This window comes from Brachypodium distachyon, chromosome 2, assembly GCF_000005505.3.
Source record: "Brachypodium distachyon strain Bd21 chromosome 2, Brachypodium_distachyon_v3.0, whole genome shotgun sequence".
Taxonomy (NCBI): domain Eukaryota; kingdom Viridiplantae; phylum Streptophyta; class Magnoliopsida; order Poales; family Poaceae; genus Brachypodium; species Brachypodium distachyon.
In genome coordinates this window covers 54190364-54427490 of record NC_016132.3, presented here as the reverse complement: position 1 = coordinate 54427490, position 237127 = coordinate 54190364, and the positions used below count along the sequence as shown (strand labels likewise).

Below are 237127 nucleotides of genomic sequence, written 5' to 3'. Positions count from 1 at the left end.
GTGGATGATGGTGGTGTTGATGGTGCTCCCGTCAGGGTCATGCGGCATGGCGAGGAGGTCGGTGGTGCCGTCGACGTGGTTGAGGAGATCGTACTCACGGAAGAGGAGGCCGAAGTACGTCTTCCACGCGAAGAAGTTGGCTGCGGTGTGGGAGAGCTTGATCGGCACGCGCTCGAGGACGGAGACGTCGCGGATGACGGCGACGGAGGGGCCGGCGAAGGGGTTGGAGCTCCCAGACCGCGAGGAGTTGAAGGGGTCGGAGGGGCCGGAGCTGGACATCTCGGCCGCGGCGGCGCCAAGAGGAGGCGGCGCGGCTAGGGTTAGGGTTAGGATCTGTTTTTAGGCTGACACCATGTAGAGAGATTAGAAGAGATTGCACAGCACCAATAGGACCGGCTGTCAGGAAACTACCCCAAAAAAACTATACAGATACGAAATCTCAACATGCAGTAAATGGGTGGAGCCAACAGGACAAAGATTCGATTTGTCGGCGTCAAGATACGGAAGGGCTGGGAGGAGCGGCTCGACAGAATTGGCACCGCCCCCACAATTTGTACAACCTACGCTACAGCAGCACGGGAGGGAATTAACAGGGACGAGAACAACTGCACGTGATGCCGTATATGCTGGTCCTGGGACTGTCCGCGCGTGCATGAACAAGGCAGCCTAGTCCATGTTGCTTCTGCCTCTGCCACAGGAAAGAAATCGGCAGCTTTGCGCAGGCCTTCCCTTCACAAAAATCACGAGCGGTGACATGTTTGTGTCCTTGCAATTACTGCATCGCAAGATTTCTACTAGTATACCTTACTGTGCCGCTAATTAAGTACGGAGTATAAATCTCGCTATCGACTATGGATCGTTATTCACAATTTCGTGCATGTATTACAAACAACACTCGTTCAGAAGACAGACGTGCGGAATTTTTTATGTCACAGATTACGTATCCTTTTTATCCCCTATATCTGCTGACTGAACTTAAGATATTCTAAAGAGCGGTTTAGTGGTTTGCCGCAACGTTTGATCGCGACGCAAACATATATAACTCCGATGTAGACGTCGATCTTTACAGAGATCTAACAAGTAACACAAATATCTAGTCACAACTAACATCCTGTTAAACGATACTGTATGTACACAGTACACGTACCAGGTCAGTTTAAAAATAGGAAAATGTTAACATCTGTTCTTACTAGGACGTCCGTGGTGTGAATTCCGAGACGGGATACGTGGACACAGGTCTGGTCGACGATGAAATAAATAATCTAAAGACTACTGCTCAAGTGAGTATACATTCATTTTCCCTTTTCCTGCGAAAAGAAAACTCCTATTTTTTTCTTCTTAAGGGTGAAGCTACTAGCTGCAGGCCACACAACATGTGACGCGAAACAAACGACAAGGCATGACGGAGAGAGAGTCAGACAAGGGCTCCAACGGATCCACGTGGCATCCCGACACGTCCACCTGGCGCCCCGCTCACGGGACACGAGCAGGTGGTTGGATGGATCGACGTGGCTACACGGTGTTTGTCCTGTCGACGACGATAGATTTTCGTAGCAGAGGACTGCTCTCTGTTGCCAAGATGCAGAATCCAGAGATGAGAGGCCACACAGGAGTACGTGATAATATGGATTTGTTCGTGACAACTTCACCCCACATGAAATTGTCCGGAACAATCCTGACAGCTTGTTTGACACCCATCCTTTCGGATTAGAATTGTGGAATTTATTTTGAATTCTAAAAACTAACTTGTTTGGTTGGCACGAAATTGACTACATGAATTCAATTTGCAATTTCATGAAATCACAATACAACTAACCTCAATTCCTCTCTACAAGACATCATTTCTCTGGAATCGTCTCTAACTCTACAAATCCATGTGGTAGACAAATATGATTTTTGAATTCAGAATTCAAATTCAATCAAATGAAATCTTACCAAAAATTAGATTTCATTTCATTTGGACCAAATGATCCAAATGAAATGAAATGAGGGATGCCAAACAAGCTGTAAAATTAAATTCTGTACGTCTCATCTCGCCTTTAGAGAGTAGGATACTCTCTCCGCCATGCAAAGCCCATCCACAAGCGCACGCGTTCATCAGGTAGAGAAGAATTAGGATGATCCTGCGGACGGGGCCCCTGTATAGTTCTTTCCCTGTCAAATCACATCTTTTTGCTTAGTTTCCTCGACAAAGAAACCGTTGGTTTTAGCCTAGGATGTTATGCGTTGCCGTGTACATGTAAGTATGTGCTGTTCCTGTTCAGTGTTCAGTCGTGCAGACACCTTTGAGAATCATCTATTCATCTAAGCTATAAGCTAAGTGAGCCATATTCCTGTTTTTGGGGCCGGCTATTCATGCGTGCACCGTTGTTGGGGCCATGTGACGCATGGGCCACAGCGTACAACTCACACATGAACAGTACGATGGTGATGGCATAGCAGCTAGCTAGCTAGGAATTATCTTAATCCTTCGAGGTACCGCGGGCCGAATGGCAGATTAATTGAGGGCCTACTTGAAGCTGATGATCAGCTACTGATGATCTGAAGTTCTGAACTGAGACTACGGTGGTGATTGTGCTTTTGCTTGTGTTTCCTTGTCTGTTAGAAATACATCCATGACCACAAGTGTGATAATAAGGGTCTAGGAACACCGGCCAGATCAGCCGCACAAGAGGAGCAGTACACTGTAAGCTAGCCACCGAAGCCTGGTCCTAAGGATGTCTATATATAGTTTCATATGGTTATGTTACTGTTAACACGAAAGATTAGAATAAGCGACAGTTTGTGCATGACGGTTGATTAATCAAGTCCCACCTTTAACCATACAAATTAACTTCGGTTTTGCTATTGATGAGTCGCATGTTTTTTAATTATAGATTAATCAACATGTTAGCCATCGCATCTTGATCCAACGATAGCAAGTGAGAGATGAGAAAATAAGGATGACCCTCAGTCTTGATCCAACAGCTCTGAAACATCGATTTATGTTTAAGCCTCATTTCTCGAAAAACAGACAACTTAGAATTAACTTATCTACCGGCCGGTCGTAACTAAACAAGCCGTGCAAGTTCAGTAATCCAGCATGCGCAGGAGGACGAAAGCACGTAACCGCAAACTATACCCAGCTAAACTACTTCGCGTCTATCCAACAGTCGATACAACACACATACTCTACTTATTATACGTAAGGTATACGTATACTAATACCAGCACAAACCTGGCCGTAAAGCAACCAGTTCGTTCACCGACATGAGGGAAAAGCTAGGAAGCTAAGCTAGCCAGCAATGCGGCCGGCCCCTCGAAAGCCAGCCAACACCTAAGCAACTGTTAAGCTAATCGTACTTTATTTTCCTCTGGCTTGCATATGTTAATTTGAAATATGTGAAAGTACTAGCCTGTCATGCATTCCCTCCATTTACTAAATATTATTTTATTTACTAGTCCTTTATATTGGAATGAGTCACTAGTCAAATGTTTTGGCAATTCCTCGTGGGCGGATGATGCAATAGAATTTGGAATCAGCGTTTTGATCTTTGGTTATCCATCCAACGAAAACTTGATATATCAACTAGACGACCGTGAAAAAAAATCTGCCTTTCTGACTTGCTCCTACGGAACCAAGGTCGAAAGGATTGAAAAAGTCAGTCATTCACAACCACTGATGAAGGATTCCTCGAAAAGTAAAAGATTAGTAGTTCTTTTTCGAAATCGATTTCGAAAAAGAATGAATTTGGTCTTATACATACGCGAGGAAGGTAATCAAAAAAGAAAGAAGACGAGTTCTTCTTTCTTTTATCACTTAGGAGCCATGCGAGATGAAAGTCTCATGCACGGTTTTGCATGAGAGAAAGAAGTGATGTCACACAGCTTTTTCGATACCCCTTATATCAGGCAATAGCTTAGATTTGAGATTATTCCTTTTCTGGTTGTACGGTGTATCAGGATAGCAATATCATATACACTAGATATGCACATAACTAAAGGCCCAGCTTGTGCCTGAAATGATTCGTCAGGGGCCCTCCTTCTTGCTACATATAGAGCCGCCTATACAGAGGCCACGCCTTTTAGGTAGGATTGACCTTATTTTAACATATAAAGTATTTATAGTTTGTTTAATAATATTTATTTATATATAAGTCGATTACTTTGTGTAACTATATACTCACCTCTCTTGTATAAAGAATCAGCTCTCACCCTGGATAATCTGAACTAAGAAATAAAAATTTCTGCGTCGACTTGAAAATAGACACTCTCCTGTTTTAATCAGCGCTACACGAGTCATCGAATCTCACATACGAGTTACCGGTGTTCCATTTTACGTGCAGTGGCTGAATGGCATGCTAAAAGGGGCTGTGCTGTGTTCCAGACTTCCATTCTCCGTAGTTAGCATGCAAAAGAATGGAAGGGGGTGCAATGCAAGGTAGCCAAGTCCGGGAATAATTTCCATCCCATGCCCTCGTTTAGATTCCTTGCGCTTAAAGCGTAGGTAATCGATCCTTCCTCCTTTTAGTTTAGGTGAATATTTAGGTTCCATCAGCGGTTGTGCGGCATAAATCACACCTCGCGCGCAGAAGAGGAAGATGGCGACAGAGTTAGCTGGGCCTGTCTATCATTCTGCCTAGTGCTCGAGAGAAGGCCCATACGAGGCCTGTCTGACAGTCTGCCCAGTGCCTACGTGAGAGCCCATATGAAGCCCATCTGTCCACTGTAATCTGAGCTACGCAGTTCTGAAGATTGCGATGCTGTGTCGGTTTAGTCGGCGTCTTCAGTGAAATCTACGGGTGATGTCAAAGTGATTGAGCCATCAGGACTGCAGCTGTAGCAAGCGTGAACCCACAAATTAGCTAGCTCTGTGTTTTTCGTAATGCATACCAACTTACACTGGCCTACACTCCAAAGGTCTCACACGTACACAGCAAAGCACGCACACTGGACCGACGTAGAAATTAATTCATGGCAAAAACAATCGCGACCGATCGATCTAGTCGTCCTCCTCGCCGCTGATGAACTTGCCGGTGCCGGGGTTGATGGCGGCGACGAAGAAGAAGACGACGTTGAAGAGGACGAGCGGCTCGATCTCGCTGATGGGCACGCCGGTCTCGATGTTGAGCTGCGCCAGCGCGCCCTTCCCCGTGATGATCTCCCCGATGATGGAGAAGGCGATCCCCAGCTGCGCCAGCCGCCCCACGAACAGCTCGTTCGACTTGGTGAACCCAAACAGCGGCCCTGCATATATCCATGCGTGTCATTTGATCACATCATCTTACGATCGTGAACGCGAATTTGAGTATTGATTAAGCACGTACCTCCCTCGCTGAGGCCGAGGGCGGAGCGGAAGCCTTTGCCGGGGGCTATGACGGCCTTGTCGAGGCCGGTGGGCTGCTCGTCGACGAACTTGCCACGGTCGCCGAGCGCGCCGATGGCGCCCAGGAGAGTGAAGAGGATGAAGAAGAGGAGGAGGGGCTCCGCCTCGTAGATCGGGATGCCGGTCTCAAGGTTCAGCTGGGACAGGATGCCCTTGCCGGTGATGGCTTCTCCCAAAATCGACGCCTGATATCAAAACAGATAGGGATCAGCCTGAAGGCGCTCACAAGTTCCCTATAACTGTTCTTCTTTGTAACAAATTAAAGATTTTTTTCCCTTCTTCAGTAAGCTTTCATTTGAACATTAGTTCGTGCTAGTTTGCCACGCAACGAAAATGTGTATGATACTCTGTTTCTAAGCTGACTGAGATTCAACTGTACATAACGACTCTGTTTCTTGTGAACGAAAGGAATGGCAGTGCTTCCGACGGTTCTGTTACTTCTGTAAATAGCCAGTCCAAATTAACTATCTCGATTGATCCTATTCATCAAAAGCTGCAGTAATATTCGGTAAAATTGCACACATTCAGAATCTGCGATACTAGACTAAGTGATGTTCAATTTCAGACAACACTGATTTACGTGAATTTCAGAAAAGATTGAAAATTTTGACAAATTTAAGCTTTGCAATATCATAAATTTGGTACTCCCTCCGATCGGTATTACTTGTCTCAAATTTGCCCAAATACAGATGTATTTATGTGTAAAAATCGTCTAGATACATGTAGTATTTTGACAAATAATTTCGTCCGAAGGAAGTATAATATTTTTAAGCTACTAAAATTCTCATCCAACCATGTTACTAGACAGTGATATATGGTCATTTTTTACAGCAGCCTATTCTTTGTTTTACTTCTTTCGTTACTAAATATAAAATGCTATTGCTTTGTTTTACGTCTAATTTCTTAAAGTCTGACCAAATTTATAAAAAAACGTAATAGCATTTACAACTAAATTAGTTTCATTAAATCTGGCATGACGTATCTTCGTATTATACTCCCTCCGTCCGTTTTTACTGGACGCCTTAGTTGAACAGCCTAGTCCATGTATACCAGCCGCCCTGGTCCTTTTAGCTCTAAATACCGACGTTGCCCCTATTCTCAGTCCCACGGTTGATTTGCATGCCACGGACGGCCGAATGAACAGCGTACGCGAGGTGTGGGACGTGGGGAGCGCGTCAGCGGCCGGCAGTCTTGGTCTCATCTAATTGGGCAACAAAATAAAAATGCTCGTGAATCGAGTGCAGGCTGGGCCATGCACTCGGGGCATTTTGTCCAAAAGTACAACGCTCAGGACTTCCTTGGTACGAGCGCAGAAACTAAAACGGCTAGTAAAACTGGACGGAGGGAGTACTTGTTTGGTATTGTGCATATTACTATTTTTTAATAATTTCGGACAAAACTATATAACATAGTTGCTAATATATCGGTAATTTTTTTACATAACATGTACAACAAAATTACAATTAGTCTGCACTGCTAACTTTCTTCTTTAACTGCACAAATCAATGGTGTATTAATTCCATCTAGTTAAGAAAAAATTGCGAACAAATTCCATCTAGTTAATACAGTAAACTCAGTGGCTGATGTACGTACGCATGGTCCACACAGTAAATTAACAAAACATGCATCTATGCATCGTTTGGAGTGGAGTACTCACGGCAAACCCAATCATGGCAACACGGCCGACGAACAGCTCGTTCTCCTTCGTGAAGCCAATCCCACCGGACGTGCCGAAGATGCCGTCCTCGGTCTTGGGCTTCGGCGCAGCAACCTGATCAAACAACACCATCATCGGTCGGGTCAGTTAAGAGAGCAAGAACCAAAGTTGCCGTGATTTCGTATAAACAAACAAGCATATATATGCGCGTGCATTGGTGCGTGGAAGCCTTGCACGGACCTTCTTGGCCGGCGCGGCTTTGGCCTTGGACTTGCCGAAGATGGCCATGGTCCTGACGGAGAGCGACGGCATGTGCTTGTAGTAGGACGGCGAGGCCGGCAGCGCGAGCCGCGAGAAGGGCGTCGCCGCCGGCCGGGCCGCCTGCAGCAGGCTCCTGCCGGAGGAGGCCACGCCGTTGACGCTGGACATGAGCATCGACTGTGCCATGGCCGCCTAGCTAGACACGCACGCGCTTCACTCACTCCCTGCTCACACACACACAAGCACTACACTGGATCACACTCGTAGGGATATCACTTCGTCTGTGGCTCTGCTGCCCGCTCGGTCGCATTTTATGTGATAGCATGGCATGGGTGTGGGAGGCGTACATGTGGCATGGGGGCGAGGTGGCGGGTGGGCAGCGGCGAGGCGAGGATAGGGTGCGTGAAGGGCAGCGGCGAGGCCACGTCTCCCTGTATCCGATCTATGGCTCAGGTCTGGGGTTCGGCAGCTGATACGGTTCGTGCGATGGATCTCCGGCCGCACGTAAGGCACACGGCCTCGCCTGCCTGGCCCGGGAACTCGGAGGAGGAGGTGGTTGGTACGCCCACCTCACGGAAAAGTGCTCCAGCGCCAGGCTGCCATGGTGCCACGCCACGCAGGGAGTAGAACGTTGTACCACGGTTGGCTTTTAGTGAACTCTGAATTGTACTGCTAGCATTTATGGTCTCTGAATTTTGTATCTGTCGTTTAATCATTTATTGGGGAAAAACTTTGAATTTCAATTTCCTGATATTAACGGGCTCAATGGCTCATGCTCCTCCCAGTTGCCGTGCTGCCATCTGGCCGACTGCCTCCTGTCGCCACGGGACGGGGTGCCAACTGAACTTGGGTGGGAAGGAGCGATGGACATATATAACTCTAGATTGATTGGTTTTATTAAATCTATTGTCTATACTAATTCGATTATACATGCTAGTGGATTTTTTCTACAAATTAGATTTTTTTAAATCAACATAAAATTAGAACATCTTATACTCCGTATATAAAAAAGAAGATCGTACATAATCGTACATAAAAGAACGATTGTTGGACATTCCGTTCTCCAATTGCTGCCAAGTGCCAAATGGAAGCAAGCCCAGACGCCACCGCACGCAACGAAGCTTTTGACTATATAAAAAGAATAGGAAAAATCAAAGGGTATTTGTCGGACATTCTCTGCTCCAATCAGCTGGCCAGTGTCGAATGGCAAGAAAACAAACCGTCCGACTAGACTAACAGAGAAATATGGGTATCGGTGGACCACACACAAGATGGTTTCGTAGTGTAGTGGTTAGCACTCCAGACTTTGAATCTGGCGACCTGGGTTCGAATCCCGGCGAGACCTAATCTTTTTTTGGCTAACAGCCAACTCAGGTAGTACTCAATAAGCTCAGGTGAACGTCTTCATACATTACTTACTTACTGAGTGAATTAACAACATATATCAACATTCACAGCGAAACATTACACAAAAAAACAAAGTTTCCTAAGCATCTCTGTAGTATGTTAGGTGAGGTTTTGAAATGAAAAAAAGTATTACACAGGATACACACACTTTCACCCTTTTCACCTTAACCTTTGTAAATGCTGCATCCAGGTTGTCTTGTCTATGTGTGGATGTCATAACGTAATGTCCACTAATGACAAAGAATCCATTCTAGAAGAGATATTGACACAAATTCAGCTTACATAACAAAGTATATGGCTGATTACAACAGCCTAGAGGCTAATAGCACTTGAACATACCTCTGTCTGCTGATTTACATTGGTGTGACTATAACCTTGCCAAAAATTTATAGTACACTATCAAGAAAGTCACATTCAGTCTTGATGCACCTGCTGATTTCTCTCTCTTGCGAATGCTTTAAATAGATCAAGTCCTAAAGATATGTTGAGTACATTCATTCCTGCCATACCAAAAAGAGCTAGTGGAAGCTCAATGCCCTTATCAAACTTGTGCGCATCAGTTATCAATTTGTATGTAATCAGTATGTGGCAGATGACCCTTGCTGTCAAAAAGGTAGACCAGTTGAGTATCCATTCCAGTTTCACCATTTTTCTGTTGAAATCACGAAAACCTGCCATTCTCCTCACTTTCCTTATATGCAAAAATATGGAGTGCATCTGCAGTAACAAACTTTGTCAATCAGTCTGCTGTTGCTGCATATGTATACTTACTAACTTCACATTAGTCATTGCAATCGAAGATACATCCTTCTCCACTGCTTAGGGTGGATACTGAACTGAAGCACTTAACTACTTGCTCATTTTAGATAGATGCTTAAGCCCTTGTTCTTACAATGAGACATCAATGTATCATTAATATCTTTATCCTACCAATGTTAAGCATTGACCCAGACAAGAACTCAACTACAGTAGTATTCTATTCTACCAGTGCGATGTTAGAATGAAAAAGCAATTGCAATAGCCACTATAGCCAGCGGTTGAAGACCCAGCTGGGCAATCAAAACACTGAAACTCCGAAACAGTTAGCAATACTGAATGGACTAACTATCCATCTGTTGCAGACAAATTCTGGCAACAGGTTTACTGCAACAAAGCAGGGGTTACAATTTATTAATGTGGCCTTCTCCTGACTATGGGCATACTTGTGACATAAGCTCACAATCCTGAGTTTCAAAAGCAATGCTAGTGCTAAAGATTTACATCAAAGGGCACCGAAATGTTCTGTTGGCCCCAATTTACGCTCAATGGCTTAAAAAGTTAAAATTGAAGGAAAAGACCCTCTCTTGAGGAGTACACACTTATTCCTCAAATGTCAGGTGGGGAAAATAGCAAGCCCATGAAAGATGATGGGATAGAAATATTTGGAGTAACCAAATAAAAGGAACTTTGTCAATGCAATTTAAATGACACCAAGAATGAGAAGAGATATATGTACCTCGCATACAAGAGAGAGAATTAGGTAGTTGATTGTAACATTCCGGTACAGAGCAAGGGTAAAGCAAATGAGCAGGATAAGGTGATGCATGAGAATTCCAGGAATCCATCCACTGTACAGTCGGTAGCGGAGCATATCCAATTGATCATAAGCAAAATAGCCACATGAAAAGCACAGAGCAGAATATGCTCCAACCCAACTGCTACCAACTAATTCTTCATGCTCAAACATGTTTTCAAGACCCTTTTTGCGCCATCGGCAGAGAAGAACGAAGACAACTGCAAATCCAGACAGAAATGAGCATAGACAAGATAAAGCTGATCAACAAGCCTAAGAATAAGTGAATAACATACTTCCTCCGTCCAACAAAAGATGTCTCAAGTTTGTCAAAATTTGGATGTATCTAGACATGACTTAGTGTACAGAGCATTCAAATTTGACCAAAGTTGAGACATCCTTTGTTGGACTGAGGGAGTACGACAGCATTGATGGAAGAGATTAAGGAGCTAAAATATGTACCAAAAATCCAAAATAGGACATATGTTATTTTTTGAGAATATGCAAACGACCTACGAGCCATTTGTTTAAGAGAAGGACACCAGTTTTACAGATTGCGGCCAAAAGGTTCTAAAACTTGCTAACCATCTCGAGAAGAGAACAACACATCTAACGGTGCATTTCCCACCATCTAGGACATAGTGTTTTCCTTTCTACATTTTTCGCTTGGACAAAGGTAATAACTACTATGTGGCTACAAATGTACACAAAAAATAATGTTATAAGCCGCTAGTAAGTATTCTAAAAGGTCGCCACCAGGTAAACCTAGCTGGTGCCCAGGCGCTAGGTGACACCCTCCCGGCTAGCAAACATATCTATCCTAGGCCCACCTAATTAGCGGATAGGCACTAGGCGTTGATCTGCCACCCAACTAATGCCTAGGGCCAGGGCAGACCAGTTGGGTGATTGGGTGGGGCACGCCTCCACCTAATAATTTTTTGTCTCTTTTTAATAGCACACCATCAGTAGATATTATTAGGAAAGCATAGAAAAGATTGAGCTGCAGTGCCGATTGGGCCTCTAATCCACCAGCCCAGCCGAACACTGCTTACCTCTTCCTCTGATCTTTTTTCAGCCCATTTCTGAACCAGTACGATGTCATGAAAATGAAATTTTCATGTCAATTTGTCTTTCCCCACCCAACATTGAAAACCTGGGTCCGCCATTGCCTAGGGCCTTGGTGAATGCTGTAACTATCCTCATAAGTTAGTACTCATGACTTTGTACAATCTGTACTCCTACTCCACTAACCATATTTAAGACTTTCCACCGTTACCATTCTCTTAATGGTTGGCATTTCTCTATGAACAAATAAGACAGCGACAAAAATGACAATATTTCCATGCAAGGTCATTATATGGCTGGCACATTACTTTGGAGCAAGACCATCTCATCAATAAGGTGCAGTCCAAGGTTTTAATCGATCGCCAACAGGCCGGGAGGCGTGGTGAAAGACATAAAAGCTTTGCGTCGGGCTTCACTTCTTGTTCTTTTGTTCACGTTAGTCGCATTTTCAATTTAACAACACTTACTCTAGCTAGATTGAGTGAGCTTTCTGCAATCTAAACGTTTCATGATTTTGTTCCAAAATTCTGATTGTATCTGGAACCTACTCTGCACCGATCTTGATGGTTAACCGGCAGGGCATCTAGCAATATGTGCTTTGAACTATCTTGCCCGATTTCAACCAAGCAAAGCTCAAATGAAGACAAGTGACATCATTACAGGGAGACAGTAAGTAACACTAACAGTAAAAAGAACATAGTCCATGATGCTCCCTTTTGTCCAGGACCGAACAAATTGCATCAAGCATCACCTAGCTAGTTTACCGACTGATTCATCTGCCGCACGCTTCTCTTTCCTCAACTTCGTAGAATGCTGGAAGTCAACTAAGCACACGGTTTTTATTCGATGAATCCAAAGCACCATGGCAGGTAAAAGCGACCGAACGAAATGTGAGGGTTTGGGGAGGGGGAAAGAACGCGCGGAGACAGAGGCGAGACCTGAGGCGGATGTGAGGGAGGAGTGGAGGAGCGAGACGGCGGTGTTGACAAAGAGCGGGTCACGGGAGACCGCGGCGCGGACGGCGGTGTTGGCGGCCTGGAAGAAGGCGAAACCGGCGGCCACGGCGGCAAGCTCGCGGCGCCCTCGCGCGCCGATTTCGAACCCCACCGACACAGCCCAGAGCACCAGCGTCGCCGCGAAGAACGCGGTGGTGTCTCCGCCGCCCGCGCCGGCGCGACGGGGCGGCATGGGGTTCGTCGTCGTGGCGAGAGGGGAGCCGCACTCCTTCACACGCTATAGGCTCTTCCGCTTCCTTCGTCGGCCGCTTGGACCGCACGGTTGTTCTTTTCTGGGTCTAGAATCCGACATGTGGGTCCCAGCCCGAGGGGAAAACACAAAATCCTTCGAAATTTGAAACGAACTGAAAGGAAAACTAAAATGGATTTTTAGAAAAGAAAGATGAAACTCCAATCTTAAAGTCATCTCCCTCGCTCGTTGGGCAGTCCCCCATCGGCTCGATTCCCCCAACCCAACAACCACCATCCTCAAGCCGGCCGGCCGGCCGGCGCCGCGAGCAGTACGAAATAGCGGGGGATTCCCATGGCGTCGAAGCAGATGGAGGAGATCCAGCGGAAGCTGGCCCTGCTCGCCTACCCGCGCGCCAAAGCCCCCGCGCAGTCCCTCCTCTTCGCCGGCGTCGAGCGCTACCGCCTCCTCGAATGGCTCTTCTTCCGGTACGCGGCCACCCCCACCCACGCCACATTTACGTTCCCGCTCGTCCTTCTGCTGTATTCGGCTCGATTTATGGGATTCGGGCTTCGAAACTGAGGGTTTCGTTTGTTTACTGTTGTGTGGCTCGGAGGCTCCTGGGCGACAGATCGCCATTCACGCAGCAGAACTGGCAGGGGGATAGCCTCGACCGCGACGAGGAGAACAGTAGGATCCAACGTAAGGCCTTAGTTTTACTTGTTTCGCTGCTCTGCATTTGAGATGCTTCATGTCGCGTGGTGCTCATGGTGGAGTTCTGCAGACCTGGCCGAGATTGCGAATTTCCTGGGTATCACGCCTTCAGTGGACACTGAGGCGATTCAGGTGACAGTTATGAGTGTGACCACTGCTGTTATTGGGTTATATTTGTTGAGTCTTCGCTACACGAGATCTCTGTCAGTGTGGTGAGAATTCGCAAATTTAGATTTGGTTGGCGTCATCTTTTGTGGGATTGCAGGGTAGAGGCAGCTATGATGAGCGGGTGGAACTCCTCCGTCTAATTGTTGACTTGGTGGAAGCTAGCTGCTATGCCGATAATCCAGAATGGAGGTTGGTTTTACACTTTATTGTCTGTGCTATACATGCTAAGCTGATTATACATAAACCTTGGTCAGCTTCTGATAATTTGGCTATCTTCAGATTTAATATTCTCAAGCACTATAAAGAAAAATTAATGTTTGAGATTAAAACATACTTCATTGTACAGAAAATATCAGACAATGTTTTAATCTCAATAAGAGGGCATCTAAAGCAGAAAGTACCTAACAAATTGCTCCATGGTAGTGTTGATGAGCAGTTGGCAAAGGACGTACAGCTTGTAGATTCAATTGCAGAGAAACAGGCCCAAATTTTTTCAGAGGAGTGCAAGCTTTTTCCTGCAGATGTCCAAATACAATCGATTTACCCCCTGTAAGTATTTCCAATTTGATGTTCTTCTCAATTGTATTATTTCTCTTTCAGTGGCATGACTCTTTCTTGCTGTCTTGTGACCCCCAATTAACAAGCAATCTCAAGAATCACCACTATTCTTTTTCTCTAACTGGGTCAAATTCTTATTTTGAAGGCCTGATATAGCAGAACTGGAGTTGAAGCTCTCTGAGTATACCAAAAAGATGTCAAATTTGCAGCAAATGGTTCAGGAGCTGGCATCTAAGGTAAATTAAGATATTGACACACCTTCTTCCATGTTTGTTCTTATTTGGGCAGATTCCTAACATGTATAACTATATCCATGCAGTTTTTCGTAACTCTCTTACTTCTTAACTTTGGATTTTGCACTGTCAAATTATCAATTTAGCACAGCCAACCTAACATATTATGATGCTGTATGGTTACCATCCAAAGCCTTCCAAGCTTATCTTATTCATGCCTTTTCCATCCAATCTGCATCTTGTGGATTTATTTTGCAGATAGAGCAAAGGGTTGTTGGTATTTACATGTTTTTAATATTATCATTAACAGCATCCAACTATCATGCAGCTTAGATTTATTAATACATTTAGCATCAATTTATACACTTCTATCTAAAAGTTCCTTGCACATCATGTTAGTTTATTAGTCTGCATGTGATGTTTGCACTAACAGTGTAGTCTCTGCTGCGCAGTATGACTACAATCCGAATGAAGACTATGCTGAAACAGAGCTGAAGTTGCGGGAATATTTGCAATCATTTCTTGAAACAGTTAAATCATTCAATATGATATATACTAAGGTGAATATCTTATGCAGTGTTTCGTAATTTTCTCTTTCAGACAGACAACCTTGGCATGAATATCCTTTTCTAATTGTGATTATCATTTTCTCGAGTTGTTTAATAATAAAAGTTATTTATCTTTGTAGGAAATTCATCCCTGGACCCACATGATGGAGGTGCCACAGTTGCATGGGTTTGGTCCAGCTGCTAATCGCTTGCTAGAGGCATACAACACACTGTTAAAGGTACTGTTTGAATAATTGACTCATTTCAAATTTCTTGCCCACCTCTGCCCCACATGTCATGATCTGGTAATTTGAGCTTTTGATGGAATGTAAATAGTGTAGAAGTTGATTAGTCAGTAGGTGCATTATGCCATATTACTACAGTACTTCTTTGGCATTCCTCTCAAGTTTCAGTAAACTGGTTATTATCATGGACAATTGATTGTCCTACATACGTAGATCGAAAATTTCTAGTGTTCCTATCTGTACCTTGTCAGACTTCAAAAGCACAACTTTAATGCACAGGGCAGGTATTTTTGCCTTTTTGTGTTCCATTATCAATATAGTAGCCTTACTGCCGTCATATTTTGAATGCTGATGGCCAACAAGAATATATTGCAAACTGTAGCCAACAGTAATTGACCATTCTTCTGCAAAATCTAATTTGACTTACTTCAAATATCTTAGACGGGAAGTTCTGTTTAGTGAGTGCTCCATGTATTTCTACTGTATGAAATATTTTCAAAAGGTTTAAGAATTAAGATAGCATAGAAGTCTGCTGGGTACATTTATTGGTAATATCATCTCTCCTTTCAAAGTTTTACAGCTCTTATTGTAACTCATATCCTTTCAACTAGTTAGCATACCCTGGTGTTCAATAAAGTATCTTTTCTGGCTAAGCAGCTAGCAGTGTTACCTTAGTCATAGGAACATACTTTGACTCGAGTGTTTATTTTTGATTTGCAGTTCCTCGGAAATTTGAGGAGCCTGCGAGATTCATATTCTGCGATGGCTGCGGGGTCACTTTCAAACTCAAATGAGCCTTCGTCTGTCACAAAAATTATTTCAGACTGTGAATCTGCGCTGACATTCTTAAATAACAGCCTCGCCATCCTTTCAACTTCTGTGGCACGAGAGCAGGGTGAAACACTGTGATTTTACGGTCCTCTCTGATACCAAGACTGGACACCGTGGCACGTGTGTATGCTTGTAGTTGTTCGGCTGTTTGCCTTTCGGTTTTGGTTGACTCGCCTTTGTTCCAATTGTCGGAATGTTATTGTATTTGTGTGTGCTGGTTGATGTGTGGGCACTTGTAAGCTTTTGCTGATCATATATCTTCTAATTCTGAAACTATAGATCCTTCTTTAGACACACTGATTAATTGCATTGCTGCATTCCTGCTAAAATTGCATGTAACAGTTTGTGGGTTGTGTGTCTTTGCACCTAACTTATGCGTTCCGTCACTGTCACTGTCTGACATATTGTGCTGCGCCTGCGAAGATTAACTTACAGGGTACTCCCTCCGTTTCTAAATACTTGTCGTTTTAGTGCAAGCTTGAACTAAAACAGCGACAAGTATTTAGGAACGGAGGGAGTGCTTCTTTCTCGCATCGACACTGCGAGGTACTGGAAACTGTACTGCTGGAGTTTGCCACTTTCTGACATTGAAAAAGAGCCAAAAAAATTGTTACTTCCTCCGGCCGGTATTATTTGTCTCAAATTTGCTCAAATACGGATGTATCTATGTGTAAAAAGCAACAAGTAATTCCGATCGGGGAGAGTATGAAATGTTTCGTAAAGTTGTCATTCTTTTTTTTTTTGAGGGAACGTAAAGTTGCCATTCGAGGCGCCCTGTAACCCCTGTTCCATCTCACCGAGCGAGTTGCACATGCATCTTGGCCGGCCGGCAAGATGGTGATATCTGAGCACGCTTATTAGGCTTAATTGGGCCGAGTGGGCTTCCGAAAGGTTTGAAGGTAGAAATTCTTGAAGGTATTTTAGGCACGGATGGGCTGACATTACTATTGGGCTGGTAATTAATGGCGGATTAGCCTGAATTTGGCCCATTTTTCTCGTGCGACACTCCGGGTGGGCGGGAGTTGTTTCGCACATTGGCGGGAAACCAATTAGTACAACTTACCCTAAACCTCCACCGAGCAGTTTAGGGTCTCTCTTATATGCATAGGTACATGCGTATACAGAAAAATTGCGACAGTTAATATTAGTTGAAAGGGGTGCTTTACTTTTGAACATTGTTGTTATAGTCAATCTCGCTGTACAATTCATCGGGGCTCATTATTCAAGGTGTCGTGCAAGATTTATTCCTTTGATTTTTTTGTACGCACCTTGTTTGATTTTTCTGTCTAACTATAAAAAATTTCATGGTCTAACTTCCAGTGACTCGTAAGATCTCAATTAAAGTTGATGTTTGAGGAAAATGTTGGATATGTCTCCCTCTGTCTTTTACACATTTCTCGCATAAGCTTTCTGTATTTTCATCCGCCTTTTATTTCAGAGGGCGTCCTTGGAAGATAACCTGCGTAGAACCGTAGAACATTGCTGGTAGCCCTTAATACGTCCATCTGTGGCCGGCTAAACCCGCCGTCCCCAAACCCCGCTCCGACGGCTGTTTCCGTGCTTGCAAATCCATTTCATGGCCTTCGCCTCCACCGCCTCCGCCTAGCCCACTGCTTGTCTAGGGTTTCGGGTTCCGAGATTGAAGCCGCCGCCGCCGCCGCCGCTGCCGCTGCCCCAATGCCTAGCTCTCCGGAGCAAGTCGTGAGCGAGGTCGGCAAGCGCCTCGCGGAGCCACGACTCGGCAAGGACGCCCTCGTCAAGCTCCTCAAGGTGACCAGCCCGTTCGTCGCCGAGTCCTTACCCGATCTAAATCAACCCGCCTCCATTTAAACACTCTGCTGCTTTCGGCGTTTTGAATTGATTTTAGGGGGTGCCGCCGATTTCTGTAGTATTTACTAGTCGCTACTTAGATTAGTTATTTTCGTTCAGGAGACCGCTGCAGCCTCTCTGTGGTGCTAGGAGGTGGGTGTTGGTACTGTTGGCTTGGTGAAGTAGAGTACTACGGAGCAGTTTGTACTGATTGCCCACTCACCCTTGATGGGGCACAGGGCAGCGATTCTGAAATGGTTGTGTATTCACTATGCTTATGTTTGACAGGTTCAGGTTCGATCCTGGTCTGGGGATTTTAGTTTCAACTCGGTGTGGGTTTATGGTGTTTATGCTTACTCAGGTTTCCCCTTCTGTTAAACTAGTATCCAGTTGGATTTGTCCTTATTGGTGGGGAATAGAGGTGCTGATAGTTCAGAACAGACATAGATCCTTCAGTTAATTCTGACGTGGTTATATTTCATTGTGTAACAATTGTGCTGGTACATGTTTTAAGTTTGTCTGCTTTCTGAATTGCAAATCTGAAGGAAGTTGCTAGCCACAGAGACTTTGCGGATAAGAAATAAAGGAGATCTGACTTTTGATCCTGAAATTTTCCATAATCTTAATTTGCCAGTAACCCTTGATTATTTTAATCCTACTCATTATTTAGAGGCCATTGCTTTTATGTTGTTATTATGGAAAACACAATTTTCATATGATTGTACCTGTACTTTAGTGGGCGTTGAGAAGTTTAGACTTTATAATTTAGAGCAATGGCTGATTTGCTGTTCATACACCTTGTTGGATCTCTACTTGAACATTATCCCGCCCACATTACAGATTGCATATTCTATGTATGTATGTGCCATGAAAACCATCCGTTGTTCAAATTGAAAATAGTGGTAGAGGCAGTCAAGCTAGCAATGAATATGTAAATTCTTGAATTGGAGCACCACAATGATAAAATGGAATTATAATACTCCCTCCTTCCAAAATATATAAGGCCAACATGGAATTTTATGCCAAACTTTGACCAACTATTAGACTTGTATTGTGAGGTCATTGTGAATTTGTGATGCAAAAGTGATATCATTGGATTCTTATTGAGAAATATATTATAATAGCATAACTTTTATACACATACGTCAAATATTTTTTGTCTAATAGCTGGTCAAAGTCTGGCATAGCAATCCAGGTTGGCCTTGTATATTTAGAAGGAGGGAGTAGTGAATGGATACTCTGCAGCTTGAATTTGTCCTTGATTGATTGTATCTTTACATTGTTCCTCTAATAAATTTGATTTTTTCTAATTCTGCAATGTGCTTTTGTTATTATCTGCAGCAAGCTGAAAATGCTTTATCAGAGTTGAGTCAGTCCTCCTCTCTGCATGATACTCTACATCCTTTGAGTAAATCTCTGGTCCAGACCACTTTACTTAGCCATAAGGACAAGGATGTCAGACTTCTCGTTGCTGTTTGCTTTATTGAAGTCATGCGGATCCTTGCACCTGATCCACCTTTTACTGACAAAGTATTTAAGGTATTTCATTTTTAACACTGATGCCTTTCAATGCTTGAGTTTTGGTGATTACTTGGACCACTACATTTGATATGAAGATATGAAACACTACCTAATATTCATATTTGTCAGATTATTTCTGTAACATTATTCATTTTTAATTTTGAGTCATTTGATCAATGTTACAGAAATAAGGACAACACTTTTGTAACACTATGCTAACTGCTTTATCTCAGGAAATATTTAGGATCTTCATCAGTGAATTTGCAGGACTCGCTGAAACTAGCAGTCCATATCTTACAAGAAGGATGAAAATATTGGAAAATGTTGCCGCACTTAGATGCTCTGTAATTATGCTCGACACTGGTTGTCAGGACTTGGTTCTTGATATGACCAAAATTTTCTTCTCGGCAGTGAAGTAAGACTAAACATACTGCTTTTGTTGCTGTACATACTTTGTTAAAACCAAGAACCACAGGAACCATTTTTTTTCTAAGCTTAAATCTTATTCTCAATTGTGAATTGTCAGTACCTATCTTTCAACTGTGAATACATTTGTTCCTTTATGTTAAGTGTCAAGTGTCATGACTGCAAAGCTTTATTTTATTACTATGTATATATTTTGATGAATAAATGCTTTGATATTGCTGGTCCAAGTTGGTAGGCTAGATGAGTATTGAATAGAAAGCCTTGTAGACACCACTATTGCTCAAACGTGGTTTTATTTAAGTTGAGAACATTCCATATCTAAGAAGTTTGTGTAAGATGTAAGAATACTCAATGTGTGCTCACCGCACCATGCATCAAAATGGTTGGAATTTCCAGTACAGTCTTGTCATCCAAGACATGCCGCCTCCCCGTGCCTCCTCCTGTTGTGTTGTGATGAGGAAGGGGCTTATCATCCGGGCCCAGTCGACTCCAGTTGAGAGTTAACTAACCAAAGCATGTAAGACAGACCCGGTTCATATGGAACCGCCCTGGTTCACCGGTTTCCTTTTGGTCCATCCGGTCCAATTGCATGAGCGGCCTTTGAAGCATGCCGAGCAGGCATAATCTTTTTCTCTCTTTTTCCTGTTCAGCCGGTGGTTTGGTCCATTTTTAGTAACTGTGATCTGTAGTGCTTATGTTCTGATGTTCATATTAGTCTGCCATATAATTGTTTGATTCTGGAAACAAGTTCTTTTTGTTAAGTCATAAACTTCTTAATTGTGAAATTCTTTACAGGCAAGGTCTTCAGCAGTGTGCACACCAGGCTATGCTATCGATAATGACACAAATATTAAATGAAAAAGTTACTCAACCTCTTCTAGATGTGATTTTCCGCAATTTAGTAAGAGAGGACAAGGTGCAGTGTTTACTGTCCATTTGCTACTAATGGTGTTACTAGAAATGTTTCTTTATAATCTTTTTCTCTATATGAATACCTTAGATATTTGGTCACCTGCATTACTTGTTCTTTGTCGAAGCTAATGCCAGTTCACTTCTGGTACCTGTGTAGGGAGCATCCCACAAGCTCGCAGTTGACATAATTCAAAACTGCGCCGAGAAATTGGAGCACATGGTTCGAAATTTTTTGTCATCATGCATTTTGAACAAGGATGCTGCAGTTAATGAACACTGGAAACTGCATCATAAAATTATTTTGGAAATATTCCAGTGTGCACCCCAGATGCTTTTTGCTGTTATTCCGAGCCTAACACATGAACTCCTGGTATGTTATTCTGTATTTGACCCTGTTACGCTATTATGTTTCATTGTATTCTCCCTGAACTTGTACTTTTACCTCATTAGAGTGACCAGGTTGATATCCGACTGGAGGCAGTACACCTGATTGGGAGGCTTCTTGTCTTCTCTAATCTTCGCTTCAGTGAAGAAAACCAGTATGTCTTTGTGGAGTTCTTGAAGAGATTCTCTGACAAATCTGCAGAAGTAAGAATAGCTGCAATTGATGCAGCAAAAGCCTGCTACATTGCTGTATCATCTGGAAATGTAGCACGGGATATTCTTAGTAAGACTGCTATTTTTATTAGTTGATCTGATATCTACTTTGTGTGTAAGCATCCTTTTCATGTGGATGTTTTGTTCCTTGTTGCAGAGGCACTTGAAGGAAGGTTATTGGATTTTGATGACAAAGTGAGGATCCGAGCTGTTTATGCAGTCTGTGATTTAGCCAAATCAAATCTAAGCTCGTTTCCTTTTGAGTTGATATTACAAGCAGCAGAGAGGCTACGTGACAAAAAGGTGAGCGTACATGATTGGTACATCTCACTGGAGTTTCTCTATGGTGTCTCACTGGAAACTTTCTTTCCAGATATCTGTAAGAAAGAATGTAATGCATAAGTTGCTGGACCTATATCGAGATTACTGTGAGAAATGCTCCAAAGGAACTGCCACAATTAACACTCACTATGAACAAATCCCTGCTAAACTGATTGTTCTTTGTTTTGACAAAGATTGTGAATCCTTCAGGTTTGTTCATATCTCCTTTTTTCCTTTTGTATGTTGGATCATAATCATACTTGTGGTGCTGAGTTCTGGCTTCTTTATTCTGTCAGGCCACAAAATATGGAGCTCATACTTGCTGAAGAACTCTTCCCGTCATCACTTTCTCCAAAAGAAAGATCAAGGCATTGGGTTGAGTTTTTTTCTTATTTCAAATCACAGCATGCCAAAGCTTTGGGCATCATATTTTCTCAAAAAAGAAGGTAAACATTTACAGTGTATATATACTACAACAACGAAATAACTGTGTGAAACACATTTCATACTGAAAAATTTCTCTGTAGGTTTCAATTGGACATGCAAGCATATTTATCACTTCGAGCAAAGAAGGTTTGTAAAGTCATCAATAAATACAGAATATGCAATGATCTTTTTCCCAAATTGAACCTTACATGTTCTGCAGGAGGAACCTTCAGCTGAAATACAGAAGAAAATTAGTGTGTTGTTTAGAAAGATGTCAGCTTCCTACAAAGATACTTCTAAAGTTGAAGAGTGCTTTGAAATTTTGCAGCAGATGAAAGATAATAACATATTTAAGGATTTAACTGAACTGAGCAAAGAGAGCACTACTTCTGCGACAGTTCGATCGACCAGAGTAATACCCTTGATCGTTCTAATTGATGAGTAGAACACATTTCGTGCTCATGAAGATTTGTTATCTTTCATTTTTCTATTTACTTTCAGCAGAATTTACCTTGCTGTTTCTCCTTCTGAGGGTTAAATTTGAACTTGAATGTTTGCATTATGCTAAAATCTCTAGTGCTTAAAATTCAAATTGGAAAGTATGACCATCCCCTGTAAGTTTAAAATTCATAGGGATAGGGCAAGTAGACTGCAGTTCACTTTTGATATCGGTTCCAATTCCTAACATCTTTGTCAGCAAACTACATAATGCTCAACCTCCATTTGTGTTTAAATATTAAACTGTTGACTGTGAATTCTGCTTAGACATGTCTCAGCTACAGATTAGTGCATGCGCATTTTACCCTGCTTCGTCTCTTGGAATGTGTTTTTTTCTCAACTTGATATTACGCGCAAGAGTTATTTTGAATATTTTTATTGTAGAGGATGCAAAAATCTAATGTCTTCTATTGTATCTGATTTCTTGTTTGAATGATTGCAGGATTCATTTCTCAAGAGAATTGGTAGCAAACACCCAATTTACAACTTCTGCAAAGAACTGTCTATAAAATTCTCACATTCAATATTAAACTGTGATATTATCTGTGCCATTTTGGAGTCTCTTCTGCCCCTCAGAAATGAATCAACCAATTATACAGAGTCTGCATGTGATCTTTTATTGGTATGTAGTAATAGTTAGCGAGCTACTTCTTTCCTTTCAGGAACATGAACTTCCTTTTTCTGCAAGCATGCAATGATGCAATTTTCTTGTGCTTGCTGCATTTTTCAATTCTCACCCTTGATTATGTTTTTAGTGCATGCACACCTTTTTATCTCCTTTAAGAGTCATATTCTATACTTCTCACTCCTAGGTCTAATCATGTAGCTAGTTGCGATGATGTTTCCATCATTATTCCAAGGCTCAGAGGAGTACTTGCTAAAGTTGTTCTCAGAAGAATCAGTCCTCATAAATGAGAAGACTCTCCAAATGTTGGCATATTTGTCCAAGTCAGTCTGTCATTTATCTGTTAATTTGAGGTGAGTAGTATGCAATCGTATTGCATGTTAGACTCTTGATCTGTTTATTTGTTGATAATTCTTCTAAGCATGGTTCATGTTTGACTTGTCAATTCTGATTTAGTTGCCATATAATGCCTATTTATTTCCTTAGTCTAGGAAATTAAATGATCATTCGCGAGTAAATATACTAATTTTGCAAGCTCATTTACAATTTTTTTTCTTCTCTAGAGATTTTTCGCTAATTCACTAAAAACAGACAAAAACACCTTACTCCTATTGACCACCTTACCAATCTACAAGTGGAATTGGGCGGTAGTTGTAAAGAAAATGTAGGGTAGGAAAATGTCAAGAATCCTGTAGTTCAAGGTTGTAACTGTGGTCACCGTCTCCATTTTTAAATTTTAATTAATCTTCTTCCAAATATTTTACTCACAGTAAGTGACCTGTTTTTTTCTTTCTCCAGTAGTGATGTCTACATGTTACTGGAGCAGAAGTGTATTGAAGGAACACGTGCTGAGTCGAAGTATGCCATTTCCGCAATTGCTTCACTGATCCAGTCCCCAGATGACAAGAAATTTGCCAAATTATGTGAGGTAGGAGCTAATTAGTTCAGTGATGCAGTAATTTTATGGGGTTTCATATTCCTAATATGCTATCGTCTCAGCATAATACTTTTTTGTTTGAAGTTGAGAGGCAAGTCCATTTTACCCCCCTGAATTTGCAGGCAAGTTTGGATTACAACCCTTAACTTCACATGGTCTAAATTAACACCCCCCCCCCCCCCCAACTCTCAAAAGCGTTTTAACCATGGTTGACTGCTTTTGACCATGGTTTTTGTCCTAGGTGGCGACATGTCGGCTTGGAGGATTGTCATTGGGCCCAACAGTCATCCTTCCCTATCTCATCTCTCTCCTCTCCCCTATCTCTCCTTGCGGGCCTTGTGGCTGACCTATCCCCTTCCTTGGCTGGATTCATGCGGCCAACCCTCACTCCTGTTGCTTCCTCTTCTGGCACTAGATCTGTCGCTGCCATATGCCTCCAGCCTCCCCACCGCTCCTCCCACCTCCACCCTATCTCTCTCACGGCAGCTCCTGGAGCCCCACCTCTCCATCGTCCTCGTAGTCCCACTGCAGGAGGTCACGGTCGTCGTTGCCAACTGCTGATTCAACGTCGACGCACTGATGTGGTGCCAGAGGATAAATAGTCTAGATGGAAAGAGGGAGGGGTATTTAAAAAGGTTTCATGAGTTCAGCGGGGTTATTTAAACGGTATTGGAGTTCAGGGTTGAAACCTGAACTTCCCTACAAGTTTAGGAGTGTAATACAGACTTCTTTCTTTCAAGTTTGCAAGCACCTAAATCTAAGTTCTTCCCTATGAGTTTAGGAGTTATCTAAATCTAAGCACCGGATTTGTTAAAGGAGTTCACATGTCAAATTAGATTTCATTTTCTATGCCAGTTGAATCAATTTTGAAAAGTTCATTATGCTAGGAAGTGTTAGCTTTGCCCAAGTTCAATCACATCCAGCAAATTCAATCTCTACCCTGATTCTGCTGTGGCACGAAAAGCAGATCGAAATCTCTGCCGCGGTAGCGAAAATGAGTCAAAACTTCTGTCGACAGCCTTCACGACAGGTGATGGAAAACTACAGAGCGATCTGTTTCTGGATACGAGATATGACCATCATGGCAGGTTGCCACGACCTTGTAACCCTTCATTCCTTTATATAGAAAGTTTACATGACTTAGACAACACCCAACACGACTCTTACTAGGATTCTAACACGACGCTACCCGAAGTACAACTGTTCGGTTTACACAGACTTAAAGACTCCTAAACCGATACGACATTGCCACCTGCTATTTTTCTGGCAACGTTGTTTAATTAATGGCCCATTGTTTGTTGGAAAACTACTCTGATCTAGATTCTTAGGATTGCATACTTAGGGTGTGTTTGGTTTGGTGCAAAAAGGTACCATGCCATTTTTTGGTCGTTGACCAAAATTTGGAATTTGTTTGGATGGTTGCCAAGTATTTGGCACGCCAATGCCTTTTAGCCAACTCTAGTACAATTTTTTGGTCAAACTTGGCCAACTCATGGGCTAGCAAAAGCATAACCAATTATTTGGCTAGCCAAATTTTTGGTAGGGCAAGTTTGGGCTTAAACCAAACATATCCTTACTCATTTTTCAGGACTTATATAATCACGCTTGCATTTGCATTTACAAGTGTATGAGATTTTCCTCCATTTTATTCGGTCGTGTGAAATGTAAACTAAGCTGTGAGCCTGATATATGTAGTCTTTCATTTTCAGATGAATGCATTACATTATGATTTATAATCCAGATTGCATTATGGCTGGTTGTTTACATATAGAATGCTTGAACTTATTGCATTATGATGTTTCTGATGCCATATTCACAATTTTTTAAACCTTCATTATTTTGGCATGCCCTTTTTTATGCTTAACTTGTACTTTCTGTTCTTCCCTGCAGAAAGTTGTTGGTGGTTTACATGATAATCTTAATGTCCCAACACTACTGCAGTCTTTGGGCTTAATATTGGAGCATTCTCCTTGTATGTACATGTTATATGATGACCAAATTATCAGTTTTGTTCAGCATGTTTTTGTCTCACCTGAGGTACGTAAATTATTTTATGGCGATATGATGTCTGGAGTAAGATATAGCAATATGATGTCTGCTATGGTTTATGCAGTTTGTTTCAACACCTGGACTGTCATCTCTCGATGAAGATTCGACATGCAGTTTCTCTTGCAAACTCAAGGTAAGTTCAGTGGACAGAATAAAGCATTCAGCTCGTAGTAGATCTAATAGGGAGGTTCCAAGTGTGAATAAGTTCACAATGTAATTATCCACTGACCACTGCACTTTGGAGACAGTTTCCTTCCTCTGCTACGGGAGTCATCATGCATTAATAGCCTGTTCCTAGGAACACTTATGAATGTTCTACATTCTGCTCTGATTTTTGTGTGATCTATTGTAGATTTATTGTCTCAAAGCACTCGTCAAAAGTTATTTACCAAGAACTACTGCCCGTGATCGAATAGAGCATTTCTTCAAGATGTTGCTAGATATAATTCGTGAAGAATTCAAACCCATTACTATATGGTTCGTATTTTCTGCATCCTCGCATTCTGTTATATGGTTTTCTCAATAAATGCTTCACTACTTGAGATGAATATTCACCATTCATCGATTGATTAGCCTTTCTATTATATCTGTTTAAGCACCATAGGAACGCATGATTTATTGTGGTGCGGTCATGTTTCCTTTTTCTAGAGATTTGCACATCATTGCATTACAGAGATAAGCAGCCGTAGTTACAACTGTCAAGTTTCCTAGTACGAAAAAATTGAAAATTTTGCAGAACTGGCTAATGCTTACTGTGCTACAAGTTGTGTACCGTGTGACTGTTAGCGATGTTTCTATGGTTGTCTCCTTTGTGTTTGGGTTACTGTGATGTGCTGGTGCAGCTCAGGGAATACCAACTCCTTTCACCAGGATCCTTCCTGGTTAGTTCAATTCTTGGAAAGTAGATACTCCCCAAACTTACTTTAGATACAGAAAAAAGGAACTCAGCAAGTAAGCATGGTAGATTAGGTTGTTAATTTAGTTTTAGTGGGGTCTTGGAGAAAAGATTCATATCAACCTAAGTGGTTGTGATGTTTTTAAATTCCATTGTTTTGCTTTTTAGCGCATGGGTGCAGACTTAACTGAACTGTTGATTATGCACGTTCATTGCACGTCTTGACTAACGTAAATTAAATAAAACATATTGCAAACATAAGAAGCTTGAGATACATTATACAATCAAACAACAAGCACACAGCTTTTGTATTCAGGAATTGCACCGATGGGTTAAAAAACTAATTTAACATAAGTGATACGTATACTGCATGCCTGTATCTGTTCCCTATATTGACAACCTCATCACATGGAACCACAAAAGAAAACTCATTCCATCAGTTGCACAAAAGACAAACTAAGTGTTTAATTAGCAGGAAATTCAAACTGCTAGATCAACTTCGCATCAGCCAGGACTCAAGATTCTTCTCTGAGTTGGAATCTCTGACACTGTCAGAGACACCTCCCGCAGACCCCGGGTATCTGTACGTTATGAGGAGCACCTTTGTAATCCTAAGGAGAGACAGAACATCAACTGCAGCTATATTCTGCAATAAACATAAAGCAAACACGGAAAGTAATGAATCAGTTACTAGGATCCATAATAATTTGAGAGTATGAATAGTTGTGTCCTCACAGATGCAGAAGGAATATTTCGTGCTACTTGGTGGCTGACATGAGCTACTGAAGGCGGCTTGAGTGTTCTTTGAAATGACCAAATCCTGTTACATGCATATTGGTTGGTCCTGGGGATATTGGTACTCTGCCAACACAGAAGGCAAAAAAAATTCTTTAGTTCCCTAAAAAAGGCATTTCATCTGTTTTGCCTTTTAGTTGCACTGCCAAGAAAAAGGCCGGGTCTCTTATTATGGTGATATGAATCTGTACAAAATAGTCAGTGTGCTGCTCACAGGGCATCAAAATTCATCAGTGAACCTAATAGTAGCAATCATACGAGCAACAGTCCTAATAGATGATCATAAGTAGCAATCATGTCTTGGAGATGGTCATTTCAATAGCGATCACAAGCAGTGAATAAAAGGAGATGAACATACATGGCATAACTTGTTCAGTCTGCCATCAACCTGCACAAAGTAAGACTTGAGAAGCATTTCCAACTCATGCAGGAGTTCGCTGGGTATGCCACTCGGAACACACCAGCATCGTTGCGGAATGGTGGGGAGCGACTTGATAGTCATGATCAGGCGGCCTGTCCTGGGCAGTGGCCTCAAACGGTCGACGGATCAGGTCTCAGTCGACAGCATCTCCGATGTTGGTGCGGCAGTCAATCCGGCCTTGCGCAGCACCATCCCTGATGTTGGAGGCGTTGATGGATCCATCCGGACTTGGGCCGCGCCGACGGTCAATCCCTGCGGGTCGGTGAGAGCAAGCAGAGGGAGGTAGGTGGCTGCTCTGGTGTTTGCAGACCCTCACTCGCGCATGGCAGTAGTCAACCTCGGTGGGTCTACGAGAGGAAGCATGAGGGAGGCGGAGTAGGGTGCGTTTTTCTATTTCTTCCACAGGGGGAGGGGGGGGGGGGGGGAAGATTAGAACAAGTTTTATTTTCTTGACCAGGAGATTAAGGCGTGTTCTATTGATACATCATTGGAGCGATGTGGAACACTGCTTGAGGCAGTTGGATGGTTGGCATCATTTGCTTCCCCAACCAACTGATGCTTTTTATATTAGTGGAGATGATGCTATTCAAGCAGGCTCTTGTGCTACAAATTCCATATATTATCCTGGTCATCGAAGTCATAGATGAAGATCATTACTTATTTTTTTTTTAGTTTTTCTTTTCTTGAATAATACAACTGAAAGTTTGAATTTATTTATCTTGGTTTTCACCCTGATTCTTATGTGCAACAGTGAAAGCGATAAGCCGCATCTGAGACTGGCTGCTGGGAAATCTGTATTACGACTAGCTACAAGATGGGATTCACACATTTCGCCAGAATTATTTCGCAGTGTCCTGCTCATGGCAAGGGTATTGTCAATATGGTCTAATTTTCATTTTCCATATAGGGGCTAACATTTCGGCCCACTGACCTTTCTAAAATTATTTAATGATCTGATCTACCATTGATTTGAGAACCTGCTATGTAAACAAATGCCTGTTTGCTAGCATAGTTCCATCTTCAATTAATGCCAAATTTTTTTTACAGACCTAGTGTAGTTCCATATTTTAATATTTTATTCAGAACTATCTTTTGAGTGATGCATGTTAATGTTTTGACTGTATTTTAATATTATTAAGTCTGGTCGCTAGGATTCTTCATATATTGTCCGTAAGTCATTCATTTGCAAGCTTCATGGCCTTTTGAAGAAGCATGCAATCCCTGTTAAATATGCATGTGCTTTTGCATTGGCATCTACAGATTACTCCGGAGATGTTCGTACTGAAGTAGGTATCTGGTATCTTCTTTTCTAGTTTTCTATAGATATGCCATACAACCTCACTTGTGTGAAATGATTCCTATCTGCTGCCTTGTATTTTTCCTAGTCACATAGGTACTTAACCGAAGTACTAAAGGAGCAAAGGGGACTTTCTGTTCATCAGAACAGCGCAAACAAAGATTCGATTGTAGGGCATCCATCATATGCTGTGGTTTTCTTGATCCATACCCTAGCATATGAGATGGAGTTTCCTTCCAGCTTCTCTGAAAAGGAGATTGGGTCTGCTGAGTTTTGGAGGTATTTTTTCTGGTACTCTATTAGTGCATGTGGCTAGAATTTTTGAAGCTTTAAGCTTGTAATAACTTCCTCTGTTGCTCCTTTTTTTTGTTGGCAGCCCACTTGTTCTGATGTTGAGGGAGCTAGTTGAAATAGACAATCTAAAACGAGTTGAGCATGGCCTCACCACGAGTTCTGTATCCATTCTTTATGGAATCTTTAAGGCTGTTCAGAAGGCTGAGGATCTGGCTGATTCTGATATCACTCATGTATGTCTTGGTTTATAGTTTAGTCATTTTATAATTGTCTATACATTTCTTCATCAGACACTAATTTCCTACCATCCTGCCACAGAAACTGCACATTCTCTCGAAAATTGGTTTGCTTATGATAAAGGAACTTGATAAGAATTGCACGATGTCAGATTCTCCACGCCATATTCTCTTGCCCTCATCTTATTATAGATTATTATCTCGGAGTGAGAGAAAAATGGATGTAGGTTATTTTGACTACTTATTCTCATGCTGCTTTTGAACGTCACTTAGTTGTATGTTTGCATTAGCTAATTTTCTCCCAATTGAATATTTTTATTGTAGGAATGCTGCCAAGGAGAGATAATTACTGCTAGTTTTGTGAAGAGAATTCTAAAAGCTCACGAACCTTATAATCATCAGGTACATTCTGTCTGCAATGCCACCCTCTGGTCTCTTGTTTTTGTATGTGTGCACATATAGATATTTACGTCATCTATTATGGTCCTATAGTTTTACATCATTAGCGTGAATTTCAGGATGATACTAAATGTTCTATTACTGCCGAGAGGGTATCTAATGAACCTGCTCCTCAAAGGGAAGGTTGCTCCTCATTAAACAAAATAGCCAGTGGTCATAATAAAGTGAAAATGAAGAAAAGTTCAGTACCGGGGGAAGTTGTCTCCAAGAAAAATGATCAGAATATTCACAGCTTGGAAAAAGATAGGGTGTCATCTTGTGGTTCAGCTGGCACAAAGTTGTCATCTCCAGGCTCTTTAGGCTTAACTATGGAAGATGATTCTAGAGGTCGTGCATCACTCTTAGAAAAACAGAATCGTCCAACGACTAAAAGTTCCACTAGGGAGAAAGTATCTTTGAAGGCAGATCATAACTACTGTAGCCTCATGCCGGTATGTGCATAACCTGTTTATACAAATACAATGTTGGACTATGTTGCTAGGTTCTTTTTGCTACTTTATTTTTTTGAGTTACATTAATTGTGAGTTAACGTATCCTTGGGTAACAGGTGGAAGATGCAGGTGAAATGCTTGTTGGGCGTCACATTAGATTGTGGTCGGCAATGCGGTAAACATACTTGCAGCTGTAATTATCAAATTCTGAGCTACCATTGCTGGGTCAATGTAATTTTGACATGCTGTTCTGACTGAATGTAGTTATAATGATGGAACTGTTAAGGCATATGACGAACAAAATGGCTTTCACGAGGTATTTTTCTAGTGTTGTTACTGTCTCTTGTGCAATGCCCAGGTAGTGCAGTTATTTTTAAATCTGTCTATGCAATCTCAAGACTGTATAACTAGTCAGTTTCCCCCCTCAAATCTTGGCTCTTGTCATTTTATAAAGACATGCCATTCTGCAGTCAGCATATAGTTGTCTGCAGTTTTTCAGAGTACCTATTGTTTGCTGATTTTGTCAGTGCCAACTTATACTGGTAAACTAGCCTTGTGTTGTTTTGGCAACTATTTTGCAATTTAGCATGAGATGTCATAGTATTATGACTGATTGGAGTGTTGTAGCAATGTGGCCAAATAACTAAGGGCACCAAATGAGGACAAATCTATTTGCCTTTTAGTATTTTTACTTATAAATGTGTAATATCTTGGAAATGATTGCCTTTCTTTGGTTATTTTGTCGTCATTGGATTTGAACACCAGAAGTAGGGTGAGAACATGATTATGCGGTGCTATGTGTTGCCAGCAGTCAGCTTTTGATAGAGGTTAAAAATTTGCAGTAGACTTGCGCCAGGGTGCGGATACTGATGCATTTGCACCGTGGCGAGAGCTCTGTTAATCAAACTTGTTTCTAACCTGACTAACAAAATACCCACGCTTTGCAACAGATTAAAAAAATATTGTTATTAAGACTCGCCACTGGCTCAATGCTCAATAGAGAAACAATCTTAATATGATCTAGTACTATATATATGATCTTCCCAGCAGTCTAATTGTTACGTGATCTTGTGTTTTTGTAAGATTGTCTATGGAAATGGCGATAAGGAGTTCATTCGTTTGGAATCTCAGAAGTGGGAGTTCATTAATGAGACAATGTCAGCAGAGGTACAGTATGCTAGTCCTATGACCGTTCAATAATTGGACTATCTGTGGATAGGCAGATGGAAATTTATGTATATTATTTATTTTGTAGGACATTCCCGATCATTGTCCCAGAAATGGGTAAGCGGCAAGGAATTTAACATGTTTTATTTCTTCGGAAATGATGTCACCCTGTTTTTGCATTATGCAGTATCTGCACGTGTTAGACATATGACATCCGCTTGAATATGTTCTAGAAGTATGTTGTCTTGTGAAATGCCTCGGATTAATTGTGTTATCAATTTCAATCCCTCAAATAAGTAAATTAATTCCTTATCAAATGAAGCAAATCCCTGCATGTTACCTGGAAATATGTCCAGGAATAAAGTTGGCCAAATTTTATGTAGACCTCATGGAATAAATACATCAGTTTGAAGAGCAGGCAACCAACAATCACCTGAATGTTTGTCCACTTTTTTAACACAAGTTCATATATATGTTTTCTCGTGGAAATGGAAAATGATGGTGAAGATGAATTAGACATTGCAGTATACATGCAATTAAGATGAAATATGGATGCTTTTTAGTGTGCTTTCAAACATCAGAGGTACCGACTAGTTTAACCTAGCGGCCCTTACAGGATCACTCGCAAGGTCAGTTACCTGGCGCTGTGACTTGGTTTTCTGGATACAGGTTACCAGTTCTTGTGCATCTTATCAAGTGTATGCCTGCTTGTCCCATTTCAATTCCATCCCCCTTTTGAATTGAAATAGCAACACATTCTTCCAGTCCAAAATGGATTTTCCAACTTAGTGATAAATACCTAATGCGAATGTTCACTATGTCCAAACTGGCATAATTTGCTGCAAGTCTGCTGGTGCAAACATTGTTAATAATTTGTATGCAGCGCTAGCATGACACGGAATAACTAATGGAACTGTAGTGCTTTCACGGTTTGTTTTTTCCTTGTGATGATAGTTGTTCTGAATTCCCAGTAGCTTTTTTAAAGAATGATCATGGAAAGGTTTCTTCTGATTCCCATAAGCAAGAGTTGCTGCTTCCTGGTGCTTCTTTTGAATGCTGAGAAATGATTCATGTTCTTTTATTTAGAACCTTTGCTAAGCATCCATCCATGATTACTTACATTTCAACTTTTGCAGTGAACTAGAAGAAGATGACGATTGTGATGATAATTTTGTGAAACGTCCTTTATCCAACAGCAGAGCAGGTAAGTCATGTCTAGTAACCAGGACATGATTCATGGCGTTACCTTCATATTGTCAGTTCATGAACTCCATACATTATACATATCGCAAGTTCTGATAGGTTGATAGGTTGATGTGCTGTATCTGTGATTCATTTGAACCAAGTATATAGATCCTAACTTGTCTAAAAATATATTTCCTCGCTGAACAAGTATCTTGAAAAAGTTGCTCACGGCTCACATACTACTGGTTCCAGAAAACAGGCAAACTGAAATGGCAATATCATGGCTGTTTTATGTCACGAGCTGACTAGTTGTGCAATACCTTTATGTGCGTCGTCCCTTTACATTTCATTTATTTAAATTTAGCTCAGCGATCAATTTTCCTTTTTTTAGCTGTGACTGGCCTCAAGAGAAACAGCAAGAGAGCATTGGATTTGAGGAATTCACAGAACTCCGGATTAACTGCTGACACAACAGACAATGTAAAGTGCATTTGAGAAGGATAAGCATGGTTCACCCTGATTTGTGAATATCATGTAATGATGTTCCTTTTCTTTTGGCAGGTTCGACGTACTAGATCAAGGAAGGTGCAAACGTAACCATCTAATCTAAGTATTAACTGGTTTCTTTGCAATATATAAGATGCTGATGTACATCTGTTACTGAGTATTGGATGCTGATGTGCATCTTGGTGAGTATAGTGATGAAAAAAAATCTCGGTTTTGATCATCCATGAAACCTTGTAGATACAAAGGTGGATAGTCGAATGTGTCTAGATTGTCAGTTATGTAGTTTTTTTTTCTTTTTTGAAACTGTCACTTATGTAACTTATCCGACCGAGATAAAAGATTACCATGTTAGTTCAATCGCCTCAAGATTATCATGTCCTGGGCATCAATTCAAACGGGTCGTGCGAATCAGGGAAAGAATGGCTCAAGTGGATTCCTTTTTTTCTTACTCAAAAGGATCACAAGTTTAAATCATGGAATAAAGGCATCTCACAGCCACGGTTCTTCCCAAAAAAAATTTTGTAAAGGCATAACTCTTTTTTTTTTGCAAGGTTCACTTATTCCTACCTACACTAATTATCAACTACTACCTCTTCCATATTAAGTGTTCTAGATACACATGTATCTAGACAACGTCTTGGACAGAACAAAACAGAAAACTATTGTGTGATATTCACAACGGAAGAATCTCTTTGCTACTGCAAAATATGACCCATTGTTCCTAGAACTAATAAAACCATCACTGCAAGTATTTGCTCTTCTTTCCTGCATAGATCGCCATGAGGTATATAGCAGCGCAGCCAGCAATGGTGCCCAAGGTGGTCTCCCAGAACTTCATGTTCTTGATCCTCTTGGTCTCAGGGGTCGTCCCATCGTCCATCAGCTCAATTTGGATGTTCATGCCGAACAAGCTCACGACCACAATCCCTGCGGTGACCACAACAGTCGCCGTCGTGAGCATCACGCCCATCTGAAGCAGCTGGTTCTGCTTCTCATCCAGCATGATGTTGATGTAATCTTCGGTGTCATCCACATAATCACGGAGCTTTGTGCATTCAAGAGGTGTGTTGTAAGTAAACAGTTGAAGATAACCATGTACTTGCATTATGTTGATTACAGCGAGCATTTTTCAACCATTAGTATTCAGTATTCACATTGCATCCAGCTTGCCTTTACAACAGTCCAGTCGCATTAAGTGGAAATGTAGCTTATATGATAACACTAAAAAGAAAAAGGGTGTGTGTTCATGTTATGGTGCTACGAATCTGTACCAAATAGTTTGTGTGCTGGCATAACATAAATAAAATTCAAGTCATGACCTGATTAGCTTCCATTTGATCAACAGTTCTAAGAGATGATTATTTCAGTATCAATCATGTCTTTGAGATTCCCAATTAGGCCAACAATAACAAGCAGTGAATAAAAGGATATGGAACATACATGGCATAACTTGTTCAGCGTGCCATCAACCTGCACGAAGTAAGCCTCAAGAAGCATTTCCAACTCTTGGATATTTGGCTTAACATTAGCAGAACTCTCGTGGGCGCTCTCCGTGTCATCGTCAAGCTCTTCTTCCTCCCTTGAAGTACACCTAGAAGATGAAAATGAAACCATCAATCTTTGAATCAAGATAACCCAACAACATCAGGTGCTACTTTACAATTTTCTTCGTGTTCAGGTAGTTAGTTTTGAATTAGGTGATATACTTCTCCTCATCATGATCAGCTGATAAGTGCTTATTCGATTCAACTCTGCCCAACGACTCATTGAATCCTTGAGATGCAAGCTTCCTCGTCAGGTACATCTCGGACATATCCGTGTCGTCGTCTAGCAAGTGCTCGATATCATCTCTCACCTGCGAAAGAACGGACCCAGCCATAGCACAAAAACAGATGGCGACATGTTTAAATACCTACTGGCAATTAACTTAGGCTCAGTGTCCAATGGTTACCAATAACCAATTACTACCTTCTGCACGCGCCCTGATAGCTCGACTAGGCGGCTCTTGATCTGCCTGACGTGTTCCAGGTTCCGCGTGCTAACCTTGGAGGTCAGCTCATCCAAGGCCGGATACGCCTCCTTCTCTAGAGCCGACGTCTAGCACCATTAATTTGTACCAAGAAAACCCATGGTGAGTTGGTAACAGCATGTATCATCATGGATCAATCCATCCATCTGGCATATCAATTTTCTTTTGGTAGCATAACACATAGCCTGTCCACAGTAGTATACCTCAGATTCCATGCATTTGCATGTGTGTTCGAGGCAGACCTCGAGCACCTTGAACTCAAAAGGCTGGGTCTTGGCGCTGACGGACCTGCCGAGCGCAGGCATTGGGCCGCTCCTCTCACCCTGCTCTCTCTCGTCGCCGCCGCCGGTTTCCAGAATCGTGCTAGATGCATCCTTCACCAAGAAGAACCAAACACACGATCAGGCTCAAGCGCATATATCATATATGCGCTCACCATTCCACAGTATCAGTTGCAGAGATGCGATCTACTAATAAGGTAATCTATTATTAGCAACGTAGTGAACTTACTGCTGCAATGCAAGCTAGAGTAGAGAGATGGGACCGATCGTACCGGGAGCGCGAGGCGGGCGCGGAGGTCGAGGAGGAAGGGCTGGAGGCGCGGGTTGTTTGGGTCGCGGACGAGCACCTCGGCGGCGGTGACGATGGCCTTGACGTGCTCGAGGTTGACGACGAGGGCGCGGTCGCGGCCGAGGATGGTGGACGGGTAGGCGAGGAGCGGGTCCAGCACGCGGAGGTCCCGCGCCGGCAGCCCCGTCATCTCCATGATCCGGTGCCGCCCGAACTCCCCGGACCGCTCCTCCGCGCCCGCCGCCGCCGGCACCACCAGCCACTCCTGGCTCGCCGCCGGCGCCACCTTCCGCCGCGGCACCTGCGCCGGCCCGTGGTGGTGATGCCTGCGTTCCATGTCGTTGGTTGCCTGGCTTGTCCGATCGATCAGGGCTTGCGAGCTCTCAGCGCGCGCGGCTGCCGCCCTGGTTAGTTAATTAGTTAGTTTGAGAGGAAGCAGGGAAGGGGAGATCGATCGAGAGACTATAGGTGAGCTGAGGAGGCTGCGTGGCGCGCGGGAGGGTGGTTCCGTGGCGGTGATGCGGTTAATCCGTGCGGGTTAGTTAGGATCTTTCATCTTTTTTTTTTCTTTTTGTTTTTTTGAGAATAGGATCTTTCATATTTGCAGAGGCCGGGTCAAAAGCAAAAGCTCGAATATTTCCGGTGTTTGTTCTTTTATTTTTCTACGGCGATCGCTGCGGGTTTGGCAGGCCTGGGCGCGACAGGTCGGATAGGGGCGCGTGCCGCCGGTGTTGGTCCTCTTCTTGGAACGCCATCGTCTCGTGGTTCGGGCGCGCGGATGGCGACGGTGGATGGTCGAACTGCTGGTTCGGGCGAGCCTTCCGGGGAACGTGACGCCGGGTGCTCCGTGGCTCCGTGCTCGGAGGAGTTCCGGGAAGCCACTGTTTGCCGGGGAAGTCGTGTTTTGGACTCGAGATAGCTTTGGAATAAATAGCAGAGATAGCGTTGGAATAAAGACGATTTTGAACCTTGTCCATCAGCTGTGGTGTTGATCTTGCCGGCTTGATCGGGAAAGTGGGGTTCGGTTCACACGCTGCACATAGGAATGCAAACGGGATCCCCGCGAAAGTCCCGCTTCTAGTCCATTTCACAAATCTTTTATTCAAAATTTTGTTCAGAATTTGAATAAGTGAGAATTGAACTAGAAGCAGCACTTTCGTGGGATCCCGTTTGCACCCTTAGCTGCACATGCGCGTCTCCTAGCAGGTGCTGTTCGCGGAGGCGAGCAAGGAAGCCATCGACTACCTCTTCTCCCTCCTCGCGCTACCCCTCACCACGGCCCTCAAGCTCCTCAGCAAGGAGCTCATGGCCGGCTGCGTCGGCAACTTCTACGCCAACATCGAGAACCTTGGCGCCACCGCCTCTCACGATTTGCCATCCCCCACTCGCTCACTGTCTCCCCAATTTCTCCAGAGAATCAACAACAAATCAGGACGAGGCCTGCCGGGAAGGTGTTGGGGCAGGATACGGACATGCCGGCGCGGATGCAGGCGGGGGCGACGACTGCGGCCTCCCAGTGCGGGGCGGAGGACGCCGTCGGAGCGGTCCAGGTTGGAGGAGGATCCAGCGGTGGCCGGGCCGGCGGAGCTTGCTCCCCTCCCTCTCCCGCGATGGCAGCGACGGCGCGAGAGTCCGCGCGGCTTCAATTTTGCGCGAGAACCGCCGCGCTCATTGACTTCACACAGGGAGGGAGAATCACGGCTTCAATTGCTTCTGTCCGTCAGATTAAAATGAACGGTGGATGTTGGGGGGCAGGGCATGCCGTGCCTTGCCTCTGGCAGGGCACTGGAGTCCGTTGATCTTGCCGGCTTGATCGGGAAAGTGGGGTTCGGTTCACACGCTGCACATGCGCGTCTAACAGAGCACGCACGAAATTTCTTCGGCAAACCATCTAGATTCTAGAATTGTTGTTTTGTTGTTCGTGTGATGTTTGTGCCGTCCATCTGGTAAAAAGAAGTTGTGCCTGTCAAAAAAGGCCTTTGTAGCTGAATAAATTCACAACCACGAGATAGAAACCCGCTAACCAAGTTTTGGCCGCATTGTTACATCAAAATTAGAAATGGAAATTTCCAATTCACAAAAAAAGGGAAACTTTTAATGGGACAAACCATAGCATAGATATTCCTCCGATCGAACCGGTGTAATTTAACCAAACAATACAGGTAGCAGCAATGAGCCAATAGAGAAGGTTCCCCCTAGTATAATCTTCACATGATCTCCAAGGAACCTCAACTACTCCATCAAAATCCATCTCTCTATTCCCCCAAAAAAAAAATCTCTCTATTATCTGAGCAAGCAAATAGAAAATAAGCCTTGGTGCATTGATTGTAATTCAAACAAACAAAATTAAACAAGGGAGGTGATCAAACCACCCATCAGGCGAATTGAGAGTGCGGATCACCACATGGTGCTGCCATCCAGGTCACGATGGAAGAGGTTGTGTGCGATCTTGTCTCTAGCCTTGCTTGCGCTCTCAGAACGGACAAGGTTTTTTGGCACAATCTTGTCGTCGAGGACATGGCACTGCAACTCTGGATCCATCTCCTCTTTGTTCACCTCACATATGTTGTGCAACACACTACATGCACCTGCCATGAGAACGAAGTTCTTGATGTTCACGTCTGCGCGCTTCTGCAGGCATGCCCACCGTCCCTTGAGTCGAGCAAAGGCATCCTTGGCCACATGATTGAGCTTCGTGACATTCTCATTGAAGATTTGTTGTTCCCTTGTCAGGTTTTGGTGTGTGTATGGGACGAGAAGCCAGTCATTCAACGGGTAGTTAGTACCACCAACCACCCAGGAGCCAGCCATCGCATCGTTGCCGTAGAGATGTGACAGGTGCGACTGGTCGACGACCCTATCATCGGACATGGAACCAGGCCAACCGATGCTTACATGGATGAAAGTGCCGTCGGGGTCAACGACCCCCTGGAAGATGATGGAGTAGAAAGACCCACGGATGCAAATATGATTGCAGTAATGAAGGGGGAAGAACCGTGGTGCAATGATTGAGATGTGGGTGGTATACATGGAACCAATGACATTTGGGATGCCAGAGATGGCCTTAAAGCTGGCCTCGAGGGCGGTGGCTTGGCCAGGCCACCGAATAAATCGGGGCATGAGTATGCTTTCTATGGCGACACACACTTCCAGGACGATCTTCTGGCATGTAGAGTTGGCAAGGCCGAAGCGGTTAGAGATGACATGGAAGGCATCACCTGTGGCTAGACGCCATATGCAAACAGCCACGCGCTGGCACACGGGGATGGCGGGGCGAGATGGGGTGTCCTCCTTGGCGATGGCAGAGCCTAACTCATCACAAATCATGTCAAAGGTTTCCCTACACATCCTGAAGTGGCTCCGAAATTTGGTATCTGGGTAGTCAGGGCTGATGCATTGCTTCCACCACGTGACCGGTTGGTCATTCCTCCACACTTGTCGTTGTTGTCTAAGTGAGGCATCAATGCCCTCAACTCTGACATTGTGGCTTGTGTGCTGCTTGGAAAACATACCAGTCTCACCCCCATCTTCACGAGTTGGCTGAGGCTCCATCATGACCTCATCCTCATCACCGTTCTTTTTGTTTCCATCGTCGAGCTTGACGAGGGGAAGATCATTTCTTGAAGCACTGATGGAGGTGAGTTTGTTGGAGATAGACCTCTTCTTGTTTGCGTCACTACAGTCACCACCACCACCACGACTATCACCTCTATCGCCTACCTTAGGTTCATCGTTGGTATGATGGTTGGGTCGATAATTGGGCATCGTGAACACGTTTTGGAGGGTGAGGAACAAAGAAATGCGGTTTAGACGAAGGGGAAGGGGGGCCATTGTCTTCTTATATTGGAGAGCGCCGGAGCAAAAACAAAAGGAGAAAACACGATTAGTGTAAAAGCTAATCAGTTTCAGGTATCATCACTTCCTTTTTGTTGAATTTGTGATCACTTTCCTTCTTGTTTTGGACAAAAACGCGTGAAAAATAAGGAAATGTATGGATGTAAACCGACCAGGAAATGAAAAAGAGACCCGTTCCTTCGCATTATCGTGGTGGGTGCAAATGATTGCCAAAGTTTGATGGTCGCATGTGCGTTCGCTCTCACATGTTCTAATTTTAATTATTTGGTGATACATTATAATATTTGTTGTGATGGCATGCTAATGCATATTAGGCAAATTATTTTCCACCTAGACTACTAATTCCTTACTAATATGAGACGCTATTTTTGTGGGCACCTACATGGGTGTTTCTTATGGGCTCCTTGATGTCGTTGGATCCTAACATGTGGAAGATTTATCACATGTCCACCCAACATTGTAACTCCAACATGCTAGTTGTTTTGGTTGGAAGGATCTTTGAAATGGTGCTCCCTCATCCAAATCCGTAACTATCCTCTCCTAGTGTCACCACCACACCTTAATGGTGCTTCTTCCTCCCTCTTTCCCGTGCTCCCAAGAATGCACCTCTTCCTATGGCAAGTTCAATGCTCACATCTTGATTCAAAATCTTACAGATTGAGTTGAGTTTTCAATAATTTTGAGTTAAAATCTAATATCTTCTCTAAAATTTCAAATTACGTGTCGTGGTCACAACATGTCGGCTTAGATTTTGGGAGGGTGGGTGCAGGTGTGAGAAGCCATTGTGAGACAAGGTAGTTGGATCAACGGAGGAGGTCGAGATTGGTTCACTAGTCCTGCTTCGACTTTTTGTTTGTTTGAGAAACTGGTCGGAATTTTTCACAACGTTCTTTTTAGACTACAAGGACTCACACTCACATACATTGCACGCACATTACCACTCACGCACACAAGCGTGTGCGTCCTATTGAAACTTTACAATTTATCCTATATCCCACTGACCACGGTACATGTTGTTTACCACTGAATGCTCATGCGTATGAAGGTGCGATATACATATGCTCAATCAAATGTTTTAATCTGGGTGGGCAGGTTTGGAAGGGCATTTCAATTCCCTCCTAAGTGTTTTGGTGTAGATGACAATATGATTGGCGGACTAAGGGATTGGATAGGAGCCTCCATTTAAGTTGTGAAGTGGTGTCCCTATCACTTATGTAAAGGTTTGATTGCCGCCTTCAACGGAATCACTTAGTGGAACGGGTTCCCATCTTTGTGGGGGAACTCAAGGAGATTAACGGTGTGCTTTTGTGGTGTCGGTGGACTTCGTGTCACCGCACCTCTCCAAATAGAGACGTACTTTCCCCACAGTAAGGAACTCCGGGATAAATTCTTCGCCTCCATCGTGAGGTATCTCTTAGACTCTTACACCTTTTACTTACCTATATGCTTAGTTGCTATATCGTGTATGCTCGCATGTGCTTCGACCATTGTATCATTGTAGGATTGTTCACCTAGTTGTATTTCTAGCGAACCTACTTTGATTGTATCCCTTAAATTGAAAAGTGCATAAAAATTGTCAGTCGCCTATTCACCCCCCAGCCCCCCCCCCCCCCCCCCCCCGTCGACTATACTAGTCCTTTCAAAGTTGCACCACAAAAAGCCTTATCGACATACGATGGCAAATTGTTTGTCTTTTGTAAGAGAGTTCTCGTGTAGATCCCTCTTCTAAAAGTCCAATCAAAACTTTTTTCCCTAGTAGAACTTTTTAAATCAAATATGGTCTTCTTTTTTTCCTCAACATCAAGCTCTAAGGTGTTGAAATTTTGACTAGGTTTACACAATATGGCTTGGCGTTGAAAATACTTAGCAATTTCGCGAGCAATCAAAGCTTTAGAGGGTCACAGCATGGTCCATGCATAGCGTTGAGCCCTCAGGAATCGATGTTCCCAAAACAAAAATCAACATTTTGGGTTAACACCATGGTCTATGGCGTTCAGCTCTCGATTGCTTGTGAAATTGCCAATCTTTTTAACGCCAAACCCTATGATGCTAACCTTGTCATGTTTAACGCTACAGAGTTTGGGTTAAGAAAAAAATGTTAGATTTGGTTAAATTTTGCACTCGGATGATTTTGGTTCAATTTTTGGAAGAAAACTATTCTTTCGATTTTAAGGAAATGGTTGGCTGCTCGTAAAGCTGTATTTTCTTTAGCGAAGTTACTCATAAGTTTGTCTTGGAGACACCTATAACTTTATTCAAACTCAACACCCATTACATGCACAAGAGGTTTGGATCATAAATTCAAGAGACTACAAAGGAACTCATGTAACTAAGAATTACGATGATTTTTTTTCAAAGAAATCTTCTGGGTGGTTTCTGCAACATGAGATCATCTAAATTTTTTTTTGCAACATGAAGCATCATCAAGGTTTTAATAAAGAGTACCACCACCGGGACACATGCACGGACCTGACTTTTTTAAAGGTTCCAGTAAACCTCTCAAGTTGTCCATCTAGTCCAAAAAAATAGAAATCTCAAGCATCGAACTTACTTCCGCCGAAGATGGTCCTTTTTAGGTGCAGGCCGTTGAAAACTAGGTTCTCTCTCTGGGCTAACCCAAACCAGCGACTCCAACCCAAACAAGCCGCTACCACTCTCACTCTAGGGCGGCAGATCCAGCCCACGAAAAAGCCCAACCGGACGTGCACCAATGTTTCCGTCTTCCTCACGTGGACTCGCTCGTTGCGGGGAAAGCAGCTTTCGATCTGAATGGATAACGGCAAGGCACGAGTCGGCCGGCGCTACGAGACACACTCCCCACTCAAGCCGGACCCGGCCATCTCGCGGGATGGGGCCCACAGCGCACGGCCACTCTTCTCCTGGAACTAGAAGCATCGTCTCTCTCCTCTCCACTACTCCCTCTGGGCTGTAGCCTACATGTAGCAAGGCGAGACACGAACAAACCAAGCACGGCGCACTCCTCCGCCCATCCAATGGAATCGACGCAAGGTGCGCGGCGCCCCGCTCCCCGCCACTAGCCGACCGAGGCCTAGGCCTCCGACATCATGCTCCTGCTCCAGCCCCCTCGCTTCCTGCCGCTCCCACGATGCCGCCTCGCCGGCCGCCGCCGCCGCCGCGCTCCCGCGCCGGCCCTCGCCTTCCACTCCCAGTGGAAGCTCCCCGACGTCGACACCGGTGAGCGCCGCGCCCTCCCCGAGGACCAGGTCTCGCGAGGTCAGGTGCCGATAGGTCGTGCTTTCCCTCTCTCTCTGATCGCTGCGGGCTTGCTGTTTCGCAGATGCGGTGCAGGAGCGGGTGCGGTCGTGGCTCTCCAAGGCGCGGGGCGCGGTCGTCGACGCCGCGCATGCGGCGCGGGACAGGGGGAAGCACAAGGAGGAGGCCGAGGGGAGGACGAAGCAGCGGAAGGAGGAGGTGGAGGAGCAAGCGGTCTTCATGGTGCCGGAAATCACCGTGGAGCGGCGAGTCGGCCGTGGATGGCTCTCCCTCGACGCCGTTGTCGCCATCGAGCAATTTGCTAGGTGTGTTAAGTAACTTGAAGTTGTTCCTTAAGTTGACTTATACCTAGGCACCATCGAGCAATTTGCTAGGTGTGTGTGAAGTGACTTGAAGTTGCTTATTAAGTTGACTGATAGTCATATCTAGGCAATATGAACGCACAAATGGTTAAATTCGTTAAGAAGAGATTGCCAGTTCGTCTCCTGACTATTATAAATGATTAAAGCTACGTTCTCCTTGGACTAAGTGGCAGGATGCGCGCTGGTGATCCGAGATAATCAGAACGATTCTGAACCATGTGGCATGTGCTGCAATAGATAGGATCATTGCAAGCAGTAGGTAGAACCATCTGGAATTGCAGCGTAGGTTTCAACGATTTAGGTCTAATTTGGAACGTGGGGATTTTTTTTCCTAATTCCTGTGAAGTTTGTGCTTTACAAGAAGGCCCTTAGTTGAATAAATTCAATACCACGAAATAGAAACCCTTTAGCCAAATCTGGCCCTTCATTGTTACACCAAGAAACGGAAATTGTCAAGTCATGTGATGGGACAAAACATAACATAGGAAGCAGATATTTCTGTGTCCGAAATTCGAATCGTTGTAAATTAACCAAACCAGTGCAAATAATAAAAGTGGAGAAATTTGCTTCCTGGGCATAATTTTTCAGATGATGCCTTGATAATCTGAGCTACCCCGTCAAAATTCATCTCTTAAGGTTCGATAAAATGAGAATCCTTACTGGATTGATTCTAATACAAATAAACCAACAATGGAAGGATCGATGAATTGATCAAAGCACTGATTTGTGAAGACTATGGTGGCGAATGGATAATGAGGATCAAAAGGTGGTATCACCCAGGTCATGATAGAAGAGCTTGTGTGCGATCTTGTCTCTAGCCTTGCTGGCGCTCTCAGAACACACAAGGTTCTTTGGCATAATCTCATCGTCGATGACATCACATCGCAGCTCCAGATCCATCTCCTCCCCGTTCACCTCACATATGATTACGGCAGGGAGGTCATCAATCTTCACCTCTGTGCGCTTTTGCAGGCACGCCCACCGTCCCTTGAGCCGTGCAAAGGCGTCCACGGCCACGTGACGGAGCTTTGTGACCTTCTCGTTGAAGGCGTGTTGTGCGTCCGTCAGGTTTTGGACCGTGTATGGGACGAGAAGCCAATCCATCAGGGGGTAGTTAGAGCCGCCAGCCACCCAGGAGCCAGCCATCATGCCACTGTTGCCGCGTTGCTGCAGAGATGAATTTTTAAGGACCTCATCATCGGTCATGGAGCCAGGCCAACCAATGCATATATCAGTTAAAGTGCCGTCAGGGCCAACGACCCCCTGGAGGATGATGGAGTAGGAAGTCTTTTTGATGCGCTCCGTCTGAAAATTATTGTAGTAAGACATGGGTTTGAATTGTGGTGCTGGCGCGATGATTGGGATGTGGGTGGTATACATGGCACTGATGATGTTCGGGATGCCAGAGATGGACTCAAAGCTGCCCTCGAAGGCAGGGGCCCTGTCAGGCCAACGAATAAAGCGGGGCATGAGCGTATTTTTTATGGCGGCACAGACCTGGAGTACGATCTTGTGACAGGTAGAGACGCCAAGGCCGAAGCGGTCAGAGATGGCTCGGTAGGACTCACCAGTGGCGAGGCGCCAGATGCAGATGGCAACACGCTTTCGTACGGGAATGGCGGGGCGAAGTCGGGTGTCCTCCTTGGCAACGACAGAGCCCAACTCACGACAAATCATGTCAAAGGTGTCCTGACCCATCCGGAAATGGCTGCGGAATTTGGCTTCCAGGTAATCAGGGTTGTTGCACTGCATCCACCACGTGCCCGACCGATCCTTTGCCCACAGCCTCCCCTGTTGTTGAGGTGAGGCGTCATCATTCCCAGCTCCGGTATTGTGGCGGGCATGCCTCTTAGACAACCCACCAGTCCCTCTCCGATCCACTTCAGTTGGTTCAGGCTCCAACTTGGCCTCATTCTCATCACCACTCTTTTGGTTTCCCCCATTGAGCTCGACGGGAAGGAGACCGTGGCTTGCAACCTTGATGGACATGTGTTTGTTGGTGATAAACCTCTTCGTGTTTGTGCCATGGTACTCACCGTCACCAACATCACCTATGTTAGGTTCGTCGTCAGTACCGCGTTTCCGGCGGCGGTTGAGCATTGTGAATGTGTCCTGGAGAGGGAGAACGAGGAGAAGATGTTCTTAGATGGGTGGGAAAGTCTTCATCTTATATTCATTTACTACTGGAGTAGGTAGGTGAGAGCGCTCGAGAGGACAAAAAAAGAAGAAGCACGATTAGTGTGAAAAGCTAATTGGTTTTACTTGTGGTCAGTTCCCTTCTTGTTTTGGACTAGACAGCATGACAGAAGGAATGAATGGGTGTAAACACTAACGCTGGAATTGGGAGAAAAATAGCAATGTAGCCAATCAGGAGACTGTTGTGCTGGTATCTCCGTCGTGGTGGGAGCAAATAATTGCCAAAATTGCATCTGACCACGTGTTCCAATTTATGAAATCTTTTGGTAGTACTTTACAGTGTTTCCTATATTGACATGCTAGTTCATATTATGCCAAATATTTGCTACTAGATGATATTTTGCAGGCGCCTGTGGGGAGTGTTTTTTGTGGACTCCTCATAGTACACTAGGATCCTGACACGTGGAAGAGAACCTATCTGCCGGTCTGCCCAACGTTGTAACTCCATCATGTGCAGCGGTTTGCTCTTAGCTTCAGACCAACCATGTTCACATTTCTGGTGCTCCCCCATCCAAATCCCTAACCACACCCTGCTTGCCCTCGCCGCATCACCCTTTCTCCCCTCCTCCTCGTGCTCCCTGGCATACTACTCTTGTGGCAAGTTGATTGTTTACATCTTGATTTGGAATCTTTCAAAAAAATTGTCAGGTCAAGCTGAAAGTTCATAATTTCGAGTTAAAATTTGAACTCTTTTGTTGAGTTGGAATTAAACATTTTATGTTCAAATTTACTGTTGTGGTCTTAACATACCGGCAGTGAGATGTGGGGGAGGCCAGACCCTGGTGCCGGAAGGCAGAAGCCATGGTGAGGTCTTGGATAAACAGAAGAGGAGGAGGTCAAGACTTGTTAGAGAAGGGTGCCTGGTCATTAAAATTAAAATTGCCTATAAAGCATTGAATTTAGCAAAAAGATAAAAAAATTGGCATAATGCAATGGAGGGATGCTGTTGATCTTCTAGCAATGTTTAAGTTGCCTCAAGTCATGGCTCGCTGACTCATGTGGCTGTTTTTAAACACAAGGACATGTATAAAGGGTAGAGATAACTACACGAAACCACAGAACTACAAAACATTATTTGCTAAACCACACTTCCACAAATGACTCTTGACATTCACGAACCATACTTCTCTTGTATTACTGTTTCATTCTTTTTACGATTTCAACTGAACTGACAAGCATGGCCACCTGGCAGCCACACCATTGTAAATGGGCACAAGTGCAACTTCACAGCGAGTTGGGGACATTCGAAGTTGTTTCCTATCACTTTGCAACAACCGCAACTTCATAATGAGTCCCTGAATGTTCTGGCATTTTGCTATCAGGTTGCATCACTCATTCGCATGAGGTTTTTTTTAGGTTGAATCCTGAGAACTTCAGTTTTCTGAATACAAAATATGTATGGTTTTGTGAAACTGCTATAGAAAATGTAGTTCTTCAACAGTTTGTCCAGAAATGTGGTTTAATAATTTGATCTTTACTACCTCTGTTCCTAAATAGAACTTAGGACAAAACTAGAATATCTTATATTTAGGAACGGAGGGAGTACTATTTATCGTGGGCATGGTTTCTACTTTGTAGCAGTTTGGTAATCGTTGGATCCCTTGAAATCGATGTGGTCTGACTTGACAGGGGACACTTCTGTTTACATTGGGCTAGAATCAGTTGGTGGATTGTGATATAGACCTGCAATATTTATCTTGTGAGCAGGGACTGCCGGAGTGGGAGCATGGGATATCTCTGCTCGTTTGTTTTGATCCTAGCGCAACTTGTGTTCTAGAGATGCAAGTTACATATAAAATTGGGTTCAAGTTTTTTCTGGATAGTGATCTTACCCTTTCATGTTTCATTAATGTTGCCAATTGACTAAAGAAAATTGGCCAAATGGGCATAATTGTTAAGGTAATAAATTGAAAGTTCAGTTGAGACATTCTAAGTTGTGTACAGCCGAAGTGTGAGAAATTTACCGGAATTCCTCAATGTCCTGACATTTTGCTATCGGTTTGCATTCACTCATTCGATGAGGTTTTTTGTTAGGTTGAATGGGTTGACTGGGCGGAAGTTGCAGCGGATCTTTAAAGCACTCGCTCATGAGCATGTCCATAGTGATGCTCGAAGTCTAGTTGAATATTGCTGCTTCCGGTACTTGTCGAGAGATAACTCCAGCTTTCATCCAAGTTTGAGGGTAAATTAGTTGCTTACTCAGCATCATTGGCGTGCTTGTTTTAAAGTGTATTTTTATGGCATGCTTGGCGTGCTTGTTTTATTTATTTTTATTGGTTATACATTTAGCTTATACTTCTACTCTAAATGTCTGCAGGAGGTTGCATTTCAAAGGCTTATCTTTGTCACTATGCTTGCATGGAAAGATCCATATGATGAAGACAATGATCCACATTCTTCACTAGAAAACTACTCTGTACTGGTGAGTTGTGATTATGCTATACCATCAGACAGGGCTTTAATTTGTGCACTGTTATCGAGATTTTCTTGACTGGAGTTTCAAAACGGGGGTTTACTGAGTTTGATTTTTTTTTAATATGGTAGGGAAGACTTGTTGGAGAAGACGCCTTTGTTCGCATTGCTCCCGCCGTGGCAGGTGTTGCTGATGTTTCAACCGCTCATCATCTCTTTAGGGCCCTTGTTGGCACGGAAAAGGGACTTACATTGGATCTGTGGACAACATACCTTGGTGAACTTTTGAAGTAAGACTGCCCTACATCTTTAGCAGATTTGAACTGAGTATAAATCTCCGCTTAAGCCTCTGAGTCTGTCAAATTGCAGGAAGTGTATTTCTACTCTAAGTTAGGCTCCTAGTATGCTATACCACTTTCATTTGACCTGTAATTTAGATCTTAGTTCAGCTACATGATCGATAGGTATTGATGACTCATTTGTAATTTGACAGCTACATGACATCTTAGTTCAGCTACATGATTGATCCTACTTAAATTTTGTAAGACCATGGCTATATTGTGCGCATTTATGCACCAATTTGAACTCTTAATGATAGTTCACAATTTCATCTCTCAATCCTATGCTTGTGTATTTGAATGCATGTGTTAATTAATACTTGTTACTACGTGCACTCAAACAAGGGTTCATCATGGGAGGCAAACACATAAAATTGGAGATAATTTTCTGTCTGACGAGCAAGTCCTGTGCATCGGTTCTAGTAGAAAGAGACCTGTTTTAAAATGGGAGCAAAACACTGCATGGCCTGGACACTTAACCTTGACCAACAAGGCACTCTATTTTGAGGTAAGTTTTCATACTTGAAATGTTCGGTACTTGTTTGGAGAAATTTCTCGGTTATTTCAAAACAGTCGGGTTATTGTTGCAATCCTAATATATTGTTTTGTCAAGGATACTTTAGCATTTTCATGTACTTAACTCACTCTAATGTTTTCTATATTGTAGTTGCAAAAACAATTATGACAGTGATATTTTTATTAGTTCTGCAAGTAACAATTGAATTTATCTTAAAGTTCACATCCATAAACATAGATTAATTGTTCAAAACTAGAATTTCTTTTTTCCCTAAATAATTCATATAAAAATAATTTTTTCCAGCGATGTAATTTCTGTGTCTTTGTTCTGCGTAACAAATCGACTCGATGCTATTTGGGAACTTCACAAGCTATGATGATGAACCTGGGCCCAACTCCACTTTTGCATTGATATTGGCAGGCCATTGGACTGGCAGGTATGAAGAAACCATTGAGGCTTGACCTTACAGATCATAATACAAGGGTTCAGAAAGCAAAGGTTGGACCATTCGGATCCAGGCTATTTGACTCTGCTGTATCTGTTTCATCTGGCTCAATGTAAGTATGGCTGATTGCTCACCAGCCCCTAGGACGTCCATTTCATTTGTGCACATGCTTCTAATTGCTGTCTGCAATTTGGTAGGAGAACATATGTGTTGTTGTTTACTGCCAGGTTGTTTTGTGTGCAAGCATGACAACACTACACACTAGCGATTTGACCTGTCTGATCCTAGTGTTAAGCTGTAGCATGTTACTACGTTACACATGTTTATGCCTTAGGTCAAGCAACACATTACTCGAGAGATTCTGCTATCACCTCCTTTCTGTTACTCATCATGATTTATTAACATTTCCCTATGGGAGCAATCATCTTAGCACTTGCATCCATCATATGTGGATTTACGGTTGTACTTCATAAATATGAGCTTATTGTCTATGCTATTTTGATCTTAATCATAACATGCAGCTACAATGACCTCATGCTAACTAATTAATCGTTGGCAGGTCAAATGAGTGGACATTAGAGTTTGTTGATTTTGGCGGAGAGATGAGACGAGATGTATGGCTTGCATTCATCAATGAAATTATCTCTGTGTATAAGTTCATTCGTGAATTTGGACCAAGTGATGATGATCCAGCCATTCATCATGTATATGGTGCCCACAGAGGTAAGAAAAGAGCTGTTAGTAGTGCAGCAAACAGTATCGCAAGGCTTCAATCTCTGCAATTCATACGAAGATTACACGAGGATCCAGCTAAATTAGTACAGTTCTCCTACCTATCGGGTGCACCATTTGGGGATGTTGTTCTTCAGACCCTAGCAGTGAAGTTCTGGAGTGGAAAACTAAATGCAAATTCCAAAGTAGCAAATCAAAGATCTCCTCAAAGGCATAAACATTCCGAAGGCTCATCTAGTGGTCAGTCACATGTTCTTGACATAGACGGTAGTGTGTATTTAGGCAAGTGGATGACGTCTCCAAGCTGGGCGTCCAGCCATTCAGTCAGTTTTTGGAGAGGCTCTTCAGTCAAGCATGGTGTAATATTGAATAAATCATTAGTTGTAGCTGATAAAAGTCTAGTAGAGAAGGCGATGGTTGCCTGTCAAGAGAAGAGCAAAGTAGTTGAGAAGACACACGCTACAATTGTTGCTGCTACTATTGAAGGTATTCCAAGCAATATTGACCTCTTCAAGGTATTTGACTGTCATTCGGTTGCATGGCTTACAAAAAAAAAATCTTTTTTTGTTGGTACAAAGCAAGCTGCTCCCAATGATAGCTCTAATAGATATGTATATGTGTGATTGTTGCCTAGTGCTTTTATGTTAGATTATTCAATCAAATTCCCCTTTTAAAAATGTACCTGACAAATAGCCTGTTAACTTTCGTTTAGAAAGCAAGTCTCTGTACATCCTAGCCAGCAAATCCATGTCACAATATGAATTACAGTTCTTTTGGTTTGTTGAATTTCATTTGCTTGAATTTGAATTCGGGATTCAAAAATCATGTTTGTCTGTCACATGGATTTGTAGGAGAGACTAATCTAGAGAAATGATGCCTTTTAGAGAGGAATTGAGATTAGGTATAGATAAGATTCCATGGAATTTCAAATTGAATTTAATTCTGCGCGAGCCAAACAAGTTGGTTCCTGGAATCCAAAATGAATTCCAGGATTCTATGCCCAAATGATGGGAACCAAACAAGCTGTTAGTGATATTATGGTAAATCATAAATTTGTAACATCTCTCTTATTTCCTATGTCAGGAACTTCTACTTCCCTTTGCAATAATGGCTGAAAAATTCAACGAACTTAAGCGCTGGGAGAATCCGCGTTCAACCGTTTGTTTTCTACTATTAGTTTATACCATTATTTTCAGGTAAGTCAGTTTGCTCTGATGAGCTTAATATTGAGTTATTGAGGATTATTCGTTTGTGCTTGGAAGAGTGATGTACGGTGGGAGATACTTTTCCTTAGGCAGTTATCACACTTGTATTGTCATGGCTGGCTTAAATTGTAATTCTAAACAAGACAGAGTAGAAGAAAAGGGATGCACATTTTACCAGTTTACCATACTAGCGTGCTGTAGGATGATGCCATGACAAACTTTATATACCATCTTTGCATACCGTTCTATTATTTTGTTCTTGAATGTATATATTACTCCCTACGTCCCATATTAAGTGACTCAAATTTGCTCAAATATGGATGTATCTATGCCTAAAAAGTGTCTAGATACATGTAATAGAAAGTCATTTAATATGGGACGGAGGGAGTATCTTTCAATCTTCAGATGTCAACCAAGATTATACAACAAACCATGCATCATGTTTTGTAGGAACATGATCTCTTATATTTTCCCATTTACCTTGATGGCGATGTCCCTTTCCATGCTTGCCCTGAAAGGGCTGAAAGAACAAGGCCGGCTGGGCAGATCTTTTGGCCAAGTGACAATAAGGGATCAACCACCTTCCAACACAATTCAAAAGATAGTAGCTCTTAAAGAGGCAATGGCCTCGGTGGAAAATTATCTCCAGCACCTCAACGTCTCTCTTCTGAAGATGCGCACAATTTTTTTAGCAGGCCAACCTGAGGTACGCTGTCATCAATTTTATTACCGCTCGATTTATTCTTACTGGTCCAGACAAGTAACCAAGTTCACGGGTATGCTGATGTTGCCACTGATCTGTTTGACAGGTAACAACTCAGGTCGCTCTTGTTCTTCTAGCTTCCTCTGCCGTTCTTCTCGTGTTTCCTTTCAAATACGTCCTTGCCTTCTTCACACTTGATCTCTTCACAAGGGAGCTAGAGTTCCGTAGGGAAACGGTAGCAGCGTTCAGAAGGTTAGTTAAGGAACGCTGGGAGTCGATACACGCTACCCCTGTGACAGTGTTGCCATACGAGGGTGGCGAAAACGGCAACAGGACACTACCTGCAAGAGCTTCCGGGCAGACAGAATCTAAAGGCGTGCAAGACCAAAGCAGTGACACTTATGTGAACTCAAGTAGTACTGGAATCCGCACCTCGTGATTTTTGAAGTGTTCTGCTGTGTTGTAATGTACAGCTGTAACTTGTACATAACTAGGCATAGTTAAGTTTGTCGTACCAAATTCGAGGATTTTGCATGGGCTTTTGGAAAAACAGCAACAGGAAAAGGAGAACACCATAAACTGCCATGGGATAGTTCAGCTACCTTCTAAAAGATCACGAGCAACCATTTAGTATTTCATATTTGGTTTCTCATCACCGAACTCAATATGTTGCAAAAAAAGGAACTCAATTTGTTGCATCACCTGTCTACCAAATGAGTTGATGCATACATGTTCGCGGCGATAATTATTCCAACCCAGACTTGCTGTGTTGTACTGGAACGACATGGACAAGTAACTAGGGAGAACATCAAAGCACGACATATGGAGTCCTGACCCGGTACTTGCCGCTGGCATCCGCCCAAACGACGGCCCCAAATGCGGGCTCGCCTCCTGGAGCAGCCGGAGCGGTGAGCTTGATCTCCACCTGGAACGTCGCCTTCTGCCCCGGCCCGCTGAACTCCAGCGTCGCCGGCGTCACAGCCACGGTGACGTTGCTCGACGACACCCAGGACGCCTTGTATGTTGCCGGGCCGGCCCCGACGCTGGTCACGGTCCTGCTGAAGCGTGCGTCCCCGGAGGTGGCGTTGGCGCCGAAGATGGCGATGAACGACGGGTAGTTCACGTCGTTGGAAGAGGTGGAGCAGTTGTACGCCGTCGACGACCTCGTGATCGCCATGATCTGCGCGTTGGTGTAGTTCGCGGCGCACAGCAGCGCCACGAAGTCCGCCGGCCCGACGTCGTACACCAGCCCAGGGTCCATCGCGGAGTTGGGGCTCACGTGCCCGGAGCCCATGGCCAACGGGCTGGCCGCGGCGGCACTGCCGTTGCCGCTGACGATGCTGCCGGCATCGACGATCGGGCGGAACGTGTTATCGATGGTGGTCGCCGTGGTCATCATCGCGGACTTGATCATGGCCGGGCTCCAGTCCGGGTGAGCCGCGCGCAGCAGCGCCGCCACACCACTGGCATGCGGGCACGCCATTGATGTCCCGGACGCGACGTAGAACTCGCTGCGCAGAGAGGTCTGGCCTATCAGTCCCGTCGGACCTACGGGGGCAAACGACGCGAGTATGCTGTTCCCTGGCGCCAGTATGTCCGGCTTCAGCACGCCCGGGTAGCTCCGCGACGGGCCACGTGAGGAGTAAGCCGTGACCACCGGCGCCGGCCGCGTGCCGAGGATGGTCTGCTGGAAGCTCATACTCGCTATCGGGATCGCCGTTGAGTTGATGTAGCTCAGCAGCCCCTGCGCGTCTTGCGGGCGGATGAACATGGCTGGCAGCGGCATGGTGTCCTCAAAAGATGACACCTCCGTGATGAAGATGGCCGCGGCGACACGAGCCTCGTTTACGTTGTTTATCTGCTCGTCGATACTCCCGGTGTCAGCGCACACGACTATGCTTGTCGTTACGTTCGCCAGCGACGCGGCTGAGCTGCACGCTGATACGGCATCGTTGTAGACCAGCTTCATGTCCACCACCCAGGCATTCGCCGGGTACGTGGTGACGCCGGCTATGGTCCACTGCGTCGTGTTGCCGTAAGTCACAGTGCCGGAGAACATCTTCCGGTCCACGGTGCCAGCCGCGACGGTGAGCACCCACGGTATGCCGTTGTGCAATGAGCGGGGCCGCGGGCCGGCGTTCCCAGCCGAGGACGAGACGAGGATGCCTCGCTCCATGGCGGCAAACGCGGCGATGGCCACGGGGTCCTCGTAGAGCGGCACGCCGTCGAAGCCCATGGAGATGGAGATGACGTCGACGCCGTCCGCGATGGCCGCGTCCATGCCGGCCAGCACGTCGGACGCATACCGGCCCTCGTCGAAGATGACCTTGTACATGGCGACATGGGCGCGCGGCGCGACCCCGCGCGCCGTGCCGAGCCCGTAGCCGAAGAAGGACGCGCACTTCACGAAGCTCCCCGCGGCTGTGGACGACGTGTGCGTGCCATGGCCCTCCGAGTCACGCGTCGAGTTCATGGTGAGTGTGATGCCGGGGTTCGCAGCGACTAACCCCTTGTTGAAGTAGCGCGCCCCGATGAGCTTCCGGTTGCACATGGCGGCGGTGAACGCCTGGCCCGGCTCGCAGGTGCCGCGCCACTTGGACGGCGCGGGCGACATGCCGGCGTCGTCGAAGCTCGCGCTCTCGGGCCACACCCCGGTGTCGATCATGCCGACGATGACGCCCTCGCCGAGCTTGGCGGCCGGCAGGAGCCCTGCGAGCGGGCTGAGACCGAGGAACTCCGTGGAGTGCGTGGTGTCGTGGCGGGCACCGACGTCGGCGCGGCGGTCAGGGTAGGCGGACACGAAGCCCGGAACGCTGCTCAGCGCGCGGAGCTCGGAGGCCGAGAGAGTGGCCGCGAAGCCGTGGAGCGCATCGTCGTACGTGTAGAAGAGCTCGCCGCGGCCGTCCGTTGAGGAATCGTCCGCGAGAGAAGCCACGACGGTGGAGTACCACGCACGGTGGCCGGAGTGCCGCGGCGGCATGGCGGACTTGTCCATATGGACAATGTACGATGCCCGCTCGGCGGCGGCCACCGGAGCAAGGAAGGTGGCGCAGATGAGGAGCCATGGGCTGATCACTAGCGCTAGCAGCAGCAGCGATGGATGCGCGTGCAATGCACCTGCCATGTTGTAACGTTGGCGATGGAATTGCTATCGAAGCATGGGGTGTCCTTTATACTATACGGTGACATGGAGTATTGGTTCCATCCACAGATGCAAGACGGCGCATTGCGTTCATCGGGATCGATGTACACGGGACAGGGTTATTCTTCATCCGTTGTCTTGTGCCAGGACGCGGCATCGAGGGCATCGTTCTCTTAACTTCATCCAGAAACCATCGAGAGCAACGTTAGTCGTCGTGTCGGGGCCTCAGAGGAGTAACCGAGAAGCTCGCTTGAACCAATAAGATTTGACGTTGGTCGAGAGCCATGAGCTATGCAGCCCTGTCCCGACCCAGAAGCATAATATCTTTTAGAAACAGGGCAAAATCCTCAGGAAATCACACAGGTATGCCACTTACAAACAAAATGCATGACAATTTTTTTTTTCCGAAAAGGAGATTGAGAGATCCGGCCTCTGCATCAAAATGCAGGACAAGTTACGCGTTCAATTTGAATATGGACTATATCTTGTGTAGCTGGCTAGCTGCTACAGTGGTATATTTTATACTCCCTCCGTCCAACAAAAAATGTCTCAACTTTGACTAAATTTGAATGCATTTATACACTAAGTCATGTTTAGATACATTCAATTTTTGACAAAATTGAGACATCTTTTTTTTGGGAGCGAAAACACAGTCTTTATTAATCAATCGAAATGGTACGATTGATTCGTCTCAAGGCTTAGATAGCCACATAAATCGACCATGCTGGAACGATAACACACTCTTAACTAGACTATGGGCATCTATGTTAGAGGCACGCCCTTCATGAACAAAAAGAACATCTTCAAATTCTCGACTCCGGACTCCAATCTCCTGAAGAATGGCACTATAGGAGCATCTGCTACCTTCAATAATCTCCTTGATCACCACCGATGCATCAGATGCGATATAAAACTTTTGTGCATGAATATCCTTGGCCAGAGATAGAGCTTCACATATAGCATGCGCCTCGAGGGTGGCAGGATCTGTGATTGCTTCAAAAACTCGAACCGACGATCCTTGGTACCTCCCTTTCTCATCTCTGCAGACAACAGCTGACACCCCTTTGCATTGAGCTTTGCAAACGCCACCATCAGTATTAAACTTGAGAAAGCCTGGCGGGGGAGGAATCCACCGCGGTGCAGTAGCCGCAGTCAGCCGCGGCCGCGCCGGTGAAGCAACCTGACAGACCTCAAGCTCTGCCATCAGTTTAACAACAAACCCATAAATGGTTACTGGACTCTGAAAGATTGATTCATGTATAGCTTTTCGACGCGCTGACCATATTGCCCACAAAGTAAGTAGAATTTGGATGAACTCAGCTTGCGACACAGTCTCCATCAGGTGAAACAACCACTCCTTCGCATTAGGGCACACCGAAGCACAGGGGTGTTCTGTCAATTGCTCATTTGCCAAAGCCCAAACACATCACGCCATGGTCACTCGACCAGGGAGTGCCGCCACGAGTCGATCATAGTATGGCAGATCGAACCCAGAGAAGAATCGGCCATACGTCGGTGATTAAGAACATCATGAGTTGGCAGCAAATTTTGCGCCAGACGCCATGCAAAAACGTGCACTTTCGAGGGCACCTTCACCTTCCAGAGACGCTTCCAGGCCTGCTCCGATTTGTTAGAGCTGGACGCTGACTTCTTGTCTAGCCAATCTTCTCTAGTCTTCTTAGTGCTCACAATCATCTTATAGCAGGAGCGCACTGCAAGCATCCCATTTTTTCGAAATGCCACGCCCAGTAGTCTCCATAGCTAACTGTGCTTATTGGAATATTACGGATGGCCTCAACATCCATCAAAAGAAAATTATTCTGGAGCTTCTGAACATCTCAGGAGACTTTTGTTGGACGGAGGGAGTAGAAAAATACGACCATTTATAAGTTATAACTGCACGGAAGAGAAAAGAGATAACCAGTAGGAAATGTCTTTTTAGCATTTCCATATTTTGGCGGCAATCTAGTATATCCAATTAAAAATTCAAGTTTCATGACAAATAAATTGGCGTGGTATATGTTCCCGACCATCAATTTAAATAAAAATAAATTTCATAAAAAAAACTGGCGTGGTATATTTTGGTGACAGCCAAACTTATCCAAAAGGCCCAGGAGACTGGAGAAATGGACGAAATGGGAGGTTTGAACAACTCTATATGGCCCATGTGTTGTGCCGGCCGGGACACGTGTTAGGCAAGGAGCCGGATATGGGGCTTCTAGCATACGTACAGCCCAGTTTCTCGCCTAACCAAACAGGCCATCACAGAATCACAAAGCCCACAGGCTATACAGGCCTTGTTACGCGTGGGTCGAAATGCTTCTTCTCCACCAGATCTGAGAAACCCTAGACCCACCGGCTACCGCTTCCCCTCAAACTCTGCGCGCCAAATGCTCGAACACCTTCCCGCCAAAGCCACGCCCGCACATTCACAATAGATCTGCGCTCTCTGCCCTTTGTGTGTGAGATTGTGAGGAGAGAGAGGGAGAGATAGAGAGGGGGGAGAGCAAGCGAGTGAAGGAGGGAGCGAAAGGCGAAGCCATGGAGGACGCGCCCGCCGATGCTGCTGCATCTGGCCGCCGCACGCGCACCCGGGGTCCCGAGGCGGTGGGGCGCTCCGCGGCGCTCGAGCGCCTCCGCGCCATCCGCAGTGGGGGCGCCCGCGCCGCCGCCGCTGCCCAGGTGAAGATGGAGGACCCGATCTATGACACCGTCGCCGAGGACGACTACGCCGCCCTGGTCGCCCGCCGCCGCAAGGACGCCGGCGCCTTCATCATCGACGACGACGGCCTCGGCTACGTCGACGACGGCCGCGAGGAGGACTGGACCCACCGCGCCCTCCCCTCCTCCTCCGACGAGGGATCCGACGGCGAGGATGGCGCCTCCCGTAAGCGGAAGCAGCCGCGCCCTCCCCAGGCAAAGCGCCCGCCCCAGCAGTCCGCTGCGGCGGCGTCCCTCTCCGCCGCTGCTGCCATGATGGGTAAGCAGCGGCTCTCCTCCATGTTCACCTCCTCCGTTTTTAAGAAGCCTGGCAGCGACCGCACCAAAGGCTCGCCGGCCGCAGACAGCATCGTAGATGACGTCATCGCCGAATTCGCTCCTGACGATAACGACCGTGAGGAGCGTCGTCGTCGTGTTGGTAGAATCTGTGCCCCAACACCGCCGCCTGCACCAGTTGCTCACATTAAGGCCGTAAAGGCAGCTGCTGTAGCTGCTGAATTGGGGTTTAGATCAGATTATGGGTCTGAACCTGATGGGGTTTCAGACCATGGGAATGATATGGATGTGGAATTGAAGCCAGAGGTGGAATTGAGGTCTGATGTGGAAGCACAACCTGAATTGGTAGCAACTTCAGATTCTAGAGCTGAATTGGCAGATGTAAATAAGAGCTCAGAGGAACTGAAGCAGGAGGCTAATGGAGAAGTGAAGATAGAGAAGGTGCACCGTCTGAATGCAAAGATTAAGGCAGAGAACAGTAGGAATGGGGATATGTCGAGTGCAACAGCAGGTTGGATGAAGATATGTGGTGAGGGGGAGAATGCAGGTGTTGAGGGAGGGGTGGCCGTTGATGGTAACACCGATGTGGATGAAAGCTCAGAGTTTGAGCTGAAGGATGGAGCACTGCCATTTTACATACTGGATGCTTATGAGGAGCCCTTTGGTGTTAATTCAGGCACATTGTATTTGTTTGGAAAGGTAAACATCATTGCTACTGAGTTTCTATTTTAATATCATGTTAAATTATCCCCAGAAGAGATATATTATTAGTGACTCATATCTGTTTAAAACACTTTGTTCTGGTCACACAAATTTAGAATAGCCTACGTTCATCAGAGCACTGGGTTATGTGATTCTTTAGCTTTGTTGGATAAATGATTCGTCATAAATCATTTGGTGCTTGATGTATTCTACTAGTATTCTTATGCGTAAATATATACCATAGAATCATGGGAACAATTACTAGCATAAACTAGTTGGTATTTTCAAACAAGCTCTACTTGTGGACATGGTCAAGTATCTTAAAAACAGTTATCAGCTTTGCTAAATAGTATTGGGACTACCATTAGTTTTGAGCTATTACATGTTTGCAGCACTAGGTCTTTCCTCTTGTTTGACCAGCTACTTGTCTTTTCTAGGTGGAAATAGGCAAGCGGTTCCATAGTTGCTGTGTTGTTGTAAAGAATATGCAGAGGTGCATATACGCAATCCCAAGCAGTTCAGTATTCCCAAGGGACAATATATCAAGGATAGAGAGGAACTCCACAAGCTCTGATGCCTCGTCATCACTTCGAGCAACTTTACATGTAAGAGATTGTTATTTTCAAACTAATATTAACGCTCATTTCATCATACTTGTCTTACATGGACACCACATATTCTGTTTCCAGGAGTTGGCATCTGGATTAAAGGGTGAAATTGCTGACAAGTTGTCTGATCTCAACATTTCAAATTTTGTAATGACTCCAGTCAAGGTTTGTAGGTGGAACCTCCTTCTAGGTAATTTTGAACCTTGCATTTATCTATCTCTGAGCTAAAAATGAATATGTTTGGCATGCCTTAGAGGAACTACGCATTTGAAAGGACGGATTTACCAAATGGTGAGCAGTATGTCCTGAAAATCAATTACCCATACAAGGTATGTTTCTTCAACAGTACATCTATTTACAAATATATTTCTATTTCCTTATACGATATACATATGTTCTTAGGATACAACGCTACCAGCAGACCTTAGAGGTGAACATTTCCATGCTTTACTCGGGACAAACAACAGGTATGATCCATAAAATATTTGGGCCATGCTATACATAACAGTCCCATGTGTAGTTGTCATCATGCTAAATATCTTCTTCGCGCATGTGGACCACCTTTTCAGTGCTCTTGAACTGTTTCTCATAAAAAGGAAGATCAAGGGTCCTTCATGGCTATCAATTTCTAAATTTGGGACATGTCCATCTACTCAGCGGGTATATCCTTGACTTTGCGCTGTCCTATTACCCCACGCTGTGTTTTGCATCAAGTTATTTGATACTCTTATAGCCCCTGTCTGATTCTTTATTGCATGATATTGGTGGTGATGGCATTTGACTTTTCCACAGGTCAGCTGGTGTAAATTTGAAGTTACTGTTGATTGTCCAAAAGACATTTCTGTTTTGATGACAAGTGCCTCACTGGAAGTTCCTCCAGTTGTAGTAGCAGCAGTTAATCTTAAAACCATCATAAACGAGAAACACAATGTGCACGAGATTGTGTCAGCATCAGTCATATGCTGTCACCGGGCGAAAGTAAGCATGCTCATTTTGAACTGAAGTATTTTATTATAGTATTTTCTTGTTACATACTTCGGTCATGGTCCTTGAAGTATCAGACAAAATTGTATACTTGTCTGCAATGCAAAGTTTTCTGGACAATATATTTTGGCAACCAGTGCCAAGCAAATGGAACCATGCAGGTCTCTGAATTTCTGAAACAATTTATTTCTAGGCAAACTAACTTTTATGTTTATTTGAAAGAATCGTCAATTCCACATATATGAATATTTTTATGCAGGCAAAAACACACTTTTTACCAACTAAATTTTGTCTGCAATTTTTGTTTCTATCTCAGATTGATAGTCCAATGCGTTCTGAAGATTGGCAGAAACGAGGAATGCTCAGCCATTTTACTGTGATGCGCAAGCTTGAAGGTAGCATATTTCCTATAGGCCTCACCAAGGAAGCTTCTGATAGAAACCAGAAGGCTGGTAGCAACGTGCTGGCACTAGAAAGCAGGTGGGCTCTTTTTTTTTGCATTTATATGTTTCTTTGACAAATCCTAGCACTCAAGCTTGCATTATCAATACTTTTGTTCCATTTTCAGTGAACGCGCTCTGTTAAATCGCTTGATGATTGAGCTTAGCAAACTTGATTGTGATGTACTTGTGGGGCACAACATTTCGGGATTCGACCTGGATGTCCTTTTGCACCGTGCTCAGGTCTTTTTTATTATATTTCCTGTTAATCTTGATATCTCTATGTAACTGTAGTAGTGATATTTTTCTTCTTAAGTATACAGTTCTGTTCATATCTTGCTTCAATATTCTGGACAAGGGGATCAGCATTATATTAGGTTTAACTGAAGAGAACTAGCACTATGATTGTATAATGTAATCATTTTTAATTCAACCATTTAAGAAAGAATCTTTGTTTCCTGCTAGACCTGCAAAGTACCAAGCAGCATGTGGTCCAAGATCGGTCGACTTAGAAGATCAATAATGCCCAGGCTTACCAAAGGAAACACACTATATGGTTCTGGAGCCAGCCCAGGAATTATGTCCTGTATTGCTGGTCGGCTCCTCTGTGACACCTACTTATGCTCTCGCGATCTTCTTAGGGAGGTAACAGTTATTTTAATTGTTTGGTGCAGTTTTAATTCCGAATTCACCAATTCTGATTTGTTTGTTCTACGCAGGTTAGTTATTCTTTGACGCAACTTGCAGAGACACAATTGAAAAAGGACAGGAGAGAGGTTTCTCCACATGATATACCTCCAATGTTCCAATCATCGGGAACACTTCTGAAGCTGGTGTGGTTTCTTTGAAAATCAAAACCATGTTCCTTCTTTCAAGATAATGACATCTTCAGAAATTAAGAACTGAAACAATGTTGACCAAATTATCATGTTCCACTAGGTTGAATATGGCGAGACTGATGCATGGCTTTCTTTGGAGCTCATGTTCCACTTGAGTGTCCTCCCACTTACACGTCAACTGACAAATATTAGTGGCAATCTTTGGGGAAAAACTCTCCAGGTATGCTATCATTATTATTATTGTCTATTTACATGTGTAACAATGCAGTCTTCTTCACCAAAAAAGGCAATAATGCAGTATTGACATTATCTTTCGCACAAAATGTGTGCAGGGTGCTAGAGCTCAGAGGGTAGAATATCTACTGTTGCATTCATTCCATGCAAAAAAGTTCATTGTACCGGATAAGTTTGCACGCAACAAGGAGCTGAACTCTGCAAAGCGAAAAATCAGTGCTGATACTGAAGGTGCAAATGCTGCTGACGGTGCTGCTGATCCTTCCATTGATGACGAGGTGCATCATGGTGATCAAGGTAAAGCAAGAAAAGGTCCTTCATATGCTGGTGGCTTGGTTTTGGAGCCAAAGAAAGGTCTTTATGACAAGTATATTCTACTTCTGGACTTCAACAGTCTTTATCCTTCAATTATTCAGGTGAATAGTCAATGTTCGCAGATTCCTTAACTTTTGGCTCATCCTCCATTATGTCAACTGTTAAAGTGATTAATGATGAATATGTTGCTGTATGTTCACTGTTCCTTTATTCTCTTTCCTCCAAAGGAATTCAATATCTGCTTCACCACTGTTGAGCGTTCTTCTGATGGCAATCTCCCGAACTTGCCAACTTCCAAGGTTACTGGTGTTTTACCGGAGGTACTTGCTGAGCTTTATTCACTTTTGAGTTTTTTTGTCGAGGGACTGGGGCAAACACTGTTTCGTAAAATTTTGAGTTGGGAGCTGGGTAAAATACTAACATGCCGATGCCATAGGTGAGGCCCTAGGTAACATATTCCTTCTGAACTTTATCACAAAGAATATGACAAACAAAAAGTTTGTTTCAGCTCTTTGTGAGTAACTCCTATAATTAATAGTACATTTTTTAATTACATAAATGGAATAATGCTTTTCCTGCTTGGCCACGTCCTTTCATGCTTTTGGTTTGGACATTGGGATTTCTAGCTTCTTGATGGGTTACGGGGCTATTCAGTCTATTCGTAACTGGATCTAGTTTTTGTAACTAAGCCGGACCAAAATTTCAATATTTTGTTTTATACTGATTTTGATTGCTATCAGAAACATTGGTTTTGGAATAGTCTACTCAGACACAACTTCTTCTGTTCAATTTGTTGTACAAGTAATACATTAGCATGCCTGGTCAACACCCATTATTCTAATATATATCAGTGCTTGGAAAGTTTAGTCACTTCGTTGGTTAGTTTTGCCATCAAAATTCATTCATTTCTCCGTGGACATGAAAGTACACTTAAGAATTCAGAGTGACCAGCTTAAATACAGCAAGTCTTATGTATTGTGGATTACCTTTAGCACTGGATTCCTTAATCCTTCAATTATTGATGTAATGTATTTTTCACTACGCATGTGTTTGCAATCATGGTTAAACACACAGTTGTTGAAGAGTTTGGTGGAGAGGAGAAGAATGGTTAAATCGTGGCTCAAGACTGCTTCTGGTCTCAAAAGGCAGCAATTTGATATTCAACAGCAAGCTTTGAAGCTTACTGCAAATAGGTAAAAACAATATCTGTAACAACCATAAGTAGTTCCTTGTGAGCCCGTCCAGTATTTTTTATGGCCTCTAACTTTCCCTCTCTAACACTTGACTTGCTCCAGCATGTACGGTTGCTTGGGATTTTCCAATTCTAGATTTTTTGCAAAGCCACTTGCTGAGCTTATTACACTACAGGTGAGGCCATATTTTTCTCTCCTGCAGAAGTAAATTATCAAACTTGTACAAGTATATTTTTGTTGTTAATACATGCTATGATGCCTCTTATAGGGGAGAGAGATCTTGCAGAACACTGTTGATCTGGTTCAGAATAATTTAAACTTGGAGGTATGCACAATAGCAAATGTGTTATAAATATCTCTGTGGTAAACAACCTTAATAAGATATCTAAAGAGCCATGTTTTAACAAGATTTAACACCAACTTTCTAAGAATAAATTCATAATTTTGATATATCTGTTTTTGTACTGAACAGGTTATTTATGGTGACACGGACTCCATAATGATACATACTGGACTGGATGACATCTCTAGGGCAAAAGCAATTGCAGGAAAAGTCATTCAGGAGGTAGGACTCTGATCTTAAAATTGCAACCATAGATGTTAATTTATCGCTTCCAAAATATTACTCTTTTTCAGAAAAAACCCTTGTACTTGTATCGTGGTTCTTGCACTGTCTCAACCCTCTAATGTGCCTTGAGATCTTTACATGTCCTTTCACCCCTATTGTAATAGTATATGGTGACAAGTGTGCACGTATGCCAAGGGCATATCTAATGGCAGAGATAGCAGAAGCACCCATCTGTTTGATTTTAAGCTTCTCTAAACTACAATCTATGCGCAGTGCAAGAACTTCATCGTGTCATGGATGCTTTATGCAGGTGAACAAGAAGTACCGTTGTCTGGAGATTGATCTTGATGGTGTATACAAAAGGATGTTGCTTCTCAAAAAGAAGAAATATGCTGCCATTAAAGTGGCACTAGATGGTAGTTTACGAGAGGTGTGCAGCTATTCTGCCTTTATATTTTTATAGTAAAACTGGAAGAGCTATTCTAACATGCATGATGCAGAACATTGAGCGCAAGGGACTTGATATGGTCAGGCGTGATTGGAGTTTGCTGTCAAAAGAAATTGGCGATTTTTGCCTGAATCAGATTTTGTCTGGAGGGTAAGCATTTGAGTTGCTATTATGATTTTGGTGAAGATGTTCTCTTTTATCTCATCCAGTTAAAACTGCCTCTACAGGACATGTGATGATGTTGTTGAGTCTATACATAATTCTCTTGTCCAGGTCAGGAGCCTAAATTTTGTTTCCATCTTTTAAGTTTCTCATTCCATCTTCTTTTGAGGTATTAATTCGGAAGCTGTGGATGCTCTGTGGTGAAGTTTTGATTGAACAGAAATTAGTGCCATATTCCTAAGGTCAATAATGTATGCTTGACTGAATGAATATGTATATTGCTGCAGGTGCAAGAGCAGATGAAAAGTGGTCAAATAGAGCTTGAAAAGTATATCATCACAAAGAGCCTAACAAAAGCGCCTGAGGATTATCCAGATGCTAAAAACCAGCCTCATGTCCAGGTAAGAGTTGCCTGTTCTTTATTTGTCTTGGTCTTGGTTTGTGAAATAAATGGGTAACTATTTATAAAAAATGAAATAAATGGGTAACTGATGAGCTGAGTGCTGTTTGTGTTGGATTCGTCAGGTTGCTTTAAGACTGAAACAAAATGGTTTCTCTGGGTGTTCAGCAGGTGATACAGTTCCTTATATAATTTGCTCGCAACAGGTATTACGTGTTCTTCTCTTTGTTCATGCATCCCTAATTTACTATTACCTCCGTTCCTAAATATAAGAAGTCCTGGCTTTGCCCTAAGTCAAACTTCTTAAAGTTTGACCAAGTTTATAGAAAAATGTATCAACATGTAGAATATCAAATAAGTATACTATGAAAATGTACATCATGATGGATTTAATATTTAGAGTCATAGATGTTGGCAGATTTTTCTATAAACTTGGTCAAACTTTAAGAAGTTTGACTTAGGACAAAGCTAGGGCTTACATTTAGGAATGGAGTGAATATTTATTGGTTCGACTGTAATGTTATTTGTAGCATCTGCTTTGACACTTCAATGATGGTTTGTATGGGAACAAAAAAAATTGTTTGGTTGAAATTGTAATAATCTAAAAAAAAGGAAAATTTTGCCAGCCAAGAGCTATGTTTGAAGCATAATTTATCAGTCGTTAAATTTATTTAACTAATTTAGAAAAAGGTAACTTACTTTGTTTGGCTATTCCAAACAGGATTCAGATAATACACATTCTGGGGGAATAGCTCAAAGAGCTAGACATCCTGATGAGCTGAAAAGAGACCCCAACAAGTGGATGATTGACATCGATTATTATTTGTCACAGCAGGTCCTCCTTTGCATATAGAAAATCAATAGTTGTCTTATGCATTGATATATAATTTATTTCTGAATTCTGATTCAAATTTGTGTTTACAGATCCATCCTGTTGTTTCTCGTCTGTGTGCTTCAATTGAGGGTACTAGCCCAGCCCGTCTGGCTGAATGTCTCGGACTTGATTCATCCAAGGTGTGCATTTGCTCTTAATTCACAGTTAATTTTCTATAATTATTGTTTTGATTTTTTATCCTTTTAATTCGTTGGAATCAGTTCCAATCAAGATTGACCGGGTCTACCAACCAAGATATGTCTAGCATGCTATTATCTGTAATTGATGATGAAAATGAGAGGTAAACATATAATATACTTTTTTGTTTGGTTCTTGTGATCCACAAGCTTAACTAAAATAACATGAGTAATACTTTTAGATATCGTGGCTGTGAGCCACTGCGCTTATCATGCCCAAGCTGTTCCGGTACATTTGAGTGCCCCCCTGTATCTAGTCTGATTGCTAGTCCATCAGATGCAAATGAAGGAAAAGATGTTAATGTTAATTTCTGGCGTCGGATGCGGTGCCCAAGATGTCCAGATGACAGTGATGAGTGCAGAATTTCTCCTGCTGTGCTCGCCAACCAGGTAAGTACCTCGTGATGCAATATGGTCTAGCATTCAGATTGCTGAACTGAAGTGATTTTTGTCCATCACAGATAAAAAGACAGGCTGATAATTTCATCAATCAGTATTATAAAGGTTTACTGATTGTGAGTGTAGTTTCCGCTTATTGATGTTTTACATTTCACTGACCATTGAATGAACCTATTTCTTAATGTGTTTGGTCTATTTTTTGGCAGTGTGATGATGAGGGTTGCAAATATTCAACTCATATCGTGAACCTTAGAGTGATGGGGGATTCTGAGAGAGGCACCATCTGCCCAAACTACCCACGCTGCAATGGTCGTCTAGTAAGACAGGTTCGTCAATATGGGCTCGCGATTAAAATGTGCTTATTTGTGCTTTAATGGCGACTAATACAAAGTCTGTCTGCTCACAGTACACCGAGGCAGATCTATACAGGCAATTATCCTACTTTTGCTATGTGCTTGATGCAACACGGTGTCTTGAGAAGGTTATGGATGCCCTAATTACTGTTTACTCGTTTCCCTTTCTTTTCTTGTGAATGCCATAGTTGATGTAAAGTTTTTGGATGCAGCTGGACCAGAAGTCACGGCTTCCTTTTGAGAAAGAATTTGTGGGATTAAGCCAAACCACAAACTTGGCATTTATGGAGATCCAGAAAATCCGAGACAGATGTGCATTTGGATGGGTTCAACTGACAGATCTAGCAGTATCAATCTGATGAAATACTGTTTGCTTTAATCTCAAGCATTGTTGAACTGAGCAAGAAGCTCCTCATGAGCTGTGGGACATTATGTTGTTGAAACTAGATCTCTCGTTGAGACCTAAAGGACAGGAGTCCAAGTGATGACCTGGCCAGTTGCCTCAGTTAGATTGGTTTCCCGGTGACCGGTGTATAAAGGATGGAGTTTCCCACAGCATGTCGAATTCAAATACAAATGGTCTAACCAATTGTTTCAGAGAAGACCCTGGTCAGTACCTTCACTAGATTTTCAATGTGTATTGTATTACTGTTGTAAATATGGGGCATCAATAAATTCCATGGTTCGTGTAGCAAGACTTTGTATACCAAACTTCTCAAATTATAATCAATCTAGTGGTTCCTACTGATTGTCATATCTATAACAAGGTTCTTGTTTCAGTGTACCAGATAGAGTACTCTACTAGTGTTCTTGTCCTGTGAACTCTGCTCGAATATCCCTTTTGGCTCCTGGGAGCCCGGTCTCAGAGATTTCCAAAAATCACGTTTCAAGGTTCCAAAAGGGCAAAAATCAAAATAAAGATATACTAATACATGTATATATGAGCGTACGTTATGTGCTTGTAAATTAGCATTACTAAATATTGTTGATTTTGAGCTACAGATTCAGATAGATCTATAGTTTATTATTCTGCATCCGTAGATTTGTATTTTTTGCATGGATCAAATCAATGTATTTCTTGATGAAAACTTACAGATACATAGTATACATCTACACTTGCAGTGGATATTTTCAGATTTTCTTGAAACTTCGAAATATGATTATATGTTTATTTATTTTAGAAAAAATATCAGGCTCTACAAAAGACCGTATTTGTTCGAGCTGTACTTTTAAGTTCTAATATGTTTTACAATTATAACTTTTATGGTTTATAGGTAACACACATCCCTTGGTTGGTTAAAAAAAATCTGTTTTGAAAGGGCCTTGGTTTGTTAAGTTCGGTTTGGAGATTTAGCAGATTTGAGACGTCTTTTGTTTTACTGGTTCAAGCTCATGCTTAAAATCTTCAAAGCAACTATACCGGTAATTGTGAACTATATATTTAGTCATCTGGGGCTGATTAGAACATAGGCTATTTAAGCTTATGTATATTTACCAGGCCGAGAGAAAAAAAATTGTTTGATTATCTTGGCAAACCTTTTGATAAAAACTGCAATAGAATTACTAAAGTAGTTCAACCATGAATAGCTGTTTTGGAAACCTTTTCACAAATGAGAAGAAACGTTCCTGTTGAAGTGCACCACTATCACTCATAAATCCTAATGCCTGGTATAGGTACTTTGGTTTTTCAGACCACATCTGAGAATTATTGTTATGCATCAGATTGCAGTGATGTCTATTATCAAGTTTCTACTACTTTGCTTTTCCACTGTTTCGTATCTGAAGTTTTCTTGGTTTGAATGAATTGAAGTGGTCCCCTATCTCGTGTGAGTGTTTTTTGTGCTAGTCTCATGGATAGTGTCAGTACGATTCTTTTTGCAAATTGCCGATGCAGGATACTTGGGAGTTCGGATGCTAGTACATGTATGTATGTACCACCCTGCTTTCAAATTCTCCTGTGTTACATTACGTCGTCCTTCCGAGCAAAGTCAAATTTTTCTCAGATTTGATCCAATTTGCACAAATCTTGGCTAAAAATATGGTGTACTATTTTATTTTATTTTTGAGGCAATCACCTAGGGGGAAGATTCCCCACCTGAATATATTACTTCAGTGTCAGAGTTAAGATTCAATCGCTGCTCATCATGACTTATCACCCTTGCATCCTTCCAAGGACATTGAATTCGTCTCAAGTGACATCCAATTTTACACACGTTGGCACTGGATAGCGTCTACTGTTAGATTCAGATCGTGCTACTACGATTGGTCTGGCCACAATTGATGCTGTGGAACGCCGAGGCATTGCAGGCGCTCTCGCTTTCTGACATAGACTTTGATTGGTAGTTCTTCGGTGTTCTGATAGTTTCTGGCAGGGAGTGATCTCAATATGTTGAGTTAATCTCGTTATGGGTGGCTTGTACCCGACGAATGTTGCTCTAAAAACTTCGGAACAGGGGCTATGCCCTTTCCCTCTAAAAAGCTATGGGTCTAGCCGTTAGTTAAGTTTTTTTCTATACCTCTACGGACTACATGCAGAGATCATAGCTTTGTTAGCTTAAGGCAACTTCAGCGGGTGACGCATTAGGGCCTCCGCGGTCCGGTTGGTCCGAAACGAACAAAACATGTCGCCCAGCGGGGCGACCCATTTCGCAACGGTCCGGATTCTGGTTCCAAATCTGGGGCGGGTTTGTGTCTCCACGGACGCGAAACGGAGCGCCGTGCGGTCCAGTTGGTCCGCGCGGTCGAACCCCCTCGCCTTCCCTGTCCTCACCTGCCAGCGGCCCAACGCTTCCTATCGCGGTCATATTAAATGGGGACCGCGTCGTCCCCATTCCCCACTTCACCGCCCACTCGTCCCAGTTCCCGAAACCCTAGCCCATTCCTCACTTCACCGCCGTCCCTAGCTCTGATGGCGTCGCCCTTCTGGCCACGGAAGACGAAGCACGAAGCCGAGGCGTCATCCTCGTCGGGGCAGCGCGCGAGGAGTGCACCGTCGGCGAGGCGCACGGGCTCACTCCCGCAGGGTGCCGGCGGCGCCCTTGCACCATTGCACCGCCGGTGTCGCGCTCCCGGCCAGGGCGTCGCCATGCGAGGAGCTTCTAGGAGCAGGGCATCCTGGTCCCCTGGCCCAACATCCACCTCCCTCACAGGTGGCTTCTGAGCCCGGAGCAGGTGCCGGTGCCGCTCACCGAACATGCACGCATGGCCAAGATCATGCGGCGCCGGCAGGCCCTCACGCCGGAGGAAGGCCAGCTGGATGGATATGTACCAGCTGGAGTCCTCGTACTGGGACAAGTGGTTCCAGTCCGAGACCCTGCTCTGGTGCGAGGGCGTCGACGTCGGCGTGGACCTGCCCGCCACCGTCAAGGAGGAGGAGGACGACGACGACAGCGCGCTCCAAGCCTCCATCGACGCCTCCAAGGAGGAGGTGGCGCCGCTGTCGTAGATGGCGGAGAAGGTGTCTGCCCTCGCCGAGCTGGCCATGTGGCCAGAGCTCGGCCTGGCGTTGCACATGAGCGCGCAAGAACGCGCTCCCACCGCTCCAGCCGCGCCTCCCGTCGCCGTGGAGGAAGAACCTGCACCGTGGGGGGTGCAGGTCAAGGAGGAGGACGAGGACGAGGACGGCTGGGTCTGGGAGAACGAGCCGTGGTTGCCGTGGCAGCGGCGGGAGCAATACCTGCCGCCGGAGGACAAGGAGATGGCGGACCAGTCTCCGCCCGTGGAGTGTTGTACTCCCTCGCCGCCGCCCGTCATCGTCGTCGACTCCGACTCCGAGTAGGATCGCTAGGATCCCTAGTATAGTATAGTAGTAGTATTACTTTAATATTTTGTGTAGTAGTTTTGCATATATGAACTATCTAATATAAATGCAACTTGTTTCTATCTTCTTCTTTTTCTGATTCGCGTCCTTCCCGCTGGGGCACTGCACGACCCAAACAACCCAAACGGACAAAGACATTTCTTCTGTCCGTTTCGTGACCCAAACGGACCAAACGGGACAAAAAATGCGGTATGTTTGGCTCGTCCAGCTGGAGTTGCCCTTATGCTGTCGATTTCAGCATTCATGTTTATTCGGTCTACGAGAAGAACGACAGCAGACACTCCGTGGCCGACTACTGATTGCGCCGTTGTTTTACTGAACCCCGTTTTCAGTTTCTTGTGATGTGACAGCGTTCCTTGTTGGCTTCTAGATTCAGACTTCTAATTGGACTTTCCCAGTAAATGCTAAACTCTGTTGACCTCAGAATTGTCTGCTCTGAACCGAATGGATTTGCATAGTCCATAGAAGACGTGGTTCTGCGAATCATATTAACGATCCTCACGCTTACCAGGGTTACTACCAGTTTTGCTATCATCCACTGTAGTTGCATGCATTACTGTTCTGCAGAATGATTTTGCTTTTCTCAAACAACCTGTTAGAATGAAATTCTTGTCATTGTTCCATTGATTGAAGATATATTTATACAAGCGTGGTGCCTCAAATTTTTGCCTTCGCGTCCCAAGTTTTGGAAAATTTGAGACACAAACAGTTACATAACTAACTGTCTAATTAATCATTAACTAACTAATAATTAACTCTAATTGATCATAAATAATTATTCTCAACACTCCCCTTGATCAATTTGCTCCGTTGATTTGTATAGTCTTAAATCTTCATGGAATCTTGTAATCATGTAATTTCCTCCAAAAACCCTGTGGGAAAAATATTGAGGAAATAATAATATTGATATGTTATGAAAACTCCTTTCAAAAACCCAATGAAAAAATTAGGGAGAAAATGGTATAACATATTTTGAATATTGTCTCTTGATAATTCATATTGAATTATGTGGACAACATATATGTCTTGTATATTATCTACAAAAACGCCGGTGGGGAAAATAAAAAATATGACATATAATCTCATGTTAATATTGTCTCATTAAAAACCTTTTATGAGAAATTAATGAGTAAAACTCATAATAGGAAAAGAGTGCAATATGATGTTATGAACAGGTTAAATTCAGGTGAATACTCACCCTGATGCTTGCAAATTTTTAAGTCGTGGCATACCAATCCCATATACACATTTCTGAAATGTGGAGTTGGGTAAGGACTTAGTAAACAAATCTGCAAGATTATCACATGATTTGGTTCACAAGATATTAATCTCCCCATTTTGTTGTAATTCATGAGGATAGAATAGTTTAGGTGCAATATGTTTAGTTATATTGCTTTTTATATAACCTGATTGCATCTGAGTAACACAAGCAGAATTATCCTCATAGATAATCGTTGGTGATTCAATTGAACCAATACCACATGATTGCTGTATGTGATTAATCATTCTGCGTAGCCATACACTTTCACGAGATGCTTTGTATAAGGCTATTATTTCCAAATGATTTGTGGATGTAGCCACTAGAGTCTGTTTAGAAGACTTCCACGATATGGCTGTCCCACCGTGTAGGAACACAAAACCGGTCTGGGATCTGGCATTGTGGGGATTAGATAAATAGCCAGCATTAGTGTATCCGATTAATTCAGAGTATTGGTTTTCTTTTTGGAAATATAGACCTAGATCTCTAGTGCCTTGTAAGTAGCGAAAAACTTGCTTGACTCCTACTCAATGGCGTTTTGTTGAAGCTGCGCTATGTCTAGCTAGTAAATTTACCGCAAATGCAATATCCGGCCGGGTGCAATTTGCTAGGTACATTAATGCTCCTATGGCACTAAGATATGAGAATTCAGATCCCAAAATTTCCTCTCCTTCACCTTTTCGTTTGAATGGATCTTTCTCTACGTCTAGAGATCGAACTACCATATGTGTTTTGCATGGATAGGATTTGTCCATGTAAATTTCTCCAAGATTTTCTAGATATATGTATCTTGGTGAACCAATGTTCTCGAAGGAAGGTGCTCAAGTTGTAGACCTAAGCAGAACTTGGTTTTACCCAAATCTTTCATTTCAAATTCCGTCATTAGATGATTACGAGCCTCATCAATATCCTGTTTGTTGCCAATGATGTTTAAATCATCAAGATATACAGAGATAATGCAAAATCCTGTTTTGGATTTCTTGATGAATACGCATGGGCAGTCATCATTGTTAAAGTAACCCCTTTTAATGAGAAACTCACTTAGTCGGTTGTACCACATTCTACCCGACTGTTTTAAACCATATAAAGATTTATTCAACTTTACACAGTACATGTTGCGTCTTGCGTTAGTATTCAGAATTTGGATTCCATCGGGAACCTTCAGGTATGCAGTCACGACGTCCATCAACTGCATAGATAGACGATTTTGAACAGACAATGAGATTAAATATCGGAAAGTAATTCCACTCATAACCGGAGAATATGTTTCATTGAAATCAATACCAGGTCTCTGCGTGAACCCTTGTGCTACTAGCCTTGCTTTGTATCTCACCACCTCATTATTTTCGTTCCTTTTCTGGACAAAAACCCATTTGAATCCCACTGGAAAAACATTTGGAGGTGTAGGTATTACTTCTGTAAATACTTTCCTTTTATTGAGCGAGGCTATTTCTGTTTGAATTGCATCCTTCCATTTAGGCCAGTCGGAGCGTTTTTCACACTCAGCTATGATCATTTAGAAGGTTGTTTGCAATCTTAGTTGAGAAATAAGTGTCGACAAATGTAGTCTTTCTATTATATGTTTCTCCAGTATCTAAATAATTTGTGAAAATTTCATTTACCTTTGGTGACTGTTCGCGATTTCCCGTTGCGGTTAAGTCTAGGTTTTTCGATAACCCAACATCAGTAATTGAGTGCACTATTGAGCTGGGTTGTGGATGTTGGTTATCCACTTGGTATATGTTACCCAATTGATCTCGGTAAATCAAATGTTGACTGTTGACTTACATTTGTTGTTGTTGTTGAAGGAGGTTCAGAAGTTTTGTTCTTCGGTTTTCTTTGCCGCGGTTCCTTCGTTTGTTCCTTTTGTTGCATGCTGGAAGCCAGATCCTTTTTAGTTGTCGTACTTCTCCCCCTCTTCCTTTGAACGGTAGATGCAGGAGGTTGAGTGGTTTTTATAGGTACATCCACTCTTTCTGGTACGTTCTGTGCAGGATTATAGGATTTAGTTACACCTTTGCAATCAACAAATGCGTCTGGTAAATTGTTTGCAATATGTTGCAAATTTATAATTTTCTGAACTTGTTGTTCAGTTTCTTGAGTACGTGGATCTGAGGCGGAAATGCCTTGGACATTCCAATTGATTTCCTGGCATTCTTGTTTTTGGTACTTTAATTCTCCCCCTAATGCCGGGAAATGATCCTCATTAAAAATATAGTCAGCGTACCGGGCAGTGAATAGATCCCCTATGAGAGGTTCTAGGTACTCGATAATTGACGGTGATTTGTACCCCACATATATCCCCAATTTTCTATGTGGTCCCATTTATGTACGTTGTGGTGGTGAGATCGGTACGTATGTAGCGCAACCGAATTTTCGCAGATGAGAAATACTTGGTGGATTTTCATGTACTAATTGAAGGGGAGAAGTAGTATGATATGCAGTTGGTCGCAATTGAATTAAATCAGCGGCATGTATAACCGCATGACCCCAACAAGTTGTTGGTAGATTACAATTCTGTAATAAAGGTCTTGCAATAAACTTAATTCTCTTAATAAGAGATTCAGCCAAACCATTTTGTGTGTGGACATATGGGACTGAGTGCTGGACTTCGATTCCTAATGCCATGCAATAATCATTGAAGGCACGTGAGGAGAATTCAACAGCATTGTCCATTCGAATTGTTTTAATTCGATGCTCTGGATAATGAGCTTTTAATTTAATTATTTGGCTTATTATCTTTGCTAATGCATGCTTACGTGTGGAAAGTAGACACACATTAGACCATCTTGTAGATGCGTCGATTAAGACCATGAAATACCTAAATGGTCCAGATAATGGTTGGATAGGGCCACAAATATCTCCTTGAATTCGTTCAAGGAACTAGAGTGGTTCCGCTTGTATTTTAAGATAAGAAGGTCTTAAAATGAGCTTGCCTTGTGCACATGTTGTGCATACAAAATCTTGAAATTCTGAGAATTTTGCTTTATTAAGATTATGACCAATAGAATTATTAATAATTTTCCGTATCGTCCCGATACCGGGGTGACCAAGGCGATCATGCCAAGTCTGGAATGTATTGACATTCTGAAAAATTATTTTATACGCAACATGGGCTACAGGTTTTACGTATGTATAGTACAATCCAGACGATAAAGAAGGAATTTTTTCAAGAATTTGTTTGCATATCCGTTACTTTTTGTAAATGGGAGAAATTCCTCATTGCTGTCATCGTGGGTTTCAATGTGAATCCCATTTTGACGGATATCCCTATAACTTATTAGAGTACGGGTTGAATCAGGATACAATAAAGCGTCCTCAATTATTACTTGTGTACCCATAGGAGTGTGATGATGGCTCGTCCAGAACCAACAATTAATGTATCGCGTCCAGCGATTGTCAAAATATTCCCTTGCGTTTTAGTAAGGTTTTGAAATATTTTGTTTTCCTAAGTATAGTGTTTGTGGTGGCGCTATCCACAAGGCAAAGTTCTTCGTCCATTTTGGATTGACTCCCGTAGAAAACTATATATGGAAAAAGGAAGAATTTTAATATCATTCTTAATAGATATATAGAATACATACAAATTTATTTATGTATTAAATTGATAATACAATATCGTAATTTACAATACATATGTCAAATATGTAGGTATCAAAGTGCTGATACAATAATGTAATATTACAATATAGATGACAACGGTCACTATAATTTATTTACAACAATACTTAGGAACGTAAATATAGACAATATCTATTTTTGGAGATAGGTGAACTAATCTAGGTCTCCAAACACAGCCTTTGAAGTGAATTCAATGATCATATTCTCCATGCTCATTAGATCCTTAGACAATCGGATTGTCGGGTTGTTGCTTGGTTCCTCTTTGATATCATGCGAACAACCGGCTTCTTTGGAATTGTCGGATTGGAAATTGAAGTGTGATTCAAATCTTGGTCCTTGATGAGCAGGTCGCTTGCGTCCTACGGATTGTAGGTACAAATCTATCAAATGATGAGGGGTACGGCATTTCTTTGTAATGTGCTTGTAGCACCCACATTTTTGACATACTTTTGATCTGTCGTATTGTGGTTTGAAATTGCCTTTTCCCTTTTCCTGTACACGTGGCTTGTTTTTCTTGTTGCCCTTTTGCTTGTCTTTGAAGTTGTTTGGTCGATTATTCGATCCATTGAACTTGTTGTTCTTCTGAAAATTAGCATGTACTTCAGGCAAAGGTGCAGCGCCTACAGGACGCTGATGATGATTCCTCATAAGAAGTTCATCATGCTTTTCGGCCTGATGTAAGACATGGATAAGATCAAAATATCTAGTAAATTGGCGTGCACGATATTGTTGCTGGAGGATCCTATCGGCCGGAAGCATAGTGGATAAGGTCTTTTCGATCTTTTCCGCTTCAGAAGGTTCCTTCTCGCAAAATTGCAACTTTGAACAAATTTTATGAACGGCATGATTGAACTCTCCAATAGATTTAAAATCTTGTAGGCGTAGTTGAGTCCATTCATGTGTGGCTTCAGGCAAAATTACGGCCTTCTGCTGTTCATATCTAGTTTGAAGGGCAAGCCCTAGTGTGTATGAATCTTCTTCCATGAGATACTCTAATTTGAGATCAGCATGGATATGGTTCCTTATAGTATATAAGAATTATATTTGTATAAATCTGCGATTGGCGGTTGTCCCTCTTGAGGAGGTTGTATTGTTGCTGAAAGACCGCGTGACGCAAGGCTCACTTTTACGTCCATTGCCCAAGTTGGATAATTTTGACCGTCGAGGGCGAGTTCATCAAACTCTTTACCGATCATTTTGTCCTACATGGGGTTGAAAAACCATTGATTTTGTCGATTACTAGTAGGTAAAGACAAAATATTGTGGTAATTGTTGTAAGTAAATTGCAAGAAAATGCATGAAATTTAATCAATGTTAAATTCATATAGTGTAGACCTCAAATAACACTTTGAAGATAATCACCGATTTATTGGTGTAGATCTCTCAGCTCTACGCGAAATAATTTGCTGCTTTCAAAAAGGTGTATGTTCCCATGGAAGATTCAACGCCATATAGCATTTTACCATCATTGAAAGACTGTAGCACCTTGTGTTATTTAATATTGGAAGAGCACGTTGAAGGTAATCATTGTGCGTATTCGACACAATGTAGACCTCTCAGCACTACGCGAAATAATTCGCTGCTTTCAATAAGGTGTATGTTCCCACGGAACATTCAACGCCATGTAGCATTTTACTGTTATTGAAAGTCTATAGTACCTTGTGATTCGCATATATTAAATTGAGGTAGTCACGTGGTGATAATTTTTGATTATCACTAATGGAGATTTTCTTGAATCAAGTCTAATTTGGGCATTTTTGGTGCCATTTTGGGACTTAATTGTTGAAGCAAAGCTCTCAAAAAATGCAAGAAATAAAGATCTCAATTGCAAGGTGTAAATATCACATGTAATAGGGGATGTATATCATACAAACACATTGAACACGACAATATTTACATTGACATTTACATACGAATATGTCTTTAATAGGAATATATCCTAAAAACCACTGGAATCTAAATAAATATAAGTGCAGGGACCTATAGGTATGTAAAATACTAGTATTAAATAGATACATGGACCAAATCGCAAATAGCTAGAATTCCCGGACTTTTCTGCAAAAAGGCCGTAGCCAGTGGAGGGGCGGAGGACGCGCGCGCAGGCAGGCTTCGGACGGGGGGTGGGCCTGGGCCTTGGCGGCCTTTTGGCCGGCCCAGGTCGGGCCGAGGGCGATTGAGCAGTTAAGGGGGGGGGGGGGGGGGGCGCGGGCGGTTAGGGTTTCCCCGTCCCGTCGCCGCCGCCGCCGCTCCCCCAAAGTCCGCCGCCGTTCGGCCGACCATCTCCCGCCGCGCTCCTCTGCTGCAGCCCGGCCGCCTCCCTCACCGCGCTCCTAGTGGGAGGAGTGCCCCCCCTCGTCGGATGAGGAAAGGCCGAGGGTGGCGGGGTTCCACCCGCCGCCGGCCGGTCCGGCGCGGTGAGCCGCCATGGCAACCGCGAAACGGCAGAAGAGCCGGCGCGCCTCCGGGTGGACATCTTCAAGTCCACCGTTGTCGTCGCCGCCTTGATTCGCCACGGTGTTGCCGCCGCCGGTTGAATTGATGTCAATGCGAGGCGGGGTCACCGGCGGGGTTGGGGATGGAGGCGGCGGCGCCGTGCCGTCGCGCATGGGACACGGGCCATGCCTGTGGATGGGGTAGTAGAGCGGCAACGGCGGCGCGGTGTCCGTCGGGGTCGCGGCCGGCGGCGCGGTGGCAGACGGTGTGGTGGGCAGGGGCGCAGTCAGGTTGGAGCCAGCGCAGGGCGTCGGGGCGATGAACCGGCGGCCGTGGCGGATGAGGCGGCCACTCGCGCGGGGCGAGCGGCGGCGTGGAGTCCCCCAGCGGCGAGCCCAGCGGCGGCAGTGAGTTCCCCGGCGGCTGCCCACTTGGCCCAAGAACTCTAGCATTGCCACAAGAACTAGGGGGTAGATCATAGGATGCCATGATTCTCACCTTTTTTATTGTAGAGCAAACGTGGCTGATAGCAGCATCTTATAACTAACTGTCTAATTAATCATTAACTAACTAATAATTAACTATAATTAATCATAAATAATTATTCAACATATATAGTACCACTGAAGTCTAGTACACTGTACTCCCACGGAGTCGTCGTTTTCAGAACCCGAGACCCAGCCTGTCAGGGTCAGGGTTCACGATGATGCCTCCTAGGACAACAAACAAACTTTTCCGCCTGGCAGTGGCTATGTCAGAGTGTCAGAGAAGCCGCCAGCAGCAGCTTTGACCCATCAACGACCCGAGTCAAAGTTCGTGTGAACTCGTTGACCCGGACTCCATTATTACCACCAGCCCCATCATATCATCATATCTTCACCCTTTCACAGTACACTATATCTATTCACGCGTTTAGGTCAACCCAAGGCCGTTGACAACCACGCCCGACTGAGATTGAATGTGGTGGCCTCTTGGACCCGGAAGATGCCATTTTCGGGCCGGTGATGACTCGCTGGTCTTCACGGGTCGATCTCCATGCATGCATCTGCATGGTCCCGGTCCCTGCAAGTCCATTTCAGGCAGTTTTCGTTCGCCCAAGTTGCAGCGATCCACGGGGACCAGCTTGCATGCCGACGCTTATCCTGGAGAGCAGGACTCCAAAATTAGAGTACTACTCCCTTTTTTTCCAAGTAGAAATGTGTAGTGATACTGGCCGGTGCTACTTGTTCGATCGGATGCGTTGGAACTGAATCTGTGGCACTGTCCATGTTGCACGTCACGAACACATGGATCGGATATCTAATCGGATCGGATGTTGCGTTGCGTTCATAGGATCTGCACCACGCGTTCCTAAATCCTTCTGCCAGGCGTTGAACACACGACCTAGATAGTTACAGTAGGTGCATGCATGTAGGCGTGTGACGGTGCTGAGCTAGGGCGGCGCTGCACGGTCAGATGGATTGACCTTCGTTTGAGGCCCTACTTAGAGTTTGAACGCTACTACTAGCTAGCTGGTTTTATCAAGGTCGCATGGTCGCCAAGAGAACTACTCCGAGACCGTGCCGCTAGCCTGGCCTGTAACGTATGCGTGCTCAGCACACTTGGTTGTTTAATGGACTTTTTGTCACCCACACAAGAATTAATTCCTCGAGAGAGAAAAAAACAGAAAATTGATTAAATGCGTCTACATACTCCTAGCTACGTGGTTTTGAGTTTTCTTTTTTAGACGAAATTTCCTTTTTGTTAACTTAAATTATTTTGAGTTTATTTACTTAATAGTCCTCTTTGTAGACGTCATCATTTTGGGGGTCCCGAGGCCAAATATTGCTGTCAACAAGTTCTGGTCTAAATTAATCTGGTTCAAAGTAAACATTAGTGAGATCATTAGTGCGATATGTAAAAAGTCTGTAACTAAGTTTACAAAAGTTAGGGCCTTCAGGATTGGAGGATTTATAAATAAATTTCAGGTTTTTATGGGAACTTTTTTTAGTACAATTCCTTCAGTTCAATTTCGTTGTGACAACATCAACATTTATAGATTGCTTTAGCAAGAGTTTAGATTTCACGAAAAGGGCTATCCCCTCCGTCTGGTATTAAGTGTCGCAATTTGTCGAAAAGAGTTAGACAACTTTGTACTAAATCCAAGACATTTATTATGGATCGGAGCGAGTATAGTAAAAACCAGGTTTCAATTTGCAAATTTTTCATGTGCTTCGCTTTGAAATATCTTAGAAATAGTATATGAATTAATTAAAAATGATAAATAGAATATGTTGTACCTTATGGTAGTATATTCAACATGAGAGGAACTACACCTGGTAGAATATATACTACCATAATTTTTAATTCAGTCATGCATGACCGAAGTTCCATGAAAAGATCTTGAGACCAATATGGTTGGGTGTCAAATTGCATGTCTCTCGTGAGTAGTCATAGGTTAATTTTACTTTACAATTAGCTGCCGAAAAATAATCTATAATTAATCGTAGCAATGGCTGTCAAGAAAAATTACAACTCTAGCTAAGGAAACTATTACTCCCTCCATTCCATAAAGATTGGCACGGTTTTAAATTAGACCTGATTCAAATCCGTGTCAACCTTTATGGCACGGAGGGAGTACGTGTATGGAAGGAAAGGAAAAACTTGCTAGTGCATCAGACAATTACTTCTAGGGGAAAAAAGATAACTCCCTCCGATTCATATTAGTTGTCGAAATATTACATGTATTTAGACATTTTTTAGGTATAGATACATTCATATTTGGACAAATTTAAGACAATTAATATGTATTGGAGGGAGTAGTAGTACTTCAAGAGTAGGCAGACCATGGTTCAACATGTTTCAAGTAACAAGTTTTTTTTTTAAGCATCAAGTTCTAATATGAACAGCACCATAGAGGCACGAAGAGGTGCCATGCGTACCTGGCCCTCGAGTTGTCCTTTTGACTGCCCGAGGATTCTGTTTGTGCGCACAAGTCTTCGTCGTGACAGGCGTACGGACTCAGCGAACATGTGCCTGTGTCAGTCACAATGCACGCTTAGAATAGAGGACAAGCCATTTCAAGATAAAAAGAATGGAGGACAAGCATGCAATGCAACAGGAGTGTCAAAATGTCAAAAGGGCGACATGTCCGAGGCTCCGAGCCATGCATGCAAAAAGGAGGGGACGAAGAAAAACCGGAGAGTATCACTGTATTATGCATGCATGGATGCAAAGCATTTGATCATCATTTCCATCCGTTTCTTGGGACTTCAAATCCACCAACTTGGAACGTTGAAGTTTGGGGCATTGCTCCACGCTTTCAACTCTCGGATCCCAACAGTACTCCAGCACAGATTAATAATCAACCAACCTTCTTGTCTCCCCTTTCCATGATGTCTTGCGATCAATGTATGATTTTGTAATGTATGTTTGGCAGAAGGTTTGTTCATGTTTGACGACCAAATTAAAGGTTCAGAGTTTGATAAATTGTTGCTTCAGAAGTGTGTCAGCTCCCAAGTACTCGTATAGGAATTTTATGCGAGAGTAGTTAATTCAACGGAGGTTGTGAGAGTACTAATCAAATAGCCTCGTGTCTTTCCTTTTGGGGGAATAAGTTTGAACCGAAGGAAGGTCTTCAGTTCGCGATGTGCTTGGCCAGACCAAAACTTCACGTTGTCCTTTGGAAACAACACTTGAATTGTTCTCCCGTACGTCTTCATGTTTTACTAATTAATGTTCTGTACACTTTGGCATGCATGCGCAATAGATGTGGCCGAGCCAGAAAATGTCAAACAGTTTGACAAGTGTGGCTGCTTTGCAGATCTAGCTCCTCGGCAGAGGAGTTTTGACCTTCACAAACTGAATTTTCCATCTGTCGAGGCGTTTGCAGCAGTTGCTTGTGTTTCTTCATGACCATGCATGCAAAAAGGCTTATCGACACTGTAGCCAAGTTGAATTTTCCCTTCCTATTCTTTTCAGAGCAATAGAGCAGTAATAGGATAAGCTTCACAACTTGGTCATGTTCAAAAAACACTTGGTCAAGAATCATTACTTTGCTAGCAATTTTTGAGAAAATAACATCCATTTCTGCAAAATTGTGACGAATGTCTTGAAACTCAAGTACTCCCTCCGTCTCATATTAAATGACTTTCTATTACATGTATCTAGACGCTTTTTAAGCATAGACACATCCATATTTGAACAAATTTGAGTCGCTTAAGATGGGACGGAGGGAGTACTACTACCTCCGTTACTACCCCCTTCGTTCCTTGAAAGATGTCATATTACCTTTCATTAAGACAAAGCTTTGAGCACAAATTACTATGTTAAGATGTGGTTTATGTGACATGAAATTTGTATCGCTAGATTCGTTATAAAAAATACTTCATAATGCTTGTGGTTTCATGTCATATAAAGCACACATTAACATAATAATTTGTGGTCAAAGCCTTAACGAAACCTAATATGACCTCTTTAAAGGAATGGAGGGAGTAATAAAAGAAGCCATTGTAAAGCACGTGGACGATTTGATTTGCAATCAGCATCTGCACCCATCAAAAGTGGTAGCCCTACAAGATTTGCAGAATCTACTCTTTTTGGGGTGCATAGAAGCGTACGCAATGCAACAAATAAATGAAACGCCAAGTGAAACCGAGATCGTCACAAGTACCTGTCTGCAGTCTGAATGTAACATCTTTGTCTCTATGATAAAATGAAAATAGAAATGCGTTCCAGTTTTTTTTTTCTTAAATAATCTGAACAGGCGAAAAGATGGGTATCCTTCTCTCTGCGCGCAGTCAGGAAACCGATTGGTCTCGGGTTGCCAGTTGCCAATGCTACCAAACAAACAAAACCCCGTGCCGTGCGATTGTTAATTAATTTCTAAAAAAAAAGATCCACGTGATGATGATTATCAAACAGGAAGTGCTGTATGATTGTCCTACTCCATCCTGTCAAATGTCAAAGCCGTCAGACATTCCACGGATCTTTTCAGTTGAGTAGTACCAAGCAACTCCGCCCACCCATGTGCTTCTCTCGTGCTCGCAGGCCGGAGTGCAGGAGAGGAGGACCCGGCCATGCAATGGCAGATGGCACGAACTAACGTCGCAGCTAGCACGCGTGCACTGTCATCAGGGGTTCAGGGCGGCTGGCTCTGCGAGTCCTGTTAAGATATGCATCGCCGTCGTGTCGATCGGTCCTAGGACGCCGTCTTTTCAATCGCCATGCGTCCGTCGTCACCGGCCACTTGCCCGTTCTACTCCATACAATGTACTACTGTGCGAGAGGACAAAAGAATCTCTCTCGAATAGGAATATGGCCGAGGAGGGACCATGCTGCTGATTATGACATTCGCGGCGTGCCTAAGCCCTTTGCTTGAATCACAATCCTTTGGGAGAAAAAAACGGCCATGAAGAAAAGAGGACTGATAAAGACGGATACAGTTCGGTGGAAGGTTTTCGGCACGAGCGTCGGCTTGGCAGATACGTGAGGGGCCCTGATCAGCACCAGATGAGGATAGCCGATGCTAAGATTGTCTTGAGTGAATTCGAATATTACAAATCTACTCCCTCCGTTTCATAATTCTTGTCTCAAATTTAACTAAATATGGATGTATCTATTTCTAAAAAGCGTCTAGATACATGTAATATTTTGACAAGAATTATGAAACGGAGGGAGTACATATTTAGATTCTAAAAAGATTTTACATTGTTAACAAAGTTCTTTAACCGTCTCCACATCGATGTGGGGCCCATTGAACCAAACCATCGTAAAAACTTTGCAAATATCCTCAACTGCGGATCCGGGATCAAAGCGTCACACTACTTGATAGTGCATCGCAGGTTTGGCTGGACCTGCGATGAATAACTTTTTTTGGAAAGACTAGGAGGATATGCGGTTTTTTTTAATGAAGAACCTGGTAGAGGGGGCCTGATCAGCACTAGAAAAGGATAGCCTACATTTAAAATCATATGTGGCTATTTTTGCCCACAGACTATTTTCCCAGTCTCTTGGCTTTGTCCCTTTGCCCAACCCCTTCCCCTTGAAACAATTTGACTCTAGGAGTGCGGCTTGCTATAAAAAATCCCATCGGTATCGTCCCCGTTAACTCTAGCCTTAAGTAGTATGGTTTTATAAAATTTACTCTTGAAATAAAAAACCTGACAGCCCCATCAGTAATATTACTTCTTTCCGTTTTTTTCATGAGTCGTATGTGATCCTCTTTCCCTCTTCGCTTTCTAGATCCTCTAAGTCATGGCATCATGCATTGCACGTGACTAACTTTTACTCAAATGATGCCTAAATCGTCGAAGCCAAAATTTGCTTCTGAGGTGGCAAAAAATGTCACACAATGAGTAGCATCGATACGGAAACTCACTAATGCCGGCATATTAATATAGTGATCTTATAACCAGTTGACCATTTAAACAACCCTAAAGCCAGAGAATAGGATAACGCTTGTGCCGCGCCATTGCCATATCCAGCCAACAAAGGAGAAATCGAGAATTTTCGCGCTAGACAGTCGGTATCGTTGCTTCAAACACAAACCTTCGAGAGTAGGATGACACTCGTGGTTTTTATTTTTGTCAAGTATTCGCATATCAAAATATTTTTTTCTTGGAGTTTCAAAACTAATTCAAACTAACTTAAAGTTTGGGTCAAATCTCATCATGCGGTGAAATTTGTTCGAAATGATTTTTTATGTTTTGTTCATTTCGGTGAGGGCCGAGCGATTCGATGATAATTACTCATGCGTCATGCTAGCTAGTTCCATCCAATTCCATCAATCGAAATGATTTTTTCATGTTTTGTTCATATCAGTAAGAAATTCCATATCTCTTCTTCTCTTTTGTCTACATTTCTCCTCTACGTGGCCTACGCGAAACGATTGACATGTCGTTGTCAGAGATGCTGAGCAGATCAGACGATCGGCATTCCACAAGATAAACATGGAGACGTGTTGTAGGTGCGCCTGAGCGTCGGCAAGGACTGGATCTGGATAGTGAGCGGGTACCATCCATCCGGAAGTGGCTAAAACTAAATCCCGCAAAAGCCGAGGCCCCTCGCTCTCCATTTGCCATCTTTATCCAACCCAGGACATTTTCCGGCGATCCACTCATGCTCTCCTATCCTCGTAGCCGTGGAAGAATAGATACTCGCTGATCCATGCCATGTGATGATGTGATCTCTGCTTCTGCTAGATCGCACGTCGGATGAGTAAAGTTTGTTTCCATGTGATTTGTGGAGTGACCTTAGGAGCAATCATTGAGAGAGATCAAGCAATCATTGGCAGATCAAGCTCTGGTGATGTACTAGGAGTCACTTTGCCTCGCATTTCATGTCCTTGCCCGGTCGATGCCATCAGTTGTCACTGCAGGAGTGAGATCAAATCTTCCATGGAATCATTGCCCTTTGTGTCTCGTTTGTCTTCTTCTTCCCCTTCGTTGCACCGTATCATATCCCTACAGTTGCATATCCAGAGGAGATCATGTGTTTTAAACTAGGAACAGCTAACCAAGGTTGTTCTCCAATCTTCTATTGAAAAAAAAAATTGGCGTTAGAAAAAAAAACAATTGATCGATTTGTATGCACAAAACACATGACAATCATGGAACACATTTTGCCCTCAAAAATAAATAAATCATGGAACACATTTCTCGCATAAAAAGAGATACTGTACGGAGTACTATAGTACTGTAGTACATTTGTCTCGGCTCACGGACCCATTAATAAGCGAAGTTCGATCAGTCCAAAAAAAGAACATAAGAAGTTCACATCATCTCCTGTTTGTTCTGTATTTTTGTGTACCGGACTACTACTAGTAGTACTCTCCACTAGTTGCAAGATGAGACAGGCACTTGCAAACAACAAGCAGCTCCCCTTTTTCTCTCCCGAAATAATCCATCTATCCCCCGATCGATTCTACGAGCCACACGTACCTCCACTTCTCAAGTGGCCATCAGTCATCACAGAATAAAGTGTCCTTTCCCGAAAGTTAGCCAAACAGCGATGGACACGGACCGATGCAACGGTTAATTTCCCAATCACCGGGTCACCGTCCCACGCCACTTAAAATTACCGATCGATTCGGTTCTTGCCATGCCAGTTCTGGATTCCTGACCCAATACATCGTTCGTCCGCTGTTCAAGTCTGCTGCCAACTTGTCCAATTGGAAATGCAGGGAGTATCTACTTTGTCCTGGTTGCACGCATGCCGTTCATGAGTCCTGCCGCAACACACTTGGTTGTCAAAAAGGTTTAACTTGGCGGAAGCATTAGCTTGGATTCCAATTAACAAACATGAAGTACGTATAGTCTATAGAATTAAGAACACGACATGCTCCCGCAGTACGTGGCGCAGAACTAAGTTGGGTGATGTGACGCGCGCACGCCGAGCGCGCGGACGGCGGGCATCCGCGAAACACGAGCCTCCCTCGAGCGGTAGTGTGCCACGAACGCAACGGAGTGGACAGAGCACGAAGCGGGCGGGCAAAGGGCGACTAGCCGACTTCCGTTCGGCTCTCCCAGTCCCAGGGGCCCCAAGGTAGTTAACGAAGAGGGGATCTGGACCAAACCTACCGACGGCCACGGGGGATCCACGTACCACGTCGGGCTCGGGTTCTCTGCATCGGCCACACGACTGCCGTATAACGTCCGGAAAACTGGCATGCGTGCCTTTATTTAACCCTGGTCCCCGAGGCATCTGCGAGCCGTAGAATTTTACTATCACTTTACTATATCAGTTGTTGTGCTAGTAGTAGTAACAGGCTAGCGGCGGACGTCCATATAGCATCCGATGTTTAAGGCAATTGAGTGACCAAAAAAAAATCCTTGCTATTTACCGGACGGCATATCTTATCAAATTTTAAATTGAACTTTTTTTATATTGAAGATAATTTTGTATTACACCTACATGATTCTACGAATACAATCGTAGTGTAGTTCCATTTATTTTTGTTTTGGAATAAACAAGACATGTTTTTTGTTTGCAGCACGGGGAAAACAAATTTCGATGAGGATTATGTGCATGACATAGTTGTCGTAGATTTTCCTTTCAAATTGAGTGGAAACTCGAAAGTGAACAATAGGGATGGGAATGTGGTTGGCCTATGGAGCAGAAAAATTTATAGAATATTTACAGGAATGCTAAAATCACCACATAAAAGCTTCTTCTTTGTCTTTGTATGAAAACTTGCTTTCGTCGAATTATTGCAGAATTCTCTGGGAGGTGGCGACCACCTAGGAGTCTGGTCCAGCTCAATGGCCAACCATTGCTTGATCATCATCGAAATCCTTCCCGAGACCAGCGACACCAGCGGAAAGCAAACACCTCGATCATCATGCTTGCTCATGGGAGATTTGAAAAGAGCGCAACGCTCGGATCTTTCTTAAACTTGCCACCCATTGCTCATTTTTTGGGCGCATAATAAAAGAGGTGTCAGTTTGGGCAATAGGTGGGCCACACACCTGGGTTCAATTTTGCCGGGAGAATGGATTTTCGTTTTTGTTTGCCCTATTTCCAAGGCTTTTCTTTTATTTTGGACCTCTTTGTTCTAACTCCTTATCTTATACTCCCTCCGATTCTAAATTATTGTCGTTGTTTTAGTATAAATTTGAACTAAAACAACGAAAATTTAGAATCGGAGTGAGTACTAAAATGAGGCAAAAAAATTTGTCTTTGTTTCGAAGAAAAAATAAATCTCGAGAGCATAAAAAGAACTAAGCTTGCAACTTTTTTATGTCCCAAAAATATATGACAACACACATATTACGGTGATATGTTTTCCTATTCATATGTTTCAAGGAAGCCCTAATAAAATGTGGTTCACAATGAGCTCAAATTCTACTAGGCAATGCTGGCACCAAACCGTATCCTCCCTGCTGGCTCCATTAATTCCATTCCCCTAGAAGAAAAAGCTATTGATCTTCAAGAAACTGTAGACCCCAACAAAATACTGAAAACAACATGTTCCAGATATGCATACATCATAAGACTGATTCAAAGCGAGAGCAACGTGATCCTGTTAAACATTGACTGAAGTAACATCTTCGTATATCCCATTAGAGCAAGAATAATAATGGGTTATAAGTTGGCTACAAGAATTAAAATATTATTTTGATGCTTAGTTGGAGGAAAGAGAAGATGAGAGAGAAAAGAGATGGACTGTTAACTTGTAACCAGCTGCAACACGTGCTCCTAGACACCTTGTTAGACTATAATATGGGCCGCTTAGTTGGAGGAAAGAGAAGATGAGAGAGAAGAGAGATGGACTGTTAACTTGTAACCAGCTGTAACACGTGCTCCTAGACACCTTGTGAGACTATAATATGGGCCTGCTATTAATAAAGTAGTGTCTTTATAGCCAACTTATTATGCATGCTAGCTATTATACTACTTAAAGATGACATGTCAATGCTTACCGCAACAGGCTATAACTATTAATCTTGCTCTCATCGTGGTGACGCATTCCGGTCACTAGACACTGGCAGCTCAAGGGAAAATAAAAGGGAAAAAGTTCCGCGCCCTCGTGCGGAACCTGACGAGTAGTTCGTTGGAAAATTAACTGAGGAAATGATCAAAACCAGGAACGGAAAGGGGAGAGGAAGCAAAATTAGATATGCTCCAACGCATTGAATTGGACGAGACGAGGCGACCGAGTCAAAGCGGTCCGGTGCGTGAACCACGCAGAGTCTCTCGGCGCCTTTCCACCGTTGGCCTCGAAGCCATGTCGACGAAAGCGATTAGCACTGGCAGTGGTAAATTAATCCCAGCCTCAAATGCGAGTCGGTGGTAAATTGAGCCTCATCCAGCCATTTCGATGGATCCAACACTGCCGACCTGTGAACTGCGTGCTCGTGTACACGGTACTCTGCACATTGGCGAACGTATACAAAATTAATCGCCCCGTTCACACCGGAGTAGTGATCAAACGTACAGTGGAAGCTTTGGAGAATTACCAACTGGCCTTGGTTAAACCAATGTGTCATTCAGCGGAGCCGTTAGTAAGTAAAACTTCATTGTTTCACATCTTCGGAGAGGCAAGAGGAGCACTATACAGCTTTTCTTCGGAAAAATTAAAACAGAGGAAGATAGAGAGAGAGAAGGCTATAGCACACCGTCTGAAACGAACTTTTCAAGACGGCTATTTTGCCACGTGTTCTCTCTCTCTCCGATTATCTGCAAGCAATGTCATCCGCCACTACTGCTATATATTTGCAAGTTCGTCCTCTGAGATATTCGAAAGAGAGTTGATGAGTTGAACAAATTAAACGAGACAGATTATAGATAGCTAGTTCTCCCGAGCCCAACCTCACGACGACTACAGAGTACAGACTACTCCTCTCCTCTGCCCTTTGAAAAGGAAACTCTGCCTTGGACGACCTGAGTTTTAATTTGCATGCGCGCGCTATCTTCTCGAAGCAACGTTGATGTGCTTCGAGCTGGCGGACCCACGCGGACCACACGGCGGCAGTCCGGGGAAGAGCGGCGGCGATAACTCCGGAGCATCGCCCGCGGCAATGGCAATGGCGAGCCCGGAGGAGCTCATGTCCGGGTACTACCAGGCGCAGGAGATGTCCACGATGGTGTCGGCGCTGTCGAGGGTCGTGGCCAGCGACGACCCGTGGGCCGCGGAGGCGTCCTCTTGGGCCGCGCCGGCGTCCGGCGCCGGCGGAGCGGGAAACGCAATGCACGGAGCAGGAAGAGGAGGATACTACGGGCAGGAACAGGGGAGCTTCTTCCGGGGGGCGCCGTCGCAGGAGTTCGCAGGTAACGCAGACAGCCAGTCAACACACGCATGCTAAGCAAAGCTTACGGGAGAGGAGGGTTTTGCATTCTTTGCTTTCGCCTTGATTAATTGATTTGATATTACTCCACCGAGCTTCTGCATGCTTTGCTTTGCCTTTTCTTTAAGGAACATGCGTGTTCCATTAAAATGCATGGCCATATCACTGCAACCAAAACGTTTACCAAGTTCGTCTACAGATTTTGCTGAATATCGCATAGTACGGTAAAACTTAAAAATTTTAAAAACTAGTTTACAACCTGGCGTGTGTTCGCCGTCGATGGTAGATACGTGGACTTTTTGTTCCGGTGTACTGACGACAAGTATTTAGAAATGGAGAAAGTATGTTAGAGTGTTGACAGTGAAACCCATCCGTCAAGTGTTCAAATTTGACCGCTTCGTTCTGGCCGTTTGATCCAATCTAGTGCCTCTAAAATATTATTGATTATATATTAGTTACCCGTAACTTGAAGTCATTTAACTCACTACAATCAAGATCCATGTAAGTTGATAACTACATTGTGTATTTTGCATGAAAATTTATAGCGACATATTTTCAAATTTGGATGTGTGTGTGCTGTCAACATATTTTTGAAATTATTTCTGTTCATAATTTGTTCGGCGAGACATGGATTTTAGGAGCCTGTTTGCTTTGCGGCCGACGCGCTGCCAAAAGTTGGCCTGCCAACGCTTCGCGGGCGAGCGTTTGCTTCAACGCCAGTGATTTGGCGAGCCTGCATCGCTTTTCCGAGAATCCGCTCGCGTCAGTAGCTTTTTGCGCCCACGCACGGGCGAAATCTGGGCGGCATAATCGCTCGCCCACAAATTGGCGAGCCAACGGTTGGCGCGGTGAATCTGGACAGAAAGCAAACAGGCCCTAGATGCAAAATTGCCCGTTGAGCTTAAAATGGTCCATGTACAACATTAGTTGCACATTTGTAAATATGAAGCTGCACACAAATTCTAAAATGTGGAACTACTTAATTTTTGTTGGATAAAAAATAAGCACGGCCTCATTAGACTTAGAAATGATATTAAAATATTTTTTGGGGTATAATATTAAAATATCTACCCTGTTTAAAACAACATGTTTCTTTTAGAGTGTACTAATAATCCGTTGTTTTAGAGTAAACTGTAATGGCTATATCGGTGCAAAACAACAAGTTTTTACACGCTTCTTTTTTAGAACTAAGTCTTTGTACCCGAGCACACCGTTTTTGTCACAACGACACAACCTAAACAAAAAGGCATTCGATGGAATCTGAACCTTTGCTAGTTCTGATCATCAATCCTACTTGTGAATACACATGCCTTTCTTGCATCATTTCACGTGCGGACACTAATTCTTGAGAACACGCGGTCAGATCTTGAGAGATTCACGAAGTCACCAAAACACCGGTTTTATAAGACGGATATGTCACCTATCGCTAATATAATAGCGTCGGTCAAATTTTTAAATAAATCCAAGTAATTGTGAGTATCCATGTCATGTCTCATACTTTAACTTGGGTGAGCTGTTTCTACCAAAAAACAGACCACATGAGTTACGCTCAGTTCACAAAACACAGACTTGCGGAGTAAGACGCAAATTGATCTTTGGTCACTCCAAAGTGAGATAACGGGGAGGGAGAAAAAAAGAAAGGCGTGCACAACATGCAACCGCAGGTATAACAAACAAGTCGTACGCTAGCTCGTACGTATGCATGGCATGTAGTAGCTCTTATCAAAATGTTTGACGGAACGGAAGAAGCACATGAACTTCCCGTATAGCTGACCTAAGAGATGAAACAAACTCTATCTGCACCTCTCTGTACCACACTACTGCTACTAGCTAGCTAGCTGCACAATTGTTTGCCATTGGCCAACTTTAGAAGTGTTTGAATCGATCCGCTGCACCTCTGCAACGCAACAAAGACGGTACAGCTAAGCCATTTCCATGTGGTGTGTGGGTGTGAATCCGTTCAGTGTTTCATCGTACGTGGTACATTGCATCGTCATGTATCTGCGGTCGATGTGCTCAGTGCTCGCGTAACGGGCAGGCATTAAAAGCTTCCAAAATACCCAACGTGGATACACTCGAGAAAGTCTTATTTGCTTCCTTGAAAAAAAACAAGAAATAAATAAGGAATAAAGCTGTGAATGCATATTCTTCTCCTGTGGCAACGAAACGCGGTTCAAATTAATTCTGAGCTGGTGCTTGTATCACAATTCACTAGCCTGGCCTTTGGCTTTGCTGGTATGCTAGCTGTGTGACTGATTCCTTTTTCTACTGCCTTCCAGTTCATTCTGAAATTAATTCCTTTGTCGATAGGGATCGACGCGTTTTGCATCATGAAACGTTACTGCTTTTGCAAAATATATCATTCATATTCACGCGAAAATATGCTTATATGAATGCGTTGTGGGGGGTATGTGTGTAGTACCCGTTTACAGGCGAAACGAAGCGACAAGGTAGAAGTGTTCGATTTGAACAACGCTAGCGCTTATTATCGGCTTATCGCTTTTTATGTTCTTTCCGCTTTTGCTTGCGCCCCATCCTCGTGGGTGAGATCGCCTCGTGCGTAACCCTGCGCGTGTGTATATATATGCAGGATCGGATCAGAGCTCCGACACCCAGAGCGCGGCGACCATGGAGGCGGAGCAGCACCACCACCACCACCAGCAGCAGGCGAACCCGGAGGCGCCGCGGCGGCGGTACCGCGGGGTGCGGCAGCGGCCGTGGGGCAAGTGGGCGGCGGAGATCCGGGACCCGCACAAGGCGCAGCGCGTCTGGCTCGGCACCTTCGACACCGCGGAGGCGGCGGCGCGCGCCTACGACGAGGCCGCGCTGCGGTTCCGCGGCAGCCGCGCCAAGCTCAACTTCCCGGAGGACGCGCGCCTCCACCCGGCGCCCACCACCGCCGCCGCCGCCGTGAACCCACCGGCTCAGGCGCCGGTCGCGGCGGCGGCGGCTTCGATCTCGGCGGCAGCCACGATGTACCCCGGCGCCGCCCAGACCGCGGACGCCTACCTGCGCTACCAGATGCTGCTGCAGAGGAGCGGCGTCACCATCAACAACCAGGGCGCCCTCGTCCCGCTCTACGGCGGCGGCATGGCCGGCTCTTATGGCGGCGGCGGCGCCACGAGCGCCGGTTTGGGATCCTACTATTCGTTCCCTTCCTCCTCTGTTTCGGTGGCCACCGTCCCCTCGTCTTCCTCTGCTTCCTCTGCTTCGGGCGGGCAGTACTACTCTTCGTCGCACGACTCGCATCATCATCATTATCAGCAACATCAGCAGCAGCAGCAGGGCGAGGCGGCGGCGGAGTGGAACTGGGAGAGCGCCCTGGACTACCCGGGGACGACGGCTTCGTGGTCCGACTCCCCGCCGCCGCCTCACAACCAATAGTCGGCCAGTCGCGACAACAAAACCCAGATTCCTCTGCCGTTCTGGAAGAATAAAGCGCGTACGGAAGGAGATGGAGACGGAGATGGGGGCGCAGCAAGCAAAATCGGGAATGTTGTCGGACGTGCGCGATTGACAGACATATGTGCTCTTTGTTCGTTGATTAGTTTTGGTGATGACCTTGTGATGTGAGGTCATCGGTCATCCTGGAGTGTCATTTTTTTTTTCCTTCTGTTTTTGTTTGGCTGCCATGAGAAGGAAAAGCAAGCATGGAGATCAAGCGATTGAGTATTTCAGATGATGGTGGCGTGACAAGCATGTGGCTTAGTGGAGAAGTATTACATTTTGGAAGGGTCCAGTCGAGTCGTCCTCCAATTTTTTTAATTGAAAATAACGTTGCTGCATGTGCACAAAATCTTTTATTTTATCTCATCATGGTATGCGGCGTGTGCGGAATCGGAAGGCTAGATTTTGTACTATGTCTCCACGAAATCAACTTGGCATGAGTACGTGGAGTACAATATTGTAGAGTCGGTATATATACGTACGGGTGTCGCATAATATCCGGATAGAAGAACAGATGGTGTGGAGATCTCCACTCAGGTGACATCCGCATTTTTAACCGATTCTTATTTGAAATTTGCTTACGCATAGGAAAGAAAAGTTGAAGAGAGAAAAGAATTGACGCTTCGACTCCCATCGCAAGAGTCGACTAAGATTCAGTTAAGAGTCGACCTATTTGTCATTATAAATCATTATATTTAATGTTAACAATCATTTATAGTAGTCTAAAGACATGACCTATTTTATCTGTTATTTTGTCGGCGAGTCTAGATGACGAGAAGTCAATGCCGACTCTATTATTGTGGATGCCCTTACATTAGTTCGAGTGTCGTTCTAATGACGTGAGTAATCCTTTTTCTATTTAAAGTAGGTGCATAAATGTATACCAAGGAAACAAATAAGGTATGAAGACAAAAACTATCATGAGAATGAACACTTTTGACGCTCGTCTATAATTGACAAGACATTGATTAACTAATAAAGACACCGTTAGGGTTAAAATGCAGGTTGGGGTTATATATATAGTGTGGGATCTGACAAAGTTTTGAGAGGAACAGTCAGTGATGGGCCTCCAAGCTTTAGACATGTTTTGTGGGCCATTGTTTATGGGCCAAACAGAATTTTATGGGCTTCATGTTCTTTTAAGGGGATTATGGGCTACAAATAGTACTATGATGATTTGTACTTACGTTATTATTTGTGTGCTTACCTATTGGCAGTAGTTTAACAACCTTCCTGAGGGATGTTTTTCTAGACTGTGTTCCACAATCTTAAGTACTCAGCATTGGGTGGCCGACTCATTTGGCTAGTTAAAACCTATTCCTTCCATTTTATAATACAAAGTGTTTGCCAAAGATTTACTCGATTAATATGTGGCTCGTAAGACATGAAACCACAACTCACTAATACAAAACGGTCTATATGCAACGACACATCAGTAACGGGTCCGGTGCGACCGTTACTGATGAACAACATCAGTGTCGGTTGCGGCCGCGACCGTTACTGATGAACACAGCAGGCTCTGCCCGTCCCCGCCCAGTCATACATCAGTGGCGGTCGCGCGAGGCGACCACCACTGATGAACCATCATAGCTCGCGAGTTACATCACTGGCGGTCGGCTAAGACGCGACCGCCACTGATGAACCACGCATCAGTAACGGTCGCCCCAACGCGACCCACGATTATCAGTAACGGTCGCCCAATTCCCGACCGCCACTGATGATCGTCGCGGTTTAAATACACTAGGCAGAGCCACAGCTGGTCGCGCTGCGCGTCGTAACGGACCAGCTGCGACCCCTTCTTCTCCGGCGACGGCGAAGCGCTGCCCGACGGCGCCATGGCCGCCGGCGAGCCCCCCAGGTAGCCCCTCCTCCCTCCCCCTTCCTCCTCTCTCCCCCCGCGCCGGCGGCCGCCGTCTCCATGGCCGGCGGGCGGCCATGGCCGCCGAGCTCCATTTTTGGAGCTCCGGCGGCCGGTGAGCTTCGATTCTCGACCCCGAAGCTTCCCTCTCCCTCCCGATCTATTTCTCCCTCCCGATCTCTCTCGCCGGCCTCCAATTTCTCTCCGAAGTTCCCCAATTTCAAATTTTTGAGCTTCGCGGCCGCTGGCCAAAATGCAGCCTCCTCCTCGTCGCCCGGAGCTTCCCTCTCGCTTGCGAGCTCTCTTTCCCTCCCGATCTTTCTCGCCGGCCTCCAATTTCTCTCCGAATGTCTCTAATTTCAAATTTTTAGTTAGCTCCGGTTAATTAACACCTTAATCCCTTTGTCAATGATTAGGCTAACTATTTTGCTTTGTTTGTTTTCTTGTGTATTGTGTTGTAGATCGAAGGACCGTTCTTGGATGTACACCAAGGAAAGAATCAATGCTCGATGGATAACCGAATGGACGGTTTTTTTTGAGTCGCAAAAGGTGATATGGAACGAAAAAGACTTTTGATGATGTGTTGTCCATGTCGCAAATGTCGAAACACATGCATGATGAAGCCTGAAGATGTTCAGATGAACGTGCTGGCATCGGGTTTTGTGGAAGGTTATTCTCGCTGGACTTGTCACGGGGAGGATGCGGTTGATGTCGGTAGCGGTAGCGAAGATGATGATGTCCTGCGGTATGATCTGGCGAATGATTCCAAGGAAGAAACAAGGGTAGATGAAGAGGCTAATGTGTTAGGTGAAGGAGCTCCACATGGCAGGATAGCCGAAATGCTAGATAACCCGTACCTACGGGACCAGCTGGAGGACCTCGAAGATGAGGCAGAGTCTGCTCAGTTCAAAAAATTGTTGGAGGACGCAAACACACCCTTGTATGATGGAGCCGGCGAAGAAAACAACGTGCTCGAAGTGACGCTCGAACTTTTGAAGCTGAAGGCAGCATCATGCTGGTCAGACCAGGGCGTCACGAACTTGTTGAGTTACCTTGTTTTGGTTTTTCCACAGCCAAACAAGTTGCCCAAGAGCACATACGAGGCGAAGAAGATTACATGCCTGCTTGGATTAGATTGCTTGAAACATCATTCATGTCCAAACGACTGCATGGTATACATTGGAGAGTACGAGGACCATGAGAAGTGCCATATATGCGGTGCATCGAGATACAAGAAGAAAAACGCCAGAGCTGGCGAAGATGATGGGGAAGAAGTGATGAAGGGCAGGCCGGCAAAAACTGTCTGGTATCTTACGGTAGGTGGCTGAGTTGAGCGTTGGATGCAGAACGTTAAGGACGCGAGTTATCTCGTCCATCATGATCCGGCGCAGGCTGCATTCGATCCTGACGGGCACTACCATGTCGAGGAAGTTGTGGTCCTAAGACACCCTGCCGATGGGACTCAGTGGAGGAACTTCGACACGGCATTTTCAGATTTCGGGTCACAGCCCAGAAACCTGAGGCTCAGTCTCAGCACTGACGGGATAAACCCTTTCGGAAACATGAACAATAAGCACAGCACATGGCCAGTGATCTTGTTTGTCTACAACCTTCCTCCATAGTTAATCATGAAGAGAAAGTACATCCACATGTGCATGCTCATAAAGGGTCCAAAGTAGCCGGGAGCTGACCTAAATGTGTATCTGCAGCTAGTGAAGGATGAGCTGAAGCAGCTTTGGAACCCTGGCAGAGTGGTTTGGGACGCAAACAGGAGGGAGTACTTCACGATGAGAGCAGCGCTTCTGACCTGCGTGCATGACTACTCCACGAATGGAAATACTTCATGCCAGGTGACACATGGTAGAAGGCCTGTACAAAGTGCGGGGAAAACACGACATCGGAGAAGTTGCTCGCTTCATTCAAAATTGTTTACATGGGCCACCGAAAGTGGTTGGATGCTAAAGACCCTTAGAGGGATGACAAGGAAAGGTTCAATGGGAAGACGGAGCACGGGACAGCGCCGAAGGAGAAGTTTGGTATGCAAATCCTCGAAATTGTGAACGATCTTGAGGTTGTCCCCGGAAAGATTGCTGCGAAGAAATATAAGGAACCTGAAGGCGTCGTGTGGAAAAGGAGGTTCGTATTCTGGGACCTGGAGTACTGGCACATTTAGAATGCCGCCACAGCATAGGTGTCATGCACGTGGAGAAAAATGGATGCGACAGCGTGCTGGGGTTGCTGATGAACATTCCAGAGAAGACGAAAGATGGACCCAATGCACGGAAAGACCTGTAACTCATGTCTATCAGGAAAGAGTTGTGGGGCAAATATCAAGTGTCGGCAGTCGACAAGAATGGTTTCGTGACGGCGACCACGCGGTGTCGTCTTGCATGTTACAAACTGTGCAAAGACGAGTTGCATAGGATGTGCCAGTGCCTGCAGGGCATTAAAGTCCCATCGAACTACTCGTCGAGCATCAAGCATCTAGTTGACATGAAGAGTCACAAGTTATCTGGCATGAAGTCTCATGACAACCATGTCATACTCACTCAGTTACTTCCAATCGCAATCAGAGGTATCATGGAGCCGCACGTAAGGGAGACAATCATGAAGCTTTCTGACTTCTTTGACAGCATCTCGCAGAAGTCAAACACCGTTAGACGATGCCAGATACTGAAGGATAGTATGATACAAATTCTGTGCGAGCTCGAGATGTTCTTCCCTCCATCATTCTTCGATATCATGGTCCCTCTAATGATCCACATATGCGATGAGATCTTGTCCCTAAGGCCGTCGTTCCTACATAACATGTATGGCCCTGATCGATATAACGGGGTTCTGAGTCAGTACGTTCGTAACAGATCGCGTCCGGAAGATAGCATCGTGGAAGGCTTTAGGGCAGAAGAGTGCATCGAGTTCTGCACGGATTGGTTGGCCGATCAGAAATCAATAGGTGTACCCGAATCACGGCACAAGGGCAAGATCGATGGCGAAGGTGGCCTTGGACATACATACCTTAATGTCTATGGAAGAGGAAGGGAAGCTGACTTTGAAAGAGCACATTTGGTTGTGTTGCAAACTGTCGATTGCTGCCGGCCTTATCAGAAAATGCACATGGAACAACTGCGAAATGAAAACCCTAAAAGAGAAGTCTGGATCCACTGGGAGCACAATAAAACATTCGCAGTGTGGCTGAAGAATTATTGGTACGGCGGGGAGACGACCAATGTATCAGAAGAGACGGTTGCATGTTTGTCACGGGAACCTGCTTACCACGTCTCTACTTGGCAATCATATGCGATCAACGGCTATAACTTCCGCGACGACCCGAGCCCGCGCCGCCGTCCCCGAGCCTGCGCCGTCTTCCTCCGTGACGACCCGACCCACAGGTGCGTGCCTCCTTCTCCTCTGCCTCCCTCCCTCTCCTCTTAGGGTTAGGGTTAGGGTTAGGGTTTGTTGTTAATTTAGGATTAGCATTGTATTTAGGATTTAGATGTACATTTCCCTAATTTGTAAACATGGGCACACGTACACATGATATATAGGATTAGCATTGTAGTTAGGATTTAGATGTACATTTCCCTAATTTGTAAACATGGGCACACGTACATATTGGGATAGCTAATTTGTAAACATGGGCATTGTAGTTAGGATTTAGATGTAAATTTCCCTAATTTGTAGCACACATGATACATGATGTACCTCCTGAGATCCCTCGTGAACAAGTTGACGTGACAAAAATCCCGGCAAAAGAGGAACCATGGGTCTTTGCTAAACAATGCAATCAGGTTTTCTACATAGACGATCCGGCAAATAAAGGCCGCGTCGTAGTAAGAAGAGGGAAAAGAAGCATTGTTGGAGTGGACGGAGTTACTTCACAAGAAGAGTACGAAGGTTTCCATGATCCGACGACTGCCGCAGATGACGAAGAAGCGGAACGCACGATATTAACGAGGAAAAGGAGAGGGAAAAGAAGAAGTGATGGGAGCGAGAGCGAGAAAATACCACAAAAACCCTACCTCAGAAGCAGTTCTGCGAGGAGTCACGTTATGACTTACCGAAGGAAGGAGAAGCATTAGTAGTCACATTGTAAAAATGTACTCGTACTGAATCTTAATGCAAACTTTGTACTAAGTGAAATTATGTGTGAAATTTGTATGCATGTGATGAATTTTTTGAAATTTGTATGCATGTGATGAAATGATGTGTGAAATTTGTACTAGAGAAATGCATGAATTGATTCCTCAAACATAATTTCAAATCCATGAATTGATTCCTCAAACATAATTTCAAATGCATGATTCCTCAAACATCAATAACGGTCAACTACTGTGCGACCGTTATTGATGTATAGGAGCACATCAGTAACGGTCGGTCGCTCTGCCGCCCGTTATTGATGTGAGCACATCAATAACGGTTGCGGAGCCTCCCGTCCGTTACTGATGTGTGGGTGATCATCAGTAAAGGTCGCGAGGTTATGTGACCACCACTGATGTGCTTCGGCATATAAAAGCGAGCGGCCGAACCCTAGCCCGTCACTTTCCTCGCCTGCGTGTCGCTTTCCTAGCAGACCAGCAGTGGGCAAAACCCTACGAGAGGCGAAGCCCTGCCGGATTTTTCCGCCGCCGCCGCCGTCGACCCCGAGCCCACGCCGCCCCGAGCCTGACGCCCCGGGCCCGCGCCGTCATCTCCCTCCTCCGGCCGCCCTTCTCGAGCCCGATGCCGCGTCGTCTTCCTCCGCGCCCCCCGACCCCGTGCCGGTGTCTTCCTCCGCGACGACCCGACCCCGCGCCGCCGTCCCCGAGCCCACGCCGTCTTCCTCCGCGACGACCCGACCCACAGGTGCGCGCCTCCTTCTCCTCTGCCTCCCTCCCTCTCCTCTGATTTAGGCTTGATTTAGGGTTAGGCTTAGGGTTTGCTGTTAATTTAGGATTTAGGGTTAGGGTTACGGTTTGCTGTTAATTTAGGATTAGCATTGTAGTTAGGATTTAGATTTACATTTCCCACCACACACCAGGGCATGTATGTGGAACATGGGCACACATATTGTAATAGCTAATTTGTAACATGGATACATTTTATTTACCATTGTGAATTTGATATAGTATTGACTTACAGAGCATTGTAGTGAGCGAGGGGATTGAACACAAGGGCATTATTAAACATGATCAGTAGATAATATATAGCACACATGATACATGATGATAGGTTTTTTGTATGCTATATACATGATGTTTTATATGCTATATACATGTTGTTTTATATGCTATACATGTAGTTTTTTACATAGCGGTTTTATATGCTATTTTGGAGAATTGAGTAATGAATTGTGGGCCCGACCATCGTGTCGGGTCATTGGAGAAGGGGCCGGCCATCGTGCCGAGGGGGTACATATGCGGGTGGGTTTTTTATGCAGGTTTCGAGCTCCTAGTAGAGAAAATTTGCTAGTTTTTAGCATAGGTCATGCCGAAATTTTCGGCCGATATATATTTGATGGTTTTGATGGCATAGGTACGAAATGGGCAAGAGTAGCCAGAAACCAGTTCTTGATCGGGAGGAGGTAGATTGTGTCGATGAAGAGTCTTCATCGGGAGAGCAAATTGACAGCTCTGGCTCAGGTAGCTCTCGTTCAGAAGAGCGCGACAACGAGCGACGGGTGGAAGAGAGTAACCCGCAGTCTTCTGAAACTCCCGCTAAGAAGCAAAGGAAGAAGACGCCGAGGGGGAGCCACAACTTGAAGGAGTTCTGTTACGTGGTCACCCGGCACTTTGACAGAGGCCGCCCGGAGTCGCCTGAGAGGGCACAGAAGGTCTTCGCAACGACCTGTGGAGCCGTTGCACGCTAGTATTGCAAGATCACCGACGAGTGGAGTGACATCTCCCAAGTCGTTAGAAACACGTGCATCGCGGACGTTGCAAGGAGGTTCCAAGTCACCGACGAGTGGTGCGAGCGATTCCTAGCGGCCGTCAACATAGCAGTCCGCAATGGACTTGCTAATTGGAAAACCACCGCTAGAAAGCGGATGGACAAACCTACGAGATCATCGAGATGAAATGGCGGTCGGTAACTGATGAGGCCGAATGGGAAAAATTCAAGAAGGAATCGTCTGACTCTGTCTTCATTGCGAAGAGTGAACGCATGAGGGCGTTGCGCGCAAGGAAGCCCTTGAACCACAGGTTAGGGAGTGCAGGGAAAGAGGGGAAGAAGAAGGTCTGGCGCAAGCAGGACCAAATTCTCGAGGCGGCAGGCAAGGTGCCTTCAGTGCATGACATGTTGGAGGACCAACGTGCTAGAGAATATGCACGTCAACACATGACACCCAAGGAGTGGGCGGGCATTGAGCCAATGCAAGCTGCCTGTTAAAAAATTTACGGTAAGGGTTCACGTGCATTTATTTGTTTTCGGCGTTAATTATGACACTCCTGATCCATATAGACTCACGTCCTGTTTTATATGATAACAGGAAAATGCCCACAAATGGGAGGAGAGCAAGAGGTCATAAACGGTCGGAGCGACCGTTACTGATGATGGGTATCATCAGTAACACGAAGTTAGTAACGTCGGCCCCGACCGTTACTAATGCTGTTTTTCGACAGTTACTGGTAAGCCTTTCTGTAGTAGTGACTATAAATAAGTAATTTTGATACGGGTGTAGCCATATGAATTTCATGTGACTATAAATAACATCTCATCGTGGTAATTCTTGGTTAAGAAACTTATCTTAACGTGTATGTTTTATATCATGAAAGAAAGGGAGCATGAGGTAGTCCGCTTTAAGTAGGCACAATTTTTATAGTTTCATTACCAGAGACGCGAAGAAGTACCAAAATACTAATGACAAATCCAACTTAAAAAAACAACTTGACTTAGCTTTCGCTGTTATTAGGAATATCTATTGTCGGTGTTCAATTCAGTCTCTAAAACATGTAACGTGTTACCGGGACAATTGAGCGTAGCTCAGGTGGTTGGTTGCTTGTGGTGCAACTAGCCCACCCAGATTACTTCACATGGGTGCTCACATTTATCTTGATTTATTTCACCACCTAACCGGTGTTGTGCTTTCAGTAGAAGTAACGTACCCGTCAACTACGCGGTGCCTGTGGTGACTTCATCAATCTCAAGATGTTGTGCCTGACCAGTCTCTCGAAAATGCTCATAGGGATAGGGTGTGCGTGCGTGCTTTTCGTACAGGCCCAAATACGTTTATGGCACGTACTGAACGGCCCATAACAGCTGGGAGTGACGATTAGTTATTTTTATGTGCATGTACATGTACTGCTATGTTCCCATAAAAAAAACAGTACCTCCAGGTTTGTACGACCAAACTGGTAACTCTCCAGAAGGCAAAATAAGCGCTATGTTAAAACAGCTCTGTAAGTTTATTCAAACTCGAGAACCATTACAGATACAATGATCATAAATCCTAAAAATTAGAAGGTAACTCCTATGATTAAGAATACAATGAAACCACTTAAAAACATCTTCTCTGTAGCGTCATTTTTTGTAACATGAAACACCGTCATGGCTTCAACATAATGACTGCAATCACACTGGAGCAGCAACGTAGCCACTCTTATCCCTGCACGAACTTGACTACCTTCAAAGATTTCAAAAAGCCCTTGAGGCACCCATCCAAAAAGATGAGAAGTCGTGAGCTTTGAACGTACTTGGACCAGGGATGATCCCCTAAAAGTACAGGTCGTCTGACCGCAAGATCTTCACCAAAACGCCGGATACGATTTCAAAATTACAAAAGATAAAACAGACAAAAACACTACGACACACTGACAAAAACTCAACAGAAATGTATAAACGGATGTGTGAGTACATTGCACTCAACATCCGTAAGATTGGGTAAATTGAACCTACGGTGACTAAAACTATCTGACTCCGCGGCAACGCCCGTAGAGTCACTCCCACAGCAGAGAAAGAACCATAATACCTTTATTTGAGACAACATGGCAACCTCCGCCACCGCTTGCCCACGAGAACCAACCAATTGAAAAAAGCAGACATTTCTGGATACTCTTAAGAGAAATTGAGGTTACCCCCACCTCGCAGTGCCAAGGCGGTGATCGGAGGCGAGAGGAACCTACGATCTTCGACGAATATTCAACGACGGCTGCTAGGGTTTTCTTCGGGCACGTGATTCAGAGTTTGCATTTTTTTTGCTTTTGAGAGGAATTCTAACCAGCATTAGTTCTCCTCTCCCAATCTGGTGTGGATTTTGGCCCAAATCGTTATTTTGGCCCAGATTCTACACCACGGTCCTACCGAAGCCGCCGGGCGACCACGACCGTTGAACTGACCCAGAACAGCCCCGTCCAACCTCCGTCCGGTTCGACTCAAGCCAACGTCCATTCCATCCGTTCCGTCTTCCTCGTGCCAGCCAGCTCACCGCCAGCCCGGCGAACACGGCACGAGCGCTACCCGCTGCGGCGGCCGCCGTCCGTCAGGGTTTATCGTTTCCGCCACGTACGCCCCGGCCTCCCCGACGCGTGGAGCCTGGCAGCCGATGGGAGCTGGCTTAACACAGTGACAGGTGGGTCCACCCTGGCGTAACCTCGAGCGGAGAAGGCAACTTTGGACTTGGACTTGGTGGCTCCGCCACGCCGCGTTGGACGTCACGTCTCCTTCTCCCCCTCTCTCGGTTGCGGACTCCGCCACCAACCGCTTGCTGCTACTTTCCGCCGGCCGAGAAAAAGCAGCCGCCCGCAGCGACGCCTCACCTGACCGCCTCGCCTCCTCGTGAGTCCTGTCCTCCCCCACCCCCCCCCCCCCCCCCCCCCCGCCCGCCCGCTCCCGCGCGTGGCCTGCAGCAGCGGTAGCACGCGGCGGCTCCGCGGGAAGGTTGTAGAAGGAGGGGGAGGGCCATGGCGGAGGAGAAGGAGTCGACGTCGATCCCGCTCAGCCAGGCGGCGGAGGCGGTCGACCCCGAGGACCCGGCCAAGGCGCCGCCGCGCCCCAGCTCGCCCACCACGTCCACCCGCAAGGTCCGGATCTAACCCTAGTATACCCGCGCCTCGTAACCGGCGGTTGCGGCTCGTCGTCTTATGGACCAGGCGGCCGTTCGGTGCGTGGATTCAGTGGATTGTGCTTCCTGATTATTGTTGGATCTGATTGACGTTTCGTGCGTGCTCGTGTGCGGGCGGTCGCTAAATTACGTAGGAGGTTTGAGGGGTTCATCGACTGTGCTTTCGATGGGTTCGGATTAGGAGTTTAGCTAAGCTCGATCAAATTTAGTAGCTCGGGAGAATTATTGGGAATCTGGACATTTTTGTTCCCCTGTAAATTTGATTACTAGTTGAAGGCTGCACTGTCACATTCCCACCAATGTGGATGCCAACCTCATGTACTTTGATCAATTTAGTAGCTCTGGGGATTTTGAGTACCTTCTGTTGGTAAATTGGAGAGACTGGGAGCTGTGTTAAAGCTTTTCTAATCGATTATTTCGTGTTTTTTGCAAACTTCATAATTAAGTAATGAAGTGGTGGTTGGATATGCAACCAGATTTTTCTCTAATTGAAGTTATAGTGCGGTTTGCCCCCGGGTTTTTTCTCCATATGTGCTTTTTGTATGGCTTATCTTGAGCTGAGTTCGATGTCACTTCCGAAATCATGCGTAGGACATCTTGGTGCAGGCATACCCATCTTTAGGTGCCAAGTTAGCACCCAAATATGACTATGCCCTACATTCTTCGACTGAGTTAAATTTTTGTGTATGGAAAAACGTCCAGTTGAGTAACTTCGAAGCTTAGTGATTGTGTGCTTGATGCATTTGCATTTCTGTCTTTGTCCTCAATTGGAGTATATAGTAGAAAGTAATTTTTATTTCATGCATTTTCTGCCAGTACTAGAGTCAGATAAAACCCATTGCTCTCTTTAATGCCCTAGCTTTCTCGATATTTTACCAGAAAAAAACTGTACTTCACAAGACATTAGTTGTATAGATCATTTTTCATTTCACCGTTTGTTGATGATCGGTATATTTTTTGTAGGCATGCTGTGCTGTTCTTCAAAGTTGGGTGTCAAGAAAATTTATGACCGGATGGTACATCCTTCACAAGAAATAAGTTAAACATGTTACCGAAGTCCACAACTATGCATAACACCCTTTTTTTGTTTCATGTTATTCAGCGTAGTCCTTTTCCCTGTGGCTTTCACATTCTTCATCACTTGGTGGTTTATTCAATTTGTGGATGGTTTTTTCAGTCCACTATATGCCAAAGTTGGAATCGACATATTTGGTAACTCATTCAATTATACTTTGGTTGTTTTGTTTCTGGTAGTTGTACACTTATAATTACAGAGTATATTGAACTTCTAATTATGTGTTGTAGATCTTTAGTTGTCATCTCATTCTTGTATAAGACACCTTAGATCCTTAGTTCTAAGACATGTAAGCCCTTTGTAGAAGCAATTAAAAAAAATTCTAATATTGATGGTATTAGTAAATGTATTCTTCAAAACCAATTGTGGGGTTAAATTGATGATAAACAATCTTCACTTAAGATCCTTGACTCTGGTAATTACTTGATAAGTAGTAAAACTTAATCGTGTGTGTGATATGGAATTCAAATAGTTGTCTTCATATCATCTGCTTATTAGTTCACTGACACATTGCAGGTCTTGGTTTTTTGACATCTCTGGCATTCATATTTCTGGTTGGAATATTTGTTTCTTCATGGGTGGGCTCAACTATCTTCTGGGTTGGAGAATGGTTTATAAAGAAAATGCCATTTGTAAAGCACATATATTCAGCATCAAAGCAAGTCAGCACCGCCATTTCACCAGGTTAGAAAAAAATTCTTCACCGTAGGGCGTAGGGTTACAGACTGCCTTCAGTACAATCATTCATACTCAAAGCTTGAATATCTATCTGACATTTCTTACAGATTGCCTTCAATGAAAATTATTGTGAATAAATAGTTGGTATTTGTTGACATGAACAATGATCCAATTGTTAGTTCTATACTATGCAAATACTCTTCGCACAGCTTGCAAGTTTTTAATACCTTCCCTCTATAGCTTGAATTATGTTGTAGAGCTTGACCATTTTCACAGCTGGGCTGTATTTTCTTGGCTTTGTTCTGCCTATTGCAAGAGCATCATAGACCATATTGTGCATGATAACTCATCACAACATTATTTTGTTGGACAGACCAAAATACAACAGCATTCAAAGAAGTTGCAATAATTCGCCATCCACGTGTTGGGGAATATGCGTTTGGATTTATAACATCAACCGTTGTTCTTCAGGTGCTTGCTTTTCACAATATTCTTGCTATAGTTTGGTTACATCAGCACTATTTTATTGAGAAGCTTCATTCTAAATAGGCATGTATGCTTCATAAGGTGCTAATGTGCTATCATGCTTATTTTATGTTATCTTGTTTTTGCCGTAACGCAGACAGATAAAGGCGACGAGGAACTATGTAGTGTTTATGTGCCAACAAATCATCTTTATATTGGTGACATATTTCTGCTGAACACCGATGAGATCATCAGGCCAAACCTATCCATTCGAGAGGGAATTGGTAGGTTCTTATTGTGGCTATCCTATTAGCCTGTTATTTCCTATTGCAACTTCATTTTAACCAGTTTCTCCACATGTTCGCTCTTTGCTGGCTTGAGCTGACAATGAAATCTTTCTGAAATTATTTTACCACTTAATTCTGATTTGTAGTCATCCTTGATCTGATTCCTACAGAAATAATTGTTTCCGGAGGAATGACCATGCCGCAGGTGATTGCATCACTAGAGCCCACACCGAGGAAGAGTCAGAGCATCCGTCTAAATAGAATGACATGACGATGTATGAGATAGAACTGGTGAGGAAACCTGAAGCCTTAGCTTCTGTACTGCTTTCACCAGTCTGTTTATGTTTACTGATTTTGGCTTATCCATCAAGCAGCAGATCGTGTGGATGGCCAACTCAGGTGCCACATGTGCGTTTCTAATGTGGTGAATGTGGATTTGGAAATGGAACACGTTGTTATGAACCACATGTGCGGAAGCATCTTATCGATGCCCTGGATATCCTATTATATCACACACCTGTTGCGCTTCTCTCTGTTTGCTGACTGGTCCAGAATGTTAACTTCGTTGCACCAGTTGTGTACAAGTGGTGTGCCTGATCGAATTCATTGATTACAGTGTAATACCATGTGGACTCAGTTATGATATACCATACTGACTTGTTTCTTCGGGAGCCTTTTTTGTTCCATTGCCTACTGACATTTAGCAAAATGGCTTTAAGTCTCGAGAATTACCATGGTGCTGCATATCTCATCGAGATCTCACGTAAACGGCATGGCATGATCAGAATCTATCTACGAGGGGCAATCCATTATGCATAGAGACAATCCGCTAAATTGGGTGACTCAAAGAAAAACAAATTATGAAGGCGATTTCCTTCAAGTCTATTTTAGAAGCCTATTAGGTGGATAGTGCAACTATCTTAGGTACTACTTCCTCCAATCCATATTTGAAATCCATATTTGAAAAGTGTCTAGATGCATGTAAAATTTCGACAATTAATATGGATCGGAGACGCAATTAATATGGATCGGAGAGGGTATTAATTTTGGATTTAGATAAATAATGAAATTTGTATTTTCTTTGTTTTTACAAACTATGTGAAATAAGTAACTAAATTTCAAACAAAGACTATACATATACTCTCTCCGTACCATATTAAGTGACTCAAACATCCAAATATAGATGTATTTATACCAAAACGTCTAGATACACGTAATATTTCGTCACGAGGATATACTGTAATGCCTAGGATCAGCACTTGAAGGTATGGGTACAAGAATCTACATGTGTACAGTGTACTTTTCTCACAAAAAGTTTTCACTTTTCTAATACAATTCAATAATATATACTTCTCCGATCCTAAATTGTTGTCGAAATATAACATGTATCTAGACGTTTTTTAGGAATTGATACATCCATGTTTGAACAAATTTGAGTCAAGAATTTAGGATCAAAGGTTGTAATTCTAAAAATATTTGTAGTGGCATAAAAAAGTTATACTCCCTACGTCCAACCAAAAATGTCTTAAGTTTGTCAAAATTTGAATGTATCTGACTTAGGCATATATGCATTCAGATTTGGTCAAAGTTGAGACATCCTTTGTCCAGGACGGAAGGAATATTAGTTTATTTACTCAGTATCATATTAACACTATAATTTTATACAAGCATGACGATATGGTAAATACTGGTTAAAGCTATGTATGTCAATAATCAAAACGAGCCTTCAGCATAAATAGTAGGGCGAACCAGGTAACTGCGAAACGTAAGAGACTAAATAGATGAGCAGGTGCTGCTTAAGGCAGAGGTGATACACCCATCACATTTAAAGTCAAGACATAGGTATAAGGTTCACAGAACAAACTCAAGTTTAGGCACTGGTTTTCTTCTTTTCAGTTCCATTTCTCAGGAAGAACTGCTATATGTTCTGCATCTGCGAGAATGAAATCCTAATGGTAGACCCCTCAAGCTTGCTTGCATGCTTAGAGACTAGCGCTTCGGTTGCCTCTTCCTCACTTTCAAACTGCACAAGGGCCTGTGTTTTGCCACCCGCCTCAAACAGTTTTGACTTGACAATAGTGCCATGCTCACCTAAGTGGTTAAGGATCATGTCCTCCGATATTTCTTGCGGGAGCGCTGATATGTGGATAATCCTGGTTGGAGCACAGCAGTGGCGGTAGTTCTTAGCCACATTGCTGTTAAATCTGTTGAGGTTGGAGTTTGAGTAGTCATGTGCATCAGGAGCAGGGGTAATAGATGGGTATTTCGAGAAGTTAACTTCCAACTTCTGTCCAAGTAACATAGCTCCCTGCAAACGAAATTCCGTTGGTATCAAGGGTGAGTGAATGAATGGGATAACTAAGGTAGGAATCAAGTGACCACCAAGCACCTTTAAATAGTGGACAGCAAGCTCGGCCTGAAGCCCATCAGCCATCTGGACAAGGGCGTGGTCTGGCTTATTGCGGAGTATCTTGATTCGTATTATATTTCCGTAAATAGAAAATAGATTGAAGAGCTTATCCCCATCAATAAGCTGCACACAAACGTAAGATAAAAGAGACAGTTAGGGTGTGAATAAATTGGGAGTTCATGGCAATTAATGTCTCAGTTACCTCTGTGTTCAAGTTGCTAACTATGAGTGTGCACCGATCATTGGTACCAGTCACCCCAGGAGGCAATGTTCCGCCAAATGCAGCAGCAACCATTGCAGCCTGGCCCATCTGTCATGGAAATATTATGGCAACAAAAGAAAAATGCTTTAGGTGAGATATTGACGGTACCATAGAAAACAGTAAAAAACAAGCCCAGACATTATGTGCAGAAATGGAAAGGGGAGTTAAAAAAGCACAAACCTGTGCATATGCAGCTGTAGCCCAGAAAGACGGTCAAAGGAAAAGTATTAAAAAGTATAATTTCGGTATGGTGACAAAAGTAATGAAAGAAAGTAAATAAAAACATTGAGATGTCTTACCACCAGGCTGCTGGAAACCAAAAAGGACACTAGGATCATTATAACCAGGCTGTTCAAAGCAATAGATACAAAAGTTTAATAGTTAGTTTAACCGCTCGATTTTGTCCATACAACAATGAAGCAAAAGTAAATATTGTAAAAAATAATAATAGAAGATGACAGGTAAATACCTGAGAGGATCTTTGACGCTGCTCTGTCGGCAAAGATGGATTTGTGAAATCTCTGAGCAGGAGAAAATATTGATAAACAAAAAGGTGCAACTTACAAAAATCCATAGATAATAGTAACAAATAATAGGATAGACGTGCAGTTATAACTACACTGTTCACTTGAGAATTGAGATGCCATAATGTGCTGAAACCTATGGATGAAAGCAACTTTCAGCTGTCCAATCAAAACTGGTAACAAAAGATTAAGTCGTGTTACCTGGATCTATCATTGTTGTAGTGAACTTGCAATTCACTGAGGCTGGAGATTCAAGAGAACAGATCAGAACTGGTGAATTAATAAATGTTAAAAAGAAAATTAACATAGTAACTACAACTAGAGACATACTTTGAATACTGAATATCTAGTTGGCAGCAACCATCATAAATGTTCCGTCCCTGAAATTATATATTTTGTTCCAGTTAAAGAGATGTAATAGCTAAAGCATGTGGACATTAAGTTCTAAAAGTTGTATATGCAACATGAAGCTTACATGCAAAGCACCACATGCTTGTATAGCACTTTGTCGTGACTGATACTGTATGAGAGCTTGAAAACCTACATCACCAAAAATGAGTACTGTAATAGCAAACGCAAGACCTTATTTATATTCAACACACATATTCCCAGCATAAAAGAATATGTACTTGAAAATGGCTAGAAACATTATGAATATGCAGTTGAAAGCCATGTAAAAACACCTCTTCAATTGTGTGCTACTTCCTCCATTTCAAAATGTAGGGCGTATTCGATTGTCTAAATCCATGCTTTTGTGCAACAAATAAACCAACAACATGTTGCACAAAATTGATATTATTGGAATCATATTCAAAAGCATTTTCTTGTCATTTCGATTTCGTAACTACTAACAAAGTAGATTTCAAGATATTTACGGCCAAAGTAGAAAATTGGACCGTCAAAATACGCCCTACATTCTGAAACAGGTCGAGCAAAGCAACTGAAAAATTAAGTATGCATACAATACAAGAAGAGTGAGAATGAGACAGGAAGAATCTGACCAGCTGTCTTTTGAAATGTGACAATCTTCTCCACAAACCCATAAGGAGAAAACACTTGATGAAGCACTTCGACGGTCATAGGATAGAGCATATGATGAACGGTAACTAAGAGAATTCGGTTGGGTTCATCCTGAGTCCCAGCAGCAATCGAGTACCGAGAAAGAATAGAGGAGAGAGAGAAGAATGAATAGAGAAGAATAGGCATCTAATTGGAATAGAAGAGAGCAGAGAGAGCATGTAAACTAAATCCAGTAAATGACCACACAGGTGAAAATAGCAACAATATGAAAAATTAAGACATTTTGACAACCTATTTCACTTCTCTTTTTATTTATTATGTAATACTCCCTCCGTTCCTAAATACTTGTCGCTGTTTTAGTGCAAGTTGCACTAAAACAGCGACAAGTATTTAGGAACGGAGGGAGTAGAATACATGGTTCCAGGCCAGATAGGAAAATTAATTCTTTCAAGCACATTGTGGAAGTCCCTAACAGTTAAAAAAGAAAAAAAAAATTGAGCAACCTAGCACTTGCATCATGAACAACTAGACACATTATCACAAAGTTTGGGTATCATAACAAACAACTTAAAATCAAAGAACTATAAACCAACTAGTCAAGGCCCAGAAGATACACTAACAAATAAAAAGATGGAAGTAAACCCTCATATGCAGTTGGGTACGAGCTTAGGTTTCATACTTAGGCACAAGAACCAACAAACGTGCTAAAGTCTGGGTATCTCTTTTAAGAAAAACAATGAAGGAATTTTTCTTCAACCAATAGCTGATTACACTGTGCATGTGGTATTCATTTCGAAAACTTGATCATTAGGTTGGTGCACAATCACACACAGAATGTATATTAGAGAAGAGCAACCATCAGCTCAAACAGAAAGGGGAACATAGGACAAGATGTTAAATGCAGAGATCGGTGAAAACATCAATGCACAAAAATGCCAATTAATAACAGAAATAATCGTATGCTCTAGAATAGCAGGGAGAACCCAAAGTGCAGCTGGATGAATGTGTACCTGGTCAGGGTTCCGTCCATGAGAGCTCTGATCAGTAGTCAGTTCTTGGTGAGACGAATATTGCAAGTACACATTTCTTCCCCTACGATGGCACAAGAGCATGGCAATTGTCAAATAATGGCTTGATGTCAAATCAGTTCCAGTGATATAAGCTATTGAAAATTAAGGAAGATGACAAAACTAAGTGAAACAATGAAACTTCGACCTCACATTGCAAATCACAAAAGGCATAACTCTGCTATATTGATGTTCACAATATATCACAAAAAAGGCTATACTTAGGCACAAGAACCAACAAAGGCAGTACTGCAGCTTCCACGGAAGCACCAACAGGAAAATCTTACTTATGATGCACACACCATCAAGTCCAAGAACAAGATTACCTTACGCTAGGTTGAATCGTTGTGTAGTACTGGATGGCGCTTACCGAAGCAGCCAAATCCTCCATCTGGACAAGGGCCTGGAGCAGCAGAAGCAGCACAAACGCCACATTACAATCACACTGCAAACAAATCCACCGAACAACTGAAACTCGCGAACGGACAAAGCCGAGAGGGGTACCTGATTCTTGGCACGCAGCATAACGAGCTTAGCGACCGTGCCGAACGGCTGCACCACCTGGAGCAGATCACTCTGCGTGGGAGAAGACCGAAACGATCAAACTTCGAACCGCAAAACAGAATAACCGAGGCAAGAAATTCCAACCAACAACTCTAGAACCCGTCAGGATTTCCTTACCTCGGAGATCTCATGGCCGACGTTCCGGATGTGGATCACCCTGGAGGGGTCGCCCATCCTCCCTCCCCAAGCAACTCTAATCACCCACAACAAAAACCAACAAAATCAACGGACGAACGAATGAATCTAGGGTTTGGGGAACAACTGGTCCGACTCGCAGAAGTAGAAGAGCGACTGGGAAGAGTACCTTCTCCTGCTAGGGTTTTAGCGGTTAGGTGGAGATCTAGGGTTTAGCTCGTGGATGTGGAATACTTCGTGGTAAAATATACGGCAGGAAATCGAAGATGGACGGAGAATGGGGAGGAGAGAGCAACAGATCCAGATTTGTTTGGATTTCGGATTAGGTGAGCACCTGTTTTGACAGAGGCGAGAGACAGACCGACAAGCCTGACGGCTGCGCGCACACGTGGAAGCAAGGGCTGCTGGGTTTTGTGGGCTTGTTTGGTCCTTTGGGCAAAAATAGCTTTACCCGAAACATCTGAAATGCTAAAATTGCAGCTCTAGTACAATTTGGTACTGTACGAAACATCGTGTCACGACATTGTGGGATAGCGTTCGGTCTGAAAAAAAAAATTGGAACTGGCAACTAACAAAGCTAGTGCTCCTCAAATTAAGATTTTTTTTCAAAAGATCAAAATCCGTTTTATGAACAATTCCGGCATTACAAACATCTTTTACAAAAAAAAAACTAAAAACAAGGTAAAAACACACTAGGAACAACCAGTTTCTAGGAAACATTATGCCTTTTTCGACCCACTCAACTCAAGTGTGCGCCATTGTTACCACTCTACCATCGGAGACAATCTAAAGTTGTTGCCCACGGACGGTTATCAAGATTAAAGTCCACGCCAGAGAAGAAGTTGCTGCGAGGATGACAAGAATCCCTCAAGCCATGTACGACGCCCACCGCTCTAACTAACAAAACATCCCCGCTACCTCACGACGTCAATGGAGACGCTAGAGACTAGAGCCGAGAGATGTGAGAGATGAGGGGTGGGCGCTAGGGCACCTGTAGCGGTTTGGATGAGAAACCCTAACAATGACTTCTGAGAGGAAACGACTTTATATCATACTTGAAGAACCCTTCCTTGAAAGCATCTAGTGATATATAAGATCTTCTGGATTCAAAACCAGACCAATGCTAGGTGTAGGTGAGTTACACTTTAATGAATTTGAACCGTTAATAGCTATCATACCGTAAGTGGGTAACACATGTTTGACAATAACGCAAGTTCATCACAATACTCTTGTAATGTTGGGTATTTGGATTATCATAATTATGAACTTGGCATAGCACACTATTGCCTGGCATTTACAGTGGTGCCAGGGCCTGGGGCGGTAGTGTATATATTAGCAAGTACGGGCCTAGTTCAATTCAAGGGTGCCTAGGAGAATACCAATCAATTTTGCAAAATAATAATAATTATCTCTCTGTTTTTAAATGTCTCTGTGTTTGGAGTTGCTCTAAGTCAAACTTTGTCAAATTTGACCGAAGTTCTAGATAAAAATACCAAAATATGTAATACGAAACAAGTGCAATATGAAATGTACTTGATAATAGTCCTAATGATACTAGTTTGGTGTTACATGTGTTGGTGTTTTTTCCGGTAGTATTGCGGGCTGAAAACTTACTTTTATCTGCTGGCTGGCCTCTCTGAGTACCGATTCTGTTTTCCGGTTCGCCACCACCCTGGTGATGCAAGAACGCAACCGTGCCGCATGTTTTTGAACAAAAATGTCCGGACGTTGAGCCAAAAACGATTCTAATCAAAACTTCAACCAATGTGTTTAATTATCTAAACATTGTCAAGCAGAACCAATTAAACCAGCAAACCGATAAACTATAGTACGGAGTAACTTCAGAATAAAACCCAAATATGCGTTCTGAAAACTCGACCTCTCTCTTCAATCTGTCAAAAATTCCTAGTACCAGTTAACTGATTGAGACTGCTGCACGACTAGTACTGGCTAGCTAGTTGGCTTCCCTGTACGTAGATGGCCGCCAGTGACCGGTATCTCCGTCTTCTCCTCTTCGCTGTACCTCCATCTCCATGGACGGCGTCTGGCTCCAAAACACCGCCTTCCTCCTGCTTTACTGCCTCGCCGTAGACGTGGTTGCACGTCCACCCACCCATGGCGAGCACGGTGAGCTGCTCCGCCGCCTCCATCTCCTTCAGCGTCAGGGCCGCCTCCTCGCACATGGCCTATCTGGTGCGGCTACCGATGACCAGAGGAGTTGTGCTGCAAGAAGTTACTCGTACGTACGAATGCATGTGCGGGGCGGGGCAGGGACCATTCAACCGTCCATGACTCCCGGTTTCGGTTTGCCTTCACTCCTGGCTGGACTTTGGCTAATCTTAGGGTGTGTTGGGTGCTTCTGGAAGCTTCACTGTGTCTGAAAGTGCGGAGATTCTGATGAATTCTCTTCAAATGATCAAGTTTTTGTAGCTTGAATTGCGGAGAGAGGAGAGGACTGCTTGCGGATGGGGCCGGTCAAGCTGGATAGTTCGGTACTGTACTTGACTATTTGTACTGGCTTCATGTGTATGACAGTATGAGTACTTTGTAATATGCGAAAGCGTAGTGCTCGAGTCAAGGCGAAACGATGGTGCTGGTCAGGTCGTCAGGATGGGATAGTTACGATGGTCTTGTGGCGAAAGGGACTGCGAATGAATACGCGTATGCTTGTGTGGTGAGACTCTAAGAGTCAAAGAGATCACGCGCACACGCGCATTGTAGCATTAGCACAAGGAAGAGGAAAGACCAAGCGTACAAGGTCACTTAGCAGGCACAAGCACAATGAAGAGCACGGAAACAAGTCAACAACAGCCCAAGACCGGCCGATCAGAAGTCACAGCACCTCCCAACTGTGGCTTGCCTGTTGGCGTGATGTGCGGCGCATGGAGACCAGTGCGCCTCGCACAAAACCAGTGCTTAACGTTAGAATCATACAGATGGCCGTCATACAGAACACCCGTCACTACATCGAAGACACAATAGCACATATGATTTCGAACGACTTGATTTCCTCCCAAACAACATGTTACCTACATACCATTTCGGACCTTGCTGATGTGGATTTCAGATCCTGCAACATAACCAGAACAGGCATCACTAACCACCATAGAAATGCCAGACCCCAGCACAGAGATGACAGAGTAAGCTAGATAATAAGGGGCACATTGGCATATCTTTCACGAGTCACGACACAACACCATATAATAGCTGTTTAAGAGAGTTTGAAGTAGTCAATTACGTGGTCCAAGACAGGAGCGAGATGCCATTTACAACAGTCAACATATATAGATTTTTGACTAATTTTACAGCCTTGCCGCTTCCCTCATGTGAAGGCCAAAATCTCAGACAAAACAATAAGCAAAGCCTCCATAAGGGGAACAATGTATTCAAACCTGTATATATTCTGGTGGTTCAATGCGGAAAATCTTACGGAGTTGCTACAATTCTCACCCCCCAGGATTAATCTATGGCAATTATGAGGAACCCAACTGAAATATACATGAGGAAGACAGGATATAGGGCCAGAGCCTTTCTCCTTGGGTTGACAGCAGCACTCATGAACGGATAGGCAGCCCAGGAGCTCCACGCCAGAGTGACTGTTACGACGATGATCTTTAGTATGACGCTATCCTTCAGCATGCAAATTAGGGCTCCAACATCCAGAGGAAACAGACAATAGCCAAGAAGACTGAGGCTTTGGAAGAAGATGATGTGCCCACCCTGCACGGAGGCATCAAGAGATCATTCCAAAACTCAACAATAAGTATAGTTTGATTAGACCGTTGAAAAAAAAGCATGGTTTGATTAGCACAGCAGCGGGTTGCATGACGGGAACAAACAAGCAGGTGTGCATGTTTCTGTGAGAGCGGGCACTTACCAGAAGCAGAACATTTAGTGTTAGAATTATAGCCCCAGCTGCCAGGACAGCGAATGCAACAGCAAAAACTTCAGACTACAAACACAAAACACAGAAATCAGCATTTTCAGCACAGAAGGAAACAAAGATAAACTGTAAACTACAATGGTAGAGGACAATAAGGGACACCACATACAGTATGTTGTCCGCTAGAAAAAAACTACACAATAATGCTAATACGTCAACACAGAGAGATCAACGTCAGAAAGTTCAAAAATCAAAATTATAAATAGTTCATCAGTCACTAACTATGATGGTTCAATGTAACCAAGAAATATATAAGAGCGTAACTGAACCATCAGTCTTCCTTCCATAGCATGTATTCACCATAACCACAACAGTAGATGCCATGCCTAATGCCTTGCATCAGGAAAAGCAGCAGAGAAAGACAATTGCAGTTTGACATATTTTCCGCTCATTCAGGACAAACACCTAGCAGGCTCCTCACAAATGCAGCTACATTATTTAAATACAAATAATATCACAAGACTCTTCTGCAAGAAAAATTGTCGAACAAAATTATGGTTTCTTTTAGGTGTACAATATCATAAAAAGAACACCAATAGCTAAAGAACAAATTATATACCCAGTTATAAGAACTAGCGCAGCCTTCTGGATTATAACCAATTGAGATCATATGCACACGAAGAGCAGTTTCAGTCTTTTTTTTTTGTCGCTACTCAGTTTTCACAAGTCACTACTCAGTACTTAAATGTACTTGATGCCTCTGACCATTAAAAAAAAACTACTCAGCACTTAATATTACAGACACTCATGCAAGTTTCTAGAAGCACAATTTGCTGTTACAACTTACAAATGTCCCTGCACATTTTAATTCATATGGATATCCACATGTTCTAGGGGACGATAATTGTCAGGCACAATATCATATACGTACCATATTGCGTAATAGATAACAAATAGTGACACAATCTTTGCAGCTTGACACAAATCTATAACTGGTACGTTGGACATTTCTGTTTTGCCAGAAATAGATCAAGGTTGAGGACACATATGTATAGAAAAGACATCAGCTCATCATTGACCATGACCACTAGTGTAAATAAATCAAGTTTAACGATTGTGATGCCTCCAATCAAATTTAGAACAAAGAATATACTGCATTCCGAAAATATCAGAGACGTCAACATCTACAGCAGAATTCATTTTTAGGATGAGCAATTACAAATTTACAATTATGAAAGTGTGAAGGTGAACAAAAATGGGGAACAATACCACTTAATCTTATAACATCAGATTATGTGATCCCAATAGCAACATTGAACTTGCAAGGGAAAATTATCACCGGCAAAGGAACACTAGCTCTTAGCCCTAGAACACCAGATTCGGTTGTCCCAAGAGCGGCATTGAACTTGCAGAGGAAATTATCACTGACTGGTCTCGAAGCAAACCATGAGACGTGCCATGCAGTTCAATAATGCACAGTTCAATCTACCAGGAGAGGTCATGAAACCTACCAGATCAAACTCTGTCTAACTATGCAAAGGCTACATCTCCACAGAGGACATATCGATGCAAGAGCTACCACGAGATCTGGATGTGGAAGGGTATCGATACCTTCTTAACAGAGGCGGACCAGGACAGCGTGAGTCCGAGGAAGACGATGAAGAAGAAGGGGCCCCAGAGGTCCCAGTCCCTGAGCGCCTTGCCGGGGTCCTCGCGGTTGGGGTTGGGGAAGACGACGAGCTTGAGGTTGCTGACGATGCGGGCGAGGTCGCGCTTGACGGTGTCCCAGACGGGCTCGGTGAGCGTGTTGGGCGCGGAGCCGAAGCCGTCGGACGCGATGGCGACGGAGACGGACGCGGGCGGGGCGGCCGAGGAGGCAGGCGGCGCCTGGGGCACGAAGATGGGGATGGAGGAGGCGGGGAGGGGCGGCTTCGCGGGGGCCGGGAGCGGGGAGGTGGAGACCGGGATGGAGGCGCGCGGAGGGGAGGTCGGCCGCGCCGGGAGGACGGTGGCGGAGGGCGCCGCGTAGATGAGGCTCTCGATCTCGTCCATGTCCGACTGCGCGGACGACGCGTTGAGCGGGATCGTGTCCCCGTGGTTTTGCGACATGGCGGCGTCGGCGTCGGCGGGAGCCCGGGACTGGCGGTGTCCGGGAGGCGGATCTGAGGGGGGGAGAGAGATCTCGCGCCCTCACGGGGAGTGGGGGGTTCCTTGGGGGTTGGGGAGGTGAGGGAGATTTGCGGGTGCTTGCCTGCCTGCTTTGCGTGGGAGTGGGACTAGAGCCTAAAGAGGGAGACGCGCCGGCTGGCACGCGAGTGTCATGTCTGCAGGCTGCAGAGCGCACGGCACGGCCGGCTGCACGATTAATGCGTCGTCGATCGGAAAAATGGACGGTCTGAGATCGGGTTTACTAGCAGAGCATAGGATTGAACTGGCCTGGTAGTTGGTTGTACAATCAATCATCGTCTGCTTCGTTTTTTTTTTTGACCGCATTCTTAGCGATGACTAAGGGCATCTTCAACCATGGTTACTTCACGGATACCAAAAAATACTAGACCAGTGAGAACAACTCTTAAATAAGATAATTAGATAGCGGTTACTTGAAAAGAAGTAACCGCCTCTACGCGGGTACCAAGAAAGTGAAGAAGATGACATGTGGGTCCATCAAGAAAGAGAAGAGAATAAAAAATAAAAATACATATTAAAAAAGAGAGAAGATAATTAGTAACGACCACCATTGGAGATGCCCTAAGAGCAACTCCAGTCGCGCCCCCTAAAGGCCCCCTAAACGGGATTGGAGGGCGCCGGCGTGAAAATTCCGATCCAGCCAATCTCCCCAATTTGTTTCTTCATCCGGCGCGGTCCAAAAAGTTAGCCGGCGCCCCCAGGCCGAACCCAGCCCACGGGGGGCGAGCGGGGGCACCAGCGCAACGCGTTACTGCGACGGGCTCGCAATGTCAGCGACCGATTAATCGTCCCACCGGTTTCTCACCGGCCCCTCCTCGGGTCCCAAGTGGATTTTAATGGCGGCAGCCCGCCGGTCGCGCACGCGGCCGCGTTATCGCCGTGTTCACACGCCCGCCGGTTCGCATTCCGGCAATATAAAAAGGGGCGACCACCGGCGGTACTCGGCATTCCTCCTCTCGCCCCTCTCGCCCTAAACCCTCCCGACCGCCATGGCTTCCGGCGATGAGACATGGCGCCGAGGGACGCTCATGCTCGAGGAGGCCGAGGCCCTACACGAGCACGAGTACCCAGTGCCGCCCAACTGCCGGCTGCCGAACGGCGGCATCTCGACGCCGTCGGTGCCAACGAAGCGTGCCTGGACAGCCGCCGTCAACGCCCACTGGTGGCACGGGCCGACGGCGGAGGAGCGCGAGGACCCCAGGTGGAACCGCGCCACCGGGGACGCCGAGGAGGCAGCGTAGAGCACCAAGGAGGCGACGAGGGAGGAGGCCGAGAAGAAGAAGGCGGCGAAGAGGCCGGCGCCGGAGGTGAAGGTGGAGCCGATCAACATCGACTCCGACGACATCGACGAGGCCTACCTCGCCTACTTCAACGACCTCGACGACTAGGCGGCCGTTTTTTTATTTTAGAATTATGTAATGAAAAAACTTTATGTTTAATTAAATTTCATCGAGTTTAGTTAAATTTCACGTACTTCATTTAAATTTTGCCGAAATTCAATATTGGGGGGAGTTGGTATTGGGGGGTGCGGCTGGATCACTGCGGAACCCTAAAAAAAATTCCGCCGGCGCCCCCCCCCCCCCCCCAATGCTGGGTGTTCAGTTCTGCTAGTTCTGTTAGCTCATTCCCCTTTGCTGGAACCAGCTGAAAACCTGGATGCTGTCAATTTTCTGATCCATTTTTTCGGTTTTTATTTCATTTTGTTGTCGTTGACAGATTTCTATTTGTAGCTAAACTATGGTTTCATTAATGAAACTGGGGGAGTTCCCCTTTGATAAAAAAAAAGCACTAGTTCGGAGTCTGCCGTGTGTTAGCTGGAGCTCTCAACTCTCTACTCCTGTCACTCCCTCGCCTGGTTCTCTCGTTGAACTGGTTAGACAGAAAATGAGACAAGTATCGTTTGGTGCCGTGTAAACCTTCCCGGCTTCTCTCTTTCTCCTTTTATTCATCACGCACAACGGCGTTTCCTACAAAGGCGGATCATACCAACCATCACGCCCGACGATTGTTGCGTCGTGCCATCCCACGACATCGATCTGGCGGAGGTGGAGGCCCCCTAGACTCGGGCATGGGCAAACTGCCGTGCATACTAACGATCGACTCGCACACGTCGCGAGCTCGATGCCTACTGACACAACCGAAAAACAAGGCGTGAAAACAAAGTGCTAACAGAACAGATTTCGTGCACATGATTTATTAACAATCCACTCCCTAAAGCATGTGCACTCTATTTGACCAGAATGACACCGATCTTGGCTCATAACTCCTGGAACTTCACGCGCTCGAGCGCCTTGGTCAAGATGTCAGCAAGCTGTCCATCGGTGCCGATAAAATCCACCTCAACCTGCCCCTGGTCAACACACTCCCGAATGAAATGGTACCTTGTGAAAGATCGAGTATGTCACAGAGGGGGGGGGGGTGAATGTGACCAGTTTAAAACTTTCTTCAAAATGAAGACTGAAGACTGAAGACAGTCACAGTACTTCAACAACAGGGATTACACTTAGCAATTTTAGAGTTGCAGCGGAAAGAAGAAAGATGAACAAGTTTATAGCAGCAGCAATGAAGACAGAACACAATGAATCAGTTATACTTCAATAGAGAGTAAAAGTTGAGGAACGAAATCACCAGGACTGAAGACACAGGGATTTGTTTTTCGAAGTTCAGATTGTTGGCACAATCCTACGTATCCGTTGAGGGGGCTGAGTCACACAAGACTCGCGGACACACAAGTCCACCCAATCCTCCTGAGTTAAGACCAAAGTCTCGCCCAGTTACTCGTGGTAGATCTTGAGGTGATTTCCGAACCTTCACAGACTGGTTGATGGCAAATCACAATCTTCGATTGTTCTTTAACACTGACTTCTAGCCGTCTAGGTGATGTCAATCACCAAGAGTAACAAGCTTCAAGTGCTCGGCTAGAGAAGGGATCCCATTCTTCACGCTCAGTTCAGCTCTAAGGGTTTTATCAGGTGTTCTTCAAAACAACTCACTGGGGTTCACCACCGAACTCCTTCGGGGTGGGTCGTCTTATATAGCCTTGGCCACGGCTGATCTAGCCGTTGCGACCCGTTGGAGTGATCCCTGAGACTCTAGCTCACACTTTATCACTGTGTCTCACAACGGTTAGATTAGGTGGTCAAGCATGAAAGCGACAGATTTTCAAACACATTTGAAATCAGAGTGAAGACTTCACGCAGAAGTTTCTGTGAAGCCACTGAATTCTTCATACTTCAAACCAGTACCTGTACTTCAATTTTAGGGGTCATCGATGCTGGTTAGACCAACTCTTCTGAGGAACTAAAACCTGAAACACTCCGTGTAACTCATTAGTTCCTCAACCATGTTGTCATCATTCATCAAAACCCATACAGGGGCAAGGTTTCCCTTTCACCTTGTGTTGATGTGTTTGCTTCGTTCATGGTAGACAGGGTTCTTGCTGAGGGATATTGCCGACTTGTTATCAATCTTTAGGGTGACTGAATCAGCCTCCTTGTTCATCAGTTCGCCGAGCAAGCGCGCCAGCCACACGCCTTGGCAAGCTGCCGTTGTTGCAGCGATATACTCCGCCTCACACAAAGAAAACGCCACCACTCTTTGCTTGATCGACTGCCAACTGATGAGACTTGAGTCGAGGAAGAACAGAACTCCACTTGTGCTCTTACGGGTATCGACGTTGCCCGCCATGTCGCTATCACTATAGCCAATGAGCCTTCCTTTCCCCGATCCTCTTGTATACTTGCAGCCATAGTTCAGAGTACCTGCGATGTACCGCAGAATGTGTTTCACTGCTGCAAGATGTCCAGTCGTTGGAGCCTGCATGAACTGACTCACATAGCCAACTGAGTATGCCAGATCCGGACGCGTGTGCACCAGATACCGCAAGCTGCCGACAACACTGCGATACACGGTAGCATCAGTTGATGGGGCTGTGCTAACCTTGCTCAATCTGAACCTTGGTTCCATTGGCACTTGGCATGTGTTACAATCTGCCATTCCCATCCTGTCCAGGATCTTCGCTGCATACCTAGCCTGACATAGGGCAATGCCGTCTGCCCCTTGCTGCACTTCAATGCCCAGGTAGAAGTGTAAAAGCCCCAAGTCACTCATCTGAAACTTGGACATCATCTCTTGTTTGAACCTGGTTATCTCCTCTTCATCATTGCTGGTGATTATCAGGTTGTCGACATACACACCGACGAGGAGACGTGCAGCCCCCTTGCCGCGAGCATACATTGCATGCTCGCTGTCACTCTTCTGGAAACACAGCTCGTCGAGACACTGGTCCAACTTCGCATTCCAGGAGCGCGGAGCCTGGCGCAGCCCGTACAGCGCCTTGTCAAGCCTGTAGACCTTGCCTTCTGCTCCTGCTGCCACAAAACCAGGTGGCTGCGCTACATACACCTCTTCCTGGAGATCTCTGTTTAGGAACGCCGATTTCACATCCATGTGATGTACCGGCCATCCCTCTTGTGCTGCCAGAGCCATGATCAGACGCACTGACTCCAGCCTGGCAACAGGTGCAAAGACTTCCTCGAAGTCCACTCCCTGGCGCTGAACATATCCCTTTGCAACCAAACGTGCCTTATGCTTCACAACATTCCCGTTTGCATCCTTCTTTAATTTGAACACCCACTCCAGGCCAATTGGGCGGTGGCCAGAAGGGAGATCAATAAGGCGCCAGGTTGCATTGTCTTCAATCGAGCCCAGCTCGTCGAGCATGGCTTGCCGCCACCTCTCATCATGCTCAGCTTCAGAGAAAGTGTGCGGCTCCTCCTCGCCAGCTAGCAGCAGCTCTTCATCATCAAAGTTGGTGATGAAATCGTCGTACTGCCGGTTTGGCAGCACGATGCCATCGCGCGCCCTCATGCGCATCGGATGCCCCGTAGGATCTGCCGGAGGCGTCGCTGCCGTTGCCGCTGGCTCTGCCGCGGTAGAACCTGCCGCGGCAGAAACTCTGGCAGAGGATGTAGGCGTTGTAGTCGTTGCCGGGCTGGATGGAGCTGGTGACGATGCCGAGTTCGTCGTGGTAGGATATAGTGTATATTCAACAGTAAACTGATCTACATACCAGGGTTCTCGTTGCCGGCGTCAGTGCGCCAGTCCCACGCAGCTGCCTCGTCGAACACCACGTCACGCGTGACCTGGATTTTCTTCGCCACGGGATCGTACATGCGATACACCTTGCTCCCAGGCTCGTAGCCGAACAGCACCATCTTGCGTCTTCGGTCGTCAAGCTTCTTGATGCCAGGGCTCACCGTCTTAACATGGCCGATGCAGCCAAACGTGCGAAGGTAGTGCACATTCGGCCGCCATCCGTGCCATGCTTCAAACGATGTCTTGCCTTCGACGCTTGCCGTCGGGGATTGGTTCAGCAGGTACACCGCCGTGGTGACTGCCTTGCCCCAGAACTCCGCCGGCACTCCCTTCGCCTTCAGCAGGCATCGTGCCATGCCGACGACGGTTTGATTTCGGCGCTCGACAACACCGCTTTGTTGTGGTGAGTACAGCGCCGGCAGGTGCCGCGTCACGCCCAGCTCTTTGCAGTACGCCGTGAAGCTGTTCGATGTGAATTCTCCACCACGGTCTGTGCGCAGCGCACGCAACGAATGCTGCGACTCGTTCTCGGCCGCCGCCTTGAACTTCTTGATGGCGCCCTCTGCCTCGTCCTTGCTGGTTAGCAGGGTGAGCCACATGAACCTACTGTAGTCATCAACAAGAAACAGGAAATAACGTTTGCCACCAGGATTCTACGACGTGATGGGGCCGCAAAGGTCGCCATGAACCAGATCGAGCTGGCTCGTGGCGCGGTAGATCGCCTGGCGGGAAAAAGGTGCTCGACGTTGCTTCCCCACCAGACAACTGTCGCAAAGCTTGTCCACTTGGTCGATGAGTGGCATTCCGCGCACCATATCGCGGCCGGCGAGCTTCCGGAGCGCATTGAAGTGCAAGTGGCCGTAGCTGGCGTGCCAGCGCCAGGCCTCGACGTCGCCGCGCACCGACAGGCAGACGGGCGTCCACGCCTCAAGATGAAGGACGTAGAGGCGGCCCCGATTCCTTTGGACCCGCGCAAGTAGGCGGCGCTGCGGATCCCAGAGGCGGAGCACCCCGCGGTGGATGCTCGTCTCGCACCCAATCTCGTCCATCTGGCCGAGGCTAATGATGTTGCTCTCGAGGCGTGGGATGTAGTAGACGTCGGTGAGGACGCGGTGCTCCCTGTTCCGGCACGTGAAGACGATCGTTCTGCGCCCCTCGATGCCGACCACAGAGCTGTCCCCAAGCTTCACGCGCCCGCCAACACCTGCGTGCAGCTCGGAGAAGATCTCACGGCGCCCGGACATGTGGTTCGACGCACCACTATCCAGGAACTATGCCATGTCGCACAGCCCATCGCTGGGGGCCGCGCGCGCCTTGGAGCGTTCCTCATTGAGCATGACCCGCTCCTCGGCTTCGTCCGTGATCATGGTCAGCGCGCACACGCGCGCCATGAGAAGCGCCAGCTCCTCATCGTCGGCTTGGGCCAGGTTAGCCCTCCCCTTCCGTTCCTTCCTCGGCTCCTTGCAATGCTTGGAGAAGTGTCCCATCTTATTACAATTGAAACACTTCACCTTGGACATATCGATGTTGCCGTTGGCGTCGCGGGCGTGCCCGATGCCATGCTGCTTCGGCGCCTTGCCGCGCCCGTTGCCGTTTGCGTTCTGGGCGCTAGGCGCGCCACCCGCGTTCTGGCTGAGGCTGCCACTGCCTTGGCCCGTTTGCCGCTGCCTGCGGCGCGACTCCCATTCCTCTTCAGTGAGCAGGAGTTGCCCACCGGCAGCGCTCGACGCGCCACTCCCGAGAGCGTACCGGAACTGCGCCACGCGAAACCGTCTGACGAGTTCCTCCAGAGACACCTGCTTGAGGTCGAGCAGCGTCTCAATCGACATCGCGATCTGCATGTATTTCTCCGGCACACACGCTAGAAACTTCTTCACCACCGTGACCGGCGCCACCGGATCGCCGAGTGTTTCCATGTGGTTGATGTGGTTGTTGACCCGCATGCCGAACGAGTCGAGGGATTTGCCGGGGTTGAAGGCGAAACGCTCCCACTGCGTGCGAAGGCGTTCCGCCGCCGCCTCACGCACGCGCTCCACGCCGAGGCGCATGAACTTGATGGCTTCCCAGCCCTCCCTGGCCGTCTCCTTGGAGGCAATGATGCCTTTCATCTCCGGCGGCACGGCCTTGATCAACGCCGCCAGGGCATTCATCTCATCGACCTCGCTGATCTCGTCGTCCTCCTCAGCGATCATGGCCGTCCACAACCGCTGGGCACGCAAGTTGACCTTCATCACCTGCGCCCACTCGACGTAGTTCGTCGCCGTTAGCTCGGGGTAGGTGATCGTGTTCCCCCCGCCACCGGCGACCACCCTCTCCTGGACGATTATCTGGCGGTTGTCGTTCCGCCGCGTGCCAGGACTCTGACCTTGCAGCCGTCGCGAAGCCGACCGCGAACCACCAAGAGAACGCTCGCGTGAGCGATCCTGACTGCCGGCCATGGCGCTCAGAGCCTTTCGTGGCTCTGATACCAAATGTTAGCCGGAGCTCTCAACTCTCTACTCCTCTCACTCCCTCGCCTGGTTCTCTCGTTGAACTGGTTAGACAGAAAATGAGACAAGTATCGTTTGGTGCCGTGTAAACCTTCCCGGCTTTTCTCTTTCTCCTTTTATTCATCACGCACAACGGCGTTTCCTACAAAGACGGATCATACCAGCCATCACTCCCGACGATTGTTGCGTCGTGCCATCCCACGACATCAATCTGGCGGAGGTGGAGGCCCCCTGGACTCGGGCATGGGCAAACTGCCATACACGTCACGAGCTCGATGCCTACTGACACAACCGAAAACGTGAAAACAAAGTGCTAACAGAACAGACTTCGTGCACATGATTTATTAACACCCTGGCCGACCTGCGAGGCCGCGAAAGACGAAGTCTTTGTCTCGTCTCAGCTGCTAGCCTGCTGAAAGCGGATTCCTAATGCTTATTGCCAGTTATAAGACTATTCTGGCTTGTGCAAGGTCTCAAGTGGTCACACTTGATGTACGGTCATTCTCGATCATTTGCCTCAACACACTGGAAAATCAGCCCGAGAGGAACATCCAAGACCTTACAGTGCAAGTAATACTCTCTCAAATTTCAAATTTGTTCAAATATGGATATATCTATGTCTAAAAAACGTCTAGATACATGTAATAGAAAGTCACTTAATATGAGACGGAGGGAGTAGATCTGAATTCTACAACACAGAAAAGATCATTAGCTACAGTTGCAATAGCATGAGTTTGAAGTAACATTTGAGCAATAGCATGAGTTTGAAGTAACATTTGACTCCACAAGATAAGCAAATAGAAAAGGCTGAATATGCACAACAATTTCCTCGCAAGAAAATTCAAATTACCACCACCAACCAGCAAAATAGATGTAACACGAATTTACATGGAAAATTCCCTGGCCATGTACAGCAAAAGCTACTACTACCGTGCCCTTATTTGTGATATTTACAATAAGGCAAGTTGAAGAACTGTCTGGGTTGATAAACCAGAGTTTATTTCACACCCACAACTTAAATAAGACACTAATTACTATCTAACCTCACAAATAAATAAATAAATTGAACCCATATCTACCCTATGAACAACTAAAGATTGAATGGGACACAACACTTCTCAAGGCATCGAGAAAACAATTGAAATAGATCTAATCGTTCTTCCTCTACAGGTGGGGTTGGTGGAGCAAGCGGAAGTTCTGAAGGCAGATGTCGGTGAAACGAGTCTACAGCAGCTGCAACACCATCTTCGTTCCCTATTGCTATTGCCAGTTCCATTGATCGTGATTTTACCTTCAACAAAGTACCACAAACGGATTAATTAACAACACAATGCATCTGCTCAGTACTACCAAAGAATGTATTCATATATCATAGGATTAGCCGCATGCTTCCCTATGCAGTGAAAGATTACAAGTGAGCAGGTCATAAGTTACTAGAAACACACAATATACCAAGAGCGTAAAAAGTAGTGCTACCTCGGGATCAAGCATGAATCTTATTGCATTTGAAAGTGCTTCAGTAGTAAGCTCTGTTACACGAATAGGTGCAGGACCCACACCACGTGCATGAATTATGTCGCCCCAGAAGAACTGATCGCCAAAAAAGGGCACTACGGTGGTTGGACACTGTTAAGAGCACAAAGAGTAGTTAAGGACATTCACTAGAGATTGTTGGTAGTGAATGATAAGGAAATGCAAGTCGCTTAGCACAGATTAAAGGAGTTCTTGTACTCCCTCCGTCCGACAAAAGATGTCTCAAGTTTGTCAAAATTTGGATGCATCTATACATGACTTAATGTATAGATGCATTCAAATTTAGTCAAAGTTGAGACATCCTTTGTTGGACAGAGGGAGTACTTAAGGATGCCATGCATAATAAGCATCAGGATTGGGAGTGTTTTATTCTACAAAAAAATGCAGATTATATGTCAGCTGAACCTTTGATGTGTGGATGGTGGAGGCCTTGAGTGCTCTGCTTTTGTACAGAGGTGACTGGTGAGTAGCATGTTTTGTGCTAAAACATTGGAAGGCATCATGTTCTAAGAGACCTTATGTTCATTCAACCTCTATCAGGAGTACAGGCTAGTAGCTTACCCCAGCTATCAGGCCGGCTGCTGTGGTACCTGCTCCACCATGATGCACCTTATAAACAAACATAACAGGATTAGTATAATTGCATTCAAAAACAGAAGTGCTACCCTTGCACTGTTGGATGTTACAAGCATAGCTCTGAAGAAAAGTCTGAGCCAGCATTTGAATAGAAAGTATCGGTTCAGCTGCTATACTGTTTCTTTAAAAAAAAATCAGAGCATGCGAGGAACTAAGTCTTGACTCTTGAGCACACGCCCCTAGCCTTCTAAAGCAGTGCAACTACCAGCTGTGCTGAAGCATTGTGTTGATTAACGAAGGAGTTTGACACTGAAATAGTCTATTGAAGCGCAGTCAGACCACCCAAACAGCTGGTCCAACCAGGTAACCGGAAAAGCAGTCGCCTGGCCAGTTGGTTTTGAAAACTACGGTTACAAAGTTCACATTATTGCGTTGTAATTGTGTACTGGGCTTTTTCTGTTTTTTTGCATTCTTCCTTGCTCCGGCAATGTGTATTGCCCCTCGGGCCTCCTTTTGGGAATACATTTAGGTGGGGATTTATTAAAAGAATGAGCTGGACATCATATTGATATGATTTCTAACAGTTAGAAAAAAAAATCTCCCCTTCTTATTTCTGCTTTCACAGTTCTACAATTCACTGAATACAATATCCTGATGGTACTGCTATATGAAAATTCATGCAAGATAACAATGGTGATGCTGAAATAGTAAACTCACTACTGCAGTGCAGCGGGGAAACAGCCAGTCATGAGGGCAATCCTCCAAAATGAAGACATCAACTGGAACTTCTGAAACTGCAGGTGCAAGTTGCATGAATAGATAATAAGGCAGAGGGAAAATGTGGACTAATGAAAACACTTTTGTATCCATCTGCATAAGTCCCTAGAAAATGTAAGAAGCATCGGTTTCTATAGAAGAGCACTCACATGTTGGAGTACTCACTACTCGCATGCTACAAAATATCACAATATGCCACGCACACCATAATGATACCAGGCCCCCAAGCTTTAAAATGATGAATAGGTGACTTACAACTTCCAAGATCTCCCCAACCACGGCTAATGATTCCTCTCTGTCCTGTTTCTCTTAGCGCCTCCAAAATGGTAGTAGTGACCTTTTTTTCATCATCAAGAGGCTTCAAACAAAATAAACCACATACCACGAATTAGATTGTTGATCTAATATCCACAAGACAAAAGAAGGGAAAACTATGCCTGCCAACATTCTATCAACCTATTTTCGTTTTCTTTTAAAAGATGGATTGTGATTAAGAATGGTGAAATCATGCTCATGAAAGAAAATTACAGTTTGAGGAACCAAAGAAACAAGGTTGTGGCTTGTATGGTCTGAGAACAAAATTTATTACAGGTAGTAATAGTTAGGAATTACCATCAGAGTTACTAAATATAATAGGTAAATACTGATTATTGAACTGTTTTATAATCATCATAAGGCATTTTCACATAGGGTCCGTACCATGCTACCAAAACCAATGTATATCGGTTTGGACCCTTGTTGAAGCCATTGTGAAAGCTCTAGTGGAGGTTGATACTTGGTTCCAAGATTTAAGAAGCAATATCCCACAACATCCACTAGAGAACCCCAATCTGCAGAAGAACGTCATCAGCATGGGTAACATAATAAATCCAATTAAAGCATAAAGTTTGCAATGACATATTTCTATCAGCTAAACTAACAAGTGACTAATCTAAAAAACAAAACCCTTTTCTCTTTTATGTAAAAATAGGAGAGAACCCTACTGAAAGATATTACTGATAATATGAAATGTACGAAATTAAGAGCTAAGGATCCACAGGATCGAAAGAAAAAGCTGCTAACACAAGACAAGTCAAGAGCTGGCTAAGCTAAGAAACAGGATAAATTGACTCGTAGGAAGCTTGTTCTTAAAACATAACCAACTAAGTCTCCTCTTCCTCCACCAGGTGAAGCATATCAAATAAACCTTCAGCGCAAGCAATTAACCCTTAGACAAAGATTCAATCATCTTCTTGGGCATTTCAGCAATTCCAATCCCGATGATGCTTATTTGGTGAAACCTCAGGTAAAACCTTTTCTAGAGCCAACATAAAGTTTCAACTTTTGGCTCCTAAAAAATTTATTGGGTAAGATACACTTGACAAATTTAAAGACCAGAAAGGAATATACCCAAATAATGAAAGATAGTATACGCATGGATTTACACTTAACAACAAAATATAAATATCATGTCATGCATGTGGAAGCTTCTTGCATACAATTAATGGGTGCAGATGTGATCAATTTCAAACTCATTACTGATAAATAGTCAAGACCACAAGTTAAAACTAATATCAGTATACCATTTGGCTTCGGCATAAGGTGAGGACTCCACATGTATCCGGTAGGTAAATGTGATATGGATCCATGATATGTGCTGAAGTAAGCAATAGGGGGCAAGTTTAACTTCTTTCTGAAATCATTTATGAATCCTCTCGTGCCCCACCAAATTACTAAATCCAGAATAAGATACGATAGCTGAACATGAGAGGTATAAAGATGTCAGAATCTGAAATTCTATATCTTGGAGGGAAAATTGGCACATGACCAATTCAACCAAATATAGAAAAATACACATGTTTAAATTGCATGTGCACTGTCAGAGTTGTAGATATATAACCGTGTAATATCCCCATTGTATAAGGATGCGACTTGTATTCCCTGGAGGCCAAGGGTCAATATGTATACATGTACAGGTGTGGTAAATATGCAGAAAACCCCTTATACAATGGGAATATTACATGGATATATATCTACAACTCTAACATGCACAACCATGAAACGGTTAAGGTTTTACCCTGTAGGTTGCACTCTGAGGGGTTCTCGCCAATGGATGAGGGAACTCATTAGTTGGCCTGCCTACGAATATTAACAATTAGGATAACATATGTAGTAATCTCACTTGAATAATGAATAGTACATATAAATATTTATTATGCAGAGTGTTCTATTTTGTTTACATTACTGAGTCAATCTATGTGATACTACAATTTCTATTGTGAGCAAATGACCCTGTTAGCACTGTAGCCAAAAGATATAAGAGATAAGCTGACACGCAAGAGACAAATGCATAATATCCGGCACAAAATGAAGATTAGTGCAGTTTAACTAGAGGTTAATGTTTGATTAGCAGCCATAGAAAAAAAGAAATAGTAGTGTATAGCAATCAGATGGCAATACATGCCCAGGAAGTAGGAGCTAATTGGACCTTCCCTGGAGTCAACTGTGATAGCAATTGAAGGATTCTTTAGGAATGGGAAAAAATATTCTCGAGTAATCAAAACGAAGAGAACTTTGGTTTTTTGTGTGATGCTAAACTTAAGGCAATTAAACACATTAAGTAGTTCCAGAGGGATACCATGGTAAAAAATGTGTTCACACGGAGACAACAAAATTATAATGGTGAAATGTTTCCATACTGGCAGTGAGAACATTACAGACTTACGTCCATGGAAAAGTAAAGAAGATGTGCAGGGGTACCCCAAGTGCCTCAGCAATATGCAGATGTCCTGAAAACGTGGAACATGTTAAGGTATTATCAGTTCCACCGTATGTACAAGTCGTATAATGCACAAGATACCACATGCCAGAAAGGCAATTGATATTCAAAGATAATATTGGGTCAAACAACCATTTGGCACCAAAGTTTGGAGTAACATGACTGTTCAAGTCGGTAGAACTTAGAAGGCAAAATTCGTTCACTATTCAGTAAATATCCCAATGGCAATGTTGCAGACAAGCTTTACCTTTTTTTAGGGAACTCTTTACTAGGAATAGTTACTTGGAATAGTAAGTATCCCAATGGCAAAGTTTGGCACCAATTTTTTTATACTAACAACACTAACTTGGAAACCCTCTGTTTACATATTGGTACGTGTCAATCGTGGCATTCATTGAAATAGTGAAGACCTCAGGGTGAAAGCAAGTAAGTGTGTGTAAAACATAAATTGATGTACTGTCAAGGACTGTGCAGCAGACTTATTAGTTTTTATTGAATGCAATACTAAGTAGTAAGGAACTTAGGAAACCAGAATGACTAAGTTGCAAGCTTACTTACAGAGTTTCATATACTGTTGTAAGAACAACTAAGACCAGATGGGGTGTTCCCACACGTATAGTGGCTACATACATCCGGGGGAGACCAAGGAAGATTATGAGCGAACAATTTTAAGAATTCCGAAAGACTAAAGAAATCCATTAGAGAAAGAAACACTCAAAAGTCCATGATCTATCATGAACTATGAACCAAAGACTTCATACATCTAATGGACCAAGTCTACACTACCAAGGATGAACCATCTATCACTTGAATGAGGATCTCATATTTTGAGGTTTGCTCTAGGCTTTTCTCTTTCGAGGAACCCTAGAACAGTCCCTGCAGGGTTGTCAGACCCACACTCTGAGCCAAGGCTCAATCTGTATAGAATCTGTGTTCATTATTCTGTTGGTATACAGCGGCCCATCCAACGTCCGGCACATTACCACCTGCTCTGTGTTTTTTTCACTACAACATGTACAAAGTGGTCTTATGACTTTCATCTATCTGTTTTATGACTCAAACGGGATAATTGGAGCCACTATATTTGCTTGAGAAGGTAAGAATTTCCTCATTAACGGAACAATGACACGTATCGAACCGAGAAAGGCACCAAAGTTATACAATGAATATGAATCTGTTCCATGTATAAAGGTATATATTGTGCCATCTAGCCACACAACTACACAGGATTACATATCTGGTGGAAGAACATGTTAAGTAAATCAACAAAGATTATAAAAATCTTATAACAATAAGTAAAGAAGAAGTGCATTGGCTGATGGACCCACCTATGGCAGGAGGATTTGCTATTATTGCCTGAGCTCTGAAAGGTGTTCCAGTATCCAAGTCAGGTTCCGTGCATGCAGGTAGGAGAGAGAAAATGATTTCCTTGACCTGCTTTCTTTGAACAGAAATCTCTGTGGGCCCAGCCATTAAAAATCCTTTGTTTTTTGTCATGTCTGCAGTTGAAAGTGCATTGCTTACAAGTCGAGTATGAGTATAGTGCAAGCACTCTTGTGCATTTAACTCGCTGAAGAATTGGATCACTTTTGTTTCTTAACCAGATGCATAATATACATGATATAAGGGCAACAGACAGCAAACCATACACTGAGCCATGATTCGGGGATCACCACCCAATGGGTAAAACTCAACACCGGCTGACTTCACAAAAGTACGGAAGTTGACATGAGATGCCAATCTAACATGGTGACCGAATTCCTGCAGAAAATAGCATCATTTTCTATTATGAAGAACATATACCGATATATGTACATATAACGTAAACTAGGTATGTTTCTGATAGCTACAAACAAAATTGGAGGAGGATGTAACATGGTTCTTCTTCTTTCTTTGCAAAGGTCATTCTTTTCCATGAAAAGCTAGTGGATAATTTAACTGAGCACCTCCAAGGTCGATGATGCCAGATTAGTCACCCACGTGTAAGAACATCTGCTGGGTTTTCCTTCCTTTAATTACAACCATCCACTAAGGAAGCTACTTAAATTCCAGGAAAGCGTCCTATGCATGTAAATTAGCACTAAAAATTAGGATATGTCGAATTTAGGTAGAGCTGCAAATGAGTAAACAATCACCACAGCTGTGGAGCATCTAAAGATTTCAAAGAATAGAAGACACACATCGGCTACCTCATAGGCAGGCAGTAATAATCCCATCGTCTAAAGATTTAAGAGAAATAATGATAACTTAACTCATTTAGTAAATACTACTTCCTCCGATCCAAAATAAGTGTCTGAATTTTGAACTAAGCCTAGTTCAAAACTGCGAGTGTGCAACACTTATTTTGGATCGGAGGTAGTATAAAAGTGTTAGAAATACCATATGTATTTTCAATAATGCCCATTTTTCACCTGGGATCTCTAACAGGTGGTTGCAGGTTCACTTGCCTGAAGTCGTTTAGCTAATGCTATAAATGGCTGAACATCCCCTCGTGTTCCAACTACAAGCATAGCAATCTTCAACTTTGGGACAGACTTGCTCAATCCAGATGTAACTGCTTCAACATCACGTGGCACAGAACCAAAAGCATCAATAGCCGAGAGTTCTGAGGCAACAAGGGCACTACGTGTCACATCTACCTCCAGTGTGCCATCTTTCTGGATCTTTACCAGCTTCTCAACTATCTTCATCTGAAACACCAAACACAAAAAATAGCTAGGGCACATAGTTTGACCACACAGAATAAAACCCAACATCACATAGGACTTCATTTATTGAGGTTCAGTGTGGCATGTGTCTGTAACCCTGAATAAGTACATTGATAAGGAAAAACCTAGCTGTTGCAACTTGCAAGTAGATGTCATTTCTGTTAGGATAGAAGTGTTGGTTCCTGGATGTTCACAGATTTTTCTCAACTAAAACCAAGCCCTAGTACATCCCAATTGCGGTAAACAGCATACCAAGCATCTATCCATTTTTGGAACCACACAACTAGCACACTGTAAAGATGTAAACTAGCGTAGATAAGAATAATAACTATAGCAATATATGAGACTGGTATGCAACTATACATCATCACCAACTCTGAATATCAGAAGGTCAATGAAACTATTGCATCATGGTACGAATACCGACGTGTCCCAACAGTTTTTGAGATATAATACTGCATGATGTACTTAGTGTGCAAAGGTGTCAAAACGAGATATTAAAATCTGTGCTAGCATACATACCTTCTCGTTTTCTGATAGCATATCCAACGTGAGGTCACATTTAAGCAACCTATCGGAGTATGATCTTACAAAAACATGTTCCTGCCCTTTAAAACAACCAGAAGTAGCGGTTGTGGACTTGCTATGCCCGAATCCTGAAGAAGAACAGAATAATAGTGCTGTAAATAATGATGTTCCCAAGCAGAAATACACGTACAAAACCAGCTACCATAACTCTGATGTATTTCTATTATTCTATCAAGTCGATTTTCCAGATATTTTTACTAGAGAAATGATTTAATTCCAAATAGAGTGCAAAGTGGCGTTATCAGTTGACACACCTGATGCAATTGGAATCAAGGTTGCAATATTAACATTGAAACTCAGATTTTTGCATGGTAATCTGGGCAGTTTCATTCAAACCATAATAAACTCTTTTAAGAATGAAATCACAATAACTTAAGACACATACTTAATTGATAATTATAAAGAGAGGACATGGCTAGGATGAAACTACAGAAATCAAATTCTAGGCAATGTAATGATAACCAATCGTCTGGTTATCTATAGCAAGAGCCGAATTAGAATACCAAGAGCAGCAAACTGCGCCGCAAGTTCTCAATATCCAATCCTTGCAGGGTTGCACTTACACTGACACATTGAACACTACACCTGTGCCTGCCCTGAACACCCCTTCAAGATTCGAAGGTGAATTAACTAGGCTAACGCTTAAAAGCAGCCCCTTTTTCCAGAACGTAACTGCCCAATTTATCACACATTTGCATTGACAGTGATACTGAACTTTACGAAACTCAAAAACAGCATCTGGACACATGCTAAATCCTTGCATAGCAAGACAACCGGGCATAGAACAAAAACAAAATCTCGAAGCGAACCTTCCAGCCGCAAGGAAGGGAACCCATCGGCATCGACCGATCCGGAGAACCTCTCGTCCATGGAGCTCAGCACGAACTCCCTCGTCCCCTCGGCGAAGGAGGACGAGGCGCCCACCGCCTCCCGGCCTCCTCTCCTCTTCCGATCGCCGCTTCCCTCTCCCACCACTGTTTCGCTGTTGCTCCCCATGCCCCGCATGGACGAGGAAGGGGGTGACCGGCCGGCTGGGGGGATGCTACTGGCGTCGGCGGCACCGCGTGCGCATTGGCCGCGCCGCCGGGAGGGAGGCGAGGGCTCGCTCGATGCCCTTTGGCGGGGTGGACAGTGAGGGGCCGTGCCAGTACGAGGCTGCCGGCTGGCGAGGTGGGCTGTGGACTCGTCGACGAGAATGGTGGGACTGGACAGGAGGCGTTTGCTACGAGGACGACGAACGGCAGGTGGAACCCCCGTGTAGGGGAAGAAACGAGGTTTTATTCCGAGATGCCGTTCCACCGGTGAATTCAGTCAACGGGCTATCGAGCGACTGGAAGCTAGCAAGGTGGTTGCCAGCGCTACTAACGGAGTAGTACGAGTACGATCTTTGTTAAAAAAAAACATTTTGCCGGTAAACAAAAAATGTATTTTCAAGTTTCCAAAAAAAATATGATACTCGGTATTTATTTATGGGCATAGCGATTCATAGGCCTGGAAATGGGTTGGATCTAAATGTTTGTAATGGTTTGGGTCCTTAATTGGTGATTTGTGCCGCACCTTATTTTGTAATTTTTGCACAGCTTTGTTGTATACTCATTCCATTACACAAAACATCTCCTATAATTTTTTTCTAATATGTTCCTTAATATAGCTTTTTTTTTTGCTCCGCTCCCGACCAATAATTGCTCACATCTATTTACTTTTAATCCAATATGATTTTGTCAGGCTCTAGAAATGAGAATTGTCTTCGTCCGTACACAAATTCATATGAGATGTCTTGTGCAACAGAAGCAGCACATTTTTCTAAGTTATACTATACGTTGAAGTATAAGTGGTTTGCATTGTCTTTTCTATCAAATCAATCTTTTAGTTGTGTTGGCTAGTGCATGAAACTCTTCATGTTATCAGAGCCTCTTGGTCTCGTTCGAAACCCGGTTGGCTAATTACAGCACATTTTGATCCACGTGTACGCCTGAGTGAGCCACGCATGAGGCGAGTGTTAAAGTATAAGAAGACGTCAGTCCTTTCCGTCCGATGGATCTTTTGCTTGCCTTGACTAACGCATGCTCTTCTCTTCCGAATCTTTTATTGTGATCTCGGCCGTCTGAACGGCCACGCGGACGACGACGCCACAAGCCAGCGTCGAGGCTAATAAATCACCGACTGCGTGTCCGCCGCGCTGTAGGGGGCGCCTAACATTAAATGGTGGAAATCTGGAAATCGTGGAATTGACTTGAGACCTACCCAAAACAAACTGCACGGCAGGCAGCTTGTTGCAGGATACAGGTACGATAACCACTACGTAAAATAGCCTACACCCGTTACACCTCGCGATGCTTAAGATAATGTTGTGGGTTTTGTTAAAATCTCCAGAGATCCGTCGCTCCCAGCAGGCTAAATGCAGACACGCTACCGGGCCACTGATTAATGGCGAAGCATCCGTCAGGATAACGACGGCCGCTTGGCTTGCTACAAACAAGACGATCCGGCAGAAAAGCTGACGATATCCGGCTGTCCGGCGCCAAGTCATTGCGCCTACGGCTTAAAATGAAATCGTGCCGCGTGGACAGACGCTTCTAGCGGCCGTCCAGGTGTGTGTCACGATGACGACTCGCGGGATCGATCTTTCCAGTAGGAAGCAGGATCGTGTGTGCCAAGCCGGCAAAGCGACCGCGTCTAGCGCTCCCCTCGTTGATACCGGTCGAGGAGCCGAGGAGGGAGACGGCAGAAGAAGACAAACTATTGGATTTAATTGGATCCCCGTTGATCCACCTGTCATATGCCACTGGGTGGAGATAAGAAGCTGCATGGGACTTTATTTTATTTCATAACAGCAGTTCTTTGACTGCTATATACTTCTTCTGTACCAAAGCATTGTTGTTACAAAAATTCGAAGCAACTTGACTAAGTTAAATCGTAAAGCAACCAAATGGAATCTAGGTTGGGAGAGGTCCGTCAACCCCTTCCTTGCCAATACATTCCTCGGTTACTCCCCAAGGGCGACACGAGCAATGTAACCATAGTTTGCATCCAGCCGCTCCCTTACTATTTTCGCCGTTGCCGACCAACACCGTCGAGCAAAGCCCGAACGACGGCGGCAGGGTTCTATATTTGCATTGGATGGTGGGGATGCCATCTTCGCAGCCTGGCAGGAGCTAGGTTGACAGGTAGGCCATTGGCAGAGACATTGATCGAGTCGATCCTACTAGCCTAAGGATTGGTAACGCCATGACAAGGTGTTTGTCCGCAACATGGACATGGGCTTCCGAGGTGGGATGTGCATCATTGTCGGCGGATCCTAGACGACACCTTTTCCAGTTCCAGCCAGGTCATTCCTTCCACTCGCCGTACATCGACCCCGATAACTCTAGTGTCATGGTCGTGTTTGGTAGGTGTTGGCGTTTGTTGCGAAGCGGCCTTGAAGGCCTAGTGCTCCGTATCCTCCCTGTTCTTGGCTGGAGAAGGATAAGGCGGGTCTCGTGTTTTTGCCTTATGAAGTTTGGGACACCTCCTCACCTGGTTGTAAGTCGTTTCATGAGAATGGTTGCTTTTTTTTTTCTCGGACTAAATCTCAATTGCTCATACTTGTTTACAGAACAAAATAAAAATGTGCTCATAGTGCCTTAGGGATTTCTTCATAATGAAAACGGCACGCTTCCGAGCATGGAAGAGAAAGACAGAAAAGGCCACCAATTGACAACAAGCCACAGCGTTGGTTAGTGGAACGAACCCGCAAGAGATCACATCTTATCTCCTTCCTATTTACCCCTGACACCGCATTACGGCACCTGTCCAATGGGGCTAGGTCAGAAAAAGGAAAAGCGGGCCGGGTGCCGGCGCAGGCCGATCTGATCAAACCAGACGCGCGAAAACACGGTTAAACCACAATCATTAGACTCAAACGGACGGCTATAAACTCCCCGTCTCATCCCCCCACTGGTCATCGCAATCACATCAGTCGATGCCGGAGTAATTACACGCACTTTCGTGACATCGCCACCAAACCTGACCCGAGCGAGGAAGAACGAAGAAGCAACCAGAAGAAGGCGCGAGCGTCTCGACCTCGATCGACTCCTCAGCGGCACTCCTCAGCTCCCTCTGACCAGCAAAACCCGACGGGGACCCGGAGGAGGCGCGGCGATGGCGGGGAGAGCCTAGGCGCGGAGCAGGGGGGCATGGCTTCGTCGAGGGTGATGGCATCGTCGTCGTCTCCGTCGCACACGGCCTCGGATCTCTCGCGCTTCGCGACGGCCGCCGCCGGCAGGCCCGGTGGCAGCGGGCTCGGGTCCATGAACGTGGAGGAGCTCCTCCGCGGCATCTACGGCGACATCCCCACGCCGGCGCCCGCCGACCGGCCGATGTCGCCCGTACGCCCGGCGCAGGAGACCGCCGCGCGGCGGACCGCGGATGAGGTGTGGAAGGAGATCACCGGCGGTGGTAGTGGGGAGGAGGAGGAGGTGGAGGTAGCCCCCGCGGGCCCGGCCGCCGCCGCCGTCGTCCCTGGCGCGGTAGGCGGGGCCTCGGAGATGACGCTGGAGGACTTCCTGGCGAGGGAGAGCGCGGCCAAGGAGGATGCCGTTCGGGTTTCCGGCCCTTCCGCGCCGTTGGAGGAGCAGGTGGCCATGGGGTTTCTCAACGGGCCAGATGGTGCGCGGGGTGGCGGCGGCGGGAGGGGGAGGAAGAGGCAACAGATGGATCCCATGGACCGTGCAGCGATGCAACGGCAGAAGCGGATGATCAAAAACCGCGAGTCGGCGGCAAGGTCACGAGAGAGAAAGCAGGTGAGTAGTAAAAAAAGCTCTATACACAGAAATCAAGGGCTCCTGATTATGCAAATCTGGATGGTTGGTCTGATGTTGATATTTTTGTGAAGGCCTATATAGCTGAGCTCGAGTCGTTGGTCTCACAGCTCGAAGAGGAGAATGCCCACCTGTCGAGAGAACAGGTATTGCTCCGATTTCTCCCATCGCGGTTTGATGTCGAATGTGAGAGCTGTTTATTGAGTTGGAGTTTCCAGCGCTAGATGCATTGAACTTGGTTACCAAATGATTGTGTTGAAGTTTGAACTGAGCAGGAATGCGCCCATGAACACCTTTGAGTGGCATTTGGACTAGTCTGTTGGGCCAAAATGCATGACTGTACCACTCTTATTTTTAACAGCATTCAAAGATGTATTAATTGGCATTAGGCCGTTTCCATTCTTTTTTCTGGGTTAAATTTTTTAAATAGCCCTTTGTTTGTCTATCTTGTTATACCACATGGATGACGCATGAAACTCATCCTTTTTTGCAAGCAACTAGTTAGGGATGACTTAGTTCTCTAGAGCTTGCATTGCATGTTGGTTACTACGCATATGTTCTCTTAATTATGACGCAAAACTCTGATGGTAATGGTGAGCCTCTATCTTTGATGTTTTCAGGAGGAGCAAAACGAGAAACGGCTCAAAGAGGTATGTTTATCAGATGTTGCTTCTAATTCTATCACAATTGGATGTGTTGGAATACTTATTTGTTTACCATATATGCAACATGATTCAAAAGGTACCAGGATTTGGTATGCTAATGTTCGAGATGAGCGTACTAACACAACACAAATCTATCGTGTTGAAGTATATTGCCCTACTTTCCTCGAAAGCTCAAATTTTGAGTGGACTAATTGTGGTGTGATACTCGATAATCTGGTTGGTTCACGAGACTCTGCATGCTGTATTAGGACCTTAAGAGGTCAGTGTTCAAAGAGAACACATCCTTGCAGCCCACTCTGAGTCCACATCTCCACTAGGCCTGAACTTTTGAGTGAACTATATAGTTGGTGTATGAAACTCAATACCATACTGAATTTGCAAGAAATTCCATGACCTCCTTTACTCTGGAAATCGAACCCTTTCAGATCTTATAGATTATAGATTTTCTACCACTTAGTGGCTCAATGGTTCAGGGTTTTATTTCGAATACTTTCAGAAAGACATAAATCATGTCAGTTTACCCATATTCTTAAATACTTGGAATGATTCTTTGGTCTCGTGGGAGACTGTTCAATGGTCGTTGGCCATTTGTCACTCTAATGAGCTAACGTGCTTAAGGCTCCTAACTGGCCGTCCACTAAGTGGATTGTCAGTTAAATAAGATGCGATGTTGACAGCATTCGGTCGCATCGCACAACTGAAGGCACATGTCAAGCGTGATATCATCTATCTTTTCTTTGGGCCCTTTGCAATTCAACATGGGTGCATTGTATATTGTATAGCTCTATGTTATTAGAATGGCCGTAACCTGCAGTTATGCATAGCGCTGTTCTGCTACAACACCATTTGAATTAGAATACACATCTTATGTGTTTACTAGAGGTTTTGAGGGTGGGGCGTTGATTTCGGAACAAGTTCATGTCTATGGGCGGCGAGGTCAGCATCTCAGCTAAGAAACAGTTCACCTCCAGTTTGTGTTGCAGATGGCTTCCAAGCTATCGCAGGCTATTGATCTAAAATAAAATAAAAATAACAATAATAATAATAATAATAAAACCTATCGCGGGCTAACGTCTTTTATTTTAAGTTGCATAGTACTAGTAATATCAACGAACTTTGTGCTTTTTTTTTGTTTAAGATGTCTTTCTCAAGAAATTTATTTACTTTACGCAGCTCAAGGGAAAGGTGACTCCAGTCATCATTGCTAAAACGTCATCACAAGATCTTAGAAGAACAAACTCAATGGAGTGGTAGACATGAGCCAAGCTCACAAGCCATCCCCTTACAATCATATAAATCCTCGATCCCTTCGTTTGTCATTTCTCTATTTGTTGGTGTTAACTTAGTTGTGGTAACTTAGAAATAGCATAATTACTTACGTGACAAGCTTAAATGGAATCACCATGTGTAGGAGGGGAGAGTGCATTTGAGCAAAAAAGCATGTTATGGTATCTGTTTGTTGTTACAAGTGTCTATTCTGCCTGATCTGTTCGGTAAAATAGATCTAGCGGCAAAGAGAATAATATTACAAACAGGGCCACTCGAAAAGTAACATGCAATGTCAGAATGCTAGGATGCTCTGATCCCTAACCAAACAATGCTTATCCCGTCTACGTCATGCTTATTCAGAAGTTAGTTGTACAACAAATATTTATGTGAAAGGACCCTCTATTTCTCGGTTGAGAAATTTTCGCTGATACGACCACGACCAATGATTCTTTATCTAATGAGAACTTTGGTGCTGGCACATTTTAGAAATTGCTGCATACTTCTAGCCTAAATTGCACACAATATTTTTGTGTGCAAAGTGGTCAACTTAGAAAGAACAACTTTTAAAATAGCAAATCAATAAAGTGGTACTGTTATATGTTTGTTTCAAAATTTCTCAATGCATGAATCTCTTGAGTATAACATGAAGAATAATATTGTGCGAACCATAAGCATCATTCAAATTTTAATTTTGTAAATATTAGCATGTTTCTGAGAATAACATGCAGAATAAGACACTTCTACCCCACAAAACCTGAAAGATAGCATTAAATCAATAGCTAATAGGTGTGAATTCAACTTACCGTTAACCGGGGTTTAACTATCCGCTTGTGCACAGCTCGTAGGAAAAATTGGATTCCAAACTTAGACATCAGTTCAATTTCTCTATTTAGACACCTGTAAAATGTAATTGATCAGGACGTTATGCCCTCCTTGAACATTTGATCCTTCTAAGGCAATTCTCAGACAACACTGCGGCTCATAGATACCAATTCCTCTTGATCAGCTGATTCACCGCTCCGCCGACCTGAAATAATCAGGCTGTTTTTGGACAAAAATAAATGAGATGATTTTGCATTCTGTGCAGTTCTCAAGTTGTACCATACAATTTAGTCAGCAAAAATGCATATCCGTGACATGCCTACGAAGAAAAAGAGTTCCCATATATAAATAATCAGGCCGTTTTTGGACCAAAATAAATGAGATGATTTTGCATTCTGCGCAGTCCTCAAGTTGTACCATACAATTTAGTCAGCAAAAATGCATATCCGTGACATGCCGACGAAGAAAAAGAGTCCCATATATAAATCAAAGATATTAAGCATTAGTCACCCTGTCATTTTGAATTAGTTGTCCATTCTTTTCAGTCGTGTATACATGTATTTTCAAAAACGTAATGCTCTAGGCACTTACTTCACCGTAATATATCCATTCAAGATACCAAATTTGCTCAAACGAAAACCAATGACTCATTTCATCGCTTCGCGTATGTGAACTCTATTTTATTTCTTCGTAGGCACGTCCACAAAGATTCAATTTAGATGGAAGATTCAATGCATACTAAACGAGGAAATGACATTGTTATTCACATTTTGCTGACTAAGAATGAGGTTTGTGACAAACGGATGGGTCAAACCTGGTTGACTGTGAGTATGATGATGATGTGAGTTTCAATATGACCACTCATGTTGTTTTTCAAATCAATATGAACACTCATGTTTAGCTATTGATTGATTGAACCAACACATTCTTTGTGTTAGGGTGCTGCCCCCGTGTAATAACAGCTACATGTTACAAGTGGTACCTGGAAATTAGAGTACACAAGTAAAAGCAACATTCATAATGCGCTGTGGAGTGCTTCCAATTCCACCTGCCCTATAAGAATGGGGGAGAAGGCATAATGATTCTTGGTATGCTTGTACCTCTGTGTTATCGGATGATAGGATGCTTGCAAACTCGCATTACCAATCCACCGAGAGATGATCCTGGGCATCAGCAATGAAGATACTTCCAGATTCGCACCACCCAGCTACTACATCAGTATTCGCACACTGCAGATCAGAAGCAACATAATAATCGTCATAAAAAAACAGTGCATAATACAGCTCCACTGACTTTGAGAGTGCATTTATTATATATGTATGCATATAGGATCAGTGAAGTGAAGGGCTATCGTGCTCCCCGCTTGTAGCTGGGGCTTGGGGGTACCTTTGAAAATCCAAGCCAGTTTGAATCCCCCCGAAATGAGAATGCTCGCTTACTTTCCCTCCAAAGCCCACAAGTAATCTGCAGTGAGAATATGTCAGAAAACCAATCATAGTTACTTATTTAGGAGAACCTACAATTTCCATAGACATGCAAAAGTAACACAGGAGCTCATTGTTTAGGCTTAATCAACTATGATGAAGTTCTTCACTAGATTACAACTATCCAGCATGAACAACATCCAGCATATAAGAGTTCACAACTGAATCAGCCACCCCTTTTTTCAGAAAATACAAATCAATAATGTCATGTCCATACAAAGGATTTGCTAGAGTAGCATATGATACCGAATTTCTAGAAACACTAAACAAGCAAAGATCACTGTAAATCAGCTTATCTTTATCTTACTATAACTATGCACTACTACCTTAATACAACTTCACAAGATATCTATGGACAAGCAATAAGTACTAAGCACTAAGCAGCACTAATAGCTATAGATATGAGGCACAAAGCAAGGTCCAAGGGAAATAAGTCACATCCATACCTCATAATCAACACCTTGGACGTATATGAAAGATTGGTCAACTGAAGAAAATGAAATGCCTGTAATCTGTGTGGTAAGGAGAATACACTAGCTGAGAATTCCATTGCAGCATAACATCAATCCCCATTTCGTACTCATTGATTCTTTTAGTAATACATTTTCAGGTGATCAAACTTCAAACTATTTGTACTAGCTATAGAAAGTAACATCAGAAGAATGTAGATCAACCTCATACTTGGAGCAGCCCACCCATCTTGATAAGGCCGACCACCTATATACAATGACAGAAACTGAACTGTTCAATTACTGTGGCACTGCAGTAACACGCAACTGCTTGTTAGATTCTTGTACTAAAAGAAGAAAACAAGTAAACTAACCTGCGAGGATCATAGATAGTGACAGCACGATCAGTTCCACCGGTAGCAATCAGTCCTGAAGGAGAACTACAGATAGAATATATGGTACCTCCAACGGGACCAGAAATGCGCTGTACGCATCCACCATTGTGATTCATTCTCAAGTCCCATAGGCTCAGCTGCAACTCATTACCATGAGAAAAGATACTACAGAAATGTAAATTTGACAGAGGGGTACCTGGAGTCTAACCTGAGAACCCTCAGCAATTCCCAACATTGAACTACTTTCGCTCCCTTGAGGAAATTTTTGAATAAAGGTAACTGAAGATGGATACCATAACCTAGAGTTTCAGTTTTACAAAAGAAATTTGAGCTCACAGGTAATAGGGGATACTAGGAAAGATCATAATGTGGATGCTAAAAAAGGGTTCATGTGTTTCACCCGCAGGACTCCTTCGAGTGTAAACGTTGTGCATGCGAATATCGTATGATAAGAATATATGAGTGAGAAGATAGAATTTCGTGGACAGTGATGGATGCCAATTTTTTAGTTTCAAGCAATAACTCTTAACAGATAACTTTAGCAGAACATGTCGGAGCAAGCCGATGTTTAGAACAAACAAAACAAGTTGGAAATCATAAATCATCATGAAGCTAAAATCCTGTTAAGAGGAAACTTACGTACGTAAACTACGAAGATGAATGTCTTGATCATAGACATCAATACTCTTGCACAATTCACGAGCAACAGCTACCTGAAAAGAATATCAAATTGCATGGATTTTAGCATGCAAAGTACAACGACATTGATGTTTATGCTACAACGCATATGAAAATCAAGAAATCCACTGTAAGTTTTCAACGAGGACGACAAATGGAATATGTAGGTAATATAATTAATAAATATACCGTGGATTGCTGTGTTGGACCAAAACACAACCCAGCCCAACTTCCCTCTCCGACACCAGAATCACGAGGTGGTACTGAATAGGATGCCCTGTCAATGTCTGAGCAAATTTAGTAATGGTATGTTCATATGCTGCAATTCCTTTTCGAAACTGCCTTCTTCTTGAAACTATTAATGACTTTTTAGTCGGTATTTATAGTTCGACAATATGACCATCTCAGAAATGAACTACTCAGTTTGCCTGCCAAACTATTCATGAAAGCTTGAGCATTACGATATACAGGCCACGGTATCATTTACCAGGACCAGATGGAAAAAAGAAGCCAGGACAGAGCATAAATAAAAATGTTGTATAATGTAAATGAGAAGCAGCTTCGAGAAGCTTATTGCATTAACAAACACATATGTCAACAGAACTGACTGACTTCACATATTTTTTACGAACTTAAACCATATTATCCACTGAAAAGACATGTTGTAAAGTTACCATCAGCCACAGTGTCCAAACGAGATACAATGAGGTGGCCATAAGAGTCAACAGTTCCCAGAATCAAGCAGCTATCACCTGAAACATCACAAAACTTCAAATAGGAAATAAATTCTAGAATACAAATGATTATATTTTAACAAAACCCAAGAACTGACCAGACTCTACAGCCACACATGGAGTCAACAGAAATGGTATATATGTGACTAGGAGTTCAACTTACAAACCTAAGCTAAAACCAATTAAAAAGCCAAGTCTTAAGCTGAAAATCCAAGTGCCCATGCAGGCGATGGTTGGTGAAAATTACAAACTCAGGTGGTCATGCAAAATATTGAAGCAGAGACAATTTATAATACTATGTATGATTGAATGGTCAAGCATGCTCCCTGTAAACTATAGTTGCAGAAAAAAAAGAACTCAAAGGAAGAGTAGATAGTAAAATATTTCTTATAAATTTTGCTGGCTATTTCAGCCTATTTTATGCCAAGAGCAAAAGTACAGCATGTTTTTTCAAGAAATAATATACAGCACAACATTATTACGAAATATTGAAGATTGTACCTTCACCCTCTGCCAGAACTACACTCTGAATCTCTGAACGATGTGGGCAACGGTCCACAATTGACGAGCTTATGACCTTCCATGAAGAAGGTCCTTCAGAGTAAATAAGCACCCAAAAATAACAATATCTATGAAGGTCAAAGTAATATGTACCTGTGCATTGATAGGAATTAAAAGGCTCTCTTTTCCTCTGGACAGCATCTCTCCTTCCATGGATATCTTTAAGCTCCAAGATAAAGAGAAATCAACTTGAGGACCAATGCATTGCAGACGTGAACATTACAGTAATACAAAAAATTGCAGGACGAATTCAACAATGTTCAGCAACTGAGTATCGCTAATGGGTAATGGCAGAAGTGCAAAACAGAAAGGAACAATTCCTCAGTTATATACCACATGCACGTCCACTCAAATCAGAGAGAGCAACCGAGCAACAATCTCAGCCCAAGTTCGAAAGCAGCAGTAATGGTTCTGTTTCGAATGGGCTACAGTGCCTGCTAATTCACCGAACCACTCTGGCACTCTTAAGCAACTAAGGGGCAATCCACACCACAAAAATGAGATAGAGGGGTGGAGGGCAGTGAAGGAGGGAGAGACCTCGATCTTGTAGACGCGGCAGCCGGAGGCGAAGTACACGGAACAGGTGTCGCCAGCGCCATTAACCTGGAACGGGATGAGAAGAAGAAGCCGGGAGTCAGAGCCGGGGGTTTAGTTAGGGTTTTGGAAGCGGTGCTCAACTGCTCGTCTCTGAACGTGCGCGAGGAGAGGTGCTTGTGCGTACGTGGACGGCGAGGCGGGTGGGCCGGAGGCATCCCGGCGAGGGGTCGGAGAGCAGGGACGGCGGGATGGTCGCCTTCCGCAGGCTCCGCGCCGACAGCATCGCCGGCCGCCGCCTCTGTCTTCGCCTCGTCTCCCCTTTCGCAGGCGGAGTACGCGAGCCTTTGTCCCGTTAGCAGGAACTGGATGCTTGTCCGCGCGTGCGTGCTTGCGTCGTAGCCTCCCGTCTTTGGGCCCGAGAAAACGGCATGTTGTCATTGGGCTCCTTTTTTTAACAGGAAATTTGCCAAACTGACAACTTTTTGTACGACGCCGTCGACGCGCGTGGGACTATTCTTCGTCTCGCCCCTTGTGTCTGTGTACTCGGGTATTGACTACTGAGCTTGCGCCAGGAAGCAAATGGATTGATTTTGTGTTAATAATGCCACATGACCCATCTGCGGTTCCATTTGATTTATATTCTTTGATTGATTTCTGAGCTGGTTAACAGAAACCTTTTGCCATAGGCTGTGCAGGTGCTTGCAAAGGCTATGGAGTCACGGCTGATCTCTTCAGGCGTTCGCATGGCTGAGCGCCTGTTATGCTCTGAACAAGTCTCGATCTCCAGAATGATTTGCTGAAGAATTGGTGCATTCTGTAGCGTTGCTGGAAGAAGCTGAACATGAAGTTGTAGTCATTTCTTCCAGTTTGTTCTCGCAGAATGTTGGTGCATCGAAAGCTGTATTTGAGTGGGGTGTAATCTTTCTAAGTCGTTGTGTTAAATTCTAACTTATGTACGACATTTGTTTCCTTTAATGAAACCGGAAGGATGCCCTCTGCCTTAAAAAAAAATGATTGGCATTCTTTTCCGTTTTAGTCCAAATAATTTGTGAATACTTCGGCTATCAGCCGCCTTGGTCAATTTGCTTGCACCATCCGCTCAATTTTTTTTTGCTTGCACCAAAACCCTCTCCAGAGACCCTTGTTACAGTAAAGACGAAGCACCGGTGAACAGTCAAATAACGGGAAAATCTATTATATACTAAAAACAATATGAGGGGTACCAAGTGGATCCTCCACGTTGATCCACATCACCTCAATTATTTTGACCGTTAGATCTAATATTCGGTGGTTAAGATTTAATGCACCTGTTAGATTTGAGAATAGGCTTTGCCTCATGCCCGATCTGATACCAAAACCTCACGGTCTGATACCAAAGCCTCACGTCCGATCTGATACAAAAACACAGCCATCTATCCCTCATGTCCCCGTCCTGTCCCCGTCCTTTCTCTCGCCCGGCCATATGGCTGCCGCCACTGGCACCAGTAGCCATCAACGCCTCTCAATCCTCCTGCCGCCGGCTTAAAGAGATTGGCCGGCCATACCATGCGGTTTTAGCTAGCAGCACTTGCCAGCAGTTACCTGCCTTGGCCAGGTGAGGCCTGCATGCATGACTGGCAGCAAGAACTCCTGATTGGTGCCCACAAATATGTTGAGAGAAGAATCTAGGTTGATCGATGGGCACAATAGACAAGGTAAAATTTATGTTGCTTCTTTCCCCACCTGGGTAGATCATCGTCAGTTTCTCAAAAAAAAAAGGTCCATCATCGTCAGACGGAGCGCGTCGATGTTCTGCTTGCTGATGCTCGCGAACTTGAGCGACGTCATGGGCCGGTACCACAGCGGCGCCACATGCACGTTGCTCATCTCGCTATTCTCAGCACATCTCATATGGTGCGTTGATGCTCCTCGATTGCTAACAATTGTACTACTTGCATTTTGTTAAAGGAAGCTCGAATCATGAAGCACTTACTAATCAAATGTCATTATAAAATTAAATTGAAAAAACAGATGATTAGATCATGATAGAAACTTTAATACAAGTATTGATAATTCTATCACGGAAAACTTTAATCTTTTGCACAATCTTCCCCAATAAAATTCTACCTAATAATAATTTGATGTGGAAAAGATCTATCAATGCAATCAAGTAATCGGCCAATTACATTTATGAAATTTAATTTTGTGCACATATTTGATTTATATACCACACATGATCAAGGAGCATCGGCTGTCAGGTGATCTGAATTTTAATTTGAAAGCACTGTTAATTCCTCAAATAATCAAATAGTTTAACGCAAACATTGATAAACCAAACGGTTCATGTTGCAGACTTAAATTAGGGACTACGATAAACCGCATAGAAATAAAAAAGTTGTGCCACCTACTTCTAGGCTGTCAACCTACTTCTAGGTGTACTGTGATCTAAGAGCTACGAAAGTACACCAGCTACATCTGCAAAGCACATATCTAAGCGACTTCTCGGTATCCTTGCGAAAAAAAACTCTTGCTGCAAGCGCATGCTTTTTGCTCTATCGATCGGGGCTGCTCTATCTCCCGCGTACGCCGCCACCTAGATCTGTCTCTCACCTCTCCTCTTCGATCTTCTGTCCTATCCTATCCAACACGGTTGTACTTATTATATCGGCCACGACACAATACGGTTGGGCCTCCTATCATATAATGCATGACACTGCTGCATCCGCTCCACTGCAGGTACTGATCTCCGTGTGTATCTATTCCTGATCTATATATTTGCTCTGTCGTGGAATTGGTATATACACATGAACCATGATGAATTGGTATATACACAACAAGCAATTGATCTGGCAAAACTAATTGGTCTTTGGACTAAAATTAAAGTCAGATTTATCCATCCCTCATTTAATTTGAACCATGTTAAGGAAAACAACAAAACACTACTCCTTCCATCGTAAGTGTAAGGAGTTCTAACTTTGTATTAAGTTGTTAAACTTCTTAAAACAAACAATCAATCAGTTAGATCCAAAAATTGATCGGTCATCTGACACACGATCTAACACTTAGTTCTGGATTTTAATATAAAGTCACATAAAAATGTTGTCTCATGTTCAAAACAAATTTGACTCTAATTCCGTACTTCTAGGGATTTTGATATTGACTGATTCAACTTTTCTACATATACTGATTTATCATGTTTTCGAACTACCTATCGTGTAAATGTTAGAACAATACATACACAACATAGTATTTTTAAATTTAGGGTGGGATTCAGGTTTACCCGATAATTTGGGTCGGGTAATTCGATTTTCTAAAATCCAGGTTCTGAAAAAATGACACCCAAAATTCAGCCGAAATAATAACTACTCGATAATTCAGGTACCCGGCATTTCGGGTTCGGGGTCGGGTTTTTCCCGATTTTCTCGAGCTGCTGGACAAGAGAAGGTCAAGCCAGCACCGCACGGCTGGAGACCAGCGAGATACTACTAGATAGGCTAGACGGCGGGACAAGAGGATCCTGTATGGCGCGGTGCTGCTCCACTCCACGTCGTCCATGGTCATGGCCTCGCTGGGGACAAGAGGAGCCGAGGGAGGCGGGAACAAACCATCACAGATCTTTAGCACTGTCTTTATAGAGACCAATTGTGTTGATGATCCAAACTTATATGTGTAGTGGCATTTATTAATTATGTGTTTCTAAGAAACAGTCGTGCTGATGATCTGTATCCCAAGTTTTAATATAATTTTTATACTATTCTAATAACACATACAAATGATACATACCTATCATTTATTAAATGCTTTAAAAATAATGCAACAAATATAGCGATATGAATAATAAAAACGTATAAAGATATTTCCCGCGCATTTGGACACCATGCTAGTTGATTTCAATCTCAACAGGTCCTGCCGAAAGTACAGTAAAGAGGAAGCATTCTCAAAAAAAAAAAAAGATGAAGCAGCAGTGGCCAGTGGTACTGCACAGTCAAATAACGGAACGGGGAGAATTGGGTTCAATCTCAACAGGTCCTGCCGAAAGTACGATTGACCATGAATCTGAGCCACCTCTATACTGCTCCAAGTCATCGCGCTGTCAATTTCCACGGGAAAAAAACAAAGCATCATTCACCGATCTCCATGGGCTACATGGCAAATTGGCGTCCCTGTCAAGAAATCGTGCCTTACTCCTTATCTGAATACGCACGAAATATCCTATTCCACTGTCAAACTCACGCAACGCAAGAATCGTATGCAAGCAGAGAACGGCTCTCTGAAGCCTACCGCCACATCGACCCAAATAAAGCACAGACGACACGTAGTACACCGATGCCCGTGTCAAAAGGTTTTAACCTTAGGCTATCACGCAACCGCACGGGCGGCCATGGCTGGAGAGTTCGTGGAGCACTACGAGCGAACCAGAGAGAAATACCATGACCACTTGGCGTCGTCGGAAAGGCGATATCGATATCTAGGTGGTACGTACCGTGGGTGGGTCCGTGGCGTTTGTGCGTCCCAGCTGGAAGAGACAACGATGTTCCCCAGTCTTTCGCTTTCTTGTTATTTCTTTGCTTCCTCTTCACATCTGAAAGAACTCGAACCTAAAGACGTTGGTGGTGGCAAATGGCATGCGCGCTGGACCGGCTTTTATTCATGGGACGGGAAAAGGGCGGGCGGGGGGACAGTCCCCCATGTGAGATGATGCTCCCGTTCGACGCGCAGCTACTGTTTTGTTTGTCTTGTGTGTCTAATGCGCCATTAGAGAAGAGAAGAGAGGGGGCATAGTCGCATAGACTGGGCGTCCACATCGTGCAATGATTATCTGCACTTTGCATTGCATTAGGTGGTGGTCTCATGACCCTCGGTGCCAACCATGACCACTGACAATAAAAGCAGCATGCTCGTGCCAAAGTCTTCTTGGACCTTGGACTGAGAGAGACAGAGCCTTGCACAGTTCGAGCAAGGGGTCCCTGTGGCTGTGAGGACTGAGGACCAACCAAAAGAGCTCTTCTTTTCTGCAAGGTTTCAGAAACCATGGAAGTGTACGGGACTATTCATAAACTGCAACTTTCGTAACTCTTATTTTGTGATACTGCCAATGCATGTACGATGATGGTATGTGGACAATGCGGTTCAGGATCAGGAACTTGTCATGGAATGATGGAAGAGAGAGGCTAGGCCAACAATTACAACCAAGATCAGGAACTTGTCATGGAATGATGCTTTTCATGTATGTCCAGTCCAGTCCAATACTACAGCACAGCACGATTACAACCAGGAAAGCATGGCCGCGAAAATGCAAACGTGAACTAATAACCTAAGGACCAGGCCTCTGATCTGTGCCAACCGTCTTTGATTTCGCCTTCCTTGCCCAAATTATTCACAAGCCAATTTCGTGTCAAAGCTACTCAAGCAAATCGCGAATGCCTGGAAAGCCGAGAGGGGGTAGCGATAGTCCATCGTGAACATATCCCTCGCAACTTTTCCAAACTGCAGGATAACCTTGTCAGGATCGACTGGACCGGGTTGCGAAGGAGTTGGGGCACCTGCAGGTGGCGGGTTTGATGCCGCGATCAGCTGGAAATTCTTCACGGAGGCAATGGTGACACGGCCGCGGAAGTTCAGGCACCAGCATTGTAGCTGTTCATGCCACCTCGGAGGCTTGTTACGGAGGACCAATGGTCTGTCCTTGACTTCACAGTCGCCATCGCCATCCACTATCCCACCATTGATCTCAGAGAAGCGAGCACTGTTAAAATCCATGGATTGGTCCATGATGGACTTGGAGAAGGTGGTGCTGCTGCGGAACGACTGGGAGAGGGAACTGATGCTGCGAAATGAGTCCCCAAGAGCTCGAGGCACAATTTGTTCAGGCTGGCCAGGGACAATGCCACCAGGCTCAACTGAGGAGGCAGGTATGGAGTGCATGATGCAACGCATCCGCCTAGGACCTCTTGTGCCAAGAACATTTAGCTCATATGTCACCTGAGCAATGTTGTAACTACCAGCAGGCACCTTCGGAGAAACTTTTGTTGAGTTAAACCTCCTGCTGGTCCTTCCGACAGGTGGCACTACAGCCCCATTGTATGGGGGTTGTGTGTCATAAATTAGAAATTTCGTGCCAAGGAAGTTTGACCTAGAAAACAGCAAGAATTTTTGTTATATACCAAACAAGAAAAAATGGTTTATCTTCCATACACCTAATAATTACCTCAGTTTTCCAATGTATGTCCTGTTTGATCTTGAGGTGTTGCCAGTGTCCATTGAGATGGCATACTCTGTGCAAGATGTTTTGCGGTTCCTTTTAGCAGATAAGAGGAACTTCCCAGTTTCTGCAGTAACAACTGCTCAAAAGAAAAAAGTTTTACATATTTGAGTAAGTGAATATAATACAGGTATTTGATCATTTTGTAAAGAAACATATTTCACATGAATGCAGAAACTAAATCTACAACCAAAAACAGAATTGAAAAGGTCTACATAATTTGAGGTAGAAGAGTGAATTAAGCACTCAAACAAGGCAAAATACTCTATATAAGAATGATTGATCCTTAGGTATATCTCAGTGAACTAAAATAACCTTGCATACACACAAAAAAGGTTAAAACTTATGAGCATTATTAGTACAGATGTGGGAAGCATAACATACCATTGCTAAGGCACAGGTAGAGTTGATAGGTGGATTTGGATTTATTCCTCTTTATGAAACATTGAATCATTCCTTCTCGAGGACCAGGCTGTCAAAACAACAAAAAATGTAACTTATGAAGCACAAGGAAAAGGTATACGCTGCTTATGGTTTGGCATAACTGTAGGTATTCTTCAGTAAAGGATGCGGGTATCTATTTTTTTTTTGCTTTACCTGCTTTAGAGAGACGCGGAAGGTAAGCTTCCCACAGAACTCGGGACTCAACACAATCTCTCTGCACATTTCCCTCCATGTCTTACAAACAGCTGCGAAGCAGACGACATGCTTCCTTGATGGCCAGGTACTCTCGTCAGACTCCAGTCTCCGTATGACGTCACGGAGGAGTTCAGGAGGAAGACTCGCCCAGCGGCTCTCTTGGATTATGGGAGGTGGGTCATGGAGGTCATCGAGTGAGCTCTGAGCCTTCCCCTTGTGATATCCAGTAAGACCATAAAGGCTTGCGATTGTCACCTCAAAGCTCCGTCTCGACAAGCTACCAAAACCATCCCTAACATCACGAGCTATGCTGCGAAACGACATCTCTTGGCCAGCTAAATGCCAGGTAATGAGGCATGCGATATTGCCTGCAATTGAAAATAAGCACAAGGTAAGTTTAGCTGCTCCACTCTATAAAACAATGAACAAGTAGTTTACCGCACCTCCTCAGAAAGATTAGACCATCACAAAGTGCATACACCAAAGCAACCGCTACTAGCAGTCCCTGCGAGAACAGAAGACTCTCGATGAGCAAACATGGTACGATCGACAGATTTGATTGACAACATGCGCACAGTGACTGTCTAACAACCATGTAGGCCTAACTAGCAATCAGAGAGGAACCTAAATCCATAATTGCTCACGACGCAAGAACAGCTTTTTGGCTACATATATATACCAGGCGTCACTTTAAGCGCAAGAAAACTGGAAGTTCAGAAATATGCCTCCAATCATACTGCTGAAAAATCACAGTTTGCCAACCACAGGGCACATCACATGTATTTGTATGAGAACTTCTCAGGGAAGCTGCGCGAAATCCTAGAGCCAGAGCATCACGTCATCACCTATCACCTATCAGTCCTTGCCGTGAACTTGTATTGAGTTTTGAAGAGGAAATCTTGTGCTTTACAGAATACAGAACCAAAACCATGACCTGCAGAGAGAAAAATCCTCCCCCTTTTGTTCCTCCATACTAAATTACTAATACACATCAGCTGGTAAGTTTAAATGTGATATATACGTATCACAGAAGCATAAAAAAAATAACAACATCAGGTTCAGTTTCAAAAATATAAAACAAGAGGTCTATCTGTTGAACCTGTAAAATGTAATGTAACCGGTAAATTGGAAAAGAAATTCTGAGGGGGACAGCTCGGACAGGCCCAAAAGTCCACGCCATTCCGTGAAATTTCTCCTGAAGAACAGGCGTACCGCAGAACCAGAGAGAACGTACGATCCACGATCCGGACAGGGAACGGCCAGGACTAGGAGACCACAGCACCATTACTCACTCACACTCCCAGTCCCCGGGGCCGCGACCAACAAAACAGAACCCCAAAAATCATCACAGAAGAGCAAACCAAAATCGAGCCAGAGCAGGCCGGGAGAAGAGAAGGCGGGGGCTCACATCACATTCAGCCGAGCCGGCGCGGCGGGGCGCAGCGCCGCTGCAAACCACGGCTAGCCCCGGGCGCGCACGAACCAGGCCCACTCTCGCTCGTCGGTTCCGCCTCCAAAGTCCCGAGTGCCCGCCTGCTCAATCTCCGCTGGGCTACCCGGCGTATACGTACCCGCGTTCGGAGGAGGAGGAGGAGGAAGGAGGTGGGGGGTGCGTGAAGAAGAAGAAGGCGAGCGGAGAGAGAGAGAGAGAATGGGGAAATGAGGAAAGGTGCGGGAGCGGGGACGCTCCGGTTTGTTTTGTTTATCCGTTGCGCCGGTGGTGGGGTGGGTCGAGTTGACCGCGCCTTTCCCGTCCCGTCCCGTTCCGTCGGGCAGAGCGTCGTCTCCGGCTACCGATTCTAACGGAGTCGGGTCGGGTCACAACAGAGCTTTGCCTTGCCCCGGCGCCCACGCCACCAAAAGCGGAGAAGGTGTCCAGTCCACTGCTCCTCCTCCTCTCTTCTCCCCTGCTTTTTTTACCTTCCCTCGGGGCCACGGCACAGCGCTGGCTGGACCTGGCGCCTGTGGGTGCTGTGGGTGGGGTGCGATCGATGCTTATTACATGTCGAGGGTGGATTTTAAATTGAATCGGATACTCCTAGTAGTTATTTGCCGTGTCGCGACAGCTTGAACTAGCCAGCAGCCCAGCTAGGTTTTAACCTTTCCACGACACGTCAAAACTCGCCGTATCCTTGCACGGAAATTCCCTTGCGCAATCCTTGGTCAATCGATTGTTCTGCCATCAAGTCCCCTATCGCGCGGTTGGCGACTAAGCGTAGTACTATAGCACTCAATGGTGCTTTGACCGGCCGGATCGAGCACCCCGTCTCAGCTGTTTTCGCATAGCACTACTAGAATATAGCTAGAGCGAGTGGTGCATATACATATAATAAGCATGGCAGATTCTATGTGCAACAGACTCTGTTTATATTTTATTTCGAAACTTTGCACACCACATTTTGGGGGCATACACACTGGAAAAGGAAAGAAACTCGTTGAGATTCCGGAGGCGTGGAACTCAAAACGTACGCTTAAAGCTGTCGTTGCCGGTGTCGCGCTGCATGCGACTATGCGAGTGTTCCATTCCACCAACCAGCCAAGACGCACTGCACACACGCCTCGAAATGGTTTGGTTTGGTTCGAAACATGCAAAGTCTATACGCTAATCTGAAATCTTGAACGCTCAACCACGAGAGACGAGAAGAGATTCAATTTAAGCACACGTTTCTCCGGTAGAGGGAGTTCGCTCTGCCGTGTGGATCATGTGCACGCACGTTCCGACCGAAGAATATACTAACCAGTAAACACGTAAAAAGGTAAAAAAAATGAAAATGCGTAGCGTGCAGCGCCGGGGTGAGCAAAGTAGAAGGCTCTCAAAAGCGCAAAAGAAGCTAAACACAGAAGAAAGAAGAGAAAAGAAGAAACAGTAAAAAAAAAGACCTTTGAGAAGAAGAAAAGCGAGCAGTAAATGAAAAACGAAAAACTTTTCGCTTTCCATGCATCCAGATCCAGCGACGAATGAGTGGGCTGCACTGTAACAATATTCTGAACCTAAGCTCGTAGACAGGACTCAGAGGAGTCAGGAGGGTGTGCCGACGGCTACCCGGAGCCTCGCTTGGCAGCACACGTAGGCAGCCGGGCTAGGGTGGTTGCACGCTTCGATCGGCCGTTTCCGTCAGTTCCGTGGGCTGTGACAGCTAAAGCACGGCTCCGTCCGTTTGCTGCCTGCTTCCGTCGCCATCGAGCTCAGCTCACAGCCAGAAACTAAACGAAGCTTCCGACGACGTCACCGTGCGCACGCAGCTGCTGCAGGCCACTGGGGGCTCACGGACGCCAACCGGACTACGTTTGTCCTGACTCCGGTGAGCGCGGGGGCTTTCATTCCATGCAATTCTTGCCCAAATCGGTTCATTCTGTCTGTCTGGTACGCTGGCCGCCTACACGATCACTGATCCGCTTCAGGTTATTGTTAACCAACAGACTCGACACATTTTATTCGATCAGCAGCCGCCGGATCAGCTTTCGGCCTATTTTAGGCTAAGTTGCTGCTGAATACACCGAAAGACGGCAGTTGTCCATGGAAGCTAAGTATTGGCGACTGGTGAGGAGTTCCTATCGGCAACCTGAACTAAGTATTCTTCGACCAAAGGCAACCTGAATTAAATTGGCTTCTTGCACAAAATGAATTAAGGCCGGAATACGCCGAGTTCCCTGTGCGTGTTTTGACATGACCCGTGACGAAATAATTGTGCGCGTGGCATCTGCGTCTGTGCAGAAAGCATTTGGCGGCAAACGGATAAAGCTCCAGCAAGGACTCACGAAATCGTCGTCCGGCGTTATTATTATCAGAGTACCATCATCCCCAACCACTACACCATGTGTAAACAATCTCAGCCGGTTGCGTCTGCTCACGTAGCTAAACTAAACCCCCCGGGGCCGGTCGACGCACGAATCATGCGTGATCTAACCGCTTGCGCAGGCGATAGGAGTGGAACGGATGGTACCAGTACAGCACTGCACTGCATAATAGTCCACGCACCCGTCAGCGACTAATCAGAGAGGCCAAAGTGAACACGCAGAAATCACAAGTTGTTTTACTTTACAGTTTACACCATCTCGTGTCTCTATCGAATTTGCTTCTTGTTTCCAACGACATGCGTCAGTCTGCTGCAGCCTGCAGGCGAGGAGTGCTTCAGCTCGTATCGTCAAATCCTGCCGTCTGGGGAGCACAACGCTGCCAGTCAGACAGATTGAAAGAAGATCTGTTGGTTTCATCCTGCTGTACACACATCCTTTTTTCAGTGACCCGTCCCCGCCGAAAGATTGATGCAACCGATGCTTGTTTTTTTTTCCTTTCCATTCAACGGCAGCGTCAAGTAAACGTTTGCAGCGCAGGCCGGGGCGACAGACACGAAGAAAAGCTTTTAAACTTTCAGGTAAGAACTAGGAAGAACGAGTCGTCTCTGTAGACGAAACGTAAAGAAATGGGGGTACATTGTCAACGAGGCAAGAAATACACAAGTGCATGTCACTTGTTGATCAGGTACAACTAACCGAACGGGCTGAGGACATCTGTGCCGCCCACGGATTGTTTGCTTATAGAAAAAAAGCCGTGTGGATGTAATCGTCTTGGATCGTCGGGATGTCATTTGATATGTCTCATGCGGACATAAAACAATTCGCGGTGGACAGCGGTAGTTCGATTTCAATTCGGTTCGATGGATCCAGAAGCAAGGGGACGAGAGGGACGCGATGCGGAGAGGAAGACAGAGAGCGAAGAGCAAAATTGGAAACAGCGATCGATCTGACGAACCCGTTGTTTTTCTTCTTTACGGGATATAGAGTCAGGTCACCTTAGGAATGGAACAATGTCATTTCTTATTTGAACGGAACAAGAATCGCTGTACGCTCGTGAATGGGGATGTGAACTTGAAGAGTCTAAATTTTTTTTTTTTGCGAGAAATTAGCAAAGGGGCCTGCTTTTCTTTTGGGCCTAGCCGCCTAGGCCTAAGCGAGAGTGGAGATCCCCAGATGAAACGTCATACAGTACATGGGATTCAGATAAGCCCATTAATCTAATAAAACGTGATGCCTGATATGTTGTGCCGTGGCCCATTGTAGGCCCAGTGAGAAAGGCCGAACAGAGACACATCAGGCCAATCAGGCAATCACGGCACCGCCAGTCCACCACCACCCAAAAGCGCGAGCATCTCCGGAAGCGAGTTCGATTTGGGTAGGCGGAAGCTAGGGTTTAGGTCTTAGGTCCCGCGGAGCGACAGGAGGAGAGGCGGAGGCGATGGCGTCGGCGGAGGAGGAGATCGCGGTGAAGGAGCCGCTGGATCTGATAAGGCTCAGCCTCGACGAGCGCATCTACGTCAAGCTCCGGTCTGACCGCGAGCTCCGCGGCAAGCTCCATGTAAGCGCCTCCTCTTACTTTTGTTTGCTGTATTTTGTGAATTTCTTAGTGTTAGTTGTTGTCTCGGAGTGGAATAGTTCATGGTTACATTGTCCTGCAGCGATTTGGTATGCGTGAGGAGAGGAGCTCTTAGGCTTCCAATTTTGTCAGTGTTCATGTTTGTTTAGGTCGTGCCCTCGGTGGTGTATACCAAGGGCGATCCAAATTACTGTGGCAGTTTGTGTGTAATGCAACTTAGGATATTAAATTTGCTCATGGTCTATAAGCATTCTTTGGTAGTGATTCGCAAGTGTATACAATGATATGCATGTCAATAACATAAAACTGTGAGTGCATTTTACATGGTAGTTGGTAGCAGGAGGTGAATTTCTGGTGTGTGTGCTCGTCATTTTAAGCACGACTTGCTTGGCACCATGGTTAGTATTTTTCTTACTAAATGTTTGAGAATTGTATGATCAGGCCTGCATATGATAAATCACAATGTTCTGTCATCTGCATTTTTATGCTGCGCTGCCATGGAATGCTTTTAGTCTGCACTGGTCCCATTCTTTCTCCCACCTGTAATTTTTTTTTTTAATCCATCTTCTAATCATGTGGAGGTTTATTACTCCCTCCGTCCAACAAAGGATGTCTCAACTTTGACTAAATTTGAATGCATCTATACACTAAGTCATGTCTAGATACATCCAAATTTTGACAAATTTGAGACATCTTTTGTTGGACGGAGGGAGTATAACATTTTGGTCATACCGGGCTCAGTTGCTGACATGTCTTTCTTGTACCTTTTTTTACCCAGGCATACGATCAGCACTTAAATATGATCCTTGGAGATGTTGAGGAGATTGTAACAACTGTTGAGATTGATGATGAAACATATGAAGAAATCGTGCGCGTAAGTTCTTTGACCTTCTGTTTTTAATTTTGACAAACACTTTGTAGTGTCAATACTTTTGTACATCACAAACTGTAGCTCTTGGTGAATGATGTTAATGTAGCATGCCAATGGGAAAACAATATTGCTCTGTTCGGTGTGTGTGATTATGATATATGGAACCCCTTGACCAATGAGAGGTTGGCTGCCTAATGCATGCCAGCACATCCTTTCACACATTTCTCATGGATTGTCAGTGTGTGCTGGATTTATGGCATTATTACCCAGTTAACATCATGAGAGCTCAAAGCTGTTTTAACTTCCGGAATACTGGAGCTTGTGGTTAGGATCTGTTTTGATATTAATTCTTGTCCTGCAAGTCCATAATACTTGTTCTCGAGGAATCTAATTCTATGGGATAATTACTTGCATTACTAATCAATTATATGTGTATGTATTGAAGATTGCTGATATACTAACCATTGCAAATATTGTACTTCTCCAGACTACTAGGCGTACCATCCCCTTCCTTTTTGTTCGAGGTGATGGTGTTATATTGGTTTCTCCACCCCTGCGAACTGCATGAACAATGAAGAGATGTGGGATCCTGCTGATTGTCAACTATGAGTGATGTGTATTTGGTCAGTTCATGACATGGGGTGTATGTTATGTGCTGCACTATCACTGTTTTCTGATTAGGTTTTACCGGATGATACAATCGTGTAACCAGTCCGTGTGTTTGAATTTTATCTGATTGGAGTGCTAGTTTCTGCGCCGTGCCAAATTAACATGTCAATTATCAGCGGCTTAATCAACCCAGTTCCCACAGACTATCATATTCCCATCAAAACCGAAGTGCGCTTATGTGGCTTGATTACTCTGCTGCAGAGTACACTGTCGGAAGATAATAGACTTGTTGGAAATGCAGAGGTCCTTAAAATAGTAAAATCTACTCTATTACTAGCAGCATTGTATCGCTAGAATCCTTAATAATGATATTCTAGGGAAAAAAGAATCGTTGATAATGCACTATTTTCTTGCAGCATCAACAATAATGTTTATCTTCACGCATCAACTTTGAAATGTATGCTCTTTGTGAAATTCCCGGGTGATAGAAAACAACCAAAGACAAGATTCGATTCCCAGTCCACCAGGAGGAAGAACAGAATATTACGACAGGCCAATTCATGCTTTCAAATCCACATCAAGAATTCTTCTTCTTTTTTGAGAAACATCAAGAATTCTTCTATGCGGTAAACATTAGATAAGACACAAAAGAGAGGCACCAGCCGGAGTCAGCCCACTTGCTCTTTCGCCTTTTGCCTTCTCTCCACTGGAACGACGAGAAGAGAGGGGCGTGGAGGAGGTAATCGCCAGCCATGGGCGTCACAAAGGAGGACGTGGAGTCCGCCATCGCCGCCGCTCTCAGCCCTTCCCATCTCGTAAGCCTCTGTCTCCGGTCTAAACCCCTTCGCAAATCTGTACCCAATCTCCGCCCTAAACCCTAACTGCTCCCGCCGCTCTGTTTCTACGATTTCAGGTGGTCACCGATACATCTGGCGGGTAAGAACACACTGTTTCCCCAAACTTTTTCCCCCTCTTATTCGATTGGTACGAACACGAGAATTTGATGTGATTGATCGATCGATTGATTGGTGTGAAGGTGCGGCGCGAGCTATGAGATCGAGGTGGTGTCGGAAAAGTTCGAGGGGAAGCGTCTGCTGGAGCGACACCGGCTGGTGAACACCGCGCTGGCGCCGCACATGGCGGAGATCCACGCCGTCTCCATCAAGAAGGCGCTCACCCCGGCGCAGGCGCAGCCCCAGCCGGAGCCCGCCGCCGATAAGCCACAGGCTTGAGCTCGCTCCAAGCACTCTGATCATACAGGCACCGTTAGATGTTGAAACGCGCATCAAACTCTCTGCTTGAATAATGTAGTAGCAGATGGATTCCCAGAATTGAGACTTTGCAGCGATGCTGTGCTTGAATGATTATGTTTTAAGTACTGAATTGTGTGGTTAGTGCTTCTGCTCAAATCGTTGGCTTGACTGCTTGAGACCGGCTTGCAACATGTCCACGAACTGCAACTTCGATGTAGGCAGTTTGCAGTTCAGTTTCTTAGGTGCATTGGTTTTGTTAATCTGATGGCGTTTGCTGCAATTTGGTTGTATTGCATCCATTCTCTTTTCTGTTATAGAGCTAAATGCTAGGGTATTTCGATGTTGGAGCTGTCGTTTTCAGCTAGTTTTATGTTACAGTACGTATAATTCCATCACAAAGGCTGGTGCTCCGTTGGTGTAGAGCAGTATTAAGTTTCCATTTGAAATTAAGTTAGACAGATGGGTCCCTTTAATTTTCTTCACATACGCATAAAGCCTACAATACAAATATTCCGGTAGGATTACCATGTCTTAATCTGTTTCCAAGGCATCTGAAACCAAAATAGGCTGATTCAGTCATTGGACTTGGAATAGCATGTCTAACATGTATTGATCTGGGAAGAGACCCTTGCCGGAGGTGGCCTTCTGGTGGCGGTAGATGTCAATGCCAGAGCTTTCAAGCTGTTTTGTAGCCAAACTTAGTTTGGAATCGCTCGGCGGTCTCATTTTCAGCGAACAGTTTCCATGGCAACGAAACAAGATATGTCGAATTGTAGCCTATTCCCAATTCAACTCTGAAATTGCATTGGACCAACTTTTTGTTTGTTTGGTGGTGCCACTGCCAACAGCAGTATCCAGCATTTAGATTAGGTTCTCAATTTCCACATCAGACTGTACCCACGTTGCCTTGCGTCAGTCACCAGTCTCATTTATCATGATTACTCACATCATAGATCACACATTGGGCCTTACTGAACTCTCGAAAAGAGAATCATGATTTTTCTACGGAGTAGAAAGAAATACAATACCACTTCCATTTTCTCGAAATTTCTCGCTTCCATCTGAAGGGAGACCGATCTCTTCCTTCTTTTCTTTTTCTTCTTGAGACAATCGACGATTTACAGATCCCAAAATTATTCGTATAACTAAGGAGCTTAATTAGTCAGTGGTGGGCCGGGTTACTGATGAGGTGGTTGCGGATCGGCACTTCGGAGCAAGGAAAGGTAGCCACCTTCCAGGTTCTTCACATTCTTGAATCCCTGCTTAATACAGGCCAGCCGGCACCATATCAAACTTGGCTTAATAGCCGATAGTAAGTAGTGGTACTAGCAGAATTTGATCGAGATGGTTACTTACCGCGTTAACAAGGTCTGCGGTGGCGAGCTTGGATCTTACTCCCGACCGGCAACCCTTTAGACAGACACAAGACATCTCTTACACACTGCCGGAGATCAAGCCAACACCGTCCGGGCGTTGGAAAAATGGAAAGGAAGAACTAAACCAAAAGCACTCACGTACCACGAGGAAGAGGTCGTCCTTGGCGTGGAGCGCGGCGACCTGGGCGACGAAGTCCGGGTTCTTCTCCTTGCCATGGGGAGTCACGGAGAGGTAGTAGGGGACGTTGCGGGCGCCGGCGACGTGGCCCTTGTCGAAGTCCTCCCACATCCTCACGTCCACGTACTGGTACTGCCCGGAGCTCAGCAAGGCGCACGCTTCCTCCGCGTCCACGCTCTCCATCTTCTTCTTCTCGCCTCCGCTGCTGCTGCTTCTCAATGAACCCATAAATTAACTATCGATGAGTTCAGGGAAAGGAAGATGCTCCAGTCGATCCAGGGGCTGTGGAGTGGATTGATGGGATAAGTGCTACTGCCTACCTGACGTATTTATAGTGTGGCTCACGGTTAGCCGCATCCACCACCACTCTGGCCTCCGTCTCTTTCCTTGTCGAACCTATCTTCTGGAGTACACGTACATATATGGCATTGTCAACTGCTGTATTATTTTCCGTGAATAGACAAGTAGTACCAGTTTCTCTCGTTTTGCATCCTCGTAAGTGGTCATGTTGGACATTATCACCTTCCATGATTTAATAGAACGTCTTCCATGATCAAGCTACCCAGTATAAACAAAGGGTGGATGGTTAAGCTTGGAAGGGTAAGAGGGCAAGTCCAAGATTGGCATGATGATGCGGCGACACGCCAGGTCTCAAATAAAGAAAAGAAGGGCCTGCTGGTCAGCTCACTGCAGTTGAATTATCGGTGCCTAGTCTGCAACACGTACTCTCCCGATAAGTGAAACGAAAAGATCCGTGGATCGAAAACGACCCAACGCTTTCTCGGGGACAAGCAAGCAATCATGGAGGACGTGAAAAGGATTGCATCGGTGGGCGCTCTTCCTTCTCATCTATCTGCTTATCCTATCCATCGCCGATACAGCATTGGATGCCACTTATCTCTTGACATAAACACAACTTATTTCTCACATAATCCGGCTCAAATAATTCCGGATAAATAGGAATGTCTTTAGATCAAAAATACGGGTCAGTCGTACAAGAAAATAAATCAAAAGAAACAAGTGGCTCATTTTCAGAATGGAAAAGGTTTTAAAAACTTGGTAAACATCGTCACCTTCTGAAATGGTGAAACAACTCTCTTGGAGTGGTGGTGGAGCTGTGGTTCCTGAAAGAACAATACGATGGAACCGATTTCATGTGGTGCAAGCCACCCGTTTGGGCAATCACGAGGCATCCTTTTAGCAAACGCTGCTGGAGATGGCAACAAATTAAGGCGATAAAACCTCAATTTGACTGTTTTACTACCTACCTGTTGACTTCAGTCAGTGATGTGAGAGCACATAGACAGATGGATCTCATTAAATTTTCGTCAGATACGCATGAAGAATACCAACGAATGTTCCAAGGTAGGGCTATTCCGGTTGGATTACAAGTGTCAAAATAGTCTGTTTCAGTCATTGGAATTGAAATATCAGGTATTAGTATTTGCATCACATATAATTGCGAATGCTTTCATAAAAATGCAAGAAATGCACTATCTGATTCGATTCTTGGTGGAACTGCAGTACTACATAGGAGTTTTTTTCTTTCCTTTCGCAGCTAATTCAACTGCGGTTCTTGCCAGAGTTCCACCATAAGGGGCTTAGGGCATCTCCAAGGGAACCCTCCAAATTTTCCCCAATTGTCCAAATCTGTTCATATGGAGGTTCAAAAGCAAAATACATAATCCAATGGGAACCCCATTTGTCCAGAAGTGGTCCACACTCCCCATTTCTTCCCCAAATTTGGGGAGAGTATGGGGACCCCCCATTTGTGCAAAACTCATCCAATCTTGTCCACTTATCTTTTGGCCCACACGTCAAAGACTCATGAAAAGATAAATAAGGGGTTACCATTTTTCACACACCCATTTGTCCAAAAACCCTCAAATAGACAAATGGGGGGGGAGGGGGGGACAAATAGGGGCTCACCCTTGGAGATGCCTTATAAGTCATGACGGGAAGAAGTTCAAATAAAAGGGAAACCACCTACACACACGAATGTATTGGGTACTGTTTCTTATTCATAAGGAACCTGTAGAGCTTACGAGTGGTTTCTCCACATAAGCTAACGATACCTTCTGGCTGATACAATAAACACAGCAAGTCCCAGCTGTCACGATGAAAGTGATAAAACCGCCTACAGATGCGAATGGTGGTAGAAGCTGATGATCTCAGACGCACAGGGCATGGCAAGATAGACAAACGGGCTGATGTTTGCTCAACTAAGTAAGGCTCAAGCCAAACAACTGGAGCTCGCTAAGTCCACCAATTTCCAAAGTTCAGTCAGGAAGTTACTACATTAGAAAGATTAGTAAAAATGACAAGTAGGCATAGTAGTCTCCAACGGCGCACTTAAAACTGAATGCTAGTCAAAATCAAAGTCATTTAGCTTGTACAATTATTAGCGCCTTCTAGTTATCTAAGTAACTCTAAAATAGTAGTTTGCATTGGACGTTGTGACACTCGCTTGTACTGCTCTATTTCTTCATGCGTCTACATAAGCATTCTTGCATGGAGATTTATGTAGTTTCTACAAGTCTTCAGTTCACAAGTACTACAATAGATGGTCATAGTCATCATCATACTCCAAAGCGTCATATTCCAGGTTGCAGTACACCAGTAAGCTACTGATGCTTCAAACTATTATTGATACCTGTGCAAAAACAAATCTCGTTAGTTAAAACGCCAGTAGTAATTTCAGAACTTGTGGCTGAATATTTTACGCCAGATCATTTCAGCATTACTAGGTAAAATAGAATTCGAATGTCAGAAACGAGCACAAACGAGTAAGGTCAATATGAACACACAATCTGCCCTAAATACGTCTAGATGAAAACAAGTAACTAGTTTTAAGCTTCAATATGCCAACCAAGTTATCAATTTCACATAGAAGATGCTTCAATATGATCGTGCTGGTTAACAAATGAAAAATGCACGAAAGGTGCTGCTAACTGCTATGATATTACATCCACTGAGTACAGAAATCAATTGGTTTTGTCTTCTATTATAACAATCGTGTCCTTGAACAATTTAGATAGTCCTAGTCTAAGTAATTGAGTCATAGGTAATGCTACAAAAGCATGCCCATTGCATCATTCTAGGAAGCAATAAGAAAAATCTCTCTTCCCCTACGCTTTCCTCCCCAGTTTAATTCTCTAGTTTCTCAATGTCCTGCTTCCCGCATTGACCCCAACACCTACCTGACATCACCTGCCTCGGCCTCCGGTGAACTACCCGTACACAAGTGAAAGATGACCAGGAAACCAAAGCAAGTCGAACATATATAACTGCGGCACCGACCAAACAACAGAAATGCCATTAAAAAGGTGAGAGGCAATATCATTTCATCTCATATAAGCCATGCTGCCCTGTTTCAGTATCAGAGGCTGTTAAATTGGAGTCTGTTCAATATAACCTGCAGTACTCAAGTTTGAGTCAACTAGAGATGCATTTGACTATTTGCCCAGGATAGTAGTCCACGAGTCATCTGTAGAAGGTCCAGTGGATGTAATGATTGTCCTAATCTATATTCTCTCTATCCCCGTCACCTTCTGATCTGTGCCGGCTATGACACCTCCTCGTTAACACCTGTCAGTCCTCTAGCGCCTCCTGGCCACAGATATCCCCTCAGGTCTGGACGCTCTAACATAACATGTCGAAAAGTGGCTAGTGCAAATTCCAAGGCATGCAGTTAGCAAACTCCTTTCTATCACATATAACTATTTCAGAAGCTCCCCTCATTTGATCACTTGCAGGAGAACCCTTCAATAAAAGGTAGAATGAGGGGAGACTACTTATTTCAGAAGGTGTGATAGATATTATGGATACATGACTAATAACAAGATCAACATCAACTGTCTCACAGAAACACCTATTGACTGAGCGAATAAAACTATATTTACTCCCGCAACTGTGCGAATTAAATTACTCATTTGACATATAAGATGTCCAATTTAGTTTATGTTTCAGTTTGTTTGTTGCCAATTTTCAGCCGTTGTGTGGCTAGCGTGCCTAGCGCTGAAGATAAATGTTGTAACTATATGTAAATTAGAATGGTAGTTCCATAGAGGCATAGACAGCTACAGTTCATTGGAAAATTTCAGCTGACAGTAAACACTAGAAGTAAAGTTATTCCAGCAACCATGTACTTACCAAAAATATGAGCCCTGCATTGTGAATTTGAGCACTTACCTTAAGTATAGAAACTTGTGAAAGGATGATAGGTGCGCACACCATCGTGTTTAAAAAGTTCTCTAGACTGCATTGACTCGAGGTGAAGCATGAAGATAGATGGATGCACATGTAAAGGTATTGCATGCATATCCTCAGCATAGTGCAGCAGCATAACTGGGCTCTCCGTGTCAATCTGAAAACCCAACCCAGAGCACTTCCGAACAGGGATAAACACTTACAGTTTACTCCTCGGAGACTGGGTTGGGAAGTGCTCTGGGTTGGGTTTTCAGAGGAGTAAACACTTACAGTGACGATGTTGATGTCGACGGCTTGATCATAGTTCTTGTTGATGCACAGCAAGACAACTTTGAAAGGGCTCGAGTGGCAGCTGCCATGCACGTGGCCCTGGTCGCCGGCAGGGCAGAGCACTGCCCCGGTGCGGACGATGTAGAACTCCGGCGGGACGGCCACGAGGCGTTGGTCGCCAGTGATGGGATCCCACACCATGATCTGACGCTGCTTATTGTTGACGAGGAGGACGCGTCCGTGGCGACACTCGAGCAACCTCCAGTCCTCGTGGTCGTCGACTCGCAGGGAGAAGCGCTTGGATCGGAACGAGATCACCCCGTAGTCAGACGAGAAGAAGCCGAGGACGGGAGGCCTCCGGTGGTGGATGCGGAAGCGGCGGAGGAGTTTGGGGTCGGTGGTGAGGCGTCGCCAGCGCTTGCAGACGAGGGAGGCGCGCAGGAGGTAGGGCGGCTGCGGGGTAGGCGGAGGTGGATCACTTGGAGAAGGTCGTCGTCTTCCATGGGAAGCAGCGGTACCACACCAGCGACGAGGATCCGCGGCGATCGTCGTTGATCTGGTCTGGGTTGAGGGGAGGGGTCAGGTCCGTTTATAAACAGGGCGTGTCATGCCGGCCCACGTCGGCCGATGTCAGACCCAAGCATGGCACAGGAGCCCAGCCGAGCCGGATCAGGCTCGTCCAGCCCGACGTGTCCTAGCTCTTTCCGTCCTCCCCTAAAAAAAACTCTTCCGTTCCGGTCTGCCGGCCCACTAGCCCGACGGGTTCCTGCCTTCTCTGCTGGAATGGCAGGGATCTTGGACCTACACTTGGCTATGTAGTCAAGTCCCTAGGGTTGGTCAAGCGGTAGCAGCGCCAGGCACCACTGTACTGATCAAGAATAAGCTTTCCCCCCCTCAAAATAAAAATAAAAAAGATAAGCTTTCCCTGAGACCTCGTTGGCGGCACTCTCATCAGTGGCATCGAGGAGGAAGAGGGATTGGCCGGTCGTTACTCTTTTGGAATGGTGGACCTAATTTTGTCTTTGTCCTTTGCCGACAGTGTCTTGGTTCGTTGGTTTCTTCTTCGATCGGCGAGGTTTGGCGAGCCTTGGCTTCGTCCGGAGTTAGTGATGTCATGTTTTCTCAAATCTGTCTGCCAAATTCAGGGTGTTCGTCCAACACTTTTCGTTGTTTTCTTCTCCTAAACGGCGATCTATTTCCCAGATCACTTGCGTTGGCATCTTTTGGCTCCGAACAACGACTTTCCGGCTCCCACGTCAGCAACGTTTTTTTCCGGTTCCGCTGTTCGCAGATCCAGAAGCAACATCAAATTTTGCTCATGGAGCACCACCAACAAGTGCATAAAGAAGATTGTAATTTTCCTTTCTTCTAAGGATGATCCCGTAAATGTTGGTTGGTCTCGATATATGCTCTTTGCCTCTTCGAACTTTTTTCGCAGGGAGACTATTCGTCGTAGTAGTAGTAGTTTGCTGCTAAACAGGCTACACCGTCGCAATTTTGCAAATCACAACTTGCCTCAAGAAGCGCTGCACTCCAGTCGCGAGCTGTCGAAAACGTTGTGAGAAGCCGCCTTCGTTTCCACCGCAAAACGCAACAATAATAAGAGCCAAAGTTCACGGTAAAAAAAGAGCCAAAGTTCGGAAACCGCAGAACGCGATTTGGGCTCAGAAAACACGAAGGAGTATCTGTACGTGTATGCCGATGGTTTCACGACCGCGTGGAGCACGGCCCGCGGCAGCTAGGGTTGCAAGTAGGAGTCCACCTAAGTTCTCCTTATAGTGCAGTTTTTCAATTTTAGTTCAAATTTGAGTCAAGTTTTTGAACTAGCAAATCTCAAATGAACTAGAAGTGAGATTTAGGTGGACTCCCACTTGCAGCAACCCTAGCGGCGCTGCCGGGGAAAGAAAAAGAGCGAACCGGACATGCAGGAGAGGTGTCCTCTAGCTTGGCCCTGTCGCAGAAGCCCGCCGCCGCACACACCTGGGTGGCTGGGTTCAACGACAAGTCGACAACTTTGCCAGGGATCACAAGTTCGCATCAGCTGCTATAGAACGTATAAGTGGATGATGTTTTACGACCGTATGTCCGTATATTATTTTTTTGACGGAAATATTACGACCGTATATCAGTGATTAATCGTTGTAACACGAGCAGAGGCCATAGCCGCTCAGGAAGCTGTTCGAGGCCTCCACACTATATTACACTGAAATACTGAATGCCGCATGATTAAAAGAAACGCCTGATGAAGATCACATTACAGTAAGGCCAGGGAGTTGTGTCGATTCACACCGCCTTTCGGATGACCGATCATGCCGAGGTTGCTTTCGCCTGTTCCGCGTACAGCGCCTTGATCTCCTCCACGTCGTCGCTGCTGCCGAGAAATATGGGGGATCTCTCGTGGATCTTTGTTGGGATCAGATCGAGAGCCTGCATTTGTCAATAAAGCAAGGAAGTGTTCAAGATACTGTTACTGAACGGGCAAGCATCTGATCGAGATTGACAGAGTGGTTACGCACCCGTTCTTTGCCTGTGAAAGACTGGCCTCCAGCTTGCTCCATCAGGAATGACATGGGGAAGACTTCATACATGACACTGTAAATTGCAACGTGAGAAATGAGAAATGCATGGTTTTGTGGTGGAATGAGAGATGCCGTGTGAGAGTAGGAATTAGCATACCGGAGTTTTCCGTTTGGGCTCTTCTTGTCTGCAGGGTACAGAAATATACCTCCGTATAGCAAGGTGCGGTGGACATCAGCAACCATGCTGTAAAACATTTGGGATATTATATGTTGTTGTTACAAGAAATATACGAGTGGTACTTACATTGGTCCTATGAAAAAGTTGCATTATTATTAGAGAAGCTTAAGAATGAGAGATAAAATGTTTTGTCAGGTAAGCAAACTGAACATTCACTCAATCACTCACCTGCCAATGTATCTCAAGGACTTGGGTGATGAACCATCCGTAGGGAACTTGCACTTCTCCACATACCTGTTATATATGTTCTAACATTTTAGCTGGAAATCTGAAGGAAATAACATAGTCTGAAACGAAAAGTATGACATACTTTGCAGTAGGTGTGTCCCAATTCTTCGCATTCCCTTCATTCACCGAATAAATCTTTCCTTTTGGAGGTATCTGCAAAACAATGAAGACACAAAGCACAAAAATATGAGTATTATCCTTCTTTGTTAAATTTGAGAAAACAATATATACTTCATTATATGTGTCAAAATACCTTGATGTCTGGATGAGTCATGATGAACTCTCCAAGAGAAGGATCAAGCGTGAAGCCATTGACACCATTTCCAGTGCTAAGAACAAGCTGCAGCAAATAAATTATTTACACGAAATTCAGATACTGTACTTACAGTTACAGAAGATTTATCTTATGGAACCATGAGTTCAGGAGACCTTATTACCGTGCAGGAACTTCCATACATGCAGTATCCAGCAGCAATCATGTCCTTCCCAGGTTGCAGCACTTCCTCCAGAGTCACGGTGTCTTGGTTCTTGATCATGTAAATTCCAAAGATCTGTAGAGCAAAAGTAATCAAATGGGAAAAGGAATAAAACATGTAGCTTATTTTATTTCTATCTCTTCTCAGCATATCAAATAGCAATTCCCCGCTCTCCCGAGCTGTGGATGCTTCGTACAACTTTTGGCTTTGAGATTTGTTGTGCACTTACGGTTCCGATGGAGACGCCACAGTCGATGTTGGAGGAGCCATCCAGGGGATCGAAGCAGACACAGTACCTGATGGGAAACGAAGAGCCATACATTTCATCAGAAACAGGCAAAAGCTATATGAGCAGAGGATAGCGGGCTCACGCACTTCCCACGGAGCGCAGGGGCCACGAACGTAGCCTCCTCGTCCTCCTCGGACACAAGAACACACTGCAAGCATCCGTACGCAGCTCCAAGTCACAAAACTGACCGAAGTCGACAACAATCTCGTACAGAAATGGGTTACGGGAAAAATCCATACGGTGCGGCCGCTGCTGACGAGCGCATTGACGAACACCTCGTTGGACAGCACGTCCAGCTTCTTCTGCTCCTCTCCCTGAAACACGAGACCCCAAGGCATCATCGATATCGCACTTCCATACCATTCTCGCGACATAATTTTTGAAGAGGATTTATAAGAAGAAATATTCAAACTTGCCTGGACGTTGGTCTCGCCGGCCAGGCCGGTGAGCTTGGCGAGCCCGGCCTTGTTGACGGCGGAGGCGACGAACTTGCAGCCGAGGACGATGTGGGAGAGGAGGATGGTGAGGTCGCCGCGGGACTCCGGGTACTTGCTCTGCTCGTTCAGCACGTGCCGCGTGATGGTCATCAGGTCCGTCCGGTGCGCGTCCGCCGCGTGATCCATCTCGCCGGCGCCGCCCTGATCGTTGTTCCGCTGGGGATCCCTGCACTCTTTTGCCCGGTGACCGCGGAGGGCTTAGCGGGGCGCGGGAACTGCTTGGCTTATGTTTGCGAGCCCTGAGTGACGTGACGCCCGGCGTGTTGGGTTTTTGTTAGGTAGCGCGGGGAGAAAGTGAGGCTGGGAGCGGAGGGGCGTGGGGCTCCAATGGAATCGGCGCCCAGGCCTATCCCCTCTATCCGCGATGGCTGGTAGCGCGCTGGCCGTGTGCGTCTGTGGCCGTCCCGTGGTGAGGCTTTGAGAGGAAAGCAAAGCTTTTTTTGTCCTGCGCAAGCACGTAACCGTCTCCCGGAGGCCGGAGGAGGAAGACGCCAACGCGAGCGGAGGAAGACGGCGTTTAAGCGATAACCTGGACCTGATGTGGAGGCGAAACGGTTTTGAGATGGTCGTCAGCAAAGTTGTGACGGTTGAAAGTGGTTCTTGCGTTGAGCAGGGGCTTTGCTTGCTTCTTGATGGCCTGGCCTTCACGCGTACGTGGGATATACCTGGCCCAGCCTCAAGTGGATGCGCATCTTGCCGGCGACCGGGCGATAAAGCTGGGTAAAGTAAGCCCGGTCCCGGGAATAGTTGCTGCAATTTGCCTTGTCGTGCTGGATTCGCGGCATTTTGGTGGTCCAGTCAAACCAACACTTTGACCATCAAGGTCAACGGTGAAAGCGTGTATGCTCGTATATGCAGGATTTTCACATGCAAGAGCTCATACTGAAAACAAGTTTCCCAATTGACACAGTATCAATAGTACTACAGGCAGAGTACTCCAGCATAAATATACTTGTAAAACGAAATCATGGAAGACATGCCCCTCTTAAATCATATCGGGAACATAATAAATTACCAATAGGAACCTGTACTCCAGGTACTTGGGAATTGAGATATCAACAATGTAAGACGAAACAATGATGTTGGCAAACGCTAGGAGTTTTGCCGCAAGGGCAAACCATCTGGTCCAATAAGCGATGTTAGTTGCTATAGGAAGGTCCCATCATCACCAAAGAATAACAGATTTACAGTATTGTTCTCGTGCTTTCCAATCATGCCTTCATGGGCAACCGGACTTACAGTACAACACAACGGTATTGATCGGTTTTCTTTCTGAAGAAGATAGTGAAAATTGAGTAACTAAAGGTGAAAACAGCAAGTACAAGGAACAAGATCTATGTCAAAGAAAAAAAAGCATTAACCTGGAGCCTTGCAAGAATGATTGGAAGATCGCAGTTCAAACTTCAGAGTATGGTACAACAACTGTTTGTTTTCTTCGCCTGCTTGTAGAACATCTGAAAAAGACAGAATAATATCTCAGGAAAATATGGTCATAACTGGTAACAAGAGAAAACGTTGAAATGATCCAGAACAATGTCCCAAATTTCGGCAAGTTACAAGGGCTCCAGCCATTCTGATGGTAGAGCCTAGAAAAACAGGACCTTGTTATCTAAAAAGAGCATGGTCTTAAGAATCTTTTGTACTTATGTGGCACCAGTCACATTATACACTATATCAAGCAATAACCATTCTGCAAATTGGCCAACAAATTCACTAAACAGTACAATATTATAAATCAGATGTTGCCTGTGCAGCATTAGAGTAGCTTTGACCTATGTTTGTCTAGAAATAGGCAAGTGAAGCATGTAAAAACTAGATTCAATATATTACACAAACACCACCAACCTGAAACAAATATATTGGCATTACATATATCAGATAGGATATTAACAATAAGACCATGATTGCTTCATACAGCATAAGTAAAATCCTACGATTTTAGTAGTGTGTGTGTGGATGCACCAGAAAAATAATGCATAGTCTGAAAGATGTCTGGCACTAGATCAAGCATGGAGACAATTAACACTTTAACAGTATGCAGGAAATTATCATCATGTTCTTCAGCACGATGGCACTCACGGGGTAAATAGCAAATATACAGATAGATGATTACCTGTGAAGCAGCACTCAGGTCTGAGCTTTTCTCAACCAAGCTATCCAATCTCTCTCCTCTTTCAAGGACATTCTCGATAGTTTTATGCTGTTGAAACATTCAAACATAAATAATCCACTTTAGCGATAGATTACTCCCACAAGAAAAGTAGCATGAGGCATCTATAAGTTCTAGCACAAGATGGGATGCTGAAGGTTGTCTTTAAAAGGAAAAGTTGGCCTTCCATCATTATGCAGGTGCAAGTATATTGTAAAACTGCAGATCTAAGAGTACAAAACTTTCAAATGAGTAACACTTACTAGGATAATTTTTGTTTCATCCAAGTCCCTCTGAATTTTCGTTAACTTGTCAGCCTCTGCAGGATCCTACAAAAAGATACCCGTTAATCATAAGTGAGAACAAGTTTTCTTGTGTGTGTGTGTGTGTCAGTTGTACAGCTATACTTCTCCCCGGCAACAGCAGTTTAGCCACAAACATGGAAATTAGATAAGTGTTTAGTTGTCAAAAATTAAGATGCTCCTCGTGGGAAGTCCTTGAGCAACAAAGTTAGTTGAATTGGTTACTTAACAGTCAAATCGAACCAACCAATGAAAAAAATAATTAGATTGAAACCAGACTAGAAAATTATTGTGATATGTCCAAACCATAGAATACATTCCTAACAATTTAAATATCTAAGGAAAAAAACATCCAAAAACAAGAATGAAGCATGATAGGTTGCAATAGAGATACTCCGTCCGACCCATATTACTTGTCGAAATATTACATGTATCTAGACGCTTTTTAAACATAGATACATCCATATTTGGGCAAATTTGAGACAAGTAATAATGTAATATGGGTCGGAGGGAGTAGCGAAATTGGGAAATATACAACTTATTGCAGTTAAACTTGTCTTATTAGTCTTTTCCTTTTACATCAAGGATAGGACAAATAGCCTTAGTCTGCAACCTTATAACTCCAGAAAAAGACACAGAGAATTCATATCAATGAACACACAATCATATAGTACCTCCAATAGAAAGTTGTACCTGAAATTTTGTTAAAGCATCTGTCAGGAAAGGCCACTGTTGAGCAGAATCTGCTGTAGCAGATTTCCAAGAGTCCCCAAAGGCCTTCTGGTATTCATCAAGTACCTTCACAAACACACATAATGTCGATAATAAAATCTCCCAAGAAAAAACTATGTTAAGAACAACATTATTGAACTTATACAATTAGTATAAATGTATAATACATCAAACATTTGCATGACCATAATAAACCATGAGTACCATTATCTAATCACATTACAAGAATATATGTATGTCAGTAGATGACATTATCTTGATTGCAAAGCATAGTGGACGAAAATATAGCACGTCTCCACTCTCTAGCTAATTACACAGAAAAAAGGCCTCTAGAAAGTATTGTAGGTGTCACTGAACACAGATGCAGTACTTGAAAATTGGGTATAGGATGTAGTTATTGGTTTCTGGGCAACTACTGAGGAAAAATGAAAATTAATGAACAACTCACTTCTCACTTCCTTAAGGTTCAGGGAAATTATATACATCAGTCTGGCGACTAGACAGCTCATGCCTTATAGTAACTAGTAAAATACCCGTGTGTTGCAACGGCCACCAATTCCCACTCCAAATTTCATGCGTTTCTACAGAAAATTGATATATACAGAGCATGTAGCAATTAAATGCTCTTAGGTAGTCAAAAACCAACATTAACAAGAAACATATCGGTTACCTTCTTGACCCCATCTAACATGCAAGACCATGGGCACTTTCTGAACTGCCAATGAATATGATTCTCTTAAGCCTGAGGATTGGCACTCATCTAGCGCTAATTTTTTTCCCATAAATGTTTATTACTCCCTCCGTTCCATAATTCTTGTCGAAATGTTACATGTATCTAGACACTTTTTAGGAATAAATACATCCATTTTTGGGCAAATTTGAGACAAGAATTATGGAACGGAGGGCATATGGGAATAGAATATTTTATAAGTAATGTTCATAAATCGGTACAAACGGGCCGTCGTCTACTGTACATTTAGTAACACAAATGAATGGACAGAGCCATTTATTTTGAGCTTCTTTACAGTACCCTTAAACTAATATGGACCCTCTATTTCTCCTAATCCAATGGTTAAGACAGGATGGTACTCCAATTCATCTATTAGAGAGTACCACCGGAAAATACCTGGGAGTACCATAGTGAGAGGGGTAAAATTGTAACTGAATAGCTTTGTGAAAGAATTTAGCTCATGTCGTACTCAATTTGCGGCCATAACACAGATTAATTCACGTGGATTAATTCCCCTAACCCTAACTTCATGACGTTTCCGGCAGCCTTGCTGCGGCACATCGCCGGCTTTTCAGTGGGCTCGCAGTAGGCAGTGACGCCGATTGACAAATCCCATCGCTTCAGATCTCCATACAGCCCACCGACGGGTGATTGATACAGATCGACCTCCGGATGCACAGCGATGAGTGACCCTAGTTCCTCCGGCAGCGTTGATCCTGCAATTGCTTGGGTGTTGGTGCGCGGAGTAAAAACACAAGTGCTTAGGAGACAGGAGATCGACGGCGGCGTGAACCTCATCCTTGGAAAAAAATAATTAATTTAGATCTGAGCCCTATTAGCATGACAGCAAAATGTCTAAACTAACCCTGTGAACGGACGGCCAGACTTAATCGGTACTCCTACCATGTTTCAGGGAGTACCAGGGTACTGTAAAAATTGTCTTTATTTTACATGCAATGAGAAGTGGGAAGTTCTGAAGGTGTGTGCGTTTGTGCTTCATAAGGACCTAATTTTAGTGATTAACCTGAAATTAGTGGGGCTCCACAAATGAATATACCCATTTATTTTACATGTAATTAGGCCATGAAGACCTGGATGTGAAACGACAGAAATAACCGAGGACATGAAACCTTCAAACATAGAGAGTCTGCCTGCGCTATCATCTCTGGTCTTAACTAAACGCATTGATTTCTGCTGGTAAATACAAATGAGTCGTCATTAGTCCGATGCAAACAAAAGCACCAACATATCTCACCTCCAGCTCCAGGGCTCTGGACGGGGCAGTGGCTACAGACGGCGTCTCGACGCACGCACGTCACCCACGACAAATGGCCAACGGCCCGCTTCCTCCTAGCACAACGGCACCCAAGTGGCCAATCCATCCTGCGCGACGGCGGTCCCAGAGCGGAGGCATCCACCAGCGGCGGCCCGTGGCCCTGGCGCTCCTGGCGGTGGCCTTCGTTTTGGGGTTGAGGGAATGGGGTCAGTTCGGCCACGGGGCTGCGGGATGGAGGCTGGGCCAGGCGGAGCTGCGGGAGGAGAACTCGTCGGAGAGCTGCCGGAGGTTGGAGGAAAAGGGAAAGGCGACTTGAGAGGATCGTAGGGGAGAGGGAAATAACGGGCGGTGGCATATTGGCCGTAATTTTGATGACATGACGTACCGCCGCGACCGTACCATCACCACCAACTCCAATTTAATATATTGGTATAGATACACCACGCAGTCGTAGATTAATGACACCAAAACTTCTTAGTTCCTAGACTAATAACTTTCAAGACTGTACTTGAAGCAAAAGGACCTTTCAGGTTTTTTAGCCAATCAAACACAAACAGGCATATCAATCCCATCTGTTGGTAAAAATGATACTAGACTGGACCCAATGAAATTGTTTGGTTTCTGCCCAAGCCAACCCTACCAAAATTTGCTAGCCAATATTTTGGCTAAGGTTTCAGCTGCCCATGTTTTGGCCAATGTTGGTAACAAAAAAGAACTAGCATCAGCTAGGGAGCATAGGCTACCATGATGCAGAAAAATTTGGCATGATTGATTTTGGTAACCATTCAAACACACCCAAAGTACGCAATACATGAATTTTGAACAGCAGTTTGATACCTTATTCAGTACAGAAAATGCACTCCGGACAGGATAATGATCATCCATAAATGCCACCACGCAGAGGCCATTTCTGTTGTGTGAGTGGACCTTGTATTCTGCAAAAAATAGTGCAAAGTGTTTGCATGATCGTATGTTCAGAACAGTACAATATGTTAAGCGAACTTGTTCCCAGGCTCTAAAACAAAAAGGTATAGCCATCAAACTAAGTGCAATCTCCCCTAAACTGTGAATGTTGAAATTAGTTGAAATCTCCTAAATATTGGTAGGGAAGCACTCTTCATCAAGTAATGACCCCTGAGGGGTGGCATCATCATGAGCCATGGTGGACAACAGAGAACCAGAAGTCCACAACACGACTTAAGCTAACAACTGCAAATCCAAAAGCGCGTCGCATGAATTAACTGATAGGGCTACTCTTTGCACAGATGATCCAAATCACCCCACTCGCCTTGTTCTACAAATCAAACTACCACAGGACCGGCAGCACAAGATCGGCCATCGGCAAAATCAGCGCAAGTCATGGATCTGAGCATCGGATCACGAAGTGAAGTTGACCTGGAGGGTAGCGGTAAGCAGATCTGGGAGGGGGGGATGGTTACCTTCGTGCTGGACAGACTGGCGCTGGCCGGGCTGGGTGCGCTGGGCGACAGTGCGCGCGACGAAGACGATGAACTCACGGGCGGCGCCGCGCTGGAAGTACCCAAAGTGGCTCACGTCCGTGGCGTTCGCCAGCACGAACGCCTCGGAGCCCGGCCCGCCGCCGCCGGCCGACGTGGAGGAGCCCCCGGCGCCGGACGACGAAGGCTTCAGCACGAGGATCGCCGTAATCTTCATCTCTCCTCCACCAAGGCAAGATCTACGACGCGCGCGGCGATGGGTGGATTGGATGGAATTGGACGGAGATGCTGCCGACAAGTAAAAGAAGCTTCTCCCCTTCTCCTTCCTCTGCTGGATTCGGTCATACCCCAACAACGCCTATGAGTCAATGACAGTGGGCCAGGCTTGTTAGGCGAGAACATATTCTTCAGCGATCGGTAGTGCCAAAACCAAACAGAGGAGCCGGCAAACACAACAAACGGGGCAAAACTTGAAGGGGGGATGGCAGTCAACGCGGAGCTAACTCAGGAAGAAATTGATGGTGCGAAAATTGTTTTCTTCATTACCACAAGAACCTGAGTAATGCATCAAGCCCATGAACTGAAGAACAATCGATAAGCACAGAAGGAAGGTTCAGATAATAACTTGTATTTTTCATTTCCATTTTCATCGCAACATCTTACTATATATGACCACAATACAGGGAGATGAGATAGGATTGGGTAAATTATAGAAGAAAAACAACCACTCAAACCATCACAGATTAACACCACCGACCGAAAAAACCCCATATGACCGCAGATCACATGCACGGTTACTACTAGTTCCCTACGGGTTTGCCAATCGAACCTAAGCCCTCTCCCCACGTATGCAGCGGGCAAGCTGAATGTCCTTCGGCATGATGGTGACGCGCTTGGCGTGGATGGCGCAGAGGTTGGTGTCCTCGAATAGCCCGACGAGGTACGCCTCGCCGGCCTCCTGCAGTGCGGAGACGGCGGAGCTCTGGAAGCGGATGTCAATCTTGATGTCTTGCACGATCTCCCGTACCAGGCGCTGGAATGGCAGCTTGCAGATCAGCATCTCCGTGATCTTCTGGTACACGCGGATCTCCCTGAGCGCGACAGTGCCGGGGCGGAAGCGATGGGGCTTCTTCACTCTATTGATGGCCAGGGCCGACTTGCGTGCCACCTTCTTCGCCACCGGCTGCTTCCTTGGGACCTTGCCATTGGTGGACATCCTCGTTGCCTGCTTCGTGCGCGCCATTAGAGGAGATGGGAGAGGGCTTCTTTAGATTACTAGTGCTTTCTTGCTTGGAATTGGATGACGGGAAGGGGCAGATGAGGTGTTTATGTAGGCGAGAGTTGGGCGGGCGGCAAGGATTCGCGGAGGGAAGATTTGTTTCGGACGTCCGATTGGTGGTATTTGGACGGTCTAGATGGGGTTCAAGGGGGAGCACACGGATAGTGGGGTGCGATCCACGAGAGTGGGGCTTCTAGTTTCTGATTGGTTGGGTTTGGGAGGAGGACGTAACGTGGATCGTGGTTGGTTCCTACCTTGTGATTGGCCAGCGCATGGACGGTGGTGGTTGCACACGGTGGATTATGCGTATAGTAAATGACAAGTGGGGTCAAATATCCTGCCATACGAGCATGTCAGATGTGGCTAAGGATTGGATTGTCGCTTGTCAACGAGAGACAAGTTGAAACGAGCTCAGGCAAAAGTTACACGAGCACAATGCTTGTGGTTGGTCTTTTGTTGTATTCCGGTTCGATGCCATCTTCAACAGAGGTCTTGCTATGTGGTCCTTTGGAGATAGTAACATTCAAGTTGAATTTGGGGATGACAATCTTAATGGAAAGCACGAAACAACAATCCCTTATTCTTCGAATATTGGAGCAATTCACTGTTGGGGACAAGCTTAATCGAGTTGGTGGTCTTGCTACATTTTTGGAATATGCCAAGACAATGGACATGCCGAGGATAATGATTCTTATGCACTCGAGTCGATTCAGTGATGACAGATGAGCGAGGAACCGTCGATGATCTTCATATTTTGTGGAAGAGATACTTGCAATTTGGACTCAGTGACACTGCTTACAGACCTACAAGCCCGCTCGATTGCTGGGAGAGCTGTCGCCTGTACAGCTGGCATGAGAACAAGCTCCGGCTGGCACGAGAACAAGTTCTTATGTTTTACAGTTTTTGTGACTCAACACAAAAGTCTATATTTTTGTAGATGCATTTCAGTCATATTTTTATGTTTTTGAATCCTAAAATCACTTTACGTTTGGAATATGTCCTCATTGAGGCTCCTGAATGCATGCGTGTTTTTTTAGCAGCTTTTGTTCAATTGAACGTAATAACGTGTACCTAAAACATAATGACTGTTCCTAAAAAAACCCATAATGACTGAGAATGAGATACACGGATACGCCTACTCAACTACAAGCGGAACATCGTGTCAACAGAAAGGACTAGAATAAGCTTCTCCTCTACACACGGCACAAGAACAAACCAAATATCTTCCCAAGAAAAAACGTCCAATAGAGAAGTAGTGATACAAGAATTGACACTCCTACAGATGCAAACCAACGTTCGAAAAGAAGAAATAAACGGCAAACTCTGTTTCAGGTTTTCAACATATGTGTAAGCTGAATAGCCGAAACCACTGACACGCCCCCAAACTGTATTGGAAACAAACCCTGCTGCTATCCTGTGAAAGCGCAAATCCACCGCACGCACTAGGAACTCCCAGGTGCAATGCCGTTGTTCGGTATCCCGACTAAAACCGACCCGACGACTTACAGATTTCTTCGATCGACTCTGAGAAGTGAGAACCTTCCACGTAGTTCCATGGCCAGCGGCGATCCAGTGACTCGGAAAGAGCCATGAAGCCGTGGAAACCATGGGACACAATCAAGCATCTTCAATCTGCACCTCAAGCAACTACTGAAACACAGGTAAACTCAGAAGCACTTCATGTGGACGATGGATGGACCAGACTCATCGTACTCTGCCTTGGAGATCCACATCTGTCACACAAATATGTCCATACCATTAGTCTGGTAGAATGAACAGAGCAGGAACAGAGCATCATCTGATAAAAAAAAGAGGCAAATACTAACCTGCTGGAAGGTACTGAGGGAGGCGAGAATGGAACCCCCAATCCAGACACTGTACTTCCTCTCCGGCGGAGCAACCACCTTCACTTTCATGCTGCTGGGCGCAAGCGCAGTGATCTCCTTGTTCATACGGTCCGCAATGCCAGGGAACATGGTAGACCCCCCACTGAGCACAACGTTCCCGTACAGATCCTTCCTGATATCCACATCGCACTTCATGATGGAGTTGTAAGTCGCCTCGTGGATGCCAGGAGCTTCCATGCCGATCATGGACGGCTGGAACAGGACCTCGGGGCACCTGAACCTCTCCGCCCCAATGGTGATGACCTGGCCGTCCGGCAGCTCGTAGCTCTTCTCCACGGAGCTGCTGCTCCTGGCCGTCTCCAGCTCCTGCTCGTAGTCGAGGGCCACGTAGGCGAGCTTCTCCTTGATGTCCCTCACGATTTCTCGCTCGGCCGTCGTCGTGAAGGAGTAGCCTCGCTCCGTCATGATCTTCATGAGGCTGTCCGTGAGGTCGCGCCCGGCGAGGTCCAGCCGGAGAATCGCGTGAGGCAGCGTGTATCCTTCGTATATCGGCACGGTGTGGCTCACACCATCGCCGGAGTCCAGCACGATACCTGCACGAAAATGGCACTTACATTGCTCTTTGGAATACTGGATCTTGATTGATACGAGGTATCTGCTTTGGCAAAGGGGTTGATTATTTCGTACCGGTTGTCCGGCCGCTGGCGTAGAGGGAGAGGACGGCCTGGATGGCGACGTACATGGCGGGGCAGTTGAAAGTCTCGAACATGATCTGGGTCATCTTCTCCCTGTTGGCCTTGGGGTTGAGGGGAGCCTCGGTCAGCAGCACGGGGTGCTCCTCGGGCGCGACACGAAGCTCGTTGTAGAAGGTGTGGTGCCATATCTTCTCCATGTCGTCCCAGTTGCCGACGATGCCGTGCTCGATCGGGTACTTGAGCGTCAGGATACCTCTCTTGGACTGAGCCTCGTCGCCCACGTAGGCGTCCTTCTGGCCCATGCCAACCATGACGCCGGTGTGCCGCGGCCTGCCGACGATGCTGGGGAAGACGGCCCTCGGCGCATCGTCACCAGCGAAACCCGCCTGTTTGCATGAAAATTATAAGCTGAAGTCTGTTTGTGCTGACTAAATTCAGGACTGACCATATGACAGGATAACCAACCTTGACCATTCCGGTGCCATTGTCACACACGAGAGGCTGGATATCCTCTTCAGCCATTTCTCAGGTGTTTTCTGCACAAGAAGACCTTTTTTTCAGATGTTTGTTCCGATTCAATGAATTCTACAGCATATGCTTCAGTGACGAGGTCTATCTTGACCATCACAAAACTTGTTCATGGGCACGCGATAACAAACAACCTGATCAGGATGGCAGTCACCAAGCAAATTATAGTAGGAGTAACAAATATTGGCATGATTAGGGAACTGATCTTAAAGATATTAGACGCACCGTTTCTCTTTCTTAGCACATACTATAGTCCTAGACTTTAGCCGTGTCAGATGAGGTAACAGCAAAACAACAAGGAAATTATTTGCTTGATTAGCTCCAATCACGGCAACACTATACATATATCGCGATATAATGATTCAATCATGAGGAATGATCGAGGCCACACATCATCCCCAAGCATCAACAGAAATTACGGCGATTCGTATCAGCAGGGAGCAGCAGACGGCCTTATGTTCAGCAACTGATCTTGTACATACCAAATCAAACGATTCTACGGAATTAACGGCACCACAAACAAGGGACTACAAGCGCAACCCAAATTTTAAGCTCCATCGATCATACTAGCAAACAACACGGACCTGGAGTACCTGCCAAGGACCGCAGCAGACCAATCATCGGAACTAAATCAACTCAAAAACTACCAGAAAAAATCACGAGCCGCCAACACCTCACGCGGCGATCTCGTCGAACGGAACGATCTCCCGGTTAACTCTACGGATCAAATCGAGGCAAGAGGGAGAGGAAAGCAAACCTTGGTTCTTGGGAGACTTTGACGGATTGATGATTCTCCGGGGGTTTGCGGGTTGCTCCGCTGTGGCCGAGTGACGCGAGCCTGAGAGCGAGGCGAGGACAAATGGGAGGGGCGAGCCAAAAGGTGGAGCCGTTTTATATTCAAAGCCGCCCGCCGCTTGTGCTTGGACTAGCCTGCACTGGCCAGACGCCCGGGCCGCGTGTTTGCGTTTTGGGCCGCAGTTTTTACGCCAGCATCCATGTCACGGCACGAGCGATCAATGGAACGACGACCTCGTCTCCTTCTGGCGTGCAGGGTCAATGGAAACCGTAGATACTACTAGTATCTGCCCGTCCGATGTTATCTTCGTGGCCGGCTGCAGCGCGGAACTTTCGGTGCCTGATCTGGCCTCAAGTCCACGTCGGCCGTCGTGGCCGGTGGGGACATCGGCGGCGGTTGGCAGACGCCTTGGACTTGCGTGCGGTGGAGGCCAACCCCACAGTCAAATCAAGCTGCTGACATGGTCCTACGGGCCGGCCCACCGAGCCAGCAGAACGAGAAGGCCTAGAACTGTCAGCCCGAGAGGCCCATACCGAGCGAAATCGGTGAACGCCTAAAAACTGCGATGGGTCGGGCTCTCTTCAGTTCTACGTCCACTCCAACTATGCAATTCACAAGGCCGAGAAGGGTCCGGAAATTCACCGGAGTAATGAAATCTACCGGCGTGGTGTTTCTGGGCCGTGATGTTGTGCTAGGAAAACATTTGCTTGGGGTGTTTATTGGTCATGATCTCATGGAGACTAATGTGGCTTTACCGTCTGCTTTTCTCGTGGCCTCATTAGCTCAATCAAGAGTTGAAAACTCAGCTCGTCAACTCTTGGTCTCCTTCCTAGCACATAGTCACGTACTCACGTGTGATAAACATAAGACGACCACATCATTTTCCACTCTCGGGTGGTTCACTTTCTACCAAGTGCGATCCGAGCTCACAAGATTTACAGCAGAGCTGCACGAGTAAAACGCAGGCCGTTAGTCAGCCCCCAACGCGATTCCTCCTCAGATGATCGCGATCGCTGCTGCATACGACTGTCTAACAAACGATCTACGACGTAAATCAAACGAATCACCCATTGCCCCTTGTCCCTGAGCAGCACAGTTGCATGCCTCGTGACTCGGACGTCAGATATTGGACCACGGATGCAACAAGCAGCGCAGCAATTGGAGCTCAGGCCTCCCTGACAAAACTAATTGCCCCGCACTATGTCTAGCTAGCTAGCTACGTAGGGGATCCATCGTTCACCGAACTCTGCGAGTTTAACAAGTCCAATAATTGACTTTCTGTAGTCCTTCAAAGCAGCATTTTCTTTCGTAAAAGTCTGACGCGAACGCGCGCTGCTCCCCTGACGCTGGAAGTGATACCCCGTTGGTGCTTTCAGCACTCGAGGATCTGATAAGGTGATACGCAAATATGTCTGAACGACGAGCGGTGCGTAATAAGCGTTTGCGTAGTGGGAGCTGTCAGCCATGTGCTCAGAGTCTCAGAGTAGTAGCTAGTGGCTGCATTATTGGCAACAGACAAGCATTTTAACGAGCACTGCACTGCCTTGTACCTTCCGGGAGTGGAAGGCCTCAGGAGAAACCATTACGCGAGGCAATAATTCAGTGGTTCCGGCGGAAAGGAACCTTCAAACCTGCGGCTCCCACTGCGACAATGCATGCATGGAGATGGAGGAAATTTCCAAGTTCCGACTCAAAAGCAAGCCTCTGAATTACTGAACTAAACTGAACTAAACGGGTGATTTGCCAGAAGCCCAGAACAAAACTGTGAAATGTGGCACATGGTATTGTGGAGGAAGAAGAAAGTTACTTTCCATCTTTTGCCGATCTGAACTTTGTAGTGTTATGCGTAAATTAAGTCGGTGGAAGAGTGCGTATCAATTTACTCTCTTAATTGATGTTTCCTTCTAGAAAGACGCCAAAGGCAATTTGACAGGCTACTGTGCCGACGTCATGCTGGACGTCCCAGCTGGCCTGCTCCCAAATTAGACCATGAGGTAAGTTGCACCGTAAGAAAACTAAAAATCCGATCTAGAAGAAAACTAAAAATCCAACTTACCTTTCAGATTTCAGTTACGAACACATATGAGATGCAACCTTTCTGTTGTGTGTTATGAGGGCGCACTACGCGTGGCGCTGTGTCTACGCACTACATGTCCATTAACTGTAGTCCCAAAGAGAAAACGCAGGATAACTCGTTCATCTGGAGTCAATTTTCAAGGAGTGTGGTAGGACACTTTCGAACTAGATCGTCCTTTTTGGCAAACACAAACATGTGCCCTGACCCAAACCAGCTTCAAGCAGTCACCACCTCAACCATAGACCCTTCTCATCGACTAAACGCTCTCGAGAGAAATCAAAATTGAACTACCTTGTACCGTCCAATTTTTTCTTTTCTTTTAATTTGCTATAGTTCTCGTAGCATTTTGTTGATTTTACTTAAAATAAAAGATTATTTCTTTGCTAACTTAGATATTTCTCAGTTGATATTCATAGCCAGCCATCTATTAAGATCTTCTCATTCCATTATATTTACACGAATACCCATGATCAAATTTGATGATTTTACCGACGATATCGACCTAGAAATGGTCCTTTCTTAATTATTTGAGAAATGACTAAACCAGTTTTGTCGTTGTTGTTTTAAAATATTGAATCGGAATCCATGGTATACACACAACTCGTTTTCATAGAATTTTAGGGCCACGATAACAAACCTTCACATATTGTAACTAGGCAAACCTTTTTGCATATGTAGCTTGGTCCACCATGGGAGAGGAAATAGCCTGCCGGTGCTTTATGGAGGAGCGAGCAAGAAGTCACGGGAGCAGGCCAACGAATCAACGATGGGCACAGAGCTTCACTGAGGAGTGCGAAAAAGATACGGAGTACATTGTTGACGGAGCTAGCTCTTATTATTTTGGGAGGATTTTTACGGTACCCCCTATACAGCTGGCAGGGAGGAGCCAAGTACATAGTCTATCTAGCCGTCGATTTTTTTTATCATTTTAGACTTTCACCAGTTTGGTTTTTTGTTTTCTAGTTAAGTCCATACTTCTAAGGGCTGATTGATCCTTCCGACTCACGCCCAAATGCTCATCCGCTCGGCCTCCCACCCAACTGATCAATTGATACGGTCTCCGGCTACGCACCGGCCACCATTGATCAGTGTATTGGTCAATTCTACAAAGAAGAGGAATGACATTAAACAAATGCTCAAATCTTCCATTGATCATGGAATCGAAGCGTGAATTATTGGACCCACTGCAAGAAACATGTCGATTGACTGAATACGGGAGGAGTTTGAGCTTGTCCAGCGCCTTGCTATTATGTTGCTGCATGAGGGTCTTTGGATTCATTGCCCTCGTCTTGTCACAGCAACGGAGCCGCCGGCGAACCGCCCTCTGCTGCCGTGCCCATCTTGACGGAGCGGTCGAACGGCCCGAGATGAACCTGCACGACAGCGTGATGCTCGCCGGCCGTAGAGCGGACGATAGGAATTTACTATGTGGATCCTGGTGGGGATTATTTTTCTGCCTTGCCGATTTTGCCTGCCTCGCCTATTTTCGTGGAGCAATGTTCGTGAATAGTGGTCATGTTCCTAGAGCAGTATACATGGATCTAGGACCATTAAATTGTTGGCAACGAACGGTTAATATTCATCCCAGGGTATCATAGAAGAACTCTATTTTGGGGGCGAAAGAGACGATACTGATGCGTGTGATCGCAAGGCGGGGAAGACGGGGCAGAAAGATGCGGAGTTAGTGGGCTGGACCACTTTGCTCGGCGTTGACAGGCCCATTAAACTCCTGTTGTATATTTTAGTTTGTGGGCCTGATGTCTTCAGTGGGCAGCTTCGGGCCTTCGGCCCTCTTTCAACAGAACATCGAAAAAACAAAACATAAAAATCCTCAGATGTCATACGCCGGAAAGCCGGTACTCCCCCCGTCCGTCAGTTATTGAAACGGAGGAAGTTAGAACGAAACTGAAGACATCTATCCTGAACGGAATCACGACTCACAACCTCTATTTGTAATTGCATACAAGTTTAGTCAAGTGGTTTCACTCGCATCACATAGTATCGGTCACCGGACCCGGCCTGGTCACTTGTAGTTGTTGTATAACCTCAACAGCAACACAAAAAGGAAAAAAAGACCACCATCTCCACGGTATCACAGATGACAAACAGCATTGCAAAAAATGGTTCACTGTTCACTAGTAGTACTGTACAGTTTTCAATTCCATCACATAGGTGACATAGCTAGGTTCATTAAATCGTCCCAGGCCGTCCGGCGTCAACGTTCACCAGGAGCTGCACGGGCGCCGGCTCCTCAGCCGGGGTCGGAACCGCGGGCTTGGCGAACGGCTGCCGCCTGCAGGTGGGGCACGTCGGCCGCGCGGAGAGCCATCGGTCAATGCACCGGGCGTGGAAGCCGTGGCTGCAACCCGGCAGCACGCGGACGCGCTCGCCCGGCGCGAACTCGGCGAGGCAGATGGTGCACTCCGTGGAGCCACACACGGCGAGCTCGGTCTCCGCCGAGTACGCCATCGTCGGGAGCGCCCGGATGGCCGCGCCGGCGCCGCCCTTCCCCCCCTTCTTCCGGGCGCGCGGCGCGGCCGTTTCGACGACCCCGGGGGGCTCCTCGTCCTGGCCGTAGCACGCGCGCCGGGTGACGCGGAACGCGCACCGGACGAGCGCGTGGAGCAGGAGCGCCACGACGAGCGCGCAGAGGAGCAGCGACAGGATCGTGATCACCGTCGCGTCCAGCGAGCTGAAGGCTGACGCCGAGCGCGGCGTGGGCGCCGTGGCCACCTGCTCCCCAGTCGACGCCACCGCCGCCGACAGAAGCCTCCTGGCGTGCATCCGTTCCATGTCTATATATTAACAACTGAACGTGGAGATGGTTCTCTTGTTTCTTTGGCAGTAGATGTGATGTTCTCTGTTTTTTTACGAACAAGGAGGAGAGTTCTCTTGTGGCGCGGCGAGGAGAGCTGTTTATATAGGGACGGGCCGGGGACAAATGCGAAAGGGGAGCTGAATTTTATTTGTAAGTTGTCTAGTCTGACCAATCCAAAGGGTTGTGGGGTAAACGTCCGGAGATAAGAGGCACCTCGCTACGACGTATGGATCCCCAACGTCGGCAAAACACCACATAAGAAAAGCTTTTGACTGTAGAACCAACAAAACAACCCACGATACACACTGATTGAAATGCTTCGGGTGTTTTTTTTTTCCGGAGGGAAATCGCCAAATCGGTTTGCTTCAGTAGCCGAGTTCTTTCAAAGCTGATTAAAACCGCATCATATGCTGATATGCAGTACTGGTATTCACTGTTTGAGTACATCGCCATTATCCTAATTGTTTCCTAGTTTTTACATGTCTCGCTGTGTAACCCCTCCTCCGTAAATTCTAACTCTTATTAATGGAAAACGACACCGTCGTATTTGTCAAAAAAAAATTCCTAGAAATATGATTCTAGCATACACAGTATCAATGCAACATTCGATGGAATGTATCAATGCAACATCTGACGGAATGTATCAATGTGTTTCTATGCAGGATTTTTTAGTAGTGCAGGTGGTTAGTATGGTGCAGGTGCTACAGCGTTGCTCTCTGAAGCGAAAGCACAGGTCTTTTCAACACAATTTTGGGTGTCCAAATAACACTATGGCACTAGCAAGTTTTGGCGCATACTTTTCTCCTTTATGTCCGGTGTCCACAAGCACACCAGACAGACACAAAATCAGGGCGCCCACAGAGATGCGTGTACAAAACGAGTTCCGTAGGGTCGGAATGCGGCAAGAGGGGCTTGTTCAAACTCGAAAAGAAGGGATTGCCAAACCGCACTGACGCCCATGATTAGCGACTAAATAAATAATCGTGATCGTAACCCGGCCTGTTGGAGCTTCCACTACCGCGACCCGCAGGGGCCTGAGAGTGTGCCACCTGGATCTGTAGGGGCCAGGGTGGCGCTGATTTGTCAATACGCAGGTGGTTCGGTGCCAGCCACGTAAGACCCCGTGGCGTCCGACGTGTCTCTCAGCGTTGTTCTTGCCGGCTCCTATCAGTCTCGGTTTTTTTTTAAAGGATATCAGTCTCGGTTGGCGCGGGCGATCCTCTTGCCTGGAGATGCTGAGCAGAACTGCGTCAATATGGGCCGGGCTGTGTTAATAAACGTGCACTCTCGGCCCATTGTCACCGCAAACAAATATGAGCAGTTTTTTATATCCTAGGACGCACATTCCCATTGCCATGCCACCTCGGCTCGACTATTTTTTTTTTTTGCGAGGAAGGCTCGACTAAACTCGTTATGCTTGAATTCTAAACTCCTTGCCTCAGCTTAACTTGCGAGCTAAGCAAATAGCCAAATACCCGAAAAAAAAGAATATGCATACGATAAATATGACTAAGTATATGACCCCGGAGATCTTAACAAAGGTGCATGGATATTTATGTGTGTCGTTCGATCTAAAAAATTTGTGTGTGTCATTGCAAATACGATAGTACCAAGAAAAATAGTTGTCCTCAATATAATAACAAAAAAAGTTTGAAACAATATGAGCTTATTGGGTAGAGTAACAACAGCTCGCATGTTTCGAGTTTTATTTCTACCTCTACATGGATTATAGCCCATGAAAAAGATTGAAACGGTGATTGTCTTGAAACAACAAAATGGCTCGAAACCGTGTATCAGTGTCACGATATCGGAGAATTGGCCAAAAACTCCCAAACGTAGGCTAGCCCATGGAAACGGCCAAACGAGATTTTATTGGAATGACAAAATGGGCTAAAAGCCTGTACCGAGGGTCACATATCGGAAAATAGGCCAAATCCTAAAAATATGGGTTGTATATTGCTAACGAACGCGGCTAAAACGGTGATTTTTCTAAACCGGCCCAAAACTTTCCAAAGCCGTGCACCGTGAGTGATGATAACCAGCCGAAATCTTAGTCCACTTTTTGTAAATTTGGTCTTATAAGGTTTCTTCACCGAAGGCAACTGAGATTATTCACTTTTGTTTCATTTATGTCTATTAGTCAGTGCATTGCTAAATCCCCTCGGAGGAGCAAATGAACTCCCCTAAATGTACTTAAAAAGAAGAAGAATAAATCCCCCAAATAGAGAAAATGTACACCCGTAGGAAAACCAATGGAATCTTGATCTAGAAAAGTAACATGTACGTAGGTGATTTCGTCAGTGTTAGCTTTTCCACAAACTTAAGTACGTTTTAGAATCTCTAGACAATCTTCCGTATATTCTCTCGAAGCATTACTCACGTATAAGTGAAATTCTTCGCAGTTATCCTCCTAGAACTAGAAGCGATAAAATGCATGAGAATGCAGAGAATATAACTGGGCCACTTATATGGTAGACAGTGTCCGGTGAATGGTGATCACTGCTTTTTTTGTGAGTGAGTGATCACTGCATCTAAAATTTGTTGTCAGGTGTTGCGGAGGCATTTAGACACAGATGTTGGAAACGAAGATAACAACAATCAATCATGGAGCATGCATGCATGCGGCCTCTCCTTTTACACCTAAGAGAAAAGGATAGTCTGTTTGAGAGAAAAGCGCATGAAAAAAGGGAAGGGGTTCGTAGTTAACTATGAGTACTTTGCAACCCTGTACATTCTAGCCAAGTGATGGCATGCTACTTGCTCTTAGTGTAGGTTATCCCAGATCAGTTACAGTAGTTGAGGTCGCTCTGGATGGCCAAGAGCTAATATACGCAGATGCACACGGCGATCGAGCGGCAGCCGTGTCACTTGATCCGATCCTATCCACGGCAGCGAGCAATCTAGTCCAAGCATTACTGCAAGTGGTCATACTTAAACATGCCATAATAGGCTTCCGGTTTGAAAAGAGTTACCACTAGTACTAGAGTTGTTGTACTATGTTTCGTCCCTTCAGGTGCGCACTAGCCACATGACAAGTATGCAGGGGCGAAGATAACAAATGTTCTTTCTCTGTTTTTGCTGAGAGGAGAAGAAATGTTCATTTTAACAGGTGTGATCCGGTTAACTCCTGTTTCAGCAAAAGAACTGGCCGGCCGGCAGCTCTTCATGCGATGCATATTTGAAGCTATCTTTAATCCTTTCCAGGTCGAAGCCCACCTGATCGACATACTTTGGGCGATTGATCCATCGACATGCCATGTGTTGATGAAGGCACACGTACCGTACGCGACGTGTGCTGCATGCAGACGAGCTAAAATTTAAGTGCTTGATCGAGGTCATGCATGCACTTTTATGTTTTTGAGACGGAGAGGTCATGCACTTTTAATAGGTGTGATGATCTTATGGGTCTGAACGATGACGAGTCGAGCCAGCTCAAAAGTGCACTCATGCGTGCCGGGGAAATATACAAGCACCCATGTCCGAGCTGACAGCAAACACCGCATATCTGGGGGGAGCAGTAGTAGGTTTATGTGATCCTCCAGGGTAATCTCTCTGGGTTTGATGTGAAGGGGTTGATGATTAGAAGTAAATTGTGTTTTAAGTTGCTGTCGTTCTGCTTTTTACATACTCTGCTGTAGGACTAGGATAGGTTCTCTGAATGAAAAACTTAGGCAGCTGTTTTCATGTGTAGAGGCGATACTGGTGCGGCCTGTGTACGATCCGGCTGCTAATTTATAATAAGCTACGTAGTATTGTCAAGGTGGTATGTGCGCATGCTGAATTTGATGTGTGCATGGTTGTTTACTTATCGAGATATTGGAGATTATTCGAACTGAAATCTGAAATCTGTGCTGTATGCTGATTGCTGAATTGAAACTGAATTGGAGCGCGTGTATTTAAACCCCCGCAATCCTTCCTGGGAAGACTGGTGGCAGTTCAAGGATCCAGATGAAGTGCAGCTTGCTTTGTAAAATGATATCGACATACATACACCCATCTAGAACATTCACGGAATCTTTTTTAAAGAGTACTGGTACTGGCTTAAAACAGAGACTAGGTCTCGTTCTGGTCAAGTAATTGGGTTGGGCCAGAAGTCCAGAACATTTCCTCAGTCCTTAAATAGAATCTGGGCCTAAGACCCAGCTGGCATGAACTGACGACAGGCCTTGGAGCGGTTAGGACAGAACCTTGGAGCCCGGGGCCGTATGCAATTATGCATGCGTCCACATCTCCAACAATTTCCTGATGGCGACACGAAGAACACAACGTCGCCGTCGCACAATGGAGGAGGGGCTATGCCTTGACGGGTAAATAAGAGAGCTAGCAGGCGAGGGTATAGCGACAGTGCACGTACGAAGCCAAGGCCATGTGAGCGTCGGGGGGCGAGTAGTCGTCGGTCCCGGCGTGGGACGCGGCCTCACCACCCGGCACGGCATGTCCCTCCGGCCGCCACCAACTCGCGTGGCCCCGCCCGAAACGATGGCTCGATCGCGCCCCGGCCGGGCCTTCTCTTCCTCCCTGGTCTCTACTCTCTAGCTCCCACCGAAACGCGTCCCGTACATCTCGACCGCCCCATCGATCGGGCGGTCATCTCATCGAGATCTCCGGCCATGCAAGCATATGCACGCCGACAAGCTAGAGATCCAGTGGTCCTGGCTCCGTCGGGGGGTCCCAGGACCCGTACGTTAATTCACGCATGTTTGGTATGTCAACGCGCGGCTTGATTACCCCTGCGTGCGCCGGCGGCCCCTGTCACGTCCGATTCAATTCTGTTGATTGTGTTTCAAGGAAGGGATTATGAGAGATGCAATGCCGTCACGTCACCGGTCGACACTACGCGCGCTGGCAGGCATCCATGGTCCCGCCGGGGGAATTAATCATGTTGATTTGTTTCCGAGACGACGACGCTCGTACGTACTTGCAACGGTTTCCATGAGAGGGAAATTAGGGGGTTAATTTGGAGTCTTCTGTCTGTTACAGTATTACAGTACTTCCAGCTATTATTTCCGTTTCAAAACACAACTCATATAGATTTGTGCACTTTGATCAAGGCAGCTCTCGTTTCTAGTGCCTGACCACTCATATTGGATTAATAGTAAATGGATGTGAGTAGCTATTGGCTGAGTGCGGGTTTTCAGAAAAAAAATGAGGTGTGTTTTGGAACAAATGAGAAAAATCTATATGAGTTGTGTTTTGAAATGGAGGGAGTAGCTAGCTAGGGTCATGGTTGCTATAATATGTGTCCGGACTCCGGACTGGGTTTTCGTTTGTCCTGATGATACTGATAGACTTACCCAGGACTTCTGGAGCTATATATCCTTTGCAAACTGATCTGGTCCGTGATCGATCCATAGAACAGATCAGCGTAGTTACGTGCATGGTCCATTTACTTTCTACGAACCAGGAGGTCCTGGACCCTTTCAAGTGCTGCACGCAGCACGGTTCGTAATTGGTCCAGACGCAGATACGCTCTCAGAAATCCGTACATCACTGAACCTGCAGGTAGGTCCATGTCACAGAGGCGTACGTAATACAAAGCTGTCAACGTACACGGATCGAGACGTGTCAAATGCCACCAAATACCTTGATTCCTTTGAAATACGCTTTCAGAGTTTCAGACCACCAAAACCAATCTGAGCATCAGAACATGCACGTATTGTGCTTCCCTCTCCGGACCCCCAAACTGTCGTTCCAACGCCAGGCTAACGAACAAAGCATATCGATATCGATCGCGCGGTCTTTTCCCGATCGGTCGCTTTCTCGCCCACTGCACCCGCATCGGCGCAATGCATGCATGCAGCTCGTCGTCGATCGTACGTGCACCGGTCGGTCGCATGCGTCCGGGCCGGTGCACGAATGCCAGCGCACTGCCAGGCCGGCCCCCCTGTTTGTTCGCTCCGACCAGCGAGCTAAATCGCGTCTGTCCAACGCACGTACGGCAACAGTCTAATCGGAATCATTTGCCACCCATGGTTGTTCGATCTCTCTCGAGCTAGCGAGCGGCCGCTCTTTGTGTTGCTATGATCCTGACCCGCGTACGTTACGGCGCTGCCTGCCCATTTTTCTCCCGCGGAGCAATCAATTGCGGTCGGGGCGGCCATGCACGTTATGAGTGTTCATGCTACTTCTGAATGTGTGCAGCTGCTTCTCTCGCTTTGTGTGTGTGTGTGGGTGTGAGTGATGTGTACGTGCAGCTCGGGGAAGAGTGTGGCGTAAGTAAACTCCAGCTGGTACGTGTGACCCAGCTGAATCATTGGTGTGAGTGTGACCCTCGCTAGCTAGACCTGGACTAATTAAGCTTTTGGTCGTTCAACACCTCTCTGTAGTTAGGGGGGCTAAGAGCTGAGGTATTTGTAAGCCAGTTTGAGCTCTGAACCCAATAATCATCCTTTTGCTTCCCGACGGGGGAAATTGTATAATGAATGGTATAACGAATGGTGAAACGAAGCGAAGTAGTGAAAATAACACCCCTCTTCTTTGACGTGGCAGCATATCGATCGGTCCATGCATGATGCATGCACTGTGCGGCTGTAGTTGACTATCAGGAAACATTACCGTAGTAGTGTGTCAAACCTGTCCCATGTAAAACTTGCTGCGTACGTACCCATACACATGAACAGTATACTAGTACATCAATAATGCACTAATCATAGGTCGAATGAAAGAAGCACACGACACCAACCTGTATATCATGAAGACAAAACCGGTCGAATGAGAAGCATCGATCACCAGTCATATATGTACTCTTGTGCGGATCAACAATGCACAATATATGTAGACTCAGTTTCCGTACGTCATCCATCGGTATCCCCTCTTCCACAAATTACAACTACTCCCACCGTCACATGTTAAGTGTCGAAATATTACATGTATCTAGACGATTTTTAGGTATAGATACATTCATATTTACGCAAATTTGAGTCAATCAATATGAGACGGAGGAAATATATATAATGGGGCTGATCGAACAACCAATAAAGCGACCAAAGCTTCCCACAACCCGGAACACTCAGCTTTTCCTGACTTGTACACGCAGTTCATATACATGAAGCCATTTGTCGACAGATTCAGAACGCATGGCATCCCATATTATTACTGAAAATGTTCAGAATTTCCCCCCACCTTTAATCCAGGGAAAGTGGAAGGGACCGGTGGAGGAGCTGACACGGGGCGGGGGGATTGGTGGCGGCGGCAGAAACCTAGCAGGCTAGCCTAGGGTTGGGAGTTCTACTGCCTTTTTATCGACAAGTCAATGCTTGTGGAAGAAGATCACAATCTACCCATCGGACTTGTAGTCTCCCCGTGTAGAGGTTTCAGATAGGCCTTCATCCATTAAGGTTCGGCGGCGGCGAGATGATGGGGGCACCGTCAACATGGACTAAGGTCTCCGGTGTCCCTATCTTGACCTCGATCTGGTGAGCTTTGTACCGTCGTGAAGTGTGTGGAAGATGGTGTGGGCATGCGACGCTCGTCGGGTGGTGACGCTTTCGTTGTCGAGATGGTCATCTGAGCTCTGTTACGAACGAACTCGACGAAGCGCCGACGTATATTACTGTCATCCCCTCAGGAAGATGGTGTTACGGATTTTTGTCATGCGTGCACTCCGGCGAGATCTAGTGCCCGACACGTGGACGAGGAGTCCCCAGCAGTCATTGAGACAAGGTCATGCCGACTCCGGTAAGAAAACGGCGACAACAGCACGTCATCATCTCGTTTTGGCGGTGGTAGTGGTCATTCGGTGGTCCAGTAATCTCGATATTTTTATTATGTTTGGTGTGCTTTGTATTTCTGGTGGTTCATAGCAGCTCGTTTTTCTACCGTACGTATTCCCATATTAAATTTGTAGCGCTAGAAAAATGCAAGCAACAGTTAGCTCACTAGTTTTTCTCTTTTAGTTACTTGAGTGTGTGTTTGGATGTTCCCCTTTCTTATTTGAGTTCCACTAGAACAAATCTCTCCTGTGAGAAACGTAGAAACATCTGTCTGGGTACGTACTTCCGGAGCGGATCAACAAACTCGTCGTAAATACAGTCAATTCTCGGAAGGCCCACGATACCTGAGCAAGTTGTGTGCAGTCCGTCGTCGTCAAGACCACCGCGACACAATCACACAGATACAGTACACCGCAAGGCCCGTCAGGTTCCGGGGACTGACTGATCAGTGGCCGTCGACAGTACACGCGCAGTACACGGCGAGCCAGCCCTTGTCCCCTGGCAGTACGCGGCCCCCAATCATAGCACGGCGAGAGGAGCCCGTGCAAGCAATCCTATTTTTGTATCCACCACACCGGCCGGACCGATTCACCGCATTCAATCTCAATCGCGTGCTTGCGGGTTACGGCTGATGGACAGCGCGGCAGGACGACTCGATGGGTCGATCTAGCTAATCTAATCTAATAATCCTGCGTCCCGGCCCTCCGGTCTTTTTAACCTGTCGCTGTTCTAATCATCCGTCGACAAGGACGTATAGCTAGCAGTAGCAAGCAAGTCAAATCTGCGGTTGATTGTTCGGTTAAGCTTAATTGCATATATGGTTTTAAGGGTCGATCATATCAATCGCGCGCCCGCCGTGCCCGTGCGCGTACCTTGCGGAGCCACATGGCTGTCGATGGACATCGATCTGCGTGTGTGCGGACTTCGCTGTGCTATGGAGTTGGAACACGTACGTGCCGTCGCCATCGATGGCACTAGATCGATCGGCCTGCCCTCTCGAGCTACCTACGGATCTCAGGAGATAGGGGGGCCGTCCCGTCCGGCAGATGGATGGAAGAACAGTGTCATGTCAAAGACCAGAGACTCGAGAGCCGTACGTACTGTGCCGCGCGTACGTACGTCTTTTGCGTATCGGCGGCCGGGTCGATGAACCGTGCCGCGGTACGTCAGGAACGAGCACGAGACGGGACGGGTGGGTGCGCCGATCGAACCGTCTGGGTCGGGTATTGATTGCTTGGGCTCGAACCGGGCCGGCAAACGTCTTGTCACGTCGGTCGTCGCTGTGGAGTGTGAGTACTGTGTACGCGCATACGGAGTGGAGTACATGCTTGGATCGGCCCCCGGCCCAAGTCTCAGGCTTGTGATGATACGAAGCTCCTGTTCGAGATTGGCTGGCCCCACCGCGCGCCCGTATACGTGGAGCCCTAGTTCGCCGGCCGGGGCCGGGGGCCGGCATAGACAACACCTCTTGCATAGTTGCATCGTTACTGTTGTTGTGGACAGCAACTGGTAGATCTAGATCCATGGAATGCAGTGCTCTGTCCCGTTAATATCGGCACATTATTTTGAAGAAGCTGCAGTACAATGTGGCCGCTCCATATAGCACAAAATCATACCCGGCCGCCGTTGATGAACCATATACTCGTCAACTCGTGTGATTGATCGGCTGGCTGGAAAAACTGAATTCAAGTGGACATATATGACGGCATCCAAATGAAGGAGGCGAAGAACTTTCTAGTCCGGCCGGCGCCCTACCGGATAACGCATGGACGAGTTTGTTAGCGCGCGTGCACTCATTTCGTGGCAACCACCACACGCCGTTATCTAGCTAGCCGCGCGCCGTCGACCCCGCAGGCCAATTTGTCTGCCAATGCATCCAGTATGATCGGATCTTGGGGTACGTTGCCGGCTTGCAGCTACAAGACACCACCACCACCCCGTGCTGATCGAAGGTCAGGCACACTTCTCCATGCATGCGCCAGCCCCCCAATCACGCACCTCATCTTGCGTCCCCGGAGCTTCACCGTGTGAGCAAATCCCGCTTCCCACAGCGTACCCGTCGAAGGAAGAAGGATCGCGTCGCGTGTGCGCATGCATCGAGCGGAGCAACGGGCCGGGAGTAACCAGCCAGCCAGCCAGCCCAAAATTAACAAACCCGTATAGGCGATCCCGAGGGATTTGCTTCCCTCGCACCCCACCACTCCTGCGAGGGGGGACCCCGAGAGTTTCTTCACGCGGCCCGCCATTGGGCCGCTGCCGCGTGTCTCTCCGGCACGGCCTACCGGGCTACGACGGCCCACCGTGTGCCCGTGCGGCGCTTCCGTGGGATCGGTCGCTTGGGCGCGGTACGGCCCCTCCGTCACACCGACCACGCGCGTACGCCGTAGTAGTAGTAGTAACCAAAAGGCACTTCTCATTCTCGTGACCTTTTTTTCACTGTCGGGAGCCAGCGCATCTCTTTTTACATGAAACAGTGTCCTGCTATTTCGGTCCTTCTTCCTACATGCATGATTTTAGACGTGAAGTCCTCTAGCTTGCGTCGTCCTTCGGTCACTTGAACAGTGGTGGGTGCATCATTATGCCATAACAAGACTACTGTAGCCACTAAAGGGGACCTGCACTATATAGGCACTAGCACAGTTTGTTAGGAGTGATTAATTAACCAAGAGAAGAGACCTGCCTAATTTCTTCATGCATTTTTGTTCCCCGTAACAAAAAAAACATGCATTTCTGTTAAGTCAGATTAAAGCCTTCTAGTAGGACAATCTTCATTACACCTCGACGCAAATCTAAGCGATACAGACTCACATGCACATGCATGCAGGCAGGTGACCGAGGAGAGAAATTGATTGATTAACTCACGCCCTGCTGATCGTTCCATATAAGAACCCCACCACGCCTCCTGTGCCCTCTCGCGCCCCCGCTCCCACCTCCATCGATCACCAAGTCATCATTTCGCTTCAGCGAGTTAAACTCCGATCAATTCCCCCCCACATCACCACATTCCCGGCTCTAGCTCACTGGAATCGAGCCCTGATCGAGCTCTGCTAACTACTGCAGACAGAAAAGGGGCCGGGGGCGATCGATGGACATGTTGTCGTCGCACCCTCACGAGGCCATGCTGCCGTACGTGCCGCGGCCGCCGCCGTCGCTGCTGGTGGACCGGCGGGCGTACAAGACGGGCGCGGAGGTGGCGCCCAACTGCCCGCGCTGCGACTCGCCCAACACCAAGTTCTGCTACTACAACAACTACAGCCTCACCCAGCCCCGCTACTTCTGCAAGGGCTGCCGCCGCTACTGGACCAAGGGCGGCTCCCTCCGCAACGTCCCCGTCGGGGGCGGCTGCCGCAAGAACCGCCGCGGCAAGTCTTCTTCGTCGTCGTCCATGCGGTCGTCCTCCGCGTCCGATTCTTCCTTCTCCGGCGCCGGCCGTGACGCGGGCCCGTTCGGGAGTCACCGGTTCGGTAGTGCTACCGGCTCGCTCCGGCCGGACATGGTCCTCGAAGGCATGGTCGGCAACAACCCGGCCGACCCCGGCCACGACATGCGCACGGCGGCTGACGCGTCCACCATCGACCTCGCAATGCTCTACTCCAAGTTCCTCAACAACCAGCAGCCGGGAAACAACAACGCCGTCACGCCTGAGTCGGCCGGCGGGCACGTCATGGACGACGGGTTCGACACGTTCAGCGGGTCCAGCGACGTCCTGAGACCGGGCGTCCTGGCCGCGCCGGGCGGGCACTTTGACTTGAGCCCCCAGGACGGGTTCGGCGAATGGTCCGGGCCACTGAGCAGCGCCGGCGCCGCGGGGAACCCGGCGAGCGCGACCAGCACTACTACGAGCGCCATGCTGTGCACTGACGCGAGCGTGCAAGCGGCGCTCGGCGAGCTCAACTTCGTCATGGACCAGAGCTGCTTCGACGCGCTGGGGTTGCCGATGCCGGCGGAAGACGGCGGCGCTTCTTCCGTTGGTAACGACCTCTCCTCGTGGTGCTCGATCGTGCCGAGCCTGTCCACGTGGGAGGAGCCCAAGTACGATTCGCTGGATTCGTTCCCTGACGACGCCCTGAGCCTCCATGATCACGGCATCCTTGCCGCCGATCATGACTGGAGCGCGGATTGCCAAGGATTGGAGGCGCTCTACATGCCTTGAGTATACAGTTACAATTCATTCCTCTTGCTGATTATTTTGGTGTTATTCTTGTGTTGTCAGGCTTTTTTTTCTTTTTTTTTCTTTCTTTCAACTTTTGGTTTGAAGGAATTATATACATATACATACTAGATACATTACGTATGTTCTAAAGAGGAGAGGAGAGATGAGGTAAAATACTCATGTGAAGGAATTAATTAAGGCAACAAAATAAAGTTTGAAATACTTCATAACATGGTGTCATACGGTGATCCTAGTGTCACGTACCCATTATTTATTTATTTATTTCTTTTATTTTCTTGAATACACCTAAGTGGGTGTATCATCGATTAAAGAAGAAAGAGCAGCGAGTACATGCTCTAAATATAACAAATATATTTAGAACACACAGTACCTCGTTGATTGACGGGATTACTAAATCACTGATGTAAAAAAAAAGTTAAACTGAAATGTCATGTACTCTTGAATCCTAGTATAAGATTGAAAAACTACAAGAATTAGCATGGAAAGATTGTTTGAAACTACAAAAACACAAAGGAGTTATAGCAAGATATTTGAATGGACGGAATTTTTCCTCCAACATAGAATGCGAAGAAAACCACCTATACAGGCAAATTCCTAATTAGGGATTCAAATCCTAACGTTCTTTTGAATCCCTTAAACCAAAGAAGCCTTTGAAGCTCAAATTGCCAAGATACCGTGAAACCACATTATTTTCTCTTGTGAATAATCCTGCTAGTCTCTATGAAGGCATAACAGCCAGCTACGGAAATTTCTCGGTAGAAGCGACTACAGCATGCAGGTTCTGAAAATAACTACAGCGTACATTGCATGACGTTTCTGCTTAGCTTATATAATCAGCATCTTCACTATGTGAACGGACTAGTTAATTAGACAGAGTGCGTATGTGGCCTAACTTAAGAAGCAAATGATATCTTGCATGTCAAGTATGAAACAGTGCATGTGTCTCTTGTCTCCCTGCGCTAGCTCGCAGCTGGAAATGATTAGTCAAACAAAAGCGTTTCCAATTAGATTCAGAGTAGGGGAGTGGCTGCCAGTGCCTCAAAATGGTCAGCTGCTAGGTTGATCGTCTCGATCGGATCATCCACTTGTATCGATCACTTCATATCTTTGGCACTCCCTTGAATTTGGGCAAATGTTGTACTCCTTCCGCCCCATATTAAATGCCGAAATATTATATGTATCTAGACGTATTTTACTATATAGATACGTTCAATTTTAGACAAATACGAGTCACTAAATATGTGACGGATGGCGTAGTATGTACTCCCTTGAGTACCACATTTCGTTATATTAAAGATTTTTTTTCTCTTTTCTGAACTTGTTGTGCCATTATATTGCCGTGTATTTTTTCTTCTGTTTCTACCACAAAGAAGATTTGTACACATAAATACACCGCGCACATGCACACTGAACGAGCGCGCACGCGTCTTCTAAGGCCTCTCTCGATGTTCCATCTTCGTAATATCTCCATGTAAATCAATAACTGTGACTACCAAGATATTACGTAATTCCTATAACCAGAATTATTGGAAATTCACAAAGATGAAAAAAAACAGTCTCATCCTGGACAAAGTATTCGTACATTTTTGCTAATTTATAATGCGACTTTAGATATCTAAAACATCGGTTTTGCTATTTCTTAGACGATGGAGAAATAACTATTTCTAAGTTGATGCTAACAACGTCTGATCCAAGAATTGAGATTCGAAGATTCATGAAAGTACAACCTATGAGAAAATCTTCATCGGATGGTCATGATTGTCGATTAAAAAACAACTATTTATAAGTCAACTGAGAAATAAACATTCCCTTAAAACTTGTTGTAAAAGTGAACATATGACCTATATTTTTGCCCATTTTCTGTGATTTTCTAGCTGGTTGATATTCTATACTTTTGGATTTGCTTGATTGTTCTTGCCCGTCATACCGCAATAACAAAAAGGAAAACAGAGGCAAACGTAGAGACGGCTCGTGGAAGATATAAGTGAAAACATTTGATTGGCAGAGAGAGGCATATATATTGCAACAAGTGGTAAACATTGCTGCAGAATGGCCTGTCATAGACGAGTGAAAGCCCCGTTTTCTAGTTACTCTCAAGCTTCAGTTCCTAACTTCTTTGAATGTCCAGCTGCCCACGCAAGGTAATCACCGTGATTTAGAAATATGCATCATATGTTAATGTTAAATGCCGTACCATGCATGCCATACTGACCAAATTCAACAAGAGATTGTTTAATTACCTTCATAAGTTAATGGTAGAGCTTACATTTCTAACTGGAAAGGTTCCGACAACCATAACCACGGATTAATTACTACCAGCCACACAGTGCTTAATTATAGAGAAATCTCGTGTTCTTCTCAAAAAGTGTAGCGTGTGTACGTAGCGGCAATCATCAAAAGATGGAGACCAAAAGAGAAAGGAAATTAGCAGGAACAAGAACTCTATGCATGTACGAATGAAGCACGTAGTTGTACTACGGAGTACTAGATCAACTGCATTGACCATTGCAGATGGAGTAGACGCCGGGCATGCATGCATGCAGCAGCAGAGCGCAGCACTGATCACCCCCCGGCCGTGCGTGTAAATATATTTAACAGGGTCAACACCTCACGACGGACGGATCGTCGTCGGCGCCCATGGATTGCGTACGGGAGTAGCTAGCTCTGCAGTTCCTGCATCTCTTATGCTTCGCTTCGTCTCTGTCCAAGACGCACAATGCAGAGTGATCAACCTTGGGATCAGGCCGGCCTCTGTACAGAATATTCAGCGGGGCGCCCTTGGGGCCGCCCGACCGAAGCTCGCGCGCGGCCGGGCGCATGCACATGGCTGTATATCGATCCGAGGGAGCAAGCAAGCCGGCCCATGATCCGAGGAGCTCCATCAGTGCTCATCATCGATCACCGGTGCCGCGCGCACAAGTCAGCTTGCTGGTGGTAGGCAGCCAACCGATCTCCTCCTCCTATCCTTGCCTCGCCTTGCATGCTGCAGAATCGAATTCTACTCGATCGCCGTAAACAAACAAATATACGCTGCCGTCGATCGTCCGTGTGCGCAAGCTAGCTAGCGGCCTGTGGTTTAGCGGAGAGAATGAGGTCGACGAGGACCCACATGGGGCTCGCATGCAACAGAAATCCTGGATTCGCAGAATTTGTGCCAAGTTACAGTTTCAGGTCGTAGAACAAATCTCGTATATCCTCTGGCGTACTAGCATGCACTTGGGTGGCTCTTAATGCAGTATCCATCGATTGATCATGATCGATCACACCATGTATATGGAAGCTGAAGTGCTGTTTATATTTTTCAGCGCTCTCGTAGCGAGGAAATTTAAGGACTTGTGTAAGAGAAGATGAACTCAGGAGCTGCACGCCTGCACACACCTGCAAATGTTTCTTGCTGAAAGTCCGCACTGTACTGCTAGTCTAGTATGGCTATATTGCACCTGCAGTCAACCCTGCTCTTTTCAACTCTGAGAATGAGTATATAAGTTGACACCTCGGCATCAGTAACGCGACGGGCTCGCTCGATCCACGCACGCGTTCCTATATGGCATCGATCGATGCATCCACTGCTCGTCCACACGTATACGGTGCCTTATCCTTGCAGCACGCCAAGCTAATGACGCCATCTAGCACTAGCTAATATGCCTTGAGACGTTGACTAATTCATAATTAAACCCATGCTCGTAAAAACGGAAATATCTGGAGATCTCTGGGGATTTCTCCACCTAGTAGTACATTTTTGGGGAGAATGCAATCCAGAAAAGAATAAAGCAGACCACGGCGATTCCATCAGCTGGGATGTTCAAGGGCTGGCAGTCCGCAAATATATTGAGCAAGGAGAGTTGATCGCATTTTTAAAAGAACCGGATTTTTACGAGTCTAACCGGAAACCTTACTATGGTGGCGGGAGCCCTATTGCAGGGGTCAAGGTCGTTTACCGTTTGGTTTTATTTCAGTTTCGGCAAAAAAAATTATCGGATGTTCCCGAAGGGACAGTTTCGGCATTTTAAGACTGCGTGCATCTCGTTATGCATGATGCATCGAGATCTAACTGTGTAGTGCGCAGGGGTGTGTATCGGCTTGATATGAAAACAAGTTTTATTAAAACTCTTTTTTGAAAAAAAAATTGTATTTATAGGAGTATATATGTTAGTAGTAGGCCACCCCACACCAGCTACGGTGAAGGTGTAATTAGTTCAGTTCATGTTACGTTGCTTCATTCCTGTTCCGGTCGAATCGTTGGTTCGTTTGCTTGCATGGGTAGCTCTTATTGTAGTGATTTCAAAGGGTGACTTTGACCAGAAGGACTCGATTACTTTACTGGACCTAACCTTTCGTCGCCGACAAACTGGAGGCTAATTCACAGCTTCAACTTTCCTTCCTTTTTTTTAGGGGATTTGCAGCTTCAACTTAGCTTCAGCTTCAAAGGCCCAAAGGCCCAAACTGAGCTACAGAGAGGCTATTTTGCATAAAACGGACCAAAGGCCCAAATTTACACGTACTCATCAAAGGGAGTACGTAAGATAGGCCGAGTCTAAGCCGGACTTTTCTAACTGGGCTGGTTGGAATATCCCCCCCCTTTTTTTTTGCGAGAATGGTTGGAATATCTCCGAACGACGAGGGGTGAAACTGTACTGGATTATCAATGAAGGCCCACTTTTAGGTTTTTGGGTAATTTAGAAGGCCTTGTTATGCTGGGCTTCAAGATCACACAGTTACACACAAGTACACTCTCCGTTTGCTACTAAGTGATTCAAATTTCGTTAAAACAAAAGGTGACTCAAATTCCTCTAAAAAAAATTTGAGTGACTCAAATTTGTCTAGATATGAACGTATTTATAAACTCCTTCCGTCCAACAAAAGATGTCTCAACTTCGTCAAAATTTAAATGTATCTAGACATGACTTAGTGTATAGATGCATTCAAATTTAATCAAAATTGAGACATCCTTTGTTGCACGGAGGAAGTACTAAAATACGTCTAGATACATGTAATATTTCGGTATTTACTGTGGGACGGAGTGTAACACCCCGGACATCGATCCTATCCGGAATATTACTACACTGTGCAAATAAAATTAACTCCTACGAAAAAAACTAGAATTTTCGGCAAAGTCTCCTTGTTTATAATATCTCTCAAATATAACCAGGAAGCTAGAAAGACATGCACGAAGTTCATAATAACTAAATACTCCAATACAAGTAACCAATAAGACTCAAGTGACCAAAGACTAAATCTCACACGAGAATGCAAAAGGGTTCTCTATGCTGGCTGTTTCTCAAGTAAAACAGGAGGTATGAAACTAAAACTTTAATCTTTAATATGTGATATGTGTGCTGTCCAGTGCATAGTGATGCTACTCCCGCCCATGCATGCCACTACTCGGAGTACTTGAAAACCAAATAAAACAAACAACAAGAGAGCAAGAGTGAGTAATCGTTACTCAGCAAAGGACAGTATGGAGCCAAAATAAGAACATTCATCATATTGAAACACAGTCCAAAATAAAGCCATGAAACTCTTTATAAACTTTGTACTTTTTTTGATTGGAGCATTCCGGAATATTCACCGTTAACTTTCTCACCGTCCGCACCGGTATAGTTAAACATGTGAATTACTCACCGACCTAGCTCCAGCTCACCGGAATAGTTACATAATAACTTAACTCACCGACCGCACCGGAATAGTTACCTGTAACTTACTCACCGCCCTGACTTAAAACAAAACCTTCCGATAGCACAAACCCCAAGGAATTCAAATATCAACTCGGATAACCAAACAACGTTGGCAAACAATTTCACAGGGGGCTCGTCATGTACTTGCCTTAATCCCGAAATAGGACGGACAATTAATCCGCAGATTTATGCCTCACACCCGAAACTCCTGGACCTGTGAGGTAAAGCAAGTCTTAATACCAACTCAAATCCTAAGATTTAATAAAAAGAGCTGACAACTAAACATGGCTGGACAAGGCATTTAAACTTAAGCCACAATCTGCTCATTTTATTACTTTTACCAAGACCAACCAAACCAGATTCGTGTCTTGTTTCCAATAAACAGAAAAGTACAGACTTGCCAAACTTGTTATGTACTGATAGCCTTTCTGGTTAAAAGAACAATCCATCTAAAACCTGACATGCTACTGAAACTGACCAAACAAGCCACCTCAATTCGATGCACACAGCTTCTAGCAACAATCGGTTTCAGAGAACCAACAAGCTGAACCCAACAGCAGTGTACTAATTCCAGGGGCTAAACAACCAGCGGCTTGAACTAGCAGTTGATTCAATCGAGCAACAGCAGCTAGAGCAGAACTTGTCAATTCAATTCACTGGAGCGAGTTGCAGCGAGCGAGGAAAATACTTCCAGGCGGCAGAGAAACAGCCCAACTCGTACCTAGCAGCAGCGACGGCGAGCAGCGAGGACTGCAACGACGGCGAGCAGCGAGGACTGCAACCACGGCGGTACCAGCAGCAGGGCAGTCACCAGACAGCAGCAGAGGCGAGCTCGTGACGGCGGCAGCGGCGAACTAACCCTAAGGCGTTGGCGGCTGGGGTTGGGAAAAGAAAGGCTCTCGGCCTTGGGCAGTAAAACAAGGGATTAAACCAAGTTCCCCGATCCTTCTCCGACTCAGGTTCCACACCGCACGACTGGTTTTCTTTTTATTTTTATTTTTCTTTAATTCCAAAATCCAGGGTGCTCCGTCAAATTGATCCGGGCTCCGAAATTGACGAACTAAACCGGGGTCTCCGATTTTCCGTACGACCTGTGATTCGGAAAGTCAAATTTTGGTCAACTCTGTCAGTACAATCTGAAATTAACCTTTATAAAAATTCAGGGTATTACACGGACGGAGTATTTTTTTTCCGAGGAATCTAGCACACATAAGCAATTCATGTAAGTATCGAACATCTACGCCACCACCAGATTAGTGCGTTCGAACCCGACGCGTGTCGTTTCACTTAACATATTAACGTACACGTAGTCATACACTTCAGATAATTATAGCGTATCTCTCAACCACAACATGAAACTGGAAAAATTGAGGAAGTACAGTGCAGTCTTGCTTCCACCGCCGTCGAGCCACACATCGAAGCCGATCGACGACTCTTTCTCTGTCCGCTGGAAGCCACGTTCCATGTATCACTACATGTACATTTCTCCTAAGTCTCGCTGGGATTTCCGACATCATTAAATTGGGTCATACCCCGGCCACTACAGTTTCGCCCACGCATCAGTTTCTCAAATACTACTCCTAGTCCTAGCTGGAGATCTTGAAACTTTCTTACATGCGGAATTTAAGAGTCCTGCACTATTCCTAACCTGCTACCACATCGACCGATCGAACACCGACGTGCACCGGTCCGTCGAGCTAGCTGGGCCATCCGACGGTGACGCGCGCTCTTAATTAACGAGCACGTAGACCGGTCGTCAGGTCAGCCTTTTGCCCTTTTCCAAGCTCAAGGCAAGAGCTACGCACAGCATGCATGCACGAGTTGCGAGTTTTCCACATGCTCGAACGATCTTGGTGATGGGGAAATTAAGAAAGGTCAACGCCGGGCGCGCGTTCTCACGGTAGCCATGCATCGGCCCGGGCCAGGAGTCCAGGACGGACTCCAACGTGGTATATATACTCCACCATCCGTGCATTCCGATTTCAAGAAGAGGCAGAAAGTAAACGACGTTGGCGTTGGACAGGCACTTGCAGCCACCACATGGAACCGTTCGAGCAGCGCTCTCAAAAGTCAACTGAGACCTCTTCTCAACGCCCAAGCAGAGCCACACGAATCGAATAGCCTCTTGCCGAAATTGCTATAGTTATGAGTCGACTAAGATGTTTCTTAGAATGAAGTCCACCAGATTGAAATTGCAACAGGTTAGCTAGCTGCTGCCTCTTTCATTATGCGGAAAATGAACCCATAAGATAAATCATGCCTGGTTATTCGCCAAAAAAAGAGTCTTCCGATCCCATGTTCTGATGGTGTAGCCGTAATTAAATGTTTGTTATGCATGAGATGATATCAGCCAATGCTAGCTACTCCATGCTACCCCTAGATTTGGCAAAACTGTGGATCTAACTTCTGATCTAGTATAACAATTACGTCAGTTGACTTCGATCGATTGGAATTAATAAAGGGGAATTATGCATGCAATTAGTCGTCCAACTAGATCCAGGTGTCAGGTTCCAACAAAAATCGTGTGGGTGCAGACTGCATATATCTTTGAACTGGCAATTTTACCCTTCTCCATCAAAATTCAACTATGGACGCATTACAAAGAGCTTACATGCCTTGAATTATAGCTAGAGAACCGAATATTTTTTTACAAATAGAAAGCCCAATATAACTACTAGTGAAATATCTATATTATTCATGACAAATGTATAATTCTAATAGTTTTCTGTGCCAAATGGAACATTTTAAATTTGACTAACCTATGTCTAAATAGCAACTTCTGTAACCATACGAGTGTATTATTTTTAAACCAACATACATATTACAATAGTAATTCCTCTAGAAAAAATACAAATATACAGGTAACTTATGCTAAAACTACCTTTTTATGCGCAAAAGCAAATGCCATATATTAAATCAACCAACCGACTCTTACATGACCATATTTAAAGTTAAAAAGTTACACACAAGTGCTTGTAGGAAAAAATGCGGCTGGTCTTTCTCTTGCACCCGCCGATGGCGGGCCGTGAGCGAAGTTCGATGTTGCCTCTAGACCTCCGAACCACTTCAGAGGCAGGAAAATATTGTTGACGTACAACAGCCGTAAAGTCGTCGGTCAGAACCATAAAACATGGTGACAGTGATACGAGAACAAGTTGATGTCCTAGAGAAGAAGGCGACTAAGAGAGCTTAGTGACCACCCCAAATCCAGCCATACAGATCTGGAGAGACCTAGCCTCAGTAGCTCCGCGACGAGATCAAAGTTGGCCGACTCACCGGTCGGAGAAGAGGCAACAAGACACGAAGACCAACAATGCACGAGTACAAAGCACAAAGACCGTGTTTAGTTGCAAAGTAAGGTGGAAGGAATGGAACGGTTCTAATTATTATCGGAATGAGTGTTCTACTAGTATAGTTTTTGAGTTATCATATGATTTAGTATATGATTTCATTCAAGCTTTTTATATTTTAGGAACCAGACACGATACAAATCTGAAACGGTTGCATTGCATCGTATCATCTTTTAACAACCAAACACTCCGTAAAAACGACAGCGACTAGGTTTTCACCCTTAGCCGGTGTGCATTGATTTGATACAATCAGTAAAACTACCTAATGTCACATCGACAAGATTGATCATAGCCTTTGAAATGGGATCGAATCCATGAAAGATTCTGAACGCGCACGACTTAAAAACTCAGCACGACAGGTTGGAGCAGATCATATGTTCAGATCAGGTGAACCATTAAACAAGTCAGAATTAGGTGGTCAAAGCCTAAGGTGGGGCACCTAATCCGAGCCGCGGAGCGCACATCTCTAGAGATGGAACATGGCAGCAAGGTCAGAGATCTGAATAAACTACACGGTTACAGAGCTGAGCCAGCGCGAATTCCTGAGCTTCTGCCTGATACAGATTTGTTAATCCCAGCATTTTCCCAGGTCAACAGTTCGAGCCTCCCCACTCTTCCAATCCATCTCCAGCAGAGAGGTTCCTTTGCACTTTGCAGGAAGAGGCATGAGCTTGTGAATATTCGAGGACAACGCCTGGTGCTTGTTTTCCAAGAAAATTGGAGCGAGGTGTAGTGGACACTTCTTAGCAGTACAGATGAACAAATTTTACTTCGGAAACTCTTCGATCGACCCAACAACTCAAGACAACACAATGCTGTAAACAAAATTCGTCTGTCACACACACACATCCACCAAAGAAGAAGAATTTGGCTTATCCTACACAGGTGTAAGCAAGGGTGGAGTTACCGTTTGACTTGCACCAAGCGATCGGCGTTCGGCGGTTAGTAACTTTCGTGATGCACGTGCATGAGTTTACCTAGAATAGATTACAAAACCTGGTAAAAGCTCATGGTTCTCAACGAAAGGTCACGCGGTGAGATGCCATCTTTTTTCCCCTGCGTAAAGAGTACAATCACGAGTTCCCATCCCGCATCGTGAAATTTACCGGTATTTCTTACTTTTGGAGGGAAAAGAAAGTACGCCCGAGCTTACCTGAACTCACCAAAGTCAACCAAACCACAGGCCAATGGATGCACCTTTGAAGTTGCAGCTTGAGATTGAAGCACAACCCTTTCGTCTAAAACCGATCAGGACACGATCCTTACCATCTATTCCCCCGTTCTGGTCATGGGCCCCTACGCATCCTAAGGTTGAAGATCAATCTAATATGAGTTTTATATCACAAAAATTATACGATTTAAAGACTTTAGATGTTGTATTTTCTAATAGTATAATGCTTATGATATAAGAATCATGTTACGTTAGTTAAATCTTCAACCTAGTGATGCGTAGGGGCCCGTATACCGGAACGGAGTAAACCGCTTTAATTTACCTCTATTGATCAAAATCTGATTGATTTTGCGCTGTTATGCCGTTCATGTCTATCAGTCATAAGTCTAAATCTTTAAAGTCTGAACAACTTTAACAAATTTGATTCAAGACAAAACTTGAACAACCATTAATATTTATTAGTCTTTTTAAGTAATATTTATTAGTTTGTACCATGCTCTATAAACTACTCCCTCCGTCCATGTATACCAGGCGCTTTACTTGAACTCCACAGTCCATGTATACCAGGCGCGGTCAGAACTTGCCGTTCTCCTCCCGAAAATACTCTCAGTTTTTACTAAACAATCGGTAAAGTAAAGTGCTTTTCCAGCCCTCCTGACCACTGGCCTCCTGCTCTGCCATCCTTGGTACCTGTGAGATTTTTAAGGCACCTGGTATATTAGGACGGAGGGAGTATGAATTAGGGGTTTAATGCTTCACCAGACATTTGTCTTGACAAAACCTATCACATGTTGTTTTATGAAACATAGAAATTTCTACCGCCAATGGTAAATAAGTGACCTTTCTACACAATTTAGAAATGCGGGGGAGTAATCCCCAAATCTAGCTTGTTGTAAAAAAAACGATTTTGTATAGAAAAAAAAAGTCCACAGGTCTGGCACAGCTCGGATCAGCCTCTGACCCAACCGTGAGCGACTAGTAAACAAAGCGCGGCGGGCCATGTGAGGTGGTGCATGTGAACACCACCAATACGGCCAATCCCCGCGCCTTAAATTAACCGGCGACAACTGCTGCGCCTCCGCAACCCGCGCCCGGCGTCGTCTCCTCCCTCTCTCCAGTCTTCTTCCTTCTAACTTCTTCCCAACCCCGCAGCTAGCAATTAAAAACATTTCCGACTCGCAGACGCGCGCACCGGCCAGACGCCCGCCGATCTCTCTTATATATTCCGCTCCCGCGCCCCACCGGCATTTCGTCAACCCGCGGCGCATTTCGTCGGAAGCGTGCGTCCGTATACGATCACGATCCAATTCCCAGCAGAGAATGGCAGCAATGGCGCCAGCCGAGGTGCCGTCCTACTTCCTCTGCCCGATCTCGCTGCAGCTGATGCGCGACCCGGTCACGCTCCCCACCGGCATCTCCTACGACCGCGCCGCCATCTCGCGCTGGCTCGCCGCGCCCTCGCCCGCGCCCGCGCGCACCTGCCCCGTCACGCGCGAGCCGCTCGCGCCGGAGCTGCAGCTCACGCCCAACCACACCCTCCGCCGCCTCATCGTCTCGTGGATCGCGTCCCTCTCCCCCGGTAAGCACGCCGACGTGGACGACGAGGTGGCCGCCGCGCTGCGACCCGTGCACCGCGAGGAGCTCACTTCGCTGCTGTCCGACGCCGGCAAGGCCCACGCCCAGGTCGGAGCGCTGAAGAAGCTCGGGGAGCTGGTGGCCGAGTGCGAGGACAGGAGAGCGATGCTGGAATCCCAGGACGGGGTGTTCGACGTGCTGTCCCGCGTCCTGACGGGCGCCAGCGCTTGCTCCACGGCGCGGGAGGAGGCCGTCGGGGTCCTCGCCTCGCTCCGGATCCCTCAGCAGGAACTCGTCCGCGTCGTCTCCAGGCACGGCAACCTGGTCGAGTCCCTCACCGCCGTGCTCCGCTCCCCGAACCCCAGGTCACGAGCACACGCCGTGCGGCTCGTGAGGTCCCTGGCCGACGTGGCCGTGCCGGCCTGGATGATCGGGCTCGACCAGGACCTTCTCGCCGAGGTGGTCCGCGTGGTCCGCGGCCGGGACATGCCGGCGCGCGCGACCAAGGCGGCGCTCCACGCGCTCTCCGCGCTGTGCCCGTACGGCAGGAACCGCGTCAAGATCGTGGGCGCCGGGGCCGTGGCGGCGCTCGTGGAGCTGCTGCTGGACGAGCCCGAGAGGCGCGTGTGCGAGCTCGCGCTGGCCGTGCTGGACCGGCTGTGCACGTGCGCCGAGGGCCGCGCCGAGCTGGTGGCGCACGCGGCGGGCGTGGCCGTGGTGGGGAAGAAGGTGCTCCGGGTGTCCGAGGCGGCGACCGAGCGGGCGGTGCGCGTGCTCCGCTCCGTGGCGCGGCACGCGGCCACGCCCGCCGTGCTGCAGGAGATGGCGCAGGCGGGAGTCGTGGGCAAGCTGTGCCTGGCGATGCGGTCGGAGCTGTGCGGGGTCAAGACCAAGGAGAAGGCGCACGAGGTGCTCAAGCTGCACTCCAGGGTCTGGAGGAGCTCGCCCTGCCTGTCTCCCAAGTTCTTGGCGCTCTACCCGTCGTGATCATCCATTACTCCCGTCTTGTTCATCGGAATGCATCTGTTTATTCATTGTTCTTTTTTTTTGTTGCAACAATTTTGTTTCTAATTTCTTTGGATTCGGAGGGCATGGATTGTGCCTGCAGAAGAGAAATACTACTCCACATGACTACATGAATACTGGGCCTTTTGATTGCTCATCCGTCCACATGACTACATACTGGGCAACAATTTTGTTTCAAATTTTGTTTCAAATTTCTTTGGAGGACAGTCCCATTAATTTGTTTGATCGGCGCTTATATCCCAAGCAACTATGCAGCCGTCCGACTCGCTGCAATTTTTTGTGCGATCGGGGGTCCGACGTGCACGAGATTGACAGCACAGTTAGGGTCGCAACTCGCAAGACGGAGTGGCCGATAACGTCACTTAATTAAGGTTAGCGTCCCGGTCGGGAATGTTCACCGGAGATGGTCGCGAGCTTAAATTTGAGCGCCATATGGCTGGTCGGCGATCGTCAAAGATGATTCAGGTCGCGTGTTAACTAGAGCCACCTTTTGTTTTATTAGAGGATTAGCTATATTTCATGATTTTTTTAACTGCAATTTGCTACTTTCATGTTGCTCGTGCTAATTTTGGCTGATATTCTGATTAAACCTTATTTTACACCCGGTTGGAATTTGATCAAAATCATTTGTTCAGGTCCAAGGCTGGGTTGTGCCACGATCTCTAAAATATGGATGTCACGCGAAAACAGTGATCCCGTTGCCATTTTCTAAAGCTGTGAATGCCTAAACTTCCCTCTTGCTTCTTTTGCGAGGAAACTTTGGCGTCGGTTAGACCCTCTGGCCTCTGCCTTCCTCATGGAGATGATGATCGCAAAAATGACATGAAACCTAATTTCTCAGTGGCAATATGAAATACTCCGTATTTGATTTTCCAACGGCAGAAACTGGAGCTCGCACATTCGGGACTCGTCTCTTTTGTCCGCGAAGCCCACGTTTTATTTTCTTTCTTTTCCGAGGGAATCCAAGAAGCCCACGTTGGTACTGACTTCTTGAAGCCCAGCATAGCAATCTGGACCTATCGTTTTCTCCTGAAACTATCTGGGCTCGGTCTCGGTGTATCTTTAGGCCTGCGATCTCCCTTAATAAAAGAAACTTTAGGCCTGCAAAGCTCGTTACGTTGGGAAATACCGAGTCATCCTCTCTCCATCTTCCCGGTGGAGACTCCACCGTCCACCCTATCCCTTGTGCGGCACATGCGTCCAGCAAAGCAAAAGCTGCAGCCGGCGGCTACAATTCGACCTCGCTGTCGCGTGACGTACAATTATACTACACCTTGTACATTAGCTGTCCAATCCAAGCACACTGACAGATTGATTTGGTTCCATTATTATATCTTCATTACCCGCCATATTTGACCTCCCGATGGTAAAATAGAGAGTTCAACATCAAACTGGCCAGTCCTGCAAATTTGTCAACTGCAAGCATCAACAGCAAGCACCCCGTCGGAAAACCCCCGCCCTCCAGTCCATTGCCAAATCGCTCCTCACATCAGAGCATCAGATCGATGGACACTATGAGCGGCGGCATGCACGTCGTGATGCTGCCATGGCTGGCCTTCGGCCACATACTCCCCTTCACCGAGTTCGCCAAGCGCGTGGCCCGGCAGGGCCACCGGGTCACCCTCTTCTCCACGCCGCGGAACACGCGCCGTCTCATCGACATCCCCGAGGGCCTCGCCGCCCGCATCCGCGTCGTGGACATCACGCTGCCGCGCGTCGAGCGCCTGCCGGAGCACGCCGAGGCGAGCTTCGACCTCCCTTCCGACGACCTCCGCCCGTGCCTCCGGCGCGCCTACGACGCCGCCTTCCAGCGCGAGCTCTCGCGCCTGCTCCACGAGGATCAGACTCCGCGGCCAGACTGGGTGCTCATCGACTACGCGGCGTACTGGGCTCCCGAGGTCGCGGCGAGGCACGGCGTGCCGTGCGCGTTCCTCAGCCTGTTCGGTGCCGCGGCGCTGGGCTTCTTCGGCACCCCGGACGCGCTCACGGGCACCGGGGAGCACGCCAAGACGGAGCCGGCCCACTTCACGGTCGTCCCGGAATACGTCCCCTTCCCGACCACCGTGTGCTACCGCGGGTACGAGGCGCGCGAGATGTTCGAGCCGGGAATGGTGCCCGACGACTCCGGCGTGTCGGAGGGCTACCGGTTCGCCAAGTCCATCGAGGGCTCCCAGCTCGTGGGCATCAGGAGTAGCGTGGAGATCGAGCCGGAGTGGCTGCAGCTGCTCGGCCAGCTCTACCAGAAACCCGTGATCCCGGTCGGCCTCTTCCCTCCTCCGCCACAGCAAAACATCTCCGGCCACGAGGAGACGCTGCGTTGGCTGGACGGGCACGCGCCGAGCACCGTCGTGTACGCGGCCTTCGGCAGCGAGGCGAAGCTGACGAGCGCGCAGCTGCGGAGAATCGCGCTGGGTTTGGAGCAGTCCGGGCTGCCGTTCGTCTGGGCATTCAGGGAGCCGGCGGACGGCGCGGACGGGTGCTGCTTACCGGAAGGGTTCGAGGAGCGAGTCGAGGGGCGCGGGCTCGTGTGCCGAGGCTGGGTGCCGCAGGTGAGGTTCCTGGCACACGGATCGGTGGGCGGGTTCTTGACGCACGCCGGGTGGAACTCCATCGCCGAGGGCCTCGCGCGGGGCGTCAGGCTCGTGCTGCTACCGCTCATCTTCGAGCAGGGCCTCAACGCCAGGCATCTGGTGGACAAGAAGGTCGGCGTCGAGGTGGCGCGGGACGAACAGGACGGGTCCTTCGCGGCCCAAGACATCGCCGCGGCTCTGAGGAAGGTCATGGTGGATGACGAAGGCGAGGTGTCCGGGGCTAAGGTCAGGGAGCTCGCCCAAGTGTTCGGAGATGACGAGGTGAATGATCAGTGCGTGCGAGATTTTCTCAGTCACCTGTCGGAGTACAGCAGAAAGAAGAAGGATAATGCCATTGCAGTGTAGGACTGGGCGATACTTGTGCCGCTTCAGGTTACGGCAGAAAGAAGAAGGATAATGTCATGGAGTAGGTAGGATTGGATGATACCTCTCTGGCTTTGCCTTTGTAGGTAGGATTGGATGACATACTCTTGCCGTTTCAGGTTACGCCGTAGGTTGTATTGTAGCAAATTCATGTTCTGAAGTCAAGTAAGGAAGCATTGTACTACTGTATATCCATTTTCCTGAATTGATTGTTGTTGCAGCCCAATAAACAGCGATGTTCGGTCGACAAGAAAATCAAACATGTGTGTGCAGCCAGCCAAGGCCAACTTCGGAGTAATTAGAAGCAGCAACCACGGTTCAGGAATCAGGACACGGAAAAAGCAAAAAAGCGTAAGCGATGGGCCGCAGCTGTTGCACGAGCCCGTGTGATAAAAACGAGAGGTTCCTTTCCTATAAAAAATGTTCTCAAAAAGAAAAAAATGAGGCAGGAGTTTTTTGAGCTACATGTGCAAACCAGCATTTTCGGTTACGCGAACAGATGGCTGTTTTTTTTCCAGCACTATGAATTACTGGTATTAAAAAATTAATCTCTTTCCATGTATAAAAAGTACAGAAAAAGTTGAAATATGCCTATTTTATTTTCTATATGCCAATGTGATCATGTGGATTTTTTTTATTGGGATCGTTTAAAAAAAGTTTATTTTTTAATTCGGATTATTGATGGCAGTATTTGAGAAACACATGATGCCGCGTCGGCATAGCAATAATCAAGGCAGTCCAAAGATAGGACCAGATCACATAGTAGAGCCGGAGACGTATCGGCTCACCGCAGAAGCGCAGAACTCCAACACGGACTTTCGCCTGGTCACCCACTGCAACCGGGTCCCATATCCCTCTGCAGGAATCGTTTTTTCCCCGTACGCATCCCGTTCGGCTCAGCTCTCCTGCGGCGATCGATTGCATCACGCATCGCAGAGGCCACCACCACACTCGCGTCGGCGCGGCACAGATCAGATCCCGTCCCCGGCGGCCATGGCCGAGCGCTTCGACCTCCAGAGCAGGCACGGCAAGTCCCGCGTCCGCGTGTCCCGCGTGTGGCGCCGCCCCGCCGCGGCCGGCGGCCACCTCTTCGTCGAGTGGAGTGTCGCCGTGAGCGTCGTCTCCGACTGCCTCCCCTCCTACACCTCCGACGACAACTCCGCCATCGTCGCCACCGATTCAATCAAGAACACCGTACGTTCGCCCTCTGCCCCGCGGATCCCCACCGTAGTATCAGTACCGTACTTTCGAGGTCTGGTTATTCATCCGGTACTGCTTTTGTTTCATCAAATCAGGTGTATGTGAAGGCCAAGGAGTGCACGGAGGTTGTCTCCATGGAGGAATTCGCGGTTATCCTTGGAAGGCATTTCACCTCCTTGTACCCTCAGGTAGGGAATGGTGGGCGGGGATTGTTTACGGATTTGCTTCTGCTGGGGGGAAAGGTGTGATCCTCATGTATATTTTTGGTGTATTCGTGTTTGGGCAGGTCTCAGAGGCTTCGGTGTCAATCGTGGAGCGCCCATGGGAGCGTGTGGTTGTCGATGGGAAACCTCATTCACATGGTGAGAAGTGTTCCCTCTCTTGTGCCGTTTAATTGTGCCGCCTTAGGAAAAGGTGTTTTTGCGAAGCATACATTCATTTCAGTGAAAATCACTTCAGTTGTTCTTGGGTAGTAATAATAGGGCCTGCTCTTGAGTGCATTGTAGGGATTACACATTCCTGTATCGCCTAACTTGCTTATGGTTTTTATATGAAAGAACTTGAAACGATGTGACAATAGCCTCACCCTCTTGTTTGTATCAGTGGCTACCTGCCATAGAAGTTTTGGGCCCTTCATCAGTAAATCCTCGCCCACCTCCATTTCCATGTGCAATTAAAAATTTAAAACGAGTTGCGGCTGTTGTGGGCCAGTAGGAAGTTATGATGAACTATGTTTCTCTTTTCCATATTTTCGGACACACTGCCGTCATTTTGAATAGTCACTTAGCTACAATTTATGCACTGACTTGAGAAAAAATAATAAAGATTATACCAGCAGCAGCAGTTCGAGTAAAGACAGAGACAGAGAGTAGGTTAGATACCACAAGCCCTTGGCAATGCTTATTTACAAGCAGCATCAGTTGAAGTAAAGATAGAGACAAGGGAGAGTAGGTTAGATACTGCAAGCCCTTGGCAATGCTTATTTATCAACGACTTATCCATCGCTATACACTGTGTTGCCAATTGCCAACAGACATAATGTTGCTTTTATCTAGCATGAGGAGGCTCAGTGATAATCATGCATGTTTTTGGCCCAGGTAGGGTTCATAGTAAGTGGATTTAACGTTCTCATCTCCAGTCGGCACAGAGAAGTGCACACTTATTTTGGTACACTTTTTTTTTTGCCTTTCTGATGTTCTGAAAACTCTCTTCCAACTATTGAAATATATTTTGCTTGTTACTAGAGGACAGAGCCAGGCCAATATTAGTTTATATATGGTACTTTAAACATAATTTCATACTGTCGTCATCCTGTTCACAAGATGGATGGTGCGGTGCAAACAGTACCATCTGTGTCTTTTTATCATTAAGCATAGATTCCTAGTATGGTCCACTGATAGTCCAAAAGGAGGGATACGAGAATGAATCAGATTTTTTTTCTTAACTTCCAGAATTATTTTTCTTTTGAGTCTTGACACATAAGTTCCCAGCTGAATGACACTTGTGGTAAATATCTCGCATGTTAGCATATACATACTGCTAAATATCTCTCTCCAAAAAACAATTCTACTGCCAAATGTCACATATGTAATCTCTAACTTTACATGTTTCTTCGTAGGGTTCAAACTTGGTGCTGAAAAGCACAGCACAGAGGTCACCGTGAAGAAGTCTGGAAGCCTGCTTATAAATTCTGGGATACTAGGGTACTCACTGTTAAAGACCACTCAGGTATTTATTTTACTTATTTTTCTTGGTCCTCAGGCCACAATTATGCAACCATATATTCCTGGATCTCTGATTGAGTCGATTTAGTATTGTAAAAAGCAGCACGTTAGTTTTACTTGATTTCAGTGAAGGTCGCTTCACAGTACATAGTTGCGTAACTTATGCCTTGTGATATGATAGATATTTATTGGAGATATTTAGAAGGAAGATATATGTGGCCTTACTAGATGCTACCTTTTCCCCTTTGGTTGCATGGGTTGTGACATAGTCCTCGTAGAAGACCATTGAATTAGGAGTGGACTTGTAAGCTCTTCTACTCATGCTTCTGGTTATAGAATGCAACATGTCAGCAAGCTGGTTCTTTTTAGCTGAAGAAGTGTCACCAAAGCAAAATAATTTAACTATTTAAGTTCCAGTAAAGTACTAAAGTATAAAAGAAAGGCAAACAAAAGTTTTAACTGAAACATAATTGTTATACTCAAGTATTACAGAACCAGGCTGCAACTGCAAGTAACAAATGCTAAATTTTCACCTTGTCTATCTCAGTCTGGATTTGAAGGATTCGTGAGGGACCGCTACACACTTCTTCCAGAAACAAGAGAAAGAATTGTAGCAACAGAAGTAACTGCTTGGTGGAGGTGTGGACTCTTCTCTTCTGCCTGAGAAATCCTATTTTCCACAATGCTGACAGCTATTCAATCCTTTATTATTTTCATTAATCATTCTTAAATTCCAAAGCAATAACATAAAATTAATACAGTACTATAATTATTTTGAACTGTCTCTTGTATTTCCAGTGGATAGCATTTATGTTGCTGTTCATCCTAGACAAACGTAATTCTTTACATATACTGTTACAATTATCTTTTGGGATCTCAAGCTATTAGGAGCTCATGTTGCAATCGTGGTTGAAATGACAAAAACATGCAAGAATTCACTCTGTTGTTTATCGTCATGTTTTCCCTTTTTATCCTTTGAATCCAGGTATCCATTCGAACATATTTCCCAGCTCCCATCAAAGCCATTTTGCTTCACACAAAGATACCAGGATGTAAAGAAAGTTCTCGCAGACACATTCTTTGGTCCTCCTGACGTTGGAGTGTATAGTCCATCGGTGCAGAATACATTATACCTCATGGCTAAAGAAGTTCTTACCAGGTTTTTAACTTTGAGATTTTGCTATTAACTTGTTATCTGCTGTAGCTTTTCCCATCCATGTTTGGCCCTTACTTTAATGTATGCACTAAATATATAATGTCAATTTCAAGGTTCCCAGACATATCATCTGTTCAGCTTAGGATGCCGAACCTCCACTTTCTACCTGTGAACTTATCAGGCAAAGAAAATCCAGGATTGGTGAAGGTGAGAAAAATGCCTAACCACACTGTTCTACTCGCCTCCCCTCTGTCCTCTGTTTCATACTTTGTTCTTGTGGTTAATTATGGATCTCTGAATCATGTACTCCCTCCGATCCATAATAAGTGTGTGGGATTTAGTACAAAGTTTGTACAACTTTGTACTAAATCCCTACAAATCCCTGACACTTTGGATTGGGGGGAGTAATTAGCAATAGTGGTCCAAAACATTCGTGAGGCCTGTTTGTGTTTTGTTTTATGCGGGGCATTGCAACATTAGTTCCCCCAGAAGTTTCATATCTTACCCACTTTAACTGAATTATTTCTGTGCTACAGTTTGCTGATGATGTGTACATGCCCACTGATGAACCACATGGAACCATTGAAGCAACGTTGAGCCGTGCCAACTCAAAGTTGTAACTTCTTTTTTTTTTCCTTTGTTGTGAGGAAAAACTGTAACTTCAATCGGGGAGGTGGCAAAGCTCATGATTTGATTTTGGTTTCTTCAAGGTAAAAGATCTGCAATAAACAGCGACAGGAAAAAAAAAAGCTAGCACAACCCCATGTTAAAAGGAAATAAGTAAACTTTGCGTGTGTTCAGCTAAACGACTTCCACCATTGTAAATGTTGTACACAGTACACTGTTTGTTTCGTTGTATGAAATCTGCAATATACCTTCTACTTTCCTCATCTTGATTCTCAGTTGCGATTTGCAGTAGGTGGAAAAGAAACACTACGTGACACTTGGCGTCGAGCAAGCAAGCTGCTTTGTTGCTCTGCCATCATGTCCAAGTCCAGTGTCCCGATTAAGATGTTTTCGCTCTTATCCTATCGAGCCTTGGGACCATTGCCCCATCCTTATCCGCCAGAATTGTCCAATTTCATGACTCGTGTCCAATCTCCTTACTCGTCATCCAGTCTTGTCATCCGAGCGTAGGTTCCACTCACCGTGCGGTCAAAGCAAAGTATCTGCACCCACACTGAGATTTCTAGACGCTGTCCACGCTCTCGTCCTACAGTTGCCAGTGCCTAGTAGCACTGGCATCTGTCAGGTTTTCTTTTGTACAGTTGCCTGTGATCCTGGGCGGTCACACGACCTGACGGTAAACCCACCCACGTCCCTCAATGATTTAAGAGAGGCTCTCCAGCTAGTTTACTCGGACAGCGTTCTTGATATTTTGCCAAGGTAGCAGCTCAGCTAGCAACAACAAGAGCTCCTGCATCGACCTAGATCTCCATCTCCTTGAGTCCAAGATGCTGGATAAGCTGTGGGACGACGTGGTAGCCGGGCCTCGCCCGGAGACGGGCCTCGAAAAGCTCCGCAGGGTCGCCGCCACCCAACCTCTTGCCATCAACAAAGGTAGCTTAGTCTTATGTACTCATGAGCTTCGCTAGAATGGTCTGTCGATCTGTTGGAGAACTGAAGAAAGCTAAGAACGTGACCGAAAGCACCACGAAAAGATTTAACGTCTGCAGGTTTAGCTACTGATTGTAACCCGTTCTTTGAGTAATAAAGCTCCCTTTTCCCAAAACAAAAAAGATTTAACATGTGCATAAGAACTAGAGCCAAGAACTAACGGCTGTGATCACTACAAATTAGTACTGTATTTGTTTGGTAATTTTATTTTTTTGACTTGGTGTTTACTCTTGGAGGGTGAATTTAATGGATGTCGAATTGCATGGCATGTTTGTTTTAAGATGTGGGCGGACTCGAGGCGAGCAAGTCGATGCCGACGACCCCGACCACGCCGGTGACTCCGTCGTCGTCACGCGGCAGCAACGTCTGGCGGAGCGTGTTCCACCCGGGGAGCAACCTGGCAACCAAGAGCATCGGCGCCAACCTCTTCGACCGCCCGCAGCCCAACACCCCCACCGTTTATGACTGGTACGCCGTACGCCGACGCTAGTGCTCCTCTCTTCATATTACGATTATGAAATTCCTCTGCTTCATCTAGATACTAGTACTAGCAGAGCATATCGCTGTCACCTGTCGCTGCAAATTAAACGGCAGGGCTGAAGAAAGCTTGATAGTGAATCTACGATGAAATCAGTTGCAATTGCAGTATTTATAGTTTTTTTTTTTGAAACGGACAGGGAGTTCCTGTGTTTGTAGTTTAGAATTCAAAGCACCACAGGCCTGTAAACCATGGAATGACGTTGGCGGCTTTTGATTTTTTGAACAGGCTTTACAGCGACGAGACCAGGACCAGGAGCAACCACCGCTGAATGGAAGCTGTACGTCCGATCGTAGAAGGCACAGAGTGGTGAATAACCTTCTGATACGGAGGTTATCTAATACGGAGTGGTACTACCATGCGTACATACTTTGCTTTCCGAGGCCGTGTGTTGTTTGTCCTAGCTTTAGCTGCTGCTGGTGCTGCGCTTGTAGCTTGGCCTTTGCCCTTTGTCCTGTTTTATCCCAGTTTGCTGGCTGTTCAACGCTGAAGGTGAACGAGTGCCATGCCTGTAGTGTGTGTATGACTCATGTGTAAATTCGCGCTATGACTCATGTTTAATTGCCTATGTTAAGACAATAATAACAGCCGGAGAGCATGTTTAAGATCAAATTATGTACTCGCATATGCAAATTTCCGTCAGTTAATTTCGGAACGAAGAGCGTACTATCGCTGAAAAAATACAGCCAAATAAAGAAAAGAAGAAAATAAGATGTCTCGTTGGTTTTGTGAGCCCAGAGAGCCCGCGATATGCTGTGGAACAACCCAAACACGCTAAACCTACAAGTACACTCCTCCCACTACTACATTTACGAGCGTGGCATAGAGTTCGCGGCGTAACTCTCATTCAGACATGTGTGCTATACGACATGGGCCTTGAATATGGGCTATACGACATGCTGTATGGGCCTTATCGTATGTGTATGTTGTATGGGCCTTGAATATGGGCTATACGACATGTCCGCTCGCTCACATGTAACTGTGACCCCTCTAAACAAAAACGTAACTGTGACCCAACAAGACTCTCGCTGTTCGTGGTGATTCTGATGGACGAAAACAGAACATGACCGACCAAGTTTCTCAATGTTTGTTCCATCAGAAGAGGCTTCCCCACCGAAAATGCCGATCAGGACCCGAGCTGCTGGCATCGCGTTATCCTCGTCGTTACTAACGCCTGGAGATCCAGAAAACTAGGCCCACGCGCATGTATTCACCACCGGCCCAGCTCATATTTAGTTCGTATTCAGCAGGCCACCAACGGTGGCTTGGCCCATGTTCCACTGGTCTCATCCCGGTCTTCTCGTGCCCGCATCTGTGGCCTTCCCGTGCCCGCATCTGTAAGTTGGATCAAACGCGTGGGATCCAAAAAGGCCCATCTATGAGTTGGACCAAAGGCGTTGCAATTAAAACAACTCAAACATAACCCCACCCCCTACCCACTCGACGCCTCCAGTCTCTCCCACATGAACTCACCGCAACGGGATCCGCCGCCGCCCAGAAGAACCGGCCAGGAATCACCGCGACCGTCTCTTCCTACGACGCTGCATCTCCTACCTTCCCGGGATCGGGAATCGCCGCCACCTGCTTCGCCATAAGGAGAATTGATTCTTCTCATCTTCCGCTGTGGCCACAGCCTGTTCTTCTCCTCTTCCGCCGCGGTGGGCTCGAGGGGCGAGTCAGATCTGCCGTGGTCAAGATCGTGCGGCCGCAGACGCCATCAAGATCGCGCGGGCCCGTGCGGATTCTTCTCTTACTCCTCGGACGCCGTCAAGATCCAGTGGGCCTGCGCTGGTTCTTCTCCCTCCTCGTTCGTAGCCTATATGGCGCGAGCCAGGCGCGGGCTTGCCGGTGAGAGGCGTGAGGTAGAGGCCTGCCTCGGCTAGGCCATGGTCACGCGATTAGGAGAGTTCGTTCGTGTGGCTTGTGTGTCTGTTTATCAAAAGAATTGCTTAGTTTGATTTTTTTTTCTCCGGTTCTCCTCTCTTCAATCTTTCCGTTTTGTGTTTGTGACTTGTGAGAGCACGCTTTAATTGAGCCTAGATCTAAAACCAATACTAGTCTAGGTAGTTTGGTCCATTTTGACTTGATCTAGAAAGAGGATAGGATAATCTATATATTTATTCGTCTATTTGTGCTTTTCGGCATGTAGATTACTTTGATGCTAATTGTTTGGACGGCTTATGTGAAAGGCGGGATGCTAATTACTCCGTATTAACATTTGTGTTTTTTCGGCATGTATATTACTTGGATGCTGATTGTTTGGATGACTTTTTATTAAGATTAGTTCATGTGAGAGGTTACACAAATAGAGTTCATCTGACACATTAAAAATTATTTCCATGGTTGGCACAAATGCGAGAGTGGAGTACGGCACAGGCGAAATTTCAATTTCATGTGAGTACAAGTTTATTTATCACATATTCGACTAATATGGCACATGAGTGCATCACAATATCTATCCGCCGAAACGTCACCGCTGTTCAGATGGCCCAGGTCCAAGCTTTTTCAAAATTCAGCCCATGTGCTGTCCTGGACGGGACTGCTATGTTTAGCGTACAAAATACCGGATACTGGCCCCCAAAGCTCGGCTCTTGAAACTGTATTTCGGCTTTCATAAACACCACTCATTTCTCCGGCCCACCGGAATTCAAAATGCTAAGCGCGATGCTTGGCAGCACTGCCGGAAGCTCGGGAGCCAGAAATTCACGTCACTTCCCCACGTGCTACAGCGTCGTCGGCATCACCACCACCGCCAATGCGTGCACAAAAATTCTCCGTCCGGACACCTACCTGCCACTTGCCGATGGTGGCAATAAATTGCAGGGGAGGATAAAGCGAAGGTCCTGCTTGTGCAGCACGCCGAAAGCCATCGCTTCTGCCGCCTGATTTCCTATTCAGTCAGAGCTGATGTAGCCGTGCTGCACTGCCCCCGTGGACCACCGCACGTTTCTCACCGGTCCACGCATCCATCGGTTGGAACACTTGGACTGGACCAGCCCAATCATGAGCGCCGCGCCGTGCGTCCGGGCCGGCCGCTGGCCATCGACGTTTTTCCGTTCCGACTTCCGAGCTGTCGATGATCCTCCGTCCGATACTCCACGCGTCTCTTGGATTTGCGGGGGGCTCTGCTTCTGTCCTGGGCTCCTGGCAATGGCAATGATGCGCCAGGTCATCATCGAGTGGACGCACATGGCGCCAACACCAACGCCAGCCTGGCGCAATTGAATCCCCGCTGTGATAGCCTGCCGCCAAGTTGGCTGGGTACCGGTAGTACCTTATGATGTGTCCTTCCCGAGCTGGACCAAAAACACATGACGGAGATGCAGTGCTCCTCTGCTCTGACCAGCCACGATTGGCTTGACCGGCAATCGTACTTGTGCACATCATTTCTCTCGAGAGCGCTGCCCCGGCCATGGAATCCGAACCCCGCTTGGAACCCAGAAGAAAATCACCCTTTTTGTGCTGCAATTACTTGGATTAAAACTTTTTGCAGAACTGGATTGAAACCGTGCACCCACCGACAGCGTAGAATGTAGGAGATGTGCATACTGAGCTTTGCATAGAAAGAGGGGGCCGTTTAGAATTATAGGTTACCGATCACAGCAGGCTGCTACAGGAGACGCGTGTCCAAAATTGAATAAAATGATGGATTGGGGCCAGACGGGAAGCTTGATTCTGACGAGTGAACAGTTAGGTATAAAGTACTTTACCTAAGCAGGGCCACAGATGAGAGAATATCCAGTGGTCCCACCTCTTTAGACGCAAGAGCACGGACACTCCTAAAATGTTTTAAAAAATTCAAAATAAATTGAGTGGGTTCATAAGACATGTGTTTGTGTTGTCATAAAGTGTCAGATCTAAATTCATTGTACATAAAGAGAAACAAAAAATTCAAATGCAAACACGAATAGTGTAGTCAGAAATTTTGTCTTTTGTCTTTTGTGATGTATCAACGTTCAGATTTGTCTTTTTTGTTTCTCCATGCACATAATGAATTTAGAGTTGAAACTTTATAACAAACACATATCTTATGAATCCACTCAGCTTATTTTGAAAGTTTTAAAAACTTTTTAAGAGTGCTAACGTGACGGTAGAAGTGCAAGGTGGGAGCACCGCATATTCTCTCGGTTCACAGATATGCCACCGCTCCCGCAAACCCTTGGAACGTATTTAACGCCTCCGGACCGGTCCAGGCGAGCAACTTGACGTCGGCCAATATTTCGAAAAGTCTCAGTCCACTGTCGTGTAGCAAATGGATTAATTATTCGTCCATGCCTCCAATTTTGTTAGTGCTGTCATGCATGCGCAGTGCAATATACTACGTACAGTGGAGTAGCTTCTGGCTGATGGTTGCACCATCCTTCTCCGACCTTTCTTCGTTTCCAAAATGGGGGTTAAGCATACTGAATTTATGGTATCAAAGTGGCAACTTACAAAAGAGTTAGGAACCACCTCCTTTCGCTTTTATACTGATCCCGACGGTACACCTACCTTGAGATATGATTCGTACAAGTACTCAATTGAAACACCTATTCAAGTGGAACTAACAGTCCTCAGTCGGGAGTTAGCTCTACTAATCAAGAGGCAAGAAAGCTAAAAAAAGCTCAAAACATTACTGCGAGCTGTCCGGGATACGGTTACTTTCTGGTCGGAACTGTAGACTTTAGCTTTTCTACTGTACTAGTAACGCTCCTATAGAGATCATACCCATGTGCATACGCTCAAGTAGTAGAGTTTGTAAAGGGCGCCCTGCGATTAAAGGGCTCCACTTTTTGGTTCGGAGAAAACAAGTACTCCGCGCTAAACTTATGGACATGATGACTCCGAGGTCTAGAAAAATTTGTTGGGGCCATCCGGCCATGACTTTGTCTTCAGCATATTTGCTCAAGTTCAGCACAATATTCATGGCACCCTTCGCCCCTTGCCATGGTCCTCAATCTTCACCTAGACACCTACCAATCTAGGAGGATCAGCCGTACTTAGGCGATGCTATTACCATCACAGTATTCGTGTGTGAACCCTGAAATGTGCAGAGCTTGCGTTCCAGCGATCCTGCAGTAGGACCTCGAATTCAAACTCTACTCTCCGGTGTCAGCGTGTGGCACCGGTGGGTGGTCAGTTACTGTGCAGTAACCAGCAGTTGGCATTAAGAAGACTGGTACTACTCTTAACTCTATCTAAAGGTGTACCAGTACTCACTCCTTAACCTGCTGGACAGAAAATAAAGGTGATGCCTTAGCGTAAACCTAACCAGGTTTACCTATGGACAGCTTTGAGTGATGCAATTGATTGAATAAACCCAACTGTTCATCACTGCTGATCTTTCGAAAAGAACTGTTCATCACTGCTTTGGGAGAAAGCAGACAAGTTTCTTATTTTTGGAGAATAAAGAAAATGCAGAAAAGTGATGATGAGTTATGCAGTAGGACAAAAGTTCAGTTTTGTGCCATGTAGCATTTGAATTATTAGTGGCCTTCTATTTTTGAAAAAAGAAGATTTCTCAATTTAAAATCTCCTGCTTTGCTGCATTGTTAATGCCGTCACACTGCATGCATCAGCGAAATTTGATGTTTTGCGGTGCGTTTTGCGCCTATAAGTGCAGTTTGGTTGTGTTTCAGCAATTGGGGGAAACGGCAAAGAATATCATGGGCCTGCTTTGCGCTGCAATTTGCGAGTCTCCACTGATTAAGCAATGAGCTGGCATTGCCGACAAATTAGTACTCGCCCCACTAGCTCTATAAGTGCATCTGCTTTGACTTGCTCTACTAAAATAATAGAGTGAGTAATTTCTAAAGGATTAAAGCAAAGGACTAATATATAAACTGATAGCATTTGTGTATTTAGACACGTAGAATGAATTAGGTGCTGTATCAACAGAAAATAAATAAACACTAAACTTCATGCCATGGAGACTTAAACAGTTAAACTCCGTTACCTATTTTCCCGTCCAAGTGAGCTTAGTTTAGTTATATTTCTCCGTCCAACAAAGAATGTCTCAACTTTGACTAAATTTGAATGCATCTATACGCTAAGTCATGTCTAAATATATTCAGATTTTGACAAACTTGAGACATCTTTTGTTGGACGGAGGGAGTACTTTGCTTTGATGGGCAAGTACAAAAGTGTGTTCAAGAATTGCAAAGCTAGAAAGATCGCCCAAACGTGGACATCAGCACCAAGCTATACATGGGCGTTGATCCGTCACCTCACCAACTCACAATCGGCTTACCATTAATAGGCTCTTTTTGCTAGATTAATTATAACATGATAAGTTTATCTGTACGTTGCTTTTAGGTCGCTAAAGTATTCCCACGAAGCAAAAGAGAAAGCATCTAAAATCTCGAAAATATATGCTTGCTGAATGTAGCAAGCAAGACGAAGAATATTATTCCCTATCAGTCAGACAGGACATACTGTAATGTGACATCTTCTGACCAAACAGCCTATACCATCGATATAAACGAGCTGCTCATTAATTCTTACTACTGACATTTTAGACCGTAGCTTGTCGGTTAAGTCGATCACAGGACGACAACGAACCTCTTTTGACACTTCGGATAATTTCTGGCACCCAATTCAGGGGAGCACAAAATGCAAACCCATCTTCCCGTCCGATGGATACTCCATCATCCTCGGTTCCAAGATCAAGTGGAAATGAAGGGTGCGGAATAATGGAAACCCTTTCGGTTTAGACATCAAATCATTACGGATATTTCGAATAAATGGTGATATATATGGATGATCAATACAGGACGACGAGCCAGGCAGCCAGCATCTTTCGTGCGTTTGTTGATAATTCGTTGTCGCTAGGAACAATGATCGAGAATTGGGTCTTGTGCCGAAATGCAGATGTAGTAAGTATTCTGTCTGTTGGATACTCTAATGCTTTCTTTTTAAACACGCCAAGAACAAAAATAAATAAAAAGATGTGTAAGTACTCCATCTTGGATACTCTAATGCTTTCTTTTTTAACTTACAAAGGTTGACCAAGTTTATAGCAAATTATAACAACATATAGTACAATGTTAATCCAAGATATTATGAAAATATATATCATAATGAATCTAATGATATTGATTTGAAACCATAGATGTTAATAACTTTTGTGATAATGTTTGACTGTCAACAAAAGTTATACGTCCTATATTTTGGAGCGGAGTGAGTACTGTTGCTTTTAATAATATCAAATACGGAGTATGTTTATTAAAAGAACCTAATTGCTTGAAAGTGTTTATGCACTCTTTTGGGGGAACAAGTGCACTGTGCTCCGTGCCGTCCGTTTCAGCCTGGCCTGTCCGTGCCGTAGGATCAAGTTAAGACAGCCCCCCCTGTCTGCGGGTGGACCCCATACGCCAGTGAGACTAAATCTTTTCTCCTTTCAAAGCATTGGAAAACGCGCCGGTCTGTTCCTCTTCCCCGTCCCCATTTCCCCCCTCGCCAACTCGACCTCGCCGTCTGCTCTCTCTCTCTCTCTCTCTCCCACGATTCCGGCGAGCTTTGGCGTTGGCTACGCGCAGCGGAGCAGCAGCGGAATAGCAGCGCCGGGAGGGTCGGACCCCGCGTCGGCGCCGAGTTCCCCCGGAGGCGGGCGGGGGTGAGGGTTTCGCCGAGGCGCGAGATTTTCCACCGGCGAGGGCGATGGGGTGCGCGGAGGCTCCTGCATGTCGTCGGGCGAGGTGTTGAGAGCTCCCGGAGGACGACCTCATTGCTGAAACCCGGCGCTGGTGTCCCCAACATCCCCGGCGAGCGCATCAAGCACGAGGGGGACGCATCGAGCACGGCGAGCGCATCGAGCATGAGGGGGATGTATCGATCACGGCGGCGAGCGCGCGCGCACCATACACGGTTAGTTTTTCCCCTGTCGCGCCGTCTACCCGCGATCCTATGTGTTCTGCCCAAATCAACACCCCCAATCCCGAGCATGCGCGCGGGGGCAAGCAGGGCTGTCTTCATCGCCCTTTCTATGCACGGATGCACAAATCCCCCCCTCCCCCCCTCAGAACCGAGCATGGTCAGTGCTAGATATGGTTGTTCCTAATTTTCCTAGGGTTGTGCTGTTTTTCGACAGCAGGGCTATCCACCTGTTTTTTGTACATGTTCGTGCATCCTCCTCGGCGTGTTGTAGCTCCTATGGTATGTCCAGTTGTAGATTACCCCGAGATTACCTGAGATTTGGTGCAGATTAGGGTGTTTTTAGGGCGGTTTTGGGATGTTCATCTTGTCCTATTTTTTTCGAATCCTGAATCTCAATTGCAAAAGGCAATTTCCAATCCTATTAATTTAGCCGCACTAGAATATGTTGTTTCTTCACATTTTGTGTTGCGTGAGAGCATCTTAAGTTGCTTCTGTAATGGGATGGTTTAGTTTTTGAATTACTGCCCATTACTGTCATTAGGCTAAAATTGCATACCTAAGGCAACTTTCAATTCAGAAGCGCAATGGAATATTCTGCTTCTTTAGATTACCTATGTTTTGCGCGAGAGCACCCTAAGTTGCTTCTGTCATGGGATTAGGTTTTGCATTACCGCCTCTCAATGCCATTAGGCTAAAATTGCATTAGGCAACTTCCAATTCAGAAGCGCAGTAGAATATGTTGCTTCTTCAGATTTTTTGTTGCACGAGAGCATCTTAAGTTGCTTCTGTCATGCTTTTGTTTAGATTTTGCAGTACTGCCCCTCAATGCCATTAGGCTAAAATTGCATTAGGCAACTTCCAATTCAGAAGCGCAGTAGAATATGTTGCTTCTTCGGATTTTTTTGTTGCGCGAGAGCATCTTAAGTTGCTTCTGTCATGCTTTTGTTTAGATTTGCATTTTGGACGCATTATTGCTCATTAGACAGTTTTTTAGGGGTTGCTTCTACTGATTAAGCACAATAATGAGCTGCTTCTGTTTTTGTTCTAGGAATGCATTTACCGGCATACTTTCACAACAAGTTTGCCCGCACTGTAAATTTTTTCAGGATGAATTGCTTCTATTAGACTTGCTTGTACTGCTAGGGCTTCTATTTTTTAGGAGATACATAGGATACATAATACCCTATGTCGCTTCTACTGTTCCAGGTGTCTTTAGGAGTTTTTTTTTTCTAGATTACACCTATGGAGTACACCTATTGTTCCTACTAATTTTTTGGGCAACTTTTTTGTCACATTAGTTGCTCTTTGTTGTTTCCCATATAAACTAGCCACGGCAATCCAAGATAGTTAAGCATCCCCTTTTTTTTGCCTTTTTTTTTGCCGGTAGCTATAATGAACATAATCGAGGAAGGAATCGAAGAAGCTAAAACTGGGGGTTTAATCCATCGCCGCAGGAGACGCAATGCAACAGATGATTCAATTGCAGGACCTGTAGGCGGGTTTTCTACGCTACCCCTTCAGGTACAATAGTGCTTTTTGGCTAATGAGGTTTCTGTTTTTTTTTGTTCTTTTTCCTTTTCCAGTAATTATTAAGTTGCTTTTTTTAACACGCAGCCTGAGGCTCCCACAGAGGCAAATGTTTCTGAGGCTCCTAACAAGGCTGTAGCTGTCAAAGAGGTCGTAGATGTGCAAGTTCCTAAACACATACGCCCCAGAAGGACAGAAAAAGAGGTAATAACATCACATAGCTTGCTTAAAATAGGCAACCTTTTTATTTTGTTTGTTTAAAGCTGCTAATTACATGATGATTACATTCTAATCTTGCTTCTCTGGTAATTACTTAGGTTGGGAGGAACAGGGCATCTCCTGCTAGGCTATACAAACTTAATAAAAACCTATCACCTGAACAGAAAGCTTTGATCACCAGGAGGCATTTTGGCGGGTTACTATTTCTTCCTTTCCATACAATGCCAGCAGAGTTCAGCAAGTTTGTGATGAGTTGCTACAACCTGCAGTTGTCAGAATTAGTAGTTCCTGAGAGGGGTGTCATCAGAATAACAGCTGCCAGCGTGTACAAATTGTTTAAGTTGCCAAACAAAGGTAGAACAGTCAACTATGTGATAAACCAGGAAGACACAGATTTTATCTTGCAAGAGTATGGATTTGAAAAAGGATCATCACCGGACATCACGTCATGGTGCAATATGATTGGCAAAATGGAACAAGCAAATGATAAATTTCTCAGGGCCTGGTTAATAGCCGCAATGTCCTGCTTTCTTTGCCCAACCACAAGTCTCAAAGTCAGTCCACGGTGCTACCCGTCCTTCATAAATCTGGATGCTATCGATGACTTAAATTTCTGTCAGTTCGTAGTTGATCAACTACAAGAATCTTTCAAGAAGTTGGTGACGAAAAGAACTCAGTCCGGTCCTATGTGTATCACCTTTTTGTAAGTTTGATCAACACACTTTTCCCTTTTTTGGCTTGTTTGATTAATTTCTTAGTCTATTTTCCTTTTTTATCTATTCTATTATTCTGTGTTACATTTTTTCTTCTCACGGCGTAACTGAACTTGAACTCATTTTTTGCAGATCTACTATCTCGACTCGCTGATCACTGATGAGCCTTTGAGCAACTGCCCTATGCGTATCCAGGCATGGATAAAACAAGCCATAAACAGAGTGATTCAACAAGATATGAAAGAACTCGGAGTATACGGAAAACTGCATGTAAGTTTGTCTAAAGTTGCATTCAAGCTCCTTTCGTAGCCCGGATATATGCAATTCTGTTATCCTGAAAGTTAATGTCGTATCTGTATCTTCTTTTTTTTTTCACCGTGCCGACAGCTGAAACCCACATCAGAGACTCCAACAAACGCGGAGCTGCCAACTGAGTACAGCTTGTTCGTAGGTTCGCAACAGGCCGAAGATTTTGTTTCTTCAAAGTTGCCAGCAACCTACAACAAAACGGTAAGTGCCCTGCAACAATCAGCCAATCAATCTTTTTTTTTATGTCATTTTTGCATTTATTTTACATGGCAACTTTCTCATAATATTATCTGAACCCCTTTTCCTTTTATATTTCAAATCCACAGAAGAAAAGAAAATTAGCAACTATGGTGGGAGAATTGTGCTCAGGAATTTCAGAGAAGATTGGCAAACTTGTTGAGAGCATAGGCAAACTTGAAGACGAAGAAACTGAAACTCACCACAAAAAAACAGTTGGGAAGAGGAAAAGGGTGGGGGATGCTCGAGCCGATATTGCTAGAAATGTCAACAAGCAACGGAACTGCGATGAAGGAGGCCAGGTGAAGAAACACCGAGCACGCGACAAGCACCACAGCTCGGATAGTCAGGAGGGGGGGTGAAGAAGACGACGCCGATGAAGATGAGGAGGAGGCAATGACAACTCAGGGTCTGAGGGAGGGAGATGATGATGATGGTCAGCACAAAGCAAAGGCCAAGAAGGAACCAACATCTCCAGCCACTTGGCTACGGAACTCAAACAAGACAAAGGATAACTGTGTTGCCCGGTCTCCTAGGGCAACTACAACAGCTAAGCAGAAACATTTGACTCCAACAAAAACTAAGGCAAATACTGTTGAGATGCAATGACTCAAACCTGCTTTAAGAGAAGTAGAAGGGGCAGCAGATAATGTAAAAATGCATCACCTGCTCTCAAGGTCAAAGGCAAAGCAACATATTCAGGTGGAGGAACACAAGCTGCTAAGCTTATGAGGAAATACAAAAAGATTGTATTCCGGAGAAATCTCAGGTTACCTTCAAAGTCATCTACTGCGGGTGTGACAGCAGTAGCAGCAGTAGCTTTAGTAGCAGTAGAAAAACCAAAATCACCTGAAGTTGCAACTGCTCTTCGTCCCTTGTACCAAGTCCAAGCTGCAGATTTTGCAATGAAAGAACATAAAATTTTGCAATGGTCAATTAGCATGCAACCTACTAATGTTGTTGTTCAAGGTGTAAGGAAGCCAGACTTGCAAGCACCTACTGCAACATCAGAACTATTTGAATGCAAGGAATCATTTCAAGCTGGAGCTCTAGTAGGGGAGGGGAACAAAAAACCAACATTGCCACAAAGAAGGGCTCACGTTGCAGGGCAGCAAAGTGGTTTGTCTAAGAAGGTCAGATATTGCCCTGAACCATCACCATATAAAACATGGGCCAGGGCTGAAGACGTTTTCACTCAAGAGTACAAAAAAAAGTTGCCTAATGGACAAGGGAAGTCAACTGACAATGCTTGTAAATGGGAAGATTTGGCTCCAAAGTTGATTGCCCCAACTACATTTGTTAGATCATTTGCACAGGGGACACCATCCAGCTTGCACGGGACAGATCCGCAAGTGTTCTATCCAAGGGATGGAAATATGCATAACAGCAATCCACCATACAATGGAGTAAGTACAGAAACGTGCCCACCAAATGCTCTTTTACAACCAGCTTTTGCCCTAGCAAGGTAGATGATAATATGCCTTCAAAGCAACTAAAGGATCAGACACTGAGCAACAAGCCATTGGTTAGAAGCAGATCATGGACCTGCACTACTGGCATGGATTTCCCCTATCCATCCTTCGACCTGGGGCTAGACTCGCAACCCGATTTGCAAGGCAAGTCAAATGGACAAGCAACTGTTGGGACATCCGCAATCAAGGTAGAGAACTTTGACGATCTGGCCGACTGGGACCTTGAGTTGCTAAACGAAGCTTGGGCTCATGCAGACAAGATTTCCCACAAGTTGTTACAAGCTGATGGCATAAAGAAGCAAGAAGAAGAAGCAAAAAAGGAGCCAGATCACATTGACTTGTCCACACCTCCTGAAATTTTAGCCCAACACCTAGAGATTAAAAATGCCGAAACTATTGATCTGAGTACACCACCTCAACCAAAAGCAAGCAACAGTGAAAATTGCAAAATCAATAATTCTGGATCAACAACTCCCCACGCCCCCAAGAGGAGATTTATCAAGGCTCCAGCGTGCAAAAGGTATCCTTATGTCGACTACAACACAAAGAACTCCTTCTCCTGCTCAAATGAAGTCAAAGAAACCTATGCAACAGTACTTGCTGTTGGTCGGAGAAGTTCAAGGGTTCTGAAAGAAGATAAAAGGTTTCCTTTGACCTACCCCACTTTATATTTTAAACAAACAACTTTTCTTCTCTTTTTGACCTGTGTATCTGCAATGTCCAAATGCAGCTCAGAGATTATTAATTACAATGGCTATTACATTACTGTGAAAGAATTGGCGATGTCAATGGCACCACAAGCTTGGTTGAAGAACATTGTTGTCGAGATTGGCATCGAGTACATCAGGCTAAAAGTACCAAGCAATGTCAAGAAGGTGGTGATGCCACTAAGAATCGCCGTAAGCAATCTTTCTTGGTTTTCTTTTCAGCCTTTTCAGATAGAGCAAACCATGCAACTAAAAATATTTTCTCACTCTTTTACTCTGTTTTGTCCAACACAAAAACACAGACGTGGTTGCAGCGTTTTGACTTGACCAGTTCTGATTTAAAGAAAAGATTCGACAGGGACAAAATGCACCTTGACTGGCTGGACATGGTAAGGAATTGCATTATATCTTCCCCATTTTTCATGTCTTTTTCTTCAAAGCTCATGAGATTTGTTTTCTAGTAGTTGCTGGGAGCGGACCAAAAACTTACTGACCAACTTAC

General features: G+C 45.3%; 31 protein-coding genes, 1 long non-coding RNA gene, 1 other non-coding gene and 1 pseudogene across 47 annotated transcripts; 15 read left to right on the top strand and 19 right to left on the bottom strand.

Moving 5' to 3' along the window:
• Positions 1–4817: 4817 nt before the first annotated feature.
• On the bottom strand, positions 4818–7585 carry LOC100827756 (photosystem II 22 kDa protein, chloroplastic). Its single transcript, XM_003564660.4, has 4 exons — positions 7263–7585; positions 7023–7136; positions 5307–5550; positions 4818–5226 (listed from the first exon to the last, which is right to left on the bottom strand). The coding sequence occupies exons 1-4, from the start codon at positions 7467–7469 to the stop codon at positions 4982–4984; spliced, it is 810 nt and encodes a 269-aa protein (XP_003564708.1). The 5' UTR covers positions 7470–7585; the 3' UTR covers positions 4818–4981.
• Positions 7586–8556: 971 nt separating this feature from the next.
• Positions 8557–8628, top strand: TRNAQ-UUG. Its single transcript has one exon. It is a non-coding gene; the product is annotated as a tRNA-Gln (tRNA).
• A 74-nt stretch (positions 8629–8702) lies between these two features.
• LOC100842337 (TLC domain-containing protein 2) lies at positions 8703–12571 on the bottom strand. Of its 2 annotated transcripts, XR_002963488.1 has the most exons (4): positions 12246–12571; positions 10186–10463; positions 9030–9407; positions 8703–8940 (listed from the first exon to the last, which is right to left on the bottom strand). XR_002963488.1 is itself a non-coding variant. In XM_010234317.3 (3 exons), exons 1-3 carry the CDS (start codon positions 12493–12495, stop codon positions 9105–9107), a joined length of 831 nt encoding a protein of 276 aa, XP_010232619.1. In that variant the 5' UTR covers positions 12496–12571; the 3' UTR covers positions 8711–9104. The 2 variants fall into 2 exon arrangements, 1 of the variants encoding a protein (XP_010232619.1); XM_010234317.3 differs by having other exon boundaries at positions 8711–9407.
• A 157-nt stretch (positions 12572–12728) lies between these two features.
• On the top strand, positions 12729–16159 carry LOC100827455 (AUGMIN subunit 7). Its single transcript, XM_003564659.4, has 9 exons — positions 12729–12980; positions 13109–13194; positions 13277–13338; positions 13472–13563; positions 13798–13923; positions 14078–14168; positions 14618–14725; positions 14854–14952; positions 15679–16159. Exons 1-9 carry the CDS (start codon positions 12847–12849, stop codon positions 15865–15867), a joined length of 987 nt encoding a protein of 328 aa, XP_003564707.1. The 5' UTR covers positions 12729–12846; the 3' UTR covers positions 15868–16159.
• Positions 16160–17246: 1087 nt separating this feature from the next.
• On the top strand, positions 17247–33954 carry LOC100841733 (sister chromatid cohesion protein PDS5 homolog A). Of its 3 annotated transcripts, none has more exons than XM_024459393.1 (31): positions 17247–17559; positions 18940–19137; positions 19353–19534; positions 20341–20461; positions 20615–20827; positions 20908–21124; positions 21212–21357; positions 21428–21585; positions 21672–21821; positions 21903–21948; positions 22022–22213; positions 22742–22921; positions 23126–23277; positions 23726–23852; positions 25752–25898; positions 25975–26043; positions 26263–26387; positions 28773–28890; positions 29173–29307; positions 29407–29597; positions 29695–29845; positions 29931–30071; positions 30173–30250; positions 30355–30738; positions 30855–30913; positions 31003–31054; positions 31822–31905; positions 31994–32022; positions 33042–33109; positions 33482–33570; positions 33652–33954. In XM_024459393.1, the coding sequence occupies exons 1-31, from the start codon at positions 17467–17469 to the stop codon at positions 33685–33687; spliced, it is 4131 nt and encodes a 1376-aa protein (XP_024315161.1). In that variant the 5' UTR covers positions 17247–17466; the 3' UTR covers positions 33688–33954. The 3 variants fall into 3 exon arrangements, with proteins under 3 accessions (XP_024315161.1, XP_024315160.1, XP_010232615.1); XM_024459392.1 differs by having other exon boundaries at positions 17248–17559; positions 23723–23852; XM_010234313.3 differs by having other exon boundaries at positions 17249–17559; positions 23723–23852; positions 30367–30738.
• LOC100827141 (magnesium transporter MRS2-E) lies at positions 27055–37572 on the bottom strand. Of its 2 annotated transcripts, XM_010234315.3 has the most exons (7): positions 36180–37572; positions 35830–36000; positions 35566–35694; positions 35304–35452; positions 35038–35188; positions 27541–27666; positions 27055–27451 (listed from the first exon to the last, which is right to left on the bottom strand). In XM_010234315.3, the coding sequence occupies exons 1-7, from the start codon at positions 36531–36533 to the stop codon at positions 27299–27301; spliced, it is 1233 nt and encodes a 410-aa protein (XP_010232617.1). In that variant the 5' UTR covers positions 36534–37572; the 3' UTR covers positions 27055–27298. The 2 variants fall into 2 exon arrangements, with proteins under 2 accessions (XP_010232617.1, XP_010232616.1); XM_010234314.3 differs by lacking the exons at positions 27055–27451; positions 27541–27666 and adding an exon at positions 34099–34642 and having other exon boundaries at positions 36180–36750.
• Positions 37573–38593: 1021 nt separating this feature from the next.
• LOC100841430 (protein ALP1-like) lies at positions 38594–39961 on the bottom strand. The gene has a single exon (XM_003567265.1). The coding sequence runs from the start codon at positions 39959–39961 to the stop codon at positions 38594–38596; it is 1368 nt and encodes a 455-aa protein (XP_003567313.1).
• Positions 39962–42956: 2995 nt separating this feature from the next.
• Positions 42957–52833, top strand: LOC100826838. The gene is made up of 11 exons (XM_003564657.4): positions 42957–43246; positions 43350–43590; positions 47878–48025; positions 48161–48265; positions 48388–48545; positions 48939–49101; positions 49531–49667; positions 50115–50802; positions 51371–51483; positions 51943–52198; positions 52302–52833. The coding sequence occupies exons 1-11, from the start codon at positions 43117–43119 to the stop codon at positions 52632–52634; spliced, it is 2472 nt and encodes an 823-aa protein (XP_003564705.1). The 5' UTR covers positions 42957–43116; the 3' UTR covers positions 52635–52833.
• On the bottom strand, positions 44407–45636 carry LOC104582906 (protein ANTAGONIST OF LIKE HETEROCHROMATIN PROTEIN 1-like). The gene has a single exon (XM_010234312.3). The coding sequence runs from the start codon at positions 45634–45636 to the stop codon at positions 44407–44409; it is 1230 nt and encodes a 409-aa protein (XP_010232614.2).
• LOC100841126 (subtilisin-like protease SBT1.9) lies at positions 52635–55534 on the bottom strand. Its single transcript, XM_024459019.1, has one exon. It carries the CDS (start codon positions 55317–55319, stop codon positions 53004–53006), a length of 2316 nt encoding a protein of 771 aa, XP_024314787.1. The 5' UTR covers positions 55320–55534; the 3' UTR covers positions 52635–53003.
• A 2161-nt stretch (positions 55535–57695) lies between these two features.
• LOC100840820 (DNA polymerase alpha catalytic subunit) lies at positions 57696–67808 on the top strand. Of its 2 annotated transcripts, XM_003567263.4 has the most exons (31): positions 57698–59033; positions 59474–59641; positions 59726–59809; positions 59899–59973; positions 60047–60111; positions 60214–60304; positions 60437–60622; positions 60945–61108; positions 61197–61311; positions 61534–61713; positions 61788–61901; positions 62008–62127; positions 62240–62557; positions 62684–62776; positions 63531–63649; positions 63752–63824; positions 63918–63974; positions 64122–64214; positions 64528–64647; positions 64718–64815; positions 64893–64938; positions 65115–65228; positions 65353–65433; positions 65949–66062; positions 66152–66241; positions 66323–66402; positions 66481–66688; positions 66760–66813; positions 66904–67023; positions 67104–67178; positions 67263–67808. In XM_003567263.4, the coding sequence occupies exons 1-31, from the start codon at positions 57879–57881 to the stop codon at positions 67407–67409; spliced, it is 4617 nt and encodes a 1538-aa protein (XP_003567311.2). In that variant the 5' UTR covers positions 57698–57878; the 3' UTR covers positions 67410–67808. The 2 variants fall into 2 exon arrangements, with proteins under 2 accessions (XP_014755301.1, XP_003567311.2); XM_014899815.2 differs by lacking the exons at positions 66760–66813; positions 66904–67023; positions 67104–67178; positions 67263–67808 and having other exon boundaries at positions 57696–59033; positions 66576–66688.
• Positions 67809–89386: 21578 nt separating this feature from the next.
• On the top strand, positions 89387–93743 carry LOC100840520 (ethylene-responsive transcription factor ABR1). Of its 2 annotated transcripts, XM_014898315.2 has the most exons (3): positions 89387–89930; positions 92538–92831; positions 92892–93743. In XM_014898315.2, exons 1-3 carry the CDS (start codon positions 89591–89593, stop codon positions 93329–93331), a joined length of 1074 nt encoding a protein of 357 aa, XP_014753801.1. In that variant the 5' UTR covers positions 89387–89590; the 3' UTR covers positions 93332–93743. The 2 variants fall into 2 exon arrangements, with proteins under 2 accessions (XP_014753801.1, XP_003567310.1); XM_003567262.4 differs by having other exon boundaries at positions 92538–93743.
• A 10291-nt stretch (positions 93744–104034) lies between these two features.
• LOC100826212 (protein LIKE COV 2) lies at positions 104035–107465 on the top strand. 2 transcript variants are annotated; one of them, XM_014899248.2, is made up of 8 exons: positions 104035–104245; positions 105250–105302; positions 105389–105498; positions 105878–106045; positions 106413–106510; positions 106662–106788; positions 106962–107082; positions 107169–107465. In XM_014899248.2, the coding sequence occupies exons 1-7, from the start codon at positions 104126–104128 to the stop codon at positions 107060–107062; spliced, it is 777 nt and encodes a 258-aa protein (XP_014754734.1). In that variant the 5' UTR covers positions 104035–104125; the 3' UTR covers positions 107063–107082; positions 107169–107465. The 2 variants fall into 2 exon arrangements, with proteins under 2 accessions (XP_014754734.1, XP_003564703.1); XM_003564655.4 differs by having other exon boundaries at positions 104036–104245; positions 107166–107465.
• Positions 107466–108497: 1032 nt separating this feature from the next.
• On the bottom strand, positions 108498–113169 carry LOC100824168 (polypyrimidine tract-binding protein homolog 3). Of its 2 annotated transcripts, XM_003564648.4 has the most exons (15): positions 112943–113166; positions 112756–112831; positions 112579–112650; positions 112401–112477; positions 112018–112099; positions 110989–111118; positions 110463–110527; positions 110318–110367; positions 110189–110230; positions 109933–109984; positions 109763–109811; positions 109644–109657; positions 109404–109511; positions 109181–109324; positions 108498–109099 (listed from the first exon to the last, which is right to left on the bottom strand). In XM_003564648.4, the coding sequence occupies exons 2-15, from the start codon at positions 112810–112812 to the stop codon at positions 108710–108712; spliced, it is 1332 nt and encodes a 443-aa protein (XP_003564696.1). In that variant the 5' UTR covers positions 112813–112831; positions 112943–113166; the 3' UTR covers positions 108498–108709. The 2 variants fall into 2 exon arrangements, with proteins under 2 accessions (XP_003564696.1, XP_010232611.1); XM_010234309.3 differs by having other exon boundaries at positions 108498–109324; positions 112943–113169.
• A 2778-nt stretch (positions 113170–115947) lies between these two features.
• Positions 115948–118933, bottom strand: LOC100825086 (protein YIPF6 homolog). The gene is made up of 3 exons (XM_003564651.4): positions 118268–118933; positions 116651–116725; positions 115948–116493 (listed from the first exon to the last, which is right to left on the bottom strand). The coding sequence occupies exons 1-3, from the start codon at positions 118763–118765 to the stop codon at positions 116233–116235; spliced, it is 834 nt and encodes a 277-aa protein (XP_003564699.1). The 5' UTR covers positions 118766–118933; the 3' UTR covers positions 115948–116232.
• Positions 118934–127241: 8308 nt separating this feature from the next.
• On the bottom strand, positions 127242–136648 carry LOC100824479 (sterol 3-beta-glucosyltransferase UGT80B1). Its single transcript, XM_003564649.4, has 14 exons — positions 136179–136648; positions 135304–135437; positions 134521–134763; positions 133723–133834; positions 133402–133572; positions 132020–132083; positions 131372–131429; positions 130878–131052; positions 130015–130145; positions 129571–129673; positions 129256–129332; positions 128524–128571; positions 127906–128055; positions 127242–127720 (listed from the first exon to the last, which is right to left on the bottom strand). Exons 1-14 carry the CDS (start codon positions 136372–136374, stop codon positions 127520–127522), a joined length of 1863 nt encoding a protein of 620 aa, XP_003564697.2. The 5' UTR covers positions 136375–136648; the 3' UTR covers positions 127242–127519.
• Positions 136649–139218: 2570 nt separating this feature from the next.
• Positions 139219–148773, top strand: LOC100825393 (bZIP transcription factor 12). 2 transcript variants are annotated; one of them, XM_014899416.2, is made up of 4 exons: positions 139219–140150; positions 140243–140314; positions 140789–140818; positions 148449–148773. In XM_014899416.2, exons 1-4 carry the CDS (start codon positions 139545–139547, stop codon positions 148560–148562), a joined length of 822 nt encoding a protein of 273 aa, XP_014754902.1. In that variant the 5' UTR covers positions 139219–139544; the 3' UTR covers positions 148563–148773. The 2 variants fall into 2 exon arrangements, with proteins under 2 accessions (XP_014754902.1, XP_003564700.1); XM_003564652.4 differs by lacking the exon at positions 148449–148773 and adding an exon at positions 142007–142286 and having other exon boundaries at positions 139254–140150.
• LOC100824784 lies at positions 142765–148110 on the bottom strand. The gene is made up of 14 exons (XM_014899415.2): positions 147947–148110; positions 147763–147828; positions 147319–147384; positions 147166–147241; positions 146605–146682; positions 146120–146217; positions 145892–145965; positions 145461–145551; positions 145232–145389; positions 145083–145125; positions 144855–144920; positions 144311–144388; positions 144025–144153; positions 142765–143143 (listed from the first exon to the last, which is right to left on the bottom strand). The coding sequence occupies exons 1-13, from the start codon at positions 148043–148045 to the stop codon at positions 144064–144066; spliced, it is 1083 nt and encodes a 360-aa protein (XP_014754901.1). The 5' UTR covers positions 148046–148110; the 3' UTR covers positions 142765–143143; positions 144025–144063.
• A 4097-nt stretch (positions 148774–152870) lies between the features above and the next one.
• LOC100825898 (tubby-like F-box protein 3) lies at positions 152871–156326 on the bottom strand. The gene is made up of 6 exons (XM_010234307.3): positions 156051–156326; positions 155086–155147; positions 154601–155010; positions 154388–154475; positions 153950–154082; positions 152871–153874 (listed from the first exon to the last, which is right to left on the bottom strand). Exons 3-6 carry the CDS (start codon positions 154964–154966, stop codon positions 153115–153117), a joined length of 1347 nt encoding a protein of 448 aa, XP_010232609.1. The 5' UTR covers positions 154967–155010; positions 155086–155147; positions 156051–156326; the 3' UTR covers positions 152871–153114.
• A 3438-nt stretch (positions 156327–159764) lies between these two features.
• Positions 159765–161665, top strand: LOC100822834 (sm-like protein LSM3B). The gene is made up of 3 exons (XM_003564643.4): positions 159765–159998; positions 160795–160890; positions 161375–161665. Exons 1-3 carry the CDS (start codon positions 159879–159881, stop codon positions 161453–161455), a joined length of 297 nt encoding a protein of 98 aa, XP_003564691.1. The 5' UTR covers positions 159765–159878; the 3' UTR covers positions 161456–161665.
• Positions 161666–162129: 464 nt separating this feature from the next.
• Positions 162130–163029, top strand: LOC100822212 (protein BOLA2). Its single transcript, XM_003564641.4, has 3 exons — positions 162130–162311; positions 162410–162432; positions 162533–163029. Exons 1-3 carry the CDS (start codon positions 162249–162251, stop codon positions 162726–162728), a joined length of 282 nt encoding a protein of 93 aa, XP_003564689.1. The 5' UTR covers positions 162130–162248; the 3' UTR covers positions 162729–163029.
• Positions 163030–163656: 627 nt separating this feature from the next.
• LOC100822522 (thiosulfate sulfurtransferase 18) lies at positions 163657–164847 on the bottom strand. Its single transcript, XM_003564642.3, has 4 exons — positions 164624–164847; positions 164268–164511; positions 164106–164159; positions 163657–164008 (listed from the first exon to the last, which is right to left on the bottom strand). The coding sequence occupies exons 1-4, from the start codon at positions 164830–164832 to the stop codon at positions 163928–163930; spliced, it is 588 nt and encodes a 195-aa protein (XP_003564690.2). The 5' UTR covers positions 164833–164847; the 3' UTR covers positions 163657–163927.
• A 1725-nt stretch (positions 164848–166572) lies between these two features.
• LOC106866090 lies at positions 166573–170692 on the bottom strand (annotated as a pseudogene).
• A 146-nt stretch (positions 170693–170838) lies between these two features.
• On the bottom strand, positions 170839–173347 carry LOC100821589 (fructose-1,6-bisphosphatase, cytosolic). Its single transcript, XM_003564639.3, has 11 exons — positions 172949–173347; positions 172772–172846; positions 172619–172680; positions 172473–172539; positions 172205–172318; positions 172021–172107; positions 171850–171920; positions 171708–171773; positions 171459–171545; positions 171299–171374; positions 170839–171209 (listed from the first exon to the last, which is right to left on the bottom strand). Exons 1-11 carry the CDS (start codon positions 173153–173155, stop codon positions 171090–171092), a joined length of 1032 nt encoding a protein of 343 aa, XP_003564687.1. The 5' UTR covers positions 173156–173347; the 3' UTR covers positions 170839–171089.
• Positions 173348–173967: 620 nt separating this feature from the next.
• Positions 173968–180045, bottom strand: LOC100839390 (VAMP-like protein YKT61). 4 transcript variants are annotated; one of them, XM_024458329.1, is made up of 8 exons: positions 179658–180044; positions 179056–179153; positions 176746–176793; positions 176174–176278; positions 175442–175507; positions 175143–175229; positions 174391–174483; positions 173968–174301 (listed from the first exon to the last, which is right to left on the bottom strand). In XM_024458329.1, the coding sequence occupies exons 1-7, from the start codon at positions 179890–179892 to the stop codon at positions 174433–174435; spliced, it is 690 nt and encodes a 229-aa protein (XP_024314097.1). In that variant the 5' UTR covers positions 179893–180044; the 3' UTR covers positions 173968–174301; positions 174391–174432. The 4 variants fall into 4 exon arrangements, with proteins under 4 accessions (XP_024314097.1, XP_010232607.1, XP_024314096.1 ...); XM_010234305.3 differs by lacking the exon at positions 176746–176793 and having other exon boundaries at positions 179658–180038; XM_024458328.1 differs by having other exon boundaries at positions 173982–174483; positions 179658–180045.
• Positions 180046–180387: 342 nt separating this feature from the next.
• LOC100823859 (histone H3.3-like) lies at positions 180388–180950 on the bottom strand. The gene has a single exon (XM_003564647.3). The coding sequence runs from the start codon at positions 180916–180918 to the stop codon at positions 180505–180507; it is 414 nt and encodes a 137-aa protein (XP_003564695.1). The 5' UTR covers positions 180919–180950; the 3' UTR covers positions 180388–180504.
• Positions 180951–182161: 1211 nt separating this feature from the next.
• Positions 182162–184938, bottom strand: LOC100821905 (actin-7). Of its 3 annotated transcripts, none has more exons than XM_003564640.4 (5): positions 184782–184938; positions 183962–184032; positions 183489–183882; positions 182781–183394; positions 182162–182687 (listed from the first exon to the last, which is right to left on the bottom strand). In XM_003564640.4, the coding sequence occupies exons 2-5, from the start codon at positions 184016–184018 to the stop codon at positions 182622–182624; spliced, it is 1131 nt and encodes a 376-aa protein (XP_003564688.1). In that variant the 5' UTR covers positions 184019–184032; positions 184782–184938; the 3' UTR covers positions 182162–182621. The 3 variants fall into 3 exon arrangements, with proteins under 3 accessions (XP_003564688.1, XP_014755119.1, XP_014755118.1); XM_014899633.2 differs by lacking the exon at positions 184782–184938 and adding an exon at positions 184618–184746; XM_014899632.2 differs by lacking the exon at positions 184782–184938 and adding an exon at positions 184609–184744.
• Positions 184939–188818: 3880 nt separating this feature from the next.
• LOC100839085 (RING-H2 finger protein ATL72) lies at positions 188819–189830 on the bottom strand. Its single transcript, XM_003567258.4, has one exon. It carries the CDS (start codon positions 189688–189690, stop codon positions 189088–189090), a length of 603 nt encoding a protein of 200 aa, XP_003567306.1. The 5' UTR covers positions 189691–189830; the 3' UTR covers positions 188819–189087.
• Positions 189831–200238: 10408 nt separating this feature from the next.
• LOC100821289 lies at positions 200239–201812 on the top strand. Its single transcript, XM_003564638.4, has one exon. It carries the CDS (start codon positions 200513–200515, stop codon positions 201578–201580), a length of 1068 nt encoding a protein of 355 aa, XP_003564686.2. The 5' UTR covers positions 200239–200512; the 3' UTR covers positions 201581–201812.
• Positions 201813–207101: 5289 nt separating this feature from the next.
• LOC106866153 lies at positions 207102–208177 on the bottom strand. The gene is made up of 2 exons (XR_001406077.2): positions 207998–208177; positions 207102–207490 (listed from the first exon to the last, which is right to left on the bottom strand). It is a non-coding gene; the product is annotated as an uncharacterized LOC106866153 (long non-coding RNA).
• Positions 208178–212659: 4482 nt separating this feature from the next.
• LOC100820988 (E3 ubiquitin-protein ligase PUB23) lies at positions 212660–214506 on the top strand. Its single transcript, XM_003564637.4, has one exon. The coding sequence runs from the start codon at positions 213118–213120 to the stop codon at positions 214357–214359; it is 1242 nt and encodes a 413-aa protein (XP_003564685.1). The 5' UTR covers positions 212660–213117; the 3' UTR covers positions 214360–214506.
• A 1036-nt stretch (positions 214507–215542) lies between these two features.
• LOC100846796 (putative UDP-rhamnose:rhamnosyltransferase 1) lies at positions 215543–217597 on the top strand. The gene has a single exon (XM_003564636.4). The coding sequence runs from the start codon at positions 215904–215906 to the stop codon at positions 217332–217334; it is 1431 nt and encodes a 476-aa protein (XP_003564684.1). The 5' UTR covers positions 215543–215903; the 3' UTR covers positions 217335–217597.
• A 578-nt stretch (positions 217598–218175) lies between these two features.
• LOC100845980 (uricase) lies at positions 218176–222322 on the top strand. The gene is made up of 8 exons (XM_003564633.4): positions 218176–218546; positions 218648–218740; positions 218839–218914; positions 220171–220280; positions 220824–220915; positions 221262–221435; positions 221546–221639; positions 221969–222322. The coding sequence occupies exons 1-8, from the start codon at positions 218346–218348 to the stop codon at positions 222050–222052; spliced, it is 924 nt and encodes a 307-aa protein (XP_003564681.1). The 5' UTR covers positions 218176–218345; the 3' UTR covers positions 222053–222322.
• Positions 222323–222762: 440 nt separating this feature from the next.
• LOC100845674 (dormancy-associated protein 1) lies at positions 222763–224199 on the top strand. Its single transcript, XM_003564632.4, has 3 exons — positions 222763–222992; positions 223331–223517; positions 223816–224199. The coding sequence occupies exons 1-3, from the start codon at positions 222887–222889 to the stop codon at positions 223856–223858; spliced, it is 336 nt and encodes a 111-aa protein (XP_003564680.1). The 5' UTR covers positions 222763–222886; the 3' UTR covers positions 223859–224199.
• The last annotated feature ends 12928 nt before the right edge of the window (positions 224200–237127 follow it).

What these genes read in the sequence shown, in the direction of transcription:
- LOC100827756 (XM_003564660.4), bottom strand. Translation starts at nt 7,469, where the DNA reads ATGGCACAGTCGATGCTCATGTCCAGCGTCAACGGCGTGGCCTCCTCC. An exon ending in AAGCCGCGCCGGCCAAGAAG is followed by an intron (nt 7,137 to 7,262) that starts GTCCGTGCAAGG and finishes TTGTTTGATCAG; the next exon opens with GTTGCTGCGCCGAAGCCCAA. An exon ending in CCTCGGCCTCAGCGAGGGAG is followed by an intron (nt 5,227 to 5,306) that starts GTACGTGCTTAA and finishes GGATATATGCAG; the next exon opens with GGCCGCTGTTTGGGTTCACC.
- LOC100842337 (XM_010234317.3), bottom strand. Translation starts at nt 12,495, where the DNA reads ATGCCGCCCCGTCGCGCCGGCGCGGGCGGCGGAGACACCACCGCGTTC. An exon ending in CTCCCTCACATCCGCCTCAG is followed by an intron (nt 10,464 to 12,245) that starts GTCTCGCCTCTG and finishes CTGGATTTGCAG; the next exon opens with TTGTCTTCGTTCTTCTCTGC. An exon ending in TTCTCTCTCTTGTATGCGAG is followed by an intron (nt 9,408 to 10,185) that starts GTACATATATCT and finishes TTGTTACTGCAG; the next exon opens with ATGCACTCCATATTTTTGCA.
- LOC100827455 (XM_003564659.4), top strand. Translation starts at nt 12,847, where the DNA reads ATGGCGTCGAAGCAGATGGAGGAGATCCAGCGGAAGCTGGCCCTGCTC. An exon ending in GGAGAACAGTAGGATCCAAC is followed by an intron (nt 13,195 to 13,276) that starts GTAAGGCCTTAG and finishes GGAGTTCTGCAG; the next exon opens with ACCTGGCCGAGATTGCGAAT. An exon ending in CATACAACACACTGTTAAAG is followed by an intron (nt 14,953 to 15,678) that starts GTACTGTTTGAA and finishes TTTGATTTGCAG; the next exon opens with TTCCTCGGAAATTTGAGGAG.
- LOC100841733 (XM_024459392.1), top strand. Translation starts at nt 17,467, where the DNA reads ATGCCTAGCTCTCCGGAGCAAGTCGTGAGCGAGGTCGGCAAGCGCCTC. An exon ending in CTGCATGTGATCTTTTATTG is followed by an intron (nt 22,922 to 23,125) that starts GTATGTAGTAAT and finishes CTAATCATGTAG; the next exon opens with CTAGTTGCGATGATGTTTCC. An exon ending in TTCAAACCCATTACTATATG is followed by an intron (nt 26,388 to 28,772) that starts GTTCGTATTTTC and finishes TATGTGCAACAG; the next exon opens with TGAAAGCGATAAGCCGCATC.
- LOC100827141 (XM_010234314.3), bottom strand. Translation starts at nt 36,533, where the DNA reads ATGGAACGCAGGCATCACCACCACGGGCCGGCGCAGGTGCCGCGGCGG. An exon ending in GCAAATGCATGGAATCTGAG is followed by an intron (nt 35,695 to 35,829) that starts GTATACTACTGT and finishes TAATGGTGCTAG; the next exon opens with ACGTCGGCTCTAGAGAAGGA. An exon ending in CGCTGAACAAGTTATGCCAT is followed by an intron (nt 34,643 to 35,037) that starts GTATGTTCCATA and finishes GAATGCACAAAG; the next exon opens with CTCCGTGATTATGTGGATGA.
- LOC100841430 (XM_003567265.1), bottom strand. Translation starts at nt 39,961, where the DNA reads ATGCCCAATTATCGACCCAACCATCATACCAACGATGAACCTAAGGTA.
- LOC100826838 (XM_003564657.4), top strand. Translation starts at nt 43,117, where the DNA reads ATGCTCCTGCTCCAGCCCCCTCGCTTCCTGCCGCTCCCACGATGCCGC. An exon ending in GCCATCGAGCAATTTGCTAG is followed by an intron (nt 43,591 to 47,877) that starts GTGTGTTAAGTA and finishes GTTTTTTGTTAG; the next exon opens with GTTGAATGGGTTGACTGGGC. An exon ending in GCTTTCATCCAAGTTTGAGG is followed by an intron (nt 48,026 to 48,160) that starts GTAAATTAGTTG and finishes AAATGTCTGCAG; the next exon opens with GAGGTTGCATTTCAAAGGCT.
- LOC104582906 (XM_010234312.3), bottom strand. Translation starts at nt 45,636, where the DNA reads ATGTCCATCAAGGTTGCAAGCCACGGTCTCCTTCCCGTCGAGCTCAAT.
- LOC100841126 (XM_024459019.1), bottom strand. Translation starts at nt 55,319, where the DNA reads ATGGCAGGTGCATTGCACGCGCATCCATCGCTGCTGCTGCTAGCGCTA.
- LOC100840820 (XM_003567263.4), top strand. Translation starts at nt 57,879, where the DNA reads ATGGAGGACGCGCCCGCCGATGCTGCTGCATCTGGCCGCCGCACGCGC. An exon ending in CTGCTGTGCTCGCCAACCAG is followed by an intron (nt 66,689 to 66,759) that starts GTAAGTACCTCG and finishes TGTCCATCACAG; the next exon opens with ATAAAAAGACAGGCTGATAA. An exon ending in ATGGTCGTCTAGTAAGACAG is followed by an intron (nt 67,024 to 67,103) that starts GTTCGTCAATAT and finishes GTCTGCTCACAG; the next exon opens with TACACCGAGGCAGATCTATA.
- LOC100840520 (XM_003567262.4), top strand. Translation starts at nt 89,591, where the DNA reads ATGTGCTTCGAGCTGGCGGACCCACGCGGACCACACGGCGGCAGTCCG. An exon ending in GCCGTCGCAGGAGTTCGCAG is followed by an intron (nt 89,931 to 92,537) that starts GTAACGCAGACA and finishes ATATATATGCAG; the next exon opens with GATCGGATCAGAGCTCCGAC.
- LOC100826212 (XM_014899248.2), top strand. Translation starts at nt 104,126, where the DNA reads ATGGCGGAGGAGAAGGAGTCGACGTCGATCCCGCTCAGCCAGGCGGCG. An exon ending in CAGCACCGCCATTTCACCAG is followed by an intron (nt 106,046 to 106,412) that starts GTTAGAAAAAAA and finishes TTTGTTGGACAG; the next exon opens with ACCAAAATACAACAGCATTC. An exon ending in ATCCATTCGAGAGGGAATTG is followed by an intron (nt 106,789 to 106,961) that starts GTAGGTTCTTAT and finishes TGATTCCTACAG; the next exon opens with AAATAATTGTTTCCGGAGGA.
- LOC100824168 (XM_010234309.3), bottom strand. Translation starts at nt 112,812, where the DNA reads ATGGGCGACCCCTCCAGGGTGATCCACATCCGGAACGTCGGCCATGAG. An exon ending in ATGGACGGAACCCTGACCAG is followed by an intron (nt 111,119 to 112,017) that starts GTACACATTCAT and finishes GCTGGGACTCAG; the next exon opens with GATGAACCCAACCGAATTCT. An exon ending in AGCGTCAAAGATCCTCTCAG is followed by an intron (nt 109,812 to 109,932) that starts GTATTTACCTGT and finishes TGCTTTGAACAG; the next exon opens with CCTGGTTATAATGATCCTAG.
- LOC100825086 (XM_003564651.4), bottom strand. Translation starts at nt 118,765, where the DNA reads ATGTCGCAAAACCACGGGGACACGATCCCGCTCAACGCGTCGTCCGCG. An exon ending in GGTCCGCCTCTGTTAAGAAG is followed by an intron (nt 116,726 to 118,267) that starts GTATCGATACCC and finishes TTGTGTTTGTAG; the next exon opens with TCTGAAGTTTTTGCTGTTGC. An exon ending in CACTAAATGTTCTGCTTCTG is followed by an intron (nt 116,494 to 116,650) that starts GTAAGTGCCCGC and finishes GCCTCCGTGCAG; the next exon opens with GGTGGGCACATCATCTTCTT.
- LOC100824479 (XM_003564649.4), bottom strand. Translation starts at nt 136,374, where the DNA reads ATGCGGGGCATGGGGAGCAACAGCGAAACAGTGGTGGGAGAGGGAAGC. An exon ending in CCCTTCCTTGCGGCTGGAAG is followed by an intron (nt 135,438 to 136,178) that starts GTTCGCTTCGAG and finishes GTTCTTCTTCAG; the next exon opens with GATTCGGGCATAGCAAGTCC. An exon ending in CTCAGAGTGCAACCTACAGG is followed by an intron (nt 131,053 to 131,371) that starts GTAAAACCTTAA and finishes TCTCATGTTCAG; the next exon opens with CTATCGTATCTTATTCTGGA.
- LOC100825393 (XM_014899416.2), top strand. Translation starts at nt 139,545, where the DNA reads ATGGCTTCGTCGAGGGTGATGGCATCGTCGTCGTCTCCGTCGCACACG. An exon ending in CCCACCTGTCGAGAGAACAG is followed by an intron (nt 140,315 to 140,788) that starts GTATTGCTCCGA and finishes TGATGTTTTCAG; the next exon opens with GAGGAGCAAAACGAGAAACG. An exon ending in ACGAGAAACGGCTCAAAGAG is followed by an intron (nt 140,819 to 148,448) that starts GTATGTTTATCA and finishes CTTTTGCCATAG; the next exon opens with GCTGTGCAGGTGCTTGCAAA.
- LOC100824784 (XM_014899415.2), bottom strand. Translation starts at nt 148,045, where the DNA reads ATGCTGTCGGCGCGGAGCCTGCGGAAGGCGACCATCCCGCCGTCCCTG. An exon ending in CCACCCGCCTCGCCGTCCAC is followed by an intron (nt 147,829 to 147,946) that starts GTACGCACAAGC and finishes ATCCCGTTCCAG; the next exon opens with GTTAATGGCGCTGGCGACAC. An exon ending in CATCTTCGTAGTTTACGTAC is followed by an intron (nt 145,552 to 145,891) that starts GTAAGTTTCCTC and finishes CTGAAACTCTAG; the next exon opens with GTTATGGTATCCATCTTCAG.
- LOC100825898 (XM_010234307.3), bottom strand. Translation starts at nt 154,966, where the DNA reads ATGTCGTTTCGCAGCATAGCTCGTGATGTTAGGGATGGTTTTGGTAGC. An exon ending in CTACCTGTGCCTTAGCAATG is followed by an intron (nt 154,083 to 154,387) that starts GTATGTTATGCT and finishes TCTTTTGAGCAG; the next exon opens with TTGTTACTGCAGAAACTGGG. An exon ending in ACATACATTGGAAAACTGAG is followed by an intron (nt 153,875 to 153,949) that starts GTAATTATTAGG and finishes GCTGTTTTCTAG; the next exon opens with GTCAAACTTCCTTGGCACGA.
- LOC100822834 (XM_003564643.4), top strand. Translation starts at nt 159,879, where the DNA reads ATGGCGTCGGCGGAGGAGGAGATCGCGGTGAAGGAGCCGCTGGATCTG. An exon ending in AGCTCCGCGGCAAGCTCCAT is followed by an intron (nt 159,999 to 160,794) that starts GTAAGCGCCTCC and finishes TTTTTTACCCAG; the next exon opens with GCATACGATCAGCACTTAAA. An exon ending in CATATGAAGAAATCGTGCGC is followed by an intron (nt 160,891 to 161,374) that starts GTAAGTTCTTTG and finishes GTACTTCTCCAG; the next exon opens with ACTACTAGGCGTACCATCCC.
- LOC100822212 (XM_003564641.4), top strand. Translation starts at nt 162,249, where the DNA reads ATGGGCGTCACAAAGGAGGACGTGGAGTCCGCCATCGCCGCCGCTCTC. An exon ending in CTCTCAGCCCTTCCCATCTC is followed by an intron (nt 162,312 to 162,409) that starts GTAAGCCTCTGT and finishes CTACGATTTCAG; the next exon opens with GTGGTCACCGATACATCTGG. An exon ending in GTCACCGATACATCTGGCGG is followed by an intron (nt 162,433 to 162,532) that starts GTAAGAACACAC and finishes ATTGGTGTGAAG; the next exon opens with GTGCGGCGCGAGCTATGAGA.
- LOC100822522 (XM_003564642.3), bottom strand. Translation starts at nt 164,832, where the DNA reads ATGGAAGGTGATAATGTCCAACATGACCACTTACGAGGATGCAAAACG. An exon ending in CCACACTATAAATACGTCAG is followed by an intron (nt 164,512 to 164,623) that starts GTAGGCAGTAGC and finishes ATTGAGAAGCAG; the next exon opens with CAGCAGCGGAGGCGAGAAGA. An exon ending in CCGCAGACCTTGTTAACGCG is followed by an intron (nt 164,009 to 164,105) that starts GTAAGTAACCAT and finishes TGTATTAAGCAG; the next exon opens with GGATTCAAGAATGTGAAGAA.
- LOC100821589 (XM_003564639.3), bottom strand. Translation starts at nt 173,155, where the DNA reads ATGGATCACGCGGCGGACGCGCACCGGACGGACCTGATGACCATCACG. An exon ending in TGACTCATCCAGACATCAAG is followed by an intron (nt 171,921 to 172,020) that starts GTATTTTGACAC and finishes ATTGTTTTGCAG; the next exon opens with ATACCTCCAAAAGGAAAGAT. An exon ending in CTTTCACAGGCAAAGAACGG is followed by an intron (nt 171,210 to 171,298) that starts GTGCGTAACCAC and finishes TGACAAATGCAG; the next exon opens with GCTCTCGATCTGATCCCAAC.
- LOC100839390 (XM_024458328.1), bottom strand. Translation starts at nt 179,892, where the DNA reads ATGAAGATTACGGCGATCCTCGTGCTGAAGCCTTCGTCGTCCGGCGCC. An exon ending in GTGGCCGTTGCAACACACGG is followed by an intron (nt 176,279 to 176,745) that starts GTATTTTACTAG and finishes GTGTTTGTGAAG; the next exon opens with GTACTTGATGAATACCAGAA. An exon ending in ATGCTTTAACAAAATTTCAG is followed by an intron (nt 175,508 to 176,173) that starts GTACAACTTTCT and finishes ATCTTTTTGTAG; the next exon opens with GATCCTGCAGAGGCTGACAA.
- LOC100823859 (XM_003564647.3), bottom strand. Translation starts at nt 180,918, where the DNA reads ATGGCGCGCACGAAGCAGGCAACGAGGATGTCCACCAATGGCAAGGTC.
- LOC100821905 (XM_003564640.4), bottom strand. Translation starts at nt 184,018, where the DNA reads ATGGCTGAAGAGGATATCCAGCCTCTCGTGTGTGACAATGGCACCGGA. An exon ending in ATGGCACCGGAATGGTCAAG is followed by an intron (nt 183,883 to 183,961) that starts GTTGGTTATCCT and finishes TCATGCAAACAG; the next exon opens with GCGGGTTTCGCTGGTGACGA. An exon ending in CGCCAGCGGCCGGACAACCG is followed by an intron (nt 183,395 to 183,488) that starts GTACGAAATAAT and finishes ATTTTCGTGCAG; the next exon opens with GTATCGTGCTGGACTCCGGC.
- LOC100839085 (XM_003567258.4), bottom strand. Translation starts at nt 189,690, where the DNA reads ATGGAACGGATGCACGCCAGGAGGCTTCTGTCGGCGGCGGTGGCGTCG.
- LOC100821289 (XM_003564638.4), top strand. Translation starts at nt 200,513, where the DNA reads ATGGACATGTTGTCGTCGCACCCTCACGAGGCCATGCTGCCGTACGTG.
- LOC100820988 (XM_003564637.4), top strand. Translation starts at nt 213,118, where the DNA reads ATGGCAGCAATGGCGCCAGCCGAGGTGCCGTCCTACTTCCTCTGCCCG.
- LOC100846796 (XM_003564636.4), top strand. Translation starts at nt 215,904, where the DNA reads ATGGACACTATGAGCGGCGGCATGCACGTCGTGATGCTGCCATGGCTG.
- LOC100845980 (XM_003564633.4), top strand. Translation starts at nt 218,346, where the DNA reads ATGGCCGAGCGCTTCGACCTCCAGAGCAGGCACGGCAAGTCCCGCGTC. An exon ending in CCGATTCAATCAAGAACACC is followed by an intron (nt 218,547 to 218,647) that starts GTACGTTCGCCC and finishes TCATCAAATCAG; the next exon opens with GTGTATGTGAAGGCCAAGGA. An exon ending in AAAATCCAGGATTGGTGAAG is followed by an intron (nt 221,640 to 221,968) that starts GTGAGAAAAATG and finishes TCTGTGCTACAG; the next exon opens with TTTGCTGATGATGTGTACAT.
- LOC100845674 (XM_003564632.4), top strand. Translation starts at nt 222,887, where the DNA reads ATGCTGGATAAGCTGTGGGACGACGTGGTAGCCGGGCCTCGCCCGGAG. An exon ending in ACCTCTTGCCATCAACAAAG is followed by an intron (nt 222,993 to 223,330) that starts GTAGCTTAGTCT and finishes GTTTGTTTTAAG; the next exon opens with ATGTGGGCGGACTCGAGGCG. An exon ending in ACCCCCACCGTTTATGACTG is followed by an intron (nt 223,518 to 223,815) that starts GTACGCCGTACG and finishes TTTTTTGAACAG; the next exon opens with GCTTTACAGCGACGAGACCA.